The sequence below is a fragment of the Agelaius tricolor genome, unplaced genomic scaffold (assembly GCF_023055355.1).
Source record: "Agelaius tricolor isolate 1412-34295 unplaced genomic scaffold, bAgeTri1.0.p SCAF_20, whole genome shotgun sequence".
NCBI classification, from domain to species: Eukaryota; Metazoa; Chordata; class Aves; order Passeriformes; family Icteridae; genus Agelaius; species Agelaius tricolor.
This window is the reverse complement of record NW_027269280.1, coordinates 1,424,541-1,668,333: the sequence shown is the minus strand read 5'-3', so window position 1 is coordinate 1,668,333 and position 243,793 is coordinate 1,424,541. Positions and strand designations below refer to the sequence as shown.

General features: G+C 46.0%; 1 protein-coding gene across 1 annotated transcript; it reads left to right on the top strand.

The window, feature by feature from the left end:
- Positions 1 to 1,559: 1,559 nt before the first annotated feature.
- Positions 1,560 to 225,305, top strand: LOC139598496 (transmembrane protein 132B-like). The gene is made up of 9 exons (XM_071444944.1): positions 1,560 to 1,955; positions 62,083 to 62,962; positions 100,566 to 100,706; positions 152,363 to 152,549; positions 180,450 to 180,593; positions 211,535 to 211,740; positions 219,739 to 220,012; positions 221,408 to 221,599; positions 222,798 to 225,305. Exons 1-9 carry the CDS (start codon positions 1,871 to 1,873, stop codon positions 223,950 to 223,952), a joined length of 3,264 nt encoding a protein of 1,087 aa, XP_071301045.1. The 5' UTR covers positions 1,560 to 1,870; the 3' UTR covers positions 223,953 to 225,305.
- The last annotated feature ends 18,488 nt before the right edge of the window (positions 225,306 to 243,793 follow it).

Below are 243,793 nucleotides of genomic sequence, written 5' to 3'. Positions count from 1 at the left end.
TGCCTCTGCGGAGCCCTCTGCACGGCCCCGTGCTCCTCGGGACACCCTCACACTCCTCGGGGTGCCCTCTGCGCACCCCTTTGGACACTCGCACACTCTTTGAAGAGCAACGTCCTTTGCACAACCTTTAGAACGTTCTGACACCGTTCGGGATGCTCTAACACTGTTCGGGATGCTCTGACACTGTTTGGGATGCTCTGACACTGTTCGGGTTGCTCTCACACCGTTCGGGATGCCCCCACATCCTGCGGGATGCCCTTTAGAATGCTCTCACCCTGTTTAGGATGCTCTGACACCCTTTGGGATGCTCTGACACTGTTCAGGATGCTCTCACACCGTTCAGGATGCCCCCACATCCTGCGGGATGCCCTTTAGAATGCTCTCACCCTGTTTAGGATGCTCTGACACCCTTTGGGATACTCTGACACTGTTCAGGATGCTCTCACACCATTCGGGATGCTCTCACACCGTTCGGGATGCTCTCCCACGGTTTGGGAAGCCCCCACATCCTGCGGGATGCCCTTTAGAATGCTCTCACCCCGTTTAGGATGCTCTGACACCCTTTGGGATGCTCTGACACTGTTCAGGATGCTTTCACACCGTTCGGGATACCCCCACATCCCGAGGGATGCTCTTTGCCCAGCCCCGGGACGCTCCCATACCATTCGGGATGCTCTGACACTGGCCGGGATGCCCTCACAGATTTTGGGATACCCTGGCAGATATCGGGATGCTCTCATACATTTTGGGGTGCTCTCACACATTTTGGGGTGTCCTCATTGTTTTTGGGGTGCCCTCACACATTTCTGGGTGCCCTCACACATTTCTGGATGCTCTCACTGTTTTCGGGATGTCCTCACAGTTTCTGGGGTGCCTTCATTGTTTTGGGGGTGCCCTCGCAGTTTTTGGGGTTCTCTCACACATTTTGGGGTTCTCTCACACATTTTGGGGGTGCCCTCGCAGTTTTCGGGATGCCCTCGCACATTTCGGGATGCTCTCACTGTTTTCGGGATGTCCTCACAGTTTCTGGGGTGCCCTCATTGTTTTGGGGGTGCCCTCGCAGTTTTTGGGGTTCTCTCACACATTTTGGGGTTCCCTCATTGATTTGGGGGTTCTCTCGCAGTTTTCGGGATGCCCTCGCACATTTCTGGGTGCTCTCCCGGTTTCTGAGGTGCTCTGCCCGTTTTTGGGGTGCCCTGGCGGTTTTTGGGGTTCCCTCTTTCCCGTCCCGTCCCCCCCGCAGTTGCGGCCGGCGGCCGCCAGGGCGCGCGCGCGCTCTTTGCGCCTCTCGCGGCCGCCGCGCGCCCCCACTCAGGGCCCCCCCAGGCCGGGGCAGCGGGACCGGCCCCGGGGCTCTGCGGGCCTGGCACCGAAACCGGCACCGAAACCGGCACCGAAACCGGCACCGAAACCGGCACCGCGGGCAGCCGGGCCCAGCCAGGCCACGCGGGGCTGCCCCGCTCGCCGGCCCCGCGGGCATCGCGCAGCCCCGGGGCGCTGAGCCGCACCTGCGGGCCCGCCCCGACCGCGCTCAGGTGAGCCCGGCCCGGCCCGGCCGCGCCGCCGCAGCCCCGGCACAGCCCCGGCACAGCCCCGGCACGGCGCCCGCTGCCCCGGGGGAGCCGCCGCCGCTGCTGCCGCTGCTGCTGGCGCGGGCGGGGGCGATGCGGCGGGGGCGGCCGTGATTGCGGGGCCGGCGGGGACCCCCCTTCCCCTGCCCTGCCCTCCTCGGCGGGCGCCGGCCCCGCCGCCGGACGGAGCGGAGCGGCGCGGAGCGGGCGGGGAGCGGGGGGAGTGGTTACGGGCTCCGGCGCGACACCCCCGGCCCCCCCGCCCCGCTCAGCCGCCCCTCTCCAAATAAATCAGCACCATGACTACTTCTGGGCATGGAACAAAGAGGATGCTCTCCCGGGGCCCCGCGCTGCTCCTGGCGCCGCTGCTGCTCCTGTGCCGAGGTAACCCCGGTCCCGCCGCCGCGACCCCGCCGCTGCGCTCCTGTTTGTCTGCTTTGGTTGTTGTGTTCGTTTTGGTGCTTGTTTTTAACTATTTGTGTTTATTTCACATCTGCCCCCTCCCCCGGTTTTATTTGCGGCCGTTTTCCCCATGCCAGCCCTCCCTCCCCGGCTCCCCCCGGCGCTCCGCGCAGCGCTGCGGGTGCAGCGCGCTCCGAGCTCCGTCTCTGGGGCGCACCAAGAAGTCCCCGTCCAGCTCCGCTGTCCCCACGCGTGTCGCGGGCTCCCGGCCCCCTGCGCGAAGGCTGCCCGCCTGCTTCGGCCGCTGCCAGCGCGTTGCTGCCGATCTGGGGGAAAAAAAATGGGAAAAGTTTGGGATGCCGGAGCTCTGGGCGATGGAGAAGGGCCGTGGGGTTTCCCACGGGGCGGCCGACCCCCGTTCCTCCCTGATGCTCCTCGCTCTTTCTGGCTATCTATGGGGTGGGTGGGGGGAAAGATGTGCAGGAGTTAAACCCCGTCGGTTTACAAAATACTTGTGCAACCTTTTTGCACTGAATTCCGAGAAGGACGGGTTTCGCTAGGCTGATGGGGAGCGGGGTCTGGCCCTTGATTGGGCTCAGGTGGGATTCCCTCATCACGGCCAGCTGCGAGGCAGCGCGCCCGGGCAGGGAGTGAGGCTGGGAGATGCTCTTCCTCTGTTATTCTCTTATTTTTATTTTTTATTTCCGCCCCAGCTGGACTTGGGATCAACGTTTCGGGTCCCAGGTGCAGGTGTTTGCTGGGGAAGGGCTCAGCAGAGCGCTGCCCCTGGGAAAGTCTTTAGCAGGACTTCGCTCTGGGGACGTTCTCCTCTGCGAGCTCCCCTGAGCTCCCTCGCAGATGCTGCTCCTAATAAACACGGGCTGTTAAAAGCAAATTAATTAAGGTGCATCGGTGCTGAAGTTGCTCGGGGATTCGTTTGCGCTTACTGCTTCTCGGGACGGCGCTCGCGTTTGGCCGTAGCGTGGAGCTTGGGCTGCTGGGGAAACTTCGCGGGGGCTTTAGGAATACGCCTAAATGCAAGGATTTTAGGTGAAAAAGGAGCGATCCATGGGAGGGGTAATAGCAGGAGCTGTCGCTCTTGGGGAGGGCACAGGGAAGGCTTTGTGGTGGGGAAGTGTTTTAGGAAAGGTTCCTACAGGAAGAGCAGGAACGATTTGCTAGGAAGGCGACACCAACCTTGGGGACACACGGGAGATGGACAGCAGGCAGTCCTTGCTCTGCCCACCCCAAAAAGCGCTGCTTGCCCCTGCCCTCCATCCCCGCCTCGGCTGGGCTGGCACCTGGGAATCCTCCTGAGCAGGACACGGGGACCGGGCTGCAGAGTTTGGGGTGCAGATCGTGGGGACCGGGGCACCGAGCACAGGACGCAGGGCACGGGCTGCCTGTGGGTCAGCACTGCCCCATAGAATGGTGGCTTTCTGTGGCCGCTGCCGTGCCCTGTGCTCCGTGCAGCTCTTCCTTTATCGAGGAGAGAGTTGGGCGCAGCAAAGGAGCAGGTTTCTGGGTTTTTTTTGTTGTTTTTTAGAATATTTTTTATTTATTGCTTTGACATATTAATGGTAATCTTCTCCCTCCTCCCGTCTCCTCCTGTGTGGGTAGCTACCATGGTGAGACTGGGCTGTGGGTGTAATTCTTCCAGCGCTCTGAGTGCTTAAACATATGGAAACCCACTTTGAAACAGTTTGTGGCTGCAAACCTACCGACGTATCCATCCATCCCTCCATCCATCCATCCCTCCATCCCTCCCTCCCCGCCGCTCTGAGCCCTCCCCGCTCGGTGTGCGCGTCAGGAGCTCGCAGTGCGCTCAGCTCGAGCTGTGAGCAGCGAGCGCGCTCCCCGCCCGCGCCTCTCTCCTCTCTCGGCCGTAGCATCCTCCTGCTTCCCTAGCGGAGCCCTGTGCCGCCCCTGCGGAGCGCAGCCGTGCCTGCGCGGGCAGAGGGGCTTTGGGACCAGGGGACGGCTCCTGCGAGAGAGGCGAGCGGCGGCGGAGCCCGGGAACGCCTCCCCCCGGGGCTGTGCCGATCCTCCCGCAGCTCGCTGGAATCCAAGGCGGTTTTCTCCTCTGGATCACAGGGGTTAACGAACCGCATCTCGGCTTGGGTTGTTGCAGACGGGAGAGACACCTGCATGAGTCATGCCGCGGTGCTGCTGCCATCTCCGCAAAGCTCCCGGCTCCTACAGACGCTCGCCTTGGGCTCTTGCCATTTTTCTCTATTTATTTGCCTTCGCTCCCTCCCTTCCCCCTTGCCGGGGCCGGCTCTGGGCTGGCTGCGTTGCGGGGACCGGCGATGCACCAGGCTGAGTTTCTGCAGCCTCTCCCAGGCGGGTGGCATTTGTTCGCCTGTCAGGCGGGTTCCCTAAATAGCTTTGTGCAGGTCCAATTAAGAGATCAGTGCGCTGCCCCGGCTCTCGGGGCTGCTGGCGCGCTCGGCTGCGAGCAGAGGGTGTGCGTGTGTGCCTGGCAGCCGAGGGCCGCTCACGCTGAGCTCGAGGATGTCTCTGGCTGGCAGCAGGCTCCCGTTTGTTGCTGGCATCTAGGCAGGGTTTTGGCCGCCTTCCTCGCTGGCGGCGGCGGCGGAGCTGTCTCCGAGGTTATGTGAATAGGTATCCTGTGAGCGAGCTGGATGAGTTACCTGAATATTTTGTTTTCCTGCCCGGTGCTGTGTCACCGGCTCGCTCCGCTGCCTCGCAGCCCGGCAGGGCAGGGCCGGGGCGTGCGGAGCTCACTGAACACGCTCCTGCAGCCCCTGTGGGATGATGCGCTCGGGCTGCTGTCAGCTGTGCGTGAGGAAGGACCCGCGATCGCTTTTAGACTCTGGCTCCAGGGGGGCGTGGGTGGAGAGACATTATGCTTATTTTATTATGTGTCCCTGTATCACTCTACCTAATATGGAGACACTTTTTATTCAGAGGCTCTTTAGGAACAGAAATGAAAGACCTGCATTATCTACTGTACAATAGATTTGCAGATCATGATCGTACAAACTGTTGAAATGTAGGTTATTTTCCCCAGATTAGTGCAGATCTCAACGTTTTATGCAATGACTGCTCAAACTGATGTGAAGTGGGGGATAGTGGGCTGGGGAGGGAAGTCTGAAATTATTATAGTGCCTTTGCTCCAGCATCCATTAGAGCAGAATATTTTAGATACCCTGATTTTACTTCCCATCAGCATAAATCTAGACCAGCTGCTCTGAAGTCAGTGGAGCTCCTCTGGATTTATGCATCGCTGCTGCGATCGGCATTGGGCGCTCTGGGAATGCGGGAGGCAACTGTGTGACTTACCCTGCACAGCATTTCTCAATTCAAAATCTCCTGTCACTGCTGCTGCAGCCTCCTTTGTGTACTTGAAATGGGGAAGTCTCACTGGTTTTGGGTTTTGATTATTTTCTTCAATACGTGCGGCTCGGTCGCAGAACTCTGTTCACTGGCTCTGGCTGATCAATAGAGGCTTTTGTGGTTTGAATACCAAAATGGTTACATTAAAATATAAAAATCAATTAAATGCAATTAATTTGCTGTATTTTATTGCTGGGAATGGTAGTCACTCCCAGCCCTATTATCTCTGTGTTTAAGGCAGCTCAGCGTGGTGAGGAAGGTACGAGCCCAGGAGCAGCTGCAGCAGGTCAGAGCAGAGGGCTGCCAAGCCTGGGACAGGGCTTGGGTCTCAGAAAGGATTTTTTGGATGAAGGATGCATTCCTGAGTCAGAGATGGCTCCATTTGTTTAATTGCTGTGTTGGGTTTGCCATCATGGATTTGGTTGCTCTTGGAGCCCAGGCAGCAGTTTGGAAGGCACAGTCCCTGGGCAAGGACTCCCTTGTTTCAAAGTGCCTGGAGAGAAGAGTCTGTGCTCCACGGAGGTGCACAGGGATTTGGGGTGCACAGGGATTTGGGTTGCACAGGGATTTGGGCCGTGCAGGGTTTTCCCATGGGTGCCAGTGGGATGGAGATTCCACCCTGCTGACCCCACTGAGCTGGGGTCCTCCTGCCCTTCTCCATAGCTCCCCAGAATTGTGTTTTGCAGCCAGGCTGCTCAGGGGGCCCGTGCTGGCTGCGTCCCTTTGCTGAGAGGAGGAGGAAGGGGTGCCATTAGTCGTGATGTTGGGTTATGGCAGCTCATGCTGCTTGTCCTGACCTTGGTGGTTGATGCTGGTACCAGGCACAGGTTTTGCTGTGATGGAGAGGTGGTTTCATGAGCTCTGTGTCTCATGGAGGTGGCTGCAGACCTGTCCCGTCTCAGAGGAGCAAAGGGGAGCTGGCAGCCCCCTAAGTCCTGTGTGAAGCCAGCAAAACCAAGGTCTTTTGGCCTTAATAAACCTCCTGGTGAAAGAGAAGCCACCCCTCCAAAATAAATACTGTCAGCTCAACAAATTTAATTCACCGCTCTTGATTCCCCATTCTCTCCTTGCCTGAATATAACTGACATTAGTTGATGACAGGGGTGACTTGCTTTGGTGGCACAGCTTTAGCTCTCAGCCCTGTTGGTGGCTCACTGCTGTGCTTGCCCAGCTGTCAGATCCTGTCCATGCAGTGCCACGGAGGCTGTGCACTGTGAGTTACCATGTGCTGCTCTAGGTGTCGTGGAAGCTGCTTTGGTTTCGTGCTGTCAGGAGTTCCCAGCTGGCATTTCAGGGGAAGCAGCTCCCACGTGAGGATGGGCAGGCAGAAATTACAAAGCAAAGAGGTCCCTAGAGACAACTTACAGGGAGGATGGGGATTGCTCAGTGTCTGGCTTTCCCTGGGTGTTCCCACTGCCCTCTGTGACGTACAGGGCTGTGGTGGAAGTAAAGCCAGGGCTGCTGGAGTGTGTGTGGGGGTGAGCTCCTTGTGGAAGGACTTTGTGTTTGGGCAGCACCTCACACAGTCGGCTTTAGTCTCAGGTGCAAGGTAATTATTCATGTTTTTTCTGTGCTTCCCAAAAATTCTCTTGCAACACGCTTTGAGCTGTTCTTTGTTTATATAAATGTTTGTCTCTGATAGCATTCAGAAGGCTTCATGAATTTATGATGTGCTCCAGATTCAAGCACACTTTTTCCCTTTTCTCTTCTTCCTTTTTCCCTCCAAAACCACTCTTTCCTCCCAAATTTTGGTGATGAAATGGCAGGAGGAATGCATATTTCAGCTGACTACTGAGAGGCAATGTAAACACCATCTTTCATGGAAAATCAGTTTGTTCAAGTTCAAAAGCAGCCCAGCCTCTCCACTTGATCAATTTCCCTGTCATAGGAGATGATTTTAAAAGTGGTGATTATGTCCTATCTTGTCTCTTGCAACTTCAGGCAAGGAGAGAAAATGAAGTGTAGCATTTGATTTTAACTCTGTTTTTTTCCTGATATTTTTTTGGTGATGGTGGTAGTCAGAGAGCAAGCAAAGGGGTGCCCTGAGGGGTGAGGGATACCAGGAACAGAGGAGTTTCCACGAGGCTGCTGTCTGCTGAGTAAACTAATTGGAAACTGCATGTAAACCAGCTCTGCTCATCTCACCGTGCCTGCACCAGCTGGCCCTCAGGAGCTGCTCTGCCCCATCCCTTCCCCTGCAGTGGCAGGAAATGGGCTTTTAGTGACAAAGCTGCTAAATCCTGGGGAGAGGGTGCTTGGTGCTTGGTGGCTGCATGGCCACGTCCTCCTGCCTCGGGATGGTGCTGCCATCTGCTCAAAGGCTGTGCAAAGCCCACAGGTCTGGTTATGGGCAGGGGGTGGTGTGAAACCACCCGTGTTGGGCAGCTCTAGCTCGGCATTGGTGATGGAAGGAGATGATGGAAAAAACTCCACTGATGCCATTCAAACTGGGGGTAAATGGAGAAGCAGGGACCAAATCCTCATTGTGGGCAAGCCCAGGGGCTCAGCAGGCTCCAGAAATGGTATTTGCAGCCCATGGGATGTGTGGGAGGTGATGCCTCTGGCCAAGCAGCTGCCCCTGTGCTGAGCCCATTTATCCACACACACAATGCTGGGGAGCCCTGGGGGGAATCAGCCTGAGGAGAAAAAGCATTTCTGCCAGAGAGGGGAGAAATGTCATCCTCATTACCCCAGAAATAAAATCCTTTCGAAGGATTGAGTGGTGCACGTATCTTTGGTTTTTTTTGTTTAGCTTGTATGGAAACATTTCAAAAACAGATGGCAGAGCAGAGATTTATTCCCCGTTAAGTGCAGAGGGCTGGTGCACAGGACCTTATCTGCTTGTGGGCCCTGTAATAAACCTGCCAGCAGGTGATTTAAATCCAGTTTTTCTGATTGGGAGAGTACTGAAAGGAACAGGGTTTATGTTACTTAGGAATTTTATGGCCAATGTTAGACTTTTAAGATGCAGGAATGATCAGGGCATGGCTCTGTAGCACCAGAGACGTTCATTTCTTTAATAAAGGCTCTTCCCTGAGTCAGAAAAATGAACCATTTTCTATTATTTAGCAGCTGAGCTGCCATTGCTGTTTGCATGAGTGACAGACACAGCTACTTAAGATCTCAGTTTAGGAGTTGTTGTCAATTAGCCACAGCTTTTGCTTAGCAGCAAGACTCTTGCCACAATGGGGAAGGAGGGTTGTCTAATGGATGCTGCAGCTCTTGAAACAAACATTCGTGCTGCAGCTTCAAAAAAGGATGAAATTCATACCAAAAATAAGACAGAGCCCCTGTGCCCTAAAAGGGAGCCCTTGAGCAGATGGAGCAGGTTTCTATGCAATAAGCAGTAATTAGAAACTCAGCAAAGAGCTGGTAGCTGCTGACTGCTCTTGGTACCCAGATTTCTGGTTGAAAAAGGAAAAATCCAAGATGAGTTTTGGAAGGAGCTGGTCTGGACGTGTGTGTGGGGCGAGACCCTGGCCAGATTGAGCAGCTGCTGTGGTGAAAGACGGCAGCCACGGGCCCCCAGTGCCTCTGTGCCTGAGTCTGTGGGGCCACAGCAGTCTGAAATGTCCCTGGGGCACCCTGGGTGGGGGTAGCAGAGGCTGACAGCACAAGGTCTGATTGCCTTTCACTGAGTGCAGAGAGAGCACAACACACACACAGTAGAACAGGCTTTTAAAAGGTTGCACCAGAGGCACCCTGAGAGGATGGTAAGAGCTTTCTAGAAGCAGCAGAGCCCTTTCAGGGCAAGCCCAAAGGCCAACGTGCCTCAGCCTCTCCAATTCATGGGAATTAGAGCTGGAAAAGTTGGCAAATAATAAACTGCCTTTCCCATCTCTGGAGGTTGGGTACAGCCTGTTCCTGAGCAGGGCTGGTTTTCAGCCACCAGGACTTCTGCTGCTTCCCTTGGCAGAGCTCTGCAGCCCAGCAGACCTCTCTGTGTTCCTCCTACGCTTCTCCTTCTCTGCTTCATTCCATCCTTTATGGCATCACCTGAGCTCCCAACCCTCCATCCCACCACCCATCCAAAGCCAAGCCCAGGCAAATCCATTCAATGGGGACAAATGGTTAAAGAGGGAGTGGGAAATACTCGAGAAAAGGAGCTGGGTCTGGCATGTAAATACCCAGCATGTAAATGCATCTGCAGCTGGAGGTTATTTGGAGAAGAGAGGGCAAGGGCTTGAAAGACACGTGGTGATGAGCCATAGATTCTGCTCTGAGAACACTCAGAAGGCAGCTCCAGTGGCACTATCTAATTCATCTCCCACTAAGACATTCTGCTCCAAGGTGTTTGAAAATAATGGAGTAGCTTAGATACTAACATTATTAAATCCTCATCTCTGACAGCTATGAGAATTAATATACAAAGGTTTCTTCCACTTTTTTTTTAATGCAGCACAGTTACTCATTTCAGGTCTTTTGCTAAGGAGTAGCCCACTGAAAGTTATTAGCATGAATATTGGTGCAAAAAGGCTCAAGTCCATGAAAGAGGAGAAACAAGAGATAAACAGAAGATAGCATGAATTTTATTGCAGTTGAGACATTTTTTTTTTCCTTTCAAATATGAATCATTTGTCATTCTTTCACCTGTAGATCTCAAAGGGCTTGAGAGAAAAATGTGGGTACCATGGAAGCCATTGTCTGTCCTCTGCATCATCCCCATGAGGTGCCCTGGGGCAGGAGCCCACAGCCAGTGCTGAGGCTTTCCCTAAGGGCTCTCTGTCTGCCCCAGCACTGGCATTACTTGGTTCTTCTGCTGTGTTTGATTTGCACCAGCCCATTGCAATTTTTATGGGAAGTCATAAGCAGAAATGAAGAGATGGAATTGTTGTTCTTTACTGCTGATATCAAAGACAGTCCTACAGAGCAGAGCCCAGATGGTGGTGCCCATCTCATCACCTCCTTGGTGGGATGGAGCTGGACAGGCCATGAGGATTGGGGTATTTCCAGGGACTGCACTGAGGAGCTGCTCTCCAGATATGCCCTTTTAAACCCCAAATGTCCATGTTGTGCACCTTATTTCACTTATTACAGTGTCATAATGAGATTACTGGAGTCTGCTGTAAGCCCTGAGGGACAAGTGTCATCTCCTGGCTACAGCTCCAGCTGTGTCTTCTTGAAGTGTCCTGCTCATCCAGAGTTAAAGCATCTCCCTCCCTTTCTAGGGAGCCCAACACATTAAATGTGTGAGAAGGCTTTATTGCATTTAACCACATGGGGAAAGCCAAAGGGCAGTCGTTGTTTTGGTTGCCAATGTTTTGGTTCCTGCACCAACCAGCAAACTCTCAGATGGTTTCCAAGCTGCCCTGGGCCCTCTGTCCCCTCCTCAAAGGGCTGAGAGCTGGAGCAGCCCCAGCTCTAACTCATATCTGTCAAAATCCTCATCCCTTAGGTGTGTGGAATCTGGGAATTGTCGTGGCAGACTCCAGTCTGTGGGACTTCATCATCTGAGTTATTATCTCCAAAATGCAGTTCTCTCCCTCAGTGGCAGTCTCCTATTGAAAGCACTCTCTTTCAGCAGGGCACTTGCATTTATTTACTGCGCAGCTTCTCCCATTAGTATAATCATTACTCCTTGGACTGGGTTTGAATTCAGAGCATCCCACTGTGGTACTTAAAGAATTAATTACAGTGATGAAAGAATTCCTCTAAAGACTTCTATGAATTGGTCTGGTTGAAGTGTTTTAGCTTTGCTTCAATTGGTGCAGCTCTTGTCAAAGGATGGTGAGAAAATGCATGGGTCAGTGATTCAGATGAGGCAAATTACGTTAGAAAAATTGATTTGATTTAGAAAGTGAGCTTTCAGATCACAGGGAATTGCCTGCTTCTTTCTCTGCCGTGCTGATTCTCCCTGAAGATGAGCAGAGGCAGATAATTCAGGGTTAAAGTAAGTGGCTCTTGTAAAAGGTTTGTCAGAGAGTGAGGAGAGATGGGCTGACACACATCTTTAGATAAACCATTATTGACCCATATATTGCTATCCGTGCATCAGCTGGAGTTACAGACGGATGGGAATGCTTATAAACACTCTCAGGCAGTTCATGTGGCTCGCTAAAGAATTGAATCCTTGTTTTTAGCTTTGGCTTTTCTTTTTCTCTCCCCAGGAATGGTTTTCCCATGGAGCATACCTTCAGAGCTGGCACCAGTCTGGGAACGTGTGCTGTGTGGCTGCCTCAGCCAGCTCTGCGTTGCCTGGCTCTGTGCTTAGTCATTCCTGGGGCTGGCAGTTTGCTTTTCCCGAGCTTTTTCACTTCCTCAGATCAAGCTGAGCGTTTCCTCCTTCTGTCCCTTGTCTTCATCTTAAAGGGGCTGCAGTCCCTGGGCTGCACTGGGGTGATGCCCAATGGCTCAGGCAGTGTCCCCTTGGGGGATTGCTCCTAAAAAGCACCTTCTGAATGAGCAGTTCCTTCCCTGCACGCTCAGGGGTTTCTTCTGAGCTCTCCTGCTGGCCAGCTGTGTGCTGCCCCTGGCAGTGGTGGGCTGTGAGTGCAGAGGCTGCTGCCCAGGGACCCACGTTGCTCCCACCATTCCTGAGTGGCTCTGAGCAGGCTCTCTGTGCTGTCAGAGAAGCAGGGATGGAGCCTGGCAGCGTTTCAGTTTGCACTTTGTAAAATTTGTCTTTAAAAAAAAAAAAAAAAAAAGTTAAGGAGATGACTTTTGCCTAGCAGTGCTTTTTTGTTTCTTTCTCACCTTGCAGAACCCTCTACATTGCAGATTGTTTGCTGGAATGCTGAGAGACCTCATTTTTGGTCTGTCTAGCACTGGTGGTATTTGTCTCCATAGCTTCAGCAGCAGCAGCAGCTTCCTTGGCATGGAAGTGCAGGAGTGGGCTCTGCTGTGCCTGTGCCATTCCCCCTCCCCAGGGTGGGCACGAGAGGGGCGCAGAGCCCCGGTGGTGCCCACGCAGCGGGGTCCTTTTGGCTGGCAAAGGGTTGTGTGCACCTTCCTGTGCTTGCAGAGAGCCTTTTCCATAGCCCAGCCTCAGGCAGGGAAGTGAGATGACAAGTGCAAGGAGAGAAATGATGCTGGGGAGAGCTGGAACGGAGCCTCCCGCCAGCAACTGAATTCAAGGCTGCAAAAAGAAGTTGCAAAAGTAGCAATCCATCTGTCCACTTAGTGGGAGAAGCCTAAGATCATTTCACAGTAATCAGCCCCCTGGTGTTCAAAAAAAAACCCAACCAAAAATACTGCAGGTTTTTGCTTTACTGTGGCAAATTCTAAAGCAAATTAATGTTCTCAGAGGCTGTGAGGCTTCCCCCCCCCCCCCTCTTTTTGACAAGTAGGGGTTGTATCAAGTTAAAAATAATATAAGAAACAATAGACTGTCTTTGTTTCTTGAGATAACCATATTTTTGCCATACATTTCAGAGATTTTCTGTCCTCACTGAAACTCTGTGGTTAATTACCAGCAGAGCTATTGGCAAGTGGCTGTTTTTGTGCAGGGTCAGTTGGGTGGTGAGCAGGGTCATCATCACTTGGCATGTTCCCAAGGTGATCCAATGTGCAGATGCACTGCCACGCTACAGCTCCTTGGCTCTGTCAGCATCTCCAATAAAAGCCACAATATTCAGGCATTTTAATTTGGTTGTAAAAACTTGCTCCAGGCACTACAAAGTTCAGGAGTGTTGGTTTATTTATTTATTGTAATCACATTTAATTCTTCCTTTTCCCTTAACTGTGAGGGCATAGAGGAAACAGGCTCCAAAGATGCCTCCTGGTTCTTGCTTATGTGAATTGAGAAGCACTGAGTTGGAGGAAGATCACTGATTTCTGCCTCTGTGTGTGGAGACATTCATTCAGATTAAAGGAGGGGTTTGAACATGCCAAACTTGAAGGTGACCATAAGGAACCCTTCCTGCAAAACACTCCTGGAGAAAGATGCTCAGGGTGGGCGTTTCCTCATGCCAGGTGTGGGTGGCACACCCCTGGAAGGATGTCCCTGCTGTCCCCAAAGGCTGCAGCCCCCTTTGGTTTTGGGGGTGGCTGGGGCTGTGGGGAGCAGAGCTGGACCTGGGCACACGAGTGAGGCACAGCAGGAGCCAGAGCTGCCGAAATGCAGCAGCTGCTTTGCTGCTGCACAACAATTTGTGATTAAAACACAACTTGCCATCCTGATTAGGTTAAGCGCTTAAATTCATTTGCAACTTTTTTCCCCCCTGTATTGTGTGTAATTAGCAACATATGACGCTTACATTAGCTGAGTTAAAAGTTATAATGATTAATTTGCACATCAAAGCCTCCCCGTGAATCAACTGGTGCAGTGCACCAGAGAGGGCTCCAGTGCCCACATGAGCACATCCCTGTGCCCACATGAGCACATCCCTGCCTGCTCCAGGGGCACCACGGAGGCTCCAGGAGCTGGGTCCTGGTCTTTGAGTCCTTCTGCAAGGCAGCAGTGTCCCTGTGCCCCGGGTCTCTCTGTAGATGACAGTGTCACCAGGATGTGGCCATGCCTTTCCTGCCTCTCAGCTGGGCTGGTGCAGCCTGAAGCACCTGACTGACCCTGCACCTGGGGGCACCTCAAAGACAGCCTGTGAAATTGCTGGTGGTTCCAGTGCCTTTGTGGATATAAGCATTGCTCTGAAGTGTTTTGGCCAAATTCTGGTTGTTTTTACCCAGGTTAATCTTTGATTATGAGTTTTGCCCGAAGGTTTTGTAAGTCAGATTGGAGCTCTAACTAGTAAAGAACCTTGTTCAAGCAAGCCAAAACCAACAAGAAAACTACTATAAGCTAATTATAAAGAATGTCTTCTTTCTTTCTTATCTAGTCATAATATTGTCTTTCTTTCCACCTTCTGCTGAGCTGTGAAAATATTCTGCAAAATGATATTTTTGAGTAGATGGAAAAGTACACCCCTGTCAACAATATTTTTCTATTGTTCATCAGAGACAGGCTTCATAACAGAAGAGATCCGTGCTGGAAAAGTACATCAGCTGCAAACAGTTTATTCAAAGTCAGCTCAAATAGCAGGGAAGGTTTTTGAGTTCCTACTCCAGCTGAAGTTGAAATGCAGAATGCAGCTTCTAATATTTCAGAGACACGAATGGTGCAGGTCATAATAATGTATTGCCATTTTCACAAAAGACAGGTTTTCTGTTAAAGCTTCCAGTGGAAAAAAGGTCTGGAGGAGTTTCAATATTTACCTACTGTTTGAGCTCCTGTATGAGGGTGCCATCTCCTTCCCTAGGGCACTGTGGGGGAGTGGAAAATGAGTTCCCACCTTTTTTGGTTCATGTACCTGTCTGTGTGTCCGTGCACATGGGAGCACTGACGTTAAGCTGGTGGGGTGTTAAATGTTTCACTTTTCCAACCATCAATTTCAATTGAATTTCATAAGCCATTAAAGTTCTCTGCTGCTTTCTTTGCTCTTCCAGTCATTTGAGCTCCAGCCATTTAGCTGAGGGTCCTGAGGCATGATTGCTCTGTGGAGCAGCAAAAGTAAATTGGTTCCTGATGTAAAATCTTTATATATATATATGTATTTTTTTTCTTTTTTGATCTCTCCAAGTCACTGTGAGTGGTGTTACAGTGTTGGGCTGATGATGGGGATCTTCAAGCTTGGCTTTTTCTGGTCCAGTTCTGGATCCCCCCACACAGCATCTTTTAAAAAGCTTTTGTGCCTGGCTTGAATGGCAAAAACATAGAGCTAGAGTTGGGGTTTTTTGTGTTGTTGTTTATATATTTATCTGTAGAATCATGGTGCAAAGATTGGACTGGGGTTTTGGGTTTTCTCCCTGTAGAAATGTTTATGAGGATGAGAGTTATTTGGATCAAAAGAGATCTTTTGGCAGTCCTCTGACTTTGATTCAGTACTGGCAGTGCAACAAATAATGAAAAAGCAATCATTTCCCCTTCTCCCACTTTTATCCTCAGGATAAATGAATGGTTAAGATCTCTGTGCTCAAAAATAATTGCTCGTGGCTCTTACAGAAAAAATGAAAATCCATAACACTCACCCTTTAAATGGATTATTTGATCTTTCCTATTGGTTTGTGTTTTGCACTGCTGAGTGTCTTTGCTCCCAGTCTGAGGCTAAACTGGACAAAGTTGATGTGCAGGCTTTGCAGATTGATTTTTGGGGAAGGAAAACTGGATAAGGAATTTTACTGCTTTGGAAAGCAGTGCCCATGGTGGGAGTTGAGCAGTGGGGATCAAGCAGGCCCTTGCTGTCAAGGCCCACTCTGGTAGAACTGTTTTGCACAGCATAAAGTTAAAGAATTTGACAGAATACAGAATGAATGGGGAAAAAAGAGTAACTTTAACTTGCCATGTGATTTTAAAGTAGCTCAAACATCAATAAATCAGAGTGTGTGTGAGTGATGGCTGGGACCTGCTGGGCAGTTCTCAGCGTGCTCCTCCTGCAGCTGCAGGGGTTGATGAACAGATGGAGGTGTCCACCAGTGCTCTGCCAGCCTTTCTCTCCTTCCTTTCTCTCCCTGCTTCCATGGCAGTGGATGTGAGGATGAGCTGCCATATTTTACATCTTCCCTCCCCAAGCAGCCAAATGGTGCTGAGTGCCCAAGCTGGCTGCCCATCCCCAGGGCTGTGCACTGCACCTTCCTGGGGCTTTAACCTCCCATCTTTCCAGCAAAGCCAGGCATAAAAGATTAGGCTGGGCCTGTACTCTTTGTCTGGGGATAACTGCAGCAGTTCCTCTTTTTGTTTTTAAATCCTGCTAATTGGTGCTCTCAGCCTCAGCTCCAGCTTAATGAAGGCTGCTGTCTGGGAATCATCACAAACAGTTATGGAAATGCATTTAAATGCTTAAATCTGTTGTACTTTTCTCTTTATGGGCTTATTCCTTCAAAAAGCATAACTGTGCCCAGGGTCCCTCCCTGCCCAGGATGATTTCTCTCCGTGAGCCCTGTGCTGGGGCTCTGGCACCTCTGCAGCACAGAGGGTACCCAGGAGGTTTGTGCCAAAGCAGGGAGGGAGCCCCTGTGCTGAGGGAGCAGCATTTTCAGTCTGTCTGCTCCAGATGGGGCCTTGGGATGCTGGGCATGAAGACTGAGAGAGCATCCAGCTTCCCTCCTGCCCGGGGAGGAGGAGAGCACCCTGCTCCTCTGACCTCCCCAAAAATGATTGACTCGACCCAGTTAAATGAACAGAGCTGCTGTGGCTGCACTGCTTGTGTCCCTCTGTCTGGCAGCCAGTGCACGTCTGTCCCTCTGCTCCTTGTGGTGAGAACCCTGCAGCTGCAGAGGGGCAGAGGAGGTTTAAGCCAAAAGCAAAGGGAAAGGTCACGGTGGGTTTTCCCACCATGGCTGGGATTGTAGGCACTCATTCTCCAGCTCTGGAGAGGTCTGAGCCAGCTGCTCCTGGGAGGGATTTGCACAAGGGTTTGTGGTTTCTCCAGAGGCAGGGGAGCAGCATGCAGTAAAACAAGGGGTTGTGTTTAGAGAACAACGTGGGGTATTGTTCATTTGTGCTCTGGTTAGGGGGACATGCAAGTGGTCTAATTCCTGTATTTTAAGAGCAACCTTCAGCCCCCATGTGATGGACAGGGAAAATGAGAAGAGACTGCTACAAGCCAAAAGCAGCAAAGCCATGAAGCAGAGCCTGAGACAGCTTTAAAGCTATGAACATAATTACCCGAGGAGTCTGCCAAGGAACCAGATGCTGTAAATGAAAGAATAACTTCCATGGCTTGGCATCTGTCTGTGATCCAGGGAGAGGAGGAGAAGCAGGGAACTGCATGCAGGGATGGGAAATGGTTGCTCCAGTTGCAAAATGAGTACCTTCAAAAATATTTAGTGTATACTGGCATTTTTGTATGGAGGAGAGTGAACCTGTTGGAAAGAAGAGAAGACAGGTCAATGTGCTTGTCTTGTGGGCAGTTTGACAGTATTCTGCAGTCCTGGTGTCAGTGTTATGTGGTTGGTTGGCTTCTGGGAAGATCTGGGTGCTGTGGCAGCTTAAGCAGGTGATGATAAATGAGGAAGATGTGACTGGGCTGAATTCTGAACCTTTTGGGACCCATTTGTGCCCAGAACCCTACAGAGCACTCTGTTTTCTAGGCATGGATGAGCTCAGTTGATATTGAAAATAAGTGGCTGCATGTGACCTGTTTGAGGTCAGGTCACTCTTGGCAGTGCTCTAGTTTCAAAAACCAAACTAGGAAGTTCCTGCTATTTCTCTCCCCAATTTATTTTTACAATTACTGTTAAAATAATTGCAGTCCTAGCAAAGGTAAACAGCTGGGTTCGACATAATCAGTACATAAACAATATCCATCATTTACATGGTATAAAACCTCTGCCACACAACACGTTCCTGAGGCTGCATCTTAGGGGAAAAATAGAAAACCTTTATGGAAAAGGGAGCAGAAAATCAGCTGGGGTCCTCATGGATTGAGTACGTGTGGATATCAGCAGCAGTGCAGTCTCCTTTCCGCTTGTGCTGGAGCCAAATACCCCAGAAAAAGGGGGTGATGACAGAGCTGCACATGGGGCATCTTCAGAGCCAAGTGAGTGGTGCTTCCTGGGGTACAAAAGCAGAACTTGCCTCTCCCAGATGTGAAATAAAGGCAGGGAGCAGTGCTTAGAGGTTATAGGGGAAGTTCTTGTGATTTCAGCACAGGACAGCAGTGTTTTTCAAGCCAGGAAGAGGAACAAGAGCTTTACTTGTGGGTTAGAGATTTTTTTACTGTTTTAATACCTTATTTTTTACCCTTATTTGGCTCTAATCAGTAGAAAATATGTTCAACATGCACCTTGGGTGCCCAGGATGGGATGGGTATGGGACATCACCAGCATCCCAAGGAGCCTGGCAGGGAGGAAACTGGGGGTGAACTCAGCTGCTGCCTCTGCACACTTAAAAGCTGCTGTATGGGCATCCTTGTTTGTAAGCAGCTGTGGTTATTTTGCCTCAAAATAACAAACCTTTTTTGCAAGTAGGAGTTAGGGGCAGGCCTGTGTATTGCTGCAGCTTGGGGACACAGTCATGTGCAAGTCAGAGAGCCACATCATGTTGAGTGCTGAATGACTCTGCTTATTAATATAATAAACCAGAGGAACACTGTCATGGCAGTCTCTGCAGCGAGAATCCAGGGGTTATTTTAACCAAAGCACATTAAATCTTCCTGTCTCCTGAAAATTGCACCCTGGAGGTATGGACTGGAGGGTAGGAGGGGTAGGAACATTTAAAAGGGGTTTGAAGGAGTTTTTATGCATATCCTGGTCTCCAGAACAGTGCTGTGTTGTCTGGGGTTTTATATCTTCCCATCACTGTAGTTAAGTTCCTCAGACATAGAAGGAAAACATTCTCTCTTTTATTTTCTTCTCCCTTCATTCTCGATTTTCAACATGAAATTTTCTGTGCTGTAGCACTGGTACAAGACCTTTTCTTCAGATGTGCTCTATGGAAACATGCTGTCATCCTCTCTGAAAGCTGTGAAGTGTGTGCATGTATATTCTGTACACTCAGGCACACCCTATGCAGAGATACATGTGTGTATGCATAGGGTTTTCCCACTCTCTCTCAGATAAAATAGGCTTTTCTCATATCTTTAACAAAATCTGGGTGTTGTTAGCTGATGGAAGATACAATTCTCACCAGGGTGCCCTGATGGGCTCACAGCTGTATCTGCTGGGGTTGATTCAAGGGCAAGGACACTCCTCCCCTGCACCCTGACTGGCATTTTGGTCCCTGGGTGCATGGGTAGGGTCACCAGACCCTTGGAGGAGACCTGCTGTGGGTTAGTTAATGGCCACAGCCCAGCTGCTTCTGAGGCTTCAGATGGCCCCAGGATCAGGGCTGCCTGCTGAGATCAGCACCTTCCAGGAGGCTCAGTCCCCACAGGGAGGGAGGTTCAAACAAAAAGGCAAGAGAGAGCAAGGTGAGGGGCGTCCCTGCTGATCCCCCTGAGGTATTTTGTGCTCTCTGTCCTCCAAATGCAGAGCACACTGGGCTGGGCCTTGTGGCTGTGCTTGGGAGAGGAGCTGGAGCAGCCCAGAGCAGAGGCTGTGACTCCCCTTTGCCACCCTCTGGTGAAAAATGTGCCCACATCTCCCTGGGTTTCCTGTGTGCTGGCTCGACACACAAGCAGCTTTCCCTTCTCTTTTTCTAATCATGCAGAGGGCTCAACACAGTGTCTGAAATAGCTTTTTTGCCTCAACAGGGAGGTTCCTTGAGGCAGTAATTGACTCTTTCTTTCAAGCAATGGCATTTTACCTGGGAAAGCAGCCAGTTGGTATTTTCAGCATAGCAGAATTCTGCCTTGCTTTGAGAGGAGCTGGTTCCAGATCCTCCTTGGGGTTTTTTTTCCCCCCTTAGGATGATGTCATTTTACTTTGTGCACTCTCTATCATGCTGTACAGTCTCTCCAGCTCCTTGGGAAACACTTCCATTAGACAGGCACTTAATTTTATAGGAACAGCACCTGCAGGACCAACAGGTGAATAATCTGGAGCCCTCAGCTGCATCATGGGCAGCTGAAATGTCCAGTGACCCTGGCTGAATTGGTAGTGATGGTTTTTTCCTTGAAGAATCATAGGATAAAATGTGTGATAACACAATTGAAAGTGAAGAAGATGCTGGATATGGGCAAGAAAACTGAAGAGACCAGGAGAGAAAGATTTCCAAAGCAGAAACAAACTGTTCTTCATTCTTAGTTTTCATGCCAATTTAATGTATTCATGAAAATTGCCTCAATTTAACTTCAGGGGAGAAAAAAAGCTACAGGGTTGCTGTAGCTAAAAGGCTGCATCCTATTTTAGTAAGTTTGCTATACTTTAGATTCTTATCTAGAGGGGCTTTTTTTATGGTACTTTCTACCAGCAGTTCTCCACACCTGTTTATTTTTAAAAAGCACTCTGCAAGCTGCAGGAAAAGGATGCTAAGCACAGTTATCCCCGTTCTGCAGGTAGAGGGAACTGGCAGAGACGTGCAGTAACTTTGGTCTCTGCCAGAGCCAGGAAAACAGATGAGCCTTTAGCTCCTGAATCCTGCACAGCACCACACAGCCCTGCCTGGGGTTCATCCTGCAGTGTGTGACTGGGGCAGGAGGTGCTGGGCTGAGCTGGTTCATCCTGCTCAACTCAGCCTTGCTTTATGTTCCTGTCCTGGAGTTCCCCTGTGTGATAAGAATGAAAGCAGTGGTGAATATTTTGGATTATGTACTCCTTGTAAAGCAGAGGATGAAACCTGGATAGGCTTGGCTGCTTGTCTGGCCTCTCTTACCAGTTAGGTAATCTGGGGCTGAATCTTCCCCCTGCTCTTGGCATTGGTTTTCCCCTCCAGTGTTTTCCCTCCTCTTCCTTTCTGCATTGTTCATGTGCCCACACTCAGGTGGGGTTTAAGAAGCACTCCCTGGCTTTGTGTGATGGAACTGGCAAGTTCTGCTCAGCTCATCAAGGTACATAGAAATGCACTGTGAGCCTGCCATGCTGCTGCTCTTGGTGCTTCCTCTGCAGGGTCTGTGCAGCCACCAGCAAAGCAGAGCTGGGCACTGCCCTCTCTCCAGCACAGCCTTGGGCCCACGGGGATGGGACATTGCTGGCATCTGGAGTGAGAGACAGCAGCACCTCTGCCCATCCACCCCAGCAGCTACAGAAGGTGACCACAGAGGCACAAGCCTGATTTGTTTTCTGGAGGTTTTGATGCATGAAATGCAGGGACAGTGTTTCCCTCCTGGTACCTGCAAGCACACGATGCTCTGCAATAAATTAGCAATGCTGCCCTGCCTTCTGCTTAGGAAAGGGCTTTAAGGTGTTTTTTTTTTTGTGACAAGCTGGAGACTGTAGTTTCTGGGTGTACTATATCCTCCTCAACATTTTAAAAAATACAAATCCTTAAGAAAAAGAATAATGCACTTTCAAAATTTTGCAACTTCCTTTATGCAATGTGGCCTTGTTGGAGTGATCAAGGTACAGGCACAGATCCTGCAGTGTGCTTAGGCAGAGGCACCAAAGTTTGCAGAATATGGACTGTAGATTTTAAGGTCTTTCAGTCCAAAGTTAGATCTTTTCCATCTTTGCAAATGTTTCTGATGCTGTATAAGTACAGTCTTTGAGGTTTACCAGCAGTTAACATTATCACACACTTCCACTTAAAGCAAAATCAGAGTGCCTCTTTTACATCTCTGAGAGAACTAAGAAAGCCTTCTTCAGAGCATTGCAGACAAATGGAGATTGACAGTTATTAGTTGATGGTCTAACTGCTCTGACAGGCTTTGATGCAGAGGGGTTTTCAGTGATTGACTCTGAGCCATCGCTCGTGCCTGTTCCACTGAGGTGCTGAACCCACTGCTGACCATTTCTTTGGTCCCCACTGGGCCTCTCTGGCTCCTGGGCAGCGAAGGTGCTGATAACTGAGCAAAGTGGGCGAGTTGCCCAGCAGAAACCTCCTGTTTGCAGCAGATGCTGAAAAGGGGACAGAGGAGCTGTTTTTTCCTTCATGGCCTTGTTTGGGGCTATTTGGAGGCAATACAGAAATGGAAGGATTATGTCATTCACATTGCAGGTCACTTCTAGCAATTATCAACAGGAATTTAGCACCTAATCTGTGTCTAACAAATCAGAATTAAATCTTTAATTGAAGATTAAAGGACTTCATGTGAGAAGTAACTAAATATTACCCAACCTGTTCACCTGCTATTGCTTGGGTGTTCAGTGTCTCTCCTGTGCGAGGCAAGAGCTGCAGGTCTCAGCTCCCTTTATCCAAGTGTCAGCAGCATCTGTGTGGATGAGGCTTTGGGCAGCAAGGCTGCCCCATCTGCAAGCACAGCTCACAGCCCCCAGCCCTGCTCCAGAGCCCTGGCTGCCACTGCAGCCCTCAAACACGACACTGTTTATTTGTGACGGCTGTCAGGGACTCTGTCAATCTCTGGTGCTGTTAATCCATCCCGAGTGGATGCTGAGCAAACCTTTCTGCTGGCTGGGAGAAATTTGCTCTCTGCTGATACTTAGCAGCAAAAAGACAGGAAAAACAATTATTGATCACAAATGAGCGGGGCTGTGCCCAAGCCCTCTGAGTCCCAGGCTGCATTTTGGGTCTCTTTCTGGGCACAGTAAGCTTTGCATGGAAATCAGCCAATATCCCCCTGCTTCCTGCGATGCTCAGGAGGACTGGGAGTTAAATTTCCTTAACTCACATAGCAAAAGCAGAGCCCTTGTGTATTTTGCATGCCGTTATTGGTGCTGCTCCCCGTGGGCAGTGTTGGGATTGCTGTTGCAATGTCTCTGCCCCGGGAGCAGGAGCAGGGATGGGCACACGGGGACATTGCTCAGCCATGTCCCCCTTTGTCCTCACGGCTCCCGATCCCGCAGCCCCATCGATGCCATCGACCCGGGGAGATTGCAGCCATCTGGAGTTAAGCAGAAAATGGCACTGCCTGTTGCTGGTGACACAGGACTGCTCCTCCCGGGGAATTGATGCTCATGGCTATTGATTGGAAAGCACTTTGCATCGCACTGAATGTCACTCTAGTTAGTTCATAAATTTATGGATGCCATTCTGCATTTGCCACAAACTTTCCTGCTTTCTGTCATTTTTTTTCAGGAGAGTTTGAAAAAAAAATGGCAACGTGATCTGAACAAATGGAAATATGGGAGTAGGATTCTGGCTTTTAAATTTGCATTTATCCTGTGTCTTGAAGAGCAGTGTTCAGCTACCTCTGCTTTCTAATTTTGCCTTTTAACATGGTGTGAAGCCCAGGGAGACTCGTTAGATGTTGATATAATGATATTGGTAAAATATTGGTATTTGGAAATGATTGTCAGATAACTTTCATTTTCCATGCACAAGTGCACAGTAAACACACACATTTATCTAATACTTTGGAGACAGCTTTAGTCTTTCAGATATACACTGGGTAATTGAAAACAAATGTTAGCTTCTCTTTAATAGTGCTCCACACTAGTCACAGTGCGGTGTGACCGAGCTCTCATTTTAGTATTCTTCAGAGACACTTGAAGTATGCAGCTTCTTAAATCCGAGCTGACTTGGAGCTCTCTGTAAAATGCATTATTGCAGCTGTTGGAGGAGAGTCTGTGTTTGCTCCTCCAGGTAATGCCTGACCTGTTTGAATTGGGTGCCCTCCTTGCAGCCCACCAACATTCTGGTCTGAAATTTGGTAAAATCCTCAGCAGAGGCTCTTGTGTGGCCCTTCACAGCTCCTCTACGTGGCCACAGCGTGTGGCTGCCCCAGCAGGGTCTCCGTGGGCCACACTCCCACTGCTCTGTGCCTGTGTTGTGCAGGCAGCAGAGAGGAGCTGCCCTGCCCTGCAGGGAGCCAGGCTGGAGCTGCTGTGCCAGCACTGACCCTGCACACCACGTCCCCAGGGGGACCCTCAGCCGGTTTGCTTGGGGACAGAGCTCCAGAGGCAGCCTGGCCTGGCTCTGCAGTGAAGATCCACCCCTGGCTCGTGCCCCGTGGCTTTTCACAGGTAGCCAAAGACAGCAGAGCCTTTTGCTTGCCCTTGCATATTGGACTGGGGATGCTGAGGAGGAGCGTGGCACACGTGGGATGGATCCTGTCTGACAATTAGTCATCCTGAAGGGTGGCTTGCTTCTCTGCTCAGTCGCTGCAGGGAGTGGGCTGCTCCAGAGGCAATCTGTCCTGCTCTGACCTGGTGTCTGTGCTCAGGGCAGCAGGATCCCTGCTCCTGCTGGCTGGAGAGGGGCAGCCTGGCCTTGGTCTGGACAGGGATTTCCACCCCAGGGGTGCCCTCACCCAGCCCTGCAGCAGAGGAATATCCTCCTTTCCTGCCATGTCAGCATGGGGATTTTCTCAGCTGGGAAGGGACCCTCAAACTCTGCTGAGTGGCCACCACAATCCTCTCCAAAGCACAACAGGTTTGCTCTTGGCAGAATAAACCACTGCTAAAGAATGGAACTAATGAAGAGATTTGAAGTGCATTTATCCTTTGAAAAGTGAGTCTAAATATAGTGCTGTGGAGTTCAATATCTCTCTTCAAGACATTTAGATCAAATGTACCTATTCTGAGACTTCTATTTTTTTTTTTTTTTTGTCTGTAAACCCAATGGCCTACCCTGGGAATTTAAATTCCAGTTGAGGTCCTTTGGACTCATGAATCACTTCCATTCACAAAGGCACTGTAGTGCACTTGGGACGTGGTAATTATGTTCATGTTCAGCAGGGCAAAGTAGAGCCCAGCTCACCTCCCTCCTATTGTAGCAGCTTTTGGTGCTGTCTTGGGAATAGTAGTAATAGTAGTAGTAGTAATAATAAGAATAATAAAAGGGCTGCCACGAAAGCCAGGGAATCTGACTCAATGCACACAGGCAAGAGAGGCTGGGGAAGCAGCAGCCCTTCCCAAGTGCTCCCCTGCCAAGTCTTTACAGCCCTCAGCCTTTTTTTGGATGAGCTGGGGCCATGATCAAGCAGTGGCTTCTTTTGTGAGACAGCTATATCCAGAAAGGCTGTTCTCATACACTGAATAAAAATGGAAATTCGTCCCCAAACATCCACATTCATTTGTAAAACAGTTAAGAAATGAAAACTGTCAACACCTGAGACTGAGAGCCCATCTGGCCCCCTGAAAGAGCTCAATTTTCCCTTTGCTGATCTGGGCCAGGTATATAAATGTGGTCGACAAAACAGCAGCAGAGGTGCCTGGGCTCATTTCTGTTTGCATCCATCCACTAGAGACTTCTTTTTTAAGGATTTGCCAGGCTCCTGAATTGTCATCTTATCATAAAAAAGGAAATAAATCCTCCTGTTTTCCCTGTGCTGCCATTCTCCCCAGATCTGTGCCAGAACTGGGAAGTTCTCTGCCTGTCTTGGTGAAGTTTGGAAATCGACTTAACCCCTGCCTTGCCGTGCACCCTTCTGAAATGAAGTGCTGAAGATTTGTTCTGTTTGTTCATTAAGTAAAACTAGTAGAGAGAAGATCACATTCAAATGCATTATTTTCCAAGAGTGACATATGCTGTTGACTCACACAAATATGTCTCCTCTGGAGAGTCCCTCGTATGAGAAATCTCAGCGCTTCATCTTCAGCCCTTAATGAGAATTTTTCTTCTAGCAGAGCCATTAAAGACTCCGATCTTAATTCTCAAAAAGCCACAAAAGATGTCAAATTATACAAATCCAATATTTGATGTGTTAATAACCAGAGAGGCTGCAAGAGAGGGGTTGAAAATATAACCTGAGGAGAGGCATTGCCTTCCTGGTGGTGTGCTTCCCCTGGCTGCTGTTTATTGCCACCGTGTTACCTTGGTAGCAGTTTCTGATGCATCCCTGGATAATAAGATGCACACACTAATATGACAAATGTGTGATGTGTCAGAGCACGTACAGTGCATGCAGATGAAATTAGGTGTATTTCTTTTTTTCCTTTTTCCCTCTGGTATTCTCGAGGCTGTAAACTCCTTAGGAGTAATTTGCTGACTGGTGTTGTCACGAGGGTGGTGTTTCTGTAGCACTGCCAGGATTTACCTCTGAGGGCTGTGTTCTGCTTCAGGGTGCAGCAGTTGTGGTGTAGGAGCAGAAATGGCATTTTCCCGTTTATTTCAGTGGACAACTAGCAGCTATTGTGGCACGTGGAAATTGTATTTTTCTTCCTCTGTGTCAAGGAAAAAACCTCTCTGACGTGAAACGTGCTCAAGTCTTTGCTGTGCAGGGTGTGTGACTTGGAAATCCCAAGTTTTGGGGGTTTTTTTGCCAGTCTTTTAAAAGATGCTCTCAATTGCCACATCACATGGTTTTAATACTTTTTCAGCAAAAAAATCCACAAGTGTTTCCTTGCATCAATGTGTGGAGCCAGGCCTTGAACGGAGGGATGGGGGCTGGATCAGCTGGATTTATCTTGGTGGGTACGGGGACTAAACGAAGCTGAAAAGTTTAAATCCTCACCCAAATCAATTTTTCTTCCTGCTGAGATAGTTCCCCTCTCCTAGCAGAGGCAATTACTGTGTCAGCTGGGCAATTCAGAGCTGTCTCAGGTGCTGCTGCCAGGCCTGTTCCACATGGGGCTGGTTCAGAGCCACAGCGATGCTCTTGAAGGTCCCCGTTGTATTCCTAGGGCTGCACTAAGTTCAACAGCACAGCAATGGCAAAGGGCAGCACAAAAACCAAAAACCCATTGCCAGTATGGATGTAATTCCAGTTGGGTATTTATTTGTGCTCAGCAATGACACTCTGCCCCCCCTCTCCTCTGTACCCACCACGAGCCATTCCCTCCTGGCTTCCTGGATGTATTTTATATATCCTGGGTTATTTTGTGATGTCACTCACAGGGACAGTGTTAAATAAAGGAGTTGGTGCTTTTCCCACAGGCAGGATTTTCCATTCCCCAGCCTGATTTGGATTCCTCAGCTTGCACATGTCTCTGGTCTGCCACCTGTATATTTCTCATGTTGCCCAACTTATTCCCAGTGAGCAGGAGTTTGAGTCAAGGAAAAATGCAGAATTGTGTCTCTCCAGTGCAAATGAGCATTGGGTAGAGATTGCCTTCTGGGATTGGTTAGGGATTAGTGGCTGTATTGGGAGCTTTAAGAATTAGCTCCCTTTAAAAAAATTATATAAAAAAATTTGGATTTTCTGCTGGAAAATTTTATGGAAAGCAGAGAAAATAATAAATCTGCCAGGCTCTGCTCAGGGAAGTCTTCTTTCCCTGCACTCAAATATGGCAAAGTTCAGCTGCTGGCGTTTCTCAGAATGAGTGCTGGATCTTCAAAAGCTCGTGCAGCTCTGGGAGTCAGCTCAGTCCTGCAGGATGCTCATTTTCTTTGCTTTGCTACCAGAGGATCCTTGCAATGTCCTCATGGATGCTCAAATGCTCAGTGTCTCCAACCAGAATGGTTCAGGCTGATATTTTTTGCTCCCACTGTGGGAAATGAGAGGCTCCTTGGAGCTGAGGGGGGAGGCAGAGAATGCCCAAATTTTGGCTTTTAGGGGTCTGTGGGGGTCTGAGGGCACAACTGTGCTCTGGTGGATATTTAGGTGGAACCCAGCAGTTTTCTGTGGGTGGCAATGCATGGGAAATCTTTGGGCATTTGATTTCAAGATGCTTTGGTTTGCTGCTCTTGTGGAGTTATGAAATACTGTAGAAATGCTGACAAATTAATGACTTGGAAAACAAGCTTTCCTAATGAAAATGTCAGAGTTTGGAGACCTGCTCGGTGGCTTGGGAGAGTCTTGTGGTTTTTTCCATTGGTTATGAAGGTGCTGGAATTTGGAGCTTTCCTCTGCAGTATTTTATAGCAATTTATAAACTTGGCATAACAAATCAGGTCAGTGCCTTTACTATCTGCTTGTGCAACGTGTAACTCCTTGGAACTGGAGGGCAACATTTAAAATTTGCACAGAAATTGGAATTTAGCTGTGAGGATTTGAGACACTTATTTTGCTTGGATTATGCTTCTGTTTATCAGCATTGGAAGGTATTTGAGAGACCTAAAAATTGAATTCTAGGTTTTGCATTAAAAAAAAATAAAATCTGTTAAGAATGAGTTTCTCTTTGGAGAAGTTGGATACTGAGTATAGATCTGACTCTCCTGTGTCTGCAGAAAGAGGATAAAGGATAAACCAAGCTTATTCTTAAAAGGCTCATAATAAAAAAAGAAATAAGAGTTAAAAAAGTCTATTGGGCTGCTTTGAATCAACAACACTGAACTGAGAGCTTCAGAAACTTTTTAGAACAGGTTGTGCTTGTTTCTTTTTATCTCTGTAAAAACTAAAACTTAAAAAAGGAAAAAGTAGCCACTAATGAAAACACTGAGTCAACTGTTAACTAAAATTTTCAATTAAACCATTTAGAGAGGAGCCTGATGGAGCTGGCTTGAACAAGGATATTATTATTACATTGCTTTATAGCAATACCAATTTTTTGACCACAGAATCTGTTTTCAGGCATTAAATAGTGGGGAGAGCAAAGAAAGCGAAGATTCTGAATTTCATAAAGCTGATAAAAATACATTTATGGTATGATCTTTCTCTGCTGGTGAGAGAGTAAATGCTAATTTACTCTTGCTGTCCAAACTGAGCTGGAGTAACAGGCACACCTGTGGTGAATGTTATGACCTTTGTGTTGTGCTGCTGTGCTCCCTCCCAGAGCTGGTAGAGTTTTGTGGCTCAGCAAAGTGCTTTCCATTTACATAAAGACTTTTCAACTCCTCTCCTGAATATGTGATTCACTTTGGAGATGTGCAGTTGTCTAGCAGAGCAATGGCTGTTGCACTTAGTAATGTATTTTGAGATCTTTGAGACTGGAAGATGCTATCAAACTCTATGATGTCTGTTACTTTAATTTTATGTTCTGCTCTATACAGTCCTGGAGCCTAATATATCTTCTATTCTGCTAGAGGGAACTGGTTTCTTTTTAAGCTTTTGCAGGCTGTTTCTGTTGTGCAGCGGAATTCAAATCAGGGATTACTCAGTTCTATTCAGAAGAGAGAGAATCTTGTGTTAGGAGGGAAAGCTGGGCAAGGCTCAGTGGCAGTAAAACCTGAGGGAACCGTGCCCATGGCAGTTGAACACCTGCTGTAGGGTCCTGTGCATAGCTGGGACTCTCATTCTGCCTCCTAAAGAATGCAGATAATCTGGTGTTCCTTCTAAACAAAAAGGTTTCTCTCCAGCCCTCCTTCTCTGCCATTCCTGGGGAGCAAAGTGGTTCAAGCCTGGCTTGGCTTTGCCCTGAAGAATAAGGGGTGGTTCTGTGCTCAGAGCCCTGTGCTGGTGCCAGCCTTGGGGGTGATGGATCCGTGCCTGAGCGCTGTGCATTGATGAATATTGATCTCAGAAAAATGATGAGGAACCCAGGACTGACTGGTCTGTGTGTGTGGAGTCAGCTGCAGTCTTATCTCAGTTTAACTGATTATTGAAGCTTTGTCTGGCTTGCAAGGCAGAACAAACTCTTATTAGGTTTGGTCTTTAATGGCAGTGCTGTTACCTGAGGGCAGAACTGCAGTGTTACAGCCTCTGGATGTTTACTGGCTCCTCCCTTCCCTCCTGAATGCTGCTCAAGGTGACTGTCAAATCCACAGGCTTTCCTAATGAAATGTAGAAACTGTAAATCTGTCTTTTTTATTTTTTTTTCCCCCCTCTCTGTTCTTTTTATCTCCCCGTAATTATTCCCCTTAGTATTGGCTGCATAAAATTAAAGAATCTTTTCTTGTTGTGCAATTAGTTTCCAAAAGGCACATTCATCCTGGGCATCAGACTTGTGCTGGGGAGGCCAGCAAAGACCTTGGCACTGCTGCTGGGGGGGTCTTTTTGAAGCCTTGGTGGTGAGGATGTGCCATGTACCCAGTCTGCCTCCCACCAAAAAAAAAACCAATCCCACAAAAAAAAAATTGGTGAAAATTTGTGCCTGGCTGCTCACAGGTGATTTTTAACCCCCGATCTGCCCTGGGGAGTGCAGGTGTGCTCACATGGGATGAAGCAGCAGCATGGAAAATACTAAGCTCCAATAACATATTTAAGCACCTAAACCCTGTTATGATCTTTAGCAAGCCTGTCTTGGTGAAGCCAAACTTCTAATATTTGACCAGAGTTGGACATGAGTCTGTTGATATCAAACTTGGGTGTTCAGCCCCAAAGCCAGTTCTCAGTGTTGCATCAGGGTGGGTGCTGGGTGTGAGGTTTGCTGTCCATTTGCTCCTTAAAAATTGGAATTTGTGGTCTGTGGAATTTGTACAAACCTTTCTGGGCCTCTGAATTATCTGGATTTAGTCTGGATGGACCGAAGACAGGAACAGCTGAGTGAATTTAGATGGAGAGCAAGAGAGATGTGCTTGAGTAAGGAAATCAGAGCTGCTCTACCTTTTTTAATAGGTTTAGAATGCTTGCAAGCTCTGGACTTTTTTGCCTTTGTTGAATATATCGTACCAGTTGTAAAGCAACCTAACCTTGTTTTATTAAATGCTGCTGAACTCTGCTGTACCTCCACAGGAACAGAAAGCTGGGGAAAACCACTTTATTTTTGCTTTCAGCAAGCCTGCCGACTGACTGAGTTGCTGTGGGTCTTCTTTTCCAAAGCTGCAGCAGTGATAGGTAGAAAAGTTCTTTTCAACTCTTCCTGTGGTCCATTCAGAAAAGCAAAGCTACTAATGTTGCTTTTTAAAGAGTTTTTACACTGGTGTTCAGCCCTGACCTAAAGTTTGGGCTGTCAGCCATGGCAAAGAATATTTATTTAATAAGCCACCACCATCACGAACTCCCTCTGGACTTAAGGAAAAGATGTGCAGAATAGAAATTAAATGCAGCAGAAGTAAACAGAAGTTTAATAAGATTCTATAGGAATTCCTGTACAAACCTAAGGAGTTTAATAGAAAACGAGAGGTTATTTTTAATCATCCTCTGGAACTCTGCAGCACGTTTTAAATTAAATTAGGTAGGATGGATAGGAAAAAACCTAAGGAAAGATGACTAATTTCCTATTAACCTTTATTCAACTTTTTCATAAAATGAATTAAGTTAATGACTCATTTCTGTGTGTGTTGTCTTGGTGAAAGCTCATGTTTACAAAGTTTAAACTGTCTCCAATATTTCCGGTCAGTCCTGTCCTTCCACCCCTCATTTGGTTATTCCCTGTCCCAACGTGGTCACTCAATGGGAAGATGAATCTATTAAAACATGAGGCTGCAGGATACTAAACCCCATGCTCAACCTTTGATTTATTGTGGAACCATGAGGGTTTTTAGCTTTATTTCTTTATTCTGATTGGTGTGATTCTCCTGGGGAAGAGGAGATTCCTGAATTCCAGGTTCATCCTGACTGGTTTGAAATGGGTATCTAAAAGAACGACCTTGGTTCTGGCTGTCAGCAACTCAAGAGTGGAGCCATATGGACCTTTTGACTTTTTTTCTCTTTTTTACCTTTTGTGACCTTGTTGGATTTGATTTGCTGTGCTGCTTTAATAACTGTAAAACGCAGTAATTTAGGAAAACCTGAGAATGTCATCAACCTTTTGGACACTGATAATTTTTTGCTAGGCTGGGTAATGATTGCACTCACATGGGCCATTGGTCTCTTAAATGAAATTTCATCCTATCCTTTGAAAAAATGCTTTGACGTTTCCTTTAGTATGAGAGAAACCAAGCCCACAGATACCCCTTGAAAACAGCTTTATTAATTAATCCCACGTGGCTCATCAATATTGCTGGTGTCTCCATTAGTTACATGCAGAAATAAAGACAAATGGCTCTTGTTAATAGCCCCAGGAATGCATAAATCTTGCTTGTTTATGGAAGAAGGCAACACAAGGAGACATTATGTTACAAGGCTTTTTCGATTTATGGCCTCGCTGCCTATGCTGGCACAGATTTGGGTCAGAAATGTGGGGATGGCTGCAGTGTCCTGGTTTTATTTGCATTACCCAGGGATATTTCCATTTCCCACTGCAGCTTGGGGGTGGGAGATGCCTCTGCCATGGGATGGGGCATGGGAGTCTCTCTGCTGGTTGTCCTTGTGCTGAGGGGGGCTTGGAGCCTCCATCCTCACAGCAGTGGGAAGGGACCCCTGTGCTGGCTGGGTGCTTCCCCTTCACGGTGGGTCTCAGCTTGATGCCCTGTAAAACATCAGACTGTTTCCACAGAAAAGCAGTTTTGGTAGAAAGGCATCTCATCCTCTGGGCTTCCCACTTCTCCTCTTCCTCACGGTCTGTGCTTTCCTGCATCCTGCCCCCACCAAGTGCAGTTTATTTAACCTCACACAGGGTGTGTCTCATGCCACTGTAGGATCTTCTGGAGGTTTCCAGGCTCCTGCCTGGAGCAGGACAGTTGCCCACATGAGCAGTGGTTTTGCTGGACTGAGTGGGAAAGCCTCCTCCCCTGGGACTGGGATTCATCCCTCCCCTGGGTCTGTTCCTGTGCTCTGAGGGAAAACCTTCCTGACCCCTAGATTAAGTCTTCAAACTGTAACTCGGGCTGTCACTGCAGTTTTCCTGACAGATCCCCCTTTGGTATCCCTCCATCTGTTATTTATTGCACTCAGATTGAGCTGATTCTGCTCTCTCTGGTCCTTGCTGCCCTGTTACCACCTTTCCTCCTGCCTGCTGAGGCTCCCCAGTCCAACAGTGTCAACAGTACATAATTTCCTGAAAATATCTTGGGTTTTCAGCTGTCATAGCTCACACCTCTCTTTGCCCTTCCATTTTAGTCCTGCTCATCTTTTCTTGCTTGTCTTAGGAGAGCAGTGGTCCCTCTCTGGGGAGGAGCTGCCTGAGGGTGCTCACGATGGCTGTGTTCATCATCTCACCAGAAGGATGGATTTTTCTGAAAGGGTGCAGATGGGTACTTCTGAAAACCCGTTTGATTGTCCGTCTAAGAAAATTTGGGTTTAATTTTTCTCCATGACTGAGCATTGCCTTATGGAGTCAGACCTCTGGAAATCCATCATGCACTGGGAGGGGATTGTGGCTGCTCGAATCATTGATCCTTCCCCAAACAGTGCAGGAAGGAATTTCCTCTTAATTTTGAAGTAGAGGAACAAGCACTTTGTGTGGCTTGTTTTAACAGTTGATGTAATTAATTCTGCTCTTTTAGCTGGGGTTTGCTATTTTTATCAGCCCTGGACTTGCATACTGCTGTAGTAACAGCTCTGGGGCAGACCTCCTGTTCCTCCCAGTCCCGAGTGTGAGGTACAGCTCTAATTATATTTACAGTTAATTCACAGTTCAGCGAGCGGAGCTTGGGGCCAGTTTCACAAGTGCTTCACTCTGTTATCAAACTGCTAATAAATGTGGGGAGCCGTTGTGGGAGAGCACAGGCAGCAAAATCCCAACAAGAGTGAGAATTTGAGTGTTATAAACCCCATGCTCCAGCAGCTGATGAAAAGCAGAGCCCCACAGAAGGAGCACACAGGATATCACAGAGCATCAATCACAAGGGTGGGATTTCACTGAAACATGATTTACTTGCTGTGTAGGCTTTGCTGCTCCCTTTTGAATGTTTAATGGTTGCTGAGGTGGAGGAGATCAGGAGCTACTCTTGTGTTTTAAGTTATTAGACAGCGATCAAGAGAGGTGTGATAAGTTCTGCGCAGTGAATTTGTGGCTTTGAATTTCAGCGGGCGCTTCCTCTCTGCGTGTCTCAGTTCTCCAGTCCCTAAGCAGGATCGTGTTTGCAAGGTGAGGCTGCCATCCTCAGTCCTGCCTGGCTGCCCCCAAACCCGACTGAGGTGGCTCCTGCTGCCTTCTCTGTGCCCAGGGCACTCCAGCAGGCAGGGCCACCAGAGCCTGCTGCCATCCCACGCTACACGAAAAATAATGAATTATTGATTTGTCTGACTGGGATAGTTGATATATAACATGGCACTGTTTTGCCTTGCTTTCCATGGGCAGTGCTGGCACTAGCTGGGCTGGGCAGCAGAGCCAGGGAATGCCACCAGTCCTCCCCCAAAGTTGTTTTGTTGAAGCATGTTTAGCCAGCTCCACAGCTGGAACTTCCCTGCCCAGGAAAGCCCTGTGCTCCCTTTGCCTCTGTGTCAGTTCCATCCCTGATTTGCTGTCCCCTGGGTTTCCCTGTGGTGAGACAGGGGCTCTGGGAGGGGAACATCTCATGATTTCTCTCTTCTTTCCTGTAATTGCACCTGGGCATGGCAGCTCCCCACTTGGAACCTGATTTTGTGCAACTGTTTTCAAAGCAAACTGTAGGAGCAAGGAATAAGGGGAGAAGAGGAGGTTTGGATGGTGGAAAACTTCTGTGCACATCTGTCTTCCCTATTGACTTAGTCACCTTTTAATCCCATCTCTGAGGACTGAGGTTTCTTCCTTCTTGTGTCTCCCCAAAGCTCTTGGTACATTTTTCCATTAGGTTTTCTATTTTCCAGACTCAACAGCTGGAGCTGATGGGATTTCAGACCAAGCAATGCCAGGGTTGGCCTGAGGAGCTTCCTCAGGGGGGTGCCTTTATTCTGAGTCCCTGCTGTTGAAGCTGGGGTTAAATGTGAACTTTCACAGCAAACACCACAGCTGAGTCAGGTCACCAAAGTGTTCATTTTGGTGTGGAAATATTTCCAGGCTAATTGAGAGTGCACCAGTAAGGAAGAAGGAGGCTGTGGTACAGCCTTTGGAAAAATAATGAATTATTGATTTGTCTGACTGGGATAGTTGATATATAACATGGCACTGTTTTGCCTTGCTTTCCTCCCAAGGATAGGCTGGGTATTGATTGGAAGATCATCTGTGTTTTCAAATGTCTTAGCCAGGCTGGAGGTGTTGAGGAGTTTTTCAGCGAGTACAACAAAATGTCAAAGTTATTTTGTGCATTAAGTCCTCTCCCTCAACTAAAAATTCCCCCCTGCCTTGACACTGTGGTGTAGACGTCGATGTTTATATTTAACTTTATTTTTAGACTACTGGACCAGATCAGAGGGAGAAATTGGACATAGGTAGTGGGCAAAAGCTGCCCATTAAGAGATATGGAAGTCGTGCAGCTTTTCTGCAGCAGAGCTATGCAGGAGGCTAAAGCCCTGTGGTAACTTATTTTCCCCCAAATCCACTCCTGGCTGCTTAGAGCGAGCATGTAATTTAGGTCAAATTGTGCAGTAAGTGAAGAAGAGCCCCCTCTGTCCCTGCTTTTTGCCTTCTCAGTTGAGTTTCATTTTTCTCCCAAGGCTGTTTGCCATTTCCTGGGAAGCTGAGGGTGCTGTGTCCATGTGCAGCAGGTCTGTGTGTCCTGTGGTGATGGGGTGGGGTTATCCACTATGCAGAACTGAACACCAGGCAGTTTTCCTGCATTTTGGGGTTATTTTTGTCTCTCACTAATATACCAGCTAACTTTGCTTGATAAAATAGCAAGATCTAGTGGCAGGGAGGCACAAACACTGAATTCACCTTATAAAAAATTGCTGCTCTGTGTTTATATTTCCATGCAGGTTGCCAGCTATGGCTTCCCTACGAGGTTTAATCCAATCTCTTGCAGTTATTTTGGTTTGGATTGGGAGCAGGGTTTCAATGCCTTTGCATTGAAACATACAGAAGAAGGGTGGCTGCCCCAGGTGCTCTGCTGTCCCATTTCTGGAAGCCCTGGCTGGTGGAGGTGCCCACCTGTGAGTCAGGGCAGGGAGCAGAGGGCAGAGCTGGAGCTGGAGCAGCTGCTCTTGGAGTTCTCTGGCTGCAGGCAGCTGGTGGGGCTGGTCACCATGTGCTATTTCCCCATGGACCAGCTCTCAGCAGCTGTCAGAAAAAAAGAGTGACCTTTTTTCCTCTCTTTCCTTTTTTTTTAAATAAATTTTTCTTTCCTTTTCTCCCCTAGCCTGCTCTAGAAGCAGATTACTGCAAGTCTCCAAAAGGATGGGCCTGGTATCAAGTGTATCACTAATTATAATTAGCTGTTAGAGCAGGAATTATATTGGGAAGGCAAGTCCTGAGCCACTGAGTCCTCACTATTATTTAAACTCTTTAGGTGCTTATGTTGCTCTTGAGAGTCAGACTTGAGCTCTTAAATCACTTTTAATCCTTTTGGACAAAACAGTTATTGGAGCTGAGGGCTTTTTTACAAGACCTTGTGTACGTGAGGTTTCCCTGTGATGCACAGAGGCATTTGTAGAGTTGTAGCTGATGTGTTTTAGTGGAAGAGACATGGCAGTGATTAATAACTTGGTCAGCCCATGCTGGCCCTTCCACTTCTAAGGCAGCAGAGAATGGAAAATGCTGTGCAGAGAAACACATTTCCTCTGGGATGCTGGGCTGGGAGTGCCTGGTGAGGCTGGACAGAGCCCCATGTAAACAGTGTAATAATGCTGCTGAACAGAGGGGTTTGTGCAACTGCAAATAAAAATGGAGCAGTTGCATGGAAGCCTTTGTAAAACCTGAGACTGGGAGTTCTTCCCTGACTTCAGAGGTTTAAGCACACAGCTGAACTCTTCAAGAAGCTCAAGCCCTAATTGTGAAACACCAGGACTGTCCTCACGTTGTTCCAGGTCACATACAGTGACAGTGACCAGGTGTGTGAGTGCTAGAGGGGACAGTGACCAGGTGTGTGAGTGCAGGAGGTGACAGTGACCAGGTGTGTGAGTGCAGGAGGTGACAGTGACCAGGTGTGTCAGTGCAGGAGGTGGCAGTGACCAGGTGTGTGAGTGCAGGAGGGGACAGTGACCAGGTGTGTGAGTGCTGCAGGTGACAGTGACCAGGTGTGTGAGTGCTAGAGGGGACAGTGACCAGGTGTGTCAGTGCAGGAGGTGACAGTGACCAGGTGTGTCAGTGCAGGAGGTGGCAGTGACCAGTGTCAGTGCAGGAGGTGGCAGTGACCAGCTGTGTGAGTGCTGCAGGTGACAGTGACCAGGTGTGTCAGTGCTGGAGGTGGCAGTGACCAGGTGTGTCAGTGCAGGAGGTGACAGTGACCAGGTGTGTGAGTGCAGGAGGTGACAGTGACCAGGTGTGTGAGTGCTAAAGGGGACAGTGACCAGGTGTGTCAGTGCTGCAGGTGGCAGTGACCAGGTGTGTGAGTGCAGGAGGTGACAGTGACCAGGTGTGTGAGTGCTAAAGGGGACAGTGACCAGGTGTGTGAGTGCTGCAGGTGACAGTGACCAGGTGTGTGAGTGCAGGAGGTGACAGTGACCAGGTGTGTCAGTGCAGGAGGTGACAGTGACCAGGTGTGTGAGTGCTGCAGGTGGCAGTGACCAGGTGTGTGAGTGCTGGAGGGGACAGTGACCAGGTGTGTGAGTGCAGGAGGTGACAGTGACCAGGTGTGTCAGTGCAGGAGGTGACAGTGACCAGGTGTGTGAGTGCTGCAGGTGGCAGTGACCAGGTGTGTGAGTGCTGGAGGGGACAGTGACCAGGTGTGTGAGTGCTGCAGGTGACAGTGACCAGGTGTGTGAGTGCTGCAGGTGGCAGTGACCAGGTGTGTGAGTGCTGGAGGGGACAGTGACCAGGTGTATCAGTGCTGGAGGTGACAGTGACCAGGTGTGTGAGTGCTGGAGGGGACAGTGACCAGGTGTATCAGTGCTGGAGGTGACAGTGACCAGGTGTGTCAGTGCTGCAGGTGGCAGTGACCAGGTGTATCAGTGCTGGAGGTGACAGTGACCAGGTATGTCAGTGCTGCAGGTGGCAGTGACCAGGTGTGTGAGTGCTAAAGGGGACAGTGACCAGGTGTGTCAGTGCTGCAGGTGGCAGTGACCAGGTGTGTCAGTGCTGGAGGGGACAGTGACCAGGTGTGTCAGTGCTGCAGGTGACAGTGACCAGCTGGAGGCCATGGGGCTCCTTGGCATGGACAGGACTCAGCAGCCTCAGCTGCAGGAGCCGCTGGCCCCAGCCCTGCCCCTGTGAAACCACGGTGGAGGAGAGTTCTGCATCAGAATTCCAGAGAACATGGATAATATCAGGGATTCTGGCCTCTATCAGTGGGTAGCAATTAAGGGGTGTCAAGATCATTAATGCATAATTAATCTTAATCTGTCTGCTGCTGTATGTACTTAACAAACTAATACAGAAGCAGGGATCCGTGGCCTCGCTTTGACACTTCAGATAATAGAGGCCAGCATTAGACTTGTTCACTGCACACTTCTGCTTTTCCTTGTCAAGTAAATTCTGAGCTCAAACAATTAAAATTTACCTTAAAAATGATTCTCATTAGGAATCTCACCAAGACTGATGAGACCACACAAGGAAATGCAGCGTTGTCTTTTGGGCTCTGGCCTGCAATAGTTGTTTTCCTTTGAGCTGCTGATTGAAATGCAAGGTAGATATTTGAAAGGAAATACAGAACTTTTAATTTCTTGCTCATGTTTGTGAGCATTCCTGAGTTAGCAAATCACCAGGAAACTGGCTAAAAAGAAGTGATTTCTTAGCAAATGAATTGTTAATTATTGAGCTCCTGTAAATTCCTGTAATTTTAAAATCGTGTTGGCAACGGATCAAAAGAACATGTGGTGCCACAGTGTTAGAGTATTTTTATTTATATCTGATTCACAATTGTCTCCATGGCAATGTGAGAGATGAAGGCAGAGGAAAGAAATGAGTTATCACATTATTAAATGACCCAGTGGAAAAAAAATTAAGACACGTTAAGGATTAATTTTACATTATAGAGCTGCCTAGCAAACCATTATCATTATGGTTAAGGATTTGTTAGCGTTTCTATTATAAACGTGTTTTTGAAGTGTTTATTACTGTTTCAATTTGCATCAGGTTGCAACTTTGCATATAGGTCCTCTGAAAAAGGAAATCTAATTTTAAAATGCACCAAGTAGAGCAGTTTATTAATTTTAGAACATTTCAGTGCTCTGTGTCTCGTAGAGAGAGATTTCTCCACTCTAAGAACTAAGTAATGGGTTTTCTTCCTTCAAAAAAGAAACCCCAGCCCCTCAATTGGGGAAGCAGCCTTTATTAGGTTTTTTTAGTGGAACTTGGGGCAAATCAGTGTATGGTTTGTTAGAGGTGAACACAGCCCAGCTCTTTGCAAATTGAGCTTTTTCTGCTCTGCTTTTGTCAGAAGTATTGTCAGTAGATGTATGACTCAAATTGAACAAAGAACTGGTAAAAGTCTCTTGGAGGACGGAGGTTTTGTTTGTTTTGTGTGGGTTGGGGTTTTTGCCCCTTGGCAGAGAGGGGGAAATGCTTTTCATTAGAGCACACAGCTTATGCAAAAATCCCCTGCTCTCGGTGGATTATTGCATAATGCACGATAGCATTTTCAAGCTTGGCTAACTGTGATTAGGAAGCTAAACGGAGGGAAAAAAGCAACAATTTCTGTTCTAAAGCCAAAGCTTATTTGTGTCTTTGACCAGCCAGGGTGCTGGTTGCCTGGCTGGGAAAGGCCAGAGGTGCCAGCATCTCTCAGCCAGGGGAGAGCTCCCCATCGCCTGGGATTTGAGGTATTTTCAGGGGTTTGGGGAGCTTTGGGTGCCCCAGAGGTGCAGCTGCAGTGTGGCAGTGCTGAGGGACAGTGTGTGTGTGAGGTGGGAGCTGCCTGGAGGACAGATGATGATGGAAGTGCTTCTGGGGTTTAAAACAGAGGGAACAGATGAGGGAAGGCTTTATGGAACAGCCCATTTATCTTGAATTCCCAGAAAAATCTGCGAGGCTCTGCAGGGCTGGCTTCTGTCCATCTCTGTTCAATATTTTCATTATCAATCTGGGTAATGGAATGGAGAGTAGGTTTGTTAAACTGACAGGTGATGTAGAGTCAGGAGAGACTGCAGATGCCTGGGGAGGAAGAACCAGAGCGCTTTCCTAAAATACTTCATTTCAGTCTGGGCAGATTGAAGTGGTGATCTGGAGCAAGGGCTGAAAGGGCCAAGTGACAGCTTGGGGCAGGGATTGCAGCAGAGCAGGTGAGCAGCACTTCAGGCAGAGGATCTGGGCTTCAGTGGGCTCTCAGCAGCACAGACACCAGCCTGCCATGCAGTGACAAAAGCCATTCTGCAGGGCTGGCCCTGGGCAGGGCTCAGTGGGATGAGGGACAGCGTGAGAGCCTGGGGTCACTGACAGAGCACCTTCCCATCAGCTCTGACACCTGAAAGCAATGCAGGGAGTCTGGCTGGCTGGGGTGAGAACTCACTGGGAGGAGTGTTGCTGCTCCAAGGGGATGCACTGGATATTCTGGGAACACAGGGCCACTAAACCTTGGCTGGTAACTCCTCCAGCAGCTCTGCTAGCTGGCTGAGGAGTTTATGCAGAAAAAAAAAATCAGTAATGCACTTTTTTTTGTGGCTCACCCATTTTTTTAAAGTTACTCTTCTGAGCACTGGCCTAACTTGACTCTTCTTAGCTCTCATTCAACTTTAATTTTAAAAGAAGTTATTAACAGGGCCACAGCACTGAGCAGGATGGAGCTAGCTGAATTCCCTCTATGAAATGCTACTTTATTTGATTAAGTCCAATGACATCTTTGCATTCAGCTAACTAGCTCTCTGCAGGTGATAGAATAACTAATCAGAGTAAAAACATCAGATGAAATGAAATATAGACTGTAAACACCATTCTAATTAGTAGCTTTATGGGACTCTGTCAGTGAATGATCATGGAAGAGATTTCTTGTTTTCCATCTTGAGAATATTTGGGTATTAGTCATGGCTGAATGCCTGTTTGTGTCTTCCTAGCTGGGATTTAGGGTATTTTAATCCTGGTTCTCTGCGCAGGCCCTGCCTGTTCGGAAGTGCCAAGAGCTGTCCTTGGCCTCTCACTGACCTCTGCCTTTGTGTCAGACAAATGGAGCTGATGGAGGTGGCCTGGGTTGGGTGGCCCCAGCCTTTCCTCACAGTGACCTCCAGCTTCTGGGCACTGGTGCCCAATGCAGCAGTTTCATGGGTTTTATGTTGGGCTCAGTTGATTCTTCCTCTCTCTTTGGAGGCAGCTCAGCCATGCTTCACTTTTGGAGCCAGCAGCCTTTGTCTTGGAAGTTTATCAAAGGCAATTGTCAGTAATTAACTTTCCAGCCTGGAAAAACAGAATTTCTTGACTGCAGAATTTCTGCCTGTTATGCAAGCAGAAACATTTTTGTACAAAACCCCCAAACACTTCACATCTCTGTCTGTATATATAGCCAGGAACAGGTGGCTGTGGCTGCACCCTGCATTTCAGAGCTAATGGCTCCTGAGCTGGGAGGGGGATGCCCCTCTGAGCACCACAGGGCTGTGGCAGGCTTGGCATCACCCCAAGGGGGTCTGAACAGGATGCCCTGTGCTGGGGCCCAGATATTCCCTTGGCTGGCTGGGGCAGTGGGAGAGGGGCACTCCTGGGGCTGGGAGAGGAGCTGAGCTGGCTGATTGCTGGAGAGGTGGAAGAGCAGGGGGTTGGGTTTTTTAAAAGCCTTTCAGAAAGATGGAGAGGAGGAATGATTTCCATGACAACAATTCAGTTAGGGAGAGAAATGATGGCTCTTGGAGAGGGAATCTGAAGGGAAAGGTGTCACTGCTGTGAACCTGGAGGGGGCTTAGGGGAGAGCAGGAGGCAGAGCACAATCAAAACATTAAAACACAAAAGCATGATTATTGCTTGAGAAACAGCACTTTCCAAAGGAAGTAGTGATGTGAAGCAAGCCCTTGGTGAGGAGATGGAGGGCTGGCAGGGAAGGAGGAGGAGGAGGAGGAGGAGGAGGGCAGAGTCCTCCCAGCTGGTTCCTGGGTGTGGGAGGGGAGCAGCTCTGGCAGCACATCCCCAGGAGCCCCTGGCCTTCAGTCCAGTGCTGATTTTATCAGATGTGCAAGTGAAAACATCATCTCTGCTTCAATGGACATGGCTGGAGTCCATCTCTGAGGGTCCAAGCACAACACACGTGTGGTCTCTGGCTTTTTTTGGGCTTTCTCCTCTTGCCCTGGAACCCTGTAGTTGTGCATGTGCCTTACAGCTCCAGCAGTCTGGTATCCCTGCCTGCTGCCACAAAGTAAAAAAAAATTAGTTTCCAATATTTTCTTTTGTCACTCTTCATTAGCTGATTTTCTTCCTATATCCTTGTGGCCAGCTGCCTTTAATGCTGGCTAGAAATGGCCTATCATCTCAAAATTGCTTGGACCTTGGATTATGATTATTCTTCTTTTCAGACACTATAATTTTGGGTGATATGTAGACTGGAAACCCTGGTTCTGGCACTGACACTGTCAATTTTGAAAAGTTTGCTTTGCCTAAAGAAGCCCATCCTAAGACAATGCTGATTAACCTCCAAACCACCCAGAAGCAAAATGTGAATAATGTCTAAACTAAACTTTGCAAAAACGACATTCATTGAGCTATTTGAATTCTATGCAGCCACAGCAGGCTTGGAAGACACTTGGATACATTTTCCAGCCATAAAGCAAACAGGTTGTCAACTTGAAAGGTACTTGGTTATTGCTGATAAAAGACGTGGCCAGTAAAAGGTAGGAAGATACACTGGGAATAAATAACAGAGTCTATAAACAGTCAGTATTTGTTGTATGTCTTTGTAATGCAGTGTTTTTGCAGACAAGTGCACTGAAATTGCAACTTATCAGATAAAAACAAAAAAAAAAAAGGGAAATAAATTCTGCTTGGGATGGGAGAGATAGTGCTGTGCAGAGTAATCACTCTCCTCCAGCAGCACTGTGGGTGTGTGTGAGCATGGAGTGCTGCCAAGGGCTGGGTCTGGCCAGGTCTGAGCGTCCTCCCAGACCCTCCTGCCATGGCCCAGGGTATAGGGAAGCCTTTTGGGAAGCCCAGGTATCAGCCAGATGCCATTCTAATGTTTATATTTAGCACTGCCTTCCCCAGGCAGCTCCCCAGGATCTGTCAGCAGTGTTTAATGCTGATGGTCATTAATTGTTTGGGCTGCCAGGCTCCATGGGCACAGGGACTGCCACTGAATTACGGATTGGGAATCCTTCACTGTGGGTTTGGTGTGTGCTGCCAGGAATGGGTGCAGCCCACGCTGCCCTGGCCATCTCTGCTGCCTCTCCTGCTCTCTGGGGTCCCACCTCAGCACTCCTGGCTTGCAGCAGAGCTGGGAGGCTCCCTTGGAGGTGAAATGCAGGGCTGTCATTTGAGCTGTTGTGCAGTGCAGGCAAAGAGCTGAGCTGGAGGCACTCCAAATCCTGCACCTGGGCAGGTGGGTGAGGCTTGTCCTTGTTCCAGGCTTTTGCCTTGTCCCAGCTCTGGCCTTGAGCCCTGGTGCTCCCATCCCCAATGTGGTTGTACAGGGAACCCCGATTCTTGAAATTTTTCGATTGCTGACTTATGTAACTGTCAGGTTGTGGGGGTTTGTGGTGTGTGTTTGATTTTTAAATGTCATCTTATGTGAAATAATTATGCTGCCTTAACTGAGGAGCAAACATTGCCCTGTGATAGAGCGAAAGCCCTGGATTGATGTGGGTTTTTCAGTGCAGTGTCTGCACACGATGGTGGCTGCCTTTTATTTGCACTTTGGCACGATCCAGCAGCATCTGAAATGAATGCCAGAAGGAGAAGTCAGCGCATGGCTCCCCTTTTTTATTTTTAACTGATATTTACACATGAGGAGGATTTCACAGGCCCCTCTGCCACAGCCTTGCACAAAATAATCTGCTCTGTAGTGGTTTTCTGTGGAGAGCTGCAGAAGAGCCACGAGGGCACACATCCATTGGGACTGGTGTGCAGAAAGGGATCTGTGCAGGTTCCTGCATGTGGGACATGTGCTCCTTGTTTGTGATCCAGACCTTTTGGGGTAGAACAGAAAGGGAGGAGAGCAGAACTAAATGACTCATGTTGGAAATGCTCTTCAGTGTTGATGGGAAAAGCAAAATTGTGTGCATGAGGAATTGGGAGCTACTGATGAAGCACTTGGGCCTGACACTGTATCCTGCTTTTCTTTCTTTAAAAGATGATCTAGCTTTGGCTTCCTGACCTCTCTGGGTATTAGGATCCATCCATCTCACTGGTTCCTACTCTGTTGCTGTTCTGAGCTTAGTCCCAGGTCAAAAAGTCCCAATAATCCTGGCAAGAGTGGAAGGCAGGAAGGCAGGATGCACTCTCACATTCCCAATGTACAGCTTAGCAGTGTTTTTCCAAGTGGTGGTGTTAAAAAGTGGATATGCTTTAAAAAAAAGCACAGTGCTGAAGCCCCAGTTTAATTGCTGGTTACAGATGCTGCTTTTGATCCAAGCTAAACTTCTGAGCCAAGCTGAAGTTCTTACAGACAAGAGTTCGTGAAATTCTAAAGAGGAGGAAATCAGCATTAAAATAGCATTTGTAGAGAATCTTAAGCAAAATGTGCACTTTTCAGTGAAGGCCTTTGCATCATAAATTAGCAACATCTGTCCTCCTATTCTATATGTCATTTCCTCTCCAAATCCCCTCCAGAATCTGCCATTTTTCAGAAGTATTCTTGGATACATTGAACTGAGGTTGAAGATGCTTCATAAAATATGCATAAGCACTTGTCACTTGGATAATGCTTCTTAGTACTTGCCATTTGGCTGTATTTTAACAAATTAACCCTCCAAACATCACTGATGCCCATGGTGAATATGGGCCAGTATCAGGATGAGACTATCCTGGGCTCAGGAAATGCTGTTGGAAATGGGTGTTCAGTTGTGAGAAGTGGCTGCTCTTTTTGTTCAACACATAGTGGTGACTGGTAAGATCTCAGAAATTCAGGGTGTGCCTTACAGATAGGCTCTGAGACAGCTGGATTTTCCAGGGATGACATTAAGGAAGACAACCTCTTGTCTTCCCCACTGCTGAGGTGCTGCTGCTGTCCCAAAGGCAGGAGAACTCCCTTGGTTGTTTCAGGTGCAGAGTGTGCTTGAGTGTGGGGAGAGAAACAGGGCTGGGAGGGAACATAAAGAATCATCTTGTGCATGTCCCTGTCCCAAGGAGAGCTCAGCTCTGCCTGTGGAATTCCTTACAGCCAGCCTGTCCTTGTGGTCTCCCCGTGATGAAGACCTTGTGGTGCTCCCAGGCAATCTGTTCCAGCGTTTCACTGCTCAGCAGATAATATTGAAGAATAAAGTCCAATCTTGGAAAGCTTCTAAGTGCGAATGAAAACATGTAAAAATCAATAGTGTGCTTTACAAGGAGAAAATAGGTGTGCAATGACACAGGAAAGAGATACCAGGCAGATTTAATGCCTGATCCAGGGGACCTTACTCAAGCAGAAATTTCATTTCATTCCTAAATTTCTTTTACTTCTCTTTAAAGCATCTAATGGCCACTTAGTAGTGGTGCATCCTGTGCTTTGGGCAGTGCTGAGGCCACCTTTGGGATGGACTGACTGACCTTTGGGCTGATTATTATGGGACCACCAGGCTGGATTTGTGTGGGATGGAAGCTGGCACCATCCTGGGGCTGAGCAGGACAGAGACTGCACCTCCTCAGTTCCTGCAGGGATGGGTTTTCTCTGTGCCCCTGTGTTTCCCTGCACCTTCAGGTGTGCCCAGGCTTTGCTTGCCTCTGTTCTGGCAGTGGAAGTGGTTTGGAGGTGTCCTTCTGCTTCCCTGCTCCTCGGGCCATGCAGGACTAGGCAGACGTGACCAGGAATTACATGGCAGGAGGGAGAAGGCAGCTCTGAGCTGCAGTGGAGAAAACAGGCTTTGCTTTCTGGAAAACGTGTTGCAACTACTGTAAATCACAGAAAAGAAGGCAGAGAACATGAAGTGTGTAATGAATGCGACACCCGTCACTGAAAGGTCAGCGGCTTCCTGCACGGGGGTAACGTGCATAAAAAATTAATGAGGCTCTCTAATTAGTTTGTTGTGGTGGAATTTTATTAACGAGACACAATCGATTTCTGGTTTCTGCTAAAAACATAATGAAGTGCAGTGAAAGCTGGTCTTCACAAATTCCTGCTTCTCATTGATGAAGTGACAAGAGCTGCAGGCGCTGTGGGCTGCGCTGTGGGAGGCAGCACAGGCACGGTCCCAGGGCTGGGGATGGAATTGCTGGGCTGTGCCAGGGCAAGGATCCCACCCCCAGTGCCCCTTCCCACTGCTGCCCCCCTCATGCACGCCTGTTCTGGGCCCTGGTGCTGTCAGGAACCCCTGGGACTCAGCTCCCTGCTGTTGGGGATATCTTTATATTCAAGGTGGTGCTTGGCTTATTTGTGTTGCAGGTTTTGCAATGTGTCTTGCTTAAGGAAAATTAACTTGTTTGGGTCTTTGTTGCTAGCTGTATATGCTGGAAACATTTTGATTAAGTACTGAGGAAAGAATAAGATAAGACTGTTGATTAGTTAGAATTGAACTTTTTCCTTTTACTCCTACACTTGGAAAAACCAGACATTTTTTGTTTTTATTGTGGTCTATGTAATTAACTGCATGAATAAACATACAGCATTTCTGAAGACTAATACTCCTGAAAAATCCTCAGACATGTTCTGTTTAAAATATTGTAATCTCTGGTGAATCCTGCAGTTATTGATGTTCAGACAATGGGACTCTAAGGCAGGAATGTTACAGGGAAAGCAAGGTGAGCTTTACACCAGTCTGTACTGGTGTAAATAAACTGGTTGAGACAAAACCTGCTGGCAGTCCATGTCAGGGGACCAGGTCCACTTCTGCACTGCTCCTGGTATGGAGAGACAACCCAAAACAATTCAGCTATGGGCCAAGAAGAAGAGGAAGCAGGTTACCTGCTCTGGGCCATCCTCCATTCCTGCACAGACACCTCCAGTTTCTCTGGACATGTGCTGGGGAGCTCCCTGGCGAGCAGATCTTGCCTTCCTGTGTGCAAGTGCTTTAAATTTGATGGTAAATGTGAAGAACACATGTGATCTCTTCATGTGCAACCTCGTACCCCAGTCAGATAGGGTTGTACAAGAAGTGCTGTAATTTTCCTGGGAAATGATGTGCCAGGAGCACAGGAGAGCTTTGTGGAGTCCCTCTCTGTATGAATCCTTTATACTGCACATTTTTTGTCTCCATAACCTTCTTGGAACTTGAGAATTCCTTTGGGTGCAGACTGTGGGAAGCCTTGCTGGCTGCCCAGCAGACAGGTGCATTTTTCCTTGCTGAGTTCCAGGAAGGCTTGGGCAGCATCCTTGCTTTTGAAAGCAGCTCACTGACAAGCACTCAAAGTGCCACTCTGTGACAGGTGCTCACTGCTGAGGTTAAACCCAACTTTTCCTGTGGTCTTGCATTAGCAACTTTGAGTGACAAGTTCCCCCTCCTGAGCTAATTCACCCTCCATCTCCGTGTTTCTGTCTGCCCAGCCTTGCACTGAGGGCCAGGAGGGTGACATCAAAAGGGAGGGTCATTGTTACACTTGGCTGCCTACAAATATTTGGCTCTAAGTTTCATCCAAAATTCAGTAGAGATGGTGAGGTTTAAAGGTGTGTTTAAAAGGGAACAGCTAGGAGTTTTTGCTTTTTAATAAGTCTTTATTTCTCTACCATTTGTTTGGTTTTTCCAAGCTTGCAGTAGGCTTTTATAAGAATTCTTGAAAGTTGTGGCTCATGGAAGGGACTTTTGTCAGATGGGGTCTGATGGTGGAATTTTCCACATCAGGCAACAAAGGATACTGGTCTGAACCCCACTGCACAGAGCAGTATTTTCTTGTATTTGCAGTTCTTACACATTTTCTGTGTGAGTAGAAGAACATTGCTTGAAGATTGGCCAGGAATAGATCTGGAATAGGCTGCCTTGGGGAGGCAGTCCTTCCTGTTGATTAATTTTACATCCCACCTTGGTGATCCAAGTGTACTTGTTGTGGATGAGAGGATGGGTGAGTAAAGATGGCAAAATAAGCTTTTTTGCCAGCGATTGATTTTGCAGCGTGAGATGCATCCAGGGCTATTATTCCATATCCACGCACAGAGAGGCAGAAATGCCTGTGGCCCAAGACATCAGCCTTGTTCCCATCCTCTCCCAACAGGACAGCTCCTTCCCTGGGCTGGAATGTGGTGCTGGGACAGAGTGGGGGAGCCTGAATGTCCTTGGTGCTTGGGGTGGCACTGCAGAAATGGGGATGTGTGGGTTTCCCTACCTGGTGTGTTTGGGGTCTTTCCTCTCGTCCCAAATTGGGTCCATCTCTCTACATCTGACTGACAGAGCAGTGCTGCTGTTCCTCAGGGCTGAGCACAGCTTTGTCCCCGTGTCCTGGTGGGACAAGGTGCCCTCTCCTCTTGTCCCATGCCTGATTTCCCACTCTGGCTGAGACCTGAGCTTGTTCCTCAAGGAGGAGGGAGGGAACACACTCAGGCTCTTTGCCATGAGACCCAACTCTACCAGAACAAGGGTGGTGAGGCTGGCACAGGACAGCCTCTACTGAACTGGCCTGACATTTGTCATCACTCAGATGTTGACTTTCATGCTCAGGCAGATGTTGAGGCCAGCAGATAAATATGCTGCCTGAGAAGTTATCTAAATAAATTTTCCAGATCAAGGCACTGTGCAGAAGAGCCAAGAATAATTGATCTAAGAGTGCCTGGGAGAAGCAGCTGTTCTCCCAACACAGGGGGAGAAGCAGGGGAGGTGAGGAGGGTCCCAGGTACAAATAGTGCAGCTCCAGGAGGAGAATGCTGGGCTGGAGCAACCTTTGAGGCAGGAAAGCTTTTCTACCTGACCCAGCTGGGTTAAGGGAAAGACACCCTCATCCCAGAGGAAAAATAAAGGTTTCAAAGTGGCTTTTAGCTGTTTGGACCAATCATTGATGGCTTGGGGTTTTTAAATGGAAATAGTGAGTTGTCAGTCTGTGTACAGTCACTTCTGCTCCTGCCACCTCCTCTTTGCTCACTGCTTCTCCCATCACTCTCTCCTGGACTGCTGCCTCCTGCTTTTCCTTGGCAGTGTTTTTCCTGCCTCCTGCTGTCTCTTTTGTCCCTGTGCTGATTCACCAGGCCAAACCTGTCAGCCTTGAAGAGCATCTGAGCTCAGGCTCGGTGTTGTGCCTCTCTTGGCACATTCCCTGTGCCCAGCACCCTGCTGCTCTGGGCCCTGTGGCCTCACACTCACCCGTGGGTGGCTCAGGAATGGGTCCCTTCCTTGGCCTCCAAGCAGAGCCCACCTCCATTAGCACAGGTGGGAAGCACCTGCATTTCCTTCAGTCTCAGTGGGAGCTGTGAGTGTTCAGGCCCTTTGGAGAACAAGGAGCTTTGTAAATGTGTGCACAAGTGTTGGATTTGATGCATCTTTTAAGTGCTGGCATTGGAGATTTCTGATCCTGCTGCTGTGTGTTTGCCAGTAGGAATAAGTGTAGATGGAACTGGGGTGGGACCAGTTTCCCACCCAGCCTGGGGGTGTCTGGCTTGATGGATCCCAGCTCCCTTGTTAATTCTGAGAACCAGTCTGGAGAAAGTCCTAGACTAATATTTGTCTGCCTCCCTTTCAAGATTCAACACCTAGTGTCATGTCAGTAGATTCCTGGCAGTTGCTTCTGATAGAAATTTGAAATGCTGATGTTCCAAATGAGCTCTGATCCAAAGTGCTCATCCTGCAGCTGGAAGGTTTACCTCATAAATTCATTAACTGTCAGATCATTACCAACATCATTACTTTTTACATTTTTTCCATATTTATTTAACACTCCCTCTAGATTTGCACTTCTGATCCATTGTGGGTGTTTGTATTTTAAGTTCACATACTACAGTGCAGTTCCTATCCAAACTCTGAAGGAAAATATGGGACCAATTTTAATGACAATGTACAATTGTACTGGCATGTCCCAAAGCCTGGGGGAACCTGTCCATTAAAAAATAATGGAGTAGGAAGTCCTGGCATAAAGTAAAGCCTTGAGTGAAATTCCACAGCTTCATGGACTGTTAATTCTTTATTAGGTTTTCCTAAGACTGAGATAAAAGGCATTTTATCTTTTTTAAGGTTTGCATTAACATGTCATTGAGTTTTATAGATACATTGATCTTCATTTGGCTAATCGAGAAAGGGTAATAGAAATGTGTGTTAAATGCCAAAGCAAAGATAACTCTGTAACACTTCAAATTTTTGTGTTATTTTTATTTATTAAGTTTTCTTCAGATACAGAACTGTGGTCAGTGTCAAGTTGTGAAACTCCTCTCACTGTATATTTTTAATTGGCTGTCCTGTCTAATTTTCTTTTTCCCCCTTTTTTTAATCTGCCTTTGCTTTTAAGTTAACTTGGCAGTGAAGTTGATGTGTGATCACTAAAAACTAACAGAGACAATTGACAAGATTTTTAAAAAGACTGTTTTGTCTGATGGATTCTTGCCTCTCTTGGCTGAGAGCCTTTTTACACTGTGTTCCAGTCTGAGATGGAGCAGTGAAGTGTGTCTTTGGATTCAGAGACAAAAGCTGAACCTCACTCATGTCAATATCTTTTTGAACAAATATTAAGGTCTTTATCTCCTTCCCCTAACAGTGAAATCTGGGTTTGGGGAAGCTGGAGGGACTTGGACTCCAGGCAGGAGCTGCTCTCTGCTCCTTTTTGGGTCAGCAGCCCCCGGGAATCGTCGGTGCCTGGCTGTGTTTAATTGTGCCTGTCTCCAGAGAAACACATCCCTCACACCAGGCTCACTGTGGGCATTTCATGAGCAGCTCTCTATGGATGAAACTTTATTAACAGCTGTCATTGTTAATGAAGATTGTGCAGTGCTCGGTGGATTAGCTCTGTGTAGAAGGCGCATGAGAGGGAAACAATGAAAAATTATTTTTGTCTTCTCTTTGTTGAAAGTGTCCATCCTCCATCAGTTCTGCATGTGCACCAGGGAGGGCTGGGGGAAGCATTGGGCTCTTGTGGCTCTCTGCAGCTGGAGAGGGCTCAGCCCCAGCTTGGGTTTTTGTTCCCAGCCTCACCACATCTCAAGGCACCTTCCTTGACAAACAGGGAATGAGGGGAGCTCTGAATGAAATCCCCTGAGCAGCCCTGGGGGATGATCACCTTCCCTGCTCATCAGCTCTCGGGGGAAATCTTCTTCTCCTGCTCTAGAAAGGTCTGCAAGGACTTCACTGACAGGGAATGGGCACAGGTTGGGTGGTCTCAGAGATGGTTCCCTTCATGTCCAGGGTTTATTCCATCCTTTTCTTGCCAACCACTCTTGCCAAGCCAAAGCACCAGAGCAGCTCAGATCTTACATCTCATCCTCAGCTCCCAGTCCTGCAGCCTCCAGCAAATGCTTATTTTAGCACCAGCTGGCTCTGATCCCTTTGAACTCTCTGATATGAGATTAAATGTTAATTTATTACATATCATTATAGGATTATATGTTATCTCTAGGATAATGGAATCCAAATGTTAGAATAGCATGTTTGAGATTTAGTGCTTGTACACATTTCCCTCCACTCAGGAAACAAGAATAGCTAAAGGCAGAAGACTGAACAAGAGGTGAATTAATCTGTCTGATCACAGCTAGCCGAGAGCTCAAGCTCTGGAAGAGTAAAGCCAGAGGTTCATAATCTTTTTGCAGAGTTCAGAAGCAGAGGAGAAGTTGACTGAATTTTCTAAAAAATAAATAAGTATGAAGAAATTGTTATCTGCTTTGGCTGTTCCATGGGCAAAATCCCATGGATAAATTATGCAGTGTGAATTATGTGCTTGGCTTTAGATATAAATGCCAGACAAAGCAGAGTGCTGAAGTGACCTGGATGCTGAATTTCTGCAGAATTTCATTCTCTAGGCTCTGGGTAGGTGAGCAGTGCTGGATGTAATAAGATCTGACTTGAACTTGAATTGACTCAAACTTGAGCTGCAGTAGTGATGTTTCCACACAGAGGTTTAGAGGTGATGCCACGAAGCAGAAGGTGAGCAGGGCCCTTTTGCTGTCCCTGTCACTGCCCATGATGGCATTTTCAAATGGGCAGATGCTGATGCTGAGCTGCATTCTCAGCACACCCAAATGCTGTGATTGTGATGTCCTGTGACTCTCATTCAATTTTATCATTTCCCTGTCATTGAGAAAAGAATTAGATCCAGCTTTTTGCCTTCTCAGGCAATCTCAGATCTGGTCTAATTTACTCCTCTTGACTCTTGGAGAGTTTGAAAATGCTGTCAGCTAAATGCTCATTATCTTTTATTGCATTAATACATTGACATGAGTGAACCACACAGAAAGTATGACCTCATCCAGATTTGGGCTTTGCTCAAGAGTTTTTATTCTTTGCCTGGAAGTTAATAATTGTCTGTGAGCAAGGTAACTGTACTCGGTGCCTCACAGCATGAAAGTCACAATAAGGTTTCACTCTCTTTACACACAAATATTTTGACAAGATCTCCTTGAACTGCCTCCTCCAGAGCTATTGGGAATTTTCATTGTGCTTAGAAAATCAAACTCTAAATTGTGAATTGGCAACAGAGAGAGAAACAAACACCCAAGAAGTCCTGGGTGAGGCTCTCTGCTGGCCCCAAGGAGCCGTTCTCCACGTGTGAGTGACAAGCTGCAGCCTTTGATTGCTGCAGTAAGAGAAAAGTGCTGCTGGGGGAGGGTTATTTTGTCCTTTCTGACAGCAGCTGCCGTAAATTTGTAAAATATGTCAAATGTGTATTCATAAAGTAAAATAATGCATTCAGCCATGAGAAATTATGCTTTGTTCTGGTTCTGGGATGTGCTCGGGCAGGGCTGCTTCAAGAAGCAGGGGAGCAGGGGAGCAGGTCAGCAATCACACTTGGAATGCAAAGCTCTCCCGCTCTGTAACAAATTAATGGAGTTGCTTGAGGCTGTTGTCATTCCAAAAATAAAATGTTGAATTAAGTAAAGAAATCTGAGACAAAATAGCAACTTTTGTTCTGGGTATTTTGGGCAGGGGAAAAGAAACAGGCTGTCATTAGAAAGGAAGGATTCGTGTTTTCATGCGATGTTCCTCGAGAGGCAGTCATGAATTGATAACTCAGTGATGTCTGAACTGCAGAACTTGGCCTGTGTGCTTGCTCCTGGGGCAGTCAGAGAGCACAGACTGCTCTGGGAGTCTGCTTAGCATAATATTGGTTACTGCTGAGAGCAATGCTAAGTGCAGGCTAAAGCCTGGGTTCAGAGAAAAAAAGTCCAGACATCTCTGAACTAATAGTGGGGAATCTGTAAAGCTGTGGAGCTTTCATTGAAAGCAGCTGAAAGGCTGCATGCCCTCACAGGTCTCTGTCCTGGAACTTTGTGGCTTGTGCTTCAATTTCCCAGTGGGGAAACCCTGCTGTAGCCAGGCTGCACACACTTGGAATGATCTCTGTGTGTGTTTGTGTGTGTGTGTTTGCAGGCTGGGGACACAGATCCTGCTGGAGGCAGCTGCCTGCACCTCTGGAGCTCTGCAGGGACACACCTGAGGGAAAGATTTCCACAGCCCTGAACAGTGCAAAGGTTTAAGCAGGAATTCACACTGCTAACAGTGCCCAAACCCAGCGTGGGTAGTGAGTGATGCAGCAAAAATGGGGAGGGAGAGGGGAATTGCTCCCAGTGCTCAGGCTGTGAGCTCAGAGCTGCTGCCCCAGCTGGATTTTGCTCTGGGTGTCTCTGTCCTGTTTTGTCATGGTCCCCAGCGTGGCACAGGCTCCTCCTGGGATTACAGCCCCAGTGGGATATGGATGTGTGCTGGTGAGACAGAGGATTTTCTCTGCATTCAGGACAGATCTGTGTTCTTAATAACTTTACAGGGGGTTTATTGTAAGCTGCTTTTGTGGTTTCCTGCAGCTCCTTGGGCCCATCAGCTCGGAGCTCATTGCCTCCAAGAGCTTTGAATCAACAGGGTGGAGAATGCAGTGAAAGCCCATTGTTCTGGAGGAAGGCTTTGGACCAGCCTGCCTGCTTTCTGGCAGGGCCTCTGGACAATCAGCATTTTAATATCCTGTAATTTTAAAAAAGCTCATGCAAGGAATTTTCCAATATCTCCAAAGAGAGATGCTTACATGGGGAGAATCACAGGTGCCCTGAAATGAAACACCTGTGTGACCCGTGGGTGCAGGAATGTAGGAAGTCTGTAGAATGTAGAACTTCAAATTCCTTTCCTTCATTTTGGGTTTGGGTGTAATACTCAAGGCCACTGACTACAGTCACAAGCTGGGGTTTGTAAAGAGAAGCACAGCCAAAATTCTGTGTCCAGAGGCTGAGGGATCAGCCCAAACCAGGGGAGAAATTATTGCTGAGAGGGAAAATGGAAAATGCCAGAGCAGATTTAGGGAAGGATCCCTTTGAAATGACATTTGCTCCTTAAAATAAGAATGCAAGAAATGCATTCAGAAATGTGTTTCTTCACTTTGTTCTAATGCTGAACACAATATGGGAGTAATGACAACCTGCCTTAGTGATTTGGGGAGCAAAAAAGGCTTCCTGAAAATTTGGGAAGAGTTGTTGAGAGGGACTTTGTGGTTCCTGGAAGGCAGCAGTGCCATGGTGTTGTGGGGTGCTGTTTACACCAGTGCCCCTTGCTCCCTGCCCATCCTTTTGGGGTGCCATTTGCTGGGGGTGAGGGCATTCACTTTGTGAGAAATGGGGACTCACTGTGGCTGCTGAGATCAATATCTGCAGCCAGAGAGTGATTTTAATAAAAGGACTTTCTCTCAGCTTTGCTATCTCCATGACAGATAGACCCCAGCTAACATAAATCCTGCCCTTTCTCCTGTCAGTCTCTTGGCTTTGTGTGACGTGTAGGTGCTTTGACACAGAATACAAATATTTCACAGTTAGCTAATGGTTTAGAGCATATATTTAAAAGATTTACTTTTGCAATCACCTGGTGCCTTTAGTGAATGTGTTTGCCTTGTGAAGCCTCTCTGTTATTTGGAGAATATAACCACACACTCCCATACATGTATTCATTTTCTGTTGTTTATGAAATATCTCTGAGGGAAAATGAGGTTTTCTTTGGATAATGGTAGAAAGCCCTATTCTAACCTTCTTTTTAGTAATGAGAACCTCCAGTGGCCTTGACAAACCTTATTTATCAGGTGCCAGGGGGGCTGCACAGGGGTTGTCAGTGCTGGCAGCTGCATTAGCAGCTGTTTCTCCTCTCCAGGTAACCAGAACAAAACCCCTGCATGGTTAACCAGGTGTTTTTTAAACTTCAGGTTAACTTGCACTAGTAGCTCTGCCCTTCAGTTCTTTCAGCTGATGAATTTGTGACCTTTAGCCACTGTACTAATGCCTCCAATTGTAAGTGGCAGGACAATCTCCCTGTTGCTGATGTATAAGAGATGCAGAGAAACTTGCCAAGAGCAGCCCGTGACTTTTAACCACTGTATTAACAGCTCTGATGGAAACTAAAATGGCAACTTGGGCCAGTGATCAGCCCAGCAGAGCAACCTGAGCCATTGCAGCAGCCACAATAAATGAGAAAACTCCTGGGGGGCTCCTTTCTTCAGCGCCCTCCCTGCTCTGAGTGTGGGCAGCCAGGGCAGCTTTGTTGGTGTCTGCTCCTGTGGCCTGGGCTGTGCTGGTCTGGAGAGAGAAATTCTGTCCTGCAGCTCGAGGCTGGGCTGGCAGGGAGGGCTGAGGAGGAAGGAGGTGGCACAGGAGCCTCCCTGCTGGGGCTGCACGTGTGCCCTGCTGAGGATAAACAGAGAGGATAAATACAGGCTCTGTTCTGAGGAACAAGCTGGACCTCCTCCCTCCCTCCCAGTAATAACACTGGTAACAATCATCTTCCCAGACAACACAAATAATGAGGTAGTGGCTTAACAAGGCAGTTCCTCAACCCTTTATAAGTGGAGCCTTGTTTCCTTGGAAAAGGATAAATCTCTGATCTGCTGGGCATAGCTCTGCTCTAAGGAGTTTTATTTTCAGCTAAGTAAAAAGTCAGGGTAAACTTTGCTTATTTGTCTGATGCATTTACCTCACCCTATTTTGTTTGCTTGATTGTCCTCGTTTACTGTTGTGGTCTCTTGTTTTGCAGCTGCTTTAGGGTCACCTGTGTTGCAGGTGAGGGGAGATGGAGAGTGACTGTGCCAGGTCAGGGCACAGAGCCACCTGCCCAGCAGCACCCAAAGGCAGGTGTCTGTAGGAGAGAGCAAAATCCAGCAATCACAGACACTGCTTCCCCTAAATGTGCTCTCAGCAGCAGGGGCAGAGCTCCTGCCTTTGCCCAGGCCTGATTTGGGGAGCACAGGGAGAAATATCCCCTCTGGAGTCCAACACTTCACGTTTTCCTTGGCAGCCTAATGGCAATTTTAAGCCTTTTTGTTTTTCTCCAGCTTTCCAAACTTTTGCTGATAGAGAGCCCTGAATTAATCTTCAGGCCTTTTGGGTATTGGATTACACTCTGTCCCAGTCCTTTCTGTGGCAGCACTGCTGGAACTGGCATGGGATGCTAATCCTTCTGTACCTATTCACTCAGCTGGAGAGGAAAATGCATGAAAGCAAGTTGCTAGTCCAAGCTAAATTTAGATTTATTCAGTTGGAGTTAATTATAATCTTTATTTAGTCCCAAGCGATGCCTTCTTATCATACACTTATTATAGCTGAGAAAATTAATTTTTATTCTACCATAAAGGTGAATGTAATAATCTGGGTTCAGGGAAGGGATTACTTTAATAAGATTTATAGGCAGCCTTTCAGACAGCACGGTTTTATTACTATCTGTAGGTGGCCTTGCTGCACATATGTCTTTCAGTATGGGTGACTGTGCAAAATGCAGGCAAGCTCAAAACTCTAGAAAGCACCAGCTCGGAAACTTCACCATCCAACTTAATCTGTTATTGTGTTCCAAAGCACTTGCCTTGTTTGGAACACAACAACAAAATTTATGGCTGAACGTGTGGCCTGATCAGGGGTTCCATTCATATGCATGGTTTAATTTTGCACTTAAAAATGTATTTTAGTAGACAAAAGATTTATGAGGCCCGAGATGTGCTTTAAAGTTTTTTTGGAAGCAGAATGCAGGGTAAACATAGGCATGTGGTTTCTCTATTACTCCAGCCCATAAAACCAGGTGCCTTGTTAAACCCCACTGTGCAAGGTTCAGAGGGAGCAATAAGAGCCTCTACAATGTTGGGAGGAGAAGCTTTAGTGAGAGGGAGCAGGAGCTGTGGTGTGGCAGGACTGCTCTGCCCATGGAGCCTGAGCTTGCCTCATCCAGCTCTGCACGTTCAGTGCTGGGGCTGCTGGTGAAATGGGCTCCTCCAGGGCTGATCCTCCACCCTGCAGGTGTCAGTGGATTCTGCACCTTCCCTGCTTTGCTCCAAGGAGCCTGGAGTGAGGCTGAGCTCTGACACCCTTCTGGCATGAGATGGGCCACAATGAGCAGCTGCAGAGGAGTCTGGGCAGCAGAAGTTTGACTCAGACATTTGGAGATAAGGATGTGAGACATTGTCCCAAGCCAACAAAAGTTAATTAACCTCTCTTCAGTTTTAGATGTTTGGATTAAGTTGATTTTTTTTTTTTAATTGCATCTTTTTTCTTGTCTTTCCAAACAAGCTGCTGGTCCAGCAGTGTTTTGCAAAGCAAATCTCTGTCTCCACAAATGTGTAATCAAGATTGAATGGAAGGACTGTGAATTGGTTGCAAGTCCTCCATCAAGTTCTATCCTTACATCAAATTAGGATAAGAAGAAGAGAGAATAAGAAAAGCTTTAAGGGGTTTTATCACATTTTCTCAGACTATTATTTTTTATATCTTGACAGCTTTTTGTCTGACTTTAATGTTAAAAATGTACTGGGAGCAGTTCTTAACTCTTCCTTGCAGTATCATTTGTATTTTCAAATTGCTCTGTTCCAGCTGGAAACACTAATTGTCATTATGGCTCTTTTTCTGTGCAGTGGGGTTCAGTGGATAACAAAGTCAGCAGTAAAGGACTGAGGCTTGTTTGTGAATGGAAGGTGATGGAATTTTTCCCGCTTCAGTTGGGTGATGGAATTTTACCCCTCGGGGGGACTGTGGAGGGTTCTCCTCCTTTTCCTTGTGAATGTAAAGCTGAGGAGATGAGTCACAGGATGGGCTCTGAGTGCAGGAAGTAAACAGTGACATCCTCCTTTCCTGGCTACTTCACTGCATTCTGGGTGAGTCGGGGAGAGCAGGAGGGGGTGTCCATCCCCAGATCCTCACACAGCCCAGCCTTAGCCCACTCGCAGTGCTCAGGTGATGAATGAACTCATAGTAGACTGGCACACTGCAATCACCCTCCTCCTTTTCCTCCTGCCAGCCCCAGGAGTCAGAGTTTTCCTTCCCAGCTGTGGCCAGGCCAAATCACCTTGGGCCAACTCTCCCTGCTGGGGTCTCTGAACAGCATCCCTGGCAATAGGAGAGAAAGTGACCGACACAGCTGGTCCAGAATGGATTGTTTCTCTGTAATTTAGGAGTTCCAAATTAGCTTTCCTTGTGTAGACCCCCTATTCTGGGGTACAGTGTGTTTTCATTCAAGGCTAATGCCTGCAATTCCAGAACAAAATCATTGTTATGAACAGAGCCATTTTTATAGTGGAATAATGTACATGTGTAGTTTGATCTTTATGGTGTTTCAGTGAGGGCTGGTGGGAGGGGCTGGTGATTTTTCTCCTGTACAGACAAGCCATTGATTGCCTCTGTGAGTCATGGATAACATCATAGCACTCACTGGCACCACATTACTTGAAATGATTCCTCTTTTACAAAGAGGAGTGTCTGTGTGAGCTCACTCTACAGTTCTGATGATGCTGCAGGAAAGATGAATTTTAACATTTTCACAGTTTTTCCACAGGTGCAGGGTTGGCTTCTTGTTTGTTTTCAGAGAAAAAGGATATTGAAAGAGTTGCAATTTTAAACAGTTGTTGTTCCTTGCACCTTCAGCTTCAGAATTACTGATGGCTTATGGAAGACTTGGCTTCTGTTAAATAGTTTGCTAAAGCAGAGAGAATATTTAGATGTGAAATTTGGATTTATGTTCCATCAGGAGCTGTTTTCCTTTTTAGCTAAAAAATGATGGTTTTAAAAGACTTTCCTCTTACTAGATGTTAAATAGATGCATTGTTGCTAACACTGACCTGCCACTGCCCCCACTACCTTCCAGCAGGATACTTGTTTTATTTCCTATTAAAAAAGTATGAAATCTAAGAAATTCAATAAAGATTCAATGGAATCTAGAGTTCCATGAATGGCAGATTTTTGTTGCACAGTCTGTCCTGCAGCTGTGGCTTTGTTCCTCTTTTAGTCCTGTGCTGCTTTTTGTGGTGGCAGCCCAGGGTCAAGGGAGATTAAAACCAAGAATGGTGGATAATTTTATGATTAGATAAAAAATGATCAAGGCAACAGAACAGGAGCTTCGTTTGAGGCCTGAGCTGGGCAGAGCAAGGACCAGGAAGGGGCATCTGTGATGCTCAGCATTGCCTTGCCTGCTGCTTTCCTCCCTCTGTGCCTCAGAAACATCACAAGGGACTTTTCTTTCCTGTACTCTGAGTTTGCAGTGTGAGCTGGGCTATGAGGATATTGCCCAGCTCTGGAGGGAAGGATTTTAACATAAAATTGCAGTGATGATGCTTTAAAAGCTGACCTGTTGCTCTAGGGGTCAGTAGTTCCTTAATCCAAGTGAGTATTTTAGCAGGGGAAAAGCACCTGCAGAGAATCTGCTACAAGGGAAAAGTTTTCCAAAATTCCAACTAAATATCTCAATTCACATCCCCCTGTCTGTTATCTGCACACATCTCCCCCCAGCACCCCCAGTGCCCCAGCAGCCTGAGCAAACCAGATTGTTCTGTCTGAGAAAGCTCTGGGCTCTGGGGAAGCTCATTTGGTCTCCATTTACTTTTCCTCAGCTCTTGCTCTCTTTTGGTACCTAATTGGAACTAAGCCACGTTCTGCTCTAATGTTCTGCCCTCTTTGATCTTGCTGGAGTGCTTGTTAAAGGAGCAGGTGATTTTTTCATGGCATTATTGCACACCAGAAAGCTCCAGATGTGGCTGGTTTCTGATTGTTGCTGAGAGGAGATTGATGCTTGATGCTGATGTGCTGAATTAAAAAGGTGGGGTGTTGGCCTGCCATCCTATGAAGTATTTCTTTTTAGATCTTCCTACAGCATCATAAAATGCTGCTAAATTCAGATATCATATTTTGTTGCAGGCTGGTTCTAGGACAAAGCCCAGCCCTGTCTACTGATGTTTATGGCTTCCCATATAAGCCTTCAGACAAAATTTGTATCTCATTTTGCTTGAGTTACAGCAGGATGATATCCTAGTCCTCACACCAGTTTTGAGCTGAGGCACTGAGAAGTTGCCACTGTAATGAAATGGAGGAAAGGGAAAAACATCCCTTTTAAACTTCCTGTAAATCACTGCTTGAGAGAGATAAAATATCTGCATAAAGCGTGTGTGGGAGTCCTGTAATGTAAACACAAATGCATTTAAGCCTTGTCTTGTTCTGGTTTGTAGCTGCCTCAGTGTTTAAATCTCCTCTGCAGCCTGGTGTGCCTTGGGAGGAGATTTAGCTCCTGCTCCAGAAATCAGAGGGCACTCTTGCTGCTCTGGCTCCTTGCTTATCTGCTTCACTGCTTATCTGTATGGCTGTAAAGTTTTTATGTTAAATGCAACTTCTCAAAAGTATTGCTTTCAAATTTAGTTCAATTTATTTACAATTAATCCGAAAAGGGGCTTGTCTGCATTTGAATTTACAGCAAAGAAAAAATACCCTTCCTTCTCTTCTGCCTCAGCTTTCCCAGGATCAAAGTTCACTTTCTGCTCCTGAGCTGGGAAGTTGCACAATGGCAGAACATGTCAAAGGGCCCTATAAACAAACCACAGAGCAGAAATGGGGCTGCTAAAGCATCCCTTGGTGACTTTCTGCCTGGGGAGGGAGAGATTTCTGCCCATCATCCACATGGGGATGGAAGATGTGGCAGGGAAGGACCAAGGTCAGTTTTCCTGATGAGAAAATTGGTTGTCCCATGTGTGATGCCACTTCCAGGGTCTCATAATCTGGATTTCTGCATTTCACCATGGGCTGTGCTGGTGAGTTCCAGAGCTGGGCTGATGTTTGTGATGAGAGCAAGGCAGGGGACATTTGCATTTGCCTGTGAAGCTGAGAGGAAACCCTGACCTGATCCCCAGGTGCAGTGGTGAGAGAGGAGATTGCTGGCAGAGTGTTTCCTGCTGAGAATTTTTTTTGGCTGCTTTTGTATATTTTTTCATGTTTACTCATTCCCACAAAGAATATTCCAATGCCTGAAAAAACCTCCTTGACACAAGTAAAGATACAGCAAAAGTAAAGGCAAAAGTATTGTGGTGAAATGAGAGGCATTTAAACAAGTGTAGATAATATCAGACTATCAAAAACAAATGACCAGAATTTCAACTGAGAACAAGAGTGGAGCAAAGTCAAATGGATGGGATTTGCCCTAGAATCTGGCTTTGATAAATGTAGGCCTTAAAAATACACAACCTGAAAAAAAATAGCTTAAATATTAAAGGTTTTATCTCTGCTAAATCGTGGCTGCAGGAATCTGAGTCATCTGGCTTGAGCAGGTGTAATTGTTTGTGTGTTGTGTATCTGCTCTGCCCAGCCCTGACAAACAGTGAAATCACCACTCAGTTCCAGAGGGACAATGAGAGCTTTGACCTTAGGCTCTGTCATTGTGCCTTTGTTATCTCTGTGCATTATGGAACTGCTGCATTTTAATTCCTTGGCTTTCTGTTTGTTTCCTCTGAGCAGTCCCAGGAGCTCGGATTCACCGGCTTTTTGTTGGGTACCGATTGTTAGTCTGAAAGAGCCACTGTTTCTGGTAGGATCACAGCCCAGACTGAATATATCTCACTATTAATTAGAGATCAGCCCAAACCAAAGATGTCTGTTTGATCCCTCCCTCCCTCTGGAATCTTTTCTTTCCTGGGAAAAATCGCTCAGCGCTGGCTGGAGGATTGACCATTGTGTTATAGAGAAACTTCTGTGGTTTCCAAATGTGTTTTATTCTCCTCAGGAATTAAACCAAAAAGTCCTTCTGAGTGTCTGAGATCCTTCTGTGTGTAAAGGATTTCTCCTTCTCTCAAGTTCACTCTTGCCTGCAAATCCATCCCACTGAGACCTCTGTCAAACCCCACATATTTTATCGTGAAAAGTTTTGGTTTCAAGAACATGAAGCTTTTATCAGGTTCTCACCAACTTCCAAGCTGCTGACCTGGCAGAATGGATTGGGAGTGATGCAGATGTTCAACCCCCATTGCTTTTTGTGTTAGTGATGGTAGATTAAAGCAAATGTTCCGTTTTTACTGCTTAAACTGTTCTGTTTTACTGCTACTAATATTCAATATGTCAGTTTCTTAGGCACATTGGAACATGGATGAGGAGAAGCTGAAAGTTTGATCTGATGATAAAAGAAAAACAAAAAAATAGACTGCCAGGAAAAAGTTTTGGAAGTTAGTTTGGGATCTGGGCAGTCAGTCCTCTCTTGGTGGCAGCCAGTCCTTGGTGAATGGCATTCCAGCAGAGACCAGGCTGGGGAAGGTGGGAAGGGAGGGTGCATTGCTCCCAGCCTGAGCTCTGAACACAAGTGCTGTTCCATGGTACCTGTGTCAGATTGTTCTGTAACTGCAGGACTGATCTCCTGTAATCCATTGCTTTTGTCAGAAGCTGAGGCCATGCTAAGCAAACATCTGAGTTTCTGTTTCCTTTTCTCGTTGGCTGCAGTGGTGGAGAGCCGAGGAGGGATCATGGACAGCATCCAGAGATTCTCCAACCTGCCAACCTATCTCCCTGCAAACCCTCACATCTCCAATGCTGATACTTTCTTCTTCCTCAAGGAAGCCAACCAGGATATCATGAGGAACTCCAGTTTGCAGTCTAGGGTGGATTCATTCTTTATTTACAAAGCCAAACAGCCACCTGTCCTAAACGCCACGTATGGACCCTTTTCTGTTGAACAACCCGTTCCCTTGGACCTCATGCTGACTTCTGCATCTTTTGGTTTCACAAATAAATTCACTTTTAATTGGAAATTAAAATCCCACATAATCAACAGCTCAATCTATTCCAACAAACCCAAAATACAGACCTTGTTCTATATAGCGGGGAAGGACTGGGATGACTACGACTCTGAGGAGATGCTGCCTTGTGTGAAGATGTTTGCTTTCCTGGAGTCTAGAGAGGTGGTGGCCAGCTGCAGATTGACAGGCCACCTGGGATTATGTGTTGTGGAGCTGGAATTGTCTCCCAGCTGGTTCAGCTCCCCTCCACCCCTGCTTCCAGAGGAAACAGCCTCCCTGGAAGGGATTACTGTGGAGCTCTTCTATAAGATTTACACAGTGGATGGGGAATGCTCTCCAGAGGATGCAAAATGGGAAAACAATATCCATGCAGGTGAAGAGAATGAGCACCAAGCTCTGTCAGCTATGGAGAGGATTGGTAGCATCGTTGTTTACCCAAATCAAGACAGATTAAAGCAGTCTTCACTGAGGGTGGATGAAAATATCCTTATTCACTTACCACTCAGCCCAGTCAGAGAGGGGGACATTGTGACCTTCCATGTTTTCCTGGCTGATTACTCACTAGCAGACCAGTTTGTGTTAAGGTAAGAGAATTTTTTAAGTGTTGTATGCAAAACAAATAGGGGCAAATCAATGCTGAGTGTAAACATTTGGTTATATTTACTGTTTTCTTGAGAGAACTTCTGCATTTCTCCTTCAACAGGCAAAAACTATAGATAGTCTTGAATTATCTATGCGGATGACACTTTTTGGACCATGGGCATTGATTTTAAAGTATGGGCTATAAATGTTTGCTTGATTATTTTTTGTTTTAATTCTGTTTGCTTCTAGTCATAATTCTGCCTCTGTAAGTCATGCCTCTCAGCCAGGGTAACTGCTGCAATGTGTTTTGCTAAAGAGTTTGCTGGAGGGTTTTCTGTTTCTTTGGTGAAGTTCCCTCTGTTTTATTGACATTATTATCATTATCTTTCCAAAATGCACGGGCTACATCCTGCACAGGTCAAATGTGGTGAGAACTCTTGCTGCATTGTACAGAGGGGAGCTGAGAGCTGAGGAAATGAGTTCAGCCTGTGTAGGAATCCTTTGGCAGAGCCAGGATTTGGGGCTAAACTTTGCAAGTTGTCTTCAGTTTTCCTGTAAGATCAGCCCTTCCTGCTTCTCCAAGCTTTTGACTGCTAGTTTCGTGGCCTATTTTTGTTTTAAGTTTGGGGACTCTCTGTTGACCTTTCCTTGTGAATCTGCCTGTAATAGGAGAATTCAGGCATTTCAAACCACCCCGAGGGTTAGTGCTGCGTTTTTGTTCTGTCCTTAGCTGTCAGACTCCGGGTTCAGAGCTGCACAGGGACCAGATTCAGAGAGAAATGTGAGCCAAACTGGGGGAACAAAAGGGCCAAAAGGTAATTGGAAAGTGTCATCTGCTGTAAGGATGTGAGGCTCTCTGGAAAGGAGGAGCTGCAGCCCGTGCAGGGAAACCTCAGAGCAGATTTGTGCCTTCCAACTTTTGATCCAAGAAGGATGGGAGCAGAACGTGACACAAGTGCACTTTGGGGACAGATGTTGAGAAAACAGGCAGCAAACCTTATGCAGCACTTTCAAATCATTCAGCATTTGTGAAATAGCACATGCATATTAATAAACTTACAGATTGCTGCCTGAATAGGGACAAGTGATTCACAGCACAGCGCTGCTAACGGGGGGAAAGTGTGAGAAATACAATGGGGTTTAACCAAACTTTAAAAGGTTTGGATCAGGAAGGGGCTTCCTTTAAACACAACTTATTCATGCTCTTTGTGGATTTAGTGTTTTTAATTTGTTAAACATGGATTTGGCCAGCATCCACTGCCAGTGGATGGACTGGCCTGACGGAGCAGCCGGGTTTCAGAAGGCATCTATTGATCCTCAGTGCCATAGCAGAGAGATTATAGAATTTGCCTAAGGCTCTGCAAGGATTTAACATCAGCTCTTAATTCTCAGGGTTTTGTTCTCTTCCCCACACCACAGATAAAATTCCCAAGGTATTAGAGGCAGCCTAAGACGAGGGTGTTTTCTTTCCACTGGAATTTATAAAACAGCATTTACCTCGTAACAAATGGTGTAAGGCTAGAGTTTTGATATTTCTGCTGGCCAGGAGATAACCAAAAACTTCTTGCAGAGACACTTTTGAAATGGTGTTTTTCAAAAGCAAAATAGGTCCTGGAGCACTGAGCAGGTGACTGAGCTGGGTTTTCAGGGGAGCAGAAACTGAGGGAGCAGGCAGCTTCCAGGCTGGGGAGCCCCAGGATGATCCACAGGAGCCTGGCGGCTGCTGAGACCTCACCTGTCCCACAGCCCGTGGGGTTTGCATGGCTCCAGCTGCCAGCTGTTCTCCCAACATGTGGGACGTCCATCTCAGTGCTCCTGGGAAGGCAGTCAGGTTTCCATGGGCATTTCCTTCTCTGAAAAGTGTATGGAATCTGTTGATCTCCAGGAAGTGTTTCTGGTACAATAAATCAGCATGTTTTACGTGCCCAGAAATATTTCCTTGGAAAATTCACTGCTGGCTCTCTGTAGTCTAGCCTGTCTGGGCTTTTATTTGGCTTTGCTTGCATTGTGCTTTTCATCAGAGAAGCTGAAAGTATTTTTATTTACCCTTCAGTTGAATGCTGAAAGTGAGAGGCAGAATGCAATTCTGCTGGTGGCTCACCTGCCCTTTAGAATGGGAAGGGTATCTACAACTGTTGCTGTGATTGTTTTGAATGATGTGTGCTGGGTCCATGGAGAGATTTTCACCTGAAGTTCACGTGGAAGGCAGGGAATGATGCTGAGGGAAATACAAGCACTACAGTGCCTACATCTCATTTATGCAGCTTCCCTCACCAGCTTTCCCTGTTTTTCTGCTCAATGTTAATGTCTGTGAAAACCCAGAAGGTTTTATATACCTAGAATTTCTGTGTGTTATAGCCAGAGAAAAAGACATTGGAGTGAATGTTTGCCTTGGGAAATATATTTTTGCCTAATATAACTGATAGTTTTTAATCATATCTGTTGTAAGTGTAGCAGGGTCTCGCTCATATGAGAGGATAGATCAAAACCAAGTCATTCTCAGCACAGCCTTGAGCTCTGACAGGATGCAAAGGAGCAGATATGCTCAATTTTATGCACCTCTTTACTATTTCATGCTGTGTTGCATAGTATTTTATTTTATTTTTCCTAGCAGAACTGACTTCAATTCTTATATGGGAACGGATTCTGTTTTTGTTTTGGTGAAATCTGTGATTCTTAACCAAGCTTGGGAGCTGAGAAGCAGTTGGAAGCAGTTCCTTGATTCAGCAATGTGCTGTCCTGAGAGACACCCCCTTGTCAGATCCCCATCCTCGCAGTCCTGTCACTGGCAGGGTGACACTGCAGCTTGATTGTGGAGCTCCAGCTATCACTTCCAGGCTCTTCCATCACTCCAAACTGGTTTTGCTTGGCTTGAGCTAAGTCTTGGTTGGGTTATTTTCATTCGACAACTTGAATTTCAGGTGGAGTTGGAGCTCTAGTTGTGCTGTGTTTCAAATAAAATACATTTGTTTATTTTCCTACTGGGATGCAGCCAGCGTGGCTTGGTGTCAGGGAAGGACACAGATGTGTCAAGGGGCAGAATCTGGGGACAAAGTGTGCATTTAGTGCCTTGTGTTGTGCCTTTGTTGACAGATGATCTATACATGTGTGTGATGAAATGCTTATGACACTGGAGATTAATTTGTGGCCTTGCTGGTCTGATCTGTACTGCAAAATTCACCATCTGGGAAGATAAATTTTGCCCATTATGTTTGGTGGTTTGTCACTAAGCATAGTTTAACTGTAAAGGTAGGTGAAATGGGCTATGTTTGCCATGATTAAACTCTTTTATGGGCCACCTTGTTAAAAAAAAAGAGGGTAAAAATGAAGGACAGGTTTGAGATTCCAGCAGGACTCATAATATTTCAGTGTCACAAAATTTCAGGACTTTTTGTCCTTTGATGTGCTGGAGTATCTCTGTTTCCTTCTTCACTAACAAACTTAGATGAAATGTAGTAAATGAGAAAAAAAAAGATGGAAATCGTGACTACAGAGGGGGTAACAGCAACTTTAGTGCTAATTGCTAAACAGAAGAAGTCTCCTGATACATGGAGGAGTTATAAAAGAGACAGGAGAAAACAATTCCTGCTCAACTGGAAGAACAGAAATCTCATCTAATAGCACTGGGAATGGCTTCTATTTCTTCTGTGGTGTTTGTTATTATTTAACTCCATCTTGAGACTCAGAGGATGAATTCAAAAGAAAAATGGGAGTCAATTTGTACAGCAGGAGAACGTTTAATGACATAAATGGACAATTGCCCCTTGGTTATAGGGAAGAAATGAGGACAGTCTCTTTAGGAGTAAACAATGGATTTTTGGATTGTTCTCCAAGTCTCCCCATGTTAGTGAGGATGTGCTGCTCCTGAAAGCCGAGCATTAACAGCAAACTGTCACACACAAAACGTGGGTTTGTTGGCATCCCTCACACTCCCCAGCAGCAAGGAGCATCCTTCTTTGTGCCTGCTCAGAATGGAGCTGGAGATGGGGGAAATTCCGGGATAACAGCAAGGAAGGAGGTAATGAACAGCTGGGAAGGGAAATGGGAGCTGTGCCTGCAGGGGATGGCAGGACCCTGCTCAGGGCCATCACTGTCCCTTGGTGCCTTGGCAACCTCAGGAGAAGGATTTTCCATTCCTCCCTGCCCTGCTCCACACACAGCAGCTCAGAGATTGAGCATGAACCAGGACAAGGTGTTACACGTACCAGGAGACCCTTCCTGATTAGTCTCACTAGGCAAAATGATACTAAGGATTTATATTAATAAACATATATCCATATGGAGGAGGTGATGTCTCCCGCTAAGGAATAAAAATTGCACAGACCATTAAAAGTGACTTACAAGGCTTCTGTGTTAATAATGAAAGATCTGGAGAAGTCTGAGCAGTCGTCTAGGAGGCCAGAAAAAGATCATTAAGAGGATGTCTCCTGCCAATAGCTGCCAAGAGCAAACAAGGGAAAGAAAACAGAAGGTTTTGGATCCGGAAATGCATAGAAAATGAGAGTACAGACTGTGGGGAATGCAGCCTGGCTGCCTGTGAGGAGGAGGCTCCACATGGCCTTCATCGCTCCCAAGCAAGCTGCTGGGAATGGGAAGCTCTGTCACTGGGATTGTCACTGGGGAGAGAAAGAAATGATTCACTGGAACATCATTGCAGGATGAACATTCAGCAGAATTCAAAGTGTTGAGAAAGGAAAAAAAAAAAAAAATACAAAAATGCTCTTCTGAAATCTGAAATGCTGGTTCAGATTTAGAAATAATCACAGAAATAAACCGTTACTGGTGGCTTGGGAATAATTTGGGTTTGAGTGCAAAATTTTAATAAACCCAGGATGAATGTTGAAATTTTTGGCTTCCCTTTCCTCTCCGAATGTACATGGAGCTAAATGTAAATATGAAATAGTGATACGTAATGTTAATAAAAATATCAAGCACTGCTAAGTCTGGAAATGCCAGATCTGTCTGTGCAACCTTTCTGCAGTCCCCAAGTACTTATGCACTATTTCATATTCCTCCAAGACAGATTCACACTATTTCATTTTTCCAGATCTCCTGCTTCATTTGATGCCTATATTGTCTTCCTCCCACTATTTTCTTTTCTTTTTGTTACTGAATGGGAAAGGGAGTAATATCCTTCCAGGACACTCCAATGAAGCCTGGGGGAGCTGTCACCAGAATGGTTTTTTTGGCTTGAATGAGCCATTTCTATAAATCCTCTTTCAGAAAAGGTTGAAACATTATTTTATTTTTCCTATTTCTGTTTGAGGCCAGCTTGTGGCCCAGAAAAATTGGCTGTAGCTGATGAAAACCTGACATGGTGGTATGGAGTAACAAATTTCACAAGGATGCTGTGTGAAGTGCTTAGACCTGAATCGCTCTTGGCTGAAGGGAAAAAGGATTTTTTTTTTCTCCCCTGGGAGCTGCTGGATCCATATCCATGAACCAGCCTGGAAATCATTGTGCCACACTGGCAGCTTCTCTCTCCTCCTCACGTGCCTTAAGATAACCTCCTCTGCCCCAGCCACCCTGGAGAGGGAAAAGAAAAGAAACCACCCCCTCATACAGCCTTAAAACCAGTTCAAAATGACAAAAAAAATAATTCCTCCTTAGAGCTGGAGCAATTCTAAAAGCAGGGAATAAATGACCCGGTGAATCCTGAAAGAGCCTGCAAGACTACAGTCAATAAAGCTTTTTAATGGAATTTTAGATAAAGGTCAACTATGTGCTGCAATAATCAGCTGTCCATGATCACTGCTGGGGCAGAGCAGCAGCTCCAGTGACAGAGAGAGGCCCTGGGAATTGTTGGATATTGGCTTGGAAGCGCTTCCAGATGGGATTGCGGCCTCGTGGTGATAAAACAGGGCTTTAATTGAGATGTCTCCTGATGGAAATGCCTGCTGCCCTGCAGAGGGGTCCTGTGCTGCTCTGTGCACAGGCCAGGCTCCTGTGCTGTGTGGAGGTGCTGCTAAGGGCAAGGAGCAGGGCCCAGCTCCTGGTGATGGGGCAGCGTTCCCACTGCTGCTCCCTGGCTCAGGGATCTTCTCTTCTCTCATGGGAGTGGGGAAATGTTTGTAAGAGTTGGAGGGGAGGGTGGATCAAAATGCAGAATTAATTACAAATATTTAGCCAGTTCATGTATTCCACCAGTGTTTTTCACTGAAAAGTTTGCCAGTTATTTTTAATTTTGGTGCTTTGGGAATATTTCGCGTGTGTGCTAGAACACTGAGTACAGCTGGAATGAAACAAGGATCCACTTCCCACTGGAGAAGGTGTTTGGTTTGCCTTGAAAGCCTACTTCTGCTCCCATTCAGGCCCTGAATTCCAGCACCTCAGCTATCTCATTCATCTGCACCTGTGAGCAGTAAGGATCTGGCAATGTCACGTAAATTAATTTGCTGTTTCTCATATCCAGAACCATGAAGCAGGAAATAAGAGAGGTGGTTGTATTTATTTTGGGTTGCTTGGTGCAGGAGCAGGTGTCTCGTGGCTGCTCTGTGAGTGGGTTCATGGTGCTGTGTGCCACTGCTGGCTCTGCATCTTGTTTGACAAGCAGGGATGGTGAGAGGAGCCCTGGCAGGCCCCTGTCTGCCCAGGTCAGCAGGCATTGCTGTGCTCTGCAAGGGAGGGGATGTGAGCAGCACTTCCCATGATCTGAAGGTGCCAATGCACCACGGGGCCTGACACAAACTCTGCCTTGTTGATGGTAATGGAAAGAGATTTTACATTTCTAAATGGATCGGGTTCTACAAGCTTGTTGTAAGCTGAACCCCATCTCCAGAAGCTTTGACATGACAGCTCCTGCTAATTAACTGCAGGCAGCTCCTGCAGAGCTCAGTGCCTGCTGCAGGGCCAGGTGTGGGTGTGCAGAGCACTGAGGCTGCACTGAGGCAGGGACAGGCTGTGCTTCACCTTCCCCTGGCGCTGAGCCTGCCTGGGATGGGGCTGGGGATCCCTTTGGGTGAGGAGCTGCATCACAGGGACCCCAAAGTCAGCATCACAGGGGACCCAAAGTCAGCCTCTGCATCACAGGGACCCCAAAGTCAGCATCACAGGGACCCCAAAGTCAGCATCACAGGGACCCCAAAGTCAGCATCACAGGGGACCCAAAGTCAGCATCACAGGGGACCCAAAGTCAGCATCACAGGGACCCCAAAATTCAGCCTCTGCATCACAGGGACCCCAAAGTCAGCATCACAGGGACCCCAAAGTCAGCATCACAGGGACCCCAAAATTCAGCCTCTGCATCACAGGGACCCCAAAGTCAGCATCACAGGGACCCCAAAGTCAGCCTCTGCATCACAGGGACCCCAAAGTCAGCATCACAGGGACCCCAAAGTTCAGCCTCTGCATCACAGGGACCCCAAAGTTCAGCCTCTGCAGCCAGCTCAGGGCATTGCCACTGCTCTCCTCCAGAACTTGCTTTTGCTGGGGGCTATCCTGTCCTACCTTTGCTGTGATTAATGTTGGTGCAGCTCTGAAATGGGAAGGCAAACCACAGAAGATGGAATTAGAAGCTGAGTTTTGCCTGTGAGCAGCCAGCTCTGAGTTGAGTTACCTCTGTTAATGAACACAAAGCTGCCTTGAGGTGACAAAACTGCTTAAATTCACAGTATCACAAAGGGCAATTCAATGTTTGTCTTACAGCTGTCTTGTTTTTCTTCATCCATTTCTTTTATTTTTACCTTGTACTCAGGTTGGAAACACAAGTCAGCAAAGGTTCCTCTCTGTGAGTGATCATTTCAAGTTTGGGGCACACTGTGGCTCTCTGCAAACTGTGTGTCCTCACAAACAAGTCCCTGGCAGGGAGCTTGGGGGGAGCCTTTGTTTTGGACAATATGCTGAGTAGTCCCTGCTTTGTGCTGCCAGACAATGATGGCATTGATCAGCTTCTTGTACAGCTCTTCATTAGCTGGCAGTGCAGTAAATCACAGTCTTGTTTAAACAAGTCAGACACAACAGTGATTTGGTCCTTGATGCAGTTACTTCTCCTTCTATTCATTACATTCACAGTAATGAATTGTATTAAAAGTAGAAAAATGCCACTACTTTGAAATTTCCTTTTTTCCTGAGATGTTTCAGCCCATGCATTGCTGTCATTTTATCCTGGTAAAAATGAGATTACTCTCCTGTGAAGCTGATGAAGTATTGCTTTGAGGGAGCACATTGATCTCAATTTCTTCATGCTCCCCCTGATGCAACAGAGAGTTGCTTTTGTCCTTGTGTTTACCCATGAGTTTTTGCATGCTCTGATAGAAGAAGGCCACTGTGATAGTTGGCTGACAGCTCTGGGGAGAAAGGACTCTCAGAAAGAGCAGGAAACCAAATATTGCAAGAAAATTGTCAACAAATCTTCTTGTTTTGGGTGCTGCTCCTACTCCCCATGCAATTTATGTCAATAAAAGACTGGTAAGAAATGGTTTTGGGCAAGGCAGAGCAGGGAGCTGTGCTGTGTGAGGTATTTAATGCTTCAAATAGCTGCCACGTCTGCCTTGGATGCTGTACTCGGCCAGGTTATGAAAGAAATCATATTAACAAAGTTATTGGATCCCAGATGAATCCAAAGAGCTGCAGGAGAAGAAAACAGTGACAAATGAGTCTGCCATTCCGAGGCACAGCAAATGGTGCTTACAGTTAAAGCTATTTCACTGCTTGCACCATTCCTGGCAGCCCTGGAGCTGCAGGGGCGGTGATGTGGCCGTGCCAGGATGGGGAAACCTCGGGCTGGCAGAGCCCCCAGAGCCCCTGCCCTGGGGCCAGTGCTGGGTGACACAGGAGGCACCATCAGGGGCCCTTCCAGAGCTTTCCAGAGCCCCTGCCCTGGGCCCAGTGCTGGGTGACACAGGGGGCACCATCAGGGACCCTTCCAGAGCCCCCAGAGCCCCTGTCCTGGGATCAGTGCTGGGTGACACAGGAGGCACCATCAGGGGCCCTTCCTGAGCTTTCCAGAGCCCCTGCCCTGGGCCCAGTGCTGGGTGACACAGGAGGCACCATCAGGGCCTTTCCAGAGCTTTCCAGAGCCCCTGCCCTGGGACCAGTGCTGGGTGACACAGGAGGCACCATCAGGGGCCCTTCCAGAGCCCCCAGAGCCCCTGCCCTGGGATCAGTGCTGGGTGACACAGGGGGCACCATCAGGGACCCTTCCAGAGCCCCCAGAGCCCCTGCCCTGGGCCCAGTGCTGGGTGACACAGGAGGCACCATCAGGGCCCTTCCAGAGCTTTCCAGAGCCCCTGCCCTGGGCCCAGTGCTGGGTGACACAGGAGGCACCATCAGGGGCCCTTCCAGAGCTTTCCAGAGCCCCTGCCCTGGGCCCAGTGCTGGGTGACACAGGGGGCACCATCAGGGGCCCTTCCAGAGCTTTCCAGAGCCCCTGCCCTGGGATCAGTGCTGGGTGACACAGGGGGCACCATCAGGGGCCCTTCCAGAGCTTTCCAGAGCCCCTGCCCTGGGATCAGTGCTGGGTGACACAGGGGGCACCATCAGGGGCTTTCCAGAGCCCCCAGAGCCCCTGCCCTGGGATCATTGCTGGGTGACACAGGAGGCACCATCAGGGGCCCTTCCAGAGCTTTCCAGAGCCCCTGCCCTTGGGCCAGGGCTGGGTGACACAGGAGGCACCATCAGGGGCCCTTCCAGAGCTTTCCAGAGCCCCTGCCCTTGGGCCAGGGCTGGGTGACACAGGGGGCACCATCAGGGACCCTTCCAGAGCTTTCCAGAGCCCCTGCCCTGTGCTGGGTGACACAGGGGGCACCATCAGGGGCCTTTCCAGAGCTTTCCAGAGCTCCTCCCCAGTGCTCTGGCTCTCCTCTCCCCCAGCTTTTGGTCTGGCACCAAGCAGTGCTGGGCTCTCAGTGCCCTGGGTGCAGCAGTGCTTCACCCTCTGTTGGGGGTTACAACCACTAAATAAAAGGGAAATGTCTCTCAAGTCTGTTCTCCTGAGGATCCCCAGGGAGATGCTGCATTCCAGCAGAGGAGGAATTGTTCTGAGCAGCAGTATTTCCAGGGGTATCCCCTCAGGAGGGTGCCCTGGGCAGAGCCATGCTCACTCAAGCAGCCCCATGTTAGTGGGGCAAACCTGTGACCCTCCCTCTGCCCCACCATGCTTCCCTTTAAATGGCTCAGCAAGACCAAAATGTCCTTCCTGTGCCCCCACTACATCCTTCTGAAAAATCTCCTGCCAAGCAAACTTTCTCAATTCCTTTTTTTATTCTCATTGTGTGGCCCAACCTTTTGTGGTATTAATGAAGGAGCCCTCCAATGCATTTTCACTAAATCCCCATCTCTAATTGTGCTGGTCCTAGAGGACAGCAAGTGGGAAAGGCAGAGAAGCAGAAGTGTGGGATAGGCAATGCCTTGTTCCTGAGCTTTCCAAGCATCTGCTCAAGTTAATGAGGGCCTGGGCAAGAAATGTAGAAATGTGCCAAGCAGCCACAGGGTTCACACACATGAGCACTTTGATGCAGATCCCTGGTGGAGGATGGTGATAAAATGCACCAAGTGATGCTTGGGGACAGTCTGAAAAGTTTGTCCTGGTCTGGGAGGTAGCAGAGGGTGAGAGAGAAGCAGTTGCAGACTGTGAGAATCTGGAGCTGGATCCAAATACATTGTGAGTTTTGGGTAGTTTTGGATCTGGGAATTTGGCTCTGGCCCATCTCTAATTTAATTTGCCTGGCCAGAGTCTTCTCAGTGTTCCCCAGAAAAGAGGGGCGATTTAATTAACTTCCTTAGAGTTCCTTAGGACTTGTGCCAGTAAAACCTCTTGAATTTGGTTGTGTGAAGGCACACGGGTGTGTGCCAGTGTCCTGGCTTCATGTTTCTCTGGGGAATTTGTTAGGGACAGTGGCAGCCCCGAGTGGGTGGCTGGGCAGGACACAGATGGAGAGGGAACGCTCGTGTTTGGAGCTCTGTGTGTAATGGCACACAGCACCACCAGCAGAACACTCTTAATTGTGGCATTTCCTGCTGCCATCTCCATAATGTGGTGTAAGTACCTACGCTCCTCAGCTAAGATGACTTTTGACTCATTTGCCAAAGCTAATAACCCTTTAAAAATAATTTAAACCTTTTTCAGAATTATTCCCCTGATGCTCTAGGGACCAGTAGTCCTTTATTTGCCATAGAGCAGCCACAGAATGAATAGCAGCACTGTGGACTCCCTCAAACAGCGACCTTATGTGAGATGTAGCGATTACAGCAATTAAATCCTCTTTGCCAAGGCAACCAGGGCTTTATTTCTAACTGAAGTTACATTTTTTTCCCCCAAATGAATCTCTTCTGCATGCATTATTCATTTTTCTTTGGAACATTTAGCCTGTGCAAATTCCACGAGCTCAAATTCAGTATTATTACTTATTAATTATTGTGTTGAGGTAATGTCTAGGACAGACTGCCCCAAGGGGTCAGAGGGCACTGGGTTCCCCATGCAGCCAGAAGCAGAGTAAGGCCATAAACTTTGTCTCGAGGTGGGGGTTGAAAATTTAGCAGCATTTGTGGAACAACTCATGAGAGTTTGCATTTGCATTTTCTTGACTCCAAAACCCACATCAAGGAAGTTTGGGGCATTTTGGTCCAGTGGATTCTTAGGCCAGTACAGTTCTGACCATACCTTAAATTAAGTGTTTGAAGAAGGTTGGTCATGTCAGCTCAGACATTTGAAGTCCAACTGCATTCTCCTCATTGTGGCTCTTGCTTGGAGAAGGGAAGGTCAGTGATCAAAAATAATGGTTAAAGTGCAACGTTTTCTTTAACAATTTTGGAAATTTTAGCTTAGGACAGTCTTTGGAATCCTTTGTTTTTAAGGACATGTGCTACACTCTCCTTTTAAGATTACGTGAGTTCATTGTCTCTTTCTGGTATTACATAAATAGCCTCTTGACTGACAAGGAAACTAAAATGATTCTGTTTAAATCTGTACTGCTCTCCTAAGAAATCTACATTCATTATTCCTGGGATGACTGAAAGATTTACAATAGTTTATAATCTGGTATCATTTCATTCTTCTTCTTGGTATTATTAATCACCTTGTCATGAAACGTCAGGAGAACTTTGTTCAGCTTGCATGATTTGGGCTGAGAAAGCCATCCTTTAATATTAATGTTTCTTAGGAAATTGGGTAGATATCTTTGCATTCTGGGAACCATAAAATGGATGAATGATGTCCTCTGACTAGACATTAGATGCTTACAGGCTGCTGAAGCTGAAGAATGGTTGAAAAAGCCCTGCAGCTGTACCACAGTGGGAAGAAAAACGACCTTGCAGAGCAGATCTGGTTGAGGTCAATGTTTGGTTGGAGGATCTGCAGCCAGGAGTGCCAGGCAGGATGGTGTTTGTGGTTCTCCTGGAACTCTACATCAATGGTTGTGTCTCACTGGGGACATGAAACCCAGCTCCCAATTATTTGGTCATTTAAAGATTCTGGGTTGCATTTCCTGAGCCTGGAGGCAGTCAACCAGGATCCTGGCTGGCTTTCAGCTGCAGTAATTACAACTTGCCAGCTCAGATTTTCTCTGCCTCTTAAATCACATCCGCTATTTTTCACTTCCTTTGCTAAACTGCTGTGTCCCCTGTGCTGTTGTTGGTGATAATAGTTCTAATGCTTTGCCTATTTATGTAACGTTACTTTATCTGTAATGTCTCACAGTGTTTGTACAAGGAACGTCTGTCATTGCTTTCATTTTACAAATCACTGTTTTTATTGCTCGTGTTCCAGCGATACACCTCAAAGAGCAGATGCTTTCCAAAAGGAGGAAGGCAATGCCTCTCCTGCCCTCAAAGTGTTTTTTCCAGTGAGGAGAAAGCTCCTGCCTTGTCCCTGGGGTGCGTTAGCAGGGCAGATGGGTTTGGGATGGTGCAGAGTACCCAAGGGTGGTGAGCTGGTGGTGGGCAGGGAGGTGACATCCTGTGGGTGTCCCCCAAGGGGCGATGCCCACCCCTCTGTGTCTGGCAGGGCTCGGATCCGAGCTCAGGCCAGGAGAGGGCAGAGCGGGCTTGTGTAGGAGCAGGGAGCCCGGCAGGGGAAGCGCTCCGGGAGCCGCTGCCTTGAGACCACAGGGGTCCCAGGATGAGGGAGGAGACCAGGAGCTGACTCCATGTTTCAGGAGGCTGATTTATTATTTTATGATATACTTTATATTAAAACTATACTAAAAGAATAGAAGAAAGGATTTCTTTAGAAGGTTAGCTGAGAATAGAAAAAGAAGAGTGATAACAAAGGCTTCTGTTTCGGAGAGTCCGAGCCAGCTGGACTGTGATTGGCCATTAATTAGAAACAACCACATGAGCCCAATCCCAGATGCACCTGTTGCATTCCACAGCAGCAGATAACCATTGGTTACATTTCGTTCCTGAGGCCTCTCAGCTTCTCAGGAGGAACAATCCTAAGGAAAGGATTTTCCATAAAAGTGTCTGTGACACTGCCTGGGTCGGGCTGGGGGCCCACTGGGAGCGGAGCCGTGTCCCGGCTCTGATCCCTGGACAGGACTCAGAGCATCCCTCCCCTAAAAATGCCTCCACAGGGGGATGTACAGGAACTGCTCCATCTGTGTGACCCCGCAAAGGGCAGAGAGCAGCAGGGCAGCCCAGGGATTATCTGGCAGTGAGGAGGGCAGCTCTGAGCAGGGCTGTGCACACACACCCTGCGTGCTCCCAGGCTCGGGGCATCGCCAGCCAGGGGCTGTGCACAAATCACAAACGGGACAGGACTGCTGGGAACTGCCTTGAGCTGTTTGATTTTCCAGCTTCAGTCTTATTACATGGTTATGACAATGGGAAGATTGTGAGCCAGCAGCTCACATCCCAGGCAGCAGACAAAGAACTCAATGTTACAACTTTTTAAGTTTTCTGACCAATCCCACAAAGCAAAAGAACATTGACAGTAGTTCTATCCAATCACTATAAGCACAGGTACCTTTGAAATTGCATATTTCTAATACAATACCTGCTTGTAAGCCTTAAAACACAACACACAGAACTCTGTTATTAAGTTTAAAACTTCCTAATATCTTGCTAGATAAACTTTTCTGTAGCTTAGGGAGTTATTCTAGACAAGCATTAATACACAGGCCATTGTTCTGTTTGTCCCTATCTATCTGAAGATCATCCTCTATTTGTCCACATCGGGGCTCATATCTGCAATTTCCTACCCCAAATGAAATGCTGTACTGTGGTTTATTCCTTTCTTTCCCCCTCCTTCCCTTCCTTAAATGCTTTCTGAGAGCTGTTGCATTTTCTCTTTATGAATGTGCTGTGCCCCATGTGAGCTGGATATTGCAAATGCACTTCATAAAGCAAATTTCCCCTCTGGTCTGAAGGTTAAGAAGCTTTAAGTGAGATTGTCACTTTGCAGAACAACTTTCTTTTTCAGACTTGAAAAACAATGGAAATGTAGTTAATGTTCGGCCTGACAGAGTCTTAGCAAACATATTAAGGGTTTCATTTAATAAAATCATATTTCACTTCCATAGACAAGAAGCAGAATAGACTTGAGTCTTTTTTAATGAATAAAGTCCTTAGTAAGGTACTTGCAATCTTTCTTTATGTAAGGCTCATTCTCAGGTTTTTTTTTCTTTTAGGAGCTAGGAAGATTTAGTGCTGCATTTTCTAAATTGTGTTGTACTTCCTTTGGAACAGAATGTAAAGGGAAATGTATCTTAATGTTAAACAGACGTGAAACAAAAATGTGGTTTTTCCCCAAAGAAAAGTTAAACATTTGCAAGAAAAATGTTCTTCACGGCAATTTCAATTCTGTTAAAAACACATTTACTGTCAGAAAATAATGGTGCTGGATGAGCTCTAATAATAAAGCAATTTGTGTGTACCAGGGGAGTGGACTTTTTCAGCCTTTTGTTGTAAGTCATGTTGGAAGGGCTGCCACTGGGCTACAAGAGCACGGATATTTTCACACTGGGATTTGTGTCTGCTTGAATTATGTGAATAACTCCATTGAAGTACAACTGGGGAACAATTCATCATGTGACTTCTTATTAAAACATTGCTTTTTTACTCCGTTCAGTGATGTTTCAGCAGCTCCATGTATTTTTCTCTCAGATTTCTCTTTTTAATTCTTTTTTCTTAAATGTTCTGTGTGCACAGTGCCTCTATTGTACAGAGCCCAGAGCACGTGGCAGCAAACTCCTGATTTCTGGGGAACTGCCCTGCTGCAGCTCACAAATGCCATTAATGGGCTGCGTGTGAGCTGCGTTCTGGGGGCCCCAGGCTTGCACAGTGCTCCCCTTCCCTTCATCAGCCAATTTGTTGAGATCAGCAGGTGCACCAAAGCATGCAAATTTAAAATTTGCTTTCAGGAAAATGGAGTGGCGTTTTTTTTGCCCTGAAACGAGCTGTTTCTCTGAACAACACTGCCAGCTCACTTGCTCGGGAGGATATTTGCAGAAATGGAATGCAAAAGTGGTACAAATGCAGCCAAACTGAATACATTTACAGATGTAAAAGGCTCAGGCTTTTGCAGGCTTGTAAATCTCTTTGGGGTGAGCACTGTCACTCGGTGTGGATTTATGGAGTCTTGTGTCACAGGTCCCTAAACACAGGTCAGCCCTCAGGGGGGTTTGGTGCTGGTGACGGTGACAACGCTGCTCCCACCCAGCTCAGACACCTGCAGGCCTCTCCTCAGCACAGGTACCTCTCATCCTCCCTGGACCCCAGCCAGTCATGCTTGATCACAGTGTGGAAATTGGATTTGTCATCTAGTAATCCCTCAGTGATCGATAATTAGTTGTAATTACGCGCTGTTTAAGAGCTGAGGAGAGAAAATTGAAGTTTGTGGCCGGAGGAGGAAATGAAGAATGGCAGGCACACCAAGGTGTTTGGCATAAGAGAAATGCAGTTAAAGAGCTGAATTTTCACCAAGATCAGAGAGTCAAGCTGCCTTCTCCAGCCAGGCCAGGTCACAGGGCTGCAGGGGCAGGAGTTCAGGCTGAGCAGGATAATGCAGACCGTGCTGAGCTTGCTGCCCATACAGCATCATGATTTGGACAACAAGGAAGGTTGCTTTTGTTTGTAGTCTCCCAGAAATGTGCCCAGTGTGAAGTGTCACAAGCTGTTATTTGTGAAGTATTCTTTGAAACTTTTCCTGTGTTTATAATCAGAGCTCCTTCCCCCAGCTCAGTTTGAATTTTTGTCCAATATTTGAGCTAGGAGCAGCTGAAGTCCTCGAGTGTTCACTCACGGGACTGTGCATCCTCTGCACTGTCTCCAAAAAGGTACAGCCTAGACACATGGTTTGGTTTCAGATGGATGAGGAAAGGTCTTCCTTCTCTTCTTTTTGCTTTCTTCTCTGCTCCAAAGAGCCCAACAGCTCAGGTTTCCAGATGGGCAGGGACGTTATTCCAGCTGTCTCTGAAAATCTAGTTGTGTCTGTCCTGGGATTTCTGTACCAGCTTTGCAGCTAAATCTGCCACTGGTAATTCTTCTCAGCCACAGAGGCAGCGAGGGTCTGTGCTGCTTTGGAGTTATACCCATGGGTGATTGCCTCGTGTGGCTGATTGTCACTCTCTAAATAGACATGCAAAATGGAACTGTGTAACTGCAGGAGGTGGGAGTGAAGGAGCTGGAGCAGACCTATTACCCAGTGGTACGTGAGAAAGAGCCAGCAGAATTTATGGTTTCTGAAGGAGCAGTATATTTTTAAGCTTCTTGTATTCCTACACTTCACAGCCCAGATTAGCAGATTGTTGACAGCTCCATGATATATTTGCTGTCACCTGGCTGGAGTCCGAAGCAAGTGATAAATTTTTAGTTTGAATGAGCTCGTGTGACATGCAGTGACAGATATATTTTTTGTTACTACAAGTATGTAGTGTGTCCTGTGCTTGGGGACTTTGGTGCTATTCTTGCTGTGGTCGTGAGTGATTTGCTTGTTTTCCTTGTGCTTCTGCCTCACCATCCAAGGAAAGGTGGGGAAAATGACACATTCCTCATTTGCTGTGATGGCTCCTTCTTTTTCTCCCCTGCCACAGGCTCGGATCATCTTCTTTGGGTTCAGCAGAGCCCATCTGCTGGCAGGAGGGAGCAAAGGCTCTGTGCAAAGAATCCAGCACTTCCAGTTGCTATTGCTGGATTTCACTCATCTTGGATATGTGTCACAGGAGTTTATATGCAGAAACTTGGGGTGTTTCTGAAGTGATACTACTATATTCTGGGAAGATGCACCTCCCAAAATACACAATCAGCATAGGAGAAGGGGCAGCGGGAATCAGTTTTGTCTTCATGTGACTGAACACTTGGAGGAGCTGAATTTACAGATTCTGATTGTGGGTAAAGCCTTAGTGCTATATTGGTGAGCTCTATTCTGACAATGCTTCAGGGTAGAGTAGCAAAGAAAAAAAATGTGAATATACATAATTAAAATGCCTACTTTAAACTTCATGTCATATTTTTAACACTAAATTGGAGTTAAGGAGTTCAGCTTTCCTAGAGAGTTTTCCTGAAGTTTTAAACCCTGGATGCTTCCAGAGAGCAAGAGATTTGGTGCCAACAGTCCCTCAAATTATAGGCCCTGTGCCATTTTTACATACCTTGGGGTGAAGGCTACAATAATTAATGGATTGCAGGGATTAATATTGTTTCCTTTAAGTGTAAGTTAAATATTTTTGGAACAAAAGAATTAACCAGGAGCATAAACCCAGTTTGCTTTGATACAGATGGTAGAGACTGAGAGGGATGAAGAAGCAGGGAAGCTGCATCTTTCCATATCAAAGAAGTGCTTTGCTTTTGTGCTGGCAGAGCAAGGGATTCAGTCTGGGCAGAAAGTTTGAGGGTTGTGTCTACTCATCAATGCCTTGAGAGGGCTCACGTGTGGAGCTGACATTGCCTGGTTTGGTGGGGCTGTGTTTCATGGGCAGACAAGGATCTATGTCCAGCCCAGAAGCATCTCTCCTCTGGCTCTGAGCCTGCCCTGTGACAGCTCTCTGCTGCTTGCCTCTTGCTCAGCTCCTCCAGCAAGCATCTCCAAAACTCTGATGTGCTTAGACATCAAAAATGGAAGGTGCACCTCTCTCATGTGATTGCCTGCCTTAGGGAGGAGAGCATATGTACAGCAAATGGACACTTACATAACCCTGTTAGCTTCCACTGGCTGATTTCAACTGTTGGTTTGCCACAGGGAGCTGGAGGAGAAGAATTAGGTAATATAAATAGAAAGATGACATCCTCCAAAAGAGCACCATTCAGCACATATTGCTGGCTGGCCTCATGGTTCAGAGCTGATAAGCAAATTTGGCCTGGATCCTGTTGCAGCATTTGAGGATGGCACCAGCAGAGCAGAATTGGCAATATCAGCAGAGGTGGACGCTGTGGATGTGATCCCTGCCCGCAGAGCTGCCTGCAGGAGCTGCTCTCTGTGGCAGAAACCTAGGGCCAAATTAATTGTGATTAATTTTGATTACAGACCATTCTCTTTGAAGTGACTCTCGAGATGAATTTGTCCCATGCGTACTTTAAAGGGCAAGTTGCTCACAAGTGCTTCTGCTAATGCATCCTCCAGGTTTATTTCAGATATCCTTTTTTTTCTTTCAGCAATTGGTTCCTGGTGCAAACACAGACACTTTGCATTAATTCCCTGCAGGGCTTCTACGCCATATTTTTAGGCTTTTGAGTGGCATTGTGGAAAACATGAAAGCATTATGGTAATGATCAAGGCCAATTCTTGTGTTCTTTATTCAAATATCAGTTCGGGGAGGGGGGCAAAGCTTGTGATGCTTAATCATGCAAAAATCCTCCTAAGAGCTCATTTAAGTGAGGGTTTGAGTGAGGACCTCAAGATTTGGCCCCTAGTGCATGATGGATTTTAACAACAGCGAGGTAATGATTAGGTGGAAGAATGTGAAGTACAAGTGGTTGAAGTGCTGGCATGAAAAAAGAGTGAGGAGTATTGTCCGCTCAACACCACAAGGAGCTGTTGCATATGATTATATTTAATGAAAAGAAAAGTACAATGAATGCACTTTAAAGTGAATTCCTCCCCCTGTTCTTTTCATTTGTTTGGGAATATTCTGTGGGACTGACTGAAGGCTTTGTCTGGTCTAGCAGGAGCCTCTCAGCTGCCTAATAGGAGTGCAGAAAGTGTGGCACAGCACCTTTTCTTACTTATTTACTGATCAAAAGGAGTGTTTACAGAAAGCTGTGCTTTGCCCCCATTTCAAGAAAAGCCACCTGTGCTTCACTCCTTGAGGTCTTCTGAAAGCTCTGTAATGGGAAGCATTTCCCACTACGAACAAACAGCCAAATTTATTTGAAATGGAAAATTTCTGATTGAAATGGGCATCTCAGAGCTTCCAGCTGCTGGCGACCGTATGGCAAAACAATTGCAACGTTTGCAATCTCTCTGCAGAAGCTGCTTATCTAACAATCAGGACAGCTTTAAATATTTATTTGAAACTGGTTGGTTCCAAGTACTGAAAAGCACTGGTTTTTCCCCCTCTTTGCCTAATTGAAACAGGGTCATGAGTGCTCAAGGTAGGTGACTTCAGGGCCTTGCAGGTCTCTGCAAAGAGGGAGAGGAATTGGGAAATGCTCGGGTTCCCTTGGAAGATGTGTTTTGAAGACCTTCCTAAACAAATGTGAAGATTTTGAGGAGGGATCAGGGGCAGAGCAAAACTCCCCAGATGTTTTTCCATTCATAGGTAGAGATTGAGAGGGGCAGGAAGCTCTGAGGTTGGGGCACTGGCCATGGGCTAAACTTGAGTTGGTTTTCTGCGTCATCTTTCCCCATTTTCAGCCAAGGTCAATGCTCACCTCCAGCTCTGCTGCCTCCCGTGCTCTCTGCTCACACCTGACCCCTTTGCTTGGGTAGTTTGTACTTGGGGGACCTTTTGGTGGGTTCCCCTCAACTGATCTCACTCCTCTCCCACAGCTTGTTCACGAGTCTCCAGCAAAGCCTTTCCTGACTCCATAACTGTGAGACTCAAGGGCAGGACTCTGGAGAAAAACATTTTGTGCAGGTGCTGGTGTGGCTGCAGCAGCTGCCATGTCATGGGCTGATGGAGACTGGGAAGAGAGGGGCTGTCCATCTCTGTGTACCAGAAAGTTCTGTACATAGGTGCAGAAAGTGCAGAAAGTCCTCTGCCAACTAGGAAATGTGATTTTGAAATTTATCCTTACAAGTCCTTCTGACAGCTGTTCCTATTAGGAACTCAATCAGTACAGCATTGTGAATTCAGTCAAGTTTTCCCTTGACATGCTATAAATGTATTAAGTGATGAAATGTCATAGAACCAAAGCAAATTTGCACTTATTTCAGAAAGAAATCTGAATATGTAACTGTTGGAGTGGTGATGGGGTAAGCAGAGATTTGCATTCTTTTGCTTCATAATGGAAGTTCTGAATAGTTGGGTTGACCTCCCAGTTAATGTAGTGGTAATCCTGCTGTAGCCAAATTGTTTCTCATTTCTAACCATTTTTGATCAAGTTTGAGTCCAAGTGTTTGTGTCTGGTTGGCTCTGGTTTGCAGCTGATGGATTGACATTAGGAGGGTTCTGACTCCACTGTCCTACTCCTGTGTGTCTTTGCAGAATTCTCTTCCTGAGCCACAGGAACTGATCAGGGATGAAAAGGGGGAACCTCTGGCAAATCTCTTATTGTTTAAGCAAACTGCCTTTTGTCTTGAGTCACCTTGAAGAAAGTAGCTTTCCACTAAACAAAAGGGAAAATCTGCTTAGTACATTTTTGGTTTTGATTAAGAGCTCAGCTTCCAGCCGGCTGTGCCGCTAATCTGCCTGATGTAGAAATGGGCACCTTTTAAGAAGCTGCAGCCCAAAATTAATTTCAGCAAATGCATTTGCTCCTTGAAGAAGCCCTGCTAAAGGGTTTGAAGTGTGGAGATGCTGCAGCTGTTGGGAAGCTTGTCAGGCTCAGGAGGAAGAGCTGAGCTGTGTGCTGGACGTGTGGATGCGGCGGCTGAGCTGGCACTGCTCGTCCTGCTGTGATTTACATGTTAAAAATGTGCCCTGTGGGACTCACACCGGCCTTCAACCCTCCTCAAGTCCTTCCTGGGACAGAGCCATTATCCTCTCCAAGCACTGAGCCTGCAGGTGGCTGAGCCATCCATAATGCACATTGTCATCTGCCAGACAAAGCTTTCCTGTGCCCTGCTTTTGTCACAGGTCCGCATTTGTCGCTGCCACCTCGGCACAGTTGCTGGCTGTGGGAGCCTTTCACAGCACAGCGCTCTGCAGGGAGGGACAAAAAGCCACTCAAGGACATTGAGGTCTCTCCTTGGTTTGTTTCAAGCCTGCACATCTTGAGATTTTTCTTATTCAAGCCAAAGAAAACTTCCATGCATGGGGTAATCCTAAGATTTGGCTTCATAACCTAAATGCAGCCAATTTTGTGACATCAGTACAGGGTGGCTGGGCTGAGGGAGGGCTCAGTGTTGTCTCCTTTTTGGGGCCTTTTCTTCTCTTTTCTCCCTCCCCTTCCACAGTGTGTAACACATTTGGAGTTCTCCAGGGCCATTTCCATAGTGTTGTGATTCATCAATAATGACACTGCTTTAAATCCATTGTTTGTTTACTTTTCATAAAAGTCCTCAGCTTTAAAACCCACTTTTCAACTTTTATTTCATTCAGATTTATATTGGTCTTGGGAGAAAAAAAAAATCCTGTGCTCTTTGCCTTTTAGCATCTGCTTCATTATCCATTATATTTCAATACTTATTTATTCCAATGAAGGAATATAAATGTTGAAGCATTCTGCAGAAAGTCAAATGAACTGCCAGCAGTAAATAGCATTTTTGATCAATTTATTCATTTTTCTTTCTGTTTGCAAATTGCTTGTAAATATGCCTCCATTTGTACAACTTTGGAATTATTCTGCAAACAGATTACTTGAGTTGTCTCGTAGGCAGAATTTCATCTGATCAGCTGTAACTTTGTGTTATTTATTTTCAAGAGTAACCCTCCTGTTTATGCAGAGCTTTGGCAGCACTGTCCTGATGCATTGGCTTGCACACTTTCTCTAGATCAACTTTTAACTAATTTGTAGGAGTTAAATAAACACCAATGACTGTGCTGTTTTATTCCAAGCTTTGATACACTTCCAGCCCTTTGTCCTTGTGTTTATTTTAGTATTCAAACTCATGCTCTGCATTCAGGTTGCAATTAGCTTTTCCCCCCAGTATTTCCTAGCAGTTCATAATGGGTTTGACCTGCCCTATCCATTTATTAGCCTGATCTTTATAAAAAGTCTTTATCATAGCACTCTCTGAAACATCTACAACCCACAAAATCCTGAAAACTCCTCTGCTGTGAATTTCCAATCAAATTTCTTTGCTCCACAGAGCAGAGCTGACTTGTGCAGGAGTTCTTAAGGTGGGCAAAATTGTTCCTTGTGAGACATTTAATGAAAACGAAATCTAAAATCAATGGTCACCTGCTGAAACAGCATCTTCCTAGGAATTTAAGATCTGAGCTTACTGGTACTTCATGGCTGGCATCTTTGCCTGATGGTGCTGGGGAATTCAAGTGGTCACAGAGCACTTTCTCCCCTTATGCAATGCTCTACCTGGCTGTGTAAAAGTAGTCTTACATCAAGTGTCATGTTCAGCATAAATTGAGAATGTGGAGGAGGCTGCACTTTTAAACCTGTGGCAGGAAATCACATTAAATTCAATGTAATTACATTGTTCTAGAAATGTGATTATGTGTTTCAACTACCAGCCTCCCACTAAATTACTTCAGATCAGTCTCAATCTGTGGAACGAAATCTGCCTGATTTAGATGTAAAAAATGCAATAAATATGAGGAAATGCATTTTGCATTTATATTTTATGTTCACCTGTGACTGCTTATTACATTCTCCAAATCTAGCCTTTCCCCATCTCACCTGCTGCGTGCAGGGAAATTAAACCCTGACTTTGCTCAGTATCAGGATTTAGTCTTTGCAGCACCGTGTGTGTGACATTGGCTACTTAATTTCACATAAAGCTGCAGAGAGATCTTAACTGCAGGAATATTCAGTACAGAAAGGGGTTCCCCGAGTGAAAATAAGATAAAAGATTCCCAGGACTAAGCCAAAACTTGAATGTAATGATACTTCCGAGGTTTCACTGTTCCAAAAAGTAGAAAAGATGGATAATACTGGTATTTCTGATAGATGAGTGTGAGATTACAGCTTGCAGACCCACTTTCAAACCCCACTGCTAGTCGGGTGGGCAGAGTGTTAAAGCTGAGAGCAGCTGTGCCTGATGTTAATTGAGGATGATGTCTTGACAGTGAAGATCCAAGCCAGGAAGGCAACACCACCAGGAAGGACCGGAGTGCTCTCAGAGCCACTGAAAATCAAAAGATGTCAGCCTTATATTTTGTGATTTTTTGAACGGTGCCTTTCTAATTTGAGCTCTTCATCAGCAAATCAGATCATTTATAGCCCAGGTATCAGATTAGAAAGCAATCTCAGCCCAGGAAAACACTGTCTTCACTTTTAATACCCACGAGTTATTGACATTGGTAATTGGGAATAAGGTTTTGTATCAGCAATTCCTTCCTGGGAGGATGCTGTCCCTGAATGCCTCAGCACCTGACTCTAGGATAAGGTCTGATACAGTGACAATAATTGCTGGAGGAAAAAATTACAGCCACAATCAGGCAGGCATCAGGAAACATCAGCCTTGCAGGAAAGTGCTCTGAAAGGTGAGCTCCAACTCCTGTTAGTGTTGCAATTGGAAAACATTTGTGACTTGTAGATGCAAAACTGTGTCCACAAAAATATGGGACAGATTGCTTTGCTTTTGTTTCTTCATCCCATGGATCTTCTGTGGGAATAAGCAGAACCATTGGATCAGGCTGCACTTCTCAACCTTTCAGTCCCAACAACATCTCCTGTGTGCAGAGCACCATGAGAATGGGTGAGTTTTTGAAAGGGGAGAGCTTGATTGATGAATAAATCTTCTCCAGTTGTTCTAACTTAAGCAGAAGATGATTTTAAGCCTCCCACCCCACCCTCTTTCCACACAAAGTCTCAGTGAATGAGGCTTCTCCTTTGGTTTAATGGCTCTTTGGATGTCTCAGCAGTGCAGCCACAAGGGCCATGGACATCGAGGCTTTGCAGCTCTAGAAACCACTCAGATGTTCTGGGAAGATGAAGTAGGGAGGAGCAGAATTAATCCTTCTGTCTCTTTCAAGATGTTTTAAGATCAGAAAATGTCATTTTCTGAGAAGAGCTGGGGAGGAGCTCAGGGGGAAAAGGGCTTGTTTTCAGGAATGAAGCCCCTGGTCTCTAGGATTGGGCTCCTGAAACATCTGAAAGTGCCTGATGTGGGAGAGCAAGGAGCATTTCTTCCATCTTGGTGCATTTTATAAACCATTTCAAGTATAATAAAGGTCCCTCCTCCACCCTCCAAATTGTTATGAATATTCATGGACACGTGATGAGCGACATTATTTAATGAAGAATTTTATCTTTTTGTTTTGCACTGCTGTATCAGATTTTTCACACCCTGAGAAATACATTTTTATGTTAGCTGGCCTGCTGAGGGCCTTGTCTAGCCCTGCTGTCGAGCCTGGAGAGCAGAGCTGTCCTGCCTGTCCCCATGTCCCCAGCTGAGGAGGAAATCTGCTCCCCTGGACACCCTGGGAGTTGAAGGCTCCCTAGAGACAGCCCTTGCCCTGCAGGCACAGGGCAGAGGAGCCACCAAGACACTTGTTTTACACATCCCCCTGGAGCAGGAGAGGAGCTGCTGCTGTTTTCCTGCTCAAGCATAACAAGCCATAATTAGTTTAGCCCTGGGTTATTGGTCCTTGCTGCACAGGCTCAGGAGATGTGTGTGTGCTCATGTTCCTTGTAGTTAAGGATTCTGGTGTAAAACCACGCTGGCATCACCCTCGCTCCGCTCACAGCCGGGCTTTGACCGGCCCCAGATTTACAAGCAGATGTTAAACATCCTTAACGCATGAAGATGATTTTGCCCCCAGATGCCAAGCTGTGAGACCATCACATGGCACCACGGAGCTGAGAGCACAGCGTGCTGCCCCTTGTTAGCATGACTTAACAGCTGATTTCCTTTATTGAAGGTTTGGAATCCCCCCTAAGCACAGCAGATTCCCTTGCTGAATTAGATTGTCTTTCTGTGGTTAGAGCCTGTATATCAGAGCAATTGCAGTATTCACATCCTCCAAACAAGGCTCATTAATCAAGAATTCATGACTAACAGGGTTAGGGACTAGTGAAATTGGGAAGGCAGAAGAGAAATGGGAAGTGCTCAATGCTCAGTTGGATACAGTGTCTCACTGTGAGTGTTTTTCTCTGAAAATCACTGAATTGTTATAATGGATTGTGGCTGGGTTTTGAGGTAGCTGATTCTGTGCCCCACAGCCCCCCTCAGTGGGAAAGCCTGGTTTTGGAGTGTTATTGCAAACACAGTGTTTTCTTTGACCTGCTGAAAGTTTAAGAGGCTCCCTGGTATCTAGCACCTAGGCCTGTGTAGTCTTCATAAAACATGAGTTGTTCCTCCTCTCCCTTTTTGATTGTGACCTTTGGCAGAGATAGTTTTTCCTCTGGTGGCTGAGGATGTGTAAGGAGCTTGAATCATAAAGAGTGGTCAAGAAAATGGGCTATCCAAAACCAAAGCTGTGAGAGTGGCTCGTTCCTATCCTCAAAAGTTGAGTTCCTTTGCTTTTTGTCCTGCAGAAGTTCTCCAGGGCAGTGCTGAGTGTTGGAGCCACCTGTAAGAATCAGCTGCTGCTCAAGGACCTTTGTTTAGTCCTTCCCCCTTGGCAATCTCCTGAATGAATGCTGATTGTCCCCAAACTAGAGAAATATCTCCTTTAACGAGGATGCTGTGACTGAGCTGTGGTGGAGGATCTGCTGTCCTTGCAGGGACAGTGCTGGTTCTGCAGGTGAGACCAAAACAGAGAAGTCCTGGTGGCTACAGCTGCACTGGTAAAGGAAAAATACTAAGAAAGGAAGTTCCAGGATGGTGTTAGGAAGGAAGGGGAAAGCTACAGAGGGAATGGTCCCATCCCTCTACTGATTCAGGAAATGAATTCATCTCTAATCCTGGAATACTCTTCTGAACACAGAGACAAAATGAGAGCACATTCCCCTGCCTCTGAAGCCTCCAGTTTTTGGTTATGGCCTCTTTGTCTTGTTCTGTCCCCAACTTTTTATTACATGCACAGGTTCAGGACTAAGGCCTTTGTTAGAGATTAACGATCTGGAAATGGATTTGGCCTCCTGAAATCTGCAAATGTAAAAGGAAGTCAGAAGCAGAGTGTGCAGCTGCCTGTCACCCTGCTATTGCTGTGCCAGACCTGTCTGTCCATGCTAGATCATGTTGGGATCCATCCTGAAGCCAGCTGCTGTCTGTGACTGATCTTCGGCCCTATGAACACTTGAGTTTAATTTAAAAATTGCTGTAAGGATTAAAGAATCCTTCCCCAGTCCTGCTGGTCCAGGGTGAGTAATTTCTTTCGACAGGCAAGTAAAATGCCATTGGTTTCTTGCATTACCATCAATCACTCTGGTAAATGGCAAGTAATTTTTGTGTGGTGGCTGGTAAATTTTCCTGACAGCTTTGCAAGGCTGGAGAAGCTTTCTAGGTTGTGGCAGCACTGTGAGCAACTCACTTTGGAGGGCTGAATCCTCCTGAACTCTTTCCCATCTTTGGCTCTGGAGCTGCTGGGCTCTGTCTGTCAGGCATCAGCTTGCAGGATGATATTTTGGCCAGATCTGAAGAGCAAAAGCTGGGACTTGGAGCTTCAGGGCGTCCAGAGGCGAAAAACTGTCTGTTCATCTTCATAGCTGGAAACATTGCAGGCAAATGCAGGCAGACAGGGTTTGGCACCATCCATTTGTGGGGCTTTCCCTGGAATTTAATGGATTGTGGACCCAGCCAGCCTCTGCTGCACAGCTGAGCTCAGGCAAGAGACCAAGCTGGGGACTTGCAAAATTGCAAAAAAAGTTTGCAGAACTGCAGAGTTCCAAAGGAGGATTCAAAGAGTCAGTCTACCTGCAGAGGGTTCAGGAAGCTCTTGAGAAGCACCACCTGGAGAAAGCAAACTGGGCTGCCAGAGAGAGAAGCTGTTGGCACCGTGGCCAAGGGCTGACTGGGGCACCAGACTGAAGGGCTGACTCCTGAGGAGGATCTTGGAAAATTGTCTGCAGGTTAAGGAAAAAAATCTTATGGTGAAGAAAGGAGAATGGAGGGAAAAAAACCAGGGTGAAAAAAGTCTTTGATGTTTTATCCCAGCTGGAGGGCTGTTCTCATCAGAACTGGCTCGTTATTAGCCTGCTCGGTGGTCATTGGTGCCTGGAGTACAAACCACATAATCATAATGCTCACTAAAGTTTTCACTACCAGCAGAAAAATGCTTCTCTGCTGTAATATATGGTGCCACCTTTTCAAGAAAACTACTGGCCTGAGCTATGCTGGAAATTGAATTCTATCTTGTGGAAAGGGAGATTATTTCCTAAGGTTCCCTTATTCACCGTCCTGGCACACAGTGCTCAAGGTAAAGGTGCACTCCAGCATGATTGATTGGCAAGCGTGAGAGGACTGCTGTTCCATGTGACAGGGATATAAAGAAGGATATTTTTATTTTTTGACAGTGAAGGGGAAATGGCATTACTAGCAATATTCAGCAATGTACTCTGCAGCCCCAGTTAGCTCTGCATATTTTATGGCCTCCATTTTCTTTCTTCGATTAAACAACATAAAACCCCATAAAATACTCCAATAAAAACAACAACTACTAGTTCAGGCAAAGTTCTTGTGGCCTTTTTAATTCTGGGAGGATTTTCATTGCTGTGTTGTTTTTTTTTTTCCCACTTCCCTCTGACTCCATCCCTTGTGCTCGGGTCAGTGTCTCCTTGCCACAGCATGGGTGGAGGTCCTGGTGACAACCTGTTCTGTGCTGCTTTCAGAGTGCTGAGCAAGCATGGATAATGCAGGATAGATCCTTTAAAGACCACTCCATGCTGTTAAACAACTGCTGGGTGTGCCAAGGGTTGGGATGAGTTCAGTGGAATTAGAAGTGTATCTAGTTTTCAAAGATCTGCTCTTTTGAATGATCATTTTTAGTTTATTTTTCTGCTGGTGCAGCTTGAAGCAACCCAAGAAGGTTCTTTTGGCCCTAAGTCATATATGCTGATGTCTGGTAAAAGAGAATTATGATAATAATATATTATAGGATTTAATAAACTTTTAAAAGGAAATGTCTGAGACTCCAGGATGGTGAGCAAATTCAGCTGCAGTGATGGAGTGTTTTAAACGCTGTAAACCCTGCTCCAGTGTTGACCAGGACATGCCATGGAGCTCGTTATCTGCTTTTGCAAGGACAGGGATGGAAAGTTTTTATTTTGTTATTGTTTAGGTGCTTCCAGAGTCTCTGACCTTCAGAGCTTATTTTTATTTGTAGAGGCAGAAAATGACCCTTTTATAACAGTGCTTTGTCTCCCAGGAGGCCTGAACTCTGTTCAGGCTGCAAATGTTTTTGCAGTGATGATCTCTGGAAGGAGCCTTTCAATAAAAAGAAACCTGTAAGTAGCTTTGTCTTTGCAGGAGGAAACTTCTGCCTTACTTTGATTTTTTCATTATGGTTTCCAAAGCTGTGTTTCTGGATGATTGCAAGAATTCCAAGTTCAAATCCTTTGAACTCCTTCAGGCTGGTAATGCATATTCTCCCTTAAAACTTCTGGGTTTTAAGGAAGAGTTTCATTTCTTAGAGCACTGCATTGGTTTCAAGGTAAAGGACATGGCCTGAGCCTTTTAGATCTTTCAGAGAAAGGTTGAAGAGACTGGAGGGGCTTTGATTTTTATTCTGTAGATGTGTTACAGAAAACCACTCCAGCTTTTCACCTCTCCTCTCTGCAGAGAAGGTTGAGCACAAATTGTTGTGCTGGAAGGAGGAGGGCACTGAGTGCAGCCCTGGGGATGCCTGAGGGCACTCCCAGCTCCAGGGACCACAATCCACACATCCCAGCCCAGTTCATCCCACAGAGGCACTGGGATGGAGGAAAACATCTCTGTCCTTCAGTGTGTGCACCCTGAGGAGGGAGGGAAGGCAGGAGCTGCTCACTACTACAAGGATCTTTATGCTTGGAAGAAGACCTGTCTCCTTCTGATTTATAGCAGGAATGGTTAATTCACCTTTATTGGATATTTGAATGTGTAACGTGTCCAATGAGCTCTAGGAATTGTGTGTGTGTTTATTTGCAAATTCTGGGCGATTTTTCCTGCCCTCCAGGCAGGCAAAGGACAGAGGATCTGCTCCCTTTCCATGCTGGAGTAGCAGGGTTCTCTGGAGCTGGGCTGGTGGGATGCCAGGGCTGGCCACCCAAACATCAGGCCTGTCCCACTGCTGTCACGAGTTTCCTGGAATTTAGGAGCTTTCAGCACAATCTAGACCCACACTTGCTCATATTTTGATTAAAGTCATTTTAATGTCAAAGGTACAGCAGTGTTTTCAGGTGGGCTCCAGTAAATTGTGACTTTTGGTTTTATTCAGAACGAGACAATTGTTACAGAACTTTTTGACCTGCAGTTTGAAGTACTACTGGAAAATTACAGGAATACATTGAAATTCAGTATCTGTACAATTTTTAGGAATAGAAGTACATGGTGTCTCCATAGAAATAATAGGGTTTTTTCTCCTTGCATGAATTTCCAAGCAAAGGTGAGTAAACATCCTTATTTTGAAGTTGCCCAGCGAGTTAAATGGTTAATAGCATGTCTTGAGTCAATAGATTTGGACCTGATGTCTCCTGTCTCCGTGCCTGGCAACCCTTTTTCTCCCAGAGGGACAAAATTCCACTGTTGACATATTTCAAAGGAAACAGTGCTCACTGTGGGAGACGGCGTTTTCATCTCGTGTTACATAAAGGCTTCAGAACCTCTCAGGTTTCCATAGCAGTGTTGGAAATCCATATAAAACAAGTCTGGTTTGTGACAGGAATAAATAAGAATAAAAATTAATAGCTTTAATTTCAAGCCAATTAGGATGCCTTTCTGCTGTTTTTCTAAGCTGTGTTTGCTTACCTGAGAGAGAGAGGGAGGGAGAGGGAGAGCAGTTTGAAAAATGGAGTTTCTGCTGAAATGTGAAGATGAAATCTTAAAATGTCTTCTCTCCTTTAAAGAAATGACAAAACTTGGGAGTTTTCATTTGGATATGGAAATATAACCTGATGCTTGGCTGCTTTGAAGTTGATCACATCCTCTTTGCTGATTTTATGAGCATAGTCTTATGCCTAGAAAATGTTTCTCAGACACCTTCCCTTTCAAAAAAATTCCTAAGGAGGGGTGACACCTCTCCTTCTGACCTTGCTTCACAGATGTCAAATTTAACATCTCAGTGTTAAACAAGCACATTAAAATTCATCAATCTGGTCATCTCGAGCAGCTGAGGAACTCTCCTAAAATGTTGAGTCATTCTTAGGAAAAATGGGGGGCTCTTGAGAGAAGCTGCTGCATTTTTTTAAAGAGAAGTTACATGCACAGTTTGGTGAGAAGAAGGAGGAAGAATTTTTGGTAAAATACTCCCTCCATCATCATATCCTGTTTTTCATCCTGCCTTATTTTTATCATGCTTCTGTAAAAGCTTCCTCAGAATCATAAGCCATCATACTCAAGGGGTGGTTGTGTTAATTTGTCTTCCCTAATAGTTAATTTATCACATGGAAAGCGCCTTACTGTCAGAATCCAAATTAAAATCCTGTTTACTCTTTTCATTATTCAAAATCCAATATGCTAGTGAGCTCCATGTTTTACATAATGTGAAACATTTGATGGGCTGGAAAAAAAGAAAAGGTTGATAGCTTCACCTTTTTGGGTAGAAGAGTGGTAATTGTGATCATTCTAAATCTTTGGCATTGATCCCCTCCATGATTTCAAAGGGTTTTCTGTCCTCTGAGCCATTGGGCTTTTTTTCTGTCAGCCACCACTTCTGTTGAGCAGATTTGCTCCTGCCTTGCCCCCCCTGAACGTGTTTCATCTGCTGTGTCCTACCCAGAGCTTTGGGGCTGCCTTTCCTCCCTGAGCTGGGCTGAGATTTTGTGTCACTAATAGCTGCTCTCAGGGAAGCTGCAGCCCCAAAGGCTTGGCAGGGTTAAGTACAGCAGCTACAAAAGGTTATTTATAAATAACTGGTGCAGGGAGGAAGTGAGGTATGCCAGGGGGAGGGAAAGGCACATTTCCAGCTAGGTGTGAAGGTGGGAGAGCGCTGGGGTGGGAGCAGAGCACAGCTCTGGGGCATGTGGGGCCAAGGCAGGCAGAGCCAGCACACCCAGCTCTGCTTTTGGGAGCACATTTCAGCCAATTGTGCACTGAGGGTCGGCCACTGGAGCAGCTTTTAGCACGGACCAAATTCAGATGTCAAATTTTAAGCAGAACTCCAGGTGACTTTGGAAGTTGCTGCCTTTCTCTGAGCATTAATCTGCCTTTAACCCCAAGGGCACACCTGGGGGTTTTGTCCCACCATTATTTCACTGACCACACCTATTGGCCCTGTTTTTTTTTTTTCCCAGAGCCATGCTGAGCTTTTTGCCTGCTGGTACCTTCATCAAACCCTTTTACCTGGGGTTTCCTTCAGTCTGGTGCTTTGCAGTTGCTGTTTCCAAATTGCCATCTGCTCACCATGTACTTACACCTCTCCGTGGGGCTGTGTAGGCTGCTTGTTTTACTTTGCTGTAAATCAGAATATTCCTTGTGTTTCTACACTCGTGACCTCTCTGGGGAGGGCTGGGGTCTTTGCAGGGTCTTTATGTATTTTGAAGTGTATTTTACATACTTGGAAAAATAACTCTGCTTGTAGTGACATTAATATGGAATTGCAGAAGCAAACACAGCTGCCCCAGTGCTTCTATTTTAAGGAGAATTTGATGGGGAAGTAATTTGAACATAAATCTGTGACAGGTCTTTTAAAATATAAAAGAATAAATAACTAAAGCTCTTGGGAAAATATTTTGAAAAATAAGCACTCGCTTAGCTTGTGAAGATTGAGGACCTGATCCCCTGAGCTGTTGTGAGTTCTGTGAGAGGTGAGGCAGTGCAGGGCTCCTGATTCTCACACCCCAAGGCCCCAGCAGCAGGAAGGGCATTGGCAAATTTGCCTGCCTGTTATCAGTGGCTCTGCAGCAGGAGGAGGGTGAAGATACCAAAATATTCCTTGGCAGCTCTGGGTCTAACTCCTGGTTCTGCCATGTGTTTGCTGGCTGACTTTACATCACCTCATTTCCCCATATTTCTGGATTACCCATGAAGAATTTTAATCCAGGAGGCTCAGGAAGAGAGAGGAGAGGGATGGTGCCTCCCCTTGGGGGAGCTCCCTCTGCCCTCATGCATTTCCCAGGAGGTTTTGCTTTCACACCCTGTTGGGGATGAACTCCTGACTGTCTGTGCCTCCCTCCCAAAGCCACAGAGTGCACTGGGTGTGGGAGCTGTGAATCACAGACCTGCTTCTCTCTCTCCCAGCCAAATCCCTCTCCTTCCTCCACTTCTGCAGGAATCCTTGTATTCCATCCTTTATAAAACACTGCCCATCTCACCCACACCCACAAGTCCCCAGATGTTATGTCTGAGCTCAGTGGTGATTTTAATTTCTAATGCTTGGTTTAATGTAGCCTAAAACGCACGTATTTTAACTAGAAACTCCCCAGGGACCTGGTTCAGAACTAATTGCTTGCTGTTTGTGCAATTCTTCAAATATGTTAAATGCTCTGTGAGGGCTTGGAATTACTCAGCTCTGCTCTGGTTTGGTCTGAGAGATGGGGAGGGGTGTCTAGCTGGGAATTGGGAGGGATCAACCCTCATTCTGGCTCTGCAGAGAGAATAATTTTGGGCAAGTTGACTAAACTGGTTACAGCTTGGATTTCCTGTAGGGAAAGGATAATGGCTTTATTTTTAATTGGGCTAAAAATGTGTGTGGAAGGGCTGACTGCAGAAATGGTTGGAAATTACAAATGAAATTTATCATAACTGTTATTATTAGTACGTCATTGAGAGTGAATTTAGCTCAGATCATGCTTTCCCCCCTAATGGGAGTGGGGAGGGGATAGGAGGATTTCTGAAATAGCTCTGAAAAAGTCGTTTTTCACATCATTTTGAGCATTTCCCATCTGCTGTGAGCACATCTCTGTTTTATTTCCTAAATATCTTTTCCTTCTGTTTCTATTTTAAAGTTCCTTTTGCCAAGACTTTACCTCCCAGTTCCTGCTGCCAGGCTTGGGGCTGGGGCTGCGTGACAAGCAAGGATTTACCTTTCAGATTTTGCACTTAATTCACTGGGAGGCTGTGGAATTCCCAAACCATGTTCTGGGTGCATAAACCCCTCCTGCAGCTCTGAGTTTTTCCCCTCCCAGCCCTGGTGATTACTTGTCCCATTTTCCTTGTGCTGGGAGAAATGAGAGAAGAGGTTTGGCCTGGCTCAATTCACAGGGTCAAATACATTTTGGGCTGGGATTGCATTTTAAAAAGAGTTTCTGGTTCCAGGTTGGCAGGCTGGGAATGCCGCTCCATCCAGCCCAGCACGTTTGTATCTTTATATTCCACAGTAAATGGAAATTTTTTTGCCCCTCTCATTTCAAAAATTATAAAAAAAAGTAATTTAAGCCATCTTAGTGGTAACAGTTACTTATTGGGTCATGGCTCTGTGAAATACTTCAGCAGCTCCTTTCCACACAGTTTCATGCACAGAGATGGCAGAATTTTTGTCAGCTGGCAAATTGAAAGGACATCAGATTTTTTTTCAGGCAATTCCATTTATCCTTACAGCTCCCTTTGAGTTGGCAGAGCAACACTTTCCAGTATTTTATACGTGGGGAAGGGAGGTATAAGAAAACTAAATGATCCACCCAAGCTTCTAATTGAAGCCTGGCACAGAGGAGGGCCCACACACGTGCCATTCACCATCCCTTCTCCAGCTGATGGCAGCTCTGCTAGGAATTTCTTACTCCTTTTTGAAGCCTCAGTCCCCAACACTTACAATAATTTTTGTGCCTGTGGAGTTTGGGGGAAGAGTTAAAGATATGAATCACTTATCTGAGGAACAGTAGGCTCAAACTCCCATATGTAGGCTGGTTTCATTTGAATTTCTTGACTTTTACTAAGTGAGAAGCCAAACGTAGTTTCTTCCTTCTTTCAACCTTCCTGGCTCTACTGATATCCAAAAATGCAAAATGACATCTTGTCTCAGCCCACCAGAGCAGATGCAATGCAAGGGATTAGACTGGAATTTTTCCTAAAATGCAGCATTCTGAGACACTTTTGGAAAAGGTGCCCGGGGAGCGGCGAGCGCTGTTCACTTGCTGCTCACCCAGAGAGGCAGGGGGGCACAGCCAGCAGGGCAAAAACCACAGGGCCTCCTCTGAAGGGCACCCTGAGGGGGAGCCAGCCCTGGAGAGCCTCACCTGATGGCAAAACCCAGCTCAGACACAAGAGATGAACAGCAAAGCTGCCTGGCTGAGGGGCTGGGCCAACAGGGTGGTTTGGGGTGCAGGGTCCATGAAGGAGGCTGGGACAGCTGGATGGGCAGAAAGAGGGGGGTGTTGGAGCTCCTGCATCCTCACAGTCTGTGTGAGCACCCCTGACGGAGGCAAAGGGCAGCAGCTTCAGGAGCAGCTGCACTGGGGTCCTGAATCCTGCCCAGGTGTGCAGGAACTGCATCCTGGAGCTCCTCATCCTCATTGGAGCTCCTCATCCTCGTTGTAGCTCTTCATTCTCATTGTAGCTCTTCATCCTCATTGGAGCTCCTCATCCTCGTTGTAGCTCTTCATTCTCATTGTAGCTCTTCATCCTTGTTGTAGCTCCTCATCCTCGTTGTAGCTCTTCATCCTCGTTGTGGGTCTTCATCCTCATTGTAGCTCCTCATCCTCATTGTAGCTCTTCATCCTCGTTGTGGTTCTTCATCCTTGTAGCTCTGCATCCTCATTGTAGCTCTTCATCCTCGTTGTGGTTCTTCATCCTTGTAGCTCCTCATCCTTGTTGTAGCTCTTCATCCTCGTTGTAGCTCTTCATCCTCATTGTAGCTCCTCATCCTCATTGTAGCTCTTCATCCTCATTGTAGCTCCTCATCCTCATTGTAGCTCTTCATCTTCATTGTAGCTCCTCATCCTTATTGTAGCTCTTCATCCTCATTGTAGCTCCTCATCCTCATAGCTCTTCATCCTCATTGTGGTTCCTCATCCTCGTTGTAGCTCTTCATCCTCGTTGTAGCTCCTCATCCCCATTGTAGCTCCTCATCCTCTTCCTCCCCAGCTTTGGTTCAGGACAGACCAAAGGAGCTGCTGCAGAGTGAAGCTCTCTGCAGTGCAAAAGCTGTGTAGGAGGACATAACGAGCTTCTGGCAGATGGGAAAAAGCTGATGAATCCTGAGATTGTGGATAAGTTCCAACTGTCCTGGTGTGCCTGTCCCCCCAGCATCTCCTGCCCTTCAATTTACCTTTAATTAACCAGGATTTGACCTGGGTGAAAAGTCAGGTTAGAAGTTTTCAGACACATTGTCAAGAAAATAATGGGAACTTGAGAGAATGGTGACAGGAATTTCTCAAAAAAATACAAATTTGGCTGGGGAAGAGAAAATTTAAAAACAGGTACTTTGATTTGTTTGGGTTTTTTGGTTTTGGGGTTTTTTTTGGCCAGGTCCCAATGATTTTTTTTCAAAAGTGGTTGACTAATGAAAGAAAATATTGAATCCATTGCTCAGGGCCCAATTCTCTATCTCATGTGAATTACAACTCAGGCTGAAATGAAGCCATGAAGGTGTCTTGCAGGAATTATTTGGTCCAGAGCAATTACTACAGAATAAATGAATGTCCCTCTAAAAAAAGAAGAGGAGGTGATAGGAAAGGGCACATCAGCTTTGAGGAATGCTGTTTGGAGATGTGAATGCCTGTGGGAAAGCAGGAAGGACACAATTAGAAAAATATCAGGTACAATCCTGCTACAGAGAATATTTTTCATCAGCTTGGCTATGCCAGGCATGGATTTGACCCATCAAGTCACTAAAGGCTTACAGGCAAAAATAAGGATACCATAAAAGCAGGATGAATTAATTCCTTCTCAGAGGAACAGACCGCCCATGGAGCTGTGAACTCACTTTGATCCAAGCCCATGAACCCAGCCAGAGCTCCAAGGAAGTTTTTAATGGTGTGACACGAGCACCAACTGGCCATGAGGCATGGGGTAAACCCATCACAACTCACTGTTAAATAACACTCCAGGTCCCAGCAGTGCTGTTCCATTCCACCATATAACTAAAAGGTCCCTCTTGGCTTTGCTTTTAATTAATTAAGTCGCAGCAGTGGCGCGCGTGGCGCTGCAGCAGTTTCTCTCTGCCTAATCGTTCTCCAGGCATATTTGCAGCACTCCTGTTGTAATCCCAGGCTTGTTTCAGGAGTCAAGCTGCACAAATGAAGTTCCTGCTAATAAAAGCAGTTTGTTTCCTATTCCTTGGCAATCTGTTCCTAACGCTGAGCCTCGCTGGAGCGTGGACTTTTTATTTTTGGCAAATTTTATTTTTTCTGAGCCAAAACCCGGCGACATTTCCCAGCTACCACACTGCTCTCAAACTCTAGCCATTCTCAGGAAATCAAAGTTTTCCATGTCAGCATCATTTTATTTTCGGCAGCAGCAGTCTGATGTGCCCAGTTTGATAGATCCTGCTGCAATGACATAATTGTTTTCCTCCCTCAGTCTAGGATAACTTACTCCTTTTCTCTCCTTCCTGCATTATGGTCTTTGAGCAATGAAACTCATTTTTTTTTCCATGCAGACATGCCTAATATCAGAAGATACCTCACTCCCAAAGGTTTGCAGGCAGGAGGATGTATTTTATATCCCATTGCTCTTATTCCCCATCTCAAACTGCCGGACAGACATAGCAAATTTAATCAACTTATGCTTCATCACATCTGTTTCATTTGTATCAGACTGGTGCCGCAGAAGCAGAAACCATTCTTAATCTCTCCACATTGCTCCAGTTAAAGCTGACTGGCTTTGCACATAATGAAACTCATACCTCACCTCTGTAAATGACTGGACCTGGTTTATGTTTTTAAAGCAGAGTGACTCGTGGTTGCAGCCCGTTATTGATGGGAGAGGGAGTATTTCCTCTCAGCCTCCTGGTTCACCTCTCTGGGTTGATCTGTGGCTAAGGCGTTTTGCAGAGGCAAACAGAACTCCACAACTTTGTGAAAGTTGTAAAGCTGGTATGTTTATTACAGCACATGGAGATCACTCTCCCTAAAAGACAAGTGTGCCTCTGGGAACTCCAGGTCCCTTTTTATCCCCCTCTCAAATACATGTGCATACAATTTCACAAAAGGTTCATACATATCCATTTTTTAAAAATTTCACGTGACATTTGCTGCTAATTTTTCTTTATCAGAAAGAATTCCTGGGTCAGGCTGACCTGCTCTCGCTGCAGTTTCTGTCTGTCTGTCTGTCCCCCCTCCTTATCTCTGTCCTTCACTGAAGCAGTTTCTTTGAGCCTAGGCTTTTTACGAGAACAGGCATCAGACTAAACAGCAACGTTTGCAAACTACAGCCTTAACTCAGAGACACACCTTTCACCTAAACCAAAACGGATTTCTAAAAATGTCAAATATATTTTTTTTTCCTCTTGAAAACTTCCACTGTGTCTCAAAGGCAATCCTTGCTGTCCCCGACAGGATCAGGACGGGCCCAGGAGTGAGGATCTCGGACATCAGGGTGAGCGACGCGGACCAGTGGGGAGTGCAGGAGGAGACGGACAGCGCCCGGAGCACGGCCACGCTCACCTGCGTGCACAACGACCCCGGCGCCACCGACAGGTGAGCCCCACACACACAAACACACCCACACCCCATCACTGAGCTGCAGCACTGCTCCTCTGCCTCCCTGCAAAGCCAGACGTCATCTGCTGATAGCGTTATTCCCTTTGGTTTCACTTCTTGGGAATAGATTATTGAATTAAACTGGAGGCAGCTCCCCCCCCGCCAGTCCCAGCTGACATCTGCTGCTCGTGACGCTTCGGGGCAGCAGAATTCCTCTTGCCAAAGAGCCAACAGAAAAAATATGAACTAAACCAGAATTAGAACCCAGTGAATTGGGTTCTTTGACGAGAATTGGGTTCTTTGACAAGAATTCCTCTTGCCAAAGAGCCAACAGAAAAAATATGAACAGAACCAGAGAATTGGGTTCTTTGATGAGAATTGGGTTCTTTGACAAGAATTCCTCTTGCCAAAGAGCCAACAGAAAAAATATGAACTAAACAAGAGAATTGGGTTCTTTGATGAGAATTGTGTTCTTTGACAAGAATTCTTCTTGCCAAAGAGCCAACAGAAAAAATATGAGCTAAACCAGAGAATTGGGTTCTTTGACACGAATTCCTCTTGCCAAAGAGCCAACAGAAAAAATATGAACTGAACCAGAGAATTGGGTTCTTTGACGAGAATTCCTCTTGCCAAAGAGCCAACAGAAAAAATATGAACTGAACCAGAGAATTGGGTTCTTTGACGAGAATTACTCTTGCCAAAGAGCCAACAGAAAAAATATGAACTAAACCAGAGAATTGGGTTCTTTGACAAGAATTTCTCTTGCCAAAGAGCCAACAGAAAAAAAAAAAAAAAGGAACTGAACCAGAGAAATGTGGTCCATTTTGGGTGTAGCCCCTGGGGGGCTTTGCCTTCCCCTTTAATGAAAGCCCTTCAATAAATATAACTGCTTTTTATTCCTTTTCTTTTATCTGCCCTCTGTTTTTAGGCAGTCCCAAAAAGCAACAGGTGGCTGGGCAGGGTCTGCTCCCTGTGAACCCAATCAGGCTCTTTCCTCTAACACGCACGACCTCTGCTCCCTTTGGAGCAAGGTGGAAAACCATCAGTTTAAAAGTGAAATACTGAGGTCAAAGGAAGATTGAGGTCATCTGATGTTACTGAAATCAAAATGAAGGGACTATTTTTAAAGTTGGACCAAAAAAAAATAGCCTGAACATTGAAACTTATTGCCTTGTATGGGGTTTCACTAATCCATGAAATTATACCTGTCACAGTAACTTAGTTTTTATTAAAACTGAGTTTTGCTTTGTGTTGAACTGTTAAATTGCACAAAAGCAATGCATCTCAAGTTAATTAATACTTTGACCCTTTCCTTTGTGAGATTAGTTTAATATTTTTGGATTAATTAAAGTATGCAAATGGAAACTGCTGAAAGATCACTTCCAGATTTGCAAATATTGTAGTGCTTAGAGTAAATATTTAACTTTGATCTTTCCTTTAATTTGTCTTTTTGGTCATAATGATGGCCCTCCTGTTTCTTCTGAAGAATGTCAAGTGTTTTATGTAGAAGTTCTGCTGTTTCATTGAAATGATGGGAGCCCTGAACTTGCTTCTATTAAAGTCAAGGTGATAGAATTGTCACTAGAGCTGGTTCATTTTAGAATCCAAGGAGCTTCATGGAGGGCAGTTTGTGTCTGGGTGAGAGCGCAGGATCAGCCCCTTCTGCGGCAGAGCAGAAGCTGTCAGTGAGCAGAATGGTTCATCCACCTCAGAGGAGGTGCTTCTTTCTCTCTTGGAATTAATTTCAGTTCTGCTGACTGGCCCAGCTGGTAGAGGAGCAGTGGGCAAGCCAGGGCTGAGCCTCTGGGCTGAGCTTAGCTGATTTCTGGGTAAGATTTGCCCGAGTTCATGGTGGGTTTGAGCCTCCCTCAGGCTTTGTGCGGGCTGGAAAACCCAACCAGCCCCTGGCACAGCTCTGGGAGCTTTGGGGACACCGAGAAACCCCCAGGAGCCACAGCCACGCAGGCTGGGTGAGATCTGTGCCCTCCTGGTGCCCTTCACCCCGGGCAGGTCTGCCTTGCTCTTGGGCTGTGCTCTGCCAGTGCTCAGCTCTGATAAGAGCCCCTGACAGCCAGAGCCTGCAGGGAGAGCAGGGCTCTGGGCTCTGACATGTTCTAATCCTGTCTGCATTCCTTTCAGCCCCTGCTATCAGCTGGAGCATTTTCAAATTTGCTTACTTTTCTAATCTTCCTCCCTCTCCCCTCTGCAGTGGTGCTGCTATCAGGAGGTTTTCATCTCCATTTCTCACATTTCCCTACGCAAATTGAGTGTCCATTAAAATGCTTTAAATTAAGACCTTTCCTCCTTTCATGCAGAGTGCATCGTTGCCTTTTTTGTGCATTACTTAAAAAAAAATTCCTTATCACAGTGTTTCAGGCAGTTTACATTATATTCTATTAAAAATCCATTTTGTCCAAGGTTGTCACAATTCATAGATTAAAGCCTTCAAGAGTGTGTTTTGTTAGGAATACATTCATAAATTCACCTCTTTAGTAGTCTCATAAGCTTGTATTTAAAACCTCTTTTTTGATAATGCAGTTGAACAAAGAGCATAAAAAGAAGAGATTTATTTTAAATACACACACACACACCAGTATATTTGCCCACATCTTTTCTCATCTGTGTGGAGCCTTGCTTTGCCTTTACTTTTGCTATCTCAAAGGAGGTTTTTGTCACTCATTGAGTGAGGAGATTGGTTGTTGCCATCTGCACCTCTTCTCCCTCGAGCTCTGTCCTTGGGGCAGAACTCTGAGAACCTCATTTTGGTGGGGATAGTTGAAGCAGCAGTGTTTTGGTTCAAAAAGACACCATTTACTCTTCAAGCACAAACAATTCTGCTCTGTGCCTGCAGCTGGGACCCAGCACTTCCATGGGGAAGGATCTGTGTGGATTTCTGCTCTGAGTGCAGGGGAGTCAGGGCTTTGCTGAAAATCAGGTGTTTCCAGCCCTCTGTGCAGAACAGCTGAGCTGCTGAAGGGCTGGGATCTTACCCAGTGCTCTCAGTGCTGGATCAGTGCAAGAAACACTCTTGAAATAGCCAAAATTTGGGAGTTTACCAGACACGAGTCCTTGGTGGTTTCCTGCAAGCAGATCCCACTTTGCAAAACCGTGCAGGTTTTTTCCACTGCATTTGCCAAAAGATGGATGGAGCCTTGCAGTTCTTGTGCTCCTGAGAGTTCTCTGGAAGCATTTCAGGAACATGCCACAAATTAGCCTGCACTGGGACCAGGGCAAAAGGGCTTGAAAAAATGCCCTGAGAGCCTGGTCCATCCTGGCAAACCGTGGTACCCCATAACTCAGGGCTGATATCCTCAGGAACAGGACTGCAGGAGCTTTGCCAGGGTGATTTAGCATTTCATAGGATTAGGTTATTTCAAGTCAGTGCTGAGCAGGAGCTGAGTTTCCATGGTCTCATTTGAAAGGCTCCAGAACAGAACATATTTCATGGTGCTTGGTGTTCTCCTTGCTGGAAAGCTGAAGAACAAACTCTTCATGTGACCCAGCCTGTGGTTCAGGAGAGAGGAGGTGGCACCAACACAAAAACTTGGGCCAGAGAGTCTCAACAGCTCTGAAAGGGAATATTATACTGAGAGATGATTTTCCTTCCTCAGGAACAGCCATTTAATTGGATTGGATTATTACCAGGTAAGGAGAGTCTGATCCTTGACAAACTAGTATTTTAATCAGGAAGGTTATATTTATGCTAACTAGCAAAGTTAATCAAATTGATTTAACCTGTAGTGCTGAGTGTTATTGAGACCAAAGTGGTGCTTCTCACCTTGGGATTATTTTATCTTCATGTCTTTAATACAGCTTCTGTCTCTCAGGATATCTGTCACTGCATAAATTAAACTTGCATGAGGGGCACTCAGTATGCAGAAGTAGAGAGAGTGAAATCTTCAGAAGGCTTTTTTTTTTTCAGGTGTCCTCAGAAGTATTTATTCTGTTACCTGGAAGTTTATGTATTTTTAAAATTGATGCAGTCTAGCTCAGCTCTAACATTTTACATCCTCTGCCTTTAAATGAATGAAAAATTAAGATTCTCTTGTGATCATTCAGTTTCTTTACTGTTTTAAGACGTGTTTACAGAATTCAAATTATTAACTTATTTTATAAAACTAATTTTAATGTAGCTTTGAAACAGAAAAAGCAGTTATTTTATGTATTTATAGGCATGCAAATGCATCCTCCAGTTTTAAAATAATTCACTGTTTTTCCTGTGCTTGTGAATACTCTTTGAACCAGGAATATCAGCCAAAAGAAAGATGGAAAATTTGCTGCCAGTTAAGATTTGTGCATATATTTATTTAAATTAAATATGCATTGCTGGCATGGATGATCAGCTGAGGAAAGATCATTTGGTTTTGTTTTCAAAGCTTTGGGGATGTCTTGAAAACGAGAGCTGGGGTTCTTCCCTCTGTGTGCTCATTTGGGCAGGGTTTGTGGCAGGGTTTGTGGCAGGGTTTGCTCTTTCCTCTCTGTGCTCACTTTGCAGGGTTTGTGGCAGGGTTTGTTCTTCCCTGTCTGTGCTCACCTGGGCAGGTTTCTGGCAGGGTTTGTTCTGTCCTCTCTGTGCTCACTTTGCAGGGTGTGTGGCAGGGTTTGTTCTTCCCTGTCTGTGCTCACTTTGCAGGGTTTGTGGCAGGGTTTGTTCTGCCCTCTCTGTGCTCACTTTGCAGGGTTTGTGGCAGGTTTGTGGCAGGGTTTGTGGCAGGGTTTGTTCTGCTCTCTCTGTGCTCACTTTGCAGGGTTTGTGGCAGGGTTTGTTCTGCCCTCTCTGTGCTCACTTTGCAGGGTTTGTGGCAGGGTTTGTGGCAGGGTTTGTGGCAGGGTTTGTGGCACAGGTGACAGCTGGGAGCCTGCTGTCCCTGCCCTGCTCCATTCCCCCCTGCACCTTCCAGTCCCCCCGTCATGGGGCAAGAACCAACCTGGGGCAGCCTGGGGCGCTCAGCCCCCTCTGCCAGGTGGACATTGGAGGTGTTTCTGTGTTGAATTCCCCTCCAGAATGACAGACTTGGGTCTGATGTCCCCTCCAAGCCATCAAGAGAGGGGCTGTGGGGCAGAGACTCCCAATGCCCCTCTCCAGGCTGGGCCTGGCCTTTGCTGAGCTGATTTCCTGCAGTGCCTCGGCCTCCTGGAGGCTGAGCTGTGCCTGTACCCAGTGTCAGCTCAGCACAGGGCAGCCTGTGGAGCTCCTGGAAGATAAATAATGCCAGAAAGATGGGCTGCAGCCAGTGTACACACACAGAGTGCTGTTCCCCACCCTGGGGAAGGCATCAGGCCGTGCACTCAAACACTTCCTGATGTGTTTATTGCCACAGGAACCCGCCTGGCCCCAGGACAGCCAGTGTGTAAAGTGCCACCAGCAGCAGCACTTGTCTGACAGAAGATCAATTGCATGTGTTGCTGTGCACAAAAGAGCAGTAACTGCTGCAGCCAGCCAGCCTTGCTGGGTCTTATTTCAGGCCATGCAAAGGCAGTGGGCTGGGTGCCATGGAGTTCACAGAGCACCAGAAAGGGAATGAGTGAGAGGAGCAGGGGGAGAAAGGAAACACAGGGAGGTGTGGAAGGCAGACAGGAAAGAATTGAGAAGAGATGAGGGGAAAGCCAGGGAGATGGGAGGGAAAAAACCAGGGAGATGGGAGGGAAAAGCCAGGGAGATAGGAGGGAAAAAACAGGGAGATGGGGAGGGAAAAGCCAGGGAGATAGGAGGGAAAAAACCAGGGAGATGGGAGGGAAAAGCCAGGGAGATGGGGAGGGATAAAGCCAGGGAGATGTGGAGGGATAAAGCCAGGGAGATGGGGAGGGAAAAAACCAGGGAGATGGGGAGGGATAAAGCCAGGGAGATGGGGAGGGAAAAAACCAGGGAGATGGGGAGGGAAAAAGCCAGGGAGATGAGGAGGGAAAAAAACAGGGAGATGGGGAGGGATAAAGGCAGGGAGATGGGAGGGAAAAAACCAGGGAGATGGAAGGGATAGAGCCAGGGAGATGGGGAAGGAAAAACCAGGGAGATGGGGAGGGATAAAGCCAGGGAGATGGGGAGGGAAAAAGGCAGGGAGATGGGAGGGAAAAAACCAGGGAGATGGGGAGGGATAAAGCCAGGGAGTGGGAGGGAAAAGCCAGGGAGATGGGGAGGGAAAAAACCAGGGAGATGGGGAAGGAAAAACCAGGGAGATGGAAGGGAAAAGCCAGGGAGATGGGGAGGGAAAAGCCAGGGAGATGGGAGGGAAAAAACCAGGGAGTGGGAGGGAAAAGCCAGGGAGATGGGGAGGGAAAAGGCAGGGAGATGGGGAGGGATAAAGCCAGGGAGATGGGAGGGAAAAAACCAGGGAGTGGGAGGGAAAAGCCAGGGAGATGGGGAGGGATAAAGCCAGGGAGATGGGAGGGAAAAAACAGGGAGATGGGGAGGGATAAAGCCAGGGAGATGGGGAAGGAAAAACCAGGGAGATGGGGAGGGATAAAGCCAGGGAGATGGGGAGGGAAAAGCCAGGGAGATGGGGAGGGATAAAGCCAGGGAGATGGGAGGGAAAACCACTGCTGCCACCCCCTGCCAGGCTGCTGTAGGTGAGGACATTGGAGTTCCTCAGGAACTCTTGCCACCATGAAAGCCATATTTCCATGAAGCCAGACTTCAGCTGGTTTGGAAAGGAAAGGAAAGCTCTGAATTAAAAATTAGGGGTGCTTAAGGTGTGGGGAGAAGCCACAAATGCTGTGGTGCTGTGTACTTGGGTCTTTCCCTCCTCTTCTTAGGCACTTTCCTCAGGTCAGAGGTGTTTTGGGCAAAGAAATGTGCTGTGGCTGTAGGATGCCCATGGCCTTTAGGTCCTGCAGGATTTCCTGGCCTTTGGCCACCCCCAAGGCTGCTCTGTCCCTTGAGCCATTGATGGAGGGGATTTTATCTTTAATGCAGCAGTTTCCAGGCTGTGACCTCTGTTGTAAGTGACAGAGTCTGTTCTTTGTGTGAGGAGTGTCCAGTGAGGAGCATTTTCACATTTTCAAACATTAGCAATTCCACTGAGTCACAAAGAAAACCTGAATTAGAAGAATTTTAACCAACCTTTATTCCTTACATCTCAGCCTTTTTGTGTGAAAGAAGCCAGGCCAGCTTGGCAATGTTCCTGTTAGATGAAAGCACTGACTCCTCACAGCAGCTGAGAGAGGACATAAAAATAATAGACAAATTAACAGCAGTGGGAGGGAGACAGCTTATTGTAGAAAACTCTGGTGTGAGGATCAAACAGCATTTCTGGAGGGTCTTTTTTCCACTTTCATTTTTTTTTCCTTTTTTTTTTTTTTTTTCCATTCAAGGCCAAGAACAATGAAATTGTCTCCATCTCCTGTAGGGAACCTAATATCCTGGGAGCCACATGGATTCCCCCTGGCCAGCCAGCTCTTTGGGATGGCTGTTTGTGCCTCTCTCCTGGGCTCAGTGCTGCTGTGGTAGAGCCCCAGCAGAGCTGGGGCAGTGGCTGCCAGAGCAGAGAATTGCTCCTGGCCCTGTTTCACCAGCCCAGGAAGGTGATGGCTGAGCCACTCTTCCTGCTCCATCTTACTCCATCCCGTGTTATGACCCAAAAGAATATTTTTGAACAAATGCACCTCTGGTAGCTGGAGCAGCCTTGTGTGCAGTCAATGTTCTGTTGGCTGGAAATTTTGGAAAATAAGGAATGTCTTGTTGGAAGAACTCAATACAAACAGAGGCATGAAAATTACTTAGAAAATTAATGTTTGATAAAGATCTCTGGACTTGCCAAACCAGTAGAAAGCTTTGTGCAAATCCAGAGAAAATGCAGAAAATTTCTTTTGGCAGCATTTGTTTAATGGGACTACAGTGAATTAGAAAAATACCAGGGGAAAAAAAGGCAACAAAACCCAAACATTGGAACTCCAGACCCTTTGGTCTCTTCCTGGTGCAGAGGGCAACATGCAAAGGAGTGGCTTAAATGAACTCTTCATGAGTGTAGTCCATAGAACCCGATCCAAACCCTATTCTGAGCAGCAGAAAAGCGAACCAAATCATTCTGAAATTAGTCTTGTTTTTTTAATTTGACCTAATTACCTCGGTCTTGGGTGTATCATTCCTCAACGTGAAGCTTAATATTGATGTAACAGTTGGGAAAGTTTAATTTCAGGCTAGGGTGGTCTGTATAATTAGGAGTGCAGGAATGTGGCAGGGAGGCTGGGAGCCCATTTGCAGCGCATGCAGATGAGAGAGTGGCTGCTGAAATCATTGCTCACCCACTGGAGCTGCATGGTTCCACCCTGGTGCCAAAGGGAATGGGGGCACATCCACAGAGATCAGGGCTCCCCAAGGCTCTGCTGCTGGCCTGCCTGCTCCTCCTGGGCACTGTGTTCCATGGCCATGGGGGTGATGGCACCTGGGCTGCCTCAGGAGGTTCCATGACCAAAATCTGCCCAGTTCTGGGGACTTTCTAGAGCTTTGCAGAGATCTGTGGCACTTGGCAGCCGTGCTAATTGATGGCTGAAGTGTGAGTGATAAAGCCCAGGTAACCATGGCTGCTGAACTCCTCACTCAGAATGAGTCCTGACTCCAGGACCACAGTGGTTGTGTGCTGGATTTTGGGTTTTTTTACCATAATTTAATTACCCTTTTCCCTTGATGGGTTGAAGTAGCCTTTTCCTTGGTGTTTGTTGGGATGAATACCCAGGAAATACAGTTCTTAGTACAAAGCATCTTATAAATGTGGGGTCTGCACAAGTTCAGCACCTTGAGATAATTTCCATCCCCTCATTGGTGGGAAATCTTCATGGATCCTTATGGAAATCCCAGAGGGAGGGAGGAGATGTGATCCAAACCCTGATGCCACAGAAGCATGACCTGATTGTTCTGTAAATATTGTACTTTTTAATGCAGTCCCAGCTTGCAAACCTATTCCAGCCTCAGGAGAGCCCCTTGATGTAGGGTGCCACTTAAGTACCCACTTGCTCTGAAGTACCTGTCTCGTTTTTCATGGCAGGTGTGATGATAAAGGAGGTGCTCAGAGCCTGCAATTAGAGACACCAATCTGCAGAAAATATAAGTCTTGATGGTGAGCCACGTTCTGTGTAATGACAGGCATTAGTGTGTCACACCTGAAATACTGTGGAAATCAGAAACTGGAATTTTCTGTAATGTGGGAACATTTCTGGGGATATTTCAAGTGTTGCTAAGGAAATTATTTTTGGCAACTGTGCACAGGGATTTAAGTACCATAATTGGATTGTTCTTTGATATAATAGACTGGAAAAGATTATTGAATGAATGGGAAATCGGGGAGCTGGTGTTTGAGGTGTGTTTAATTCCCTCTTTTACCAGTTTATGAGTTTGGCTTGTAGCAAAGCCTAGTGCACACATTTGGATTCCATTCGTGATGTGTTGACTTGCTTACTTAATAGCCAGTGCATTAAAGTACAAAAGCTAACAACTCATTTATTAGGCATTTAGCCAAAACTTAAACTCATTTTATTGTTAGGAGGTGCTGTTGCTAGACAGGCAAATATTAAGTTTGTTACATTGATTTATTCGAATCATCTGTGCCAAACACATTATAAAACAGCCCAGCATTAACTTTGCATAAATTATTTTTTGCTTTAGTTAGAATTTTGCACTCATTTTGCCATTAATATGCCTCACCTGTGTTTACAACTTAAAAAGTTACAAACTTTTTATGTTTATGTTTTTTATGGTTAACGTGAAAAGTTATAAACTCTTGTAAAATGAAAACATGAAAATTGGCTGGTGCTTTTGTCAGTGTCAGCATGTGATTTTTGTTTGTTTCTGTAACACTGGTGTTTATTTGAGAAGAGCATTAAATGGGAGTTAAGCACTTTGCAGCAGGACTGTTCACCAGCTCATCTCCCTGCAACAGGAGAGCCTCCCCTTGGCACTTGGCTGAAAATACCATTTTATTTGGGCAGATCATTCCCAAAGTCCTGTCTTTGGGAACTCACACTCAGAAGCTGTGTTTGTTCTTTCTCCAAGTTGGGTCTGTGTGGATTTTCCCAGGACACTTGATCAGGGCTTTGCTGTGAAATATTGCAGTCATTAAGGCAAATCACTAAAAAGCTTTCCTTAAAACCAACTGCCAATAACTTGATCTTGCAAAAATGCCTTTCTTTTTTTTTTGATTTTTTGTTGTTGTTGATGTAATTAATGAACTGGTTTAATTCTTCTGGAGTTCTTGGGCTCACTGGGCTAAAAAGCTGGGCACGTACAGGTCCCAAGGAGAGCTTTGCTGCTGGGGGTTGCTCTGCTGCACGCGTGCTCTGCGTGCTGCATTTTTGGGCTCTTTGGCTGCGTTGGCTGGGGGGCAGCAGCAGGGCTGGCAGAGCTCAGTCCCTGATCAGTGATTCCCAGCCCTGCTGAGCTGCTGCCTGAGCTGGAGCTGTGATTTCCCTGGGAAATCTCCCTGGGCACAGGGACAGGGGGACCCTGCCTGCCCCAAGGCTTCCCCCGCCTCAGCTCAGGGAGCCAGCAGCCCTGCACAAGCCTAAAGAATTATTTTGTCCTTTCTCTTGGGAGTTTTCGGTGCAGAGATTTAAATCTGGAAGTATTGACCTTGGCAGTGAGGGGAGAGTGGAGGTTTTTGGATATATGGGCTCCTGTTTTCACTCTCCCTCTTGGACAATTTATGTCCTTGCTGGTTCTCTAAGTCTGTGACTGGTGTAGCTTTTTGTTAGACAAGCACTTCTTAATGGTGTACCAGTTAATTTCTCTAGTAACAAGAGCAAGAAATAAGTTATTCCTCTTTTAAAAAGAGTCATTTAAGTAGGGAATAATGAATGCAAAATGCTGTCATTAAAAATCAGCAGATAAGCTGATGGATCATCTGTCATTCCCAAGCCTTGCCATAAAGGAAAAGTAGACTTTTTTTTTTTTAATAAAAATGATAATGATGAGTATGGAACATACTGACTATGAATGCCTTAAAAATGAAAATTGTTATTTATTCAGTCAACAACACCTTGTGACTGCTGCTTAACAACACTTTGTAGGAGAAAATGACTTCTTTCATACTGAATGTTTTCATTTGATTACCAATTGTCATCCTATTAGTGTTATGAGCTGTTTATTAGTCAATTCCACAGGCTCCAAAAAGCCATCTCTGGTACCTGTGCTGGTGTGGTCACCTGCAGGATGCTGTCCCCAGGTCCCAGTGGACTCAGGCTTGTTTCGGGGACAGATTTTTGGGGAGCTCAATACAGAGCCTCAGCTGGCGCTCAGGAAGCCAGAGGGCAGCTGTTCTCTCTGTTTTGGGCACCTTTATTCAGGATTTTCTTTAACTGGGAGGCCCTGCCCCTCTGCAGTGTGGTCAGCAATGTGTACATCAGCCTGAGAGCTCCCTGGGGTCCAGCAATGCTGAAAAGTTGACACTTGCATGAAATGAGAACTGTCCCAGCCCAGCATCTGATTCAGGCAGGAGCCAGAGCTCTGCTCCTCCCTGCACACCCTGAACATTTATCTTGCCCTCATCTCACTGTTCTCCATCCCAAAGCTGCATTTCCAGGGGCTGTCCTGGAGATCTGAGCTCCCTTTGAGGAGCTGTTTGCTGCTCCACAATTAGCTCAGCTCTTCCAACTACTCATGTTTTACATGCATGGCAACCCCAAGCCAGATGAACACAGACATGTTCTGAAAAGACTGTGGTGGAGGGGAAGAAAGTGTCAAATGTTTTCTCAGAAGCTGAAAAGACCAGCAGATGCCTGTTGATTTGGAGCTATCCAGGCATTTGTACCTTTATTCTTTGCATGAAGGTTGAAAGCCACTGTAGGGCTCCTTTCTTGGTGTTTTACAGAACAAACTCTCTGATACTTTTACAAAATATATTTATATTTATATATAGCAATAAATAGTGTAAAGAGCTGGAGAAGTGGATGGGTGGGAGCAGGAATTGAATGGAACCAGCTGAATGGAACAAGGAGCTGATCACCTGCAGTGGAACAATTTGTGGTTTTGCCTCCTGTGATTGAGTGCACTGGTGAAGCTTTGGGGCTGGCCCCAGTTAATCCTGTGGTTTCCCTTTTTTGATGAGGGGATGTCTGCTGGACTCCTTCCCTCCTCCTCCTCTCCCTCCACCCCGAAGCTCCAGCAGAGATCAACAGGAGTGCTGGGCTTCTGTGAGCTGTGATTCTGCTGCAGCCATGATTATATGTCAGTCTGCTGCACTCTCCAAGTGCTACTCCTGGCTTCCTGCTGGGAGCAGTTGATTAGATTCTAGTACCTTTTACACTGTAGGTAAGGATTCTTTTAACAAAGCATAGTAACACACAAAAGCCCCCATTTATATTTTACTATTTTTCTTCCCCCTTGCTCATAACTCATGCTTAAATACAAAACTAAAATGGTTTTTGGCAAGCCTGACCTTCCTTAACCCAATCTGTCCTCCCACTCCAAATAAAATTCAATTTCAAGGTCTATTGTGACCTAAATTGTAGGATAAGTCTTTGACCTAGGTAGATATTTTCTACAAAATGTAGAACCTTAAGCTGAATTTTGGACTCTCTCTGACGAAATGAATGCTAACTGCAAGTTTATTTGTAGTCCCACTTGTTACATTTTTCATTGTCAGCACAAGCTTTATTCCTCCAAATACATTATTGAATGAAAGAAAGCAGCTATTCTTTTATCTGTTACTGCTGATGCCTGTAATTCATCCTGTTCATTTTCTGTGCTGCTATTTTCTTTGTATGGTTCTTCTCCTGCTTATGTAGCACAGAAAAACTTAATTGCTGAAGTCTGATGTACTTTTCTATTCCTGGCAGCAGTGTAGGTTGCTGAACCATTATGTGGGAGCTGCCTTCTGGAATGTGAAGTGTGTGTTGCAGTTGGGACGTGGCAGGGTTAGGCCCAGTCCAGGAGGAGCCTTTAATTGCTTTTTGGATGTTCTCTCTCATGCACCCAATTATGCTGCTGTTCCCTGAGCGCTTTTTGCAATGGAAAGTTTCCTTTTTTTGGAGGTCTCATGCTGCAAGGTTTTCCTAAAGTTTGTGGGACCATTTGATTTTGGGAGATCAAGAGGGGAGCTCTGAATTCCCACCAGCAGCTGATGTTTGACAAAAACCAGGGAGCAACTCTTCATCTGATGACATGAAAGACATTTCCCTTCATAGCTAATCTAGTTTGGTTTCCTGCTAACCAAAGCTTTATTTGGTTGTTATTTCAGCTTTGGTTCCACCCATTTACCATTAAACACCAGGACAGTGCTGGTACTCATGCACAGAGGGGTTTTATTAAGCAGTGATGATGATGCATATTGACAAGTCACTTTTTCTATCATGTCTTCTCAAATATTTACATTCAAAATCCCAGACTTCTGGAGTCAAGTGATTCTGAAGAAGGATTGCTCTTGCATTTGAATGTAAAAAGTAAGATTCTGCTTGTTTTGACTGATGAAAAGTCTTGAAAATTTCATGAGACTCAAAAAGGAGAGCAAAGAAAGAGCAGTTAGAGCTGTGGGAATCCTCAGATGGGCTGCAGGCTGTGATTTTCATGTCTGTGAGCTGCTGATGCTCTTGGGCCCTCGCTGAAGGACCACACCAAGGCAGGGAGGGCTTCAGCTCCAGGCATAAATTATCTGTCTGCTGGAAGTGCTCATTGAATTTCCTGTCTGGGTGATTAATGATGGAGCAGACAGTAATTTTAGTGAGAGCATGGTTAGTCTACCTGTTAATACCCCCTGAACACAAACGGGGCGGGTTCTGAGGAGCCTGCCCTGCTAATTAGCATTTCTGTGCTTTCACTAATCACTTGAACTGGGAACTTGGCCAAGACCAACAGAAGAGACTTCCAGTACAATAAATTGTTTTAATTTTGTGATCTGATCTTATGCATGATCTTATGCAGTGTTTCTGAAGGCAAGGGCAGAATAAAATCTCATTTTGCATGATAACAAATGCAAATCAGAACTTTTTGGTCCCAGATGAAGTTTTGCTTCTATTGACATGGTGCTAGGAAAATGCTGCTAAGAATAAAAAGCCACTAAAACTTTATTTTGCTGATAATATTCCATTATTGCTTTGTAAGCTACTTTATCCATAGGGCAAAATCTGCCAGAGAGATAAGATCCCATAATTCCTGTTTGCTTGTATCGTTCCCTTTATGATTTATGGACTGCTGTAGATGTTCATGGCATTTTGCAGACATATAAAAGATTGACATGTTCTTGCCTCAAAAGAACTTAAAAATTCTGCAGTTTAGCAGCACTCAGCAGTTCCTCCTGTTTGAATTTTACTTTTAATGGCACTGTATGAAATCACTATTGCACAGCCACCAAATGAAGTGGCATTTTATTTTTAGTTACAAATGTGATGTTTTTCACATATTTGCTGTAGGTCCTAGACTGTCTGTGGGATGGGCTGCAAAGTTCTGTTCCCAGTCCCCTCCTCAACTCTTGACTTGTGTTTAAAACCTTTTCCCACCATTGACTGGAAAGAATTGGAATAAAATGCCATTTTATTTACCAATATTTAAAAGGTCACTTTGCTGCTTGACACATCTTTACTTCCTGCATTATGTCCTTGCAGTCAAATGTGAGTGAAGTCCCACCTCTATACCTGCAATTTTAGGATTTCCAGGCAGTTGTGTAAAGCAAAATCCTTCTATATCCTGCCCAGCTAATTTTACAGAATTACATCTATAAACATGACATTAAAAGCAATTTTCTGAGCCTCATGATTACACTGATTTTGTTTGTCACACACCTGCATGTCCTGACTTGCCACGTTCTGTCACTCACAGCAAACTCCATCTCTGGGTGTAATGTGACAGATGCTAATGAAGATGATACAAGACAAATTTTCAAGGCAGAGATACTTGTCTTACTTTCACTTCCTTACATGCTTTGAAAAATTAATTTCGTTGAAAATAAAGTAAAATTCTGGGGGGTTTAAGGTGCCACACACTTGACCCTAAACCTAAATTAAATTCACTGAAATTTTATGGCTTGCTTTGATGAATCCCAGCCAAAAAGATTTTTGAGCAGCAGACTGGTGGGAGGCAGGAATTATTCAGAGAGGTTTTGTTCCTAAGGAGGTGAGTGAAAAAACTCCTGCTAATTTCTCTGGGAACTCGCGTAACCTGCAATGCCCTCCTCCAGTTCCATTTTCTGGGGGCAGGCAGCAGCAGGGGAGGCTCTGTGTGGATCTGTGGCTGCAGGAGAAGGCCCTGGGGGATTGTGAGGTCAGGAGTCCTGCAGGCTGGCACACACCCTGCCTCTCCCTCCCAGCACACGCAGCACAGAGCACGGAGGAACAGAATTTACAGAATGCACTTTCAAAGGCACCAAACTTTGTTAATGACAAACACATCCTTTGGGCAAGGAATCCCACTGCTGGTTCTGCTGTCAGCCTTGAATGCAGCCTTGTAGGGGTGAAATATTCTCCCATAAAGTGAGAGGATAGAAATGGTATAGAAATTGTACAACAGCTGCCCTGTAATTCCTGATGCAGGGGTTTCATTCCATGCTTGGTGTGGGAGGTGAGTTGTTGTGCTGGGTGAACACTGGCTCAAATCTCCACTTTCTTTTCTTGGTGTTTCTTTGCTGTTTGTGGTCTGCAAGGTGGGATCATGCTCTGGGATGAACTTTTTATGCATTGTTGGGCAGCACCTGCCTCGTGGGCTGTTGTCAGCACTGTGGCTGATCTGATTGTTGCAGATTTTTCACCCCATTGCTGCACTGGTCAAGCACCTCTTGACTCCTGGTGGCGAATCAGGACTGCCCAGATGTGTCTTTAGTCGAGGAGGAAACAATTGAAAGGGATTTTAGCAACTCTTCATTACAGTGGCTCATTCCATGCTTTAACCAGCAGCAGGGTGAGGGGAGGAGGGCAGGGCGCAGGTGAGGGGAAGGCACAGAAGGTTCAGGAAGCAGCAGCCCTGCTCACACAGGTGCCCTAAAGCCCCCATGGATGGCAGTCCAGCCTGGGATTGGGGAAGGAGCACAGGAATCCCAGAGCAGGCATGTGAAGAGGTGAAGAGCTGGGCACTGCCACCCTCCCTGTGCCACCCCTGGCACCCTCACCATGGTGTGAACCCTGTGAGCATCTCCCTGAGATGCACAAATGGTTGTCAGGCATGCTGCAAACTGCAGGATGGTTGGATTTGTGTCCCAGGCCCTGCTGGGGTGAGTTCCTGTCCTCCCTGGCCGCGTGCTCTGCCTGCAGGGAGCTCTGTGTGTGACTCTGGGAGACTGATGTGCGCTGTGCTCAGCGCTGTCTGGGGCTCTGCTGGGGCCCCATTCATAAAACACAACAAAGTGGCAACAAGTACAAACCTTGTCAGCTAAAGGATCTGCTGGGAATACCAGAGAGTACTTAGTGAGTAAAACAAATCAAATTTTGAAATCCTCCCTTCCGAAGGAAAGCGCAAAGGGGATTTAACTGCAGTGAGCAGTGTGTTTGCAGGGAAATGGCATCAGGGCAGGCAAGGGGAGGCTCAGCTGAGCTGGCTGAGCTGGGACAGAGCTCTCTGAAAAGCAGAGCTGCCCGTGGGAGCATGCTGAGCAGCAAACCAGGCATGGCTGTGCCCTCCATGCAGTGGCACTGGCAGCAGGGGCTCTCAAAGCCCTTCTGCATGGTGAGAGCCTCCCTGCTCAGTGCTGGAAAGGGTTAAATATACATTGGGCACTGCTGCCCTATTTGTGTATGGGAAGATTCCTTTTTAATTGTAATTAGGCTGTCCTTGTGTTGGTGGCATGTTTCCATATGGGAATTGTTCCTGACAGAAGCTGTTCCAGGAGTTTGGCTGCTCGCCTGCTGCTGGGGAGCTGGGCTGCAGCTCTCTGCTAAACCAGATGCTCCCTCTGTGGCTCTGGCCAAGGCACTCAGACCCTCTGTGCCTCAGTTTCTAGTCATAAAATGGGAATATTAACATCTGCTTCTCTGACAAGGGGCTTAGGAACAGCGATCAGAGGGAGCTGAACACTCAGAGAGGGTTGGGAATGGTCCACGATCCCCAGGCAGGCAGAGAGCAGCACCCATGAGCCTGACTCAGGCTTGGGCCATGTCCTCAGATGAGGGAATCGAAAGCACCAGTTCCAAGTGCTGGCTTCAGTTCCCCAGCAAAGCTCCAGCCTAACCTGAGGTCTTTGATAGCCACAGATAGAGAAGCAGCCAAGGGAACGCTGTGAAAGGGACACTCTCTTCCTCTGCCTACAAATGAGCGTGGGATCTTAGAAATGTTTGTACCTAACAGCAATGTTTGTAACCTGCCTTCAACCTCAGGCTGAAGTTTGCAGCAGTATGACAGAGTTCTATTGGGCCCTCAGTAGTTCTTTGTTCTGGTCACTTGGGTCATTCTTTTCCTTTTTGCTGAAGGGCTGTTTATTCCCTTGCAGCGTGGCCTCATTTGCACCACCATCAGTCACCCTTGGAGCTTGGCTGGAGAACTTCTGAGTCCAGCACAGCCTGCTCACTGGTGGCCTGGTGTCTGGAGATGGAGCATGTGCTGTGCAGGTTTGGTCTCTGAAGTCCTGCCAGGATCATCCTTTCTTTGGATGGGCCACAAGGCTTTGTCTTGACTTGTGTATCACTAAGTAGCCCAAAATGCTGGGCTGGAAGTTGATTTGTGTCTTGCTTTGATTTATCTTTTTTCTCTTTCATTTTTTTCTCTGAACTATAGCATTGTTTCCCCTAAGGACAGGACAGGGCCTTTGCTCTATTGCATGGAGCATTATTGAAAACTCGTAGAGAATTGTTGCCTTTCACCATTCTCTGCTATTGCATGAAGCTGTTGAGAGCTCCAGCAGGTAACTGAGTTTCCTCCAGCAGAGACTGCTGCCTCCAGCCCATCCTGTTAATCTCCCCTTAATTAGATCCTTATCCCATTCTCAGGAACAGATGGGAGGCTCAGGGCTGTGAAATTCTTGGGATCTCCTGGGACACCTGGGGTGTCCTCCAGCCCTTCCCCACAGCAGTGATGCCCATCAGGGCTCCTGTGAGGCTGTGCCAGGGCAGAGTGTGCTCTCTGCTGCCTGGGCAGTGCTGCAGGCTCTCGCTGCCCCTGCACCCCAGCAGCCCTAGGGAAGTGCTGAGGTGTCCCACCCATCTTTCCTGCAAGGAATTTTGACTTAAAGTGGATTTTGGCTTAGCAGAAACACATCTTTGTGATGAGAAATCCAATGAAAACCTGAATTTCTGGCAGAGCTGACTCCAGTGCTGTCCCAAAGAAGCACATGGGGAAGCTCAGGACATGCCATGGCAATCAGATTTCCCATCAGCAGCGTGGGCTGTGCAGTGCCATGCAGTGTTTCAGGGAGACACTGCTTGTGGCCTGGCCTCCACAGGCTTGGGAATACCCTCTTGTAGCCCAAAGCAGAAAATGTCCCTGTGTCCATAAACAGAGCTGCTGAAAATGGGGATGTTGACAAGGAAATGAAACCAAAACTAGAAATCTGAGCCCTTTTCTTGTGGCTGTTGTAGAAGAAGTTGTACTGGCTGGTGGGGACAGTTCTTGACATCACTGTAACCTGTTTGCTTTCCTGGCTCGTGGGCCCCAGGTGTGCTGGTCAGCAGACAGCCCTGCCTCTGCATCAGCACCTGCTGGAGCTGTGGTTTCTCTGACACAAAACCTCTTGTACAGTCCTGTTGGGTTATGCCCCTCATTCCTTTCCTCCCTGCTCAAAGCCTTTGGTTCAGCTCTGCAGGTGCCAAAGGTTTGCACTGAAACCCCTGCATGCCTGGGTTTCAGCCTGGAACAGAACTTTGTGACCATCCCTTGGCACCTCTGGGAGTGAGAACCCCAAATGGAGAGGGTTGATCTGTTTTGTTTGCTGGGGCTTGGAATACAGACAAACCCATTAAAATGAGACCATAAAGCAAGGCACTGGTTTTGGTCTATGGACAAGTTTGGCAAGACTCAAAGCACAGAGCAATGAGATTTAAAGCAAGTATCCTTCTGAAATTATAGTTGGGAGCAGGGAGCTCCACGCCAATCGATGGGAACCTGCTTTTGTTATGGTCACAAAAAGTGCCAGGCTGACTCATGCTATTACAGTGATGCACTGGGTTGTCAAGGTAATGGATTTGGGCACTTGGCAAAGACAGGGAGGGTGTAAAAGGCAAGGAGCTATTCTGCCAGACTCCAGGGGGAAGCTTCATATTAAGGATTTTTTTTTTTTTTCCAAATGGCTGAGATGGAGAACATTCAATTTTTGTTGTAGAAGTGAGGATTTTATGCCCTGGCCTATGGCTGTTGTGTGCACATCAGCCATGGGAATGCTGTTGTTTCCCAAATGCAGCAGGGTGTGTGAACCTCTGCTGCCTGCCTCCTGCTGCTGGTGCCTGAGGAGCTTCTGTCCACAGGGCTTAAGTGGAAAATAGAAATGGGAACAAAGGGGGAGAAAGGAGGGATGTGTGCATATTGCAGTTCCTTGGGGAAGGAGCTTGGCTGTAAAGAAAGTGTTGGGCTGAGTTCTGAAGAGATTGAGGTAAGGAATAAGCCTCCAAGGACCATGTCTGCAACCTATCAAGGCCTTTTTTCCTTTCTCTTCTTTTTTTTTTTTTTTCCATAATAGCAACAACTTTTAAAAGCACTGTTTAAGGACAAGCTTGAAAAGATCAACAAAAAAGGCAAGAGAAGTGGAGTTTCTCTTATAAAAACTTTGTAAGCCAGTCAGGCTGCTTAACTGTACTTTGATAAAAAGAGAAACTGATGGGAGGAGGGGGGGAAGAAAAAGAAGAAAGCAACTACCTGTTAAAAATTATCAAGATGAGGGATTGCTCTCTGCAAAGCTTCTGAAGACAAGTCCTTCCTTATGTAACTCCTTGGCTTCCTTTCACTTGCTGAAACAAATCAGGAGCTGACAGCAGAAGTGAAATGTCTGCACTAATGAGATAATCTGACTTACCAGGACCAGTAAGGCAAAGGGTGCCTGAAGTGTTTGAATAATGGAGCTGGGGGCTTGTCTGGAGCAGGGGCTGCTGTGTGGGAATGTGGTGGGAGAGCTGGCAGGGCTCAGGGAACAGCAGTGCTGGGTGCTCATCTGCGTGCCAAGGGGCACGGGGCTGGAGGGACAGCTGTCTAAATGACCACTTCTGTCTACTCTGTAGCCTTTATTTCTCCTGAAAGAGACAATGGCAAGGGATAGGAAACCCAGAGAAAGAGCAGAGAGTCCATCCTGTGGTTTGGGAAAGGAATGTTGTGGGTTTTAGGAGCGTGGACACGAATTGCCAAGAGTAAGTGGCTCATTTATCCACACTCAATGTGTTTGGCCCTTCTTTCAAAGGTCCCCGTCCAACCTCCAGCCAAGCTGGTGGGAAAGCTTCCCTGAATCCTTGGTTCTTTTGGATCAGGTGGTGGAAATCTGGAGTCACACTTTGGTACAGGACAGGAGCAGGAGGAAAGGAATTGTGAGGAAAACACCCCCATGTTTAACTGCAGGCCTGCAGCTATCATGAGCATCAGGGCTCAGTGTTTATGGAGCTCCCTGAACAAAATCCAAGGCAGTGTTTGCTTTTATGTGGCACCACCAGCATACAGGTCCTCTAATAGCCTCTGGTTTTGCCTGAGGTGAGAGATAGCTGGGGCTGGCATTTGGTGGAGATTTATCTTGTGAGAGGTGCACTTTCTGCAGCTCACGGCGAACGAATTCACTCGCAGTTTGAAATGTCAACCTTTTTCTTGAGTGTTTAGGATTCACAAGCAGTTTTATACTGGAAAGCCATTTTGGGGGGGGGAGTTTTGTTGTATTTTGGCTACAGAGCTGAAGCCATTTCGGTCCAACAGCCTTGTGCCTGTAGGCAGTGAGGCTCTGGAACATTCCCTGCCCCTGAAGAACAGGCTCAGCAGCACTGCTGAAACACAGCTCACAAATGCAGCATGGCAGCCCTGGCAGCAAATGGCCCAGGTGATCCAGTGGGTGACCTCCAATCCTGCTTTGTCCTTGTTTGTGCACGAGGAAATCTCTGAGTCAATTTAGAGTGTCCTAAACTATGCCAGAAGTGACAATATTTTACTTCTCCAATGACAACACACAATGAAGTTGGATGGTACATGTGACAATTCACTGAGGCTAAATGAGCTGCTGCTTAAAAATAGTATGGTGGTAGGCATTTAATCATCCCAATCTAACTGTAAGATATGGTGATAATCCTTTTGTTTCAGTAAATTAAATGCCAACAGGGCATTTAAGCAAAAGAGAGTGAGGCTCTATGAGAAACATGGCACAGTACATTAAAAATAACTGTGGAGAAAGGTGATTCATTAAAGCAAATGCCAACCTTGAAAGAAGGACTCTAACAACCTATTACTATAAAACAAATAATGGCTTATACGTGGCCTTTGCCATCCCCACGTTCTGTTATTTCTGTTTTCTTGGGGAATACAGAGGTCTGAGAGTGAGGGAAAAGCTCATGAGTGACAAACTTTGGACTGATTGGACGTGACAGCATTTTTCAGCTTAAGTAAAGATATTAAAAGTCAGCACCCTACCTGTAGAGGTAAAATTTTGGTGTATAGGAATCACTGAGCTCAGAATGTAGCCAGACATGCCAAGTCTGGGACATGTTGCTCATTAGCTCTGCAGAGCTGCAGGGATCCACCAGGATTAATAGCAGTTGTGGAAAGGTAGAGGTTTTATGTGATGTCTTTCTCTTGCCAGTGTTATGTTGTGCAGGAATTCTATTTTTGTTTACTTTAGGTTTGAATTTTTGGCTGAAAGCTCAGAACAGCTTCCCCGATGAACCTCTCTTTGTGAAATGGAATCTCCTGTCCTGCTCAAGCAGATACAAATTGCTGATTTAGATGCTAGCACCTATGAGGAGCCTCTCAGACAAAACTAATATCCTGTGGAAAGATTTTTTGAATCTGTTTTCCCTATCTTTGATGCCTGTCTTTCATCAGCTCTACTATTACTACATTTGACATGCAGTCCAGGCTTTTCAAGGCAATGGAATATTAATTCTTGGTCATGCAAGAGCTTTTTTCCTGATTCATCCTGGGCACGTGGAGCACCACGATGAACCCTCGTGGTTTTTGGCTGAAGGGACTGTGGGAATGTGAGAAGGGAAGGAAAGGCTGTGCTGTGCTGCCAGCAGAGAGACCTTTGCTTTCTGCCGCTGGGAGGAGCAGGCAAACAAGGGAAGGCACATCTTCCTCCTCACAGCAAACGCTGCAGCTCCCAGGCTGGAGGGACTGCAGTTGACACCTGGATTAATTTTCCTGCTGATAGGTGGGAATTACTGGTCTCGTTGTTGGGATGTTGGTGAATACAGTTATTTTGTGTTGAATACTCTGATTATCAGGGCATTGTGCTTTTAATTCCCCTTTTCAACGTCACCAAGTGCATAAGGGTGTTGGGTGTTTGTCTAAGTGTGCCATTGAAAATGGACTGATTGTCACCTTGTGCATTCCCAGCCCTTTCACAGCTGCTGGGCTGGGATGGAGCTGCAATCCTGCCAGCCCTGCTCTAGTTCTGAGGCTTCCAGAACAGACATGTGCCCCCAGCATGACCTAAAACCTTCAGGAATAGAGGGAGAGTTGAACAGAGAATGTATTTTTTTAAACAATTATCATTACCTGTATCTCTTTTCCCCATCTTTAGTTAAATTAGGTATGAGCAGGTTGTAGAAAACCGGGTATTCTCCAGTGGGCTGGTGAGTCCTGCTGCCTGGGAGATGAAAAGATTGCAGGAAGAGCCACACTTAGCAAAGGAGGAGCGATGCTGGAAGTGACTGTGGTCCTGCTGTGGTGACATTTATGTTTGGACAAAAAAATTTCAATTTCAGTGAGTGAGGGAAGCCAGAGCCCTCCCGGTGCTCAGGGCTAACAGAGCCTTTGCCAGCCCGTGCAATAAACCCACCCAGAGCATTTCAGATAAACAATGAACCCACCCAGAGCATTTCAGATAAACAATAAACCCACCCAGAGCATTTCAGAGCTGCCACAGGGGCTGAGGTGGTGGTGGCTGCTGGAGGAGCCAGCAGGGAATGCCAGAGATGCCCAAAAATCCAAAAATGTCCAGCAGGGACACGGCCCCGTGGAGGTTCAGGAACCACTGCAAAGGCTTCTGCTGATGCTACCAATTACCAATAAAGCTCAGGGGCACGGTGTAATTATTTACTTTGCTAAATAACACGGAGGAGCTGTGGTTTAATTACCCCAGTTCAGCTGTGCCATGGGATGGCAGAGACTGAGGCCTCAGTGCACTGCATCAATGAGCCCTGCTATCTGCTGCTTCTAATGCTGGATAATGTTCCTTTTGTTTTAAATCATCCTTTTTAAACCAGACCCATGCAGATGAGAAGGAACCTTTCCAAAGTATCACAATGGATTGTTTTTGTTTCTAAAAGATACAACCCAACAAGGCACTTGATGCTACAATTATCCTCAGTAAAGCCAGATGCATTTGGCTCTGCTCTTGTGTCATTGACATCCCTTTTGTGCTAGCTTTTGATGAAATTTAAGCAAAAAGGATGTAACAGAGCATCTTCAGATGGCAAGAGTCTGTATTTCTCAATCCTATCATCATTTCAATCAACTTTCATTTAAAGAAGATTGGAGAGGGGAATAATGCACTTTAAATAATAGCCTTTTCTGAACATTTAGGGCATGCTAATTAATAAGCAGTTCATTGCAACTTTAAGGCCAAATTTTATTTTTATTGAAGTCAATGTCCCAGCTCCTTCACATGAACAAGAACAATGTTGGTCATAGCTATGTGGTGTCCCAGAAAATATATTTCTTCTCCATTGTTATTCCCCCTCCTCTTTTCCAGCCTCTCCAGCTTGTCCTGCCTGCTTTAGGCTGATCTTTCTCTCCACAATGCCAAGCCTGAAGGCCCTTCCTGAGGTGCTGGCATCCCCCTGGCAGCCCAAGAGTCCCATTTCAGATAATGACATTTGTGCTCCGTGCTGGAAGATGCCACACAGCCCTTTGTCCTGCTGCCACTGTGTCACTGTTCAAGGCATTTTTCCCATTCTGCAATAATTTGCAGCTCTGTGGTTTTACTTTAAAGCCTCTCTGACTTTTTACACTGAAAGCTCTGCTTGTCTCTTGTTCTCTGCTCTGGAGTCTCTTGCAGATTGCTGTGCATCAGTTCACCATCCTGTAACAGATTTCTGAAAAAGATGGTTGGTTTGGTTTTTTTTTTGCCCTCTTCATTAAGTTTTTGTTTTCATTATTATCAAATACCTCTTATGATCTCAGAGCCTCCCTGCCCTGTTGCAGCTGGACCAAGTGTTGAAGCTAACCCTTGCTGGGGAGCTGCATTTTTGGTGGTGTGTGGGGTAGGGCAGGTTTGGGTTGAGCTGGGAGCTGGTCCCTGAGCTTGGTGCTGTGTCTCAGTTTCTGCAGCTCTGTCCCATTCCCTCTTTTCCCCACCCTCCCAGGACATTGAGGCAGTGCCAGTGTGGGTGGGATTGGTGTGTGCAGCTCCCTTTGGGGCAGTGCTGGATGTCTGCATTCCCCAGTGGAGCTGTGGGGCCTGGGGCACTGACAGCTGAAGCTGCTCCTGCTTCTCAGTTTTGCACATTTTTATCTTTATTGTTGTAGCCTTTCCAGTGGCTCTCAGAGGAACATTTCCCCCAGGTGTTGTAGTGAGTGGACTGGACTCTGATTTGGAGGGAGTGTGGTCAGTGCCTGCAATCCACACCTGACAGGCTCATTTCATTTCAGCTATGGGTGCTGTGCATCTCAGCAATGCATGGGAAATTCAGTGAGGCAAAACAGGCTTTCCTTCTCCTCTTTATGGCTCTGAAAAGATTGAATGCTTCTCACAGACAAACTGATAAAACACCTCAAGTGCTTTGTGTCAGCAGGGTGGTATTAACATGGAAATCTGGGTTGTTCACTGATTCAGCTGTCCAGGCTTAGTTAAGTTTCATGTATCAGAGGCTGATATTTTTCAAACTGTCAATTTTGAGGGTGGATGAGTGACTAAAACAGATGTATTAATGTCTGGCAGTTGAAGTACTGTAGCCTGTGGTTATACAGACTAGGTTAATGTCTTGCCAAGATTCAGAAAATCAATGGAATAAGTGCTAAAGAGGGAAATGCTGTGTGCACCAGGAAAAGCTCTGGCATTTCCTCACAGGAAGAAAAGGAAATAAAACACTGGTTTAGTGCTAATTTTTGCTGTCAGAGGTAAAAGTAAGACTGTAATACAGAGAGGTTGTTGTCATCTTCTTCTCAGAAATGTGGCTGGGAGTCCCCAGCTCCTGGCCCAGCTGTGGTTTGGGGAATCACATTTTGTAGATCAACATTTCCATTGTTGTTTCAATTATCTGAAGCTGTTAATGAAAGCTATGAAGTTCATTTTCATTTCAAAATGCCAGTGAATGACACTAAATATCTTGATGTTCTTGCTATTGTGGTTGCAAAGTTTGGGATGGAGAGAGCGTGGCAGGAGCTGGGAACTGCTGTGCTGGAGAGAAGACAGAAGCTGAGTCTCATTTCCTTGCTTTTTTTGGTTTGCTTGCTTTGTTTTGAAACAGTCTCATCAGTTCTCAGTTGTTTGTAGTTATTTGTGGAACTGCAGAAAAAATTTATTTATTCACTGAGAAAAGTAAATTATTGTGTCAACCAGAAGTCAGTATATATTTAGACCATTTAGGCTATAAATAAGGAAAAACTTTTGACCTGTGTTTTCTCTAGACCTTGGAAAAATAGATGAGCTGTTTTTTGTTTTGTTCATTTATTTTCTTTTTAATATCCTCGTTTGAAGCTGTTATTTTCTTTTAAAATATTTTTACTGTGGCTTTTTAAAACATAGGGGTTCTGACCTTGAAAGAACGATGCAAAATTTTTAATTTTAGCTGTTCTGATCTGAAGAAATATTGCAACTTTTCTCTTTTTCAGATTCAATCACATTAAAAAAAAAAATCTTTGCACATCTCTCTGTAGTTAGGACATTCATGGGTCTGTCTTCAGAGAACTGAGCTTAGGAGGCATCTAGGGAAGAAAACAAGAGGAAATTGAGCACTGGTGTTTCTGTCAGGTTTGCCCAAGGAAATGCCAGGAGCTGTGTGCAAGGAAACCTTGCACAGGCAGGCAGGAAGGACACCTGAATTCACTCTGGCTCGGGAGCAAATACAAGCACCAGCAGCACTGAAAATGCCAATAACTTTCAGCCAAGAAAAGCGCAGCAGCAGCAGCAGCAGCAGAGGAGCCACCCTGTGTGCCCAGGCCCCCTGGACACCCCCAGAGCTCCAGCTCCTGTGGGCAGCACGCTGGGGCTGCAGGAGCAGTGGTGCAGAAAATGGATCAATATAACAACCTCAGCCAGCAGCAGCAGCAGCAGCAGGGCCAGGGAAGGCTGGTGCCACAATCTGCTGCTCCCCACTGCTCAGGACGTGTCCCAGAGCTGCTGCTGCTGCTGCTGGGCCTGGGACAGGCAGAGATGTGTGCATGCTGCACTGAACATATGCTCCCCTTCTCTGCACGGGGGGATGCTGGCAGATTGCTGCCTCTGGGCAACCCCTGCTGCTGCTGCTGTCCCCTGCCCCAGAGCAGGCTCAAACCAGCCCAGCTTTCAGCCCTGCTTTGAAATGATGCTGGGCCTCTGCATCATTTAAACTGGGGTAATTTTGGGGACATCCCAACAATGAGACCAGTAATTCCCACCTATCAGCAGGAAAATTAATCCAGGTGTCAACTCTGGTCCTTCCAGCCTGGGCATAAAAGATGCCTAGGATGAAGAGAACCCAGAAAGGTTTGGGGTTTTTTTTCATTATTTTGAGGTAGAATTTCAAGGGACTATCTTAGCAGCTGTTTGAGTCAAAATTCAACCTTGCTCTGGTTTAGCTTAAACCCTGAGTTCTCCCCTAAAACTGATCTTGATGCTGAAGACAACCCTCTTCATTTAGCAGCACTGTGTGAGATATCTGAGCAGTGCTCCAAGTGTGCCCTTTGATAGCAGCTAGATGAGAAACCCTGCCCTACATGAACAGTGCCAGGAGCCCAGGGGTGCCCCTGTGCCCTTGGGAGCTGCCTGGGGCTGCTCAGCTCTGCCAGGTGCACCCTGTGCTCCCTCTGGGCAGGAGGTGGTGCCCACAGGGGAAGGACAGAGCAAGGAGCAAGAGGAAATTGCTGAGCAGAGTGTGCTCAGCTCCTCTCCTCTGCAGAGTGACACACTCTGTGTTTACACTGCTGAGGTGTTAACCCACTTTCTGTATTGACAGCTCCCCTTTCCTTCCTGCAGAAACAACTCAATATTTTACTCTCCTTGGTTTGGGTTTTTTTTTTCCAGTGGCCATATGGGCATTTTGGCTTTGAGTTGAAGCACAGGACACTACAGTGCAAATAAACAAACTTTGCATATGGGCTGCTGCTTTGTTTCTGCAGCTAATGTCTGTTCAACTGTGAGCAGAAATCTGTTTGGAGAGGATATGAGGCAGGGATAGAGCTGGGGAGACAGGAGTTTCCACCTCAGAAAATTCTTTAGAGGAATGGGGTAGGTGCCAGAAGAACAAAAGAAGTGGAGCAGGTGCCAGGAGAACAGAAGAAGGATCCTCAGGGACATTGCCTGGGATAAAATCACTGTCTGTGGTTTTACACAGGTGCTGATGGATGGGGAGTGAGCACAGCCTTGATCTGCACTGCCCTGGCTGCTCCCTGCATTCCTGGCAGGCTCTGCTTACCTGGGAGAGGCACAAATCCCCCTGCACTGGGGCCCTTCTCCAGCCATTTGGCTTGGTGCAAGTGTCACCATCACATTTTCTGAAAAATCCCTTCGCCAGGATTTCTTCTCCTTGGGAAGCTGAGCACCCTCAGAGAAAAATGAAAACAACAATTATCTGATTGCTTCTCCTGTGTCTGCTGCTTTGGAATGTGGTTTGGAGATTGTTTACCAGCTGGTCATTGTTTGGTTCATTTCATGTGAATTGTTTTAACTTAATGACCAATCAGGGTCAGGCTGTGTCAGGACTCTGGAAGAGGTCACCAGTTTTTCTTTAGTATTTTGTTAAGCCTTCTGTAAGTATCCTTTCTCTATTCTCTATTCCTTTCTCTATTCTCTATTCTCTTATCCTTTCTCTATTCTTAGTATAGCATAATATAATATAATATAATATAATATAATATAATATAATATAATATAATATAATATAATGTAATATCTTTCTAAGAACATGGAGTCAGATTCATCTTTCCTCCCCACAACAGGGTACCCTGAAAATACCACATGCAAGGTTCTCTGTCTGCCTCAGAACCAACCCCAAGGTCTTTGTTAAGCTGCTTTTCCATTCCCATCCAGCATCAAGCCAAAATCAGGGTGTGTTATTCCTTGTCAGGTGTCAGCATCTGCTGGACCTGGGGTGAGTTCCCAAGCCCTGATGAGTGGGAATGGAGAGGGATTTTTGGAGCCACAGAGCAGCCAGGGATGGCTCAGGTGAGCAGCAGCAGCTGAAAGCACAGCAAACAGCAGAGGTCAAAACCTTGGGCTCTCTCTCTTATTCTCCAAGTTGAGTTTTTTTTCAGGTAGGGATTTTTTTTTTGTCTCTTGAAAAATTATTTGTATTTTTCTGTTCCTTTTGGAGGCCTAAGCAGTAATGATCCCAGAGCTCATCAGGGAGGGTTTCTGCTGGAAACAGGAGCCAGCTCTCCCAATACAGAGCATTCAGAGGTTGATTCTCTAGGCCATGGATCAGTTCCTTTCCAAACAGACTCTTCTGTGCCTTCCAGGAGTGGCTGCAGGGGGCTAAAGGTTATAATTGAATTGGTACATTTGGATATATTGTAGATATGATGGGGAGTTGAGGGCAGCACAGGAAGGGAATGTGGAACACATCCAGAACGTGCCCAATCTGAATTCTTTGTCAGATTCCTGCCTTGGCCACCTCCAGGCAAAGCTCTGCCAGGCATCACGTGAGACTGAAATAATCTGCTGAATTTTAAACGAATCCTTCAGATTGAGGCTCTTGTCCAAGTGAAAAGCACAATTATCTCCTCTATTAAATATGCTAATGAAGCCAAAATGGGGGCGGGGGGGCAAAGCCATTGTTTGATTTTAATGAAACATATTTTATTTTAATGAGAGATGTCCTATTAAGCTTAATACAGTCAAACTTCTGATAAAGGCCTTATCGAAAACCATGCCATAGGAAAATAAATTAATTTAATTGTGGCAGCCAAACAAAATGAACCATTTTCTTGGGTTAGAAGCAAAAGGGAATATGATCTAATAACACCACCCTTATTAGCATTTCTGATATGTAAATTAAAAGCATTAAGTGAATAGCAAGATGATCCATAGCTTCTCTAGATAGAGTAATAAGTGTGAGCCAGTTTTTTTTTACCACAGAAAACTGATATAATTAGAAGACTGTTAACAATTTTTTTTAGCTGCGTGAAATGAACAAGCCACAGGAGACCAGTTTGTCATAATAATTAAAGTTCAGAAATAGTTTTATATTACCATAAGTGAGATTTGATAGTTATCTTTTTAATTTGCTGTAAATAGCAGCTTCTTTTTTTGTTTGGGGTTCTTTTTTAGAAACTTAAAAAAAAAAAAAAAAGTTAACAGAATTTAATTAACATCACCCATTTTTGGATGATGGTTGTGTTTATTTCAGATGCTCCATAGTTTATTTGCCTGGCAGTGGAAGTGACTTTGTGCATGCCCAGGGGAGCTCTGCAGGCAGGATTGCTCCTCCATCCCAAAAGATGTGGCTTCCTTCACCCCTGGCTCCCAAACCTATCTCCCCCCCTGTTCTTTGGGCTCCTCAGTCCTGTCTTGCCCTATTCAATCCTAAATCCTTTCTTGATAATATTTGCAGCCTTTCTTTAGTTGTTCCTTGCATGGATGATTTAAGGCCAGCAAATAACTTTTTCTCAGAGCATGGAAGTGTCTTCTCCAATAAATAAAACCCACATCTCACATCAGTGGGCACCTTGGGACTTGTGCAACAATTCCAGTCCTGTTTAGCTGAGATGGGATGGAAACAGAGCCCAATTGTGCTGCATGATGCAGAGGCTGCTGTTTCAATGTAGGACTGATTTTCCACTTTATTTGTAATGGACAATAGGCCATCACTGTGTTGGTAGGGAAAAAACAAGAAACCATTGTAATCTGCTTTAGCTTGGGGTTCTTCTGCTCTTTATAGGTCTCCTGCAGAGTTTAAGTAACTTCAGTTATGTGGTGCAAGAGGCCAAACCTGGAGTTAAAAGGATTCCTGCCCAGTCAATCAGAACAGCCGTGGGTGCTGGATCCCACAGCTATTCCCTGTTCCCAAACACTGACATGCCATTTATTTGGGCTTTCAGTCTTCATTGAAGAAACAGATATGTGTGTGTCAAGAGTCCTGTTCTGTCAGTGATGGCCAGGGCTGCAGGCTGCAGCAGTGGGACCTCGAGCAATCCCTCTTGGGGACACTGGCAACCCTGAATGCTCCTGCAGGCCTGTCCCAGTGGGCAATCCTTGGGGACACTGCCAACCCTGAATTCTCCTGCAGGCCTGTCCCAGTGGGCAATCCCTGGGGACACTGCCAACCCTGAATTCTCCTGCAGCCCTGTGTCAGTGGGCAATCCTTGGGGACACTGGCAACCCTGAATTCACCTGCAGGCCTGTCCCAGTGGGCAATCCTTGGGGACATTGCCAGCCCTGAATTCTCCTGCAGCCCTGTCCCAGTGGGCAATCCTTGGGGACACTGCCAACCCTGAATTCTCCTGCAGGCCTGTCCCTGTGGGCAATCCTTGGGGACACTGCCAACCCTGTCCCAGTGGGCAATCCTTGGGGACACTGGCAACCCTCAATTCTCCTGCAGCCCTGTCCCAGTGGGCAATCCCTCTTGGGGACATTGCCAACCCTGAATTCACCTGCAGCCCTGTCCCAGTGGGCAATCCTTGGGGACACTGACAACCCTCAATTCTCCTGCAGCCCTGTCCCAGTGGGCAATCCTTGGGGACATTGCCAACCCTGAATTCTCCTGCAGCCCTGTGTCAGTGGGCAATCCCTCTTGGTGACATTGCCAACCCTGAATTCTCCTGCAGCCCTGTCCCAGTGGGTCTGGGAGCCCTGCTGGGAGAGGGAGAGCAAAAAAACGGCAGAGAGGGACCATAAATAAGAGAGGCGAGTTACTATTTCTGGAGAAATGAGCATCTGGAGAAAAGGGTAAATTCAGGAGTCAAAGAAAATACTACTGGCAATCAGAAACTTTATCTGAATGTATTGATTTACCTGTAGAACACAAATAAGCTGGCAGTTTGGAGCTCATGGAGCACTTCAGACCTGTTACCCTCGCTTTTTCCTAATTCCCAGAAGAGGAGCTCAGAATTGGTCTGGGCTAAAACTGTAGAGGAAAGTTGAAATGATCTGGATTAAATTGCCGAGTGTGCTGTGGTATTTAATGCTGTGCTGAGCCCTGCTGCACAGGGCCAGGGTTTCTGAGGGGGTTCAGGCGTGTTACAGGCTCAGGTTTCAGAGGGAGTTCAGAGGCACCAGGCTGGGTGATTTGTTTGCAAGCCCAGCTCAGTTTTCTGTCAGCTCTGCTGCTCCCTGGTTCAGGGGGTGATGGGGAGATTGGACATTTTCCTGTCATAAAGATTTGGAAGTTTGGGGAGAACAGGTGCTCTCCAACCACAGCTGATGGGATTAAGAAGATGTTTGGTTGATAAGGATGTGTTTGAAGGGTAACAGTTTGCTTCTGAGCTCCCATACACACCAGCCTTAATCTCCATCTGCCATCTTGAGGTGTGCTAGGGTGGGGAGTAAATTCCTGCAGTCAGACTGGGAAAAGCATTCCTATAATTCTTATTTAGCACCACTTTCTATTAGTCCCAGCCTCTCATCAGCTACACTCAGATGATAATTTATGTTTTAATGGGCAGAGCACTTTACTGCCCACAGGCTTCTAAACCAAGCCAGAATTTATATCCCATGCCTCTAAAATACCATATATTTATTTCCCTGGCACTCAGGGCTGCTGGAGTTGAATCTTTAAAGAGCCCAGCTCTGTCCTTGTGCTTGGCTAGGAGGGGACCTCACATCTGGGTTTGGTTTGAGAGCAGTGGAAGCAGTTTAGTGCTGGGATGAGGATGGAGGAGCAAGCCTGGAAGGAGGCACTGCCATGGGGAGGCTCTGCTGATTTAGGCACTGGTTTCTCTTTCCACCCATTTTGGGGCTCAGCACATCCCAGAGATGTGGGAATGCCAGAGATCAGGGAAAGCAAAACTTGTGCCTTGCCTTGGTCTTTGACCTGCCAGTTTGCTTCCCTCTGTCCTGAGTGAACAGAAAAATTAATTTATTGGCTGTCCTAAAAGTCAGAGAGGTTTTCCCTTTCCCAAAGAGGTTTTTGGGCTGTTCCCATTGGAATGCTGCAGTTTTCAGCATTGCTCAGGGCGCAGGGTGGTGGCATCAGGAGGGGTTTGACTGCAGTGACACCAGTCCCTGACATCTGTGACCTGTGCCAGTCACAACCTGCAGCTCTGCAGCTGAAACTGTTTCTAAATTATCCACTGGCCTCCTTTTCCTGAATCTCCAATTCTAATAACTCTCAATTAAAAGTTGCCACTCAGGCTGTCTGACCATTACTGCTTTCACTAAATCTGCTGCTGCTTTGCAGTTAGAAAGCTCCACTGGGCATTTCATTTAAATATGTGGCAGCCAAATTTCTTGGTCTAGGTGTGGGATGGGATTCTTTTATTAAACTTGTAAGGATAAGTTATATAAAATCAACTGTGGCAGGTTTTTTCCATTTATTAAATACAAAAACTTCTCCCAGCATTTGAAATGCTGTCAGGTACCTGGTGACAGGAAATATGTGTGTGCTGGTGTGTGTATTACATGAAATAATTACTGTTTGTGGTGCAGAAGACTGGCTTAATCTGAAAGAAGATACAGATTTTTTTCTTGAAAACAGTACAGCTAAAAAATAAATGAAATTTAAGAGGTTGGAAAGGAAAATTTAAAAAAAAAAGAAAAAGAAAGTCACAGAGGAGAAGGAGAACTGTAACGGTAACAAATATAAACATATTTATTTTATTTGTTTTATTTATCCTCTGTCCTTGTGAGGTGCCTGGGTGGGAGAGCAGGGTTGATTTTAGCTTTGTCACAGCCTCTGAACCCCTCACCACGGTGTGCAGCTCCTGAAATGCTCTGGTTACCACTCAGTAGTGCTGTAGATAACATCTGTACCACTGCAAACATTTCTGCCTCTGCCCAGAGTTACACCCCAAGGTTTGCTTTGCACTTCACCTTTGAGGGAAGTGAGTGGCAAGGGTTAAATAAGGAATATTTAATATTAATTGGGTTCAAAGTGAAAAAGGGGAAATTTAGGTTAAATATACAGAAGTTCCTCTCTGTGAGGGGGTGAGGCCCTGGCTCAGGTGCCCAGGGCAGCACTGGGAGCACCTGGGCAGGGGAAGGTGTCCCTGACTTCCTGGTCTGAGACACTTCCATGTACTTCTTAACCTGAAAGCATTTATATTTATTTAATTATGTTATTAATAGAATATATTAATGTATTATATTATTTATTACTATATTTTATGTTATTAGTATAATATATTAATATATTAACTATGTTGCCTGAAGGGATTTCTCTGAGCATTTTAATACTCATTATTGTTAAGGAGTTGTTTAAGTCATGTATATTCATTTCTGTTATATCACAACAGAACATCCACTTCCCTCTGAAATTAGGCTGTGCTGAGCACTGGAATTCCTGTCTTGTGATGCTTGGTTGAAGGATTACTCAGTCATAATTTCTAAACTTGAAAGAAAGTATAATTTTTAACAATTTAATATCCAAAGAACGTAATTTCAATTTACCTTAATGGGTGTTTTTCTAATAATTATTAATTAAAGAAATTTACTAACTTTCTTCAGCTGAATTTATGCAAGCTGCACTATAATCAACATATGGGACATTTAGTTATAAGATTAGGGATGCAGAAGGTAATTTCAATTAAGAGAAAAGATAAAAATTAGCAGCTAGGAAGGCAACATCTGTCTTCTCCTGCAGGAAAGGGAAAGGGAATACATCCACAGGCATGGAGATCCCATCTCAGTGAGAATGAGCCAGGTCTGGAGAAATCACCAGTGTGGCAGGTGAACAGGGAAATTACTGTTCTTTCCAAAAAAGCATTGGTGATGTCAGTTGAAACTGGCAGCTGGCAGATTCAAAAGGAAAGGAGGAGCTGCTTCACCAGCTGCAGCCCAGAGGATGTTGTGGGTTGCAGAAGTTTGTGTGGGTTTGGAAAGGGAAGGGGCATCTTTGCAAGGGAAAAACCCACTCAGTAGCAGTAAAAATTCCCTTTTTGTTTTAAATTTCTCTCTTTTCCCCTCTAAGGCCCTGCACTGTGGGCTGCTGCTGCTGCCTGGCCAAGGGTGCCTCTGTTTGCTTCCCCTGGCTGAGCCTCTCCCTCAGGCATCAGCCCTGGGCTCCAGCAGAGCAGTCACAGCAGCAAAAACCCGGGGTAAGGCAAAAGGAATAATCCCTATTCATTCCTCTGCTCAGCAGGGCCTTTTCTTCATTTATTCTGAGGTGCTGGAATGAGCTGGGACCTGTCACATCCACAGCTTCTCATTTTCAGTGGCTCCAGAAGGAAGGAGCAGCTCAGCAGTCAGGAGATTCTGGGAAAAAATCCCATGTGGGATTTGTCCTGCTCTCCCTCCCCTCTGCCTGGCTGGCCACTGGTTATTTATATATTTATATATTTATATATTTATATTTTTATATTTTTATATTTATAGTTTTATATTTTATATATTTATATATTTATATATTTATATATATTTATATATTTATAAATTTTATATATTTTAATATTTTAATATTTTAATATTTATATATATTTATATATTTATATATTTATATATATTTATATATATTTATATATTTATATATATTTATATATATTTATATATTTATATATTTAATATAATTTTATATATTTCTATATTTATATATTTAATATAATTTTATATATTTCTATATTTATATAAATATATATATATTTACATATATTTATGTAGGGGGATAGAATATAAGAAAACAAAGATAGTGTAGAAAGCAATCTTACCCCTAAGGAGTTGCAGCTGGGCCAGTTATCAAAGATTAGGAACAGGCCTGACTTTACCAGGCCACAGCTATACCTAATGAGAAGAAGATGCTATAAAAGAGTGGGGTGAGACGGGAGCTGGGGTCAGTTGTTTGCTTTGTGAGGAACAGAGTCAGTGCTCTGAGAGCTGCCCACCAGAAACACCCAGAAGGTGTGAAACTTTTGTCATAAGGAGACAACAGCATGGAGCCCCTGCAGTAAGATGACAGCATCTTTATAGTTGCATTTATATTTAAATTCCATATATTTGTATTATTTCTATTTCTAGTGTGCCGGTCCCTGGCCTGCAGTGGCCCTTGGGCTGCAGACTCGGGTGCTGTCCTCGCCAGTGTCCCTCAGCTTGAAGGCATCTGATGAGCTGCTGAGCCAGGGTTTGAGCTTTCCTGAGGCAAAGCTCCAGTTCTAAAGCAGAGCCAGGGTGCTGTAGGCATGCCTGGGTCCATGGAAATCCTTGGTGCCATCTCAGTCTCTTGGGTTGGTTTTGGCTCGCTTGCCCAGAGAGCTGCGCCCTGTTTTCATCCCGGTTTCTCAGAGCTGGAGTTTTCCAAGACGCTGGATTCCCTTTCCTGAATTTCCCTTGCCTTTCCTGACATAAAAACGTTACAGGAGAGGAGAGTCTGGGTTAAACCCTGCAGGCAGAGGAGCCCCAGCATCTCCTGTGTGCCTGCTGGGCACCAAGGAGAGCCTGCTCTGAGCAGCCAGGAAATGTCTCACCCACCCTGGATCCCATTTCAAAGCTCATTTCCATCTGTTCTGCTGCTCCCTGGACCTCTTGACTTTATTGTAGCAGAGATGCACCACCTTTATTTCTGTTTTTCCATGGGATTATATATATATAGTCTATATATATATATTCTGTGTGCGTAGAATATATGCTCTGTGTATATATATACGTAGAACATATTCTATATATAGATATTCTATGTGCATTTTATATATATATATTCTATGTGCATTTTATATATATATATTCTATGTGCATTTTATATATATATATTCTATGTGCATTTTATATATATATATTCTGTGTGCATTTTATATATATATATATTCTATGTGCATTTTATATATGTATATTCTATGTGCATTTTATATATGTATATTCTATGTGCATTTTATATATGTATATTCTATGTGCATTTTATATATGTATATTCTATGTGCATTTTATATATATATATTCTATGTGCATTTTATATATATATATTCTATGTGCATTGTCTCTCTAGGTGCTTTTTTTCCTGATTCTTTGCCCTGGCTGATGTTTGCTTTCCCTTCCAGTTTAGTACTGTACATTTAATACATTTAATAGTAGACATTTTTACAGTAGAAAAGAAAAAGCCATGCTAAAATATAACACCACTCCTGGTTTGTTTTTCCCCAGAAATGGAACTGGTCTTTAAATACTGAGTTTATCAACTGAGGTTGAGTATCCAGTTTATTAAAGGTCTTCTACTTAAATAATTGCATACTAAATATCCTTGGAGCTCATGTTTTCCTATAATTTCAATTTCTTTTTCCCTTTACAGTCTTCAGAAGCATCTTTATTTCAAATAAGTAACAAGCAAATGTCCAAAAAAAACCAGAAGAAATTTCTATTCCAAACAAAATGTAGAAGGAAGAGGCACTTTCCCAGCCAGTGCCTGTTTTTAAGACAGTTTAGAGAGATCTATATTTCAAACAAAAGGGATCATGGTCTGTATCTCACCTGTGACCTGCACCTGCAAAAAAGAGAAAATCACTGCAGAAAGGAGCCCTAAATGGGTCACATCCCTTCCTCAGCCAGGAGTTTTGCTGGTGCTGCATTGTAAGAGGTGACAAACCAAAACACAGCAGTGAGTTTCTGCCCCTGATTTCTTGATGCAAAACTTGTAGCAAAAGCTTTGCTTTGCTCCTGCTTTCCTTGTTCTCAGGCTCGGTGGGAATTCACCATGGTATTGTAGTTTGTAATTATTTGCCAAGTGACTTTCCCAGATTCCTTTGTTCTGTAGATTTGTGGGTAAATAAAATACTCAGAGTTTTCTCACTGCATGGAATCCTAGAATGGCTTGGGTTTGAAGGGACCTTAAAGATGATTTTGTCTCCAACCCCTGCCATGGGCAGGGACACCTTCCCCTACCCCAGGCTGCTCCAAGCCCCATCCAGCCTGACCTTGAATTCTACAGCATGGCACAAAGGTATTAAAACATATAAAATAAACCATGAAAACCATGATGAGTTAAAGAGAAAAATGCCATGGGAATGTGTGAGTTGTAATGTATGCAGATAAATTTACTCTGGCAAAGCTGTCCTAAATTTTTAATTCATGAGTTTGTTAAAATAGAGAAAGGTAATTATCCTTTTAATTATAACAAAACAGTTTCCTGATTGCCATGGCAATAGTTAAATGTATTTCCTATAAATTTATCATGGTGATTGCAATGACTGTTAGCTTTAAATTATTTTTTCCTTTTTAATTATAATGCACATAATTTTTGCCCCCCAAGGTTGAAGACCCAAAGTGAAGGTAGAGGAAGGAAGGACCCACCTCAGTAACATTCCCAGGATAACTTGAGCTGCTCAACGAGAGGATTTCCAAGAGGAAATCCAGGAGACCTCAGCTCTCCTGCCAGTGTTTAGTGTTCAGCCAGGATGATATTCATGATATTAATTTCAGGCAAATTGGCTCTGAGTTGGAGTATTTCATTTTATTGGACTGGAACAGTTGAAATCCAGTCCATGAGCCCATTAAACATTGCCATGTGAGCAGGGTCTCAGAGGGTTTAGCTGAGCAGGGACTTAATAGAAAGTATATAAAAATAGAAATACACATATAATATATAAAATATGAATACAAATATGAAATAAAACTATAAATACAAACTTTAGGCACCTGTTGAGAAATGAGAGTAGCACGGGGCCTTCTCTGCTTGCCCTGTTTGATGCTCAGGCTCTGGCTGCTTTTCTGGGCAGCCAGGGATGGCAGTGCCTCCAAACCAGAGCCCAGCAATGGTTCTGAAGAGATTCTTTAATGCAAAAGCAAGGGGGGAAAGTGGTTTTCTTGATGAGATAAACACAGTAGCATTTTCTCATCAAACATAAAATAACAGCGCACGCCTCGTGTTCCAGGGGCTCAGGCTGCAGGATGTGTCACCACTGCCATGTTCCTCTCATTTCCTGTGTATTCATTTGAAAGGTACTGATTCAGCCTCTAATTGGCTTGTTAGACACTTAAAAAATAAAAAAAAAGCCCCCAAAATCTGCAACAAAACCCTTGAAACTTCTGCACTGAAAGCAGTGCTGTGCTTTGTGTGGTTCAATTTGAATTTGAATCAGAAGAATTCGATGGGAGCTTGAATTTGCAGTGCTCTAAGGGTGAGATGAATAGGTGAGTGAAGGGAGAAAGAAGAGTAAATAAAAAGCTCCAAGTAAAATAAAAGGCTTGTAATAAACCTCAGTTTTGTGCACCTCCCTGGCAGCAGAACCATCTGTCCTTTTGCTTCAGACACCTTCCCTTTTACCCACCCAATCCTCTCAGTTTGAAATTGAAATTGAAAAAGGAGAAGAGTTTTGAGGGATACCTCATTATCTGTATTTTGTTTATGAAAACAACTCCCAGAGCAAACTTGATGTTTAGTTTATTGCCTGATGTCTGTGCAGGGCTGGGTGGGAGGAAAGCCTTTGGGATACCTTTTGCAGTTTGCTGTTTTAATCAGAGTGTGATCATCTCTTGGCTGCTTGCAGATCTCCAAAGCAGCATTGTGGCCTGCTGGGTTATTCACTGGACCTTTGCATGATTGATCTTCTTGCAGCTTTTCCCTGTCGTGATCCTTTCATTTCAGGGAGCAGATTTGTGATCCTTTCTTTCCTGGGAGCACATTTCCAGTTGGGCTTGGGATGCTCAGTAAATAATGGAATGAGATAATTATGGAGGGGAGGAACACACGGGCCTGTTATCCATGGTAATTTCAGTAATAATGAGGATGAGACAGTAAGATGCTAAAGGTAACCAAAATCAGAGGAAGATGGAATGGGCTGGGTTGGAAGGGACCCTAAAGATCACCCAGCCCCAAAGCCCAGCTGGGGCAGGGACCCTTCCCACCAGGCCAGGTTGCTCTGAGGGATTTTCCCACTTTCTCCCAACACTTGCTGGAATCTTTATCAAAGTAGTTAATCAACTGATCTCATTCCCAATCATAACCTGCAGAAGCATTCACATAATTACCTGTGTTGTTGTTATCTCCTGGAAAACAGAATATGGGCATGGAGCAGGGAATGACAAATTTCTATTTTAATATGCAATAAGTTTAAATTGTGTGTCTAATGTATCTTTTTTTCCCTTAATTTTAAAAAATCTTTAAAGGATGTCCTTGGTGACCACCAGATGAGGGCAGGCTCTGCTGCACCCAGGGTTAGCAGGGAGTGAGTGTGGAGGGCTTGCCTGCAGTGACACCGGTCTGGGGAGGGCTGTGTACACAGCTTTTTATTTCCCTTCTCTTTGATCCGGTTGCTTGGAGTTTTCCCTGTTTAATGTTACGTATTCGAGGTTCATTGTGATGGAATCTGCCTTTATTTGAGTTACAAAGGCTCCTGGTCTTCTTTAGGGAGCTCATTATGAAGAAAAGTCTCGGGCAGCAGATGTCAGAGCTCTGGCTGACCTGGGAGCTTGTTATACCTGGTTTAAAAAGAGTAAAAAAGTGGTCACAGCACGAGCTCTCCCTCCTTGCTTTGCAGGGGTTGCACTGTTCTGGAATTCCCTCCCAGCACAGAGAATGATCCTGTCCCTTTGGGCATTTGCAGCCTGAGCCCTTTGTCCTTGGTGCCTTTCTGTGCCCTCTCTCCAGTGGTTTCCCTCCAGTGGGAAGAGCTGAACAGGGCTCCTGGAGGAACCTCCCCGTGAACCCTCCAGTCAATAAATCCTGAGCAAACATCAACACCTAATTTCCCCTCTGTGGGTGGAAAGTGAGAACAAGAGTGATGAAAGCTGAGAAACAAATGAATTTCCTTCTTGCAGCAGCGTTATTTGCAGGGCTGTGGGGTCCATGCAGTCTGTCCAGTGCAGGTTATCTGGGAGCCACAAGCTGGCTGCTCGAGGAGCGTGCAGGAGGTGCCAGACCTGCACAGCCACTGCTGTGTGCAGTCTCAGGCTCTGGTAATTCCATCACCCTTTTTTATCCTGCAGGAAATGCTGGCTGCTCAGCCAGGTTTGCTTTAGAGTGGGTTTGGGACTCAAGTGTTTTCCGTCCCCTTCTACAATCAGGCTGCCCTCTGGATTATTTTCTCCCCTCTTAATCTACATTCAGTAGACAATTTCAAGTTGCTCTGTCCTGGTATTTAGCAAAGATAAATGATTTTGGAAGCGGAATTCTCCCAGTTCAGAATAAAATTATAAACACGTGACAGAAGATTAATAAAAGCCCCAGACTGCTGGGTGGATATTCCCATTACTGTGTGCAAGCCAGACAACACCCTCCTCCTCCACTTTGCTGGTTTGATAAATGCCTTGAGCTGATGTAAAAATGTGGAGGTTATTTTTAACCGTGGTAGCAGAGCCATCTGTATTGTATCTGATGAAGTTCTGTGATAGAGCAAATTGATTTATTCTATCTCCTTACAAGTTATACTAAGCTTTATGTTATAAATAAGTTGGTTTGAAGTACATGATGTCATTGAGCTTGAAAGTCTCTAGATAAATTTGTGCTTAAAGGGTTTGTGCCTTCTGTATGAATTTAAATTGGCGCAGATTGTTAAATCTCTTTTCTCTCTCTGTCTTGTGGACTGCAAACTCTCTGGGGTCATGACTGTGTCTGTAGCTGTGTTTGTATGAAATACACAGCCAAAACAAGGCTGGTGCTCTTTTACATTGCAGAGATAAAAATAAGAGCAATCAAAAAGCCAGAGCCGTGCGTTGCATGGCAGGATTTCCAGGAGCACTGCGAGGAGCTGGGTGCCCAAATCCTACCCTTTGTTGGGATAACATAGAGGGAATTAATGAGGAGCTCATTTCACTTGGAGCAGGGGCAGGGATGAGCCTCATGCCGTGGCCAGTGTGAACTGGGGAGGATTTGAGGTTTGTGATTCAGTTCCAGGAGCTGAGCAGGGACAGACCCTGCACTTCTTCCCTCTGCCTTGCTCTGAGGGCACTGGGGCTCCTGAGAGAGTCCATGGAAAAGGAGCCTGCAGCTGTGAGAAGGGGAATTAATCAAATCCTGGGAAGAATACACTAAATCCTCTCTTAGTTATCTGCTTACAGAACCAGCAAAAATAAGGCAGAACTTCAGAAAGAGAAGGATGGAAATCCCTGTCCCTGTGTTTAAGGGTAGCTTTGGAGAGACCAATATTGAAAATGAGATGATGCCTGATGAGAGCCATGTACAGTGCAGATTTTGGTGTAATTAACAGGAAAATGAGCAATGCTTTAATTGAGATCTGAAGATTAAAAGTTAAAAGCTCAGTATCCTCTATTCCTTACTGTCAGATAGGAATTTACGTGGCATATGTGTAACAAGCCATTGCATTTTAAAAATGGAGCCATAAAAAAGTTGCTGTAATTTAAAAGCAGCCAATTTACCAGGAGTACAGTTTGCAGCTCTGTCACTTGCTAATCAGTCTGTTAAACATAATAGCCATTCTTGTCTGCAGGCAGTTAATCATGTTGTGAATGAACTTATCAGCACATATTAGAAATACAATACAAGACTTTCCAGCAGAGGAATGGATGCAATTACTGCAATCAGTATACATTTAGCTATGCTCTTCTGTTTTTTCTTTCATTCCCTTTTTTCCTCTTTTTTTTTTTTAATAGTCCAGCAGGGACAGATTTCCCTCTTAGAAAAATATGAAATACACACTTGGAAGTGTTGTTAAAGTGCACAGAGGTGCTGGAAGGTGATCTGTCCCCCTGCTGGCTGCTGAGCCTTCCCTGGACCCAGCAGTGCTGGGAGCTGCTGCCTCTGAGTGTTCTGGTGATGGTTTCCAAGGCCTTTGAGCATCTCCCCTGATGCTCTGGGGACGTGGCTGTGGTGCCATTCATTGGTGGTGGGGAGCTGAAGCTGCTGCATTTGAATGAGACTAAAGGAGCTCAGCATATGGATGAACTCTCTTTTTTATTTTGTTTTTAATTTTTTTTTTCTCTGTGCTTCTCTACATCTAAATCGATAGAGATGAGGGATCTCAAAGTTTTTTGAAAGGCAATATTGAAAAAGCATGAGAGCTAATTGCTTCCAGCATGACTACCCAGCAGCCAGGGGTGTAAATACAGCTGTCCAAAGAATGCCAGGCCTCAACAAAAATCTCAGGATTTCAGCTGAACAATTTTCCAGGGCTGAGCATATTCTTGTATGGGGAGGAAGGGAGTTGGGAGGGGGCGGGAGAAGGGAAGAGATGATGAAATCCTGAAGAGACTCGGGAAAGAGAGGAATAGCAGGAGAATGGTTTTGTACATTCTGCTTGGCATTAACCCGTGCTGCTGGGGATATTTTATGTAGTTAACATGAATTGCAGCACTTACAGGAGCCTGCCTTCTTTTTCTAGGAACCCTTTCATCTGTCTCTTTGTGCTTTGTGACAGCTGGTATTCTTGCTTGGGTGAAATTTTTGATAGTAGCAAGGAAAATGAAAAAGCAGAGCCATGCCCGGATTGTGTGACTGTTACAGTGGGTGGAAAGGGAGTCAATGGAACACCCCATCCATCACAGCAGCGTTTCTGTCACTGGGGATTTTGGGTCATTTTGCCTCTTTGGGTCATTGCTCAGCCTCCCTGAGGAGAGCAGGAGGGATGGAATTGCCCTTGGTGGATGTGCAGGTGTCTGCTCAGCTGGGACGCTCTGCCCACCCCATCTCAGGTTGTTGAAGGCTTCATTGCTGAGGAAATTCCTTTAAATGAAGTTTTGGGATCACGTTTTGGCTTTTACCATGCAGTGGGTGGGACAGGCTGTGTGGAACAACAATTCTGCCCCTTCCTTTCTGATTATTCCTCTTCAGAGGCTGAGTGAATTGACCTCACTTCTTCCTCACTTGTGCCTGCACTCATTTGCCCGGGGTGTGACCTTGAGCTGTCAGTGTTGGGAAAGGGGTTGGGTTGTCTTGGGAGTGTGCCAAGGTCGTGGCTGCCCTTTGGAAAGGTGACTGGAGATGTTATGGGGGGGCCTGTGGTGCTGACCTTACTTTTGTGCCATTAAAAGTAATCGTGGAATGATTTTTAAAAGGAAAAATATTAAATCCACCCCTCTGTGGTTTGTTATTTGGAGTTACCTTTGCATGCCTAGGAAAATTTAGATTCATTTTTAGGACAGAAATGATCTTTTAATGGGATGACTTACATGGGAGCTCTTTGCTTATCTCTTGCTTTTAGTTCTGGTGTGAAGATCAGGACTTTCAGCTCAAACAGCAAAGGCTGGAGGTTCAGAGACTTGCTGCAGATGGCTCTTTCTGTTCCTACACTGAATGCAGACCCTGAGCCACCCTCTGTTTGCTCAGCTGGATAAATTAATCTTGTTTATTAATTAAAACATGGCAAACTGATGTTTCTCTGCCAGTTTCCCTTTCATGTTTTTACTGTCTGTTCCGTGGGTACCAACAGCGAGGGGAAGAGCTGAACTCTTTTATAAAACACAATTATCAGCCTTTAAAATAAACCAATTTTGGGCACACCATGTGTCTGTCAGGGAGGTGGGGAGAGAGGAGGTCCCATTTTGTTGATATTAATGGGCTGCCCTGCTCCCTGCCCTCACTGCTTTGAGGATGCTGCCATGGACTTTTATTTCTCAGCCACAGGACACCCTGCACATTCCCTTTCCATCTAAGAGTACACTGGACTCAAGGAGAGCCAGGTCTTGTTCATTAGGTGCTTAAACTTGTTTGGAGCTGAAGAGAATGTAGGAGGAATAAAACAATTCTTGCCATGCCCCTCTTTTGATTTTTTTTTCTTGAATTATTTAATGCAGGTGGCATCACAGCAGACCTATGAGTTCTGTGCAGCATTAGCATGCTGTAGGGAGAAAAATATGGGCTGGTTTTTAATTTCCCCTTTGGTATTCTGTTATTTAGTCATTTACACAGTCTGGCCATTGAGCAAAGGATTAAATTCCAAGTTTTTTAATTTTTTCAATTAAGAGTTGAATGAGACTTTGTGAGTGCTCATGGGGAGAGTCCCATTTGTCTGTTCCTGCATCCTGCAGCAGTTCAGGGGTGCTCCTGTCACAGGCTGCAGCTCCTGCTTCCATTCAGAAATTCCCTGCCTGGGGAATTTACATCTCCAGATCCCCTCTGGCTGATTCTTCTCCCCAGGGAGATTCAGCTGTCAGCCTCAATTGTAATTCTGAAATCCAAACAGCAACTGGGTAGCAAGGAGCTTCCTCCTGGCTCTAGCAGGGATTTTCTTTTCTCGTGGGATTGGTGCACACAGAAAGGTCTGATCACCTGATGCCAATGTCACATTAAAATAGTGGAAATAGTGTTTAAAATGGCAAGGAACCTTGCTGGAGGTGTGGGCTGAGCTGTTAGGGTGGCTCCAGGTCACTTCCCCCAGGTCTCATCTCTGTCTGGGAAGGTGAGGAATTGTGAATATTGGTGAATTCAGAACTCCAGAGCCTCGCTGAGTGTGCCTGTTCAGGACAACGCCTCCTCCTGAGGCTCACAGTGCACCTGGGACAGGCACAGGTCAATCAAACCCTTGCCTGCCTCCCGTTTCAGACCTGCCTGGGGAAGGGCAGGCTCTGAATGGAGCTGCGCTCAGCTGGAGCTGGCTTAAGAGGGGACAAACTCAGGTGTGTGCCTGGGTGGTGCAATGTGGGCATCCCAGTGCCACCAGGGACTCCCTGGCAATGTTTCCTGTCTCATGGAGCCTCTGGATGCCCCTGGGTTTCCCCTGAAATGTTTTCAGCTTGACCGAGGTTCCCCGTGCCTCGGGTCACCCAGAGCTGCACTCTGGGTCTCGTAAAGAGCTTTGGAGAGTCTGCAGAGATCTTTGTACGTGGGTTCCTGCTCTGCCAAGAGCTTCTTGTGCCACTGAATTTATTATCTTTAATTTTCAGTCACTGGTTATTTAAAAATTCATCTCTGCTTTTTTTGATGTATTTCAGCTGCTTTCACAGCAATGTTGAAAATAGACCATGTGATTATGGCATGTAAAAATGTAAGGATTTCTCAATAGTTGAAGAAAAATTATAAGCACCATTTGGGCTGTTGGTATTTATTAACTGGATAGGTTTCAGCATGAGTCTTTCATCATAAAATCATTCTTATTTTTTAAACAACAATAGCTCCCTCTATATTTGCCTGGCCCCAGTTTCTCACTGGATGTGTTTGTTGTTTCCCAACAAGACTTCCTCCTGACAGAGAATCTTTATTTTAAGAAATACACAACGCAGCAATAAAGAAGTTCTAAATAGTAGTCAGAAAAATATCCCAGTGCAATCAAAATGCTTTTTTAAGCCCCAAAAGATTGCATGCTGTTCCAAAAGGGGAGAGTAATGACAAAGGTACAAATGGGCTCCCGGTGCCCAGCAAGTGGAGCTCACCAATTACCCCATCCCAAGTTCACTCCTAAAAGTTGTTTTGTTAAAGGTTGACTTAAAGAGTATCTAAGGACTCTTTTAGCAGAAGCATTTCTGTGCACTGTCACAAGGGTGCAAGCAAATAAAAATAATTGAAGCAATTGTCTCAGTTGTCTCCAGGGTTGTCATGATGATGTTGATAAAATCAAATAAAGTGGAAGTTATTGCACATTGTTAGTGAGCAGCACAGTTGTGAATTGGCAGTGGAGAAGCTGAAGAGCTTAAAAGGTTTGCTCATTATCTAGATTTATTGTTTTCAGTTGTGGGAAGATGTTGGCTAAGCAAAATAACATCATAATACCTGGTCTTGGTGGTGTGTTTTGAACAAAAATATTTTCTTGTTGTTTTTATGGCTTTTACTGGATTATTAAAACATGCTGTGTCAATCCATACATTCTTAATGGATTTAGCAGCTCGGGTTTATCCTCTGTAGCCTGTACCTCTGTGAAGAGCATGAATTTTTATGGCAGTGAAAGAAAACCCAGATCAGGCACCAAAAAATGTTTGGGGGAAATGTGGACAGCAAAGCAAGTTCTGTGTTAGGGAGCAGCTCTGTGTCCTTCCAGCCTCACCAGAGCTGCTCATGCTGGGAGGAAAGGGCTTGGGCTTGGCCATCCTTGATCAGCCAGAGCTGTGTGTAAGCCCAGGTGCCCTGGGCAGGAAGGCAGAAGGGTTAATATTCAAATCTTCATCATTCAGAAGCTGCACGCTGCCCCTGCTTTCATTTCCTTCATCTCAAACTGCTCAGATCTTCATTTCCTCAGGGGCAGAAGGTCAGGACCTTTAATCTGGAGGTGTTCCCTGAGAGTTCCCTTCATTTAACTTCAGCAGGCAATGAGGGTCTTGAGCACCTCCAAAAGCCTCCTGTTGTGGGTGTTTGCTCTTCAGTAAACCACACTTACAGAATTCATCCTCCTGAGATCAAAGGAGCGAGACCTTTTTCACTCAAGTATTTGATAAACTAATGTACCTTGGTAACGTGAGGTCACTGAATTCTTATTGGATTTGGTTACAATTTGTCAGAGTAAGAATTGGCCATTATCAGCCTGGAAAAGACTCTCAAGCAACATGATACCTTACACGTATTATTTTTCAATTTTTCCAATACCTCATGTCTGCTCCATTTTGGAGGGTGTTGTTTACACTGCTGTGGCTCTCATAAACAAATTGCCATTTACTGAAAGCATTATTTTATGAGTGAATGGAACTTGTGATTTCCTGTAATAGCCAAGTGCAGCAATAGAAGGCTCTGACTTTTATCAGCTCAATTGTTGCTGACCCATGAGTGGGAGCCAGCAGAGCCTTGGTGTGGCACTGCAGAGTGCCCAGAAATGCCCCCCTGCATCTCTCATTCTCTGCCCAAACACACAGGGCAGCCCCTTCAGCTTGGTTAGCAATGCTAATCTTTCTGAGTAGCGAATAATTTTGTTTGTTTAAGGTAAATACAAACCAGTTGTGCTGCTGCTGCTGCATTAATATCAATCACAGTATCATTCCATTAATTCAATAATTCATGTTGGGCTCAGACAAAGTCAATTCATTGTTATTTCAGTGCCAGGTGATTTCGTGCTGCTGGTTAAAACCTCTCCCATGAGAGCTGTGCTGGATCCTCTCACATGAGAGCTGTTCTTTTGTAAAAATAAACTGCAGCTCCTTTATGTGGATGTGTCTATGGGGAGAGCTCTGGGACTGAGCAGCACTTTCCTGTCCTTTATTGGGACAACTCCTTTATTGGGACAACTCCTTTATTGGGACCACTCCTTTATTGGGATGACTCCTTTATTGGGATAACTCCTTTATTGGGATAACTCCTTTATTGGGATAACTCCTTTATTGGGATAACTCCTTCATTGGGATAACTCCTTTATTGGGATAACTGCTTTATTGGGATAACTCCTTTATTGGCATAACTCCTTTATTGGGATAACTCCTTCATTGGGATAACTCCTTTATTGGGATAACTGCTTTATTTGGATAACTCCTTTATTGGCATAACTCCTTTATTCTGGAGCTTGGAGCTAAAGTTGGCTTCCTTTGGGATGGATTTGCCATTCTGTGCTCAAAGTGCAGACTGGGTGTGGGATGGGGCCTGGGTGTGACAAAGCTTGGCTGGGCTGTAAATGCACCAGACAGGTATGAGGGCAGACAACAGGAGATTGGGCAGAAATCCCAAGGATTTGGGCATTTTTCCAGCCCCCAGCAGAGGCAGGATTGTGAAGGTACGCAAATAGGATTATAAATCACCATTTGAAGAAGAGGACCTACTTACAGTAGTTTGTGAGAGGAAATAAATCCAAAAAGACCCATGGGGTTCTTTTTTTCTCCTCTCACCAGAGAGAAAAATGTGTAATGAATGTCTCATGTCTGAAACACTGGGCTGGATTCATCAAAGGGAGTTAGTAATTACCAAATTGAGAGAATCATGAAGCGCTTTTCTAAATTTGAAAGGCTCATCAAGAATAGATCAGGAGCAGGCAAAATTAATAGTTATGAACTCATTTCCATAGAAATGGACTTATTAGCAAGCATGCCAGCTGCCTAAAATTATAAGGTCTTTTCCTTGTGCTTGCAGGAAATAATCTTTTTTTATAAAAGTAATTTTGACTTTTTATTTTTTATTCCTTCTCTAAACTAGAGTTTGGCAAAATCCTAAACCTGGAGAAAACTTCACTGGACAATAGAAACATTGAACTAAAAAGAAAGAAAAGATTTGGAAGGGAGAAGTGATTTATAGTCCTTGGATTCCATGAGACTCTCCCCAAGAGTGCAAACTTATTTAAGAGAAAAATGAAGTAAGTCTCCAGGAAAAGCTGGGAAATCTTGATAGGATAAAGTTTGGTTTAACAGGATTTAATGGCTGATAACAGCATGACTTACAGTCCTGTGCTTTTTCCCACTGGTGGCATTTTGTCTCCACCAGGCAGGTGGGCAGTGGCCACCCAGAGCAAGGCTCTGCCCTCAGTTCCCAACCAGACCAAAAGCTGAAGGTTTTCCCTGGCAGGGGGGGAACCCCTGCTTTTAAAAAGCCTTTCAGTGGTGTGCTGCACAGCCAAGAGAGAAATTGAAATGCAGGTGTTGGGATGGGAATTTATCAGCTAATGGAGCTGACATAAGTAAATGCTGACATTTGAGGTCTTGATTATGGCTTAATTTATCTCTGGTTTTACTTTAGCAACCTCCATCAATTTCAGTAGAAAAAGGCAGTGGTCTCCCACACGGTATTGCAGAGGATGGTTAATAAATTGCAGGAATTATGAATGTAATACCAGCCTTTCCAGCAGGAAACCTCTATAGGATAAGAGATGAAGCAGCCAGTAGGTGAGCACTACTCTGAACATGAGAGAAATTCACTTTTCAGGTTTTATCATGAGTTTGTTAGAGCTGTAACCTGGGAAGAAGCTTAGAACAAAGAGGGTGAATTCATCCGTGGGGTGCTCGGTGTCCCAGATACCACAGTCCTGGCATTGCTCCAAGCTCAAGCTCCAAAGAGGACAAACCCCATAATTTTAGAGGAAATTCATTCACCTGCTGGGGAATAGAGTGCAGAAAGCTGAATCCTGGTTTGCCAAAGCTGGGCACTCAGGGGAGGCTCTGCAGGTGGAAGATGGTTCAAGGCCATCTCTTGCAGTGGAAGCCCAAGAGGGAAGTGGAACCTTCTTTAATCAATATTCATGTGTCATGCTACTTAATTGGCTACTGAGACAAAGCAGAAAACCTCTGACAAACATTTGGAGCTGTTTTTCCAAATGGTGCTGAGGATTCTCTTTGGAACCAGGACTGAGACCTGGGAGGGAGGACAGCTTTGTTCTGATTCATCTGTTAATGCAGTCTTGTTTGAATACACCTGGTAATGTAGTTTTCTTTTAATTCACCTGTTAGCGTAGCTTTGTTTGAATTCAGCTGTTAATGTAGCTTTGTTTTAATTCACTGTTCACGTAGATTTGTTTTAATTTACCTGTTAATGCAGTTTTGTTTAAATTCACCTGCTAATGTAGCTTTGTTTTAATTCACCTGTTAATGCAGCTTTGTTTGAATTCACCTGTTAATGCAGTTTTGTTTGAATTCACCTGCTAATGTAGTTTTGTTTGAATTCACCTGTTAATGCAGTTTTGTTTGAATTCACCTGCTAATGTAGCTGCATCTGAGCAAGGTTTATGTATAAGATACAACCCCCCTGTTGTGGTTTCTTTTTGGATGTGTAAAAGGAAAACCAGGAGAGGAATAATTGAAGGTGTTGTGGGCTGAACTCAAAGAAATGCCAGTCAGTGGGAGCCGTGGATTGGATTTGTCATTGCAGACTAACCTATTATTTAATTAGTCTCTCTGTACCCAAATCCTGCACTGGTGGTTTTGTTCTCAATTTGAAACCACTCCTGTGTGGTTTTGGGAGTGGCAACTATTGGCCTGAGCAGGCTGAAGTGAAATTGCAGACCTAAACAAACCTTGACAGGCCCAATATCTAAATCCATAGTTAGTGGAAAGCTCATATCTGAATTTTAGTTCTGTGTTGTGAGCATATTAATTGTATGCAATTTAGAGAAAACAAACTGCTGGAGGTGATACACAGAAAACAATGAAGTTCAGTTTATGTTTTTAACAGAAATGGTTTAATTACATCCCTATTATTATGTAATAAAATTTATCTTAAAAGGTTTTTGCTGGTTGCCTGCTTGGCCACACAAAAGATGCCTTAATAGCTTCTAGTTTTGCCTGGAGGTGGATATTATCTTCTGTCAGCATGGAAAATATTTATCCTCCAGGCATTGAAGCATATGTTTAGGTTGTTTGTTGTCAGAAAGAAAACACGAAAATCAATAATTCCTGCTCAGATTTTTTTCCCCCTTTACAATTCTCCTTCAGAAACATATGGCAAACCCAGATTCTGCCTCTGTGCATTTGGGGAGAGCAAAAGGATGTTTTAAGTCTCTGTTGTCTGCAGCAGCAGCCAAAACTGTGAGCACAGCTCCTGGAATGGCTGCTTTGGGGAGGGACACACAGACCACGAATGTCCCATTGGCCTGACATACAGCAAATTCAGATTTTACCCCAAAACTCGAGCAGTATTGGTAAAATCAGGTGTTTCTCCAGCAGAAGAAGCAGCTGGCTCTGCAGCCAGAGCCTTTCCATCCCCTCTCCATGGCTGTGACCTCCACCAGGTCTCCACACTGCGGGGTCTGTCTGGGAGTCTGGAACTTGCGTTCTTTGTAAATATTTGTGTGTAAACTTTGCATGATTTGTAAAACAACTCAGTTTGTGGGGAAGTTTGGGTGAGCAAAGGTCTGTTCTCTAAGCAGATCCCTGCTGTGGGTGCTCTGAGTGCTGCTGGTTAAAGCTTGGTGTCTGTTTGCTTCTCTGTAACACAAAAACAAGATCTGTTTTTCTAACCTGAGGATTAATTATTAATATTTACATAGCTTTGGACCTGAGGAAAGTGATAAGAGTTGTTGTTGAGAAAGGAAGCAGAAGTAATTCTTAAATTCATTTCTGACTGCTGTGCATTTACATCCATTTCTTTACTTTTAAACTTTTATTTCCAGATGAGAAATATACGATTGCCATATAATTACAAGTCTGCACCACTGACGAGGAGAATGTTGTCATGAATTCAAAATAGGGATAATCTACCCCTCATTTATTGTCATGTATAATTTCTGCAAATCCATTTTTGCACTGAGATAAAGACCAGTTTGGGTTTGAAAGACTTTTTTTCCCTCCACAAGAGCTCATTTCTGGTAGAACATGAGGAATGGCCAAGTATTCTGTTGTTTTGCAGCATCAAAATTATAATAATGTTGTATTAAATAATTTAGCAACTTCTGTGCACTGCTTTTCCCAGGGTTTGTGGCTTATTCTGTAAGTTCATTGCGATTATGGAGAATGAATGCCTGAGTTTAATGGGAAAAATGTTTCCGTTTCAGGAAACTAAAAGATGAATTTTCACCTTAGAAAGTTCTGCAGTTGCCCATGTGCAGTTTTATTTAAGGATCTGTCAGTGCCTCAAGTCCGAGACGCTGAATTTAATATGAATTTAATGGCCGATCTTCTGGCGAGTAGGAAAGAGCGATGAAAATCCACTCTGCCATCAACGCCCCGGTGATGATGAGGGGAATTTCCCTTGTTTTCCAGAGCAAACATGACCTCCTACGAGATCCTGCAGATGGATTTCGAGATTGACAACGGCAGCAGCCTGGCAGGGGCGCAGCAGATCACCTGGCAGGTGGAGTACCCGCGGGACGACTCCGTCAGCGAGCTCGTGGTGTCCGAGATCTTCGTCAGCCGCACCATGTTCGTGGGCATTGTCCCCCTTGCCATGGTAAGCACCTGTTCCTGCTCCCTTTTCTGAGTGGTTTTATGGGATTTGTTCTTCTTGCCATGGTAAGGACCTGCCCCTGCTCCCTTTTCTGGGTGGTTTTGTAGGAATTGTTCCCCCTTGCCATGGTAGGGACCTGCTGCTGGTCCCTTTTCTGAGTGTTGTTATGGGAATTGTTCCTCTTGCCATGGTGAGAACCTGCTGCTGCTCCCTTTTCTGAGTGGTTTTATGGGGTTTGTTCCTCTTGCCATGGTGAGAACCTGGTGCTGCTCCCTTTTCTGGGTGCTTTTATGGGGTTTGTTCCTCTTGCCATGGTAAGGACCTGTTCCTGCTCCCTTTTCTGGGTGGTTTTATGGGGTTTGTTCCTCTTGCCATGGTAAGGACCTGCTGCTGCTCCCTTTTCTGAATGGTTTTGTAGGATTTGTTCCTCTTGCCATGGTAAGGACCTGCTGCTAGTCCCTTTTCTGAGTGTTGTTATGGGAATTGTTCCTCTTGCCATGGTAGGGACCTGCTGTTGGTCCCTTTTGTGAGTGGTTTTTTGGGAATTATTCCTCTTGCCATGGTGAGAACCTGGTGCTGCTCCCTTTTCTGAGTGGTTTTATGGGGATTGTTCCTCTTGCCATGGTAAGGACCTGCTGCTGCCCCCTTTTCTGAATGGTTTTGTAGGAATTGTTCCTCTTGCCATGGTGAGAACCCACTGCTGCTCCCTTTTCTGAGTGCTTTTATGGGATTTGTTCCTCTTGCCAGGGTGGGAACTCTTTTCTGAGTGGTTTTGTAGGAAATGTTCCCCTTGCCATGGTAAGAACCCGCTGCTTGTCCCTTTTCTGAGTGTTTCTGTGGGAATCGTTCCGTTTGTCATAGTAAGGACCTGCCCCTGCTCCCTTTTCTGAATGGTTTTGTGGGAATTGTTCCCCTTGCCATGGTGAGAACCTGCTGTTGGTCCCTTTTTCTGAATGATTTTGTGGGAATTGTTCCCTTTGTCATGGTAAGGACCTGCTGCTGGTCTCTATTTTTATAGGAATTGTTCCCCTTGCCATGATAAGAACCTGCTGCCGGTCCCTTTTCTGAGTGTTTTTGTAGGAATTGTTCCCTTTGCCATGGTAAAGACCTCTGCTGATCCCTCTTGAGTGTTTTTGTGGGAATCATTCCCCTTGCCATGGTAAGGACCTGCCCCTGCTCCCTATTTTTATGGGAATTGTTCCCTTGCCATGGTAAGAATCTGCCCCGCTCCCTTTCCTGAATGTTTTTGTGGGAATTGTTCCCTTTGCCATGGTAAGGACCTGCCCCTGATCCCTATTTTTATGGAAATCATTTCTCTTGCCATGGTGAGAACCTGTTCCTGCCCCCTTTTCCTGAATGTTTTTATGGGAATTGTTCCCCTTGCCATGGCAAGGACTTGCTTCTGCTCCTTTTTGTTCAATGTTTTTCTGGGAATCATTCCTCTTGCCATGGTAAGAACCTGCTCCTGCTCCCTTCTCCTGAATGTTTTTGTGGGAATTGTTCCTTTTGCCATGGCAAGAACCTTTCCCTGCTCCCTTTTGCTGAATGTTTCCGCTGATCCTCGTTAGTATTCCAGGAATGGGAGCCTTTTTATTATGAGCTGCTTCCTATGCACCTGCTGCAAGTGATTTAAATGCAAAAAAAATCCATTTCAATAATATTTTATTTACCTGGTGTGCCGTAATGGCTCCTTGGAAACCATTTGGGCCTTTTGTGAAAATCCTTTGCCGTTCCTGGGTTATTGGCCTGGTGCATGGGAATGGCTCCTGTGGAGCCCTTGTCCTCTCTGTGTGAATGGCAGTGCCAGGCTGAGCTCTGAGGGTAGCTGGTGTCATTAGTGGGGACATTTCCACTGAAATAAATTAGCTTTGCATGTGTGGGAAGCTTCATTGCTAAACCAAACAACCGGGCTGTTTGCTGCTCTGCTTTCCCCCAAAAGAGCCAAATAGTCCAGTGAGCTGCAAAGTACCAATTTAATAAAAGATTTAATAAAAGGCCTGGTTTGAGTTGCACAGAAAGGACAAAATACCCCCTGAAGATGGAGGTGCCCAGCAGGTTAAGGAGTATGAGCGCAGGAAGCTTGAAGCTGATGTTTTAAAATAAAAAATGCAAATATCTCCTGGTAAAATCAGAGGCACCTTTTCCAGGAGGAGCCTTTGAGCTGCGTTGGGGGCATGATGGACTTTTTAATATCAGGGCTTTGCACATGAACAAGGATTTCAGTGGGGAAATTGGGGTGTAAAACCAGAGAAACAGCCAGAGAGTCTGGGTGTTGCAGCCTTTCCCTCAGAAGCACCCATCCTTTTTTACTTCCTTCCTCATGAACTTTTGCCCTTCATCCTGTTGCTGCCAAAGTATTTTCTACTAAAAAAGCTAAAAGGGATTGGATGGGCCTGCTGGCACAGGGGAAATAAATAAATAAATGTTAATTCCTAAAACTCCGTGCAAATTAACAAATTAGCTTTTCCTTCAGTACTCTATTATTATTTGGTATTTATGTAGTGTTTTATATTTTTGGAACTCTTTGTAGACATGAATTAATCAGACCTGAATAAACTAAACTTGATGAGAATAGAAAATGAAACGGAAATGAAGTCACTCTTATTTAGTTTTACCTGTTTCTGAATGACTTCTAAGTCCCTTTTTATATTCTTAAAGGTACTTTTGAAACACTTAATCTTGCAAAGCTCTTGCTTATTATCTCTAAAAACTATTTTGGTTAGAAAAGAGGTAGAATTTGTACCTTTAAGAACAAGTGACAGCAGGGATGAGTGGCTTTGAAGACTGTAAATGCTATTTTGTCACCTAAACTCTTGTTTTGTTTAGGCTTTAATTCAGCTAAAAAAGCAGGGATGCACCAAGGGAAATACAGGTTGGATATTAGGAGGAATTTTTTTTACAGAAAGGGGGATAAAGTTCTGGAATGTTCTGCCTGGGGAGGATGCAGTCCCCATCCCTGGGTGTGTTTAACAGAGCCTGGATGTGGCTCTGGGGGCCAGGGTTTGGCTGAGGGGTTGGGGCTGGGTTGGGCTCAGTCTTGAAGGTCTCTCCCAACCCAGTGACTCTGTGGATTCTGTGGGTTCATTAAATTGATTCTTCCAACATTTGGTGCCCAGATGAAGACGTGGAGCTCACATCCCCACAGTAAAGTTGATCCATTCCCATCAAACACAGCAGAAGAACAGATCAGGGTGAGGAAAGCACAGCCAGAGCTCTTTTTGGTGCCTCTGTTTGTTGTGCTGCTGAATATCAGGGCACAAATCTGCTATTCTCTCTTGTGCTGTTAGTTCCCATTGCTGACTCCAAACACAGCAGGTGATTATTTAGAAATGTTTATGGCACTGACATAGGCTGGGAGTTGTGAATCTGGTTGGTGTCTGATGCAGCAGAAGGTGTGTTTCAGCATCCAGAAGGTCCAGCAGAACATTCTAAAGTTAGATCTGAACTAGACAGCTTGATTTATCTTAATGTAAAAATGTGATATAATAATCCTGCAAAGTGGAAGTGCATGTCCTGCTAATTACAGAAACTGATAGCACAGATAAATCTGCTCTGTCCAGTGATGATATAATTCTGTAATTCTCAGTTATTGCCCTTGATCTAAGCAGGCATCATCTGCAATTTCCATAGCTGTGGAAAGTTGGTGGTAGCAAGGTCATCAGTGGAGTCTGGCACTCCTGGGGTGCAGGAAACAAACACTGCCCCAGCTTTCAGTCTGCCACCCAGGTTTCTGTCACAAACACCTGTGACTTGATTAATCTGTTACCTAACTAACAGTTGGCAAAAATATAAAGAAAAAGAGAAAAAAGTTAAAATCCAGGTCTTTTAAAGAGTTTCTAGGCAACCAGAACTTAGTTAAAGTAAAGAATTAGACACTGAAGAGATGTATCTTAACTGGTTTATGTAAGAAGGCTCCAGCTGGGGCTGAAGGCTTGAGGAACAATAGATTTAATAATAGAAAAATACCTGGCATTGTCTTCTTATCTAGGAAAAGGATGGCTTGGTCTGTGCCTGGCAGCCCTGCTCTTTCAGGGGTCCACGCTGCAAATCCTGTCTGTAGGAATGGAATTGTGAGTCCCAGGCTGGCATTGCTCCAAAGCAGTTTTCAAATGCAGCAATCAATGCTTCCCCAGGCCTCTGTGCCCCTCAGCCTCAAGCATTCCTCTGTTTTCTACAAGTATCTGAACTATGTCTTCAGGACGTTTGTTTCCTCCCCCAAAACGGGAGCTGTTGGTGGAGTAAAGGTTTCCTGAGGCTGTGAGTCCCTTACACACATGGCTATGCCTGCTCTGGTGAGGTTTCTTTAAATGGAGCTTGGATAATTGCATTGCTGGTTGCTGCCACACAAGAACACCCAGAAAAAAATTGTCCTTAAAGTGCCCATTTCTGTGACTCGGACTGAAATGGGATTGCTGAGTGCAACACTTGGCTGATTTGTTTGAAAAAAAGAAAACTTTAAAGAATTTATTTTTCCTACAGAAATCATGGTTTGCTAATGGAATTTATATTCAGGAGTTAAAGGAGCACACTCAGTGCAAGGTGGAAGGTGACCCAGGCTTAGAAAGCAGCACCTCAGACTAAACCAGAAAATGTCAGTCTTGAGCAGCTTTTCCTTGGCTTGCTCTGGGGTTGGGGGTAAAAACCAAACCCATTTCATTCTCAAGTATAAAAAATCCAGGGCAGGATCAGTCATTTCTAGCAAACCCAGATGATTTCTGTATCTCTCAGAAGTTGGTTAAATGCCTTCATGTGCAAAATTGTCCCCTATGTGTTTATCCATTGCACTTAATGCATATTTCTTACTTGAAATCCCATTGACCTTTGGCTTTGCAGTTCCTTTTTAACAGTGCCTCCCTGTTGTACTTTGCATGCAAAGGAACCTGCCCAGAATGGGATTTTGTCCTTCCCAACATTCACCATTTCATTAAAAAAAATTAAATGGAAGTTCAGTCTAGAGTGGATCTTCATCCCAGAAATATTAGGAATTATCAACTTTGTTTTAAAACAGAACTGGAATCTGTGGCTCCCAGATCACAGATTTCAGTGTGAATTTTAACACTGATTAATGGCAGCAGGGTTGAAGCCTTGAGCTTTCCTAAAGTCCCACATTGGAAGGATTGATTTTGTACTCAGAGCAAATTAACTACTGTGGAGAGAGTACAGAATAGGAAAAAAGAGATTCTTCTTTTGTATTACTTTATTTCCCATGCCCATAGCAAGTGTTTTATGTCTCTGCAGCAGAGATAAGATCTTGTGCAATTATTACCATCTCCAAATTAATTGTCATAGAGAATTAAATGGTTTTGTTTTGTCAGGCTGCTCCTAAAACCACAGGGTGAATTTTATGGAGAAAGATGAAATTTAAAAAGATTTCTTGGAACACATCAACCAAAACACAAAGCGCTGAAGGTTTATTAGGTTTGATCAGGGGAAGGCCTTGACTCTGAAACACCCTGGGATGGGAAATGTGTGGGAGCAGATGTGGGGAATGTCCTCATGGGCTTGGACTGGGCAAGGCCAGGGCATTTCAGCTGGCATTGCCATCAGACACCCTGAAAAGGCATTTTAGTGATCACAGCTGTTCAACCGCAGAAAAATGGATTTCTGTGCAGAGCTGAGGGGTTTGATTCAATTCGAGGCAATCACAGAATCAGAGAATGATTGAGTTGGGGGGGACCCCAAACCCCAGCCCTGCCATGGCAGGGACACCTCCCCCTGTCCCAGGGTGTCCCCAGTGTCCAGCCTGGCCTTGGGCACTGCCAGGGATGCAGGGGCAGCCCCAGCTGCTCTGGGAATCCCAGCCCAGCCAGGAATTCCCAATGTCCCACCCATCCCTGCCCTCTGGCACTGGGAGCCATTCCCTGTGTCCTGTCCCTCCATCCCCTGTCCCCAGTCCCTCTCCAGCTCTCCTGGAGCCCCTGCAGGCCCTGGCAGGGTCTGAGCTCTCCCTGACTGTGCTGGTGCTCACAGGGGTCCCAGGATGAGGGCAGAGATGAGAATCTGGACTCTTATGTTCCAGAAGGCTGATTTATTATTTAATGATATATATTCTATTAAAAGTAAATGATACACTAAAACTACACGAAAAGAATAGAAGAAAGGATCTCTTCAGAAGGCTTGAAAGGAATAGAAAGGAATGATAACAAAATCTTGTGACTCTCAGAGAGTCTGAGCCAGCTGGGCTGTGATTGGCCATTAATTAGAAACAACCACATGAGCCCAATCCCAGATGCACCTGTTGCATTCCACAGCAGCAGATAACCATTGTCTTTCTTGTCCTCTGAGGCTTCTCAGGAGAAAAAAATCCCAACAAAGGATTTTCCACATCTGTGACACCCTGGGCTTCTCCTGTCCAGGTGAGCACCCCCAGCTCTCCCCAGCCCTGCAGCAGCCCCGGGGCCCCTCTGGGCTCCCCAGCAGCCCCAGCTCCTTTGCTGTTGGTCCCAGAGCTGGATGCTGCTCTCCACGTGGCATCTCACAGGAGCAGAGAGGCAGAATCATCCCCCTGGACCTGCTGCCCACACTGCCCTGGAGGCAGCCCAGGATAGGCACAATAATGTACAAATATTCTATTTTGGGAGGAAAAAAATGCCTTTTTTTTTTTTTTCTTTTCTGAAGTGAAAATGTCCCATTCTGAATATGGCAGATAGGAACATTTTGGTCATGTCAGCATTCTTCCTCAGTGTTCTTCCAAAAATGAAATTCCAGACAAATCTCTTCAATTTCCTCAAGTGTTTCATTTTTAACTGGACTGTGTTTTCCAAAGGATATCACATCTTTTCCTCTTTCAGTCTAATTCTGGGCATCTGAAGTAGGGTTTGGAATGGCTCAATGTGAACCATTATCCCTTTTTTTCCTCTGCTCAGTTAAACATCCTCTATCATTTAATTTTCAGAGCGAAAAAGAAAGAAACTAAAGGAAAATTTCCTATTGGTGGGCCAAAAATAATGGCATTTTGAGTGTTTCCATGAAAGCAGTGTGACATGACAAATTTTAAGAAGCTCTGTGAATACTATTAATATTTATGATGCACTCAAGAAAACATCTATTGTGTGCCACATCCATCAAAGATAAGAATTGTATTCTACTGTGTTGGGTGATAAACACTGGATGACAATAGCTGGAGATTATGTGAGGTTTTCATCCTCGTGCTTGAGTAAAGCACCATGTTATTCCACTGTGAACCAACAATTTGCTTTCGTGAAATTTGATACACTTGCTGATACTCGTTCCAATCAGAGTCCAAAATATGAATGAACATGCAGAGAAGGCTGATGCCAACTGCTCCAGATCCTTTGGGAGCCAGGCAGCATTTCCCACCAATCCACCTCTTGGAACTCACTCTCAATCTCCCCACATGACAGAGATTTGCCCAATATTGTCAGCTGGGTGTAAATGCAGGCTTCCCCTGTCCCATGTTTGTCCTCAGAGCATTCCCCGCACAGGGATGGGGCAGGGATGGATTTTCTGTGCCCTGGGAACCCTGTGCTGGTCCCACAAACCCTCCCCAAGGCATGGCTGGGGTCTCCTGAGCCTGGCCTTGCTGTTGCTCTCTGGCCTTGCTGTAAAATGCAGTTTTGGAGCTGATTTATGATCACCTGGGGACACACAAAGGGGATTTTCCTTGGCTTGCTCTGGGGTTGGGTGTAAAAACCAAACCCATTTCATTCTCAAGTATAAAAAATCCAGGGCAGGATCAGTCATTTCTAGCAAACCCAGGTGATTTCTGTATCTCTCAGAAGTTGGTTAAATGCATTCATGTGCAAAATCGTCCCCTATGTGTTTATCCATTGCACTTAATGCATATTTCTTACTTGAAACCACATTGACCTTTGGCTTTGCAGTTCCTTTTTAACAGTGCCTTTGTGTTGCACTTTGCATGCAAAGGAACCTGCCCAGAATGGGATTTTCTCCTCCCCTCCTGCTCCCAGCACCACATTTTCCTGCTCCCTGCTTCCACCCAGAGCCGTGGCTGCTGCTGGGGTGAATCCCCTGGCACAGACCCTTCTCCTGCCCTGCCCTGTGCACTGAGCCCTTCCTGGAGAGCAGAGGGATGGTGCCTCAGCTCTGCACCTCACAGCCCTGTTCTGGAAAGGTTCTCTGGTTTGGGACTGATTGATGGGGATCTGGAGCACCTTTGGGCAGCTTTGGGGGTTTCCAAACAAAGCTGAGTGTGGGAGAGGGGATGTGCTGCCCATGCACCAAGGGCAGGAGGACAGCAGCATTCCTGCACCAGAATGAGCCCAGGGCTCTCCGATCCATGTGGACACTTAGGATTCTTAGAAAATCCTCTCCAGGCTGCTCAGGCACTAAACTCTTGTTAGAATAAGTGTTTCCAATAAGAAATGTGCAGAGGAAATCCTGAGAGGTGGCTCCTGCTGAGCTGGGACCCCTCTGCTCAGTTAGGTTTGCTTCCTTTAATGTCAGATTTTCTGATGGGAGTTCAAGCTCAGGGGTTCCTGGAGAGGATCAGGGCTGGTGGCAGCTCCTGCAGGGCAGAGGGAGGGCACAGGGAGGACCCTCCTGAGGGCTGCTGGCCAGAGGGATGAGCTGAGCCTGCCTCAGGGGCTCTGAGCACCACCAGGACCCTCCACCCTGCTGGAGGGAGCTGCAAAGCTTTCACTGTGTCTGCCCAAAGAATTCTTTATGTTCCTTAACAATTCCCCAATAATTTGGCTCATCTGTAAGTTTTTCCGGTTAGGGTTAGGTTAACCAGTGCTCACTCTGGTTTTACTGCCAATTAGCATTCTAGACTTAATCCACAGCTGACTGGCCAGTAATTTGAACCCAAGCCCTCAGCAAAAGGGCATAATTTGTAAAACAGAGAAGAAATCTCTGAGATACTGAAATTACTGTTAATTAAATCAGCACGTGAATATAATGGACACACGTGAACAAAATGATGTTTGTTTTTGAGCTGTTCTGCTAGCTGGAGAGGAAGCATTATTAGGAATATTTAGTAGTCAGCCTGCATTTATTAATTGTACAGCAAGATGAGTCCTTTCTGCATAAATTAACTTTGTATTGTGTGTGTATATGTATATATAATACAATATTTCTTATGTACAGGCTGCAGTGAGAGCTTTCCTTTTTAAACAGTCATTTGTGTTCTGCACAACTCCTGGGCAAAGCTGTCACTGACCTCAGTGTAGTTATTTCTGATTTACATGGGCCCAATACAGTTAGGCTCAGGAATTATTTTTCATGTAATTTCTATTTTTTAAATTAAATTTCAACAGCAGCATAAAGATGGAGCAGAGCAGCAATCCAAGAGCTTTGGAAGTTGTAATGCAGCCTATAAGCAGCTATTGTGTGTGAAGAAATTTCTTCCAAAGGTGCCTCAGCTTTACTGAAAATGCTAAACTGCAGCTTTATTAATATGATCAGGAAACTCCAGCCCAGAGCTTTGGGACAGCTTTGGAATATTCTGCATTGCTCAGTGCTGAAGCTGGGGAATTAGCAGCTCCCAGCCCTGCCTCCTGTGAGGCTGGGAGGTGCAGTTTGTGCTGTTGGCACTTTTTGGTGAGCTCTTCCAAAACCCATCAGAGGCAGAGGAGGGCACTGTGGGGAGAGCAGGCACTGCAAATTGCAGGGGTTCACAGGGAATAAATACATTCATTTATTTATCTATCATAAATCCACTGCTGTGGCTGGAGGGAAGGAACACATCCAGAGAGTGTCAAGGGCTGAGATGTTGGCATCACAGGAATGTGGGAACAAGGACAGGGAGGAGCTGAGAGAGTCCTGCATCATCTCTGGGACCTTGGGCTTCTGAGCTGGTAAACGGCAACAACTCTGAGCATTCCAGCTGGGAATGTCCCTGCCCAAACCTCAGTGCCATGAGAGCAGGGTTGGTGAGGCTGCTGTGCTTGGGGGAGGACCCAAACCTGCCCTTCTCAATTCCTCCTCTCCTAATTCCTGCTGTCCAAACTCCTGCTCTCCTCAATTCCTGCTCTCCCAATTCCTGCTATCCTTATTTCTTTCTCTCCTTACTCCTGCTCTTCTCAATTCCTTCCCTCCTCAATTCCTTGCCCTGATTTATGATCTGATCACAGCCCTGATCACAGCCAGTGTTTGCTGTTGCTGCTTGTGCTGTGTCCCCGGAAGGTTGTGGTAAATAGCGGAAGGGAAAAGATAGAAATTATAACCCCAAAATCAAACTTCATTCATCCCCCTTCCTCTTCCTCTTGTTTCCTCGTGGTCAGGAGCAAGATCATTCCTGTGGTGTTGGCTTGGCCCTGCAAAAGAGGAGGAGCCATGAGGATTGAGGGTGATAGAGAGAAAATGTGGGGCCATTTAGAGCCTGCAGTGCCAGGAAGGGGTTAACAGCCTTGATGTGCTCCTCATTGCTGGGGACTGGGGTGGCAAACAGAGCATTTGATCTGGGTGTCTCATTAGGGTGTCATTTATCCCGAGTGTGTGGATGTCAGAATGCATTTGATCTGTGCAGACTCAGAGCCCCTCATTGTTTCAGTCTCCGTTTTGAAGCTCGCCTAATGAAGAGCAAATTTCAAAGGGAAAACCTCACTGTTAAATTCCATGTCAGAACAGGGAGCTGGAATGGGTGTGGAGTCTCTGGATTGCCAGCCCAAACCCTCCTCTGCCCACAGAAATCAGAAATATTCACCTGTGGCATTGCCTGGTTTTAGGGCCCAGCAGTTTCTGTCCAGGCAGCCTCCAGCCCTGTGAGCTGTGCTGGACAGTGAAACCCTTCCTCCAGGGCTCCCCAGCTCACATATTTCTTATTTTCCCTCTTTCCTTGTGGGCTTTTAAACTCACAGTAAAGATGGACTTCCCTCTTCATCTGTAGTTTAAAATCAAGTATTAGCTATTGCTTATCAGTGGCATAAGTTCTCTTTCTTATGTAGCTTACACAACAAAATGAGCATCAAACTGTTTGGGTTCTCTGTTTGGAAAAGCACTTTAGCATTGCTGCTCTTTCCATGATGATCTGTTTAAGCAAAAAGGAACAACAATCCCAGTGGTCTCTGTAGTTTCTACCCCATAATTTGAATTTCAGTCCACAAGTAAGAATAGTTTGTTTTGTGAAAAAATGTTCAGGCTAAGAATTATTCACAGAAAATAACTCTGATAAATGAGTACATTTTCAAGTTTTCCATGGTCATGATCAATTTGCAAAGAGGAAAAGGAATGCAAAATTAATCAAATAAATTATTCATTATATTCACTCAACTATAGCTAACAGTGAATTGTCTAGACAGTAATTACTAATTTTTAACCTATGCATGTTCACATAACACTATTGTGTGAATAGGTTCAGTATACAGTGGCTTGAGATAATAGTAATGGATGTAAGTCAACTAGCAGGTGATTTTAATTGGGAAATTATATTGGATTTTTCTATTGAACTTCCATAAAACATTACATAAATATTGAATCTCCTCAATGTTTTTTTTTTTTCCAGTTGAAAATACAGGCACACAGAGTTCTGTGCTAGTTTGATCAGTGCATAAGCAAACATCACTTTTTTTATTATTATTATTTTAATTCTGCTGCAAAACTCTCAAGAAAACCATTAAGTTCAGAAGACAGCAAGAACCTACAAGGGGCCTGCTGCAGGAACATTTTCCATTTCAGTGGTGATTTTCCAGCAGCAGGTTTGGCTCCTTGAGGAGGGCTGGGGTTGCACTCAGGGGCAGTTTGCTGCAGAGTGGGTCCTCCCACTCCATTGCTGTGGCAAAAAATCAGCATTTTGGGGCTTTCCCTGTGTTTCCCAGGACCTCTGCAGGGAGGAATCTTCCCCTGCTGGGATTTGCTGGGTGGAGCTGCTGCTCACTCCTGCAGGTGTGACAGTGCAGAAAACTGGGATTTAGATTCCCTTGACTTCTAGTTTTATATTTTTTTTTCCCCAGAAATTTCTATTACTGTTTCAGTTAATTAGAAAAGAGATTAAAAAGAAAGTAGAGGAATCATAATTTCAGGTGGATTTGTTATTGCAGTTTGTGCCCTGTGGACTAATTGGGAGTTGGGAATTTTGTGGCTCAGCTGCTCTGAGTTGATCAGAAGCTGTCATTTACAAAGCTCTTCCATCTCCCTTCAGGTGACTTGCCTGAAGAGGAAAATAGCAGGAAACCCACACAAACAACTGGAAATGGTGCAAAAACTAGGACATTGTGAAAGAATATTTGCATCAAGTGTTGGTTTTGTGTGTGTCAGCTGCATCCTCTGGGATCTGGCGTACAGACATTAAAACCTATCCACGTAGAGCTCCCATTAACCCTAATACCAGCTCTGATTCTGACTTCCTGTGTGCTTAATGTTATCTTAATGCAATTTGATTTGGTATTTAATTGCAGTAATTTAATTAATGGTTCTGTAAATAAAAAGGCAAAGTTGTGGCCTCCTACACGCACAGATACGCGCAGCAAGCAGCTCCAGGCTCCTGGGAGATTTGAATTTATGTGTCTTAAAGCAGAGTTTAACCCTAAGGGTGTATGATAAAATGCCCAAATCCCAGAATAACACTGTAATGGTGTTTGCACTGGAATGTTCCAGTGTTAGTTCAGGCTTGTGGGAGAAGGGTGGCATTTAAACCCTAACCCATGGATTTCTCCCTAGTGCTTGTGAGAGGTCACCTCTCACACAGGAACTGCTTCCTTGTGTGACTGCATTACATTTAAAATAGTTCACAAAGACTCACTTATTAACGAAACTGTTACTAATTGGATAATTGCTATTAATATTGTTACAGAATCCTGTTGGCCCAGGGGGTTATTTGCAAGTCAGAGCTTGCAAGTGTTTCTAACCCTGCTATTGATGTGCCTTTGACCTTCTCTAACACATGCTGCTCGTGTCTGCTGCACACTTAAAATGTCTATTAAATATTGATTAGTCTCCCTTATAAACCATTTATAAATAGAAGCATGTAGTATGAATGTAACCTAAAATCATTAAGGCTACATGGTGTGCAAGTTAATAGGAGCAATGTTGAAAAGTTAGGGCGGGTATGAATTGAGGGAGTTGGGTTCATAAACTGTTTTCTTAGTTCAGGATGGTGGAGCTCCCATGGAAGTCAGGGATTTCTCATAGCATCCGCTGAAGATTTTCCTCTTTTTAAAAATTTATTTACAAACAAGAGATGACATAAACCCCAAATCTTTTTCCAGAGTAGAGCTGCATAAAGTACAGCTTCAAATACTTATGCAAAGGAGGAGGAACATCCTGTATTCACATATGGAAAAGAGGTCCAGGTTCCCCAGTGAAATGCAAAGGTGTTCTGCTGATGTTAATGGAATTCTACTGCATTCCCTACACCATAAATCACAGCCAGCTGTTTCTAAATCAACCCCAGCCTAAACTGAATTCAGTAGAAGCAGCGTCCCATTGCAGCACAATTGCTGGCTCTTAAGCTTGGAGGTAAATCACATTTATGTCCCTTCAAATCCATAGCTGGTATAAGGAGATCTGAGCAGGACCCTTTGCCTGAGCTTGCCTTGCCCTGAGCTTGCATTGCCTTGGGATTTGGTATTGCAAAATTTCCCTGAGGTGTGCTGTGCCTGTGGGTTTTATTTTGGACATGACCCCTGAGGACAGAGCAGATTCTGTTGTCATTAATGGGGTATTTAGACAGGCAAGAGCCAACTCTGGTTCAAGGCCTGATGTGCTCTGAAACCCCACAAACAGATGGGAATGACGAGTCCAACCTCCCAGGCAGGGACAGCAACCATCAGGCCTTTCATATGCCAGGGGGGAAATCAGAGACATGGAAACACCAATGAACCAACAATGTTCGAGTGCTTTCTTTGAAAGCATCTCTTGCCATTTCAGCTGTCTCCCTTCTTTGTGACATCTCCCTTCTTTGTGACATCTCCCTTCTTTGTGACATCTCCCTGCTCAGATGAGCAGCAGAATCAGCCAGACACAGACTGTGCAGTTTTCTCTCAGCACTCAGTGCCTGTACCTGACCCCCAGCTCTTAAAAGCAGAACAATTAAGCCAATCCCAAAGAGGATTACAATTGAGAATTAGAGGCTATAAATGTGATTTAGCACGGAGTGCTGAGCATGACAAATCATTTATGTGCCCAGACCTCACTAGCTCTGAAATGAGTTTCATTTGGAAGCGTGGAGCAGGTTCAGCCCTGGTGCAGTGTCAGGAGCAGCTCCTGCAGCTCAGCTCTGGCCAGGCTGCAGAACCTCTCTGGAGCACAAAGTGCCACCATTTCTGTCAGCTTCTTATTCATGGGAGGGAACCCAGGGCATGAATGTGCCAGCCAAGCTCCAAGGTTATTTCCTTCTTTTGGAAGAGCTTGACTGAAAGCCTGACTGTAGCACAAGGACAAGGCAAGGTGGGCTCAGGGTTTGGCTGGAGGAGATCTTGATGCAAAAACTTTCCAAAACGTGTGGTCCTAGTGTACTCCAAGGGAGGAGTTTCTTGAATGTTTTCCTGCTGTGAGTTCCTCTGTGAGAAGTTTGTCTGAGTCTTTCACTCCTCCAGAAGCTGTTGAGTGTTCCATTGATAAATGAAGATATTTCCCCATCCAGAAGGAGCATTAATAGCACGCACGTGTGTTTGCATGTGTCTGTGTATTGAGTTGCCTTGGAAACAAGCAGAGAAAGCTCCATGGACCAGGACATGCTTTCCATTCAAGGAACACTTGTGCTATTGTAAAACCACATGCAAAAATAATCCAATTCATTCATGCACTCAGGGAGGATCTTGCTGCAGGGAGTCGCCTGTGAGTGAGGATCCTGTGTAAAGATGACAGAAATCTGTGGTGGTGTTTGAGGGTCCCAGGATGAGGGAGGAGATGAGAATCCTGACTCCATGTTTCAGGAGGCTGATTTCTTATTTTATGATATATATGATATTAAAAGAAAATGATATATTAAAACTATACTAAAAGAATAGAAGAAAGGATTTCATCAGAAGGCTTGAAAGGAATAGAAAGGAATGGAATGATAATAAAATCTTGTGACTGCTCACAGCCTCGACACAGGTGGCTGTCATTGCTCATCAAGTAAAAACTATTTCACATGCTGGGTAAACAGTTCTCCAAATCACATTCCAAAGCAGCAAAACATGGAGAAGCTGAAGTTTCCCAGCTTCTCAGGAGAAAAGATCCTCACAAAAGGGTTTTTCATAAAATATGTCTGTGACAGAAATCCAATTGACTCTGCTTTTGAGCAGATTGCTGAACGAATGAGTTGACATTGTTGAAGCTGCTAATAAGGTGGGGAAAAAAAGGGATGTATGCAAGTTATCCAGAGCCCTGGCAATGCTCCAGGTGTGAGTTAAAGTCACCAAGACACAGAACAGGCCTTGAGTGTTCACATTGCAAAACAAAGCGGACAATTTTACCTTATGTGTAAGAACAGCTGCTTCAGCATATTGCCCTCAAAGACAGCATGTTGAAACAGCTGTCCAAGTGTTCTGGAGGTTAATCTACTCAATTAATCATTGTGGGTTTATTTTCAATGTATAATCATGTTTGTACTGTTCCTTGTGGGCACGTGAACAAAATATTGAATGTAAAGTTTTAGTCATTGGTGAAACGCCTGTCAGAACACTTTGAGGGAAAAACTCTCCTTAAAGTGACTCTGGCTCTTGGAGAGACAAATGGGGGCTTCCCTTGGAGCAGCTGGAGTCACACATTGCCCCCCTTCCCTGGTGCTGCAGAGCTGAGGACACGGTGTAGAATTAACAGGTGTGGTTGTTGTAATGCCCAAACCATCTGCAGTGAGACTCTGCCCTGGAGGGAGCTCTGTTCTCAGGGTGTTGTGCTCTGGAAATCACACACTCACAAAAAGGCCACAGCTCCCACCTCAGCTGAATTCACTGTGCAGCATTTTGTGAATGAAACCCCAGGACCTCGCACATTTTCTGCATACTATTCACTGCCACGGAATTGTAAACAGCCACTGTCAGAAAAATCCTCTGGCAATCCATTTGACCAGAAATAAATAAGATCTAAACATCGTTCCCAACCTTTCTAAATATCACTGCACATGTAAAAATAGCAAAATCTTTATATATCATATCCCAGTGCACCTTTCATGTCAATGTTTTTTCAATGAAATGCAGGGTTTTGTTTACCCCAAGAGACCATGCAGAATAAGTGGGAAGAGCTGTGACAAAAGTTGGTGAAATACAGACTAGAGCAGCTACACACAGCTAATGCTTAATAGAGTCTGCACTCCTTTCCTCTGCCTTGATTTTCCCAGATTATAGGTTTATTCCCCTCTGGACTGAATAGCAGTGCACGCTGGAGTGAGGCTTCTTGGATTGAAACTCTGCTTTGGGATTCCTGTCCAAGAAAGGAGAAAAAGCAAAGACAGCAGAGCAGAAGTGCTGCTGCAGAGGAGGGAGCTGCTGCTCCTGCTCAGCCTGTCCCAGGCTGGCTCTGTCCCTGTTGTCTCACTTTGCCTGGCCAGGAACCCTCCTCTTCTCTTCCACCCCTGTCACCACTCGTCTTTAGGAAGAAATGCAGGTGCAGTTTTGTTCCAGCTTGTTCTCCATAATAGCTCTTGTCAGATTGCATTGGGTCTGTGCACCAGAATTAATTGCGATGCTGCTGGGAGAAAAATCCCAAACTAAATCAACAGCAACTTGCACAACTGCCTTCATTAACCAGGAGGAAGAAAAGCAGCACTGAAGTGCCACGTTTGAGAGAGTGTAACTGGTGGGCAGGGAGCTGAATGCCAGTGCCACTGGACAAAATAATGAAAACCTTTAAATAGAAAGGTGAGTTTGGTGTAGCTGCTGTGACTTCAGGAGCTTGGCCCTGGCTGACCACTTTGTATCACATTGGCCATGAAAACAAACTTGCAATAACACAAGAGAATGCAGAGGGAAATGTTTGATTACCTCGTTTCACTTTTTGTTAGAGGAGTATTCTGGAAGTTTTTGGGCTTTTGGAAAATTCTTGCATAGTAACAAAGGAACAATGATTTTTGTTTCAAGGTCCTGTTTATCCATTGCCAACTTATTCCTGTTGCCTGGAAAAATTGAAAATGCAGTAGCTTAAATAAGAAACTTGAACCACCATGTTGGATTTGATTTAGGTAAGAGCCTCCCTTTTTGGAGGAACACTTTGAAAACAAACTTTAAGAATTATTGCCCCGCATCTGTGCTGAGTGTGTCTCAGCACCAAGGGGTGAAATATCACCAGGAGGGGAGGATGAGCCTGAATATTCCAAGATGGGGGGAAAAAAGGAAAGAAGCCCAAGTGCTGAGAAGTGGAAGGTGAGGGGAGCTTGCTCTTTTCTGCCTGGTAATTGTGCAGGGGTGCTTCCAAGTGCAAGCACTTTGCAGCTGGAATTTTGTGTCAGGTTTATGGAGGCCTTTAAGTGCAGCACTTTCCCCACCTTTGTTCAATTCTTTGCTAAAATGAAGTGTCACAATGCCAGAGAACCACCTGGTTTGTTCAGCTGTGTTTTCTGCAGAAAGCCTCTTTCCCTGTGCCCCTCTGTCCATTTAGCAGGAGGGATGTGCAGGGAGGGACAGAAAGGACCTGGCCCCACTCCTGGCCTTCCTCCCACCTTACTGCAGTCAACAATCCGAAATTGGTAGTGCAAAAGGAGAAATAAGTGTATTATCATGAAACCCTGCCGATTTTTAGAGGGAAAGTAAAGAATGAATGGTTAACAGAGGCAATTTTAAGGGAGATAAATTTCCTTAATGGAGGTGAATAGCAAATATTCCTTTTATTTGAACAGTCCAGCAGGGCTGACCTGATTTCTTTCTGCAGCTCAGGGTGTATTTTTGTGTCTCACATTAGGGAAATGGCAGAAAAAGGAAGAGGCTTTCCTTCACTTAGATAGTTCTTGGAGATGAGTCCTTCAACACAAATTGGGTAATTCTCTTTTACCTCTCTTGCTGCACCCAGTTTATCTCTCTGGAAAATCAGGACTTTCCCCATTTCTCACAATGGAACAGGTTCTGAAGAAACAGATGGGGAGGTTTGGATTTAAATCAAGTCTTGATCACTTCCAAAGGCTAATTATGAAGACAATACCTTGCAAGCAAAGATAGGAGTCTTTTTTCACTTTCCTTCTGTGCTTCAGTGTCTGTTGTTGGAAAACCAAGTCAGCCACTCTTTCACATAGTTTACAAACAGCTTAAATGAAAAAAACTGAATCTACTGTGGAATCCCAGCCTGGTGTGAGTTTGGTGCTGAGGTGTAAGAACAAGGGACCAGTTTAAAATCCTTTATCAGGGAAATGTGCTGTGACTTTGATATTTACTTGCCTTTATAGAATAGTAAGTGGGAGACCTTTGTCTGTTTGCAGAATACTTCTATTGAAAACCAATAACTCTGTCACTTCCTATTCCTGAGAAACATTGATGTCATCCCCTTGCCCCACCTGTGAGGTGACACTGGAAGCCCCTGGAAGTGGAACATTTTGCAATGGTTTCAGATTAAGAGATGTTCAGTGATTTTCCCCTTGAACTCCTGCAGCTGCCAGTGGCATTATAAACTCATGTTTATTGGATACGCCATTATCATTTTCCACTTAAGAAGGATGGCAAATAATACTGCATTTCTTCCTTCCCTTTCATCTGCTGCTGCATTTGGAGCCCTCTGTAGTTCTTTGCAGTCCCTGATGTTCGTTTTGCTGCACAGCTGAATTTCAGAGAACCTGCCAATAAAATCCCCATTTTCTTGTTATGCAAAAAGGCCACTTAGCAGGAAAGGTGTGGAAATTGGTGTTTAAATTGGTCAGAACCAACAGCAGGTTTGAGTGTGCCCAGAGAACAGGCATGGACCTGGGACTGGGGAATATGGAATCCTTTTCCTCCTTTTCCTCACCTGTCCCTGGCCTGGTGGCATTTCCTGTGCCTCAGGCAAGTTATTTTAGATGTGTAATGAAAAGAACTACAATAACTGTCCTGTGGTCTTTGGCAGAGCTGAGAACTGGCTTGGAAGTGTTGTGGAAAGGCAAGATACTAGAAGCAGTAGTTTAAATAAATTGTTGTATATCTAATTCATAGAACAGATGAAATAGAGATGGGAAAAGGTGAAAATTCAATAGTTGGATGCTGAATTCACAGCAGTTTTACATTTCTGTGGATACTTGGTCTTTATTATAGTTAATACCTCCAGTCAGTCTCTTTTTTAAAAAATTTTTTTTATTACCTTCTCACAGATTCTTAACACATTCTTTCATTCAAGGCACTGTGTTTCCTAAAATCTGATGGACTCTGGAAAAATATTGATGTTCTGACAGCAGCAGCTCAGCTTTTGAAACCCAGATGATATTGTCCTAGTCTGCAGGAAATAAATACACTGCACAAGAGTTCACTGGGAAATTCAATCATGAAAACAAAAAAGGGATTTTGTTCTGAACTTGAATAAAAAAGAGGCTGCTCTTTGTAAAAGTTGTGCAGGAAAAGAAATAATCAGACAGAGGGGCATGTCAGAACAAGGTGGAACGTCACACAAGGTGAGCAGACTGACAAATTAAAGTCAAGAACAAAACTCAAGCCAAGAAGAGGCAGAGAAAGGAAGTAAAAATCCTCCAGTAGTTCTTAGATCAGTCAGAAAACTCTCAAAAACTCACCTCTAATAAATCAATGTTCTGATTTGAAAAAAAATCCCCTTTTTTTTTTTTTTTTTTTTAATTTTAGGGTATTTTCCCAAAAGAAAATATTCTCCAAGTTGACTTCTTTCCACTTGATTTTCATGGAGAAGCTGATTTGTTTTCCCCAAACCAAAAGCATTCCAGGCAGTGGCAGGCCCAGGCAGATGAGATTTCCTTTCCTTTGGTGTTTGTGTGGCAGGAGCTCGGTGCTGGGGAGGTGGAAGGCAGCCAGGGCAGGGAGCTCCCAAAATCAGGGCACAGAGCAGCAGCAGCAGCAGCTCTGGGTGTGCAAGGGTAGGAAGGGATGCTGCTGCTGCTGCACTGGCCACACATGGGATGTTTTTCTTTTTCCTGCATCCCATACAGCAGCAGGAGGCTTCATTAAGCGAAGCAGACCAAGGGTGCATCAAATGTGAGTCTGTGTCACTGCTTGGGTCGTGCAGGGGTGCACATTTTAACTGCCAGGGGTGAAGGAACCAGCAGCTGTGTGTGGGTACTGACTGTTTGTAGTTCTGAGAGCATGGAGGGATAGAGAGTCTCTCCCTTAATTCTTGACTTCAAGTACAAAGAGATTATCTGAGCCCTGCAATAGGCAATGGAGAGAGAAATCTTCCAGAGCATCTCTGGTGCTGGCCATGGAGGGAATCAGTCCCTGCAGGCACTCAGGAGAGGCTGAGCTCAGGCTGTGAGAGCCCAGAGCAGCTGTGAAATCACCTGAACAGGTGAAATCAGTGAGTGCAGCAGCCTGGCCCTGACAGATAAGACAGCCCCTCTTCAAGAATAAAAAGCAGTAATTCTTTGGGTAAGGCACAGCTCTTTCCTGCAGATCCACGTTCTTCAGGAAATGAAATCCTCCTTTTGCAGGACACTGAGTGAGAGCATCTCCCAGAGCTCTGCTGAAACTCCATAATGCACTCCTCAAATACAGAAAATGGTCATCCTGCTCTAGCCAGGACTTACACCAGTGTCTGAACTGTGCTTGGGGGGAAGACATAAACCCCACTTCTTCTGCCCCCCTGCCCAGCTGTCTCCTCTCAGGAGATCTCAGAGGATTTTGTGCCATGGCTGCTTTCCCAAGGATCTCTCCCCGCTCATAAAGAGCTTTCCCTGAGGCACAGCCCCTGGGAAGGGCTGAAGGGAGCCCTCCCTGTGTCCAAAGCAGGGGAGAGCCACGCTCCCTCCGTGCTGGTGTCCTGCAGAATGTTGGGATGTGGTGCAGACATGCTGCAATTAATTTGTGCACCCTTCTATAGCATTAAGCAGCTGTTCTTACAGGACATGGATTTCTGCCCAGGTAGGGCTCGTGGAAGGGCATGAGCACACAGATTGCAGTGCTAAACTCACGTGATCCACAACCTTATGTTTCAGTGCCTGCAGCTTTGCTCTCGTGAAGCTGAAGCCTTTTCAAGCCACTGAGATGCCAGCTCTCCTTTTGCACCAGGGGCAGAGAATTCCCTCCAGAAAACCCTCCCTCAGCCCAGTCTGGAGGAAATATCAAGAGCAGGAAAAGAGTTGGAGAGGTGTCTGAAGGAAACGTTTCCAAATGGCCATCCCTGATGTTGTTAAATATTATTAAGCCTGTGGGACAAACACACAGAGCCAGAAAATTGTATCTTTGACTGCTGATGGTACTCAAATGAATCTGATAATTATGTTCCATGGCAAGGCATGGCCTCCTTAGACTTCTCTGTGGAGAAAACAATGCCTTTGAGGAATGTTCAGATTAATTATTTCATGGCCATTTGAAAACAATCATTAGTGTATCCGTTTGTACACTCACTGCTCTCGAGCAGAGAACTCTGCCCATGTTGTGTCCACTTGCAGGGGGATATTGTTTGATCTCAGTCAGAGGGGAGCCACAATTTTATTAAGTCAGAACATGATTATGATCCTCTGGAACAAAAAGGTGAAAAACCAATATCTTTAAATGAACTGAGAAACTCTAAATATGCTTTAAAATGGTTCCCAGTCACCTGCTGTTGAGAAGGACTGGCTTGAGCGTGTCAGGAGAACGTTCAGGTCCTGCACAGATTCCAGTGAGAGTGGCTGGCAGAGCTCACCAGACTTTGAGGCTGACTTTAGGCCCCGTGTTTCTTGGCTAAAAGGGCCTGAAACTCGAGTCAGGAGCTCTTGCTGCCTGTTCTCCCTGCAGACATCCAAAATCAGGTTCACAGCAGTTGCTGCCCAGCTCTGCAGCCTCAGGTGGGCCCTGGCAGTGCTGGTGTCACAAAGCAGGTTTGGCCATGATGTGCTGAGGAGAAATAACCCAAGCCCAGGCTTAGAAAGGTTTTGCTCGTGCAGAAGGCACAGTGGAGCCTGCCTGACAGGTTGCAATTACTTCTGCCAAGTGCACCAGGCTGTGTTCTGAACCTTTGCTTAATGGGGGCAGATCTGTTCTGAGTTATGAAAAAAAACCAAACCCCAAACTGCCTCAGGTCACAGAAATGACAGTCTCTGTGTGTCTAATCAGGTTTCACCTTCAGCAGCAGGTTTTTCTTGTTCATCCTACATAAACCTCACAATAAGCTGAATTTCCTTGGTAAAAAAAACATGAAATGGAGTAAATCTCAGCTTTAGTTTCCATGAATCCAAGAGAGAGCTGGCCCTGTGTGCCAGGTACACTCTGCTGAGATCAGAGCTTCCTTCAGTGGCTCCATGGCAAAAAGACAAGTCCAGAAATGAGACTCTGCTTTGGAGTCTCTGGATTGTGATTTTTTGAGCTAAAGCAAATTGTTTTTGCACCTCTGATACACATCTAGAATAATATTCAATTAGGCTAATGGCTGCTGCCTCCATTGTTCAGTGAGAAGCAGTGATTGGGAACCTCTGAGCATGGCTCAATCTGCACTAATTCCTGCTGCACAACACCTGCACCTGCCTGCCCTTCCTCAGCCATCCCACAGCAAATAAAACCTTTTAATAGCTTTTATTTCTATATTTCTGTATTTCTATATTTCTATATTTCTATATTTCTATATTTCTATATTTCTATATTTCTATATTTCTATATGTCTATATTTCTATATTTCTATATCTCTATATGTCTATATTTCTATATTTCTATATCTCTATATCTCTATATTATTTCTTTATTTCTATATGTCTATATTTCTATATTATTTCTATATTTCTATATATTTATTTCTACATATTTCTATATTATTTTTATTTTATTTCTATTATATTTATTATATATATATATATATATACAATAGAAATATATTTATTTCTATTCTATTTTATTTATTTCTATTCTATTTTATTTTTAGAGGTTTATTAGGAGATAGAGGATGACCTCTAGCTTAGACAGGAGAGGCTGCAGGGTTTGTGATTGTCCCTCTGTCAGAACAGACCCCTCTAGCAGGGATGGAGACTCCAGGGATGAGGAAACAGAGCAGGGGATGGATGTTGGAGGGAGTGGGATGGGGGGACTCGTGCTGACACCTGAGAACTTGGGGGAATTGCTGATTCCACAAGTGCTGCACTGAAATGATGATTGCAGGGTAAGGAAGCAGCTGAAGTTCAGCCCTTTAGTGGGAGGGAGGAAGGAAAGGAAGTGAGGAAGGAAAAAAGGTCAAAGAATATAATCTCTTTGCAAAAATGTTTACATTTTCTAATCTTTCATAAACACATAATCCCAGTTGTTTGTTCTTGCCTTTGGGTGATTGAATGGTGTATCTTACCTGATAGAATGGTGGAAAATGGAGTTTTCTCACAGCCAAGCTTCATTAATATGTATTGGGAACCTAAAACGGTGTTCAGCCACGAGGGGGGAAAACTACAGAATTGCTGTGGATTATAATAATTTCAGCAAAGCATCTAATTTATATATTAAACTTGCTTAATGGATTTATATTGCCTTGCTCTTTGATCTGAAGCAAAAGGTGGTGAATAATTTATCAAATAAAAAAACCCTCCCCTAGCCCAGCCCACACGTCACAATCTGCCCTGTAATTTACATTTTTTAAGAGATGCCGTTTCCAGGCAGAAGAACTGCTTCCTAAAAGACTCCTTCTAATATTACAAATGTATTTTCGTGAGCTACACTCAGGGGAAAGAAATAATAATGAAGGAATGCAATTCTACAGACAAATGTTCCAGCTCTCTGCCTTCCTCACTAAAGACAGTCATTTCAGCTAAATGCCAAAAGGCATTTAACTGTAGCATTTGTCAGTGGAATAGGGCTGGCTTTAGGTTTCCCTCCTGATTTACAATTGAGTGTTTATTGGGTTTAGTGTACTGTAGCATGTTTTGTTAACCTCTAGAAAAACGCAGGCAGCTGGTGCATTAATCCCAGGGATGATACCTGTCAGGGGAGCCTGGGCTGCAGGGCTGCCAGGCTCTGGGGAGGGTTCTGGCTGCTCCCACAGGGCAGCAATCAGCACTGCCCTGACCTGGGTCCAGCTCCTCAGGTGCTTGCTTGTGAGATGGATCACCCATTCCTCCACGCCTTCATTTTTCAACAAAAAGAGGGTGAAAGCTGCATGGTCGGGGCTGCCATAGAGTCACCTGCCCAAGGAGCATTTGGTGGTGGTTTAGGGGTGTTTAAAGCACAGTTATTGGGAGCTTTGGGCCTGGAAATCCTCAACTGATTTGTGCCAACTCATGGGAGTCATTCCCCAGCACTCCCAGCTCCTGGTCCATGCCCAGGGCCAGCCCATGGGAGTCATCCCCACAATCCCAGCTCCTGGTCCATGCCCAGGGCCAGCCCATGGGATTCATTCCCCACAATCCCAGCTCCTGGTCCATGCCCAGGGCCAGCCCATGGGAGTCACTCCCCACAATCCCAGCTCCTGGTCCATATCCAGGGCCAGTAGTGTTTGCATTCCCAGCCCATGGGAGTCATCCCCACAATCCCAGCTCCTGGTCCATATCCAGAGACAGCCCATGGGATTCATTCCCCACAATCCCAGCTCCTGGTCCATATCCAGGGCCAGTAGTGTTTGCATTCCCAGCCCATGGGATTCATTCCCCACAATCCCAGCTCCTGGTCCCTCCCCAGTGTTTGCAGTCCCAGCTCCTGGTCCCTCCCCAGTGTTTGCAGTCCCAGCTCTCTCAGGGCTCCTGACACTTCTCCCATTCACTTTCCCTCCTCATTTGTCCAAACCTACCAGTTGTCAAACATTTACTAGGGCTGTGTGCAGCATTGATTCATATTTAAATAAAGCCATTATCCCAGCCTTGAGTTCCAGTAGTTTTCTGCTCTTCCTCTTGAGTATTTCTCTCAGTAGTGCCATCTAATCAGCTTTAGGTTTTAATTAAACAGCTGTCATTTGCTTCCTAGTTCTGTTGCGACCTGATGTTGTATTAAATTTTAATTTAGCCTGGGCTGCATAAGAAGTAGATTCCTTCAGACAACAAAGAAATGCTATTAGCAGGTTACAGTTGTAATTAAGAAGAGCTCTGCTGAAGTGCTAATGCAGTCAGGTAGAGAGCTGCAGATAAACACACATAATAATAATAATAATTATTATTATTATTATTCAGGGACGGAGCCTGTGATATGAATGTGTAGCTTCCACCCCTTCAGGCTGCTGAGCTGAAGGAGTTGGTCAAGATCTGACCTCAAGAGAAGAAATGGGGAAGGATTCCCGGTTTTTCACCAGGGGCCTTGCAGTGCCCACAGTCAGAGGGGGGTGCTGGTGGTGCTGGCTGATGTTCACTGTGCCACGTGGGAGGAACATCAGCTCAATGAGCCCTCTCTGCATCCCAGATGCTGCCAGAAATCACCAGCACAGGGAGCTGAAGCTCAGCAACTCTTTTCCTGCAGGAAACTCTGCCATGGAAATGCAAACCAAGCTTTACAGAATTTAGATGAAATGTTATGACTTGTTGAAGAAGCACTAAAAGGTCTGTTTATAAATCTACTGGACAGTCAATTAGTTCATATTTCTTCCTCAGGGGAAATATATTTTTGCAGTCTATAAATAGCCAGCTCTTAAGAAGGCCTTTACACAGCCTATTATATTTGTGTAGCACTCAGTGCAGGCACCAGGCCTCTGAGATATTGATTTCTGTGCTGGAGCTGCTCACAGTGGAGTGCAGGGTTTGGGAGGCTGCACCAGCTAATTAGCACAGGGGCTCCTGTGTGTGCTGGGGAGCTCAGGACAGTTCTGGTGCCTGTGTTTGTCTCATGCTCATCTTTCATGAAAGGAATGCAAATGCCTTTATCAACTTCCCATTTATCCTTCAGTGCAAAGTCTGAGGGCAGCTTTGGCACTAAGGAGCTTCAGAGGGGGCTGGAGGCTTGTGCTCTGCCACACAGGATGGCCAACACCTGTGATAGAGCAAACAGAGCAAAAAACAAATGGGGAATGGATCAGGCCTGCTGAGGAGCTGCTTCCAGTCCACCAAGGTGCAGAGAGCCCTTTAATCCTGGCTCAGGGGTGTTTAATCCTGACTCAGTGTTTAATCCTGACTCCCTGGTGCTTTGATCAGGCTGTGATTGACACAAGCACTGCCTGCCTGACCTGAGCAGTTCACAGCTGTGCTAACAGAGAGTCTGGAAGTGGAATTTGTTGTGTGCTCGCTGTTTGTGACCTTGGCCAAAATAGATTTTCCCCAGATGTGTTGAAGAACACCATCTATTGTTGGAGAATGTTGGAGAATTGCTCCTCACGAGCCCTTTGACCCAGGACCACCAGGTCTTCTTCAAATATCTGATATTGAGGGCTTAGGATATATGGGGTGTTTGCAGTGGTGAAATCTAACTGCCTCTTCTCTGGCTTGTGGATGAATTACCTTCTCTTTGCTGTCTTATAAAACCTTTTTCCACATGAGGTGCACCTAAGTGCTTTCTTCCACCTGGCAGTGCATTTTCTCCTCAGCCTTTTTCAAATCTCAGTCTTTGTAAAGGATTTTCCGTTGTTTTTTCACACTTCCACTTCTGTCACATACTCCTCTCTTTGCCAGTGTCCCTCTCTCCTGGCTGGCAGCTGGTTATAAATGAGCCCGTTCCGCAGAAACAAAAACTAGACAGTCATTTACTGTGTAGAACATCTGGTTTGTGCCTCTCAGAGAACAGAACAAAGCCTGCACTTATTTCCTGAGGTGTTGTCCAAAAAGCCTCTCTGCTCAGGATGACTCTTAAATCACATTGGAGTCTGAGTGTGAAGCTGAGCACGTCCTTTCAGGGCTGTCCTGAGCAGAAATGGACTCCAGTGTGTGCTGGATGCTGTTCTGCTGCCCATAAACCTCTCTGGGGTTCTCAGAGGTGCCTGGCACTGCTGGTTTTAGTGCTGCAGCTCATTTAATTCAGGCTGCTTTTTGTAGAAGGTTCCGAATATTGATTAATAATACATCTCAGTTGCAAGTATTTATTGGTCTTCTCCAGCTGTCCTTAGCTTGTGGTCAATGCCCATTATTCTCTATCAATCTAGCCAGCAGCCAGAGCAAATGATAGTGAATATATCTCCCTATGCAAGCTGCCATCAAATTTTTCACGAAAATCCATTCCTTCTTCCACCAATTCTAATAATGGAATTTAAAGTTAGATTGGTTTGAAGCAACTTTTTTATTTCCCCCCCCCCGCCCCCAACTGGCAAGCAATTAGTTTTATGGAAGTTGAAAAATGAAAAGGGGATTGATTCAGAGCAGTATTTCCTATTGCAGGCTTTTTGAGGGGGGCAGAATGAATCCCTGTGAAATCCCAGATCGTTCCTTGCCCCACTTGTGTGTGTGTCACCTTTTGGGCTGGCAGTCAGCACTGCTTCTGCAGAGGCTGCTCCCCTCCAGCCTGGACCTGCTTGTGCCAGGCAGGGGCCTCTGTAGCAACTCATTTGGAGTAATTAATCAACCTGGGACAGAGAGGAAGGCTGTGTAATGGAGTCATTAGAGTGCCAGCACTGTGAATTCATCAGGGTTACAGATAAACGTGGTTAAGTGTCTCTAGGTGGGGAAAGACTAAAAAATTGTGTATGGACGCACAGTTTTTCTCCTAATGTATTTATGGAAAGAAATGGTCAACTGACAGCAGAGTGAGCTGGAAGAGGAAGGAAGGAATGCTGTTGTGGTGGTGGAAAACCACCTCCCAAACCACTGGCACCATTTGGGGCAGAGGGCTGGGAGGAGCTGCTGATGCCCTGGAGATCCTGCTGAGCAGTGCAGTGCTTGCAGATCCCTTCCCTCAGCCAGAAATGTGTAAATGGGCTCAAAAGGGAGAAACCCATGTTTGTCAGAACAGGGCTTGGTGCTCCTGATGCAGCTTTTGGCTTAGAAAGCTGCTAAAACATTGCAGGGAGCTGGAAGGGTGCGTGCAAGGGAAGGTCCCATCCCTGTGCCTGTCACTGTCACGACCCCTGTGCCGTTCTCGTGCTGTTGTGCTGCTCCAACACTCACCCTGTGTTTGTGTGTGCCCCCAGGACACAGAAATCCTCAACACAGCCATCCTGACGGGCAGAATGGTGGCAGTGCCAGTCAAGGTGGTGGCCGTGCAGGAGGACGGCTCCGTGGTCGACGTCTCCGACTCCACCGAGTGCAGATCCGCCGACGAAGACGTGGTCAAGGTGAGGCACCCACACGGGTTTACTGGGTCCAGTTCTGGTCCCTCAGCTTGGGAAGGATGTTGAGATGCTTGAGCACATCCAGAGGGGACAACGAGGCTGGTGAAGGGCTGGGAACACAAACCCTGTGAGAAATGTTTGAAGGAGCTGGGGCTGTTTAGCCTGGAGAAAAGGAGGCTCAGAGGTGCCCTTATTGCCCTCTTAGAGGTGCCCTTATTGTCCTCTTAGAGGTGACCTTCTGACTCTCTAGAAGGTGACCTTATTGTCCTCTTAGAGGTGCCCTTATTGCTCTCTTGGAGGTGACCTTATTGCCCTCTTAGAGGTGACCTTATTGCTCTCTTAGAGGTGACCTTATGGCCCTCTTAGAGGTGACCTTATTGCGCTCTTAAAAGTGACCTTATTGTCCTCTTAGAGGTGCCCTTATTGCCCTCTTAGAGGTGCCCTTATTGCCCTCTTAGAGGTGACCTTATGGCCCTCTTAGAGGTGCCCTTATTGCCCTCTTGGAGGTGCTCTTGTTGCTCTCTACACCTTCCTGAAGGGAGGTTGCAGACAGGTGGGGTCGGTCTCTGACAGAACCAGAGGACACAGTCTCCAGCTACATCAGGGAAGGGATAGGGTGGATATTAGGAAGAAATTTTTCACTGAAAAGCTAATAAAGCACTGGAATGCTCTTCCCAGGGAGGTGGTGGAATCACCATCCCTGGATGTGTTTAAAAAAGGACTGGACGTGGCACTGAGTGCTGCAGTCTGGTTGAGGTGTTAGGGCAGAGGTTGGACTCGATGATCTCAGAGGTCCCTTCCAAACTCCTCATTCTGTGATGCTGAGTTTGTATCTTTCATTCCTCCTCCAGCCCCCAGCTGGGATTTTCCATCAGCCAGTCCTTCCCAGTGCTGGGGGTGAGGAGGGAGCTCCCAGAGGGGCTGCTCAGATCTGCCCAGGTGTTCCTCTGCTGCCCAGGGCTGATGCAGCCCATGGAGGGGGATCAGCTCCTCCCAGAGGGGTCTCTGCTCCTCTGGGCTGTGTCCTGCCTGTGGTTTCACAGCAATAACTCAGAATATTGGCACAGGGGACAGGAAGTTTCCCTCGTGCTCTGGCTGCATCACCAGCCAGGAGTTTCTTATAATGAACAATCCTGAACTGTACCAACACCTGTAGAGAGTGACAGGGATAGGAAATAACAATCATAGTGCAAAAAGTCTTCTAATGAGAGCTGTGAGCTTTTAAACAAATTTAAACAATGTTGTGCTGTGCTTTAGTGTTGTTTTTTTTTTAATATTGTGTTCAAGTGGTTGTGTCTCCCTGACATTGCAATGAAAATTGTGTTGATGTGACTTTACCAAGACCCTGCCTGTCTGACTTCTGACACCATTGCATGGCCTTCAGCTTTTAGCTCATTAGTATTATTATTATTTTAGACATAAAAGAGGTGCTTTTGACTATCTTGAATATATTAACTTGCTTTATGATGTGATTTGGGGGTGTTCTTGTTTCAAATGAACTTAAAAATTGACTACAGAGAATTCTGTATGAGGTGAGTTTTTTGGTATTACTCCTGGGTTCCATATTTTCCCTTAGGTATCAGATAGGGAAAGAAAAAAAATCCCATTTTCTTTTTCTGGAAACCAGAATTCTTTGAAGGTTCTTACCAGAGGAACATGGATGAATATCTTTGTTTATAACTAGATTGATTGTCAAAGGAAAAGACTGTCTTGATAAATGTTGCTATTCTTTGCATTTTTTTTCTGTGTGGCATACAGCTATTATCTGATTAGTGACTATTATTTATCAGTTGATAAACATGGTCAATGAATTGTATATTATAAACTCAAGCATCAAATTCTATATAATCAACAAATTGCTGGGACTGTCTTCTTTTTGCACTTCAGAAAACCAGATCCAAAAGATGCTGTGTGGGGACTTTTATTTTTATTAATTGAGTTTCTAGGACTTGCTGTTCTTTGAGAATACTGGACTGAACCAGACAGGATTTACAATGTTTTGTGGGTTTTTTTGGTAGTGATTTGATATAAATCAGGTCTTCATTTGTCTGCTTTAGGAAATTATTTGGGTCTGAAATCACTGACAATAGGCAATGCTCCTGGGACCCTCTCCCAGGCCTGGTACTTGTCTCTCAAATATTTGGAGATATTTGTAGTGAACAAACCCAAGAGGTCTCAATGTGGTCTTTGTTGAGTTGATATTGCCTCATCCTGGTGGTATAAATGGGGAGTAATGTTATTTTTGTGAAAATTGCAGCATACTTGCATGATTTCAGTCACCAATTACTGAGACTGAATGCTGTTCAGGCATAATTTTTTAACTGCAAATATATGTATTGGTTGCAAGATTGAATCCATAACAATTAATTAGCTGAGTTAAAATTTAGTACAATGTTTATGTGCCGATATTTTTTTCAGAAAAATGCATATTCCATTTACAAGCCCCTTTGATAAAGTCAATATTGACTTTGCTTCTGAATTTCTGTTGCCTTTTCCATATAGGTTGTAATGCTAAGCCCTCTAATGAGAGTTGTCAGGCATTTTGGATCTAATTGCCTTATCTTAAGCTTCTTTTCACTCTTAATTCTGCCTTTATTGTTTCTTTGATGCTGGAGACATATTCCTATTCTTTTGGGCAGAATAGAGTGTTGCATTCTTAACCTTTTATTTCTGTTTAATAGCTAATGATTTAATAGCCAATTAATGAGACAATTCTTTGATCACTGCTCTAACATCATTATTTTCAGTTAAGACAGTGAATTGAAGCTAGATTAAATAAAAACAGGCTTCCACCCAGGCTCTTATGTGTTTGTCCAAAATGTGTTTCTCTGGGCAGGGACCTGATGCTGCTCAGAGATGGGCAAAGGGGTGAACAAGGGATTTATTTGTGTGCCAGAGCTGGGAATCTTCCCTGTTCTCAGCCATTGAACAGTTTAACAGCTACCCAAGGAGAGAATATTTCAGCTCCTTTTTTCCAAAGCCTACCTAATTAGTGGTAAATATAATAAAACACACCCAGGTTTTTTTGACCTTGCATTTTCAGCATATGATCCTCAAAGGGATCTGACAGCTGAACTTGCTTTAGTTCATCCCAATCCCTGCTTCCTAGGTTTGGACATAAATTCTAATACTGACCAAGCCTTCCACTGGAACTGGCTGCCCTCTAAAATATTTGGATGGAAACATTCCTGTAAGTCAATGAAAGTCTTATGTTTATTCCATGATTTAAAAGGAACATTTAATGCTGTTGGCATTTGAGGGAAAAGATTGGCTTTATGATTAAGGCACTGAAATGCTCCTCAGCATTAATTTCCATATCTCTTGCTGATTTCCTGTGTGACTGTGGGTAAATCACTCATTCCCCTTGGAATCTTGCTTCCTTATCTGCTAACAAGGAGAGAAATTCATCCTTCACCCCTCCTCCACCTGCATTATATGGCTTATAAAGCTCCTATTGACTCTGATGACCAAAATCCTCATCTTCACCTCATTCAGTGTCTCCTGCCAGGGACCCCTTTCTTCCAGGACCTCTGTCCCTGCTTTTCCTGCAAACCCTAAATAAATAATCAGGCCGTGAAGCTGAAAAGAAAGAAATGGTGGGAGTGTGGCAGAGGTTGATTACAGAGGGTTTATTGCAGGAGGAAATGGACCCTGAGGGGCTTTGGCATGGCCAGATTCAGTGAGGAGCTGCAGGCAAGGTTCATGCCCTGCTCTGTGAAGGTGCCTCTAAAAGCCTGAGCTGCAGTAATTCCACATGAAGGGAAATTCTGAAGACTCTGGGGTCTCATGGTAGTTGTAAACATAACCATCAGCATCCAATGAAGAAATTCTAATGAGGACAGCTCCTTAGTCCAAATGTTTATCTCAGTAGTGTTCAGCTGAAAGAGAGACAGCTGCCCAATTAATTCATCCTTCCATTAGTCATAACTCCATGTCCTTTGCAAGTTACTCAGAAAGTGACTGATTGTTCCAATTAATCTCTGCAGTCACTCAATGCCTTACACCGTGGACTAATTTAGCCTGATTTTTTAAAAATTTTTTTAAATTTTTTGGTAGGAGAAAAGGCTCTCAGTAGAACAGCAGGGAGTGAGGGGCCTCCCCCTGCCCATTTGTGCCCACATGTGAATCAGTAGGAACAGACAGGCTCCCCATGCCCAGCACAGGCACACTGAGAACAATGGTGCTCAATAACACCCTGTGAACTCCATCTGTGCCAGAATGTGCCTTCCTTGTTATCTTGCTAGAGGAAAGCTCTTCAATGAATTATTTTTCACCTTTTCATAATTTCCTGTCTAATTATAATGAAAGTAAAATTCAAACCGTTCCTGCCCTCTACTTTTGGAACACAAGCCTTATCTTGAACTCTCCATAATTAATGGTAAAACAATAGAAGACCTAATTTTCCTGGCAGCAGCCAGCCAGGCTTTATCTAATGTGCAGAATAAACCAGTGTAACAAAGGCAGGAGAGGTAATAGCTGAAACAGATTAAATCTGAGGAGAGTTCTTCCCTCTTCCAGTCAAAGCAGATGAGTGACTGAGGACCTTATCCAACAGCCCTGGGCACAGGGATCTCCAACCCCAGCACAAAGACTGCAACAAGGACCCATGGGCAAAACCAAACGGGGAAATGGAGGGATACTGAGCTTCTCCAATTCAGATGACACTGAATTTTTGAGAACAATCCCTTGCTGCAGACTCACAGCACATTCTTGGGACAATTTGCAGAAAGAAGAGCCTGCCTGGAAGCTGCATTGTTAAATACAGCTATTTATGCAGCAGCTCTGAAAACAAAGCCAGAGCTTGTAATTTGCGAGTTCTGCAGCTGCTTTGCCATTAAAGTATGTGATCAAGAATGTGATGGACTTGTACATAAAGCAGAGCTAATCTTGTTCCTCCATCTATCATATTTTTGAGTACCTATGACTGTATTACCCAGCAGCTTTATTTTGTGGTCACTCGTGCAGAAATTACCTTCCTTCAGGAGGCCAAACTCTTCCTGGAAGCAGTGAAAATCCTCTCTGCTTGTTTATATGATGGATTAACTTCGGTGCCACTTGGCTTCTTGCACTATGAATTTTGAAGCAGATCTTGTTTTCTAAGTGATCTTTTTCTTCAGTGGAATGGTTCAGGGCTGGCAGAAGGGAATGGACCCTGCAGGTGTGACTGCCCCAGAGCAGGGGCCAGGGTGCTGAAAAAGCTTTTAAAGTGTGAGTGTTTAATGTGTTGAGTCCTTCTCGGTGTCCCTCCTGTCCTTTAAATCTCACCTGGCTGGTGCCCCATGCCCTCAGCTGTGAGCAGCCCCGGGTCAGTGCCAGCTCCAGCCCAGCTGTCCCCAGGAGCTGGCAGGGATGGGCTCTGCAGTGCATGGCACAGCTCCTGGAACAATGACAGGGAACATTCCTCAGCCGAGCAGGAGCATGGCTGGGAGCTGAGCAGGGTTTTTGGGGCTGAGGAGCTCTGGTTCAGCTGCTCTCTCTGTCCCAGCAGTGCCGTGGCGATGACAGGGACGCTCCTGTCCCAGGAGGATTTATTGGCCAGAAAGAGTTGTCTTGTTAAACATCTTGCCTTTTGTATCTGCAGGCAGATATGCCTCAGTTAGGGCAATAATGAATTATCATCGAGCTGTTTGCAATTCATCAAACTTATAAATTAGAGCTTCTTGCAATTTCTGGTTATTTTGGACAAAAAGTCCATTCTCTTTGTCCCCATACAAAGTTCATCTTTATGAGTCATTAGGGGTGGGCAGGAGAGCACATCAGATCTCTCTGCAATATGTCTGCTGTTGAATTAAGGATTTTGCTCTTTGTTGAAATATCAGAGGTTCTGACATCCAGGTCACCAGATTCTGCTAATTAGTTTTCTAGCTTGACAAAGTATGATCAGAACAGAGGCCCACAGCCACTTACTTCATATTAAAGATTTAGCTTGAAACACTCTCGCTACAACAGGTGGAAATCTGTATTGTTTTAGGATTGTGCCAAGCTAAAACTTTGTGTTTGGAGTTGTATTTGCACACAAACCAGCTCCATGTAGAGCAATAAGGATGCCAGCGAGGCAGTCGCACAAAATCACATATTGAGGCATTAATATTCTGTATACAGCACACGTTGTACACAGTTTATAGCAAAATATATGTGTGTGCCTTCCTGAAGCTATATTTGAACACACACAGCCTTCAAAGCCAGCTTGAGAAAACAGTGTTTTGTCTGGGAGAAGGATTCGCTCAGAGCAGACCACACCGACATGTGCAATTACACAGATTTCGGCAGAGATGCTTATGGTGTCTTCCAAGGCACCAGCTGCTACTTCAGAGGAAGAAAACAATTCTATGGCTTAGCATTTGGCTGCTCTGAGAGCAGAAATGCAAAGGGCACGGATCCCAGTCCTGGGAAACAATCATCACCCAAACCATGGCATTGCTCAGGATAAACTCGGAATATTTTATAGTAAGAAATGCACGAGTAAATGAACAAAGTCCACGCTCAATAAAGGCAGCCATAAGTAGCTGTTGCTGGGAGAAAATGACAAACTTTTACAGGCTTCTCCTCCAGATTCTGTAGGACACAAGCTGTACTTTGTAGACTTTATCCTAGCTGGCCATTTAAATATTCTAATTGCAGCTCTGTGAACCTCATGATTCCGAGGCTTTCACACCTCTTGAACTATCATTCTGCTTGAGCAAATTAATTCAGATTCCCATTGTCATCAAAACCCTGGGGCCAAGCTGTGCTCTCAGCTGAGGTCCTGCCAGTGTGTGTGACAGGCAGGGGAGTGACAGGGGCGTGCAGAGGGCACAGTTTGCTGGTGTCAGAGTTAAAGCAGCCATTAGCTGTCAGCCCTGGATGGAGCAAAGCCTTTCTGGGCTGCCCTGCCTGATGTGGGAGCTGGAGGGGGGCAGAGCATCCCCTCCTGAGCCAGAGCAGGGCCTGGGGCAGCACCACCTGTGTGACAATGCACCCACCCCCAGGTGCCTCCATTTCCAGAGAGCCTGGGGCTGAGGTGTCACAGCAGAATCAGACAGAAAAGCCAATTCCTTATTCACAAAGCTCATATTTATAGGAAATACCAGAAAGCACCGTGTTAAATCTAATTGGCTAACAATACACTGAAACTCAGTTTACTCGCCGTGGGTATATCCATCAAATCCCTCTATTTTTGGTTAGTTTACATAGTTTCTTCACGGATTCTCATGGGACAGATCTTTTGTTATTACAGGTGCACCCTATTTTTCTCCACAAGAACAGATTGTTATGCAAACTGGATGTCATTCCTCTGATTTTTTCACATGGGGACTTACAAGCTGCCTGCTAGCTTAGCTAGAGCAGCAGGCCCTGAACTCTATTTTATAAAGCCTTTCTTTTATTCTATCTCTACCTGTCTGCAGCACTGGGGCAGCTCAGCAGTGATTTGCACTGGCAGAGCCAAAGCTCTGAGTTTCCCCAGCTCTGTGGGTCACAGTGGGGTTCTGAAGGCAGTTTGGGTGTTTATTTCTGTGGTTTAGCTCACCCACACCTGTGCTTTAGTAGCGTGTTCTGAGATGCTCTCCCTTGAGATTGAATTGGAGTTGGAGATGGAGATGAGGAGGCTGCCATGGCACCATCAGTTTGAAGTACAGTTAATTTATTTGACAGAAGAAGCAGCTACTGTTGACAGTAACCAGCTCCCTTCCTCCTCTGTGGGCAAAGGCAGCTTTCTCCTGCTAGGTTTTTAGTTATTTATGGTTTTGCATTCTCATTATATGGAACTGGAATTCAGAGTGAAAGCTGGTTTGGTGCTCTTCACAGGATCAGGAACAGGAGGAGAATTAACACCTAGGTTGGATTGGGATTCTGAGGGGAATGGGGAAAACCCAGCCTTACAGAATCGTGCTTAATGCTGAGTTATTGAGTCAGACAACTCATTAAATGAGGATGAAAGAATAAAGTGAAGTTATAAATGGATTTCTTTTTCCATTTGCCTGAAGTATGGCAGAGTTGCACTGGGGTGTGGTTTTTCTCCTATTCCAATTAATTGCACGCTCTGGGAAGAGGGTGCCTCAGCTTCAGTTTGAGCAGTGGCTTCAATGGTTAAATAAATGTCAGGATCTTGCATTTTGTTTTGTTTTGTCAATTTTTAAGGTCTGATTTATACTCATGGCACTGTACCAAGACATTTACTCCCACATCTAAGACTTGAATTGCTAGAGTTGTTTTTGTGAGTCGAGCCAGGCTATTGGAGAATGGTCCAGGTAAATATTTTAAAATATCAAAAGTGTTAAGTGGCAATTAAACTTTAAAGTTTGCGTCTGTTCAAGAAGAAGTTGAGGGACAGATTTGGAACTCTGTGATGCTTGGCTGGGGAATTAAGCAGCTTTCCATCAAATTCACTGTGAAAACGAATCCGTTTTTGTTAATATTAAGTTGTTGAGTTTTACTCCTTTGATGAATTTCTCCTGAGGAAAAGCACTGGAAGTGCTCCATGGTTCAGGAACAAATGGGCATTGTGTTCAGGGAGAGCAGTCAGCTCCCAGCCCTGGCTCTGACAGGGCCATCCCTGCAGCCTCAGTCACCCTGGTGTTCCAGACAGTGATCAGCACTTTGGTTTTACATCTGCTGCAGCTCCGTTCACAATGGAATGGCAAAAACTTGGTTTCATTTAAAAACACGGAAGTTTAGAGTCAAACCCAAACCCATGGTACAAAACCAGAGTCTGGCAGCAAAAGGGGAGGCAAAAAGAGCATCCAAGGCCATAGGGATGGATATGGAAACTGCTGGGCCGAGGGTGAAATCTCCCCCCAGTGTCAGCCTGGCCCAAAATCCCTTGTGAGCCACAGGGGGCAATGAGCAGAGAGCCCTGAACTGGTGGAGGTGTCAGCAAGAGGCTGGGAGAGAACATTTCCCTTCCTGGCACGGGCCTGGGCGTTCATTTGATGGATTATTCAGATTGCCTGCAGTGTGCTCAGCCCTGAGTGCCAGTGCTGTGCACACAGTGCCTGCCCTGCAGCTCTGCCCTGCAGCTCTGCCCTGCAGGTCTCCCTGCTCTGGTCTCCCTGCAGGTCTCCCTGCTCTGCAGCTCTGCCCTGCAGCTCTGTCCTTCATCTCTGCCCTGCAGCTCTGTCCTTCATCTCTGTCCTGCAGCTCTGCCCTGCAGCTCTCCCTGCAGCTCTGTCCTGCAGCTCTGTCCTTCATCTCTGTCCTGCAGCTCTGTCCTTCATCTCTGTCCTTCCTTCATCTCTGCCCTGCAGCTCTGCCCTGCAGCTCTGCCCTGCAGGTCTCCCTGCATCTCTGTCCTGCAGCTCTGTCCTTCATCTCTGCCCTGCAGGTCTGTCCTTCATCTCTGTCCTTCATCTCTGTCCTTCCTTCATCTCTGTCCTGCAGCTCTGTCCTTCATCTCTGTCCTTCATCTCTGTCCTTCATCTCTGTCCTTCATCTCTGTCCTGCAGCTCTGCCCTGCAGCTCTGTCCTTCATCTCTGTCCTGCAGCTCTGCCCTGCAGCTGCACAGGAGCCCCACAGAGCTGGCTACAGCACAGAGACCAGGGAGCTGCAACAGCACAAGAGCTGCAACACAGAGACCAGGGAGCTCATCCTGTGGTGAGCTCCTTGTGCAAACCCCCAGCACAGCTCAGCAGGGACCAGGGATGGATGAGATTGCAGGGCTGCCAGCAAGGGCACTCCTTTGTGTGAGAGGCATTGTCACAAAAGAGGAGCTCCTAGCAGGAAGTGCTAGCTCCTATTTATATTGTTTATTTATTTGCTCCTTTCCAATTGCTGCTTCTGAGATTGCTGTTAGGATTTAATTTGCAATCCCCCTCCGGTGGCTCTCAGGTTTCCTTCTGGAAACATAAGAGGAAATCCTTAAGACACACAGTTCTTCCTTAGATCTCTTACAATCAGCATTAGGCACTGCAGAGCCAAATTAATGTATGCCCTTCCTTATTGTTTCCCTTCTTAATTCATTTCTTTCCATAAAGGCTCAGCAAGCAGCAATTTTCCAAGTGAGTTTTTAATCGCCTGAGCTCAGCATGATTACTGTCTCACAATCTAGTTGCCATTTGATGCAATCAGTATTTCAGAATACAATCATCTTTTTTTTTTTCCTCCCCAAAACTGAATATTACATGGCCAGCTGATAACACTTGGCTTCAAAGAAACATGAAATACTTGCAGTGCTGTGTGAGAGAACAGAACTTGTGATTGCAGGGTCTTCCCCAGCCAAGTGCATGGAGGTGATGTGAAACACTTTTGTAAGATGGGGCACAAAGAAATTCATTATTCCAATGCAAAGAGCACAGGCTGGGGAGGTGGAGAGGGAAGGAAGGGGAAGATGGGAACGTGGCATGCTGAAGCATTTCTTACTGCTGGGATGTTTGCTTTGAAAGGGCCTTTCAAGAGTACATGTTGCCAGGGGAGATTTTCTCTCCACATCTTTTATTGCCACCCCACAAATAAAAGATTTCAAACCAGCCATACTGGAAATCTGCAGACTTAAATAGTTCCTGCCACACAGAAGCTGGAGACTTCCAGATTTCCCCAACCTGCAGTGAGTTTAGCATGAGAGATTATGAGAGTGAAATGAGAAAGTCCTTCCTTGGAGTAAATGCTTCATTGCTGTGTTTTTAAGCACATTTTGTGTACTATAAATGCCAAGAAAATATTTTCACAATTGCTAAGTGAAGATCAGGATCTGAGGACAAAAAGCAGAGGCAAAGTGGCACGGAAGGAGAGAAAGGATAAAGGGGAACAGCAGCTGCAGATCCTGTACCCTTAGGGCAGGGCTGTGTTTCCTCCCTCCAGCCCATCCTGCAGCTCCCCAGGGTCCCCCTGCTCCTGCAGAGCACCAGGGATGGCTTTGGTGTCCTCATGCAAGGGGACACAGGGAGAAAGCCCCAGGGCTGCAGCTGGACCCTGAGTGCATTTCCATGGGGAGGATCCATCAGCCGTGCTGCCATGGAGAGCTCAGACCCTGAGAGGCTTTTCCTTGGTGCTGGCCCTGCACAGAGTGACAGCCCACAGGGTGTGGATGCTGCCCAGCCCTGCTGTGGACACCTCAGCACTGGAATTGTTGTGTGGATGCTGTGGATTCCACAGCCCTGGAATTGTTGTGTGGATGCTGTGGATTCCAACAGCCCTGGAATTGTTGTGTGGATGCTGTGGATGCCACAGCCCTGGAATTGTTGTGTGGATTCTGTGGATGCCTCAGCACTGGAATTGTTGTGTGGATGCTGTGGATGCCTCAGCACTGGAATTGTTGTGTGGATGCCGTGGATTCCAACAGCATTGGAATTGTTGTGTGGATGCTGTGGACACCTCAGCACTGGAATTGTTGGAGTCCCAGCTCGTTTGCTGTTTGCAGGGCTGTTGGTGGGTCTGAAATCTCCCAGACAAGCCATTTGCTGAGACCTTCTGTTCCTCACAAACGTGACAGTGGGGCTTGTTTCATTGCCTTATGCTATTATTGATATTTTCATCTTGTGTAACCAGTTCTGCTGAGGAAAAATCTATTATTGCCAACTTTGATCCCCAGAATTCTTGTTAGAAGATGCCTCCAAGCTTTGGCCCATTTGAGGAAAGCACAGATGGTTTTGTACAGGAGTGTGGCTCCTCAGAGAAGGCTGCTGACCTTGTGAGAGTCAGGGATTCTGTTCAGTGACACTGAAGAGATCCTGAAGGGGGCTGCTGCTGCCTGTCTTTCAAATAATTTTTTCTGTCTGTCACTGGGAGTTCAGGAAGAGCTGCAGGCTCAGGGAAAAGCCTGTGGTACCTGAAAATGAAGGTGATTCTAAATAAAGAAGGCTGGGGTGAGACTGACAGGCAAGAAGTGAAATAAGGAAAAGAAACAGAAGGTATCCTGAAAAGCAGGAATTTTACTGGAGCACCTCATCCCTTCCCAGAATGCTGGTGCAGCCTTTCCTGAGCCCTGGGCTGTAGCTGCAGGCACTGTGCCTGTGCTGCTCTCCAAGGAGCAGGAGGTGCCCATAGGTACAATCTGTCACAACTGGGGGGGCTTTTCACCTCTCAAGAAATGGATGCTTTGCACCAAATCCTTTCCAAGGCTCTTGGGTGCTCCTTTCAGGTGCTGCCAGGTGTGTGTCACTACAGGACACAAAATAAAACAACACAGACACACAGCTCTCTAAGGTAAAAAAGAGGGTAGTTTAATTTGTGACTCTAACATTTCTAGATTTCCAAAAGTGACAGTGGGTTGGAGAATGACAGTGCCACCTCTCCAGTGACACTGCACAAACCAACAGTCCCTCAGATTTTTCTTCTTCCATAAAAGAATGCAAAACAATGAGTTATTTACAGAAAGTGTGTGAGAAAGTTCGTTACAAGAATGTAAAGATCAAAAAGCTTAGAAAAACTTTAAAAACCAGAGCAACAGGTGTGTGAGGTGCACCCTCCAGGTCCCAGTGTGTTTTCCAGCCAGCAGCACGGGGGCACAGAAGTGAATTTGGGTTATTCTGCTCTGAATAAAATATTTTCTGCACGATCCCCTTGAAGTGCAGTGTGCAGCCAGAGCTGAAGGGCAGCATGGAGGGGCATTGGAATCTGCACGAGAATGAGATGCTGAATCAAGAAGTGCAGGTGCCCTGAGCACAGCTCTCTGAGGGCTGGAGACCTTCTGCAGTGCTGGGCAGCAGTGAAGGCAGCAAAGTGCTGAAAGCCAAATTTCTCAGTGCCACAGAGAAGGGTCCTGTCTCCAGTGAAATCAACAGGGCTGCATCTCTGACCTGCATGAAACATGAGACTTGAACAGGGTTAAAGGGGCTGATGGCTTGGGTCACCACAAACTGACCTCAGAGCCCCTGCTGCAGGGGTGTCCTGCCATAAGGATGAGATTTCTGACAGCAGAAAGAATTTCCTTCAAACTCAGGAGCCCTCCTTGAAAGGCTGGCAAGAATATGAAAATATCTCAGAATAAGCCAAATGGACAGAAAAAAATGTATGGGTTTTGGCAGCAAGCATGGTTAAAATCCCAGACAGAACTTCACCAAACCCTCCTTTGCCACAGGAGTGGGAGATCAAGGCAAGGAACTATTTGAAGATTTTGGGATGAAATAGGAAGTGAAGCTGCAGAGGAGGAGATGACAGCTGTCCTACCACAGCCTCCAAAGGGCACCTGCAGCACAAACACTGGGAAAAAATCCAGGTGATGTCAGCTGAGAAGCCACTATTAAGAAAAACTAAAAGAAGACAGGGAGCAGGAGGCTCTTCTAGAAAATAAAGGCAAAATCTATTGAGCCTTCAGTGCTGATTGCACAGAGAATAAAAGCACAGTGCAGCACCTGCAGCAGGGATGCCTGGGATGCAAATGCTGCACAGGACTCGTGTTCTGCTTGGGCAGAAATGGGGCAATCCCAGCACTGGTTTGCAGTTTGGTTCGTGGGGATGGGGAGGAAGTGTCTCCAGAGAGCAGCAGCACAAAGGAAAGTTGTGCATTAATTAAGAAATTAAATCTGTCCTTCGCATTAGCTTGTTCTTTTGTAGCTCTAGCAAGTAGGAGATGAAAGTAAGAGAGGGACCTGGGGTTTCATGGGAAGGAATTTCTGTGTCTGTGCATGGGATGTTCACATCTGGGTTGCACCTCTGTGCCTGCTCTCTGACCATGTCCCTCTGAGCAAACCCCCTTGGGCCTGGCAATGTGACTAAAATTCAAATAAATCTCTGCTGCCTGAACCAGTCTGGGTACAACCACAGCAAAGAATGGACCAGAGCCTGCAGCACGTGGAAAACTGCAATTTATTTTTACCCAAATCCAGCCTGAGCAATGTCCAGCTCATCCAGGGGCACTCCCTGGTGCTCTCAGCCTGCTTGGTTGCCTGATTACTTTGTTCTCATTCTGCTTGCCCTGCCTCTTCTTCCAGGCATTTTTAACACAGGCTTTTCCCATCTGTTTTTCTAGGGACTTTTAACAAAGCACCATTTTTAATGACATCATTTCCTTTCCAGACACAATCTGGAAGCCTTTTCTGTTTGTGTGGCACCTGTAAATCTTCTGGTTAGGAAAGAGAAGTCATAATTTCTGGTAAAGGAGTCAGATTTATAGGTTTTCTGTGATTCTGGGGATGTATTTTTATGTCTCATATAGCTTTTACATAAACTTCCCTTGTGATGAAATGAAGAGAAGGCAGAAACATTTTCCCACTCTTGCCCTGTTTTTCTCTTCTTTCACCATGGCACGTTTTCCTGTATCTACACAGCCCTAAGGGAAGATGTTGAAAAACAAAAGAAAAGAGGAAAAATCCTAAAGTACAAGAGCAAACTTATGGCAGCACTCTGCAGTTTGTCACTTACCTTTCATGCATGAGCTGGAACAGTTGTTTGTGCCCAGATTCCAGGGGGGAACTGAAGAACTTTACAGATCTGTCTTGGCATTTAGACAGGGTTCATACCAGTCCATGGCAGAAAGACTGACAGATAGGAAGGCCAGCTCGTTTGTAAATGGATTTTAACAGGGTGTTGTTGGATGAGAGAGAAGCCCAGTCCACATGTGTCATGCAGGCTTTGGATCAAAAATGCTCCAGTGAGAGCACAGTGCAGGACTCAGGCAGCTCTGCGCTGGTTTTTCTGATAATTCAATCTCTGCCTGTAAGTGAAAGTCAATAGTGAAGTATTGATTTCAATAAGTCATGGTTTCTGAAGAGCTCCGTGAAAAAAGGCAGATTTTGTGTCACCCGGAATGTGGCATTTTAACATTTGTTCTCACTGTGAGTAGGTTTTTTTAAAAGTTCTTAAAAGAGGAAAAGTCTGCGGTTTGTTTTGTTTTCTGCCATGAGGTCTGCAGAATCTTTTTGCTGTGATTTTGGGAGTTTTGGACCTGCCACCCTTGTGCCACATGTGTCCCTTGGAGCCACCTATGACACGTCCTCAGGGGTTTGACAGGCTGTGTTCCCTCCTTGGGAAAAAGAGGGATTGTGCCAGTTCATTCTTCTGTAAAATCCCCATGGATGGCTCACAGGGAATCCCCAGAGGAACACAAACCCCCTCAGTGGCTCGTGGCAGGTGTGTGGGGCTGGATGGGTGGGTTTGGACAGCACTGTGCAGGGAAAGGTGTCACCCCTGGCAATGTCCCCAGCACTGTGCAGGGAAAGGTGTCACCCCTGGCAATGTCCCCAGCACTGTGCAGGGAAAGGTGTCACCCCTGGCAAGGCCATGTCCCCATCACACTGCAGGGAAAGGTGTCACCCTTGGCAAGGCCATGTCCCAGCACTGTGCAGGGAAAGGTGACACCCTTAGCAAGGCCATGTCCCAGCACTGTGCAGGGAAAGGTGTCACCCCTGACAAGGCCATGTCCCCAGCACTGTGCAGGGAAAGGTGTCACCCCTGACAAGGCCATGTCCCAGCACTGTGCAGGGAAAGGTGTCACCCTTGGCAAGGCCATGTCCCATCACTGTGCCGGGAAAGGTGTCACCCTTAGCAAGGCCATTTCCCCATCACACTGCAGGGAAAGGTGTCACCCTTAGCAAGGCCTTGTCCCCAGCACTGTGCAGGGAAAGGTGTCACCCTTAGCAAGGCCATGTCCCCATCACACTGCAGGGAAAGGTGTCACCCTTAGCAAGGCCATGTCCCAGCACTGTGCAGGGAAAGGTGTCACCCCTGGCAAGGCCATGTCCCCATCACACTGCAGGGAAAGGTGTCACCCTTGGCAATGTCCCCATCACACTGCAAGGAAAGGTGTCACCCCTGGCAAGGCCATGTCCCAGCACTGTGCAGGGAAAGGTGTCACCCTTAGCAAGGCCATGTCCCATCACTGTGCAGGGAAAGGTGTCACCCCTGGCAATGTCCCCATCACACTGCAGGGAAAGGTGTCACCCTTGGCAAGGCCTTGTCCCATCACACTGCAGGGAAAGGTGACACCCTTAGCAAGGCCATGTCCCCATCACACTGCAGGGAAAGGTGTCACCCTTAGCAAGGCCATGTCCCCATCACACTGCAGGGAAAGGTGTCACCCTTGGTAAGGCCTTGTCCCATCACACTGCAGGGAAAGGTGTCACCCTTAGCAAGGCCATGTCCCATCACACTGCAGGGAAAGGTGTCACCCTTAGCAAGGCCATTTCCCCATCTCACTACAGGGAAAGGTGTCACCCCTGGCAAGGCCATGTCCCCAACACTCTGCAGGACACCTCAAGGGCAGCACAGCAGCTCCAGCCTGTCCCTGCAGGAGGAAAGGGAGATGTGGGAGATGTTGGAGATGTCAGAGCCCCCTCACTCCTGCTGGTCTTGGGGTGGGAGCCCAGCATCAGTGCCCAGCAGTGCCAGAACATTCAGTGCAGCTCATTCACTGTAGCACTGCAGCAGCCAAACATCCCTATTACAGTTGCACCAGGCATTTGTAATTACCTCGGTATAATTACGTTTGTAATTATAAATATACGTAATTATAAATAATTGTTTGTAATTATTAAGATATTCTGCTCTGCAGAGGTTGGGATGTGCTGCTTTCACCCTCGTTGGAGTCTGGATTTCCTGGCACAATGGAAGTGGAAGAGCAGAGAGGGCAGAGCAGGGGTCACCCTGAGCTTTCTCCTGAACAGCCCCTGCAGGATTTGTTCTGTTCCAGTCTCTGCTCCTTCCTGCACAGAGGGACAATTCACTCCTCTCCTGCTCCAGGTGCACAACACAGAGGCAGCTGCTGGTGTGAGCAGCAGATTTTCCATATTTTTGTTACATAGGGACTTTTCCTTTCCAGTCTCTGGTCCAGGGGAGCTCCCTGTGTTTCCCTGAGGAATATTCCCTGTGAGTGCTGTCCATGGAGCACAGATCAGGCCTGGCACAGTCCAGAAGGAAATTCCAGAGCACTTTCCTGGCCAGGGAGCCTCTCCTAATGCTGATCCTCTGTGCCCTCCTGGATTAGATGAGCAAGGCAGTCCACTATAGTCCAGTCTCAGAAGACCAGAGGAGAAAAGTAATTTTTAGGTAAAGACTCTTGACCTTCTCTCCAAATAATTCTATTGAAGCACTTGGCTGAATAAATGCAGTTTAAGGGCTGCTTTTCTTGCCTGTGTTGTCTGTCCTAAAGTCCTTTTTTCACTAATTAATGAATTATTTGTGGCTCAGAGACTAAAAACTAACTGGAAAGACTTATGAATGTCGATGCAGCACTGTCTAAGCACAGGGCCAGAGTTATCTGTACAAAACAAAAGTGTGCTGTTGTGTATCCAAGAGCTTTCTGGGGATTTTTTCTGGTTTTCTGTTGATCCTTTGGGATAATGATGGTGTATCCTTGTGTTACTGGGAGAAGATTAAAGGCTAGATTAGTGTGGCAAATATTCATGACTTAAGACATTGCTCTTAATGCTGTTAAGCTCCCAAGCTTCAGAGCCTGTCTGTCTGCTCTTGGGGGCTTTGCAGTGTTGTTGTTGTTGTTGCCACACTCCCATGGCAGCCCTGGGGAAGGGATGCTCTGTCCCATGGCAGGAGGAGCAGCACCTGGGGCTCCTTCTCCTTGAGGGACACCTTGAGAGGCTGCCTAGAACAGAGGTTGTGCAGAGTTAAATTAATAAAGCAGGGATTTACTAAAAGGCCTTCAAAGGATGCACTTTGGGCAGTGCAGGAGCTCAGCCAGGGCTACACCCAAGCTGGATGGCATTTCATGAGTTTTCACACTTTTATCAGTTTTGGTCCATTTCCATATTGGGTTCATTGTCTGATTCCAGCTCCAGGTTGTGCAGTCTCATCCTCCCAGTTTGCTCCCCTCCATTCCCTGTTGATTGCACTTTTTGGGGCTGGAGCTGCAGCTGTCCTTGGTTCTGGGGCTGGAAAAGGATTGTTCTGTGGGACTGAGGAGAGGAGGAAAAGGATTGTTCTGTGTGCATGAGGAGAGGAAAAGGATTGTTCTGTGTGCCTGAGGAAAGGAGGAAAAGGATTGTTCTGTGTGCCTGAGCTGTGAGGAGAGCTGCTGGCACTTTATATGGAGTTCAGAAATGCACACTGACACAGTACAGAATCTGGAAAAGATGAAAGCTCAAACTTCAGGCCTGATGAGGGCTCCTGCAGGGGCAGCTCAGGCATTGATGGGCACCTGCTCTGCTCCCCTGTGCTCCTCTGCAGCTGGGCAAGGCTGAGCTGTCCTGCACGAGGGCTCTGCTCACTCGGTGCCCTGAGCTTTGTGCACCCTGTCTTGTCTCACCTATGGAATATTTGCATTCCCCAGGAATGCTGAGGAGCCAGCAGGCACAGAAGGGTGCTTGGCTTCAGCAGTTAGAGCTCATCTGCTGGGTTTTCTCAAGCACAGTCTTTAGAAACTTCTGTTCCCCCCTGTTAAAATGTTTTTGAAAACTTGAAGGATACGCAATACATGAAATTGAATGAATATGCATGTAATTGTTTCTTTTTCTTTAATTTCATGGAGCTTTAGATCTTAAATTTCAGTCACAGGGATTAGAGCCATGAATCATGAACATTTAGTTTACTTAGTGCACAGAAAATGACTTTTAAAGCCCATTATTCTGCAAGGAATGTTACATCTGATGCTGCCTGAGTATTTTCCCTTCTTACTTCTCTCGCCCATCTGCAAATTATTCTGTCAGTTTATAACCCCATTTGTGTGGGCAATTCAGTTGGGGGAAAACAGAGAGGGGGGGAAAACCCACCTTAGCTTACAGCTCAAACATATGTGTTATTTTCACCTAATTAACAGCTTTTACAGAGCAGGTTCCGTGTTTGCAATTAGATGGGTGCAAGAAGGAGCTGGTACCATCTGCTGGGGTTTCAGCACAGAAACAGCTCTTGAGCCCTTCTGGGATAGCAGCTGATGAATATGAAAAATGTGGATGTTTACATAAACTAACGAGTGCTGGTAATGCCTTATCTGCACAAGTGGAAGGATCAAACATTTGAGCAAATCCACCTCAGACGAGAGCGTGTGCTTGGGATTGGTGCTGGTGAGAGATCCTGTGTCCCAGTGCTGGGAATGGAGATGTCTGGTGGAGATGAGCAGCCTGGATGGAAGGATGCTGACAAGACCAGCAGGAGCCAGACTGGCTTGCACGTGAGACTGCTCCAAAGAAACAGAAACTCACGGAGCAAGAGTGGGACTGACAGGAGTTTGATCACAAGTGGGTAAGGAAGAAAGGACATCCTGCTCTAAGCTCTGCTCCGTGTGTTCTCATTACCAACAAAAGTAGTGATTGAATGGGAAGAAAAAAGTATTCCTGAAGCTTTCCCTAAACACAAACTGTTCTGAGACTGAAATCAGCTTGAACTTGCTTCATGTGCACCTGCTCTGCTGCATCCTGGCAGTGGAACTGCTGCTCCATCAAGGGATAATTGCAGTTGGTCCAAACAACTTGAAGTGTGACACAGCAGAGAGCTTGAGCCTCCAGAACCACACTGCCTGCAAGTCTTTGTTCCAAGCTTGTGTCACAGTTGGCTGTCACTGCATTACAATAGACAGTGAAGTCCTCACAGCCCTGAAAACTCCTGGTCTGGGGCCAGTAAAGCAGGAGAAAGTCTCTCACTTGCTTCAACAAGGGCTGGATCAGATTTTCAGAGGCAGGCTGTGTCCCTGCCATCCCGTTCTCTTTCACACATCTCAGCAGAGTCCCTCTGGTTCCCCACCCCCTGCAGCAGCGCTGTGCTCAGAGCAGCACCAACACAGCCACCTCTAGCATTTGGTTCTGGGTATTGAGCAGCACCAACACAGCCACCTCTAGCATTTGGTTCTGGGTATTGAGCAGCACCAACACAGCCACCTCTAGCATTTGGCTCTGGGTATTGAGCAGCACCAACACAGCCACCTCTAGCATTTGGCTCTGGGTATTGAGCAGCACCAACACAGCCACCTCTAGCATTTGGTTCTGGGTATTAACCAGCACCAACACAGCCACCTCTAGCATTTGGCTCTGGGTATTAATCAGCACCAACACAGCCACCTCTAGCATTTGGCTCTGGGTATTGAGCAGCACCAACACAGCCACCTCTAGCATTTGGTTCTGGGTATTAAACAGCACCAACACAGCCATCTCTAGCATTTGGCTCTGGGTGTTAATGAGCACCAACACAGCCACCTCTAGCATTTGGCTCTGGGTATTGAGCAGCACCAACACAGCCACCCCTAGCATTTGGTTCTGGGTGTTAATGAGCACCAACACAGCCACCTCTAGCATTTGGTTCTGGGTGTTAATGAGCACCAACACAGCCATCTCTAGCATTTGGCTCTGGGTATTAATCAGCACCAACACAGCCACCTCTAGCATTTGGCTCTGGGTGTTAATGAGCACCAACACAGCCACCTCTAGCATTTGGTTCTGGGTATTAATGAACACCAACACAGCCACCTCTAGCATTTGGCTCTGGGTATTAACCAGCACCAACACAGCCACCTCTAGCATTTGGCTCTGGGTATTAATGAACACCAACACAGCCACCTCTAGCATTTGGTTCTGGATATTGAGCAGCACCAACACAGCCACCTCTAGCATTTGGTTCTGGGTATTCAGGAGCACCAACACAGCCACCTCTAGCATTTGGTTCTTGGTATTGAGCAGCACCAACACAGCCACCTCTAGCATTTGGTTCTTGGTATTGAGCAGCACCAACACAGCCACCTCCAGCATTTGGTTCTTGGTATTGAGCAGCATTTCTTTTCCTGCAGGGCAGGTGACATTCCTGGGGGACCAACCACTGCCTGTCCCAGGTACCATGAGCAAAGGCATTCTCTCTCTTCTCTTTTCTCTTCTCTTCTCTTCTCTTCTCTTCTCTTCTCTTCTCTTCTCTTCTCTTCTCTTCTCTTCTCTTCTCTTCTCTTCTCTTCTCTTCTCTTCTCTTCTCTTCTCTTCATCTTAACATGGCCATGGAGCTCACCTAGTGCAGATAATCTCTCTTTCTCAGTCTGCACACGGTGATGAGAGAGCAGAAACAGGAATTTTTCATTCCAATAGAATTCCTCAACTTGATTTTTGTTAATTAAAATCTCAGCCGATGGGTAGAGGATCTCATTTCGTGAAGCAGAGAACATTTTGGCAGCCCCCATGTACTGCTTTAGCTGCTCCCCATTCGCTCTCAGTATTCCCTCTCCGTAATCAATCAGGAGGCAAGTGGAGCAGCTGCCCTTGCTGTGTGCTGTGGGTGCTCAGGGGTTGCTGCTGAGCTGGAATTCAGCAGCAGGCTGCAGTGTGAGTGCTCACCCACCTTCCCCTCTGGAGCTGTGCCCCTGCCAAACTTCTCCTCTCCAGCAGGAACGCCCCTGCACCGTGCTGGGGAGAGAAGGGGAGCAGCTGCTCTGCACCTGGGACTGCAATCCTGGCACATCTCAAGTGTTATTTAATAATTTTGCACAGATCAACAGTTTTTGAATAGTGCACACTCCGTTCCGTTCAGCAGGTTTTTAAACTCTCATCGTGCATTCATGGATCAGTGCACCTTCTCTAAGGCTCAGCAATTGTCTGTATTGTTAAACCCAAATGTTAATGTCTGCCACGCTGTCCTTCCCTCTAGTTCAGTGCGTTTCAATGGGGGTTAAATGCTAAAACCACTCTTAAAACTTCAAACACCCATTCACATCATCACAGGCTATACCTGGGCTCATCTCCCTCCTCCCTCAATTTCCTGCTTCTGTTCCTCAGCAGTGTTAAACACTGATCCTCAGAGAAAATGAGCAGAGCCTTCTTTCACTGCAGCACGAGGGTTCAGCAGCTCTGTGGTCCTGCTGCTGCTCCCTTGGTATCCACACCAGCTCTGTGGAACTGCTGCTCCCCCTCCACAAACCCCCTGCTCGAGGTTTTCTGGTCTCTTGAACACACAGCACTCCAGTAAATTATCTGCTTTTCCAGATCTGTGCTTTCCTGGATGAAGGATTTTCCTTTCATCCTTGCTGCTACCTCCTGGTTGTTCCAGTCAGGCTGGGTGTAAATCACAGGCTGCACTTTTACCCTGCCAGAAGTGCTCTTAGGACAGCCCTGCCTGGCAGGCACAGGGATGGTGCTCCTGGCTGTGCTGTGATGTTCTTGCAGCTCACTAGGGATTATTTTGGGGGCTTTAAACTGGGTCTGTGGCAGCCTCTGTGCTCCTCCAACTCCAAGCAGTTGCTAGGCCATGCTTCTGTCTCTCATTAGAGACACTACAAGTCCAGATATGAGTTTTGGATCTCCTGCTTTACTCCTTTAGAACAATAAAACTGGGAAGAAAGACTATTACAAAAGGATAATTTCAAAATAGCCTGGACTTCCCAATGGGTTTGGTTGTGTAGTTTTGGAAATGGCTGCTAACCAGTGAAACTCTGGTACTGGATCATCCTCCATTTGATTTGTTTGGATTGACTTCAGCAGTTTTAAGATCAAGCCTTTGGGTAATTAAAAAAAGAGCAGATGTATCTGCAAATAACCAACCCAAAGACAGCCCTGTTCCTGCTGGCAGATGATGTGACCAGCCTGGGTTTAATTCCTGGTGGATGTTGCAATTAAAGACTGCTTAGGATGAGGAGCATTGGAACCGCTTCAGGCTCACCTTGACCTATCTCACTTTTTACCTTTTCTCCAGTGAAAGCTGGTGGTAGGGAGGGGGAAATCCTTCTAATCCTGTTGGTAAGTGTAGCTGTTGGACTGCTGTGAGCCAGGCAGTTTGTGTCCTGTTCCTGTGGAACGTTATTATTCAGTGATAAGATGAAAAACAAACACGTATCGAGCACATGGGATGGGGAATACTCGACTTAAACTCTGGCTATCGTTTCTAAGTAGGAAAGAAAGCTCAGAATATATCTCAGGGGATTCCTAAAAACAACACTCCTATCTGAAACTACAGCAGTTATTTCAGAGAACAGTACTTGGAGACCTGATTTGCCAATAAAAACAAATTAACGGGAAAAGAATGCTTCAAAAATGACACTTCCAAGACTCTTCTGCACATGTGGAAGATTAAAAGGGAATAAAACCTCTTGTTTTATTAGTTTAAATTCCAGCATCATGTCATTTGCCATCCTTTACTCTGTATATTCTTGATCTACCATTTGCCTCAAATTGCTTGCAGGCAATATCTGCAGACCCCAGTGCACAAGATGAGCTGGGGCAGGGGGAGGCAGAACTATTGTGAGAATTATCTGCATGGAAAAATCCCTGCTTGTAGGAAAGAAAGAGATCTTTGTGAGGCCTGGCACCTTTTACGGGGCTTGGACCCGGGGTGATTTGTGAGGGGCACAGACAGAGGTGGCAGGCAAGGGCCATGACCCCTCAGCACACGGTGCCCCTCACCTGGCTGGGTCCTGGTGGGCTCTGGGAGCTTCACACAGCTCTGTGCTACCTGTGCAGGTGGGACCAGAGCCTCAGGGATCAGCCCAAGGAGCCCCAGCAGGTGACAACAGCACAGGGTGGCACAGGGCACTGGCACTGCCACACACACCTGGAACAGGACTGGGTGCTTGTCATCCAAAAACAGGACAGGGTGCTTGTCATCCAAACAGGACTGGGTGCTTGTCATCCAAACAGGACAGGGTGCTTGTCATCCAAAAACAGGACATGGTGTTGGTCATCCAAACAGGACTGGGTGCTTGTCATCCAAAAACAGGACTGGGTGCTTGTCATCCAAACAGGACTGGGTGCTTGTCATCCAAACAGGACAGAGTGTTTGTCATCCAAACAGGACAGAGTGTTTGTCATCCAAAAACAGGACTGGGTGCTTGTCGTCCAAACAGGACTGGGTGCTTGTCATCCAAAAACAGCATAGGGTGCTTGTCATCCAAAAACAGGACTGGGTGTTGGTCATCCAAACAGGACTGGGTACTTGTCATCCAAAAACAGCATAGGGCGCTTGTCATCCAAAACCAGGACTGGGTGTTGGTCATCTTTGGGCAGAGCTGGAATTCAAATGGGACAGCCTGTTTGTCATCCAAACAGGACAGTGTGCCTGTCATCCAAACAGGACTGGGTGTTTGTCATCCAAAAACAGGACAAGGTGTTTGTCACCTTTGGGGAAAGCTGGAATTCAAATGGGACAATGTGTTTGTCATTCAAACAGGACAGAGTGTTGGTCACCTTTGGGCAGAGCTGGAATTCAAACAGGACAGGGTGTTGGTCACCTCTGGGCACAACTGTCATTCAATCGTGGCCAATTTGTTTTAATTTTAAAAGAGTAACAAAATCTTATGAAAAGTTTTGATTTTATCACTCAACACACGAATGTGGGTGAGAGCTTGGATAATTGTCATGTCATGACATAACACACAGCTGCAGCCAAAACAAGAAGCCTCTCATTCATTAGACTGACTGCTGTCAGGCACAATTCTGAATTTAAACAAAACCATCGTTTCTTATCTAAAAAGGGTTTGGGAATACATTTTGTTTTGTCTCAAGACATGAGGCACATCTTTCTGCCCCTTGCTATTTAGGGGAGACAGGCAGGCAAGGGATGAGAAATGAATGAGAAAAATCAGGGTTACAACTCTGCAGTCTGCACACCCATCAGGTATTTTTAAAGACAAGTAGATCTTGACCCCAAGCAAAAACCTCCTCTTGTAAATCCAGTGTTTCTGAAGCAGTGGTGAAGGCTCTTTTGGCAGCAAGCACCTCTTCTCAAGGGTGAACCTGAACTTCAAATTTAAATTACCTGGGGACCTGAGTGGATAACCAAATGGCTGAGTTTTTCAGCTGAAAAGATTCTGTGTTAGACCAAATTCTGACACACATGGTGTCTGCCTCAGTTTTCTTTAAATGGGTTGTAAAATTAGCACCATCCCTTTGTGGGGTTCGTGTCAAAAACTCACAGGTGGAGAAGTGCCGCAGGACAGCTTTGCACTGTGCTTGGTCTCACATCCTCTTAGGCAGCATTACTTTGCACTGAATTCATTCCTTCGGGTAGGAGTTTCTCCTTTATAATTCATTATCCATGTCCGTACACAGCTGTGTGTAAATATCAGTGAGAAGTGTTTGCCCGAGGGTGAAAAAGGACGACCCTGGGGATGAGGGGTGGGCTGGGCCCCCCGAGGTGCTGCAGACAGGAGATGGATGTTGCTGTGGCCAGGTCTCTGCTGAAGCAGATCTTGCTCTCCCCTCCCACGCTAGAGAGTGTGGAGGAAAATGGTTGTGCCCAGCAGGGTTTCAGCACGACCAAAAACCTCCTGAATAATAAACAGCCAGGGGACTGTGGCTGTCTTGTCTCCTGTGAGGGCTCCTTGCAGGATGACCTGCCAGCTGAGGGTGAGGAAGGAGCTTGGAGCAGACCCTGCATGCAGAGATGAGCCACAAGCAGGCATCTGTTGTTTTCCTGTCAGTTCACATCCCCTCTGTTTTACCTCCTCCCCCAAAGGGTGCAGAAACCTTTGTGACCTGAACATCAAATGGTTTCCCAATTACTCCTCCCAAACTGCTCTCTTCCTCTGGTCTGGATTAGCCTAAAGTGAGGAGGCTGTCATAGACTGTACAGGGCAAATTGAGCTTTTTTACAATTACTTGTGGGGATTGGAGCCAACCACCTGCTTCAAAGCCCTGAGAGGTTAATTGAAGCTCTCTTTCTCTTGACCTGCATATGGGAGCACACGGTGGCTGGCCTGCTCCCCTGCAAACTGTCTCAAACAGCACTTGCTGGGGCTGCCAGGCAGCTGACAATGGATGGTGACAGACTGCTTTAAACAGCCTTGCTCCGTGTATTTTACATGAGAGGGTGGCATTCTATGCTTTTGCTGATTCTTCTCACTGTGTAGTGTTTGTAGGAGAGATTTAAGAGCCTTTTCCCTCTTTGTTCCCTCAGAAGCAGCAGCTCAAAGGAATTCTGTGTGGAAGTCACCTGCTCAGGCAAAGCCCAGCAGCTCTGATGGGAGCAGGCAGCACTGGGACCAGTTCCCCTTCCAGCAGCATCCCCAGCACCTCTGACAGGCAGAGAGTGGCTGGAGGGTTTGGAGGGGGCTGAAAAGGAGAGAAAGTGCAGGGGGACATTGCTGCAGGGCCCTGGCCAGAGGGTGCAGTCCCCAGGGCTCAAGGGGTGCTCCATTCCCTCTAGAGCAGCGAGAAGGAACAGTGGTGCTGCCATGGAATCACAGCTCCAGCATGGAATCAGCTCTTTGTCCTGGCTCTGTAGTGAGTCCCAAGGGAAAAAGGAGTGCTGGACATTTTCTATCCATGCACAAGGTCCTCATTTCCTTCAGATGAGCTAAGTCTACTTTTTAGCACCAGTTGTAGTGAGGTGAGTGAAAGAAACAGGGCAGTAATGAAATATGTGTGAGAGAAACAGAGGCTTCCTCATGTGAGCTTTAGTCTATCCTGCTTTGTGATGGGATTCAGCTGGATTTTCCTTTGAATTGTCTGATATGCTTGTACTTAACAGAGTAAACTCAAATTCTATATAGAGAACTGAAACAACAATGGCTCTCTTCAAGTTTTCTTATCCAGGCTGGGCTATTTTCTGGGAGATACACCTGAGTGAATCCTGAGCTCTGAACCATATGGTTCACTGGGCATTTAGAAATAAAAACCATATATTTATGACAAAGTTACTTTAACATCACACATTAAAAAATCCATTTTCATATTTGCGAAAAGCCAATATTATAATATGTATCTATAACACATACTTATATGTGTTATAGTATATATAGTATACTATAATACTAATAGTATATATAATATATATATTATCTATTATCTATTATTATATAATAGATAGTATAATAATATATATTATATATTTTATATATTATTATATGTATAGTATATATAACATATAATATATAATATAATATATACTATATAGTATATATTATATTATAGTTCATATTATATATTATATAGTATATATACTATTTCACTACTATGTCTAAGCTTAATTAACGGTAGAAATGCAAACTATATCTTTATAACACAGTTACTTTAACATGATAGATATAAAATCTATTTTAATATTTGCGAAAAGCCACTATTACAATGCGTATCCATAACACCCCTCTCTGTGAGGAATTGCTGGTTGCATTTGTTGCTGTACATTATTAGAATGGGAGGGTGCAATAATAGACTTGGCCAGAGGTGGCGCTGCAGCAGGAGGTTTAACGTCTTGTTGGTCACAAAATGGCGTTAGCGAAAGTACGTATACAAATTACGGAAGTGCACAGAGCGCCGCCATTTTTCTGTACGGAATAGGTGTGCAGGACGCCGCCATTATGTGGGAAGGGCACGTTCCGTGCGCAGCCTCTGAGCTGCACTAATGAGTGATTGACAGGCCGGGAGGCGGGGCCACGGGCGGTGCCGGAATGGCTCGGGAGAGGTGGCTCCGAGCTTGGGTTTGGGAGCGAGCGGGCGGGGAAGGGACTCGCCGCGCCGCACCTATGGGCAGTAAAGAAGCGCTGTTTGTGATCTCTGGGTCTGTGGGCAGTACAGAAGCGCTGTTTGTGATCTCTGGGTCTGTGGGCAGTAAAGAAGCGCCGTTTGTGATCTCTGGCTCTGTGCTTGCCACCCCCGGTCCGAGATTCCATCCGCCCGTCCCGAGGGCCCCCTGTCCTCCCGCCACCTCCGTGTGCCCCTGGCCCGTCCCCGCCGGGCCCTGCGCACTGCCTGAAGCTAAAGCCACGTTTGTTAGTTAAAAACCGCCGCGGGTGCCGCTCCGCTCCCTCCGGGCAGAAGGGAGCCGCGGTTTGCGCTGCTTGCGGTGGCTTTGCGTACCCGGGGCGGTCTGTGCGGTCGCTGCCCGCGCAGCTTGCGGACCCTGCGCGCTTTCCGCGGTTCCAGGCGGCCGCGCACCGGGGACGGGCCCGCCCGCTCCCGGGCTTCTCCCCGGTAACTCGGGGGTTCCCCCGGCTGTGGGGAGCGCCTCGCAAGGCTGGCATGTCCCCTGTCCCTGGGGGAGCCGTGGGGAGCGATCTGTGCCGACGCTGCTGGAGCGGGGCCACGGGCGCTGCCCGTCCCGCCGCTCTGGGCCGCGCCGGCTGAGGAGGGCCCGCACGGGCTGAGGCTGGGCGCTGATTACCTCATTAGCCCCTTGTGCCGCTTCTGTGCATGGCTTCTGCCGGCTGGAACCTCACAGACCACCCTACATGCGAGAAGAACTTTTGCTGCTGCTGTTTTCTCTAGCGTAGCGGCATTGTATGGTCTTAGATTCACAGAGTCCCAGAGAAAGGGATCGAAAAGAGCCCCTGGATCTGCGTTTGGAAACTGTTCTGCACCCAGCGTAAAAGATTTTTTAGTTGGTCGCTTGGGACAGCCGTGGGATGTTCCCTGCCCATTGAATGTAGGAGATCTAAGGCATCTCTCTCTGATCTCATGTTTCCCATTATCTGTCTGTGGTTAACCCTGAAGAACGTAAATCATACCTCACTTCTCGCCGTCCGTTTCTCCTCCCCAGTTCCCGTCTCGAGGGTGTCCAGAATCCACGTTCTGCTCCAAACTGTTTCACCAGCGTCTAGGGATGCCCAAGTTCTTTTTTCTTCCTTTTTTCTTTCTTCTTTATTTTCCCTGGGATTTTTCCTTTCCGGCTCTGTGTCTCCAGAGAGGTCCCAGCCTCAGCAGTGTCCCCACACCAGGCACCACTCACTGCTGGCTCTTGGCTTCGTGTCTGCTCTGCCAAGGTCAGCATTGAGGCACTCCAGACCGTGTTCTGTGTTCAAACGCAGATGTTCATTATTTCTTATCTACATACAAGTCCTGAGTTCTACAGCCTTCTACTAACAAGCTACAAAATGGCCAACTGTCTTTCTCTACAAGGTCTTTTAAGGCTAAACTATCCAATTAAGAGATGGCACCTAAATTATTTTCACTTTTAACCCAATAACTAATCCCTTGTGTCCCGCACTGCGGACTGTTCTGTCCAATTACACAAAACCACCCAGACCCGTGGTGAAGAAGGGAGAAGAAGGTGAAGAAGAAGGACCAGCCTCCACCCTAAAATCTCCATCTTGCTCTACATATATTGTTATATTCTAAACCCTTAAACTCTAAGTTTTCCACCCTGTGATATTACACACTTCTAGTCAAACCCCTCACCCACAATCCCAGTGCTATCATTCCATTTTGGAAGCTTCTCCATGGCCTCAGGTCAAGAGCAGTGTTCTCTTGGGGGTCTGTGCCTTTCAGCACAGAAAGTTTAAAATTCTCAGCATCCAGTATTCCAACACTAGACTGATATTTTTATAGCTACAATTAATGTCCATTTTCAGTTCCCTAATTTAGCACCTTTCTTGCCTGCTGACAAGAACATTTGGTGCAGCAAGAAGAGAATCTGAAGAATTAGCTGCTGTCTTGTCAGATATTAGTTATTCCCCTGATCCGGCCTTGATGTTTATCCCTCCCTCTTTGAGTTTTCTTAATTATTTCTGTCTTGTATTAATTCTCACATAACTCCCTCGATGTAAGCTTTATGGTTTAGAATCTCAACTGCTCATTCAATTAATGGGCTTGCTTAATGTGCTTAAACTTTCCAGAGACACTCATGACACATTATGAGGGAGGGGAAAAAAAGATTCCAAGTATGCTCCATCTCATTTGTGGTACTCCTGAGCCTGAAGTCCATTTTAAGCTCTTTATCAGATTATCTAGATTTATTATTTTTATATTCTTGTGTTCATTTAGCATTTATGTGGAGGAGTATTCTCTCCAGAAGAGGGACTGTGTTTCCTTTGCCCCATCCTTCATCACCTGGCTCAGCCCCTCTGTAAATGAGCAATTGTAATTTCAGTACATTGAAAAGGATCTGAGAAGCTGGTTTGAATATGGCAAATATGGAAGGACAGATATTTTACTTCATATCTGAAAATTGTGTATTTTTTTAGCAAAACAAAGCATCTGCCAGAGATTTTCTCGATTTTTTCTTGGCTCAGTAACCCCTAATCCCCGTTAATATCTGAAAAGATGTGAGCTAGGTTTGCAGAGGGAACCCAGCCTGTGTCTCAGCCTATTTCCCACTGAAGCCTACATGAGTTATCTCAGTAATTCCAGGAAACCAGAATTTAAACACGGGCTCAGCCAGCATCCCTGTGTGCCAGAGCCTTGGACAGGTGACACAGAGCAGCCCTGACAGGAGAACAAAGTGCATTCCAGGGACACAGCCACATCTCATCAGCTGCGGGCTTAAAAGATTAAAACCACACTGAAGCCATGGACTCTGTGGGAAATGATCTCCTTTCTCTCTTCAAGGCAGAATGCAAACCAGATAAAGATAAAATACATGTACACATGCAGCTATATAACTCGTGTTATACATGGATAGAAACATGAATATTGTACATGAATAATATACAGGAATGTTACACACGGCTGGGTGTTTGTGTATCTAAAACTATACTGTTTGTATAGCTAAAACCACACACACACACAGAGTTATAAATATATTAGAAACCCCTTCCTGACAAAGGAGTCCTGTCTTCTAGGATGCAGATTGAATTAATTGCTGCATCATGGTTTTGTATCAATAAGATCTGTGCTCAGGACCTTGATTTTGTGCCAGAAGATCCCTGGGGCCGAGAGGGCAGATGAGTTGTAGTACACAGCCCACACGCTGCTTGTAGCAGTGATTTCATGGAATGCCACGAAGCAACTATGAATACATTTTGTTAAAACAATTACTGAGAAGTTCTAAAAAATAATGCTTCTGCTGCACTTCTGCTCACGAGCCATAAGGGGATCTTTGTCTTTCAGCATTACAGTGCTCAAGGAAAAGGGAAAAGATTCTGGTTTATGGATCTGAGTCAGTCTTTTTCTTACTAACATATGGCCCCATTTTTTCCTGGTTCTTTAAACAAGTTGTAAACATAAACGTTGATGCACATGGAGTTTGATTCATGAAGGGTTTAATTTGCCTAATATAAAAGATTCACACGGGTTATATAACATCATTAAATTATTTTTGTAGTTTGAGTAGTATCCTTTGAGGAAAGCACAACTCTTTCCCTGGGGTCCATTTATCACTGTTTGCTTCTAATTAGAGAACTGGAAATGCAATATGCATGACTTAGATTTGCAGTGTTGTCTTAGCACTCATGTATCATCCTCGTTCTTCCTCAGGAACTTTTATTCATTTCCTAATTTTTTATATATATGTATGGTTTTTTTTTAAGGTTTCTGAGAGCTGTGACTCCATCTTTGTTAATGGCAAGGAGATGAAGAGCAAAGTGGACACCATTGTGAACTTCACCTACCAGCATTTCACCACGCAGCTGGAGGTGACGGTCTGGGTCCCGCGGCTGCCGCTGCAGATCGAGATCTCTGACACCGAGCTCAGCCAGATCAAGGGCTGGAGGATCCCTGTCACCTCCAACAAAAGGTGTGTCTGTCCTCAGCATGGCCCACTCCTCACACGGGCCTGGGGCTCTGCTTTTTCAGCACAGCCATTTGAAAAGGAGCAGTTAAAAATCGCAGTCAGCTTTGCAGTCCTGCCTCAGCCCTCGTTCAAACACTGGGCAGTTTAAAAACCAGTGCTTTGCCTGGAGCATTCATCAATCCCACACACAATCTCAGGACACTGGAGCACACATTCCTGGGGAAAAGGACCTGGACCTCTCCTGTAGGTGTAACACAACCCTGCTGTGTGTGTGTGTGTGTGTGTGTGTGTGAGACATTCAGCCCTGCCAGACCTCAGTTCCTTCTGCTGGGACAAATAACAGGGCCAAGGAAGGGTTCAGGTGTCACTGCCTTGGACCAGGTGACCCAGGTCTCTTCCAACCCAAAGCCTCTGTGATTCCATGGCTTTGGGTGGTTGTTCAGCCTGTGCAGACCTGGCTGCTGCAGTACATAGCAGCTCTGAATTAAGTAAGAAACAATTCCTGCTGAAGATCATGTTCCCCGAGGAAGAAGTGGACAGGGAAAAAGGAGGGCAGAGACAGTGGGGATTTTGAGCTCTGATCCCATCATTCCCTACTGGAAATGCCTGTTCTGTAATAACCATCATTTGCAAGATGAAGAACTTCCAGGAACGCTGCTGTGTTGGTGGATTTCAGGTGAAATTGAAAAATATTCGTGGGGAAAAGGCATGCCATCAGCTCAGATTTATAACCCAGTGAAAAAGCCTTGCTGGCAGCAGCAAGGGGAGTGCTAAACACTGTGGCAGCTCCAGCTCAAGCCCTCCAGTGCCCAGGAGAACACCTCAGCTACTGAGGAGCCTGAAGAGCCCAGACAGCAGTGGAGAGAACTACCCAACACTTCATAAGGGCACAAAAGTAGGAGTAGCACACGATTTGCAGGGTGGTCAGATCACGAGCTCCAGAGAAGGGCAATGACTGACCTCTCGATTATGTGGCCATTTTTCTGGCTATGACAGAAGAGGTGATGAGAATCTGGCACCAGAGAAGTTGCAGTGTTTGCTTCAGTGAGAAAGGCAGGAAGAGCTGTGCTGGGTGAGGAATGAATGGATTTAAGCTGACTGCTTAAATCTTCACTGAACTTCCCTCTCCTGCCTCTGCTGTCCCAGCCCTGAGGCACAGATCCTGCTGAAAGCAGTGGGATTTTGCTGAGCACACAGCTGCAGGATTAGGCTGGTGTTTATTGCAGGAGCAGACATTCAGCCCTGCTTAGCAGTCGTGGGCATTCTCAAGTTAAACCCATTAGAGGCAGCGCTGGAAATTTCCCCCCTGGTGTCTCCTCCTGATTTATTTGGCCAGCTGAAATAAAGAGAATGGTCTGAGAGTCTGCTCTGCTTGCAGGCTGGCAGGCTTTGCAGAGTTTTGGTGCAAAGCATTTGCTGCTGCTTGGATTGCACTGGAGCTGCTGGCCCACGTCCTGCAGGCATTTTCCAAGGTGTGGACCCTGTGCCATCCCCCTGGATGGTCCATGCCCACGTAAACAGCAAAGGTTTCAACAGGAAACAAATGATCTCTCCTTTCATTGACCATTCAGGTGGTTTTTTTAACTTTGCAGGGCTATTCTGAATCAATAGTTCAGAGCCAGCATTAGTTGTGCTCACGCTGACATTTACTTTGCACATAAGGTTTTTACATTTCCTTTATTTTTAGATTTGGATGGTTTTTACCTGAGATTTAGTGGATTTTCATTTTGGCTCTTTTTTATTATTATGACTTTTCTCTTTACTTTTTAATCTGCTTATACCTCCCTCTCCCATGTGTTTCCCAAAATCCTAAACATGGGGGAGTTTTTACGAGTTTTTAAGTGATAAGCTGAAGCACTCAAGACATTTGGACTGCAGTCAGGAGTTGTAGGTTTGAGAGTGAGCAGAGTGCTTTTATCTTTGCCAAAACCCCAAATCCAAGCATTTCCCAGCAGGTGAAGCCATAGCATTGTGTTGTTTCAACTTCACCTTCATGTGAGAGCCAATATTGGCAATTTGCATGAGGGTTTTGATATCTGTCCTTGAAGGAAACTCAAGGATTCTTTCCAAAGTCCCTGACAACAGCTTAGGCAGCCTTAAACTTAGCCCAGAAATCCACTGGAACCATGTCACTGTTCTGGTCATGGCAGGATTGCACTGTGGCCTCTTCACCACAAACAAAACAATTTTCCACTTGGCTCCTGTCCTGCAGGGCTGGTGTCCTCACACCACTGCTGGTGTTCTCAGCAGGAGCTGAGCATTGCTATAAAGTTATTCACCAACATACAGCAGGTGAAATGATGGAATGTTTTATAGGAATTGTGCAGAGACACTTCAGCAACCTCCAGAGTTTCTTTCCTCTCCTCTGGCTGCCCCAGGGCCTCGTTCCCACCCCCACAGCTTGGCTGGCTGAGCCAGATGGCAAAATAGAACTGGGTTTACAATGATCTTTTAAACGTGTTTATTGGCGCTGTTAGCAAAAGAAACGTTTGTGCATCGGCATAGCTGCTCTTCCTCTGATACAGCTGCTCCCCTTCAGACCTGAGAGAGTTTATGTGCCCCAGATCACATCTGTTCTTCCCAGGGATGGGTCTCCAGCCAGTAAAATGTCTTGCTGCTCCCCATAAACCCTGTCATATTTGTAATTGTAAAACACGTGTGATTACAGACATGTTTGCCTCTCTGACTTCTTGAATGATTTCCACAGAGCCATGAAGAAAGCAGGGTCTTTACAAAACTTTTACAAATGCCCCCTGCACAGTCTGAACTGTGTTGGTTTGTAGGTGGTCTGAAGGAGCAGGAACTTGTCAGAGAGCAGAAAGGAAAATACAGGCTGCTTTTATACCAGGAACTGGAAAAAACCCCAATTCCTCTCCCCTGTGTAAGAGCAGCAATACAATTTACCAGATCACCTGCAAATATATGGCAAATCTGTGATATTATCAGGAGGAGAACTTGATCTCTGGTGAGTGCTGCTGCAGACAGGAGCAGCCTCCCTGGGCAGGTGAGATTCAGCTCCACCATCATCTCCTGAGTGCTGCAGGGAAAGTGGTGCCTGAGCCAGCACAGGCTGCACAAGCCCCCAGCCTCAGCAAACAGTAGGTGTATATTTAAATTAAAGTCAAATATTAGAGTGTAGAAGAGGTCCAGGCAGACTCTGCTAGTCTAACAAGAACATTTATTTCTATTCCTCATGCATCTGCAAAATAATTACCTTCTTCTTGAGGTTCCTGCACCAGCTCTGTGCACACATATTTACATGGCATGAGTGGCTTCAGCTTGCATTAATAGGAATTGCATGGCTAAAGTCTCACAGAACAAGCTGGAGATTTAATTTCAGTAAATGTTTGCAGCTGGGAGAGGACATTGTTTTCAGGAGGCTCCCAACACCACCAGCACAGGCTTCCCTTCAGGCAGAGTTTATTGAGCTCTGCTTTGGTCCTGTCCAATTCTGGAGTCAAAAGCAGGAAAGCTGGCCTGGGTTAAAAGCAGGAGAAAAGAAACTGCTTTAGTTAAACCCTCAGGGAGTGCTGCCCCTCAGAAGTAAAGCTGTGAAATCAAGAGACACTGGACTCAAACCATCCCACTGGTGGGTAACAGCATCTGCACAAAGCTGGAACACGCTGTAAATTTTGCTCCTTTGGTTAATTGACTTTAATGTCCTTTGGAGATAAGGCCTTGGAGATTTTTGTTAATAGGTAGGCTGTATTTTCAAGATCTGTGAAAGTACCAAATTACATTTCTTCTTGAACTGTGAGTGGAGTTATGTGCAGCTTATTTCTGTGGCTTCCACTAAATCAGCTTCTAGTGGTTTGTAATTTGTATCTGAGAGAGATTTCTTTTTCAATTAGGGGTGTTGGAAATGTTTTTTAAATATACGACTCTTTGTAATGAGTATTTCAAATCCAAACCCAGCAAAACTGATTTCTTTAGGGTTGGGTTTTTTTTTTTTTTTTAAACAGAAAATTAGCATCTGGCCCAAGAATGTGATGCCTGGTTGGAGAAGGGTGCAGATTAAAAGAGACACACTTCAACTGCTCAGAGACAAGGTCTGTAATGTGGAGCTGACAGATCACTGATTAGATCAGTGCTTGCAGGCACCCTTGGAACAGAATGCTGCTTCAACTCAGCTCCCTGGCAGAGCCTTTCTCTCTGTGAAATGTAAATTTAATGTAATTCTGGCAACCTTGGCTCGCTCCAGAAAAGCACAAACCCTTCCCAGCAAGTTTGCCAAGCAGCAAGAAATAGGGTAAGGAGGACTCTGAGAGATTTTCAGAGATGACCAAGGGGAAAAAAGCACAATATGCAACAACAGCTTATATTCATCAGGACTTGTCTTGAGCAGAAAATGAGCTTCCTGCTTGCTTACTGAAAACACTTTAATGAGGAGTTTAAAGGGAACTGTGCAATTCACTGGATCTCAAACACTGACTTACTGCCTAAATCTTGATTTTGTGGTTTTAAAGTGGAAAAATTATACCCTTTGTTAAAAAACAAAACAAAACCAGAAAGAACTTGAGTTGAGACCTGGCAAAGCAGATTTGCAAAGCTTGTACTGAAAATTCAGACACTTCCCTCTCCTCTGCACTGACAGAGAACATGCCTTGCTCATCCCAGGCTTTGGAGAAGCTTTTCTGATGCTCCACATTTGTCTGCCACAGAAAACATGTTTCTGAGCAGAAGTATATCAACATCTCTAAATGTTTTTGTGCTGAAATGGAGCCTTTGCATTTAAGATACCCCAAGGAATGGGCTGGACTTGAATCATCGTTTTGTTGTGGTAAATACTGGCTGCCCACACAGTGCCAGTCCTGGAAATAAGGACAGGAGTGCTCCCTCCCAGTCCTCCCCTCTGGTCATTCCACAGCTCATATTTATCGATATGACAAAGAATTCCCTCCAGTTGTTTTGAAGAGATTTCCTCTTGGACAATCCAGCAGCGCAAAGTTTTAAACAGTGAAAGTAGAAATAAACAAGCACATAAATAAACAGCAACCCATTGGATCTGAATAAAACATTTGCCTCACAGAATCGTTTGGGTTGAAGGAAACCTTACAGATTATCTTGTTCCAACCCCTGCCCTGGGCAGGGACAAACAGGAGCAGGAAGGGAGCTGTGTGCATGATGCTGGGGTGGGTGTTGAATATGTGAGCATCTCCTGCCAACCACACCACACTGGCTCTGGGTCTCCTTTCCCATAGCAAGGCTGGTTCCCATCAGTTCTGTGCTCTTTTGCCCCGAATCCCACGAGTGCTCCTTACCTGAACAGCTTTTGCACATTTTTCTGCAGTTCTGCACAGGCACTAATGTTACTGCCTGTATTGTTTAGAGAGGGTCAAATCCCAGAATCTCAGAGCTGAGCTTGGTCCTGCCAGAGTCTGAGATGGTTCAGAGCTGGGTTATGGCTTGGCTGAGCTGGAGAGGCTCAGAACACAGGAATAAATTGAAAGTGGGAACATTAAGGAGTTCATGAATTCATTTACAGCATGGATGGATGTGGACCACAGAAGCCCACTGAACATTCCCCTTCTAGAACTTTCTTTGTGGCTGTTTTGCCAACTGTGAGCTGACTTCAGACTGACACCAGTGCTGGGAGGGAGAGAACAACTGAAAGTTTCCCTGAAATATCCAGCTAGTCAAACTCTCTAAGACTAATTTCTTTGGGAAATATAAATTCCATTTTAGTAGCCTTCCCCCTGACAATTCCACTGTTATTCAATGATGTTTCACTCAGCAAGTAATGATGGACACTTGTTTTACACACACAAAACCAAAAGGCACCACAGACCATTTACTTGAGGCTGAATATAAATATTCAGCTAACAAGTGATGCATTGAAAATGTATTTCCAGTGGATTAGGTTCTGTAACACTGGGACTTTCAGTCATTTTGAAGAGCACAAGGGTTTTTCTTAGATATGTTTTCAGCTTACTGGCTGCCAGCTTTGTCATAAAACAATTTATAACAAAAGCAATTGTGTTTTATAATAGTTTTTCATAGCTGCTATTTCAAAGGAGGAGATAAAGGGACACAGTAACCACAAAACTACCTCCTGCAATACTTTGAAAAATGAGAGACTTATCCTGTATTTCCCACCCTTGATATAGAGGTGGCTTCAGGCTCAATAAATACAGGAGGGAGGGAAATTATTTCTGAGCAATGAATCCACAGCATGGGGGCATAATGAGTAAAAGTGTGACCACCCACTGCTTAATACCTGACTTGGAAGAGATAAGAGGATCCATGTGTTTGTGCCGGGCAATGAACAAGAGAAAAAAATATATAAAATATTAAATATTGGTGGTAAACTGGGTCTTCAAGCAGACAAAAAAGTCTGTGAGGTGTGACAGCAGTGCTATCATGTACAAATCACTGTGATGCCTTCTCTGAGCTCTAGGGAAAGCTGGGTTGTTTCACAGGTTCTCTTTGGAAAGGGGAACAGATAGAAGACGTTGAAGGAAGTGTGTCCAATGCTGCAGGTATCCTGCACAGTGTAATCTGAGTAACCCTGCCCTGAGGGGGAGCCAAATGCCTGATCTGGGGTTTGGGGGCCCCCTGAGGTCACTGCATAAGCACAGCAGGCACTGCAGGAACTGTGTGAGGTGAGGGTACAGTCAGGGTGTGCCTCCCAACAGCACAGGGATGGATGGAGGGATGGATGGATGGATGGAGGGATGGATGGATGGATGGATGGATGGATGGATGGATGGATGGAGGGATGGATGGATGGATGATGGATGGATGGATGATGGATGGATGGATGGATGGATGGATGGATGGATGATGGATGGATGGATGGATGGATGGATGGATGGATGGATGATGGATGGATGGATGATGGATGGATGGATGGATGGATGGATGGATGGATGATGGATGGATGGATGATGGATGGATGGATGGATGGATGGATGGATGGATGGATGATGGATGGATGGATGATGGATGGATGATGGATGATGGATGAAGGGATGGATGGATGGATGGATGATGGATGGATGGATGGATGGATGGATGGATGGATGGATGATGGATGGATGGATGATGGATGGATGGATGGATGGATGGAGGGATGGATGGATGATGGATGGATGATGGATGGATGGATGGATGGATGGATGGATGGATGATGGATGATGGATGGATGGATGATGGATGGATGATGGATGGATGGATGGATGGATGGATGGATGATGGATGGATGGATGGATGGATGGATGGATGATGGATGGATGGATGGATGGATGGATGGATGATGGATGGATGATGGATGGATGGATGGATGATGGATGGATGGATGGATGATGGATGGATGATGGATGGATGGATGGATGGATGGATGGATGGATGGATGATGGATGGATGATGGATGGATGGATGGATGGATGATGGATGGATGGATGGATGGATGGATGGATGGATGATGGATGGATGATGGATGGATGGATGGATGATGGATGGATGGATGGATGGATGGATGGATGATGGATGGATGATGGATGGATGGATGATGGAGGGATGGATGGATGGATGGATGATGGATGGATGATGGATGGATGGATGATGGATGGATGGATGGATGGATGGATGGATGGATGGATGGATGGATGGATGATCTACACCTACACCTGCTGCACACAATGCTGGCTTGTCTGCTTTCTGTTAACAACACACAATACTTCATTATTAAGCTTAAAACCTTCTACTATCATGTTAAGCATATTTTTCTGCAGTCTTAAGGTCTATCTTAGCCTAAAACTCAAGGTAATGTTTTATGTCCTTGCTTTTTATACCACTGTAACTTTTTTTGCCTTCAGACTTCACAGCTGCATTTCTGTATGGCTGTATAGAAATTCACAGCTCTGAATTTCTCTGCTCTTCCTGGCTCTAAGCTTTTCCAGCTTTGTGGAAATCCCCTTCCCTTTCCCATGTCCCCCAGAGGAGGTGCAGCTGGAGCTCTGCAGGGCTGGGGGGATCTAACCAGGCTGGCTGTGTTCACAGGCCCACGCGGGACAGCGAGGATGAGGAGGATGACGAGAAGAAGGGCAAAGGCTGCACCCTGCAGTACCAGCACGCCCTGGTGAGGGTCCTGACGCAGTTTGTGGCCGAGTCCTCGGAGCTGGGAGGCCACCTGAGCTACCTGCTGGGCTCGGAGTGGCAGTTTGACATCACGGACCTGGTGGCCGATTTCATGAAGGTGGAGGAGCCCAAGGTGGCCCAGCTGCAGGAGGGCCGGGTGCTGGCTGGGCGTGAGCAAGGCATCACCACGGTGCAGGTACAGCCCCTGCAGCCCCACGGGGGGCTCGGGCTCACACACACCCTGGGCTAGCAGGGCTCGGGGCTGGGGTGGAAAATTCACTGATCCCGGGGAGAAAAAAGATTTTAAAAAGCTGAAAAAATGGGCGTGCTAAACAGAAAAAGAAGTTGGAGCGGGTTTTCATTGTGGCTGTTTGTGACTTCCATAAAATGCCCTTAGGTGAAGCTTTTGTAGGGATTTGTCCATCTTAGTGTGACTGGAGTACAGGGGGATTGCTCTGGCTGGGGAAAGAAGTGACATGAGGCACACAGCCAGCTCCTTTTCACTTCAGTGGGACCATATGAGCATAACTGTGGGGAAATTGTACCAAATATCTACATGCACCTTTACATGCTTCAACATATCTGAAAAATTACTCCTTTTATGTTCACGAAACTGATCACAAAGCATGGACACAAAGATAATCTTCAGACACCTTTTGGGGTGTTCATGATCCCCCACTAACCTCTGTCCAAATTTATGCACCTTCCTTAATCAAAATAAAGGAATGGAAGCACTGGGGCTCTTCTCAGGGGCTGCAAACACCTGCAATGTTCTGGTCACACTCAGGAGTCAACACAGGGATTTTAGGGCTCAGCTCCCTTCAACCTGAAATAAATGGGATTGAGAGGTCAAGGGATTTCTGCCCTTAAAATGTCTCTTCCTCTCCAGTGACCCTAAAAGAGAGGAAGCTCCAGTGCAGGGAGCTGTGCTGCAGGTTTCTCATGTTGGATTAGACAAATCACACCTCAACTATTTTGGGCTCAAAGCAGCTGTTTCTGTCACCAGGATAGAGATGAGTCTCTTTCCGAGCATGCTGGAAACAAGGTCTTAGAGCAACTGGCAGGAGTGTTTTGGCATTGAAAAATGCAGGCAGGCACCCAGTGGGATTTCCAAAGTTCTTTTGCAAGTCTCACTTTCATTTCATTCAGGTCCTGTGTCCCTAGAAAGGCAACAGGCCAAGTTCCCATCAGCCAGGCTTTGAGCACTTATTTATCCTCTCACTGAGTTTCAGTGTTAATCAGTGTCTTACATTTTGTCCTGGGCTGCACTGCATTAACAGGGAGTTTTATAGACCCCACAAAAATGACTTTCAAAAAAAACCCAACAAATCCATTTAATTTCTTCTATATTCTATATATTTTTGTTGAGATCAAGCTGCAATTTTGAAGTGATTTGTTGTTTTATTAAATTATTTTTTTAGATAAAGTAATTTATCAGCAAGCGAGTGTAATATCTTGGGGTAAACATCAGCTCTGGCTCAGACATGGACGTGACAAACCCAGGATTAATCTGGTGTGCTGGTTGGAGGCCAGCCTGCCTTTAAAACACTTCATTGCTGTTTCATGCAGGGCATTTCCTTTCTCCTGCCAGGTCCTGTCCCCTCTCTCGGATTCCATCCTGGCAGAGAAGACAGTGATAGTTCTGGATGACAGGGTGACCATTGCTGACCTGGGGGTGCAGCTGGTGTCAGGCCTGTCTGTGTCCTTTCAGAGCAGCAAAGGAAACAAGAGAGCCATCCTTGCCACCACCTCTGCCCACGACATCCTGCGCACTCCCAAACAGGTATGCCCCAAAAAATACAGCCAATTCGTTTCATGTTCCCTCTGCTCTGGCAGAGCAATTTGCTGTAAATTTTAGGCAGCAAATGTAATGGATATATGGCTGTGAAAAGCAGTGAGTAAAGGCTGTTCATCCTCCTGACCCCTGCACAGCGACCCCTGCACTCTCCAGAGCTGCTCTGGGGAGCTCACAGCACAGGGAAAGGGATGCACAGTGCCAAACAAACATGGATGTGCCACAAAAATCTCCCTTTCCGTGGGGAGATGCAGCCTGGCTGTGCAAGCAGGGCTGGAATGCCAGTCCTTAATTGTCTCACAAAGTCAGCTCAGCCAAAATGACCTCTGGCTGCAGGTACAGAAGTTTTCATGACCTGCATTGCTGAAAACTGATGAGTTTGTGCTTACTTTGAACCATATAATCTGAGGAATTAAATAGCTTTTAATGAGACCACAGAACAAATTCTGTATGTGGTTTTTAATAGATTTCATAGAGCTGAGGTTCTATGTCAGTGCAGAAAGTGTAACTATATTTTTTGCACTAGCAATTCGCAGCAAGAAGACAAATTGGTTTGGTCAAAACATAAAAATGTGTTTTTTGAGTGTTTCTATAGTTCCCAGGAAAGACCACAATCCCTTTTGCATATTGCAAGTCCTGCATATTTGAAAGCATGACAGAAAATACAAAGTACTGCACTGAGATGTGTTCTCCTCCCAGTTTGTTCCATGGGCTGGATGGGCTCGCTGGCCCGACACATTCCAGCCCTGCTCATTGCATTCCATGAGGCCCTGGAACTGCAGCATTAGAGAAATTCCCCATTATGGGTCCTTTACAAACCTAATTGACCGTGATGTTGGAAATATGATAATTTTCATCATAAGGCTCCAGCATTCAAAAGAGGCTTCTCTCTTCAGACTGAGAAAAAAGAATTGTCAATTGTTTTTTCCAGCACTTCTATTAAATTTACATGAGTGTTTCTTTGATAGTTCCTGAAGGTGAGGTAAATGCCTCAGTGGTCTAGAGAACACAAGCCTGCAAGAAAATGAGAAGCAGAGTAGACATTTCCATTTTCTTTAAAAAAAAAACAAACCAAAAAGAAACCCCGAAGTTTAAACTCCATATTCTTTTTCAGACTTTAATAACCAAGTGTCTGATTGTGCTCTCTCTCTCACACCTGTTTTCCCCCTCATCCTCTCCCCACCAGGAGGCTGTGGTGAGTGCTTGGGTTCTGTTCAGCGACGGGGCGGTGACGCCCTTGGACATCTATGACTCCAAGGACTTCTCCATGGCCATCACCTCCCTGGATGAGATGGTGGTGTCCTCCCACCAGAGCCTGCAGTCCCTCTGGCCCGTGGTGGTGGCAGAAGGGGACGGGCAGGGGCCCCTGATCAAAATTGAGATGGTGATCAGCGAGCCCTGCCAGAAGACCAAGCGCAAGAGCGTTCTGGCCGTGGGGAAAGGAAACGTCAAAGTGAAGTTTGGTCAGAAGGATTCCGACCAGAAAGGGAGCACCAACGACATCGATGACGTGGAGAAAGATTTTAAAAGCCATGCCAGCAATGCCATAGAGAAAGCTGCAGAGCAAGAGAGGACAGCACAAGACTGGTCCAAAAACCACGAGGACGTGTCCGGTCCTGAGGACAATGCAAACAAAAGCACAACTTTCATCTCTCCCATTGATCAGGAGTCCCTGGAGGATGGCCAGCTTCAGAACAACCCAACTGCCTTCACAGGTTTCCCTGCCCAGGTAGAAATACCAGGAGAAAACAATCCCAGTGATCTCTCACTGACTTCCAGAGGATTGACAGACCTGGAGATTGGCATGTACGCTCTGCTCTGTGTTTTCTGCTTGGCAATCTTGGTGTTTCTGATTAACTGCGTGGCATTTGCTTGGAAGTACAGGCACAAAAGGTTTGCTGTGAGTGAGCAAGGCAACATCCCCCATTCCCATGACTGGGTCTGGCTTGGCAATGAGGTGGAGCTCCTGGAAAACCCAGTGGACATTTCGCTCCCATCGGAGGAGTGCACCACCATGATTGACAGAGGGATGCAGTTTGAAGAAAGCAACTTTCTCCTTAATGGGAGTTCTCAGAAGACTCTTCATAATCATATCCTCAGATCTTCTGAGTACCTTTGTGAAAAAGAAGTTAAAAGTGAACCTATAAATCCTTCTGGGCCAAAGCAGAAGCGAGTAAAGTTCACTTCATATACAACAATACTGCCAGAGGATGGAGGCCCCTACACCAACTCAATTCTATTTGACAGTGATGATAATATTAAATGGGTATGCCAAGATATGAATCTTGGTGATTCCAAGGAACTTAGGGACTATATGGAAAGACTGCAAGACAATATGTAAAACTACTTTCTTATGTTTGTAATCACCTTTATGCCTTCTGTTTATGGATGGTGGAGCAGTCAGTCCAGTCAGCAATAGGAACAAGACAGCCCAACCCTGGAGGTCCTGAGATGATAACCTGATGGCAGAGAGCAGGTCCAAGAGGCTGGCTGAGTTAATCCTGTTTCACCACAAACCAGGATGTGCCCCTAAAACAGCTCCCTGTAGGTGTTGGAGGTGTCACACACGATGGCTGTTGCTGTGTACTGCCTGGTTCTAGCAAAGTGCTGATCCACCTGCGCTCAGACTCAGAGGAGACTCCATTTGTTGGTCATCTCTCATGAGAAATGGTCAATCAGAAAAGAAAGGGATGTTTGTTTGCATTGATTTTTTCTAGTCGTCGTCCTTTGTAAAGCACAGTGGACATTTCTTGCTCACAGCCTGAGAGGAGGCTCACGGAAAAAGGGATTGGAATGAATCTCATTTTATTGCCTATGTGCAATGCAGCCAAGTAGTCTTATTATTTTTTACAGATATAAAAAACCCCATGTGGTTAATTTCTTCCTATATTGTTTGTGAATTTTATTTGACTTAGGGAACATTAAATATTTTCTTTGAAGGGGTTTGGGTTTTTTTTTTTGGTTGTACCAAAGTGTAGTACAGTAATATTTATAATGATTTGAGTTTTTTATTCATCTGCTTCAGCCCCCAGAGATACCTCCTTCATCACTGATTATCTTCCTCCTTTCCATATGGGTCGTTAGTATTTGAAACATAGAAAGGAATTAGAACTCTTATTGGGAAAGGGTTGTGTCTTCTTACAGGGAACTGTAAATATAATAATAAACCCTGGAAAATAAAAATCAAGGAGTAGCCCTGGGTTCACTTTTGTCATTGCTAATATGAAAAAATAGCCTGTAAAAAAAACCCCAGCACATTCTTCAAAGGGAAATGCTTTGCTGAAACAGTAGCTTGGCTGACAATACCTGTTATTATCTGAGTGGGAAAGTCAAACGTGGTATTGGAATGCGTAAAGAAGTGGGAAGGAAAATTTCCTAGGAAATAAGGAAAGCTTGGAGTCACTGTTACTCTGTGCTAATGAATCCATTGGGGGTAGAGTTCAGCAGGCCAGAGAAGTTCATACTCAACAGCCTTGTCTAAACATCCCTGGCCATGAAGCCATTAAAGAGAAAAACTTGACACCATGTTTCATTAAAAAGGGAAGAAAAGACACATTGGGACTGCAGCCACACAAGGGACTATCTGATTTTATCAAGGAAAACAAAGCTGCCATTTCATATGCATCACATCTGGTTTTTTTTACTGAAGGATGATTGAGATAAGTTGAAAATTACAGTTAGGAAAAACCTGAATCTACAGAATACTTAAAGCCCCCAATAAAGCACACGTTCTTGTGATGGATCCTGTGCAATAACCACAAGAGCCAAATTCCAACTGCCTTACATACTGGAGCTCCCATCCTTTAGGCAGATCAAAGCAAGATTTGAATTTCTATATAAACCAGAAAATTGTGGGAAATTCTGCATTTGGGTCGTAATCCACTACTGGGAACATATTTAATGTAACTGCTGCAAAATACAGGAATTTTAACATAGAGACTAGAAGTGAGGACACCAGGCTTATATAAGTGATTAGAGACTTGCTTTTGCTGGCACTGAACTGCACAGGGAGGAGATGGCATCTGTTATAATCTAATTTTGAGGAGAGAAAATAATAGAGCACAGATATGCTTCTGTTTCATAAGGGATGCAGCACTTGTGCGTCAGATGAAGTCTTGGGTTGTTTAACAAATGTTCTCTCCCCTTTCAATGATCCAGGAAATAAGGAAAGATGAATTCCTACAATGATCCTTATTACTAACAACATGAAAAAAAAACCCTTTATAGAATCTAACTTCTCTTTCCAATGCATTATTTGGCCCAACCAGAGAGCAGAACAAAAAAAACCCCTATTTACTATTGTTTGCACAATATACTGACCCAAGCTGACCACAAATTGATTTAGTCTTGAAATCAGAGGAACCAAGCTCTGCTGGCAGGCGCAGAGGGCAAAGAGCCCAAAGAGCAAAGCCCCCAGTGAGCCAGCGAGGCCGTGGCCTCAGAGAGAGATGTTCCCTCATGGAAACCTTTCCTTCCACTCCTGCTTTGGGTTCCATTTTCTTATGGAAAGATTTCCTTCCATTTCCACTGAGGCTCCATCTCCTCATGGAAACCTTTCCTTCCATTTCTGTGAGGCTCCTCATGGAAGCCTTTCCCTCCATTCCCACTGAGGCTCCATCTCCTCATGGAAACCTTTCCTTCAACTCCTGCTTTAGGTTCCATTTTCTTATGGAAATATTTTCTTCCACTTCTGCTTTGGGCTCCATTTCCTCATGGAAGCCTTTCCTTCCACTCCTGCTTTGGGCTCCATTTCCTCATGGAAGCCTTTCCTTCCACTTCCCCTGAGGTTCCATTTCCTCATGGAAACCTTTCCTTCCACTTTTGTGAGGCTCCTCATGGAAACCTTTCCTTCCAGCCCTGTTTTGGGCTCCATCTCCTCATGGGAACCTTTCCTTCCAGCCCTGTTTTGGGTTCCATCCCTCATGGAAACCTTTCCTTCCAGCCCTGTTTTGGGCTCCATCTCCTCATGGAAACCTTTCCTTCCAGCCCTGTTTTGGGCTCCATCTTCTCATGGAAGCCTTTCCTTCCAGCCCTGTTTTGGGTTCCATCTCCTCATGGAAACCTTTCCTTCCAGCCCTGTTTTGGGTTCCATCTCCTCATGGAAACCTTTCCTTCCAGCCCTGCTGAGGCTCCAGCAGTGCTGCAGGCTCCCTGCTGGTGTCCCTGTCGTGTCCCCAGGGCCATGCAGGTGTCCTGGGCTGCTCCCCTGCCTCACCCATGGTAACTGAGATCAGTGACTTCCCTCAGCTGGAGAACGTCCCTTGGAGGATCCCAAAGTTCAGGGAATCCCTGCTGGCACACTGGGGTGTCCCTTGTCCCTGTCCTTGTCCCTGATGCCCAGTCCCCGGCTGTCCCTTGTGCCTGGGCACTCAGGGAGGGGCCAGAGCCACCAGGAGACACCTCTGGCTTTTCCAGCACTTTCCTGCTGCTCCTGGCTCTGGCTGATCCCAAACCCACTGGGGCAGGAGGTCACAGGTGCCACTGAGGGTCAGGTCCCAGCGTGGCCATGAAGCTCCTCAGGGAGGGTTTGGGTGGCTCAGTGGCTGAATTTGGGCTGGTTTTAGAGCCACAGAGGTGCCCTCCTCTGCCCAAGCTGAATGACAATTCCTGCCCATCAGGGAGGAGCACAGCTGCTGCTGGGAACCAGTTAAACAGTGGAACTGGGAACCAGTTAAACAATGGAACTGGGAACAGCTGTCCACAAAAAGACCCAATCCCCAAATCTTGCAATAAAGGGGGGAAAAAAAGAAAGGTCTGCAGGTTCATAGATTTTCTTTTTCTTTTCCATCACACGTCATCACATGAAAGCTCTTACATGGAAAATGGCAATACAACCATGGAAAAAAAGCAATACAAAAAAAGAGAAAAGAAGGGGGAAGAGAGAACTCTCTATTTTCAGCAAAACTGGGATAACACCAATAAAGTGGAGTTATTTTATCCTGGTTTGAGCCTTTATGCTACTTCTCGTAAGATGAAAGGAAAATCTATTCAACATGAATGTATCTGATGCAAAACAGTTCTGAGTTGATCAGTTCCTTTTAAATTAAGTATCTCAAATTTTAATTTCAAAATTATGGCACACTCTATAAATTTAGGCAAATTCAATTTTAAATTATTTCAAACACCTCCTCCCCCCCAATTTTCCCACTCACCTAAATATTTTTCAGTGATGCTGTTAAATACAATATTTTATTCATGGAATATATAATATTCCACTTTGCTGTTAACTGAACAGCATTTACACATTGATGAAAGAGTCTCTGCTTTTGAGAGAACAAAGCAATGGTAGCCAAGTGATCAAAAGGCTCAAAATGTATGTATGTAAGTATGTATGCAGGAAAGTAGAATTGTCTGCAAATAGGAGCAGATGAATTAGAAAGCTGCTTCAGTAGGTGCCTAGGGAAGCAATACCTGTGATTCAAAAATACCAAACCAACACCATCTCTGAGTGCTGGCTGTGCAGAGAGGGCTCTGCTGCTCTCAGGGTGTGTGAGAACATCCCACAGGAGAGCCCAGAGCAGCCCTGTGGGCACAGAGGGGTTAATGGCACACGGGGGAGCTGCAAACGTTGAAAGCAAAGCTGATGGCAGCCCCCAGCCCTGCCAGGAGCGAGGGGCAGCAGAGCCTGGGCGTGCACAGGGCAGGGAAGGCAGAGCTGCCAGTTCCCATGGGCAGAACCTTTTGTTTCATTCACCCCACAGTGCCCAGCCAGGGCTCCCTGTGCCCCTTCCCCACCCCTTAGGGACCCTGCCCAGCTCTTGGGGCTCCCTGTGCCCCTTCCCCACCCTCAGGGACCCCTTAGGGACCCTGCCCAGCTCTTGGGGCTCCCTGTGCCCCTTCCCCACCCTTAGGGACCCTGCCCAGCTCTTGGGGCTCCCTGTGCCCCTTCCCCACCCTTAGGGACCCTGCCCAGCTCTTGGGGCTCCCTGTGCCCCTTCCCCACCCTCAGGGACCCCACAGGGACCCTGCCCCACTCTCCTCCCCCTGTCCAACCCCCCCATGTTCATGTTTGGAGCTGCTGGTCCTTGACTCATCCTGGGGAATGTACAAGCAGACCTTACAGCCATAGACAGTGCAAAGAGTCCATCAGAGAATGGAGAAACCCTTGTCTTGCAAGGTGGGGTGAAAACCCCGCCGAGGAAATGCAGATTTTTCCTAGCAGATGTGCTCTTCTATGGATATAAATCATGTGCACTACATTGAAATACACGAGAGTGTATTGTGAAATGCATACATTAACTGCTGAATGATAACACTGGAAATGTATATACATCACACCCCAGATATTTATACAATATAATAAGTCTTAGATGTATAACATAATGAATTCTGTACAAAATAAACTGTAAGTTAAGACAATGAAACAGAACTTTTATATCTGCGTAATTTGTATGCTGATTAAGTTATTCAAGCTTCAGTTTTCATTTTTGATGTGCCCTTTAAAATATACTTATTTTCTATAGGCAGATGTCTGAAATAAAGACTTGAGTCTTCAGAAGAGAAGCAAATGAAAGACTGAAAGAAACAGATTTTGCTGGAGAAATAAAAATAATGTTCATGTGGTTGTTTTTTTTTATAAAAACCATTTGGTGTTGGTGCTGGTCAGGGTGAGCTGCTGGCTGGGCTGAGGGTGATGTGCCCCTGCCAGGTGAACAGAACCAGCAGTGAGGATTTCTCATGTGTTCCCTTGCCCAAAGCAGCACAAATCCCTGCATTACCCAGCCCAGGGTTTGCTCCCCTGCTCCAGCCCTGTCCTCCTTCCCCTGCCCCAAGAGTGAACCTCCCACATCAGCAGAGCCTTGCAAAGAGCACCTTCAGATTTAAAGGAAAAAGGCACAAACCAAACCCGTCCTTGAGCTCTCCAGTGGGAACCACCACAGGTCAGAAATTGGATTCAATCCTCTGAATCCTCTGCAGCTCCCATTAGACGCCAAGAGCCTCAAAATTCTTAAGTGACCACCGAGCTCCTCATGAGAGCTGCAGGAAAGCATCTGGCTAATGCTAAAAAAGGGAATTTGAGCCTCAGCTTTTTGCTCCAGGTGTTGGAAATTCTGGCAGAGCCAGAAACCCAGAGCCCCCTGCAAGCTCAGGAGCTGGGGCTGCTCCAGGCACTGGGAATCAGCCCCAGGAGCTGCCTCCTGCCTCCTCCTGCTGCTTTCAGCTGCTCACACCTGGGGTCTGGCTGGCCACTAATGGCAGCAATTTAACATCACCTGGATGATTTAATGAGCACCATTGTCATTTCTAATGTATTGAAATGAGGGTTTGTATAAAGTCAATTGGACAAATGGATTGAAAATTGTGATTTAGGAAGTGCCTCAGAGAACCAAGTCTGTGCTGTGCTTTGGGCACAGATTCCTCTTGGTTCCCCTTGGTGTTCTAAACACTGAAATGAGAAATGGTTTTTATAAATGATGCTTTTTGTGTCCTGGCAGTTTGGCCATTACTGGGACACCCATCCCTCAGCAGCATCTGAGAGCTGCCAGTGCCTTCATCACACCCAGAGATCAAAAATCTGTCACAGAAAATCTCAAAGATCTTTCACAGAAAATCAATCTTTAGTTCTGTTCTATCCACACACAAACACATGCACACACACACTGACCTGCCCCAAACACCTGGCCTGGGTACATTTTAACCACCAGTACCTGTGCAACTGGAAACAATTCCCTGCATTCACCTGGGAAAGCAACAGCCCAATGAATACAACTGGATTTTGTCATCCAAAAAAGGAGCCCTGAGGATCTGGCAGAGCTGCAGAGTGGGGTTGGTTTGTCACTAATTAAACTGGCCAGATCCTGAAGGGTCCCTCAGCAGAACTCCCCATGCCTTGTTAGAGCTGGGCTGGGACAGGAGCAGAGGCAGACGGTCCTGGAGGATGGAGAAGCCCTGGGTGACACAGCCCCAGCCCTGCTGCTGTGCCTGGGCCCTGCAGGGCTGTGGGGCTGAGCAGTTCTGGCCTCTGGAAATGCAGCCACTGGGAAAAATCAGCAATTCTGCCCCCTCTCCATGCAGCACAACTCTGCATTGCTTTTCCTGTCCCAGAGACCCACCTGGGCAGGTTCTGCAGGGTTGGTCACTGAGGGAATGGAATTGAGCTGTCTCATTGAGAGGCAGCTGCCTTCAGAAATTAAAGAGAACTGGTGATGTTTTGAGACCTGTTGTGAAGCTCTCAGAGGGCATCATGTGCCCAAAAACATATGTATCAGCATCAGAGCATCAGCATTTCTAAAGCAACGCAGATGAAGGCTTGTCTCCTTCCTCCTGATAATCTTGGGTTAGTCTATTTAAAAAACAATGGGATCTGATGGTACAAAACCCAAATAAGCAGCTTAGGATTTAGTGGAAATGAAGAATGGATATTTTTAATCCTCCAATTTAAACCTGCGGTAGGCAGAGCAGAATACACACTTTATACCATGGAATTATCTGCAGGAATTTTTTTTTTAATCAGTAGGGTCCTACAGCACCCAAATCCCTTTAACAAATCCTAAGACTGGGGAGCAGGTTAAATCTTCCTGTGACATATTCTACAGCACCCAAATCCCTTTAGGGAATACTGTGAGTGGGGAGCAGGTTAGACCTCTCTGTGACATCTCCTACAGCACCCAAATCCTTTTAACAAATCCTGAGATTGGGGAGCAGGTTAAACCTTCCTGTGACAACTCCCACAGCACCCAAATCCCTTTAGGGGATCCTGAGATTGGGGAGCAGGTTAAATCTTTCTGTGACATATTCTACAGCACCCAAATCCCTTTAGGGGATCCTGAGATTGGGGAGCAGGTGAAACCTCCCTGAACACCCCCAGGGTGATGTCCCCCACAGCATCCCCAGGGTTTGATGGCCTCTGCTGCCCATCAGGTGGCACAGCTTGGTCCCCCTGGCAGGGTTTGGGTCCAGCTCTGCAGCAAGGGGCTCTCAGAGCACAGGACAGAGCCCTGGCACTCGCTTTGTGCCCACCCTGAGCAGCACTCACCTCACCCACCTTGCACCAGCAGCTTTGTTCTCTTTCCAGCAAAAAAGGGCACTTGTCCATCCCCCTGAATTAGCAAACACATGCTCTGTCATCTCCACTGCAGGCATAACTTAGTGAGCCATCAAATATGAGCCAGTTCACTGGACAGAGAAACTCAAATGATAAACAAACTCCCATATTAGCAACAAATAATAAAACCAAAAAAAACCACTCTTGGCAGCAGCTTTTTAACACCCATCTCAGTGAATGGGTCTGATTGGTTTCAAAGCCATGCATCTGCTTCCTCCTCATGTTTTCTCTCTCTACTGGAATGGAGACATCCCTCTAAAGCCTGGAAAAGCTGCTTAGCCCTGGAGAGAGCACACCTGGAGATCTGCTCCCAGTGCTGGATGCCCCAGGGTCATTGCCTGGCCTGGGGGTGCCCCAGGACTGCAGCCCTGGCATGGGCAGGGGGCTGAGAGCTGCTCTGCTGAGCCCCAGGCTCCAGGAGAAACCTTCACAGGCTCTGTGGCTGCTGCAGGGCAAGGAGAGAGGGAAATGGAGCCAGGTTTGCCTCCGTGTGTTTCAGCAAAAGGACAAGAGGCAAAGGGCACTAATTGAAAGTGAGAAAAAAATGAGGCAGTAAAGAGCTGACCCTCGGGGACTCTGCAGAGCAGGCAGAGCTGGGCTTTGCTGTGTCCCTAATGAAGCAAACACTGCACAGAGCCAGGAGCTGGGAGTGACCCCAGCTACAGAAGGGAAAACCATTCCCTGAGCCCTGGCAGCAGCACTGCCATCCATGCTGGCACCTGGGGCTGCTTGTGCCCTCGTGCTGGGCAGGGAGCAGAACACAAACAACGTTTGTTCCTAAATCACCATCCCACAGGAACAGGCCATGCCTAGGCCTGGATGGGGGCAGGAGAGCTCCTGGGAGCTGGGGCTGAGCCCAGCCCTGAGCCACAGACCAGCCCATGTGGGCCAGACCTGGCTGCAGGCTCAGGGGTTTGGGGCAGCTGGGGGGTGAAGCTGCCAAAGTCAAGGCCCTGGAACCCTGCAGGTGCCAATCTGTGCACGGTGCTGCCAGGGCAGTCTAAATACCCCTAAAAATGGGCATTGGAACCGTGCCTGGCTCACAGGGCAGTGCACAAGCCAAGAGGGTGGCCAGGGGGGAGTGAGGGCAGCTCAGGGCTCCCAAACCCCAGCCCGGGGTGAGAGCTTCAGCACCATCCACCCCAGCCTTGGCTCTGAGCCGAGCCCAGCAGAGCCCAGAGGAGCTGCAGTGCTGCTGGCCTGGCTGTGCCAGCCCTGCCAAGGCCGGCAGGAGCTCTCTGTGCTGCCCAGGGCTCAGTGTGCAGGGGGAGCCCCTCAGTGCCCATCCCTGGGGCTGCTGAGCCAGCCTGGCTGTGCCCCTGCTGCCCTGGGCCCTCCCTGCTGTGAGCAGGGGTGCTCACACAAACCCTGTGTCTGCTCCTGGCCACGCACCTGAGCAGCAGAGCCCGACCCAGGGCCTGGCTGCTCCCCCTGCCCCGAGCCCCGCCTGCCTCAGGCGTTTCAGGAGGGGTTTTTAGGGCCTGCTGTTACTCACAGGTGTTACTCACTGTGCACATCTGCTTCCTGCAGGTTCCACCCACATCTGGGCCTGCTCTGACCCTGGAATGTCCCCTGGATGTCCCTCTCTCCTTGGGTGTAATTTCAGGGTAAATTAGAGGAGATGGAGTGCTCTGAGGCTTTGGCAGTCCTGTCTCACCCGGCCCTGGATATGGACAGTCCTGGATCCCTGTGCCACTGGCTGAGCATCCCCTGAGTGGTCCCTGCTTTTCTGTGCCCCATTCTGAGGTGCCACCACGTCCCCTGCACTCTGCAAGAGCTCAGCAGCATCTTTGCCATCTTCTTTTTGCTCTTTTGTAGTTGAGCTAAACCCCCTTCCACTTTCCTTCTGCAGTTACTGTAAAAGGCACAGCAACTTTACTAATTTATTTGCAGAAACCATTGAAGATTCCATCTGCTGTGATCAAATCCCCTTAAGTAAAATATAAACTGCTGCTCCTCTGAATGTAAAGCCTAAATCAATAATGGACATGAAATCATCAAGTTTAATCTCAAACACAGTGAACCCAAGTAATCACTCTTCTTGATATAAAACTAATTCTGTTTGACAATAAAATACTACTAGTCTGTGCCATAAACCAGTGGAACAAATAACTTTCTTAACCCTGACAGTTGCTGTCCAAAATCATTACATCTCCTCTCCCCAGCAATCAAGCATGTCTCTGCAGGAAATTCCAGCTCAGCTCCTTGCCACAAACTGCTCACATGCACTTGGAAACAATTGCTCTTCAAGCAAAGTGTGCTGCTGCTTTGGCTTCTCCTCCTCCAGCTGCCCAAAAATGCACAGCCAGGGCTTTGCCAGGACACAGGGCACAGGCAGCAAGGGAGAACTGCAGGGGACAGAGTTCCACGGATTTCCTTCAAAAGACAGAATTCCATTAATTTCCTTCAGGGGACAGAGTTCCATGAATTTCCTTCAGGGGACAGAATTCCATGGATTTCCTTCAGGGGACAGAGTTCCATGAATTTCCTTCAGGGGACAGAATTCCATGGATTTCCTTCAGGGGACAGAGTTCCATGAATTTCCTTCAGGGGACAGAGTTCCATGGATTTCCTTCAGGCGACAGAGTTCCATGGATTTCCTTCAGGGGACAGAATTCCATGAATTTCCTTTAGGGGACAGAGTTCCATGGATTTCCTTCAGAGGACAGAGTTTCACGGATTTCCTTCAGGGGACAGAGTTCCATGAATTTCCTTCAGTGGACAGAGTTCCATGAATTTCCTTCAGGGGACAGAGTTCCATGGATTTCCTTCAGGGGACAGAGTTCCACGGATTTCCTTCAGAAGACAGAGTTCCATGGATTTCCTTCAGAGGACAGAGTTCCATGGATTTCCTTGCTCAAGAGTCACTGAATACAGAGCTTGCACGTTGTTGTTATTAATTAACTCAGCATCACCAAAGCATTGCTGCACTGAGGAAGCTTTTCAAAACCAGGAGTTTTTGATTTAAGATGCAACTATTCACCAGAGTCTCAATTATTGACCACTGCAAGAGGTACCCAACACGTTTTGGCTGTTACAGATGACCCGTGGAGCCAGAAATCAGCTCAGGAAAAAGACCTCAAAGAGCATCTGCAGGTCCTCTCTCCACTGCTCTTTGGCTCCCAGCTGCCACTGGAAATCACATGGAAATTATTTCAATTATTTCATGAACCCTCAAGTTCTGACAACACCTTCCATGCCTGTAATCCCATTTTAAACCTGGAGCCCCAACACTTTCTGGAGCAAAGTCTGGTTCCTTTCTTCCCCCCTGGCAGAACATCCCTGTTGGGATCAGCACCAGGGAGACCTTCCAGCCCCCAGATGCTCAAAGTTCTGCATTTTCAGCCCTCACAGGAGCCCAGAGCCAATTCAGGGACTGGGATTTACCTGTCTCACACAGCCCCTGCTCCTGGGGGTTATCATTCTTGTCAAAACTCCTCCAGTGCAAAACCCCACAGAACAACAGCCAGGCCAAAGAGATCAGAGCCTGATCCTCTCACTGCTGAAATTCTGGGCTGTGAACGAGAGCCAGGGGCTGGTGTCATCCTGTTCATGTCAAAGCTTGGGGGGTTCCCCCCCTCCTTTCAGTATTTCTGAAAATCTCTACCCTCTCACAGTCCTTGAGAACAGTTTGGCATCTCTGAAGCCGAGAAGTTTTAATATTCTGTGGGTTTTTTTTCCCCAGCACTTCTGTAATTTCAGGAAAAAAGGTATTTGATATGGTGGTTTTATAGTGAGAGGAGGAGCAGGAACATTTGCTATTGTGTGAGAAAAGACATTTCAAATAAGTGTTATAATTTTATAACTCTTTTTTTTTCTGTAACTATAACAAGAATTAATAGCTCTGAAACAGAATGGGCTTTGCTTTCTGTGCAGGTAGGATTTTTTAATTTCATTTTTCTCTCAGGCCTTGATATTTAAATTGGGGAAGATCTTAAAAATGGAACAACACTTGCAAATGTATTCAGAGTGATGGTTTGGATGTATAATTATAAAGATTCTGAAAGATAAAGAATTCAGTATTTTAACCAACGAGCCAGATTTTAAATGACAATTATAGCTTTCTGTGGTTCAAGAATCAACATGCTGTTTCTCTTCTGTTGGAGAAATATTCATCAGCACCACCATGGCATTCTGGCAGCAATTATTTACAGTTCAGCCAGGAATAGACTGCCAGCATTACCTGTGACAAATGCTGCAGGAACCTGCCCAGCACTGAGCTCCAAAGTTGGAATCCTCTGACTGCAAAAGACATTTCTTTGTATTTTTCCCCCTTAATGGGTTATTTCTGCCCAGGCTGGGTCCCTCTGCAGTTTGTATGTGTGAACCCCAGAGCCCTCCCCATGGCCAGGAGAACATTTGTCCTCCCAGACAGGGATTTAGGGCAGGAATTTCCTTCCCTGGAGCCCAAACTGAGCTGGGAATTGTTTCCAGCAGATCCTGGATTGTGCTGGGACAGAAGCAAAGCTGCTGGACAGATTCCCCCCACCCCAGGGATGGAAACTCTCCTGGGTGCATGGGCACACCCCAGGGCTCTCCTGACACCCCAAATGTTCTGTCCCACACTGATTCCTCCCTGCTGGGCCATTCTCCACTGGGAACCTCCCCCAAAGGCTCCCCCAGACCCTGCAGAGCCCAGCCTGAGCCCCAGAGGCCCCAGGGACCCTGAGCATGGGCAGTGCAGGTGCTGTCCAGGCTGGTTCCCCCCAGCAAGTTCCAATTTGCGCTTTTCCCCGTCCCACCAGGATCTGAGCCCACATTTCCCCTCCAGTCTGCTCCCTGCCCTGGTGTAACCACCCCAGCTCTGCCACACACCAGCTCTTCCCACACCCAGGCAGAAAATCGGATTATTCTTTGCTCTAATGGTTTGTGTTGACAAAAGCAATGAATTCTGGTGGGTGGGAATGAGGAGCAGCTCTGCAAACAGAGGGACGGGGTCACTGTGCCCAGTCCAGCTCTGCCACCTCCACCTTGTTCAGAGCAGGGAAAATCCCAAACCCTGTCCTTGGCACTCCCCAGGGGTTTGTCACCCAGCTGTCCCAGTGCCAAACACACCGAGGAAATTGGGGAAATTTAGGAAAAGTCTCCCCAGCTCCCAGGTGGTGTCTCCACACCTGGTTTGTTTCAGCAAAATGTTCCATCCAACATCATAATCACAGTGAAATTCCACTGAAAAACACAATAAAGGGAATGTTTTAATTAGGTTTCCTTTAGCAATGGGGAAAAAAAAAACCCCAAACCCATATGTTTTAAAGGCTTTTAGGAATTAAAGTTTTGGGTTGATTTCTGTGTGTCAGCTGGAGGTTTCCTATTTTCCTTTTTCTTCATTTCAATAAAATTCTTGGTGAGGAGGATGTTTTGGAAATTTCTAATCCAAATGGCTCCTTCTACTCTAGAGTGAAAAAAAATCAATGTAGAATTGTGCAAATTCCCTGCAGAGCCCAAATTCTGAGTTTCAGCTGTTGTTCATCAGCCAATTTAATTATTGAGCCAAATGCAAAGCCTGATATGACCTGCTTGACTCCATTCCATCACCGAGTGAAAGAAACCAGCAGGAAAAAAGTCACTTTTCCATCCTAGACTTGATTTTTAATTTTTTTTTTTTGCTTTTCTAGGCACAGTGTGTGACCCCCTGTGGCAGGAATTCTGACAGGAGAATTCCCAGGATTTCCACTCCAGTCCCAGCCATGGGGAGGGGGAGCTTGCAGGTCACCCACCTGTGATTAAGTGATTCCAGCACCTGCTGAAAGCTTTGCTCAAAACAGGATAAATTTTTAATCCCTCCAAATTGCTTCTGCAGCTGCACAAGGTTTCTCTTTCTTCCCTAAAATATTGATAAGGTGGGAGCAGGATTCTGCAGGGAGAAGAGATCGGTTTAAAAAATGAACTTTCCGCCTCCTGAGCATTTTTCTGGGACTTGTTCATGGATTATTCCTCTCTGATTATCTTAAAATGTCTCCTGGCTTTCCATGTTGGTGACCTGCACCTTCTTGTGGCTTTTGACAAGCTGGGGAAGGAAATGGAGGCAAAACATCTCATGCCCCAGATCTCAAAGTAAAGAAAGCTCTGCTCTCACCAAATTTGGTGTCATAATTTCAAATTTCTCCTAAAGAGCAATTTTCCCCTCTGGTTTGCATTTTCTGCTAATCCCCTTCTTTTCTAGGGTTTTCATGGGCAGGAAACAGACATAACAAAGCATATCAGAGGATTTAACTACTGTTTTCCAGTGTTTCAGGCAGGTTTAATCCAGGTCTTTATCCCAATCAGAACCTGGGAAGGTTTTTTTAAATCCTCTCCTCATAATTATTATTTCCAGTTAATGCCACAGTACCCAGAGTGAAGCTGGTTGAGCATTTTCTCACAAAAAGCATTTTCAGAAACAAAAGGCTGGTTTTGACGAGTTTTAGGGGAAAACTGGCTGGAATTTCTGGTGCAATGCATGGAACAAAAGCTCACCTGATTTCCCCTTTCCTGGGGCCGTGAACATCACAGAGAACTGAAACCTGAGATAAAAATGAACCTGGACAGAAGAGCAGGGACTGGAGCTTTGCTGCCCACACTCACAGAGAGAAACCAGGATTTCTGCAGCTGGAATATTCCAAGGGGTTTGGTTCCTCTGGACATAAATTGCAGTTTCTGCCTGTCTGGGATGCCCCGGGGTGGGAGGAGCAGGGGGGCTCTGCAGGGTGAACCCCAGGAACAGCCTGGTGACCTCTGAGCTCCAGCTCTGCTACCTCTGCCCTCCTGGAGGGTCAGATTCTTCTGCTGCATCTCTGTGACAAACAACTTCTGCTTTTTTCAGAAAGAAAAAAAAAATTTAATTTTTTTTTTTTAAAAAAAGAAAAAAAAATTGTTTAGAACAATTTTTGCTTTGGTTTATTTTGTTGTTTTTTCCTCACTACTGGCGCAGCATTTTCAATTAATGGCATTTGAAGAGATCACAGGTTTGGAGAAACCAAAAATTATCTTTACCAAAATGTGTGGAGCAATCCTGCCTTTATTCTGATGTTTCCTATAAATATGAGTACCCATTTTGCTGGAATTCTTTCAATAAAAAAAATTTTAAAACTTTTCTTTTGATTTTCTGTACAAGTGCTAAAAATTTTTAATGTCCCCTTGGACTCATCAGATCATCCTCAAAGCTTAACCCTTCCCATAATTTGAATTTTCATCCATTCCAATGGTTTATATATTTCCACAGAACAGAACTGGGATTGCAATTGTACTTCTTATTTTATTTATAGATTGAGCCAGCCAGCAACACTCTGTGGTTTTGAAACTGGTAAGGATTTCAGTTCTTGTTTAAGAAACACAGAGAAGGAGCAAGCACAGATCCATCAGAGATTTTTCCATCAGAGCCAGATTTCCAATGGAAATTTCAGTTTCAAGCAACGTTTTTGCAGAAAATGCTGTTTTCTCACTGAAGAACTGAGCCACCAAAATGAAGTATATGTTAATTCTGAAACACTGCAATTATGCCTTTGAGAACTGTGGTTTATTTGCCTTTTCCCCTGCTCTCCCAGCCCAAACCTTTCCAGGACATTTGGCAAACACAATTTATTTCCCAGGCTTTGGTCTGAGCAGGGATCCTGGTGGGAGGCACAGCCTGACCCTGAGCAAACCCTGCAGGCAGTGGCAAACTGAGACAGGATGGCCACGAAATACAGACACTCATCCATAAAAACACAACTAAAATCTAAATAACAGCGATAAAACACCTGATTTCAGCTTTTGGCTGGAAATTCCAGGCTTGCAAAGGGAGGGAAATTCCTCTTCCCCCCTGCAGCCAGGTGAAAATCCCATTTACAGCCCCTCATAATTCAGGAGAATTTCTCACTCCTGTCCCTGCTCTGTTCCCAACTCACAACTCCTCCTGTTTGAGTGCTAAGAAAACAATCTGAAAATCAGGAAATCCCCAGAGGGGCTCATTAATTGCTAAGAGGCAGCTGGAAAAGAGCAGAGCAATGGCAAAAAAAGGGAAGGGAAAGGGAAAGGGAAAGGGAAAGGGAAAGGGGAAGGGAAGGGAAGGGAAGGGAAGGGAAGGGAAGGGAAGGGAAGGGAAGGGAAGGGAAGGGAAGGGAAGGGAAGGGAAGGGAAGGGAAGGGAAGGGAAAGGGGAAAGGAAAGGGAAAGGGGAAAGGAGAGGAAAAGGGGAAAGGGAAAGGGGAAAGGAAAGGAAAGGAAAGGAAAGGAAAGGAAAGGAAAGGAAAGGAAAGGAAAGGAAAGGAAAGGAAAGGAAAGGAAAGGAAAGGAAAGGAAAGGAAAGGAAAGGAAAGGAAAGGAAAAGGGGGAAAGGAAAAAGGGGGAAGGAAAAAGGGGGAAGGAAAAAGGGGGAAAGGAAAAAGGGGGAAAGGAAAAAGGGGGAAGGAAAAAAGAAAGAAAAGGAAAAAGGAAAGGAAAGGAGGATTGTACAAGCAAGGCAGAAGCCATGGCAGCTCCATCACTCAGCTGTAGCTGCTAGGTAACCAGAATTTGGAACTGGCTGGTTCCCTTCCCTGGCGGTTGCATAAGAGCCCTTTGGAGGCAGGGCTGGGGGAGCACTGGGGCCGTGCCTCTGCATGGGCCTCGCTGCTGGGGGAGCAGGAATGCTGCCAGGACAGCCCCGTGCTGCAGCAAAACACTCACAACATTTATTCAAGGCTTGTAAATCACCTTGCAAAGATCATAGCAGCTTTTCCAAATGCTAAACTTCTCGTTAAAGCTGCGCTAGCAACTCTATTTCAGACGGAAAATACGAGCAGGAGCCTCCCACTCAGCTCAGCGCTGGGGAGAATGGCAAGGGTATGAGCAGCTGTCACCTCCTGAAGGAACTCTCATTTTACCTTAGAGAGGTGGGGTATTTATATTTAGATATATATAATTTATAATATTTATACATTATTTGCCAGCAGGCTGCAGGAGCTGCCTCTGATGCTGCAGCAGTCCCTGGGGGACACAAGTTTTATTCTTCTGTAGCACCTGATGCTTTGGCTTCTCCACTGCTGGAGCCCAAAGCTTTATTTAATCCACTGTGTGGGCCAGAGGAGAGCAATTTCTCTCAGCTCTGGGTCTCTGTTAGGACAGGGCTCTGCTCAGCCCCTTCCCTCAGCTGAGCCTGGGCCAAACGGGCTGGAACTGGAGTCAGGAAAAGGAACATTCACCACAGCGAGCACTTTGTTAATTATTAAAGGCTAAAGGCCCCCTCAGTTATTAATATTGCAGAGTGAATTCCTCTCCCTCATCTGGGGCTCTGCAGAGCAGTTTGGGAGCTGGCAGAGGCAGTGACAGGGTTTGGTGCTGCTGACAGAGCCACCAAAGGGGCTGTGTCAGACACAAACAAGACCAAGACAAGAAAGGATGTGCTCCTCCTGATGGCAGAGCATCCTGCAGGGGCTCTCAGCAGCTCCCACGGGGCCAGCCCTGCACCCCTGAGGGCAGCACAGCAGTGGGGCTGCTCCTTTGGCACAGCCAGAGGTCCTTTAGCACACCCCGATCCCAAACTGCATCTATGGCCACACTGGAACTCCTCCCTGGGGTTCCTCACTGGGATTCCTCACTGAGGTTCCTCCCTGGGATTCCTCCCTGGAATTCCTCACTGGGATTCCTCACTGGGGTTCCTCACTGGGATTCCTCACTGGGATTCCTCCTGGCTGATGGGAGCTGGAGCTCACCGAGGAGAGGAGAGGAGAGGAGAGGAGAGGAGAGGAGAGGAGAGGAGAGGAGAGGAGAGGAGAGGAGAGGAGAGGAGAGGAGAGGAGAGGATTTCTGGCTGCTGCAACTCTGCAGCCCCATCCCTGTCCCATCCCAGTTCCTGCCCCATCCCAGTCCCTGTCCCTATCCCTGCCCCATCCCTATCCCAGTCCCTGTCCCTGCCCCATCCCTGTCCCTGCCCTGTCAGAGTCACCCCAGAGCCCCTGCCCTGCTCAGAGGGCTCTGCAGTGACTCTGGGAGCCTTTGCTCGTGGCAGGGTGGGGGATTTGGGCTCCCTCCAAGGCTGAGGGTCCCTGCAGATCGCTCAGCCTGAGCAGCCCCATGCTCTGCACGTTGGCCAGAGCACACCAGGCAGGCCATAGAGAAATAAATTGTGGCTGTTTTTTACTCCTGGAAGACAGCAAAGGGAAGGTGTTCCCTCTCCAGCCTGACCAGTTCTCTTTCCTTTGCCTGCCAGCTCCTCTGGATGCTCTCTGAGCACCCTCACTCCTCCATCAGAGCTGCTCTTACTCACCTCCCACCGTTTATTGTTAAAAACCAACAATTATTGCTAAAAACCAACAACTCCCTGCAACTGCTGCCCCATTTGGTGCCCTGGGCAGCTCACAGAGCCCCCAGGGGTGGTGGCACCTGGCCTGGCACCACGGAGTGAGGAAGAGGATGGGATTCCTCCCTCAGCACGTTCTGCTGGGCAGCACTGACACTCTCATGGCACCACCAAGCAGCTCCTCAAGCACTTTGTTTTGGCAAGGAGACCCATTCAGAGCAGATCCAAACCCAGGTCACCCAGCCCATACAAAATTCAGCAATTCAGAAACGTATTTCTGTCTCACATTGAGTGTCAAAAATGATGTTTTTCTCTGGGACAGCAGTTTAAAGTTGTTGGTATTATTATTTTTGAAAAATTTCAGAATGTTTTCATTCCATTTTAATTTTTGAGATTTTGAATCGCTAGGATTAAAAAAACCCTCAACCCTATAAAATTAAGAATTATATTGGAATTGTGTAGCCATATAAATTAATAAAGCAATTCAGTACAATAAGGAAAACCAAGCTATGCTGCAATTATAAAGTCAAACTGATGAATTTACATTTTTCTCCATTAAAAATTCATGGAGAACAGACATGTGCCGTGAAACGTTTCCACATCGGCAAAACCGTTTTCAATGGAAAACTTCCATCCAAACATTTCTGGAGTGTTAAATGGCTTTTTAAATTTTTTTTTCCCTTTTTTTTCCCCAAGTTTCCTTGCAGCAACAGTGCCATCCGCTGGCTGCCAGCGCCGGCCGGGGCACAGCGGTGCTGTTCAGGATATTCTCATCCATTCCATGGTAAATCCACACCCAAATCAGAATCCTGGTGCTGTTACCCACAGAGCTCGGGGATTACAGCAAGGAGCAGGTTTCCCTTTTCCCCTTTCCTTTCCCCTTTTCCTTACCTTTCCCCTTTTCCTTTTTCCCTTTTCCTTTCCCCTTTTCCCTTTCCTTTCCCTTTTTCCTTTCCCCCTTTCCTTTCTTTTCCTTTCCTTTCCTTTCCTTTCCTTTCCTTTCCTTTCCTTTCCTTTCCTTTCCTTTCCTTTCCTTTCCTTTCCTCTCCTTTCCTTTCCTTGTTTTGTGTCCTCTCTCTTCCCTTATTTTGCTATCTGTGACAATCTCCAGACACTAATCTTCATTTTGTCTCCCATCTGTGCCAGAGGCATTTCTGTGCCACTCCTGCCCTGTTTGTCCCCAGCTCCTCCAAGTTCCCACCTCAGTGCTCACCTTCTCTCTCCCACTCCTCCATCACTGTTAAAATGACCTCGCACAGTGGATTAACTGATCTTCCATCCCTCCCCAGGTCACAGAGCACAAAAACTGCCTAAATAAACGTGAAGCCCCTTTTCCTGCCTTCCCCCTGTGCTGTTCCTGCCCTGGAATCCCCCAGCTCTGCCCCTTCACACCTGTAGAGCCTCATCCCTGCCAGTTATCCCCAGGTTTTGGGAGCTGGCTGCCCAGCATTACCATTAATCCATAATTCATGATTAATAGCACCACCTGAGAGCCAGACTCTATTATGAAAGGCAGAGCAAACATTTTGAGAACCAATCCTTGCCCTGCAGGGCCTGGCAATGCAGGCAGGCAAACACTGCAAGGCAGGAGATGGAAACTGAGAGAGGGGAAGGATTGAGTGAGAATTTCCAGCAGGGCAGGGCTAGGGCCCAGCCTCTGCCTCCCGTGGCTCAGGGCCTGCCTCAGGTTTTGTGTTTGCTCAGGTTTTGCTGGGATTTCTGCCATCAGCAGGGCTGAGCTGGAAGGAGGCAGCACTGAAGGTCTGTGTGTGAGCTCGTGGGGCCACACATTTAATGGGGAGGGTTTGCCTCTTAAAAAATCCAACTTCAGCCCCTGAGCCTCAGCACACACGCCCACAACAGCGATGCTGGTTTGTTCTGATGTCCCTGCAGAAACTTTG

Coding starts and splice junctions, on each gene's coding strand:
- LOC139598496 (XM_071444944.1), top strand. CDS start 1,871: ATGACTACTTCTGGGCATGGAACAAAGAGGATGCTCTCCCGGGGCCCC. Junction 1,956..62,082: donor GCTGCTGCTCCTGTGCCGAG/GTAACCCCGGTC, acceptor CGTTGGCTGCAG/TGGTGGAGAGCCGAGGAGGG. Junction 180,594..211,534: donor CCGACGAAGACGTGGTCAAG/GTGAGGCACCCA, acceptor TTTTTTTTTAAG/GTTTCTGAGAGCTGTGACTC.